The 223,735-nt window shown below is 41.5% G+C and overlaps 4 protein-coding genes and 2 non-coding genes across 13 annotated transcripts in view; 2 read left to right on the forward strand and 4 right to left on the reverse strand.

The window, feature by feature from the left end:
- Window positions 1–2,836, reverse strand: part of RPS15A (ribosomal protein S15a) — a 10,910-nt gene extending 8,074 nt beyond the window's left edge. The window contains exons 1-3 of one of the 3 annotated variants that reach the window (XM_032604953.1): window positions 2,794–2,836; window positions 1,575–1,712; window positions 1,018–1,097 (exon numbers count right to left, since the gene is read on the reverse strand). In XM_032604953.1, coding sequence (XP_032460844.1) covers window positions 1,018–1,097; window positions 1,575–1,707 — 213 coding nt within the window. In that variant the 5' untranslated portion in view covers window positions 1,708–1,712; window positions 2,794–2,836. Of the gene's footprint in view, window positions 1–1,017; window positions 1,098–1,574; window positions 1,713–2,441 lie in introns of all 3 variants that reach the window. The other 2 variants (XM_032604954.1, XM_032604952.1) reach the window with 2 other exon arrangements.
- Window positions 2,837–6,330: 3,494 nt separating this feature from the next.
- On the reverse strand, window positions 6,331–14,522 carry ARL6IP1 (ADP ribosylation factor like GTPase 6 interacting protein 1). 2 transcript variants are annotated; one of them, XM_032604955.1, is made up of 6 exons: window positions 14,374–14,522; window positions 12,028–12,161; window positions 11,473–11,592; window positions 8,948–9,065; window positions 8,276–8,360; window positions 6,331–7,845 (listed from the first exon to the last, which is right to left on the reverse strand). In XM_032604955.1, the coding sequence occupies exons 1-6, from the start codon at window positions 14,407–14,409 to the stop codon at window positions 7,727–7,729; spliced, it is 612 nt and encodes a 203-aa protein (XP_032460846.1). In that variant the 5' UTR covers window positions 14,410–14,522; the 3' UTR covers window positions 6,331–7,726. The 2 variants fall into 2 exon arrangements, with proteins under 2 accessions (XP_032460846.1, XP_032460847.1); XM_032604956.1 differs by lacking the exon at window positions 11,473–11,592.
- A 2,388-nt stretch (window positions 14,523–16,910) lies between these two features.
- SMG1 (SMG1 nonsense mediated mRNA decay associated PI3K related kinase) lies at window positions 16,911–115,037 on the reverse strand. 5 transcript variants are annotated; one of them, XM_032604113.1, is made up of 64 exons: window positions 114,589–115,037; window positions 92,963–93,021; window positions 89,628–89,791; window positions 88,952–89,107; window positions 86,956–87,092; window positions 85,425–85,483; window positions 84,217–84,430; window positions 81,527–81,652; window positions 81,059–81,131; window positions 79,879–79,976; window positions 78,451–78,624; window positions 76,406–76,630; window positions 74,765–74,866; window positions 73,841–74,110; window positions 72,152–72,282; window positions 71,488–71,649; window positions 70,930–71,048; window positions 70,149–70,236; window positions 69,957–70,058; window positions 69,422–69,562; window positions 68,628–68,827; window positions 68,038–68,234; window positions 67,708–67,869; window positions 66,101–66,255; window positions 64,249–64,391; window positions 63,891–64,092; window positions 60,942–61,051; window positions 60,125–60,272; window positions 59,580–59,739; window positions 58,660–58,780; window positions 54,961–55,209; window positions 54,356–54,640; window positions 53,038–53,182; window positions 52,439–52,577; window positions 51,294–51,524; window positions 51,008–51,185; window positions 50,187–50,348; window positions 49,192–49,409; window positions 48,736–48,890; window positions 46,898–47,120; window positions 44,184–44,430; window positions 43,529–43,758; window positions 42,389–42,637; window positions 41,761–41,899; window positions 41,572–41,681; window positions 41,226–41,444; window positions 39,784–39,974; window positions 38,879–39,051; window positions 38,450–38,729; window positions 37,725–37,997; window positions 37,262–37,496; window positions 36,873–37,099; window positions 34,398–34,548; window positions 34,106–34,295; window positions 33,441–33,910; window positions 31,224–31,361; window positions 29,713–29,865; window positions 28,090–28,269; window positions 26,924–27,151; window positions 25,786–25,997; window positions 25,521–25,627; window positions 24,036–24,215; window positions 23,851–23,957; window positions 16,911–21,545 (listed from the first exon to the last, which is right to left on the reverse strand). In XM_032604113.1, exons 2-64 carry the CDS (start codon window positions 93,010–93,012, stop codon window positions 21,468–21,470), a joined length of 10,941 nt encoding a protein of 3,646 aa, XP_032460004.1. In that variant the 5' UTR covers window positions 93,013–93,021; window positions 114,589–115,037; the 3' UTR covers window positions 16,911–21,467. The 5 variants fall into 5 exon arrangements, with proteins under 5 accessions (XP_032460004.1, XP_032460005.1, XP_032460003.1 ...); XM_032604114.1 differs by having other exon boundaries at window positions 114,678–114,759; XM_032604112.1 differs by lacking the exon at window positions 92,963–93,021 and having other exon boundaries at window positions 114,589–115,019.
- LOC116741083 lies at window positions 82,011–82,119 on the forward strand. The gene has a single exon (XR_004346053.1). It is a non-coding gene; the product is annotated as a U6 spliceosomal RNA (small nuclear RNA).
- A 30,691-nt stretch (window positions 115,038–145,728) lies between the features above and the next one.
- On the forward strand, window positions 145,729–145,835 carry LOC116741059. The gene has a single exon (XR_004346034.1). It is a non-coding gene; the product is annotated as a U6 spliceosomal RNA (small nuclear RNA).
- Window positions 145,836–197,327: 51,492 nt separating this feature from the next.
- CLEC19A (C-type lectin domain containing 19A) lies at window positions 197,328–221,106 on the reverse strand. The gene is made up of 5 exons (XM_032603801.1): window positions 221,019–221,106; window positions 209,352–209,517; window positions 203,198–203,291; window positions 199,580–199,712; window positions 197,328–197,612 (listed from the first exon to the last, which is right to left on the reverse strand). The coding sequence occupies exons 1-5, from the start codon at window positions 221,104–221,106 to the stop codon at window positions 197,533–197,535; spliced, it is 561 nt and encodes a 186-aa protein (XP_032459692.1). The 3' UTR covers window positions 197,328–197,532.
- Window positions 221,107–223,735: the final 2,629 nt, after the last annotated feature.

Genomic DNA, 223,735 nt, shown 5'->3' on the forward strand with positions numbered 1-223,735 from the left:
TTTAAACTATATACTGGAACCAGCTCTTCCAGAGTTTACTGAGACCTTGAGCAGGACTCAGCTCTCAGCTTCCTAACTGCTAAAAACAGGGGAAAAAAGACACGCCCTCTTGTACTTCAAGAACATTGTGACGGTCAGAGTGAAAGAGAAGTGAATCCAAATCCTTCCGTGGGATTGGAGTCTAATGGCTACAAGAGAACAAAACAAGACATAGGCCCAAAATTCCCTTCAAAAATTCTTCAGAGGCTTCAAATTCAGTAGTTTTCATCTGACACTAAGTATCCACACAGGAAGCAAATTCACTATGTAAGGAACCAACTTTGTAAAATAGGAATTGTTGGTCCAGGAAATAACCTTATCAATAAATCTGGTCCCCGTCACTAACCACTCACTTTCTTGGCCCGTGTGCCCAACTCTGTTGGACCCCTTGCAAATATGAAAGCTACAAACCTGAACACAGAAAGCAGGGTAGCAGCTTAGAGACCCCCAACTTGCTTATAGACAGATACCTGCCCCCAAAATACATGGAATCAGTTAAACCACAAAGTCAAAAGAATCAAACAGATTCAGTAGATTATGCCTACAGGGAGAAGAGACCTGAAAGACATACATTCAGCTTATGTCAGCAAAAACAGAAATATTAATAGTTAGAAAATCCCATACTCTCTGTTCAAAATACCCACCAAGCGAGACGAAGGACCAAAAGTTATTTACATTGTCAGGACTAGTGGCCTTGAGCCACCCAAGATTCAAACACCAGTATCATCGGTTGTTCATTTTCACCCAATCCTCCCGCATCTCACTTCAGATACCTTCTACTCCACAAACACTAGGTTAACTCACAATTCTACCTGGAGAACAAACGAAGTAAAAGGTCCTATATAAAAATTAACGATTTTATTCAATCCCTAATCTTTTTAACCTAAAGCAAGCACATTATCTGATTCTACAAGGGCAATTATAACATGGAACACCTTGGTAGACCATTCTGAAGGTTTTTAAACAATCAATCCTTACCTTATTTAGCCTGCCTGTGAGGTTCACAACAATTTTCCCAGCCCTGTGATCATCGATGATTTCAAATTCGCCAATGTAACCTACAGAACACAAGTGACTGTATTAAAAATAATTTTTAAAATTTAGGGGGCAACACCCAGAACAATCCACCCTGAAATGTTAAAAAGGGGATTATTTCCTCCTTGCCTTTTCACGGCTTCCCACTCCCAAAGGCTACCTCGTGCCCAAGACAAAACAATCCTCCTTTCCATCCCAAGGAGCTCTTAGGTTCAGGGCCCTTTCAGTGACATGCTGCAGCTGCAATGTTACACAAAGAAAGGCCATTTTAGCTGCCAGACTTTCTCCTCCTTTCAACAGTCCTACCCTACTCAGTATTTCTTGAACAGCATCATTTGTCCAGAACTACCCTGTCCACAGCCCCAATCAACTGCATTAGTTCCCATGTATGACTGCCACCTTGTTCTCCCATCTTCCCACATCTCCGCAACAGTTAACTTCTACAGGACCCATTCTGTAACATGTTTACCTCAAAACATAATAAACAGCAAGACACTTACCATGCTTCATCATCACAGTGAGAAACCTGACGATGACTTTGGAGCACGGCCTAATAAGAACCTGGCGTTTGCCTCTCTTTTCGGCATTGTTGATACTCTTGAGAGCATCAGCCAGGACATTCATGCGCACCATTATGACTGTTCAGGGAAGACAAAACAGGGGTTTTATTGGCATTGCCATTAAAAGGCACCCAATCATTCCACTGCGAACACATCCTTTCCTTTCTGCCTCTATCATGAGGAAGTTTCCCCATTTCTAAGCAGGCTAGTTCCCCAGGATACCCAGAGGAATATGTTGACTGTGTCGAATCAAATAATTCATTTGATTATTTCATTCATCAAATGAAAATACCAGCCATGGTAGGTCACTTATTCAGAACGGGAGCTGATAATCACCAGCAATATTTTCCAAACTTCTGGAATCCAGCATCTGTACTATTTAACATTGTCCTTTAAACCAACTGACTCAGTGTCAGCCTTGTCCTAACGCCCAAAAGATACTACTCAACTCTCACCTAACACCCGTAACTATTGAAATGAAACGTCCGTCCTTGTGCCATCTAAAATTATGACCAACAGCGATCGTAGCACACTGTTAGGCAGAAACATTTCACATGCACCAGAATGGACTCTATCACAATGGGCACGAACTTCAATAGTTTTGAAAGCTAAGGATAGAGGCATGCCTCAAATGACAACAGTAGGGATCCAACCTGCTTCCTCAAGCTCAACAAAGTGTGTGAGGGGAAACCCTGGAGCCCAGACGACCCAAGTTCGTTCCCAGCAAACCGCCACCCCAGGCAGGATCCAGTTTTCCCTCCTGAGGATCCCGGCGCGGCCGAAGTAATGGGAAGCTGCACGGCTCACCAAGGCTACGGCTCCCCGATGCTTCTCGGAGCCAAGGAGCTGCCTCGACCACTAATGGGAGATCCTGGCGCCGCCGAAAGAGTCGGGACTGCCCCTTGACGGTCGAAAGCTCCGGGTCCCGCCGGGGCTGCGGCCTGCGCCCCGCGCCCCAGAGGCTGGGCTCCCCAGAGTGCAGAGCATGGGGCGGCCGGGCAGGACTCCCCACTCCGCCTGCCCAGACCCCTGCAAGGATAGTATCCCCGGCCCAGGAGGTCTCCGACATCCTCGCAAGGCACCGAAGCCGAGTCCTAGACCATAGGATGGCACCGATAGCTAACGGATGATACTAGACCGTTCAGAGAGAGTCACTCACCGTCACGGAAAGATGGCTGAAAGAAGTTGGGAGGGGCGAGTGCACGGAATTATGGGAAGCGGTCGGGCTATCGCGAGACTTTCAAAGGACCGCCAAAAACAAAAAAAATTAAAAAATGAATTGCCTAGTGGAAGGAGGCGGGTGAGGGGCGGAACCTCCTCAGGGGTGGGCAGTAGAGAGTCGATGGAGTCGAACACCCAGGCGAGGCCCTGGGGAGCTAGCTGGTGGAGGTGCGGCGTTAGCACAGGTTCGACTCCCTTCTAGCATCTAATCCGTAAAAGTCAAAAACTGACAAGGGCCTAGATATTTGCAAATTTTTATTGCAGTAACTGTTCACCATTTAGAATTAATTTTGATACTTGCGTATTTACAGTATCTCTAGAAGGACCCACAAGAAATCGGTAAATGCCTCTGGGAAGGGCGTTAGGAACTGGGATGGAAGACTTGCTTTTCTCCCAATACAATTTAGTTTTGTTTTTTGAAACATGTATAGATTACTTTTTCATACAGTCAAAAATATATTTTTTAATCGGTGCTTCCTTTTTGACTCTCCCTAAATATTAGAAATTGTTTACTGGAGTTCCAGGCTTTGCTTTTGAGTTCTGAGATACAGTTTGGAAGAAAGCCACAAATGTTTCAAAATAAACGCTCAGCCTTTTAAGCGCTTTCAAAATAAACGCTCAGCCGTCTCAAATCCCAGGTGAACAGATGAGATAATTGTGACAAAGAGCTCGCAAAATGTCTGGCACGTAGTATATAAATGCTTAGTAGGTACGGCTTGAAGCCCGGGGTCTGACGGCCTGGGAGGAAGTGAATTCTGGCTCCGCCCTCTCCGGAGCTGAGTAACCTCAGGCTAGATACCCAACATCTGAAACTTCTGCCATAGACTTCTTTCCTCTCTGCTGTCACCCTTACCCTCCCTTCTTACCCTTCCTTGTGTTTCCCACTTGGCTGCCACAATGATCGCTTTAAAACTTGTCAGACCTTGCACTCTCCAAGGGTTCCTAGCACCCTCAGTAAAATCCAAATTCCTTACCAAAACCAAGGTCCTCCCTGACTTGCACACCTGCCTCCTTGCCTAGGAACATCATCCCCCCAACTTTCGCCCCTGGCTTGCTTTTCTTCAGATACACCAAGCATACTCTGCCTCAAGGCCTTTGCATTTGCTTTTCCCTTTAACTTAAGTATTCCTCCCCCCCAGTTTATCCCGAGACTTGCTCCCCACTCCCTTTCCTCAGGTCTCTATTCAATCACACACTCATACAACCTTCTCCCCATTCCCCCCAACCCCATTGCCCGGCTTAATTTTTCTCCATAGCACTTACCACCTGAAATATTGGAAGTGTATTTATCGTCTGTCTCCCTTAAGTAAGCAGGGATTTGGTTGGTTTTGTTCACTGCTGTACCCACAGCTTCTAGAAAAGTCATCTGGTACATAGTAGGCGGTTGACACGTATTTGATGAATAAATGAATGGGCAAATCAGTTTCCCGATTTGCAAAATGGGGATGATACACCAATCAGTTGAAGTTGCTATGAGGGTAAATGAAATAATCCAGATAAAAGAGACACATAAAACCCGGGAGCCTGCATGCTCAGTGTCTGTGATTAGCATCACAGCCCACCTCCCCCACCCCCAATGCTTCTCAAATCCCAGGTGAATATTGAGGAGAACCAAGCTCCCAGTTTGAACATCTCAGGGATATAGAAATCTCTAGTTGTAACTTACATTTACAAAAGGACATTTGCTTTTCTAATGAACATTTCAAGAACTGGTTACCTGTACACTTAACAACACATTCTGTTGACTAAAAATGTGGTGCTCACCTCGAGGGCCTTAGCAACAGTGGGAAGGTAAGTGAATAAATCCACTTTCCTTCAAGAGCCTTACCATAAATAGAAAATTAGTACCACCCACTATCGCTTTATACACTTCATTCATTCATTCATCCCTTCATTCAGGAAATATCTAATGAGTGCCTACCATGTGCCTGCCAGGTGTTGTACCAGGTGAGAGGACAAAAATGTCAGTTCTTGCCCTTAAGAGGTACAGATCCTAGCAGAGAGAGATCAGGACGCCAATATGAAGTGCTGTGAGAACGGAGAGGTGACCTGGAAAGTTGCTAAAGCTTTCACAGAGGAAGCGCCATTTGATCTGTGTCGTGAAGGGTGCTAACAACTACTAATTCCTAACTGCCACTAAGTGCTTCCTGTAGATTAACTGAATCCTCAAAACAACACACGCAATTACATAATGTCCCTGTGAGATCTGTACTATTATCTCCACTTCACAAATGAGGGAGCAAGCTAAATTCAATCTTAACTCAGTCTCCAAATTTTGCTGTAGGTTAAAAAATCAAAACAAAAAAGTGGTCACTTATAACTTGTCTAAGCTACTAAATTACTTGCGGGGTTTTGAGATCCTGAAACGTTAGGAAGGGTGTGTGGCCTATAGATAATAAGAGCTAGGAGGGCATATAAAGATGGACAGAAATCTCAGAATGGTTGGGCTGGAACTGGGAAAAGGGTAGAAGGGTGGAAATGGAGCGGGAGGGCCATGTATAAATTGCCTCTTGTCATCCTGTGAATTCTGGAATGACAGGACCTCTGCCAGAAGTGGTGCAAAGGCAAGAGTTGAAAGGGGACCTGCGCTGTGGCCAGAGCTAGCACAGGAGTAGCCAAGTTGGCCTGGGGAGTAATCATAGCTGCATGTGGAAGACCAGCATTTCAGAGCATCCAGTGACCAGGAGACCTATGGTGACTGGGTTGAGACTTCCCTGTTCTGGACATCATCAAGCCCCCAGGAGGCTCCAAGGAAGGATCCATACGTTTTGGGGAGAGGGGGAGCAAAGAGATTTAATTTGACATTGAATCTGTTCCCAGGATCTACTACGTATAGATAGTAAGGCCTAATGATAAAATATCCAACTGGGGCTCTTTTTTTTTTTTTTTTTTTGCGGTACGCGGGCCTCTCACTGTTGTGGCCTCTCCCGTTGCAGAGCACAGGCTCCGGACGCACAGGCCCAGTGGCCATGGCTCACGGGCCCAGCCACTCCGCGGCATGTGGGATCTTCCCGGACCGGGGCACCAACCCGCGTCCCCTGCATCGGCAGCAGACTCCCAACCACTGCGCCACCAGGGAAGCCTGGGGCTCTATTTTTTAAAAAATTCTAAGTGCAGACAAAAGTCACCCACCAATTATTTACTGAGCAGCTCAGGTACCGAATTCTGAGCTAGACCCTAGGGTACAGAGGTGCCTTGGCAGGCACTCTCTCCTGCATAGCTCCCTGCCTATTCTTCCAACCAGGCCCTCTCACACATCACCTTTGGCCATCAGTTATTCATTGTATCTCCTTTTCCATCTAGGGTGGTGCCTGGATGTTTACTGAATGAATAAATTTAACCCTTTTATTTCATTTTATTCTTAAAGAGCACCTTATAGCCATGTAATGATCACACAGGGTAGTTCATTAATTGGGTACATAAATCCGATCATGTAAACGTTGTACTGGCTAAGCTATAAAGAAAGGACAAAAGGAGGGATTCCAGATTTTTTATTTTTCCCCTTTTACACAAAACAAAGTAGAAGAAATAATACAGGATTAAAACTGCAAAAGTAATTAATTGGTAGAACACACATACACACAAAAATCTAGGAAGACAAGCTTATTTACAGTGAGGAAACATGTAAATTACGGTAGTTTGTATACGAAACATTAAAAAAAGAAAAGTCAAACATATGCTACATGGGTGCCACTGTTTACAGCAATATTGAAGGAGAGAAAACAACACTTATTTAGGAACAGATATAACACAAGGTCCAGGTTTTACAGCATCAGTGCAATAAATTCACAAAACTATATTACAGCTAGTTAATCAGTTTAAGAATTGTTCCCAAATATGTCACATTTCCAGCCCTCAGAGGTTCATTCCTACAGATTTCAACTACTCCATCTATGGGGACCAAAAGCAGCCAGTGTTACCATAAAATGAGAATCTTGAGGCTTACCTTTAAAAGCTTATTCTGGTCTTGAAAAACTAGTAGGATTTTCTACTGAAATGAATCTTGACTAAATACAGGATGAGTTTTGTTCTTTATTGGCTGGTCTTGGAGTGAAGGTCATAGACATGACTCTTAACCTATTATGTACTTTAGTTTCATTTAGCTGAAAATCTGAAATCAAAAGTATGCTAAAAATCCTAAATACCATCTTGCGTAAGCCTGCTACTAAAAAGCACTTAAGGATGTACTAACTTCAAGTTTAAGTGCACGGGAACAAGAGTTCTAAGCCTGTCAGATTACCCATTTGGGAGGGAGGATCAATGCTTCCAACAAATTGCTAAATTCTGCACAAGGGAGAAGCCAACACATACTAGGCCATGGAATTACTTTCATTTTATTCCATGAGGATTCTTCTCCCACAGTGTCGAAACAGAATGAGGAATGAATTTTAACTGGTCTCTTCATCAGAAGTGGTAAACTTGGTTTCTATATTCACGAAGCCAGACAGTTGTTTAAGCAGACTGTGGAAGTAGACAGTAGAACCAGCTTCCTGTAGTCACAGACCACTATCTTGTACCCAGCTAAAGCAAAGATCAACTTGAACAGTTATCCCAGGCCATTGTTAACTGTACTAAAGGATGAAGTTCACCACTATATTATTTTAAGAGTTCAATTAACCCTGGGTGAGAAAAACCAAGACGAGTGGTAATGATGAATGAACTGTCCATATAAGGCCAGCGGATGACAACACACCCATGAAGACACTGGGCATAAAGCCTTACTTGGCAAGTCAGAATTTCTACTAACTAAGGGCAGAATGAGGGACAGCAAAGAGCTACATCTGTAACATTTTAGTATCCAGACAGCATAACAGACACTGTCCCCAAGGACAATGTATACACCATTAATCACACTGCATAAAGCAGATGTATTATTCATTTTTCTTTTCTTTTTGTTTGAGAAGCTTGTTTATCTCTCTTTTGGCCATTCCAATGTACTTCGAAATGATTCCATGTTGGTTTAGTCCAGGAAGCAAGAGTAAGAAAGTCACTTAAAATTAAAAACAAAACAAAATTACAAAGGCAGCAATTAACTTCCCAAAGATTCTAACATTTTATAGAAGGTAGTTCTTCAGACTATTACACACTCTAATGGGAGGAAGTAACATGAAATCCATTATTTCCATTGGTATTTATCCCCAGAAGCTTCTGCTTCATACCTCCCAACCTCAGATAAGACACACTGCTTATTTTTACCTCTTGCACATTACTTTCTACCTTGGTTATTAGTTCTTTGTCTTAACTTCTGATAAGACCACAAACTCACTGAAAACAAGGACCTGGGATTTAGTCATCTTTCCATACTCACACAGTTCCTTAATCACTGCCTGGAACTCAGGGAGCAGGAACATATTGCTTACTAAATTCCAGTTAGACTTTACTGGCCAGGATGTGCCTGCAGTTTGTCCTCAAAGACTTACCTATCAGGTAGGTGAGAAGGAGGTTGTGGACTTGCTGTCCCACCCAAGCAACCGCAGCAAGAGAAATGATCATGGTCATGAAGTACTAATAATGAAAATAACAAGAATTTATCAACTCCTAGAAACAGACTAAGAAGCGAAACTTTAGGAGGTTGTTTCAAAGATTGGAAAATAACTCCGTTTTTATTCCCATTTTTCTTTAAAAATATTTAGTATCTATATATTATATAAAACCCATAGAAAACTCCCTAGGTCTCCTTTATAGAATTTACATACATTCTCTCCTAGAATAACTATAATTCTGTATGTAAATTAAGTAGTTTGTAAGTTAACTACTTTTGCAATTAATAACTTCACATAGTAACCTCAAGTGAAGCTAAGAGAAAAGAGAACAAATGCTTCCTAAGTATATGTCTTTTACATTTATTTCAGTAAATAAAAGAGAAACAAAAAATTCACCTCTACAAGAATAAAAAATTGAATGCAAAATATAATTTTAACTTTTAGCTTAATACAGATAAATATGAATGTACTCAGAGGAGTTAAACAGATAATGATAAACATCAAACTACAACTAGAGTAAAGCAAAAAGGCTTTACACTACAATGAAGGAAAAATTGACTCAATCTTAAAATGTTGCTTTACTTAAATAAGTCAAAACTAAAAAAGTACCATTTTAGGCTTTTCTTCCTTTAGTGTAAAGAGGCGTTTCCACCAGCCCACAGCTCTGCGTCGAGTTTTTACGAGATTGCTGCAAATTTCATGGAATCTCTGCTGTTGCTCAGTGGTCCTAGGAAAAGAATCTTCCCTTTTACTATAGGCAAATCTTAACAGTAAACAGAAATACACCGTCCTCTCAAATTTCAGAAACTATCTTCTAAAGAAAATCTAAATAAAAACAACAATGATTCACCATTATCTTATAGAAAAAGTTCTTAAACCATTAAGACTCCTTTTGGGAATTCCCTGGTGGTCCAGTGGTTAGGACTCTGTGCTCTCACTGCAGAGGGCCTGGGTTCAAAACCTGGTCAAAGAACTATATCCCACAAGCTGCTCAGCATAGCAAAAAAGACTCCTTTCATAGCACAGGAATAAGTTTTAACATAAAGACACACGTGTGTATACAAAGTAATGGCTATCTATGGTTCTAAAGCCAAATTTGGTCAATGATAGTAACAAAAACCTCATGACTACTATGAGCCATGCAGAAATCAGTATGAATTAATTTCTCTATTCCTATGTTATTTTGCAGATCCCAATGAATCCTGGGTGGTGACCCATCAGAGTCCTTGAGGAAGATGTGAAGTTTCAACCAAACAGTTATATTTAAGCACTCGTCAGTAAGATAATAACTACTAGCATTCAAAGCACAATACCCTCCACTGGGCTTCATACATTTGAGGCCTAGGCAGCCACAAAGAGCTCAAATCCAAATTCCTTATAAATTTAGTCCCATTGAGGGAAAATATAATCACAAACAAAACAGCAGTAAGAATACAAAAAGATCCTCCAAAAAGCCCTTTGTAGTTTATAATGTATTTTGGGTTCTGATTTTTTAAAGAAATTTTGCCTTTGTACTGTCTTTGCTATACAGACATAATGGCTGCTATAAAAAGTAAGCCCTATGCTGGAGATGTGTTGCTTTCTCTCCTCTAGTCCTTGTCCCTATGAATCTGCAGTGACAGATACAGTAGAAGGGCTTCTACTGAGCCCTGGAACTTCTTATAAATAATCAGACCTCGTATGCTGCCCATAGTCAAGGCTGGACTGTGGCTAGGCAACAGTGTTCTTCCTTCTTCATAAAGGTCAAAAAACAAAATCACTCTGTAGATAAGACTGAGCCACATACTGATTACCACGAAACTTCAAGAGCTTACTTCTGAAAATTTTTCTCCAGGAGTTATGAATTAGCAGAGTAGAATGTTATCTGGCTAATAAAGTCAGGGTCTGAGGTTGATTCTGTTAAATTGCTACATTGCATAGTTACAAACTTGCCCCCCAAACAGCAGCACAATGAAAAACAATTCAAAGCACATTTGCTAACACTAACCATTGTGCTATGGCAGAAACATCTTTGTTTCAATACAAAAATGCTTAATTATCCCATAACTTAAGCAAACCCTACATTTAAAATTCTTATTTTTATAGAATTATTCTATAATTTGCTATTATCAGGAGAACGAAAAACTACAGGCACAAGTAGACTACCAATTAAATTAAAATAAACAACCAAGGGAGAATAGCAGCTAGGAGAAAAAAAATCCATTCCTATATCTAGTTTTGCTCACTATTTGGATCAAAAGAGAAATGCAACATTCCAGAAGGAAGTTAAAAAATACTTTAACAGGATCCACAGCCACTTATCTTGGGAACTCATAAGTAACCCGTTCAAAGAGTGGTATAAATGCAATCAACAACCCACTTATATATACAGCTTGAACGTATTCTAAAGCACTTTTGCTAACCTCCACTGCACTACCTCAAGGTCTCAACGTGAAACACAAGATCAATCTTTTTCTTTTTTTTTTTTTGAAGTCTTTATTGAATTTGTCACAATATTGCTTCTGTTTTATGTTTTGGCCGGGAGGCATTAGCTCCCGACCAGGGATCGATCACGCACCCCCTGCATTGGAAGGTGAAGTCTTAACCACTGGACCACCAGGAAGTCCCAAGATGAATCTTAAAAGTCAAAATATTTCACAGCACCCAGAAGAGTCTGCCTAATAGAAAAGTAGACATTCAATAAATAGTTGCTAAATGAACAGGCAAAAAAAAATCTACGTTACTGTTTTCATATTCATTCAAAAGTAATTGGTGAAATTAATATTATAATATCTTAAATATCAATGGAAAAAATGTAAAAGTAGACATACTACTTTTATGGAAAGCCCATTATGAGGTCTGCAATCCTTGATAAAACATTACCTAAAAAAGCCTCACTTCAATAAAAAGGTCTAGGAAGAAAAAAAAGTCAAAATAAATGCTAGGGTATAAAAGAACTATGGAGATATAAGTACTGGAAGTTTGTGATTTATATCTGAATCAGCTAAGAAATTCTATACATCAAACGATAAATCTAACCCCTAGCCACCTGATGGTTAAGACAATTCTCTGTGCTTAATTACAACACACTAGTCATAGCTACCTGGTGCAGTAACTTCTCAGAAATTAGACTGCCACATCATTATGCCACCTACCATTTATTGGAGCCAAAAATTCTAGGTGCTAGAATGGGAACAAGGTAGTCTGCCAAGCACAAAAACATAACAAAACAGGAAACACCCGACAGAACGGATGGATCTAGATAGTAGATAGTCCTGTTTAAAAAAAAAAATTAATAAAGGTTAGAAAAACATAGACCTCATTAATCCTAGCTGAAGATGTTTATCCTCCTAGTCCTCTGGTTCTCAAAGATGTTATTCACCTTTTTTATTCTAATTTTCTCACAAGTAGTTTTCCGGAAGCTTCATGACATTACAGCTGTAACGGTTAATGTAAACATGAAGAAGCAAAGGCTCTTTGGAGTCCTCAACATTTTTTAGCAGTGTAAAGGGTCCTAAGACCAAAAAATGTGAGCCACAGATTTATTCAACTGCCTTGATTACTGAGTTTACAAAGTACTACAAATTCTGAAAACTAGGCAAACGGCTCTAAGCAAAGGCATTCTTTACAGATTCAGGCACTTCCATAAATGGAACCTGAGCCCTTATGAGTAACAAGCACAATCTACAGAAATTTAATAGCTCACTTACAGAAACACCAAAGAAACCACACCCATGATGGCTGGTGGAAACCAGGCTCTTTCCCATCGGAGGACTTTATCTGCCATCAGCATCACTTCTCCCCATCCTTGCAGCTGCTCTTCCAGATTTGCAGTCTCTGCAGCCTACATATGAGTAACATTTAAAGCGATCATTCTACTAATCTCAACATTTCTGTGGCTCCTAGAGAGTTAAATTCTTCTAAGGCACCAGGTATGTAAAACAGCTCCTACAAATCACTATCTTAAACAAATTAGTTTCTCAGAAAAACGCAATTTTGAAACCAAAGACAGAAATCAATGGGGAAAAATATTATCATTTAATGGTCACTTTCCAAGTCCAGGCACTGGGCTACTCTTTTACATGCATTATGTAACATAATCCTTATAGACCCCTTAAGATAGGGATAATCAGAGCCATTTTACAATTAAAGAAAGCGAGCTCAGAATGGACTTTCCCAAAGCCATGCACTACTAAGTGGCAGCACCCTGAGTATAAAATTGGATCACTTAAAGTTTCTCATTTCAGGTAGTTACAACTGGCCTGGTGTTTTGTCATTTCATTGATTTAGCCCCCTACTTCTGAATCCATTAGGAAAACCTCTTCCCCAACAGCATTCAATTTCCAAAATAGCTCTTTGTGCAATGAAATCATTTAGATGTTGGCATCATCTGCACAATTAAGGAAAACTACTGTGCTTTTATAAAATTGTAAAAGGCATATTAAGCCCAATATACCTCAATAAAATGCTTCTTACACTTATCAGGACATTTTGGTTAGACTTCAAATTTCTCTGCAAATTTGACCATCAGCTGCAAGTAGACTTCTCAGATGAGCTAATGGGGCAAAAAGCCCTTAAGCTGATTTTGGTAGAGAAAAAAACTTGGAACAGGAAACCCATGTGTTCTTATAACTGTTACCACAGGGAAATATGCAAATGACAGGAGACAGGGCAGCTTAATCTTGATAAAGATGTTATCTGTGCCACACTGACACTTAGGTGACCTCAATGTTTCTGACTTTATATACCATGCTTAATATAGTTAAATAAGAGATTACCATGTGGCAGAAACTCTGCTGAATATATTATATGCTTATACTTTAATTACTCCTCCCAACAAGCTGAAAGGAAGGTGTCATTACTATCCTCATTTTACAAATGTGGAAACTGAGATACACAGAGGTTTACAGATCTGAATCCAGCAAATCCAAGGCCAAAGGCCTTGTTCTTCTTAAATTAAGTCACACTGCTCTGTGGAAAGAGCAGCCGAGCTCCAGGCCAGGATCTGTTGTTTCAATAGCTGTGTGAACTTGGGCAACGATCAACTCTTAAAAGAAACCTGGCTGGGGCTCACTAGGCTAACCATAGAAAAGGGGGTGGTGGTGTGTGTGCATGTAAGGGGGCAGAGGTCATGCATATCTAAAAACCAATGCAAAATGAAAATCACGCACAATCAAAACTGCCCTGCAAAGTCACTTAATTCGTTAGCACCTGAGCTCTTGGAAAATCAAAAGTCAGAATTAAATTATTTGGTTTCTCTATTCACTGTTGTTCTGGTGGTGAGTAGCATGCCTTTTCCTGGGGAAAGGCAACTGAGAAGATGGACGGATTTCTCTCGTTTTTACCTAGATCCTGAGGGGGGATTCGTGCTGAGGTTAAAACTGTCTGCCTGTGATACAACCTTACTGCAGTTCCCTCCGACCCCTGCTTACTCTAAAATCGTCCTGGGACACCCCCCACCCTCGCCCAGACTTACACGTTCCAGACAAACGCCAGAACCTGCCACTGTCCCTCCAGCTGGATCCTACCTCCAGTTCCCAGCGGCGAGCTCGTAGCCTCCCTGCCGTTTTAAAGCTGTGCCAGCTCTAAAAGAAATTCTCGGCAGCAGCCCTTTGACCCTCCACCCCTGCCCAAGTATTAGGGGAAAAGGGCGAACGGACATCCTGGTTAAAATCAAAGACGGGGAAACCCAGATACAGCTGGGGTCTGGGCCGCAAAAGCGCTCGACGAGCCCCTCGCGGCCCTCTGCCAAGGACTGCACCCCAGGCTGGTCACAGCCCCCCTTCTCCCGCTTCCTCCTCAACCCCTAGTCGCGGTGAATGATCACGCGCCCTCCTCGCCCCGTCGTGCACCTTCCCCAGGGGATGTTAGGAGTCGACACGACTAGTGACCGCCAAGCAGATGTTACCCAAGAAGCCCAATGGGCAGGCGTCGTCACCTGCACCTGGGAACGGAGAGGAGGGCCGGGCCCGCGGCGGGTGATAGGAACGAGGCCGCAGCGCACCGAAGCCCGGAGGCCCCGCTCGGTTCCCTCGCGACGAGGAGCTGGTACTCACCAGCAGGTTGGTGCTGCGATTATCTCCTTCCGCCATTGTTCCCGAGGTGCCCCCTCAGCGAGCGCAAAACACCCCAAAACCCAACCCTCCTCAGAGGCACTCGCGACAACCCTAGCGAAAGGGCACGCCCAGCAGGCTGTTTATATAGGCCAGCTGCCTTTCCCGACAGAACCCGCGAAGCTCGCTCCTCATTGGGCAAACCGAGATCACGCTTAAGCGGACCGGACCAACCGCTGCTCAGCGCTTGTCTTGAAACCCAGATCAAAGGAGAAGCAGACCACGCCGGGGCCAAGGGGGCGGGGACACGGAATAACCAATCAGCACCCAGGTGATGTGCTACGCCCCGCCCAGGCCTTTCGGAATCGGTTCAACTGCCCCTGGGCGGGGCCTGGTACGGCCTTAGCATCCCCAGGGAGGGCCGCCATGGTGGCTCTTGGACTCTTCTGGGGGACCTCAAAGCAGCTAAGGTACCTCTCTGGAATTTAGTCCTCAAGGAAATATGCCACCCAATATCAGGCGGAGGGCAGAGATGGGCATGTGACGCTAGCCGCATTGTGATTAAGCAGGCTGGCTGGCTGGGATCTTCTTCCCGACCCAGACGGTGGCCCTGACCCTGGCTGTGCCCCTAGTCAGCCCGCCTTTCTTTTAATACCTGCTCTGGCAGCCCTAGCCAGGCCGCTAAGCAGCTTAGACCCAGATAAGTGACTCGCGGACTCGTGCCCATCTCAGGAGGTTTTGAGTACTGGTGTAAGGGGCCATTTATGTTGATTTTCTGCAATTTTTCCTTCCCTACCCATTAGGAATAAGGCCTTAGTTTGATAGAGGGGCGGGGGCGGCGGAGACGGTGTGGAAATCTGAGCATAGTTTAAGAACTTGTGAAAAATGCAGCGACTTATAAAATTGGCTTATTTTCATGGGTTCTTTGGGGAAATTCTTTGTGGGGCACTTCACTTAAACTACGAGCTCCCCCTCCAAAAAGGGACTGGTTTTGACAGATCCTTTCTTACTAAGGTCATGCTAAGGAAAGATGTAAACCCTCTCATAAGAGTGGAATTTATTGCAATCTAAGAATTAGATGAACTATGTGAGAGAATTCTACATATTTCTCTCCAGGATTTCAAAATGCATTAACACTTTTCATTACTCAATACAAACAAAATAATGCCAATGTTAACCTGGTTAGATGTCTCTTTCAGGAAAACTTACCGTAGCTTTTAACTTCCAGCCTTTTACCCTTTTATAGTCATCTATATTATGCCATCGAGTTTATTTTAAAAGCATTCCTTAAATTACTACCGGGTTCATAAGATTTCAGGGAAGACATAAAGAAATGTGAGCCAACACATACTGCCCCTAAGAAAACCAGGGGGACCGGAGCACTGTGAATTTCAAAAAAAGGTGTGAAATTTGCCATGGAACTTTGAAAAGAAATAAAGCATCTGTTCAGGTATAAACAGTGCGGGGGGGTAAAAAAAAAGCCTTTGCAAGGAAAGGGGACTCTTCAATAAACTGCCACTTCAGGGAAAGTTGGGGAAAAACAGGTTATGTAGGTAAAATGCAGCCAGTTGGACAGCCCGTTTTGGGAGATTTGAAAGTTGTGACCTCTGAGGAGCAGGCCCTCCGCTACCTATTCCAAAGGAATTCAAAAGGTCCCAGTCAGTCGGCAGCCACACAGTGAGTGCATATACGGAGCGCTGAGCGCGAGATCTCGCCACAGGCACAGCTACGCCCTCTTCCAAAGGACAGGGTGTGGGGTTATTAGACTTTAAAAACTGCCCCGTGTATTTTGGGAAATCAGTTTTTGCTACAGAATGTGCCTGGTTTTCACCCAAGTTCCCTATGTACAACTTCAGAAGAAAGACTTTTCAACACCAGCTTGTGAAATTGAGATAGGTGAAAAAAAACTGAAGAAATGGCTTTCAAATAGCATGGGTTCTCCATAGAGTATTTGTTACTCAAGGAACATTTGCCCAGAATGATTTGCAATTTAACAGCCTAGGATCACTTCTATAAGTTCCTTAACTAAGCTTCCAATTGCCCTATTTAAAAAAAAACAAAAACACCCACGCTTAGTGTAGCTTCCTTTGGAGCTTGCTTTTTTTTTTTTTGGTATTACAAAGGCAAGATGTGAACTTTTGAAATATATCAGGTGGCTAAACAGTTAACCTAAATCCTAACATAATCTAGCAGCAACAAATGCAATCTGATTTCCAGATATTAAAACAAGCTGGACATTGTTTTCCTTCAGAGCTTTCATACACCAGGGAATATACATGTCAATAATATTCTACAGGAGTTTTTAAAGAAATACAAAATTAAGCTTAATAAATTGTGCCTTAATACTAAGAACTTTCCCATTGAAGTAAAATTTCTACTGCTATTCAAAAATACTATTAGAACACTGAGTGTAAAATACGTTTTTTAGAATCAAGTTTTTAAACTTTTATAGGTATTAATAATTAGCTTTAAAAAAAAAAGCTCCCCATATTCCAAAATTAAGTTTTCTGGAAACTACTTCAACAAATTCAGAACTTAAATCCTACATCTTTTAACACTTTATTTTTTGAAAAACAGGTATTTCATACAATCTTTGCCACGTTAATGCAAATATGCACAAAGTAGGCCATGTATTTTTGTTTTCCAAAAGTTGCATTATGAACACTTTCAGGAAGCTGGTGTGATTTATTCAACTTTTAACCTTAAATACAATCACAAAATTATAACCATCAGGAGGCATTACAACCTTTTGTACAGAGAATCCACTCTATTTATACAATGTTACTAGAACAAGGAAGATTCAGTTCAACTCAATTTGCTCTACATAATAAGGTTAAAGTAAATTAACAAGTGAAGTGTGATGTTGCCATTGACATCACAGGTGGAAATATAAGGAAAATTTAAACCAAAAAATAACTGACACAGGAACTTCAAACAGGAGCCGAAACTTGGGTCAAAAAAAACAACAAAAAAAAAGCTGCTTCGAAAGACATAAAAACATTCTGCAAGTCTGCATTTCAGAACAACGTTCAATTCCTTAAGTTTATCATCTTCAAAAGCCGAGCTAATTGTATGACACTTTTGCATTAGCACAACAGCTTCCCTAGTAAGCCCAAATTCCCGTGGAAAGCAAGAGACTGAATGGTTTATGTTGTACAACTAACTCTTGAACCTATAAAGCTTCTCTCAATTGGAGTCCATTTGCCCTTTTGTAAATAAGAGATGGTGATACTCTTACCCAGGCATAAAAAAAACCAGGAAAAGTGCAATAAACCCTTCCGGGTTCCTAATACAGTGAATTTCCTTCCCCAGTGTTTGGAAAATTTATAATGCTAGTTCTTCCCCATAGAAGGAGTATTTCTAATACAACCCAAATAATGAAAAAATCTGTCACTTCTTTAAGTGACCCTTACCATTAACATAGTCTACCTCCTAGATTTAAGGGGAGGGGGAAAGTCCTAGCTCTAAATTACTGGCATTTTACAATCTCAAGATACAGAATGGAAGGTCATTGGTTTTCATATTTATCTGGTTTTATGTAAAACAAAGGTACTTAAATGTGCTAACAGAAAAGCGTTCACTGATTTTTGATGTATACGAACAGAAGCTAACAAGGCTAATTGTAGATGCTTTCTTTCATATGAAAAGAATTGGGAGAAAAGAAGAACCAGCTTCTTTGATTTTAGTACTGCCAAGACAAGTAAGCCCCCAGAGTAATCACAAATATGTGGAGGAAAATAGGCCAGGAAAACTTTTCAATTCAAAGTACTGCCTATATCACCCCAAATTTAAAAGGACCTAAGATTGCACATCAACTCTAATATTTGGCTGCACTTGCATTGCCCTGCTTGGAATTTTTTAATGGCTCTTTCCTTAAATTTCACACATCAGAACAACCACAGTTAAAAACAAAAACAATGCAGATAACATCAAACACTGGACAATATAAAGAACACTACATACTAAGTTCAGGTAATAGAGGCAAGTGTTAAGGGCAGAAGTGATGGAAGTTCTTCTTTGTATTATAAACCCTCACCCTGAACCTGGGGTTTGGGCTCTAAGAAAGCAATCTAGGGAAGCAGATCAAGAGCTTGATTCTCAGTTCTCACACAGAAACCTCACATATCTCAAAAAACTCACAAGTGTCAGACACAAAAGAATCTTAATAACCATCTAGTAAACTACATGAAGAATTTATGACCAGAAATAATGAAATACTGCAAGACACACCAAAGAAACAGAGTAAATGAGAAATACAGACAGTACCATAAACTACTAAGCCTCCACAGCTTTACAGATAAATCAACTAAAACTCAGGCAATTCTAGAAAATTAAAGACAGCAAAACACTTAAGATAAACTTCAATTTCCAAGGGTCATAAGTTATTCTGTACCCTCTGAATCTTAGAGAGGGAAAAAGAGAGAGAGCACAACAGAGACAGGGGAAGGGGGTGGGGCGGGAGGGAGAGAGAGCAAGAGGAAGGGGAAGGGGAGGGAGAGGGTGAGAGAGAAGGAGGGAGAGAAAGAGAGAAGCAGACCCCTGGTTTTCCACAGGTATTTCTGTATCATCAAAAATGCATGACTTCATAACCACAGCACTCTGAACTTTACATTATTTTACAAGATAATCACCAAAATATATCCCTGTCTTCTCAAACTGCTGTATCACCAAGGCCTTTGTACCTCTGATAAAATCTGACTGTTGAGTTCTCTTACAACAGGTCAAAATGATAAAGCTACTTGCCAAATGACTTCCCAGAAGAAGCCAAACTGTACAGACTGGGAGTCTTGTTGTCCAGAGTGCAGTGAAGAGCAAGCTTTGAAGTCCCCAGTTATTCCTATCTGCCCTACAACCAAACATGTATATGGCACACTATTCTCTGAGGGACCATTTTAAAGTAAAAGTGATGGACAATTTAGCAGAGACACATGTTTTTTATGTAAAGCTGTTTTGTTTTCGCTAGGATAAGGTGCCAGGTACCTCTGAAGCCTGAAATTCACAGGCAATAAAATTAACCTATTTCATTTATCTTCTTTACCAAAGAAGAAGCAATTTCTGAATACTACCTATAGGGACAAACTAGTGTGAACTTGTTTTATCACTGTGATAAAAGTTTTTCCTGTGACAAAGAATGTTGTTGAAAAACTGTTTAATCTTGAGAGAGAGTAGAGGTAATCAAGTGATGAGTGCAATAGCCTCTAGGAAATAAAGCAGTGTGCAAAACACAATATGGCATTATTATTCCAGATAGGTTGTTTTGATTGTGAAAATAAGGTTCAAGATGAATGAAGAAAATAAAATTTGATGCACTAGGTTCCTTAACTTGCTATTAGACACATGGGGGTATTCAAAGATACCACCTTTCTTGTAATACCTGTCAAAGTATTAGAGGAGCACTGATACTGAAATGCATTCTCCCATGATATTTAAAGATTATATATTAACGTGGCAATGAGGATACAGGAAAGGCCAGAGCTATGTGGAATTTTTCCTTAATACCTTTCAAGTTTGTGAAGACTGGCAACTAGAAAGTGATCACAGTGCTAATCTCTAAAATGTAGGAAAAATGTACTCAATCCAGATTTTAATCATGTTCTACTTTGTGTTGATACGTGACTTCAGGAATCCTATTCTAGTCTGGATTTTTATTTTGGATCAACAATTGAGCTTACACAGTCAGTACTGAAATGCAATGCTAAATTTAAGGAAACCTTGATCATGAATTCACTACTGAACAGGAAACTTAAAATTGTGAAAAAAGTAAAGTACTTCACACACTAATAACTGAACTTAATAAAAGATGTTGGTGGTTCGCACTTTTGCTGATGTTTCATGTATATGTCCTAAAATGCCAGGTAAACTAAAGCACTTTTAATTTACACCTTGTAAATTGTAAATTAAAAGTACCAAATGAGAAAACTGAATTAAAAAAACATTTCACTCTACCTCCACCAGAACATCACTTTATTGTTAATCTGTCATCAACAATGTAAAACTCTAATAGGTACTCGATCCTGGTTTTTAAAAAGGTAAAAGATTACATTGGATTAGCTACTTTCTATGAAAGAAACTACAGCAATCACAGAAGAGGGAAAATTTGAAAGACCTCCCAAAAATGTACACTGTAAGCGAAGGGGAGTGTACATTAAGTCAAATGTCTGTTAGATTCATTACTTGTGAATGCACAGTGACAATTCTGGAAACTGTACATGATAGAATCACAGAAATGACTTAAATAATCAGAATTACATTTTGTATGTGATCACCAGACCTTTAAACAATCCTTGCATTTTCCACGTTACTGGTGGTTTTGGAAAAATTTCTGTTTATCACTCCAAATATAAGTTGTTAACAGCATTGAGATGGAAGAATATGAAGTATAAGGACTGAAATAAAAGTGAATGTGAAAGATGGCTAATCTACTAGATCAAGTAAAGGGGGATGGGCAGATGGTGGGGGCTGGGGAGGAGGAGGATGGGGTGGGTTTTTCCCTTCATTTCAGAAGTTCTTCCAACGTAGTGTTATCTGTTACATAGCTCTCCTTCTTCAGTCCATTTCTGAAATTCATATCGCATAGCCTTTTTGTACTTACTGGTCAACCCAACCAGTACTGTTGCCAAGCAACAAGTGTTATGCAAGAATCTGAATGCATCAAATCTTCCTTGGCTGTGTCGCGGCCCCAGTTTTCTCTGTTTCTGAGCGGGGTTTGATTTTTCCTGGATTGTACACACAGGGTCAGGTGGAATGGAGTTCCAAATCACTCTGTGCTCCGCGGCATCCCGATTTCTTTCTGCAGCTAACCTCCTGACACGTTTGCAGCTGTTCTGTGGCAGAAAGACAATCTCCGTGTTCAGGCGGTGAGCTTTCTTTCTTTCACCCTTGACCCTGGGGTTGCAGGCCATGGTGTTGGGCGTATCCCTGAGTGCAGCTGTCCTGCAGGATTCACTTCCTAGCGCACCGAGATTTCCTAGGTTTCCTCAGAATAAGCCCCCAGTTGCATCACCACCGACTGTGGTGTGGCTTTGGATGCCTGAGGCTGAGTTGATTCTGGTGGATGTCTGACCTCGCTTAACCAGACTCATCTACTGTCTTGCCATTCATACCCAGGCTGTCCAACCTTCATACAGCTGTGCCAAGTTATCTAGATTAGTTGCTTCCTTAATGACATAGTCAACCTGTAAAAATAGGCAGGATAGAATTAAAGCCATTTAAAACTTGAAAGAACATGGCTCATATATGAGTTATATGAACTGTTTAGGAGTAAGTTCCCAAATTAATTACCCAAAGATGTGTAGTTGTCATGGTGGGAAGAGAAGTTAAGTAATCTGAGCTTCCTTCATAATTCCGTAACTTACAAATGTGTGTCTTGGGAAAGTCACAATCCCCTTTGAGCCTTATGAATCCTTTGATGAAGAGAGAGCACCACTGACCCCACAGGTGCCCTTGGGATTAAACATGTGAATTCACTGGGCAAATGCTTAGGTGCATTAAAAAGTGCCCAGCAGATAGATTCTGAAACAGATTGGTACTCAGCAAATATCTATTGATTCTTCTTTTTTTGTGTGTGTGTGGGGGGGGGGCACACTGTGCGGCATGTGGGATCTTAGTTCCCCAACCAGGGATCCAACCCATGCCCCCTGCAGTGGAAGCACAGAGCCTTAACCACTGGACTGCCAGGGAAGTCCCCATATCTGTTGATTCTGACTCAGCTAAATTTTATAGTAAGAGATATAATCGTTATCTCTATCCAGAGCACCCATCAGGGTCCAATTATATCGTAAATGCTCAATATAAGGCTGCTCAATTGTAACCTACACCAAAAGTTGTATGCAAAGAACTCTATACTTACCCCACTCCTGTGAGCCCCTTAACTTTTTCATATAAAATTTAATAACTATCAGAATAAAAAGCACAATAGCCAAGCATCCTTTAAAAAGATGGACAGAGACCTAAGATGCACAGTCATGAAAGCACACAGCCCATTAACCTACCAAAAAGTTTCTGAAGTAAGGATACCCCTGGACCCAGAACACCGTCCATGGTTTTTGACAAACTTGACGAACTCTCTCTAAAGAATGAGTCTTAACCAAGAAGAGCTTAAGCTTAGATCCTATACAGAGATGTAACAGTGTTTAAAAAAAAAAACAAAACTTTCCTTGCTGATGTTAAATTTGAATTGTGGATGCCAAACCATTAAAAAAATAGGACATTCACAAGTCTCAAATTTTTACCCCACCGAAGAAAAGGCATATGTGTAATGGAGAATTCAGGAGAACACTACCCTTGACCAAGTGATCTAACTTAACAACAAAGATAGCACAAACACACACATGCCCCCTGATGTAAGATTCTAAGAACACATCATTGGTGAAGTATTCTTGCGAAAAATGTTGATTCTGAATCTAATTATGAAGAAAATGTCAGACAAATACAAACTCAGACACATTCTGCAAACCAAGTAGTCTGGACACATCAAAAATATTAAGTGTCATAAAAGAAAAGAAAGAAAAGGCTCAGGAACTGTTCTAGACATTAAAGGAGATTAAAAGTAGAACAAGTATATGAAATTCAAGATAAGCCTTGACTAAATCTTGTATGGGTTGGGGTGGGGTTGGGTTGGTGGTTAAGGAGAGGCAGGCTAAGTAATAAAGGACATTTGAAGATAACTGGAGAAATCTGAATATGGACTCAATGTTGTATAGAAGTCAATGGTTAACATCAATGTTAAGTTTCCTGAGTTGATAATTACATAATTATATCATAGCTATATATTATTAAAATGTTTTGGTTAGGAGACAAAGTATTTAGGCATGAAGTGTTAGAATGTCTGCAACTAACTCTCAAATGTGGTTCTGAAAAACTGTGTGTATGAACACACATACACAGAAAGGTAAAGCGAACGTTAAGAAAGCATCAACAATTGGTCTACCAATTCTAGGTAAAGAGTATATGAGCATTCCTATATTTCTATAGGTTTGAAACTTTTCAAAATAAACAGTTATGGGGAAAAGAATTCATTCTTGAATTTATATATACAATTTTAGAAACATTAATGATAAAATTTCAGAGTAATAACTTCAGACAAACTGACACCCAAGAACACTTTATAGATACTACTTATTTATACATACTATGACACCCAAAATGTCATCCTCATTTCATTTAAAACCTTCACACAGCCCTCTCTAAAATGCAAATTAACGGTCTTCTGTTGGAGGAGAGGGAGTCAAGCCACACCCCAAATTTTTGTTAAAAGAGAACTGGGAAGAAAGGAAAGTGCTAATAGGGTAGAGTCAGAGTCAAATGCTGAATATTTGATAATCCTAGAACTGTGTCACTCAAAATCTTCTGAAGCCAATAAAATCAATTTAAGTTCCTTATTTCTTGATATATCACCAAAGGATAGGGGTGAGGGGATCTTTAAACCTATACTGTTTCAGCAGCATTAAAATGTGTAGCTCAAGTTTAAAAAATGGTCACCTGTTCAGCAACTGACATCCTCCTATTCGGATCAACATCTCGGCCCTCTAACTTGGCTTTCACTCTCTTCCACACGCTCACTGCATATGAGTTTCTCTCCTGCACAGCTGTGAAGCAATGGAAACGTGTAAGTCAAACCACGACTTAGTATTAATATTTAAGGTATCCTTATTCTGACTAATTACCTTTTCCAGTTTTAGGGTCTCTGACAGCCTTTTTAGGACTACAAGCAACACTCTTGCCAGTTCCTGGAACAGTGCTTGGTGGAGTATCTGCTGATGTAGCTAGATTTTTCTGAACCAGCTTTCTAGCATTCTGTGACATGACATCAGGCTGAGTCTTCTGGCCAGTGTTGCTCCGGACTGCTATAGAGAGAGAGTTGGTAGCTCAATTTACATGTACACAGAAAATGAAGGAGCAGGGCAGTGCTCTCTCAATCATCAACTACAAATGGACAGCCCTGATACTAGATATGATTTTACAACCTTAAAGTCCTTATCCCTTAAAATAAAAACTCTCCTCCTAAAAATACAGCCTAAACAGCTAGATATTCAGATATAAATTTGTACAATGCTGTTCACGAGTTTGTTGTGGCATTAAAAAACTACAAATATCTTAACTGTCCAACAGTTAATACGGTAAAGTCATAGAATGGCACATTAAATCTTGCCATTAAGTCATTTTTTAAAAGATTACTTAAGGATAGGGAAATTATCTATTTAATTGTAAGTGGGAAAAGACAACAAAAGTTGCATTCACAGAATGATCCAACTTGTATATGTGTGTGCATGCATATAGGGAATTCAACAAATACATAGTGGTTTTACCTCTAATTGGAATGGAACTATAGATTTTCCTATAACTATTTTTCTGTATTTTCCTAACAGAATATATTTTATAATCATAAAATAAATTATTTAGAGAGTATCTGAACACATGGTATTTTTACTCTCTAACGATAAGTACTTTTAAAATTAAGCCAGAATTTGTTCAGTTTGAGATATGACAAGAGTTTATGGAAAATCTTTATTTATTTATTTTAAATAATTAATTTTTTAAAATTGTAGTATAGTTATTTATAATGTTGTGTTAGTTTCTGTTGTACAGCAAAGTGAATCAGTTACACATATACATATATCCACTCTTTTTTAGATTCTATTCCCATGTAGGTCATTACGGAGTACTGAGTAGAGTTCCCTGTGCTATACAGTAGGTCCCCATTAGTTATCTATTTTGTATATAGCATTATGTATATGTCAATCCCAATCTCCCAATTTATCCTTCCTCCCGCTCTCCCCCTTTCTACATTTGTGACTCAATTTGCTTTGTAAATAGGTTCATTAGGGAAACCCTTTAAAAAGGTGATGACTAGAAACATATTAGACACTCATTAAACATCTTAGCATCTAAGTGTAGATTATTAACAGGTCAAGATTCAGGTTCTGGGCTTCCCTGGTGGCACAGTGGTTGAGAGTCCACCTGCCGATGCAGGGGACACGGGTTCGTGCCCCGGTCCGGGAAGATCCCACATGCCGCGGAGCGGCTGGGCCCGTGAGCCATGGCCGCTGAGCCTGCGCGTCCGGAGCCTGTGCTCCGCAACGCGAGAGGCCACAACAGTGAGAGGCCCGCATAAAAAAGATTCAGGTTCTTCTGAAGTAGGGGAGTCTTACCTGCAGCAAAGGATGGCTGGTAAGTAGCAGATGACGTTGGACTCGAACATTCATTTGTTGCATCGGTGACTAAGGGTGATGCAAAACTCACTAAATTATTATAGACACTGAAATATAAAATAAAATGGCTCATTTATGATATGCTTTAGCAAATAGCTACTTATAAATATGAACAAAACTGAAAAAAAATTAAATGAATTAAATAAAACTTACTCTACCAGATGTTTTACTTATATTTTAAATTCAGGCCAGAAGGCATTCTTACCTCTGACTTTGTGTTTTCAGTTCTTTCAAGGTGGGAGTTATTTCCTGGAGCATTTCAACATGTTCTTGACTTCGAACCTGACCCATAGCTTGGACTAATGTAAACAGCACTGTCTGAATGTTGTCTTGCCATGATTTATATTCACCCAAGAACTGCCTAACACTGTTCTCATAGGGAACATCTTCACCATCTGCCAGAGCAGCTTCTTCATCCTAGAATCAGTATGTTAATGATCAAGAAAAATGGTATTTGCTTCAGTAATTACTCTTAAAACCATCACCTTTTGGATAACAGGTAATAAGTGTTTTTCAAATACCAATGTGTTTATAATATGCTTATTACAATTTAACTCCTTCTCTACCGGAATCTTGTTTCCAGCACAAATAAAAACTCCAATTAAAAACAAATCCAGGGGTGGGAGGGAGGGAGACGCAAGAGGGAAGAGATATGGGAACATATGTATATGTATAACTGATTCACTTTGTTATAAAGCAGAAACTAACACACCATTGTAAAGCAATTATACCCCAATAAAGATGTTAAAAAACAAACAAACAAAAAACAAATCCAGGGAATGCCTTGGCGGTCCAGTGGTTAGGACTACACACTTCCACTGCAGGGGGCACGGGTTCGATCCCTAGTGGAGATCCCGCAAGCCACGTGATGTGGGGGGGGAAAAAAAAATCCAAAAAGGAAATGATTTACTGTTTTGTGATGATGAAGTAACGCAGCCTTTTCTGGGGATTCAGTTTCCTTACTATCTAGATTCTGTACGATACTAGAGGGAAGATATTTCATTTATTTTGGAAGCAAGCTATACAAGTTTGAGTAGGGAGGCGGAAGAGAGGTTAGAGATCTAAATACTCTGTGAGACTAGGTTCAAGTTTCAGCTCTACTATAAATTATATGACTTTGGATAAATCAATTTCTCTAAGCCCCGGTTTCTCTGTGAATAAAATCAGAATACTACTTATACTTACTACCTGCTTAAAAAAAAATAGTTGATGAAAACACAAATTAACTCAGTGACAAACTGGAAATATGACCTGAGAGAAATTAGGGTTTTTTCTCATAAATAAAACTGTTTGTAATTTTATAAAAGGGGGGAGTAATTATGTGTCAATGGTGTTAGTCTTACCTTGGCCATTGCTTTCAGGAGATGTTTGACATCTCCAAGCTGCCGGTTATGACCAGTGAGCACAGTCTTTATATTATCAACCAAATTCTGAATTGTTTCACAGACCGTTTCTATCTGTTGCTCTTTCTCTGTCTGAATTGCTCTCTGAGTAGACATATCCTGGGTCAGTTGTTTGTGTGCTGACAAAAGCCATTCAGAGCTGCCAATAGGATGTTCAAGACTCGTGTCCTAAATAGAATAAGCATTTGTTTGATTTTAAGTATCAGCCAGAATAATATAAGGTTCTTTTCTTCATCATCATCTCAAAAGACATTCGTAACTCAAGCCGCAACACAAAGAACCTCAGTTGCTGAGTCATGAATTAATTACCTACAAAACACTACTTGACAATAATAAACAATCTATAAAATACAGACTAAGATTTTTACCTTTTCTGCACAATCATACAGGGCATAAATGTTTAAAGTTTAAAACCTAAGAAAATATATCTGGAATAACAAAGATGATCCATATCCGGGAAACTAAACCCACTGTAAATCACTCTTTCTCACTGTTGTGGCCTCTCCCGTCGCGGAGCACAGGCTCCGGACGCGCAGGCTCAGTGGCCATGGCTCACGGGCCTAGCCGCTCCGCGGCATGTGGGATCTTTCCGGACCAGGGCAAGAACCCGTGTCCCCTGCATCGGCAGGCTGACTCTCAACCACTGCGCCACCAGGGAAGCCCTAAATCACTCTTTAAAATGAAACCAGAGTCTCGTAATACATAGTCTAAAGCCTTCCCACAAAGTAGAAATGCCGAATTTATCAACCTGATAATCCAGCATTCATCTTCCACTAGCCCTCTGTCTGCTACCCTACTTCCAGTGCATCTGAGTCATTTGCTACACACCGTCTTGCTCCTCCCCTCCGAACCTCCACAGTACTTCCGGTTGTAACTCTGAGAGTTCTTTTCACTTTTTCATTCACTGTATTATTTGTGTAAATAAGTTCCTTGGGGGCTAAAAGCAAGATTTAATCATCACGGTACCCCTCATAACATCTCATATACAGTACATGCTCAATAAATGTAAACTAGTGAGTGAATGTATTAAATTGATTTTGAGGGCATATAGTTGGTCTTATTTTAATCACCCAATCTCTTCACTCCCACCAAGATTCAAGACTTACCACTCTCTGTAACAAACGAAGCTCTAACTCAGAGACCGAACTGTTAAACTGTGATGCAAATGAACACATTTGCTGACACCGTTTGATTAGTTCAAATAATGAGGCATCCAGGTTTAAGGCTTCTGCAGTTCTAGTACGTAAACTTTCAAAATGAATGATATTGCTGCAGAGGAAAGTGACCTGTGAAGACGAAAAAGAAGAGTGGAACCACCACAATGAGGAAAAAATTTGCAATTAATGAAAACAAAAAAGTACTACCTATTGATTTCCAGAATTCAGGACCAGGTCCTGAAAATGTATGAATGTAGGACTTGTGGGAAACAGACCTACTCCTTATAAAAGCTAAATAAATGAACATTTTTTGGTTGATGCTGTTAAGACTGAGATGGCCAAAAGCACCTAAGAAGAATCAGGTAAATATTATCTTCTGCACGATTGTTTTTTAACTGAAATTTTACTCCATACTAAAACTGTTATCATATTCAGCTGCAATTTGTTCGTGCTGTGTCTGAATTCCAACCTGAAATGTTCCCCCTCTGCTTCTACTCCTGCCTAACTTTACCATGAAGATCAGAAAACACTAACTGGATATTTGACAATATTAAGCACATCTTTTACAGTACAACAATAGTATTGTGACTGTGTTCCTAAATAGTTCTCTCTTTTTAAAAAAAAAATAAATTTATTTATTTTTGGCTGCGTTGGGTCTTGGTGGCTGAGTATGGCCTTTCTCTAGCTGCGGTGAGCGGGGGCTACTCTTCGTTGCGGTGTGTAGGCTTCTCATTGCAGTGGCTTCTCTTGTTGTGGAGCATGGGCTGGTTCTAGGCGTGCAGGCTCAGTAGTTGTGGCTCGCGGGCTCTAGAGCACAGGCTCAGCAGTTGTGGCACATGGACTTAGTTGCTCCGCAGCATGTGGGATCTTCCCGGACCAGGGCACAAACCCGTGTCCCCCGCACTGGCAGGCAGATTCTTAACCACTGCACCACCAGGGAAGTCCCAATAGTTCTCATTTTTATACTTATTGAAATACTTACAGATAAAATGATATAATATTTGGGATTTCCTTAAATATGGGATGTGAAGGAGGAGTAGGAAGTATAGAGGAAATAAAGTAGGGCTTAAGTTGATAATTATTAAATTTTGGTAATGGGTATACGGGATATGGGAATCATATTAGTCCAATTTTGCACCTGATTAAAAAGTACATAGTAGTTTTTGTTTGTTTGTTTTTTGTTCCCAGTCACAACAAAGTTAATCCACAACCTCTGGCAGTACACAAGGTCCTAAGACATTTTACTGCCATGTGGAAAAAATAACATTCAAATCTTTATAGTTACATATAAGGAAATTCTTAGATAAATATGGAATTAAACTCTTTATTTTCCAAGAGGCTGGATCCACCTTATATTTAACTGCAAGGTAATAAGGGTCTAGGGAAATAACTGGCTGTGAGCTCAGCCTAAGGATGCCCGCTCTTTCTCCCCCAAGGCCTATCAGTCCTTCTTCCCAGTGCTGTAAACTAGAGAGTGGCTCTCAAACTACTCCTAATTATCCCACATGTAACTTCCAATCAATTATATAATCCTGTAACAGAAAACAAAATGGCGCACATGAGTGCCTATACCTGACTTGCTCTTTGGCTCTCTTTAAGGACAAGATTTCTTCTTTCAGCTATTGTTGCTTCAAAATCTTGTAGTACAGGTGTCAGTGCAGGGTTGGCACCTCCTGCCCACTTGAGTCGTTGTTCAATACTTGCTTCAAGTGCTGCCAGTTTCTCCTATAAAAGCCAGCAGAATCTCAGTGAAAACGACACTCTTCACTTCCTGTCTGTTGAACATTTTATATAAATACAAGAGATTCAAAAGAAATAGGATGGGGCATAAGTAAATTAGAAAACATCTTTAACAAACTGTCACCTTTTGGAATTAATCTTGATTTCACGTTGAATATTTAAGGCTAAACACGTTTTGGAGAGGTAAGGATTGGCTTTCAGTTTATTGTCTTAAAATTTGCAGAAAGAAGTTTCATTTTTAAATAAAATAGTCCTTAAAACAAAACACCTGCTCACCAAATTCCCACTGCACTATACGTGCTATCTACAAGAAAATCCATTTATACTTTTGATTGTGAAAGATGAAAATCAGATTCCCACAAATGCAAAAATTTACGAATAATGGTAAAAATACAGCCAGGTTATCATGACGAGGAAGATTTTATATAACAAAGTTGCTTCATTATTTATTCAACGTTTTGAGCGGAGGAATTCACATTCATAGTCTCTCCCTTGCTCTCGCTCTCGCTCTCCCTCTCCCCTCCCTCCCCTATTTCTTTCTCTCACACATATACACCTCTAAAATCAGAAAGGGCATGAGTTCATTCTCCTAAATTGAAAACTAGGACTAACATGCTGTAGAGAAAAGGTATTTCAATCTTCAAAGAAGTGAGCTCCAGAAAAATTTTATTTAAAAAATTTAAAATATTATAAAAGTCATTATACTTGATTTTATACTAGTATTAATCTATAAAAAGAACAGAAACATGTCAGTTACTACTGAGTGTACGAGATATAGGAATATTCACTATAGAGAGATATATAAAGCCATCATCAAACCAGTTTTTCTTATTTAAAAAAGGAAAGCAAGATTAAATATTTTGCTGAAATGACCAAAAAATAGTCAATAAAAATGGCTTGGAAAAATATTCTGCTGCCTTTGACATCACAAAATTCCATTAAGTAACTGCACAATAGAAGTAGAGAAATGCCTAAGCTTCTTGGATATTAATAATAAGCCAAATATAACTGCTTTGTATACATTTCAGAAAATAAATTTGGTATTCGAGTTTTTCCCATTACCAAGGTCCCCTTAATGTATAAAAGCACGGTAATATCAAATTCATTAAAAACTTGAAATATTTAGTATATCTCTATTCTTGGTTCAAAATATACTGCTAAGATTCAGTTACTTCGGAGGGTAAGAAAAAAAGATATAAATTACAAATAAAAGTGAAAAGGTATTATGTTCCTGTGGCTTAGAAGCCAAGGACAGACTGAACAACAGAGCACTAACACTTCACCACAGTGGAGGTCATTTCTAAAAGTAAGAGGTACCAGAAGGAGGATCTGGCAAAACACACCTGAACTGTTGCAATTGAAGTTTCAATCTGGCTCAGAGTATGGAGTTTCTTTTTCATGCTGGTTAAGATGGCAGAACGAGGGGGAGGAGTGACCGACATGGCTTGTGGTCTGTTGATAAGTAGATCTTCATGCTGCCACTGTTCAAAGAAAAAGAAATGTAATAAAATAAGCAGGAAAAAGGCCTTTAGATAAACAAGGGAGGGGAGGTGTGATTTAGGACTGGGGGAAGAGGGAAAAAACCCAGCTGCAACAAGGTGGGGTGAGCAGGGAAGAATAACAGAAACACAATAAAAGAATCAACCAGGTGGAAAATTTCCTAAGGTAGAAAATGGCTGATAAATTTCTGGGATCACTGATATGCAACATTTAAATAGTAATTCTGAAGATGTTTCCTAGACTAAGTAAAAATCTGCTGCACAATCCCCCTAAAATATAATTTCCAGTTAAGAAGTTGGAACAGGCAAGGTAGGGGAAGAGTTCCCCAGCACGGAATTAACAAGTAACTGAAAGAAGCAATGGCAGCAGTCACAGAAGAAAGAATTCTCCAGAGAACCTACAAGCGACAGGAAGGCATAGGTAACTACTGACAGAGGATCAAGCCATCCTGTATGCTGTAAGGTGGCCCCAGAAGGCCCAAGGGACATTTGGGTTAAAATTTAAAAGTTACATTGTGCTTACAGCTTAAAATGTGTTCAGATGAACAAAACTGGATGGATTTTGATAATGTTTTCCATATAGTTGTCCATTTTTTAAGGGAATAAACTCTAAAATGTATTAAATAAAACTTTTCAACATTATATATATGTATTTTTTAAATAAATTTATTTATTTAATTTTTGGCTGCACTGGGTCTTCGCTGCTGCACGCGGACTTTCTCTAGTTGCAGTGAGCAAGGGCTACTCTTTGTCATGGGGCACAGCCTTCTCATTGTCTTGGCTTCTCTTGTTGCGGAGCACAGGCTCTAGGCACGTGGGCTTCAGTAGTTGTGGCACACGGGCTTCAGTAGTTGTGGCTCGCGGGCTCTCGAGCGCAGGCTCAGTAGTTGTGGTGCACGGGCTTAGTTGCTCCGCGGCATGCGGATCTTCCCGGACCAGGGCTCGAACCCGTGTCCCCTGCATTGGCAGGCGGATTCTTAACTACTGCACCACCAGGGAAGCCCCTCAACATTATATTTTTTAGAAGTAAAATAAATACCAAAAAATCCCAATGTGCTAGAAGGACTGTTAATATATAATAAATGCAACTTCAGAATTTGAATAAATTACTTTTCTTATGAGGTAAGAACACAGCTAATGATAAAACTGCCAACAGAAGGAAATACACTGGTTCCATGCCCCACCAATTCCACTCTTGGGAAGTAGATTCAATATAAATGAAGTTATTAACTGGTCTGTAACACTGCCAAATATAACTGCTTTATATACATTTCAGAAAACAAATTTGGTTACACAAAGTAACCAGTGTTTGTGCCAAAACAGATCCCAGGATAATGTAGTCCCCCAATATTACTCCATGAGTTACAACTTGTCTGAAGCTACTGACAATATTGAAGCCTATATTTGAAATAAAGAAGAAAAATAGCTATAATTTATACTGTGCTTAGTGTCTTAGACAAATCATCATTTTTAACCTGCACAGTCATCAACATTTTAGAGAGATACTGTCCCCATTCTACAAGTAAGGAAATCAGACCTTAAGGGAAGTTAAACTTAAGTTCATATACCTGAATCCAAATCCATCTCACTCCCCCAAAGCCTGTCATACTGCCTCTAAACAAACAAGGACAAAAACAGGCTTCTAAAAAACAGTTCCCAAGTGATGACCAATGTATGCACAGAGCTTAGAGAATCAGGGAAACAGAAGTCACTTTAGAAATAAGTATGTTAGACAGTACAGAAGGCATATCCACCTAACGAACACATTCAACGGTTAGAAATTACAAGTAATACTTAATGAAAACACTAACCATACAACTCTGATGGAAACTAATTCAAAGGACACAAACCATGAACACAAAATGATCTCAACTACGTAAAAGAGAAACAAGGAATAATTGGAAAGACAGCACCGGAATGCTAATACATTTCGGTGTTTGCTCTGGGCTGGCACAATCCAGGAAGTTTAAAATTTTCTCTTTATACTGTTCTGTATTAATTCCTGCAGTTTTTCAAATTCCTACATTGAGGAAAAACCCCTTTATAAAGAGAAATACTAACTTGAAACATGGCGATATGCAACTGAACACGCTGTAGGCTTGTCTTACAGGAGGAGATACTCGTCTCCAGCCTGCGCACCAAGTCGTGCTTCTTCCAGGCAGTGTCGTAGGAGCTCGCCAGCACAGTCGCCCTGTTCATGACCAGCTGAGAGAACTTCCCGATCTGGATGTTGTGCTCCACTGCTTTTTTACACAGATCATCAACTGAAACTTTGCTTTCAGCACCAAAATCCTTTGCCTCCACTTGAGCAATAATGTCTACCCCTAGAGCACTGATGAAGCTGCACAGCGTGAGGCCCAAGGCTTGGTTCGGGAGTCCAATCAGGAGCTGCCGCACAAAGTCAGCTGTGAATGCTTTTATCGGTTTAGCCATCTGGTCTTCACTGAAACAAGAGTTTCTAAAAAGGGTTTTCACATTGACAATCTGTACAGGCCCATTTACAGTATTCTGATCTTCAAGTGAACTTGATCCTAAAAAAGGAAATTTTTCTTTCAGTATTTCATGCAACACTAAAATAAGGTAATAATGCTGCGTATTTAAAAACTTGAAGATTGCATGAACTTAGTATTTTAATTTAATTTACAATTAAATTAAGCCTACTCTATCCTGTTCCCCTCCAAAGTACTACACAACTAAACCCAGCTTGTTTAAGAGTGAAATATTACCTGACAAAGTTTTAGAAAAGGTACCACAGAGCCTGAAGAACTCCTTAATTGTCTGTAGTCGTTTTAGAAAGAAAATCTCTTCAAGCACCTGTCGGTGATTATCATCATCAAAAAAATTGACTTGGGTGCTCCTGGCTTCCCTTATAATGTCAATCTTTCGCCAAGCTATAGGAATTTCCATCTTATTTAGCTATGTAAATGAAAGAAAAGCAAGTTCACTTCTCCACTCTTCACACACTGAACAACTACTTTCCTACACTTGCATTATTCATAAAACCAGGTCAATATTTACCTTTTCAACTAATAAGCCAAAAGCAGTCTCAACTTGGGCAAACATGCCATCAAATGCTACCAAAAGCATCTGGCCAGCTGACATTTTTGGTGTTTCATCAACTGAACCATTTCTTGGTTGGATTAATTCACCATATTGAGCATGAAGTATTCTAGAGGAAAAGAAAGGGGAGTTAAAACCCTCGCTGAAGAGTATTAAATTTGGGGGAAAATGTAAGATCAACAAGTCTTACAGCTAGTGTGTGGAGTCTAGGGGAAAAGTCTCTGTATGAAGGAAGGAGTATTATTAGCCATCATTAATGTGAGTAAATTTTATGCAAATTTGAACTATGACATTTTAAAAAGAACTATATATAAAGTATTACAGTCTCACTATTATACACAGGATGTAAAATAATATAAAATGCCAATTTTTTTTTTAAATGTCGAGAATCACACAGTTCTAAAGCTGGTGGACCTAGCAAAAGTTGTCAAGTATGTTCACACTACTGTCACATGGCAGAGCCAGCTACAGACAGTAAATGGAAATACCTATCATTTTTGGCATGCTGAGTTTCAAATAATGCATAGCTTGAAGGTAGGTCTTCAGAAATTTGCCTTTCACATTATCATTAAATTAAGAACTTACGTAGTGTTTATGTATCCAAGCACTATTCTAAACATTTTATATAAAAAAGCAAAAATACAATTCCCAGTACCTATGACTACTATCAGTAAAACTAATGTTAACTAGATTTTCAACTTTATCACACACACATAAATAGCTATAAAACTATTAGGAATTATTAAGAGAATTTAAAATTTAGGCTACCCGAGAAATTTCTAATGGAAAAAGAGCTGCATGATGGTATAAAGTTTTACTTGAGATTACCAAAAAGGTTCTCTAATACAAGATACACACAGGCTGTAACAGAATCAAACATGAAGTCTAACCCAATGCATACATGGAAGGAAACATTCCTCCATTTGACAGTAAAGGGAATCTAGATTAGCTATTAAGGGAAAATAAGGGCTGGAATTTTGTGAGGAAGAAAAGTGTATAGATTTAGCATCTAAGTTTTAAAATAATGTTAGAAATTTTATGATAAAGCTCTTGTGCAAATAATCTAAATCACTATTTGGCTGCCATTTATGTCTATGCTATACTGATTACAGTTACTTTTTGAATTTTATGGTAAAACAACTACAAAGAAACAAGAAAATAGGAAAAATTTTAATGCAACACAAAAGAAAACATTAAGGAGCTGTTACCTTTTTTGGTGAAATAAGGCACCATAAATTAAGAAAAATAAGTTTACATTTTAGATATATACTTCCTGCAGTTTAAGAATGAAAAGGTATTTGCTTCAAAATAACTGGAGCAGTACAATTTAAATAAGATTAAACAGGTGCAAGAAAGAGAGAGAGAGAGATTAACCAGGTACAGATAATTACTGAAGCTGGTAAAATGGAGGTTCATTACTATTCTACTTTCTTGTATCTTGGAATTTTCCCATGGGAGGAAGTATGGTGGGTCAATTCATTTCTACTCTCTCAATTATACCTTCTGAAGGGAACTGGACATCAGAATGCCAAAGAAAGAGGCCTTGAGTCAGGAAGCAGAAAGGGTAGGTCTTAGCTTTGAGTACAGTGCATGGCTGGAGAAACTGCCCAACCTCTACAGGTTCCAAAGTCAAATTGTTACCCTAGATTTAAGAGTCAAGAAATACAATGTTCAATACCTAAAACAAACTTATAAAACTTAAGCTAACTTAAAAGTGTTCATCTGAAATGAGGTGTATACTCCACTAGCTAAACTGGCTCAGATGCTTCCATGGAGTTCCAAGGGCTGGCTTAAAAAGTACCACACTCAAAAAAAAAAAAAAGTACCACACTCTACTCTGTGTGTGTGCACATGTATGGTGAAACTACAGCCCTAAAAGAATACATATATGTATGTGATAAAACTACACACACACACACACACACACACACACGAGTGCATGTGTAACTGGAGAAATCTGAGTAAGCTCTCTGGACTGTACTGATGTCAATTTCACGGTGTTGCTACTGTACCATAGGTATGCATGATGTTACACTGAAGGAGGAATGAAGGGTACACAAGACCTCCCTGCACACTTTTTTTTTTTTAACACAACTTCCTATGAGTCTGTAATTATTTCCAAATAAAAGGGTTTTTTGTTTTTTGTTTGTTTGTTTTGGCCCTGCCTCAAGGCTCACAGGGTCTTAGCTTCCAACCAGGGATTGAACCCGTGCCCTCAATGCAGAGTACTAACCACTGGATCACCAGGGAATTCCCCCAAATAAAAGGTTTTTTTTTTAAAAGACATTACTTATAAGTGCTTATATATATATATACATATATATATATATATATATATGCTCTGAAAATTAAAAGTAAGCTTACAGTAAAATAAGAACTCTGGCTACCCATCTCTTTCACAAGCAAAGAGAACACAGCTTAGCATTCACTTGCCTGGCGACATCGATGTAATGAGCATGTGTTTCTTCCTCAAGTCCCATAGCTGCATTTCTTAAATAGGCTTGAAGAGATTCAACTAGAGTCTGCAGAGGAACACCATCAGTTGTCTGCTCAATAAGACTGTCCAGTTCATGAAGCATACTTTCTAATGTGTATTCTCCTTTCATTAAACATCTCAGTGCTTCTGGAAATATGATTTGCCGGAAATTTGAATTTAATTCCTATAAATATGTGAGAAACATATTTTAATGCTTTCTGAGTTTAGAGAAAGCAGCATTAAAAAGGGAGGAAGTCAAATCACTTTTCGGACCCAGAGATGAGAAACACAACGTTCAATACCTAAAACAAACTTCTAAAATTTAAGCTAATTTAGAAGTACTCACCTGAAGTGAGGTGTATACACCATTAGCTAAGTGAACTGCCTCAGATGCTTCCATGGGGTTAGGGATGTCTAGGTCTTGTGGCACTAGGTGACACTGCTTCAGTAACTGAACAAGGCATGTGACATTTCCACTCATACTGCAGAGCTCCTCCAAGAACCAGGCTCCATCCCGAGAAGTCAGATCAACCAGCTGCTCTCCGGCACTCGAAGCTGCACCTTCCATCATTAGGTTACGTCTAAAAAATGAGATAAATATTTGTACAGTGAAACTGACTTAGCTAAACACACATAAATGGGATACCTCAAAATCTGAAAGGAAATAAAGCAGTCTTACACCGAGCAAGACTAATGAAAGAAAAAGGATATCTTAAGTTTGGGATCAAACAAAGGACACATGAACTCTCCATAAGCATCAATGTTCGCAAGACAATGAAATGGTCTCACTATGTGGTCAGCTAACTCACCTTGTGAGGGTACAAAGGGCAGAAATAATAACACTTGCTAGACTCAAAGATCCTTCCTCTCCGTTCTCGTGAAGGAAAACTTTGATACAACGTTCAATTTCTTTCAACTGATCTTCACAAACAGGTACAGTGACAGCTTCCTGTTTCAAGCGTTCCACCTGTCTAATAAGACGGCTGTTTATGTCTGTTGCATACCGCTGCAGGGTCATCTCAGTGGCAGTGATGAACTGACACACTGTTGGGGGTGGCTGAGGCGCATACTGCACTTCATATCTGTAAACAGAGAAAGAGGTGCTTGTAAAGAAAGTTCACGCCTTACAAAATACGAAAAAAGACAATATGGAATACTGCATTTGATCTTCAAACCTTGAAGAGTAGAAATCATTATTTCCATTTTACAGAAAAGGTCTTGAAAGCGAAAGTAACTTCCTAAGATAACTTGTTAGTGAGCGATAGAATCAATATTTGAATTCAGCTCTCTTTACTCTGATCCAACCATGCTTACATTGGGATACATTTTAATCAATTAGGAAAAACACACTGTCTTTTAAAGGAAAACATGAGCTCAAACCCTCTTAAAACCAAGAGAAAAGTGACTCCATTTAAATTCCATCTATCAACCATTTCTTTCAGAAAAATAAAATACTATGCAATTAAAAACATGAACACAACTTTGCTTCCAGTCCCAATGAGAAGTAAAGAAAATGGAGAGTGATCAAACTTACTTCCTGTAGAGATCCTGACAGCGCTCTACTGTAGTGTTACAGATGAGCTCTTCCATCCAGGTTTTCCATTGCTCAATTCGATGTTTCTGAAATATAGCCTTTGGATACTGCAGAGCTACGGTTGCATAGTGGTGCAGCTGCTCCAGACAGCCTCGCAGCACCGAGCGCCTCTGCTGCAGGAGGGTACCGACTTCCCCCTCCAGCTGCTCACACTGGCTGATCAAGTGGGCCTGGCCAGCATTCTGCAGAAAGGCTGTTGCTGGCACATAGCTTGGAGGACCTTTGGGTAAAAGATGATCATTGATCACAATGAAACCATTTCAAATCAGCAGTTACTGAAAGGGAGTACAAACCAGAACTCCACACATGAACACAACAACAACAAAACCCACATGCTCACATGTATATCTAAAATAAGTCAGCCCATACCAAGGTCCATTTGTGTGCTTATCTCCTGAAGCAAACTTGCCAGCTGTGTTGCTTCTAAATTACTGAAAGCAGCCTGATAATGTGTTATCCACTGTTCAAATTCATTCAGCTTCACCTGGATTGCTTCCTGAACAGCTCTTTGCTGAGTCTGTAGTTGAGTGTGTTCAGAATACCTAATGGAAGGAAAAATTTTTGATTGCTCTTCTTTCTTCTGTGTACTTTCATCACCCTGAAAGTACATTTTGCTTATACTTGGACAGCCTGGTAAGCTCCTTTTCAATCTTGAGGGCACTGCTCAAATGTCCTTTCCTTCTCTGTTTTTTCCTGACCCTACAGAGTTCCCTAACTACACTCAGAACATTTTAAATAAAATTCTACCACATTTGCCAGGGTTACGAGTTATTTGAAGTATGGAAGACTGAGACTTAATAGGTCTTCGTAATCTCAACGTCTCCAGCAGTGTTTGGCACTTGTACATTTAACCACCCTTCACTGAGCTGGGTAGCCGCTCTGTGCAAGGTTCATTCACTTAGATCACTTTTAGTTTAATGCTCAAAAAAACTCAGCCAACCAGACAAGATCCACTGTACAAATGAATAAGGATTCAGATACAAACTGCAGAGAGAAAACCAAACCCCAGGTTTTCTGAATCCAAGTTCAATGTTCTAACCACCAAGTCCACCATCTCCCATAGTTACTCAAACATGTAAATTAAATATAATAAAGCAGAAAATTTAAGTGAATTCTGCTTTATTAACACTTTGAAAATGCAGCCCTTGGGAGAGCTTTATTTATCTGAGTTGCTGCAATAATTCTAATTCAAGTTGACAATGTTTACACAAAAATATGAAAATTATCCTTAATGGCATATCTTTAGAAATAAGAGTTCAACACTTGTTTTAAACCTGTGTTGCAGAGTATGAGAAGGATGATCCACTCCTTCAGCTCCTTCTAGAAATTCTATTTCTTCCAACAGTTTGCCCTGCAGTTTTTCCACATCTGTTAGTTGCTCTTGCAAGCTCAGGTATTCATCTAAACTGCTGTCCAGCTTGGGAAGTACAACCAGCATCTCGTCCCGATTCTTAAACCAGTTCACCTGTAAAAAGACATTATTAGGAAGATTCTTATATAGGGCTGACTATGAGATATGATGATGTCTGTCAGAAGGATCATGTTAGAAGGACATTCTGCACGTTACTCTACTTAAATCTCAACAAAGCCGGGGTGTGTGTGTGTGATGGCATCACCCACATTTTTACAAAGATAACTAATGTGGTCAATTCAAACAGCCATAAAATGAAGACTCAATTCCACAATAACACGCAGTTACCACCACGCCACACAAAACAAGATTAGCATCACTGGCTACCACAATATTAAAATCAAGAAGGAGGGAGGCTATCCAAGTAAAGAACACTTAAAACCGTCATTGGTAAACACTTTTCAGTCTATTAAGAAAGGTATAATTTTTTCAAATCATTAACCCACCTCCCATGTGTGAGAGTGACTGTGTGTCTTTGCATGGGAGCATTTCTTAGTGAAAGATCACAGCAAACTGCGTCTTACTTCGCTGTCATTTCAGTATTATACACTACAGTCATATAAAACCAATTTTTAGAAGACGTTTCACTCTTGGACTTCCCTGAGGGTGCAGTGGTTAAGAATCCACCTGCCAATGCAGGGGACACGGGTTTGAGCCCTGGTCCGGGAAGATCCCACATGCCACGGAGCAACTAAGCCCGCGAGCCACAACTACTGAGCCTGCGCTCTAGAGCCCACGAGCCACAACTACTGAGCCCACGTGCCTAGAGCCCGTGCTCTGCAACAAGAGAAGCCACCGCAATGAGAAGCCCGCGCACTGCAACGAAGAGTAGCTCTGCTCGCCACAACTAGAGAAAGCCCGTGCACAGCAACAAAGACCTATGCAGCCAAAAGTAAATAAATTAATTTAAAAAAAAAAAAGAAAAAGTTTCACTCAACTTTTTTATGGACATGTTAACTTTTTTTTTTTTCTGGCCATGCCACACAACTTGTGGGATCTTAGTTCCCCGACCAGGGCTGGAACCTAGGCCCCAGCAGTGAAAGCGCCGAGTCCTAACCACTGCACTGCCACGGAATTCCCTGGACATGTTAACTATTTTTTTTTTTTGGTTCCATCAAGTCTTAGTTGTGGCAGGCGGGCTCCTTGGTTGCGGCATGCATGTGGGATCTAGTTCCCGGACCAGGGGTCAAACCTGGGCCGCCTGAATTGGGAGAGCGGAGCCTTAACCACTGTGCCACCAGGGAAGTCCTGGACACGTTAACTATTAAACGAAAGATGACGATGACTTATTATCATTGGCCTCACCTTAATTTCAGCTACTCTCGAAGAAAAAAGGCTGCGAGTGATCTCTCGTTCCATCTCTCTCTTGCTCTGCTTGCTCTCGGCCTGCTGGCCCCCTCCACCATAGACGGCACCAGCAAACCCAGCCTCACCCCCAGCTGTCCAGTCCACCAGGGGGTCATACACAAAGGCTTCTAGCAGTGTCAGCAGAGTCTCTCTGCCACGCCGCATAATGTGTAGAACCTGTTTTCAGAAGACTTTTAATTAAGTTTTGCCACAAGTTTCCTCATTAAAATGTAGTTTTTCATTACAAAGGATTTGTTGATTTAAACAGGTACACTAAGAGGTGTAAGAGAAAAAAACCACATACCTGCTCACATGAAAGCCTAAAAACACCTTCTACTCCAGTTACACCCAGTGCTGTTTCAATGTTCTGTGTCATTCGAAAAGGTACTTTCTCAGGAACTCTAAGGCTTTTACCTTGAAAAGATAAATCATTATATTTTTGTCCTTTCACCAAAATAAATTCGACCCTCATATAAAAAGTCTTTAATTTTACCTTTTTCAAAGCAAACATTGTAATCTATGTGAACAACCTCTCCAGTCGTCATATCTATGAGAACATTATCCAGATGTCTATCTCCAAGGCCAATTATGTATCCGACCATAGACATGACTGCAGTAGATCTGGCATAAGACTAAAGAAGAGGGGATGGGGGAGCAAGTTAAGCATCATTAGCAAATTTCCTTCCAACATGGACTTGATTCTCTAAAATTTACAAACCTCCATAATCCTACTCCCTTATTTCTAAATAAACAGCTAGCGCTCTGCAGGGACGCTGCATGTAGTCACAGAAACTCTGCACTGAGCAACAGCATACGACACGGGTTGGTCCAACTTAATCATTATCAGAATGCAGGATTTAAAAAAACAGAACTATTCTTCAGCCTCTCTAGTTTTTCCCTTTCTAAAGTTTTTATTCTCCTTTTCATTTCATCCATAATCCCCTCCATTCTGCCTTCACACAGTCATGGCTATGCCTCATAAAAATAAATGTAATATAAGATTCAAATGCAGGTCTCAAACTACCAAGTCTGGAGGGAGGCAGGAGGAGGGTGAACAAGACAAGACAGGAAGCAGGCAAAGAAACAATAATACTGATGATAGTCTAAAACAAAACACATACCTGTGTGACTCTCCACCATTCATCAGGGGTGGTGCAAGATGACCAAAGCTCTTTAGCAAGGAGATTTGGGGGCGTGGCCTCCATTAACTCTTCTAATACTGCCTTCATCACATGAAGAGGCCAATCCCGTCGGGACACATCCAGACTAAGTCCAACTGCTTTCAAAGCAGGACTAATTTTACTATAATAAAGTTCACTAGGACGGGGTACAATTCCAGGATTCTGAGGAGTTTGGTAGGAATCTTGGGCCTTAAAAAAAATTTTTTTTAAGGAAAGATCAACTTTGTTTAAATAAGGATAAAGATTACCTTGAATATAAAGCAGTATCTTAAAAACTGGTTTTTCAGCAGAACTCTCTACTTAGCCAGCTAAACCTCATCCATCAAATAGCCAAGTCGTCTGGACTATGCATCTTTCTTACAATCTACATATCATTTTCTTAATTTGGTATTACTACTTTATTGAAAACTCTGTCTACTGTTATATTTTCTTGAGGTTCAATTCAAGCTCAACATCTAAGTTACATTCTTCTTTGTAACATATAATTCTGTTTAAAATTTATCACTCATTTATCGCACATATTTCATTCTTCACCAATATGACTTAATCAATGTAAAATTAACAACAGATATTCAGAAACACCTTAGACAAAAATTTAAATAGCCCTTTTCTAATTCCACCTCCAATTCACCCCCTCAGTACCTGTTCTGTAGTCTCCTAGGCCTACCTAAAAAAATCTGAAGCCTTTCAAACTCTTGCTCCTTCCCATACCTACCCTACTTAGATTCATTTTATTTGTCTAGATGTTGGAACCTGAAGTTGTGACTTTAAAAATTTATCTTCTTATCTGTAGTACTTAGTACTACTCCTGTCATATACACTAAGCACTCATACTTAGCTAAAATGAATTCTAAAAAACTGTTCTAAATCGTAATAAATTTCACGGGTACAAAATAGGATGCCACAGTGATTAACTCCAAATTTAAAGTTGTGTCTATTCCTTCTTTAACTCTTATAAACTTGGAAAAAACCTCAAGGGCAGTAAGACTAGAAATATGTCACATATAACAGAGAACAGACTAATATATATACTTGTTTATTAACATTCAAATAAAAGCACATATTTTAATTTTAATCAACCTTTTGTGCTTGTAAGGCAGCTTCCCGTTGTTGCCATCGTTTGTAAAGACCAAATAAGGGTGTGGCTCCATCCACCCACTGGATTAGGCCTGATCGAGTTCCTAGTGGTGTTACAGAATAGTGTCGAGCATGGAAACGGGGTGTTTCCTGGCGATTGATTGTAGCAAACATAGTATTTACAATAGACAGAAATTGCATTATTCTCTCATCCAGATGTAAATCCTCCAATCCTATGGAAACAAAATTAAAGTAGCTAGAGTAGGTGACCAGATGGGGTGAAGTGCAATGGGATGGGACTGGAAACATACCACTTTTTTGTGTTCCTCTCAATTAGCAACAGCAGTCAAGAAGTGACAGCCAAAGAAGCACAATGAGAGCATCATACAACATTCTATTGTCACAAGGTATTAGATACTAGAATTATTAGCTGTACCTAAGTTGCCCTGCTTCTACAGTTCATAAGCAAGAAGAGAGGAAGCAATGGAAAATCATACTACACAGCCTCCAACTACTTCTATCAAAACACAGGATACTCCAGGCTATTCACAACATATATTCACCTAAAACAATCCTAACACACACACTCACACACACACACACACACTCACACACACAGTGTTAATAATCAGACTAATGTTCTTCTTTTAAATCTCACCTTTAAAAAGATAAGGATAGCTCTTCCCATCTGATCCGAGAAAGAGAAGTTTCTTTGGCTTGGTTTTGGTAGGTAAGATTGTGATGGTTCCACCCACACTGTGGATTGTGACAGTGTCTCTGGCTGAGACTTCTCCAGGAAGAGCAATTTCAGTGTTAGTCATGGCAGCCAGCCACGGGCTTATTTCTTCAAGACGCAAGATGTAACTTGCACGTTTCTGTGCTCTCTGTTGCAAACTCAGCATTATCTATATTTAAGATAGGAAAAGTTTACAATACCATTACAACACTTATTTTCTTCTACATTCAATCTGGCTTAAAGATAAATTTAAAACACAAACACCTCCTGTCTAGTTCTTACATTTAATTTGATGTTACATATTCGGGCCATCCTGGGAGGGGAAACATTGGTGTGCTGATATGCTCTAGGTGATTTCTACTTTGTTCAGACCTCTCCCACCTCCTCCGTACAAATACGCAATGAAATCATAGCAGATGGAAAGAAATCACTACTGTGATCACAAAATTCAAGGCTTATAGCAAATTCCCCACTGTTAAGCTATGTCCAATCAATGCCCAAACAAGTCACTTCAGTCCTTGCAGTAGAGCAAAAGATATAGCCAGCTATTGGCTGTCAGGTAGACACACCCTTAAGGAAGCCATCTGAAAATGTGGTAACAATTTAGAGCTCTGACTACTTTAAGTATGCAGAAAAACACACAATCTCTTATAACTCACAGGAGTGGATCATGTATAGCTGTATCTCTACTTGTAGCTAACTCAATAATCTACACCTGATTTAATGAACTCTGGGCTCTGCTTTCATGTGAAAATTTTTAAATCAATCTTTTGCAACATTTGTTCATAAAAGGAAAAAGACAACTGGAAACACCTCAAGTATCCACTGACAGGACAAAGGATAAACTGTGGTATTGTCCCATAATCTATCAATGTTCAGCTGTATACAAAATATGGATGACATTAAAAAAAAAAAACCTAATGCTGATCCATCAATTATGGAAGTGGTAAACACATGCATGTACATACAATATAATCTCATTTATATGAAATTCAAAAACAGGAGAAGCTAAACAATATACCATTTAGAAATGTATCAATAAAAACTGTTTAAGTAAGTAATGATTAATTCAAAATTCAGAGCAGTGGTTGTGGAAAGGGAGATATAATTATGGAGGGACATAGGACTTCTAAAAGTTTTCTCTATGACTTATTTCACACACACACACACACACACACACACGGGGATTTTTAAAAGTACTCCCCCTGGGAAGGGGGTGGGGGAAGGACTGGGATCAGCAGATACTAACTAGTATACATAGGATGGATGAACAACAAGGCCCTACTGTATAGCACCGGGAACTATATTCAATATCCTGGGATAAACCATAATGGAAAAGAATATGAAAAAGAATGTAAATCTATATATATAAAAGAGTCACTGTGCTGTACATCAGAAAGTAACGCCACATTATAAATCAACTATACTTCAATTTAAAAAAAGTATTCTCCTTGTCTCCTCCTCTGGATTTCTTGGTTGATTTACTGAGAAGAACACAAAGAAGCAAGAAACTACTGCTGGAACACAAGAAAACAAGTTTTGGCTAGGCCACATGTAACAAACTTCATCCTTCATGCTAGTGCTCTTATCTTGTGCTTCTAAGGCATTTCTCCTGAATTTAGCATTTCCTCTAGTTTCCTCTACTTTGCATTTACTAGTTAAAGTCAGGTGTATTTTTTGTCTCTACACTGTATCTTTTAATAGTTTTTCCATTACTAAAGTTAATGAAATCAGTTAAGAGCAATATAGGAAAGGGATAGGAAAAGAAGAGATAAGAAAAAAAGCTACAAGGTAGCTTAAATAGGCTCCCCTGGTGGCACAGTGGTTAAGAATCCTCCTGCCAATGCAGGGGACACGGGCTCGAGCCCTGGTCAGGGGAGATCCCACATGCTGCGGAGCAACTAAGCCCGTATGCCACAACTACTGAAGCCCACGTGCCTAGAGCCCGTGCTCTGCAACAAGAGAAGCCACTGCAATGAGTAGCCTGCGCACCGCAACGAAGACCCAACACAGTCAAAAATAAAATAAATAAATTTAAAATAAATAAATAAACAGGCTCCCCCAACTAGTGGTGCTGTTGCTGAAACATGTGAAAACCAAAGAACAAACAGAATTAAGGGGACCAAAACATAAAAGATAAGGATTCTCAAGTATTTAATTACACTAATCATCCCTCAAACAGGCTATGCAGAATTGCTGTCAAAGAATTCCTTATAAAAATTGATGTTGTTACATGTGAATATTTTGTCTGTTAGAAATACTGAATACCACTCCACCAAGAAAAACTACATAGGTCCAAGATTAAATTTCTTAATCTTTTATGAGAAGAATATAGCAGGCAGTCAGTATTTAGCTCAAGGCCACAGCTCCCTCCTTGTCTAATTTCTTACAGTATATTCTTCCCTGGTGTGAACCCTCAGTAGATTAAAGTTTGCCACCCTAGGCCCACTCACCCTCAAATTCTTAAAAATGAAGAAAACACCTTTCTCTATATTCTTTACAAGCGACTGACCACTGGCTGCCTTCCATGGGCTTAGAAAGTTCTCTTGTGTTCTAAGTAAAAGGAGTCCCCTTACTTAAATTTTTCATCTCAGGGAATTTCCTATTTCAGTAGCTTTCTTGAGATTTTTCTGTACCTCTTTAAATGGAATCCAGCTGCTTCCAGGCTTTGCAGGGTTTGATGGTGTCTTCAGTTTTTCTAGGGCATTTTCTATTGCATCACCGTAGTTATCCTGAAACCACTTTTCATGAGGTGTTTCTGCAGGGGCCGCCGTGATGCTCCTCACATGCTCCAAAGCAAACACAATGGGTTTCATCAAAGCCGTGTGCTTCTCCCGCATGATTGCAATTTTCTCTTCTCTGACCAGAAAGACGTAAAGAGTTCAATACAAACAAGGAACAATTTAATTGTCAAGTGTAAGTAAACAGTATCAAAGAACAGTCAAAATAAAGTAATAAAATATAAGCAAGGTAACTGACTAAAAACAGCATTGCAAAAAATCCAGCATATAAAAGAGGCGCCTTCTCTTTTCAACAAGTGGTGCTGGGAAAGCTGGATATCTTTTTGCAAAAGAATGAAGCTGAACTCTTACCTTTTACTATATGTCAAAAAGTAAGTCAAAATGGATCAAAGACCTTAACATAAAAGCTAAGGCTTTATTTAAAACTCTTAGAAGAAAACAAAAGAAAAAATTGATAAACTGGGCTACATCAAAACTAAAAAATCATGTGCATCAAAAGACATTCTTTTTTGACTTCCCTGGTGGCGCAGTGGTTAAGAATCCGCCTGCCAATGCAGGGCACACAGGTTCGATCCCTGGCCCAGGAAGATCCCACATGCCACAGAGCAACTAACCCCGTGTGCCACAACTACTGAGCCCACGCTCTGCAACAAGACAAGCCACCGTCATGAGAAGCCCGCGTACCGCAACGAAGAGTAGCCCCTGCTCTCTGCAACTAGAGAAAGCCCGCGTGCAGCAAAGACCCAAAACAGCCAGGAATAATTTTTTTTTAAAAAAGACATTTTTTTTCACTCAAGAGAGTGAAAAAGACAATGCATAAAACAGGGGTAAAATATTTGCAAATCATGCATATGATAAGGGATTAATATCCAAAATATTTAGAGCCCCTAAAACTCAACAACAATAAAACAACCCAGTTCAAAAATGGGCAAAGAATTCAAATAGACACTTCTCCAAAGGAGATATACAAATGCATAAGCACATGAAAATATGCTCAACATTATCAGTCATTAGAGAAATGCAAATCAAAGCCACAAGATACCATTTCACACACATTAGGTGTTACTATCAAAAAGACAGAAAACAACAAATGTTGGCAAGGGTATGGAGAAATTGGAACCCAGTTTACCAGTTCCTCTACAAGTTAAACATAGAATTACTATCTGACCCAGCAAATCCACTGGCTCACACACAGTTAAAAGCAGGGACTCAAACAGATATTTGTATGGTGATAGAAGCATTGTTTACAATAGCCAAAAGACAAGAGCAACTCAAGTGTCCATTGACAGATGAGTGCATAAATAAAACGTGGTATATCCATACGATGGAATGTTATTTAGCAATAAAAGGGAAGGAAATTCTGATACATGCTACAACATGGAATGAACCTTCAAAACATTATGATAAGTGAAATAAACCAGACACAAAAGGACAAATACTGTATGATACCAGTCACATGAGGTACTCAGAATAGTCAAATTCATAAAGACAGAAAGCAAAATAGTGGTAACCAGGGGCTGGGGATAGGGGAGAAGGGAAGTACTATTAAATGGGTACGGAGCTGTTTGGGATGATGGATAAGTTCTGGAACTGGACATCACACTGTGAATGTACTTACCGCAACTGAATTGTACACTTAAAATTAGTTAAAATGACAAACTTCATATGTATTTTACATTAAAAAAAAAAAAGAGACAGCTATGTTTTTGGAGTGTAAGTATATGAAAACATACTTGCGTAAGGTATTGTTGTTCTGGACTCTCTTCACCTCATCTTCCAGCTGCTGAATTCGTCTCAGGACATACATGTGTTGCTGTAACAGAACTCCCAACCAGAGCTCATCCCAGAGAACAGTGACCCTGCGCAGCTCAGCCACGAGCATCTGAACCTGCACACACGGCACATCCAAATATGCTCATCTACAAATCTACACACAGCACAGTTCTGCAAACACTGGATATTGCAAGTGAAATGTGTGCATCTTGTTCATTAACCAATTAGAGAACCTTGATCAGTGATTCTATCAGTAAAGATTTATAAAACCAATTTTGGTTAGTTTAAAAGCTTTACTCCTTGAATAATATTTCTGTAACAGTTTTATGGGTTTAGTTTTTAGGTGAGTTTTTTTGGGTGGGGGGGTGGTGACAATAAAAATTTATTTTAAAACATATGAGTTGGTTTTTTTGTACCTGTAACACCATAGTTGGGTTTGCAGAGGACAGTTTATCTACAATTTTGCTGTAGCAATCCTGCATCATGGCTTGGTCTTCATTCAATCCACTTTTAGGCTCATCCTTATTGCTATCTTGAGAAGCAGGAGGACTTCCTCCCTCACATTCAGAAACTAGCAATTCTTCTCCTTGAATATTGCCAAGTAAAGTTGGAATTGCAGAGGAAAATTTATTTCCTAAAGTGAAATGGGAGAATAAGGTATAATTTGGATACTTCTCCATGTGCATATGTTGAGTTAGGGAAAACATCAATAATGTATTTGATCCCAGAGCACTCATTTAACTAATTTTGCCTTCTGTGCACTAAGCTGACCAAAGATCATGGATATTTTGCCTTTTTACAAGTTCAGCTTCTATATTTATTAATATTATAAGCTAATAAAAGATAAATGGGGGGGCTTCCCTGGTGGCGCAGTGGTTGAGAGTCCGCCTGCTGATGCAGGGGACATGGGTTTGTGCCCCGGTCCGGGAAGATCCCACATGCCGCGGAGCAGCTGGGCCTGTGAGCCATGGCCGCTGAGCCTGCGCGTCCGGAGCCTGTGCCCCGCAACGGAGAGGCCACAACAGTGAGAGGCCCGCGTACCGAAAAAAAAAAAAGATAGGTGGGGGAAAATATAATAAATGAGTCTCAACAAATAAAGTGTTCCCCCAGCCAGAGTCCAGAACTTATTTTCCATCCTTGTCTGCCAGTTAATTCAGCTAGGTGAACCTGAGATTTCTCCAAGCCTTGGTGGGTTACTGTGAGACTGAAGATATCATGTAAAGCACACATCCTCCTGCCAGACATGGTAGTTACTCACTCAATAAATGGTGTTATTATTGTTACTATTATTATTATGGAAAAATTACAAACTCTATCAACTCTGGAACATAAAGCTCAAAAAAATTTACCTAACAAACGTTGTTTGCAAACTCATTTATACTTAAAGTAGCGGTATTTTAAAATTCCTTACCTGAAGCCTGTGATTCACTACTAAGCGATATGGTGCCCACTATTGCAGGATACAATATGAGATGTGGGGAATCTTGAGCCACACGGCAGAGAAGGTTACAAATACTTTGGCGCACATACACTTCAGGGTGGTTTAAGCGTGAGAAAAGTTGTGGAATAATTCCTTCAGGATAAGAAAGAAAAATACTTTAAAGTTATTAAAAACAGTCAACATGGCGGAGGCAAAAGGATAAAACTTGATATATGTCAGCATTAGTTCCAAGAACCTCAAATTTCTCCCTGTGATAGCAAAGAACCATACACAATAGTTCTTGATTTGCAAGTTTAGTTAGGGTACAGAGCTATAATCAAAATCCTAAGCAATTCAAAAATGTTATAGAGAAATATATTTTCGTGAGTGCCTGTAAAAGAAGGCAGAAACAATTTTTTCAAAGGGTATATGAAAGTTTTTGAAACTTATTCTTACCACTCTCTCCAAAATTCCTTTTGTATATAAAAAGCTTCCGCCTCTCAGCCTTCCATTTCTCTGAAAGGTGGGAGGGAAGTGGTATAACAAGCAGTCCAGAGTGTCCTATGAACTAATATAGCTATTTCATAACACACTCAAATAGTAAACATAGAGGAACTTTTTTTTTTTGGCCACACCACTTGGCATGTGTGATCTCAGTTCCCTGACCAGCAATTGAACCCATGTCCCTCTGCAGTGGAAGCGCGGAGTCTTAACCACTGGACCTCCAGGGAAGTCCAGGGAACTATTATTTTTCAACAGTCTTATTATCTTCTACCCAGAAATAATTTTTCCGGAAACATTTAGACTATCACCTCTCCATGGCGCAGTAGGTGTTGTTTCCAAGCCATGTTCCAGATACTGCCTAAGCTCTCCAGCATGCTTCACAAGCAATCTGAGTAATCGCAACGTGGCCATCACAATCACGTCGTCCGTGCTCTGCTCTGCTCTGTGACTTAAATGTAGCCGAGGGTCATCTTCATCTAAAGGAATCTAAGGATGAAAAACAAAGGAAAAAATAAGACAATTCAGAATACTGTTTCCATCTACGAGAAAAGAAATTTCAAATAAACTTTCCTAACAGAACACTGTGCTACCTACCTGACCAGCATTGAGTTTAAGGAAAGTAAAATATGCACTGCAAGATAGTTTGTACAGGCTGAAGATTCTATCTACAACTTTCCTCCACACTTTAATAACTCCTTCTGTTGCACTTTCATCAAGTTCTGAAAGCCATGGGCAGCTTGATATTAACTGACGCCAGATAACATCAACCATGTCATCTTCCTCATTATCTTCACTTTCTGTTATCTGAAGTGTTATATCTTCATCCTGAAGAAAAACAGGGCAAAAAAAGTTGCTATTTTTGGGCACAAATTAAAAAAGGGAGAAAGGTACGTGATTTTCCTAATATATGCAAGCATTTTCTCATTTATGAAAGACCAAAATACTCCACATTTAGTGTTATACATATTAAATCAATGTTACTATGCTTCTCTTTATGATATACTCACTAACGTAGCTAATGATGAAGGATATAAGCATTTAGCAAAGATCAAAGATTTTGATTTGGGGAATTTAAATGCTTCAGAGTTACAACATAATACTCTGCCTGCAGAGAATTACCTTACTCTGTCTACAGTACTGCACATGTACTTAAACACCAGCTTTGACAGACAGTGATATATGCTGAAGTCTAGAGCAGGAACTAAGTCAAAACAGTTTTATCTCAGCAAATAAAACGCAAACTTCTAAAGTCTACAACTAAATACTTAATAGTTATAACATTCTAGAATTCACAGAACTTTGAGAGGGGAGGGAGTAAATGCTACAGACCATCTAGTCAGCTGGTTTTCAGCTATGGCTGTATATTTAGAATCACCTAGTAAAACTTCAATAAACCCTCCCATCCCCAAGACATACACAAACGTTCCATCCAGAATATGTGGAGAAGGGCTTAGACACTGGCATATTTTAAAAGCTTCCAAGCCAGTATTAAGAATTTCTGATCAGAAGAGCAATTAAAAGAGAAATCTACATAAAACAAACTTTGCCTTTTTTAACAGGACCCTAAGGAAATGACTTGATTTCTCAAGAAATCATATTCTTCTTATTAGAAAAATACTTTAACTCACTTTCATCTCATCAAAGTTTCATTTGAAACAAAACATTTAATCAAGTATATGTGATTTAGAACAGTGAACTTGACACTATTTCCCCCAAAAACTGTATCATGTTTTCCTTGCCTGAATCCCCGCTGGCCGACAAACAGCCTGACCAAGAATACCATATATTCTCTCTTTTTCTTCTTCGGTTATAGTGTCTGGGAGCAGATTCTGAACTTCAGCTTTTTCTCTAGGCAGCAGACGAACACCTTCTCCCTGACTATAAAAATAAAACAAATCATCAGTATTTCAGCAACCTAAACTTTGCCATGTCAGCAGAGATTTTAAATCTCTAGTTTGTGGGCTTCCCTGGTGGCGCAGTGGTTAAGAATCCGCCTGCCAATGCAGCGGACATGGGTTCAATCCCTGGTCCAGGAAGATCCCACATGCCGCAGAGCAACTAAGCCCGTGTGCCACAACTACTGAGCCTGCACTCTAGAGCCCACGAGCCACAACTACTAAGCCCATGTGCCACAATTACTGAAGCCCACACCTAGAGCCCGTGCTCCACAACGAGAAGCCACTGCAATGAGAAGCCCGCTCACCGCAACCAGAGAAAGCCCACGTGCAGCAACGAAGACCCAATGCAGCCAAAAATAAATAAATAAATAAAATAAATTTATAAAAAAAATCTCTATTTTGCAATGCATTAAATAAATTACACATTTCAACATACATACCTAGCATTGTCAACCACCTTTCTGCCCCACCTGTAAGCCCAACTAGCCAACGCTGCCCAAGATTTGGCTACTTCAGGCGCCTGTACTGAAGATAGGTGATACAACTGTCCCAAAATGAAGTCAGGTTCTCCAACTCCAATATGTACTGCCGTAGTGGAGAAAAAAATAACAATGTCACATTCATAAATTTCTAATGGCATTCCCATTAACATTTTAGGATTTTACTATCTGCAAATAATAAGTTCTATAACGTTATATAGTACATAATTTGATAAAGCACATATTTGTATTATGCTTTTCTAAAAGGCTAATATGTTGAAATGAATCACTCAGCTTCCCAAGTAAGCTTAAATTATCACCCTGTAAAACACATCTATGTCTTTCATGATACTGAACTTTACGAACAGTTCAGGTGTCAGATGTGTTCTAGAATGTCTTGTATTTTGGATCTGACTGGCCATTTCCTCACAATTAGATTCAGCTTAAACATTCTGGCAAAAATGACAGATAGGTGATGAGTATACAATTTCATTCAATCAAAGATTCATGAGGTAAAAAAAAAAAAGATTCATGAGGTAAATATCTTTATTTCCAGTTTAGAAGTGAAGAAATCTCCTGCTATAGTGCCACTTGCCAATATGAAGATTTATAATGATCACAAGACATATCCCTTGTGAATAAAGATGCCTACAGTACATAGATTAGAATTACTTAGTAAGACCAATGTAAGTAACTACAATTCTAGGCTTCACAACAACAAAATGAATGACATGAACAAAATTCTCATGTTTCAGCAAAAAGGTTAGTTACCTCCCAATCTGTAAAACCTGGACAATGGTGCCTACCATAACAGGCACTCAAACACTGAATGAATTAACTATCCTATTTGTCGAGTACCCTTCTGTTACTAGCACTAGTGTCAGGATGTGAAACTTGAACCTTTCTGTAGTTTCTGTGCTCCACCAGTCAACGGGACCAGAGGCCACTATTCTGTAACTTTGTTGTTTCTCCTAGCATGAGGTAGAATTTTAGATATCACAGGCAGGACCTTACTGCCAGGAAAAACATCAAGGTCCATAAAAGCACCATGAACTGGGGAGGTGGGAAGTATGGCCTGGGAGGTGGAGTTCAGTGACTTCCACAGGGGCATCAGATGCTAAAGAAATGTGCTTTAGTCACTTCTGGGCAATATAATACACTAAATTTCCACAGAGACAGTTTTTGTGGCCAATTATAGCCTGCCTAACACTGTGAACTTTAAAATAGGGGGAAATAACTTCTAAAATTAATATTTTAAAGCTAATCAAACAAATCCTACCTGTAGATTCGCTCTCGATCCGAGGATACTCTTCTTCCATTGTATTAACAGATGGTAGTTCAATTAGAGTGAGTATGTTTTTAGATAAAGTAGAAAGACCTGTCAAGTTCTGCTGCTGCTGAGCTCTGTAAACCTGTTTCAGCTGCCCTGAAATTTCCTTCCATTCTGCCTGGATCCATTTAGCCAATGTCAGAATTGACTTGGCAACAGCATGTTCAGCCTTGGCAGACTTGCAGAAAGATATGGCGCAGGAACTCAACATCTCCATTGCGTGTGTTGACTGGCCTATAAAAAATCAAAACACCAGCCTTTAGAAGCAAACAAATGACATTCTTTCAGGATAAAGTAATATTTTAAATTCAGTGATAACCAATGATCTCTGGAAACATTTCCTACTTTAATAAACAATAACAAAATTACCTCTTTTAAAAGGACCACATTGCAGAGGTAAGTCAATTACACATAACTTACTCTTCAGGACCCAAATTTTCTGCAACAGTTGAAAAAAATCAACTTTCCTATTATTGCCTTACACCATACACAGTAACATTCACACACATGATTTTTATTATAGTCGTGTATTAATCATAGTTCATTTTACTAACCTGCTGTATATAGCAATTTGGTTTTTTCAATGTCAAGTTCAGGCCCCCATTTTTCATCCATTTGACCTTGAGTTGATAGTTTTTTAAAATGCTGGACCAAATCCTGTGCAGTGGTGGTCTTTCCCAGCTGAACCTCACTACACTGTGCCAGCAGTCTTGTTGCAAGTGACACATTCCCCCGTTTTCTAGCAAATTTTGCTGCTGTTAGACCTAATTCCATGAGATGGCTTCTAATTGGAATTGTTTGTTCTGGAGAGAAGAAAATGTTTTATTAGTCCTTGCCTGGTCTAATCCCAGATTGCAGAGAAACATGGCCAAAAAATTGCTTCCCCAACTATTCCCTTCCCCACTACCTCCCTAAATAAAGATAATTCGTTTTTCATCATCTTTAAATCCCTAACAGCTAGCATAGTGCCTGGCATACAATAAACAATAAATGTTTGTTAAAATAAATGTATACAACAGAGTAGACAAAAGTAAAAATCGTTCAGTATAAGAAATTTAACTTTTGGGCTTCCCTGGTGGCGCAATGGTTGAGAGTCTGCCTGCCGACGCAGGGGACACGGGTTCGTGCCCCGGTCCGGGAGGATCCCGCGTACCGTGGAGCAGCTGGGCCCGTGGGCCATGGCCGCTGAGCCTGCGCGTCCGGAGCCTGTGCTCCGCAACGGGAGAGGCCACAGCAGTGAAAGGCCCGCGCACCGCAAAAAAAAAAAAAGAAATTTAACTTTTTAGCTTCTGAATCGTTTTAGTATAAAGAGCCTAAGCCAAAGGGTGAGGAATGAGGGTAAGGCTAGACCATCCCCCCTTCTTGAGTAAGTACCCTCTGCCCTTCTACCATGCCATTCTCTCCTGGTTTACTCCTACCTTTCTTTGTGTGTGTGTGTGTGTGTGTGTGTGTGTGTGTGTGTGTGTGTGTGTGTGTGTGTGTGTGTGTGTGTGTGTGTGTTACGCAGGCCTCTCACTGTTGTGGCCTCTCCCGTTGCAGAGCACAGGCTCCGGACGCGCAGGCTCAGCAGCCATGGCTCACGGGCCCAGCTGCTCCGCGGCATGTGGGATCTTCCCGGACCGGGGCACAAACCCGTGTCCCCTGCATCGGCAGGCGGACTCTCAACCACTGCGCCACCAGGGAAGCCCTACTCCTACCTTTCTGAAGAATCTTTCTCAGTCTCCTTCTCATCTACTACCCATCCATTATAATTGGTGTTCCTCGGGGTCAGTCCTAGGCTCTGTACTCTACTCTGCATACTCTCCCTGGACAATATCATCTGCTCCTGTGGCTTCCATTACCATACAAATGCTGATGACTCTTGAATCTTTATCTCTAGCCCAGACCTGACATCTGAGTCCCACCTGCCTACCAGTCACCTATACTCAGGTATTTCAAAGGCGCTTTAACCTGTGTTACATGGAATCCGTTTTCCACCACCCTCCAAAGCTACTTCCTTCTCTGTTTTCTCTTTCTCAGGTAAAGGCACATGATCAACTTGGCTACCTAAGCAGGTGCCTGGCAGTCATCTTAGCCTTTACTTTCAATCCTCATATCACATCTGCTTTTTTCTGTCCCTACTGCTACTACCCTGGTTACCTTTAGCAGGGACTTCAGCCTAACTGGTCCCTCTGCCCCCAGCCTTAGCCTCTTCTAATTCATTCTCCAATCTGCAACTGAACTGATCTTACACAAAGGTAAATCTGAACACTTAACTTCCCTTTCAGGCCTTCCCAGTGTCCTTCCGATAAAGCCCCAACTCTGAAATTTGGCTTATGAGGCACTGATGCTTACACTGCATTCTAATCTCAATCTCATCCAGCTTCATCTCTTCCCATTCTCCCTTAGGCGAGAATTGAGAATTGAGTCATCGAAGAATATTTTACTACTGCTGCTGGACTTCACACATGATATTTTCTCTAACTAAACCAGTCTGCCTTCTTTCTCATCTCTACCCGCCCCTTGGTCTCAGCTTAAATGTTACTTCCTCCCCAAGTCCTTTCTGATTCCTAGGATTAAATCGGTGCCCTTGTGCTATTTTAAGCACCATGCATGTGCACTTCCATTTAGCACACCATATTGCTACTCCTTGCTTGATGACAATTTTCCCTGCTAGACTCCAGAATCTCTTTGGTCCTAGGAATGCAGAAAAAAGGCTTGTCTTGTTCACCATTACATCCCAACTTACAGCAAAGTACCTGGCACAAAGCACATATTTTGATAAACACTTGCTGAATAAAGAAAGAAAAGTAAGGAGGAGTGAGGTTCTGTCTCCAAATGTAACTACTGGGTTACTGCCTTTTTCTTCTCAGTTTTAAAACTTATTCAATATGGGAAGGATGGGAAAGGAGATGATATTTATATTCCTATTATATGCCATGCTCTGTGCTAGGGCTTTTATATACCTTGTCTCATTTCCTATAGTCCTTACAAGAATCTCATGAGTGGGGCAATCCCCATAACTGAAAAGCAAAGCGACTCAGAAGTTTAATGACTTGCCCTAAGGTCCCTCGATTTGCAAGTGTTGGGCTAAAGATCCAAACCCAGATCTATCTGGCACTGAGGGTCCAAGTGAGTCACAGTTGCCAGTAATCACCCTGCACTACAAGTCCATATCCCAGCATTGGCTTACTTAAAATTTAATACTCAAATTTATTCGGTAACCCTAGCGACCACATTTTTGACTAATTCTACAGAATTCTGGCAACTTTTCTGTATTAGAGCGAAAAGGAAATTGCTAATATCCCTTTAATATGACATTTCTTTCTTAAATATGAGACCTATGAATACTGATACAAATACTAATTCTCTAACTATTCAATTGAAGCATTTAAAACATTCACGGTACATTGTATCTGACAAAGAATTTGAATCCAGAATATTTAAGTCTTATGACTTCATTAAAAATGGCTAAGAGTTGAACACTTATAAGATATACAATGGCCACTATTCAAATGAAAAGATGCTCAATATCATTAATCATCAGGAAAATACAAATAAAACCACAATGAGATACTACTGTATTCACTCCAGTGACTAAAATTAAAGAACCACTATAGCAAGTATATAGATGTCAGAAGGAGTGTAAAATGTACAATCACTTTATAAGAAACTGCCGAACTATTTCAAAAGTTAAACCATATGACCCAACAATTCCAATCCTAGGCATTTACTTAAGAGAAAGGCAAATACATATCCACCCAAAGACCTGTACATGAATTTCACAGCAGCTTTAGACATAATAGCCCAAATTTGAAAACAATTCAAATATCCATCAAAGGATCAACAGATAAACAAATTGTGGTATATTCATACAATGTATATTCATACGATGTATATTCATACAATGGATACTACTCAACTACAGGAAGGATGGCGCAACTGACACATGGAACACAGGGAACCTTAAAAAATAAAATGCTGAGCAAGAGAAGCTCGACACAGAGCATACTGTACCATTTATAAAAAAAACTTTAGTAAAGATGAGTCTAATCTATAGTGATTGGAAGCAAATCAGCAGTTGCCCAAGACAGGACAGATGGGAGAAATGACTGGCAAGAAGCATAAGGAAACCTTTGGGGGTGAGATAAGTATGCTATATCTTGACTGAATTGGTGGCTACACAGGTGAAGAAATGTCAAAAATCATGAACTATACACTCAAAATGTGTAATTATATCTCAACAAAGCCATTTTTTAAAAAAAGCGAATTACCTTTTATTTTCTCCAACAAATGACTCTGGTACATGGTATATCTTAATGCCTGCATCCACGGCCTGACATCATGCTGTTTACATGAACGCAAAGCTTCACTGAAGAGTGGGATAAGACAGTCCTGCCAGAGAAAAACCAAAACTACTTAATGTAAACAGGCTCCTTATATGACCCCACAGGTCAGCTACTTCAGATCTACTCCAGATTTATCTATTAAACGCTCCCCTTTCTTCACTGTATCTTCTAATTATAAGAGAAAACAACATGCTAAAGAGAAAAACCTATGTTTTGCCAAAAGAAAAAACTTTTTTCAGAATATTAAGTCCAATTTATCATTGTACTTATCAATAAAGCAGTCACATTTTTATAAAAAAATAAACAGCTCATTTACTATAAAGCAGAAGCTAAGTTACAGAAAAACATAAAACTACTGCTTCATAAACAGATTCTCAAAGATTATTTCCTTTGGGAAAGGCCCATCTTCGGTTAAACTTTACCCTATTTGGAAGGAAGAGGCACAGTCTCTTCTTTTCAGTCAAATCTGAAATTTATATAATCTGGTATACATTTACGTAACCAACTCCTCTTCCAAAAAAAGGGAGGGAGGGAGGGAGGGAGGGAGGGAGGAAGGAAGGAAGGAAGGAAGGGGGGGAGGGGGGGGGAGGGAGGGAGGGAGGGAGAACAAACCCTAAGCAACCAGCCATCCTTGAGATTATACATCTTAGGTTCCATCTTCTTCACATACTTCTCCAATAAAAATTTGCCTGAAAATGGAATTTTAGATTTCTGGATTTACTTACTAGCTTGTCCAAAAAATGCTACAAATGCTATTTTTAAAATGTGAAAAACAGCCTTTGTTCCACACTAATGCCTATTAATGTTCAGAAGGATATCCTGGTTAAAAATACACATATACACACCTCTGTTGAAAGTCTGCTAGAAACTGTGTTCTCCAAAGCAGAAGAGCAATACAGCTGTAAGGTACTTAGAACTGGCAGAGACTGTGAAACCGTTAAAGTAGAAAGTCTCAGGGGCCCAATAGCTATGCGGCAGGTTTGCTTCAAGTACTTCACCACATTTCTGAAAGAAAATATTTACTGCTAATTAATAAATAAGATTTTCCAACTTGTAACCACTAAAGGGATATGGCAGTGTGATAAGATGCTACTATACTGGCATCCAAAGTGGGGGAAGAAAAAGGAACTGCCTGCTCTTAAGTAAAATGACACAAGCAAGTCAAGATATCAATATTAGCTTTTGGGGATATAAAACTTTTAATTTTACTTAGTTTCAACCTCTGTATATTAGCAAGTGACATTCACATATCATACGACTTCTACAACTAAAATGAAGCTATCATGACTAGCGCTGCAGTGATCTGGTAACTGTCTCACCCCCACCAATCTACACACATTTACCATATGGTACACATAATGCATATTTACCTCCTTAGGCTTACACTTACTCAGTTATAGACTGCCACTTCTGATCTTGTTCTATGTGGTTTAAAGCAGTTGCCAAACAAACAGAACTTCTCAACAACTGAACTTCAATGGACTTCTGAAGTTCCCTTGGATCTGGACTTAACATGTTAGGAAGCAGTTTTTTCATATCTACAGAAATTGAATAAGTTCCACTAAGTTAATTCGCTTTTAACAAGATACCTTGACAGTATTAAAAAAATCACCAATGAATACCTCCTTTCATGTTTAAGTTCATATTTAAGTTCAGGCAGTTTCATATTAAGTTCAGATACTATGATTAAGCATTTCTGGTAGCTATATAAAAATACTTCACATAAAATAATACCTCAGACCTCTCAAAATGAGTTCAAAGACTCAAAAATCAGTAAGTCAACCTACTACTTAAAAGGGGCAAACACTGAATTTAGCAAGTCAATGTTAACACACAAAATATTCATAATACTAACTTCAGTACTACATTTTACAAAATGCTCCAGTTGTGACAAAGAAATTAATTAATGAACCACATCAAGATGTCAAGCAAGAAAAATATTTAAACACAACTTGCACTTTTTCAAAGAAAATGGCTAGATAAATCTCCAAGTGTTACAGTAGCCTTTCTTAGTTTGCTTAATTTGAATTAAACTATTTTTCATCTGCTAAATCAAAGGTAAAGGGAACAGCCCTAATTTTTTGCTTCACACTCTGCCCCAAAAAATGTACAGAAAAACTTCCAGATTTTCCACTAAAATATACTAAGTCAAACATTTTAAACAACTTGTTCATTAAAATACTTAATTTTAAAATTATCTCAAATACCTATTTTTTCTTTTGATCCTCCAGCAAGTAGATTGATATTTTCTCCTGGTAACAATTCTAATTGCTCAGTACATTCAACAAACTCTCCAGATTCAAAACTGCTTAGTGATCTGTAATTAAAATATTGGTTAGCTTGTTTTACACTCTATCCAGCCTGTGGAACCATTCAAAAATACAGAACAAATTATAGAAAAAGAAAGCAGTTATACAGAATTCCTTTGATGAAAGTTCCTTCCACATAGGCCACCATTTTATTTTTACTTTGAAGATGTGACTACCATCTTAATTAGAGAGGCAAACTGGAAAGTCATAGCTACAGACATTCAGTTTAGCATACTCAACCCTCCATGTTTCCTTCCTCTTTTTGCAGTCTGTTATCCTTGGGGGCCCGACCAAAACACTAACAGTAGAGCTCTGCAGGGCAACTTCAACATCTAGTTCTCCCCAAGCTACCACTAAATTCCCTGCATGGCCTCACTGCTCACCTAAAGCGCAAGCCCCAGTAGGTCTCCTATTCTATTAATCTCAATCTGATATCCTACTCCTGCCTTCTTTCATTGCTGGCCTCCCTCCTCCTCTCCCTTTTCCACTGTTTCCTGGAAGCTGTTTCTCTTCTTTCAAAGAATTTTTCCTTCCCTTCTCCTCACCTTACCTGAAAATGGTACACCTCTGGAACTCCTTCCGATAGTCTGTAGCTTCAATGCCAGGATGAGGGCCTTACCCTCCTAGCAACCCACTGCTACTTCCAGATCTTGCATTCTGTTCCCATTCCTATTACAGCTGTTCTCCAACCAACAAGATGACTTACAGTTTCTCAATTTCCCTCTTTTCCATTAATCTCTCATCTCTTCCTGTCCCTCTCACTATGCCACCTCCCTTACATTTCCAGCACTGAATATAGCACTGGAAGTGTACATCACTTGACTGTACCTGCTTCTACCTTAATAAACCCCAAGCTTGGATCAATGCAACCATCAGCTTCTCAGGTGAGCCATAATCACTTGGCACTGATGAACTGTCTCGGTGTGGTGACCAACACACTTATCATTTCTGCCACCACAGAAACGGCAGGTCTGCTGTGTCCCCACTAGGCTCTACAATGCCCTTGCACTTTCAGCTAATGACTGACACCTCAGGAAAAAAACAAACACAGACTGTTTTCATTTTCTCTACCTTTACCCCCCAATCCACATGCACTCCCCAAACTGTATATATCCAACTTTAACTGCTTTCCTTGAGGCACAGGAAAGGTGGAGTCCAGTTAATCCTTCAATCACTCTTCTTTACCCTGCTTCTTCAACCTGTCTTCTTATGGCTCCTTCCCCAAGGCTTAAAAGAACATTTAATCTCTCCAATATTTATAATAAACACACAGTACTCTGTTCCAGCCACAGCGTTCCTTCCTTGACTTCATTACCCAATTAACCTAACTAAAACTTCATTTTCAAGTTTCTCCACCACTCCACAGTATTCCACCTGGCTGCTTCTCCTTCTCTCTCTACAAAGCTCTTCTTGCTCAAAGTCTATGAAGCTCCCTACAAGGATGATTATTCCTGTCTGGTTCTTCTGCATCTCTAACATTGCCTTCCTCAATGTCCTTGCGTTTTCCTCAGCGGCTTCTTCTCCCATCCCTTAACAAAGATGCTCAAAAGGCCCTCTTTTAACCATGGCCCTCTTTCTTTTTCACTCACTCTTCTCCAGAGCATTATCTGTGGTTTGGTGGTTTATGAAGGCTCTGGAGTATAAAGAGTGAAAAAGAAAGAGGGCCTGTAAGTATCACCTATATACTAATGATTTCCCAAATCTCTCTCAAGCTTAAGGTTTTCACCTTAGTTCCAAATCCAATTCTTAACTGCTTACTAAAACAATCTCATCTGCATATTTCACATACTTTAAACATACTTCATTGTTCTCTGTGTGTTCCTACTTCAATTAATAGCATCTGTTTTCCTCCCTCTACCTTTGCCCCACAGATCAATAGTCTACATGCATCCACGCTGGCCCTTTACCTCCAGTCTCCTGACAACCCAGCAGAGTGAGCCCAGTAAGTCAGATCATGATATGCCTCTCTTACTCAAATCCCACCTAAGATTTCCTACCTTATTGGGAGTCAAAGTCTTTTTCAGAGTTCCCACCTACTTCTCTACCCTTATCTCCTATTATTCACTCTGCTCCAACCACAGTGGCTTCCCAGGCATTTCCAGAACACTCCAAGCCTAGCATCCTTGCATCAGGTCTCTTTCAAGTCTGCTCAAATGACATCCTGATGGCATTCCCCAGCCTAGTCTGTGTGTCTCCTCCTCACTAGAAGGTTAGCTCCTCAAGGGTTAGAATTTGTGTCTGTCGTACACAGTGCTACACCCCAGTGGCTGGCACTCAGTACGTGCTCAATGCAGAAACTACCCATTAATTCATTTACTCACTACAAGCTGAGCTCCTTGATGGTGAGGACAGCTAATGACCCTTATCATCCCAGCGAAGTGTCTGGGACACAGCCTATACTCAAATTTCAAATTAAGAGATTAATAAATGCAGAGAGGAATAAGGGAAAAACAAAAAAGGGAGTTTAATTTACAAATGTCATAAACTCTGACCTCTTTATAATAAATCTTTTTGATATATTCACACCTAATTTAGAAACAAAGCCATCAAACGTTATCCTTTCTAAAGCAGTGACAAATTTCTCTTTATATTCATCATGATTTTAGAACAGGCTCTGAGAATCAATACCAAATGACTGTTTCAACATAGAAATCTGTCTTCCCATTGCATGAATACCCACCTCACCTCTAAAGTTGGTTTTTCATTGTAGTCATTTTTAGAATGGCAGTATTATTAGAACTATAACCATCTTGCCATAGTAAATATGGACAATTTTAATATTTTTCTGCCATAAAAGAAGACTTTAAATTTACTGAAAATTTGTTTAATGGGGTAAGAAATCCTTACTTTATGTAGTTGAAATCAGCTTTTAGGTTGAGAGAAGTACTGCTGGTACTCTTTTTCAAGTCATGGATAGCATTCTGCCATTCCTGTACAGCAGTCCAATCAGCAATTGAAATGTAGCACTCACATGCTTTATTTCCCAAATAATTTATAACCTCAGGAGAAGAGTCAGTTGGTTTGGACAGCACAGTTTTTCTGGATTCACCTGAGTGAACGTATTTCATAAAATAGAGAGAGAGAGAGAGAGAGACCCAAAGCGGTTATAAATATTTCAAAGAGCAGAGAAATCTAAAAATATACAGTAAGATCATGAGCACAAACTATTTGACTACAACTTTTTATTTAAACCCTGAATGCTCACCATTCAAAGAATGTTTGGGGCTGGTACTGTTACGCCCAGCATTAGCCAACGTGAGAACAGATTTGTCGAAGCTGGAGATGCAGCAATCAACACCTGTCATGGCACACAGGTGCTCCTGGTACTCCACAGAGGCCTTTTCAAACCTTCAACACAAGTTCAAACAGTCTTATTTTTTAATTATCCACATATTTCATTTCTAAAAAAACTGGAAAGAATGAGTTAATCAATTGAGCTGAGACAATGAGTTGATTATTCTGTGTGGGGTTGAGCAGGCACAAAATTAGATCTCTTCCTCACAAAAAATGAAAATGAGTTCAAAAATAGTTAAATGTTTAAGAGACAGTATAAAATAACTAACAGAATATATCAGTATTTAATCTCAATGTGTGCAAAGACTAAACAGAAAAACAAACACAAGAAAAAATATACATAAAGTTAACAGATCTAATGACATCATAATTTGAAACTTCTGGGCGTCCAAAAAAAAAAGGGACTTCCCTGGTGGCACAGTGGTTAAGAATCTGCCTGCCAATGCAGGGGACACAGGTTGGAGCCCTGGTCGGGGAAGATCCCACATGCCGTGGAGCAACTAAGCCTGTGCTCTAGAGCCCATGAGCCACAACTACTGAGCCTGCGTGCCACAACTACTGAAGCCTGCACACCTAGAGCCCGTGCTCCGCAACAAGAGAAGCCACTGCAATGAGAAGCCCGCGCACTGCAGTGAAGAGTAACCCCTGCTCACCGCAACAAGAAAAAGCCCCCACACAGCAACAAAGACCCAACACAGCCAAAAATAAAAATAAATAAATTTATTTTTTAAAAAACATGAACATTAAAAACAAATTACCAATCAAGAAGTTAGCATCAATAATCTTGGTGTATAATAAAATCTCACAGATCAATAATGAAAAAACCGAGAGGCCACAAAGACATAATCTATGTTTTTAAAAATCACAAATGGTCAATAACATATGGGGAAAGTTCTATTATTAATAAAGAAATGTAAATTAAACATTTTCACTAATATGGTGGCAGGGTTCTTGTTTCTCAGTAGCCCTCTGTATTCACAAACGTGCAGGGAAGAGGTGTTACTCTACTGTTAGAGATACAAATTGGAACCATCTTTTATGTAGGGTAAATTAGCAATAGTCTATATCATATGCCTTATGGTCTATAGCCTTTCTTCTAGTAAATCAACTTGTAGGAATGCATTCAAAGAAAACAATCACAAACAAGAGCAAAGAATTAAGTACCATGGTGCATTAAGATTAGTAAAAACATCACAAATAACCTTGCTGTCCAACAATAAGGAATGTTAAATTATGGTGCATTCCCAAAAAAAAAAGAAAATGTGTTGTTAAAAATCACATCGTAGAATATTTAACACGGCAAAATATTTTCTTAAATATTGCTGAGTAGAAAAAGCAAAATCATGAGACCAGCAGAAATACTGCTATTCTGTGAAGAGGATAAAAAACTATATATAAGAGAAAAAAGAACTAGAAAGAAGGCATATATGTACACCAAAACTAACAGTTGCCACTAAGAGATGGAATTATGAGCCATTCTTTTATTTTCCCTACATTTTCCAGATTTGGTAAAACTTACATAAGCATACATAGAGGCACTGAATGAGTTTACCTAGAGCAATGAGTTTGAACATTTAGTACACAGAGCTAATGAGCAAGAACTCTGGCCATAAAGGGCAATTTGTATCAGACTCTGACATGAAAGGTTATGAATTAAGAATCAACATTAAGCGTAATTAACATTTAATTACAATGTTAGTCAGTAATACAAAAAAATTTAACATAGAGAAATCCTATCACCCATTTCCTTCCTTCCAACTTACCTCCCTTCAGCCTGTTGGGCCACTGAATTAATCCAGAGAAGATTTTTTCCAACGACCGAAGATGACCAGGCAGCAATTCCCTGTATAGCTTCAGGACAATGAAGTTCACACAGTGCTTCTACCACCATCATGATAGTTACTTCCAATTCATTCCCCTGAGAGTGGCATTCAGAAAAATCAATCACAGACCTCAATACCTTCAAAATCCAAATCTCTACTAAATTTACAACTACCGATCACAATCTAAAGCCTGAAGTCAAATTTATTTAACAATTATTTTTACAACAATGAAACTGCATTATTGGAATTACCTAAAATGTTACATATAATGTAGATACAAAGGGGGGTGGTGGTGATGGACCTTAATAGCACATGCGTGTCAGTCTTTACAAAACAAACTTAAACATTTAAACTGTGGCATCTTTGGGAGTAACACGTGAAGTAAATATAAAACAAAAATTAAATAACCATGAATTAAAGAATGCTTAATTTTATGTCTTTGAATATTGCCTACTGACATTACCTTAACTAGTAAACATGTGCAATTTTTGGATTCCACTTATTTAGTGACCCTACTTACTAGCCAGCACATTTCCCTACATTATAACATTATTAGTACTATACTTTTACATCTATTATAAAATTATTACTTTCTTATACTTATACAATCATTATAAATTGTTATAAAAATTCTTTCTTCTATACACAAATTTCTTAGAATTACCTTTAAAGTTCTAACCCTTAAGCATAAGTAATGAATATTTTCATTCTAAGTAAAAAATATGAATAGGTGACCCTGGATGTTACTGCTTGTATAAAAATACTGGAACAAAAGCTTTAAAAATGAATAGAGCCGGGCTTCCCTGGTGGCGCAGTGGTTGGGAATCCGCCTGCCAATGCAGGGTACACGGGTTCAAGCCCTGGTCCGGGAGGATCCTGCATGCTGTGGAGCAGCTAAACCCATATGCCACAGCTGCTGAGCCTGCACTCTGGAGCCCACGAGCCACAACTACTGAAGCCCACATGCCTAGAGCCCATGCTCCGCAACAGGAGAGGCTACCAGAGCGAAGAGTGGCCCCCGCTCTCAGCAACTAGAGAGGACCCGCATACAGCAGCGAAGACCCAATGCAGCCAAAAATTAAATAAATGAATAAATATATTTTTTTAAAAGTTCATTAAAAAAAATGGGGGCTTCCCTGGTGGCACAGTGGTTGAGAATCGGCCTGCCAATGCAGGGCACACAGGTTCGAGCCCTGGTCTGGGAAGATCCCACATGCCACGGAGCAACTGGACCCATGAGCCACAACTACTGAGCCTGCCTATCTGGAGCATGTGCTCCGCAGCAAGAGAGGCCGCAACAGTTAGAGGCCCGCGCACTGCAATGAAGAGTGGCCCCTGCTCACTGCAACTAGAGAAAGGCCCTTGCACAGAAACGAAGATCCAACAGAGCCAAAAATAATTAATAAATAAATAAATAAATTTATATTTTAAAAAAATGAATAGAACCTTTAACTTCTTTTATCCATAGATTAGATCATAGCAAAGGAATTAAGCCCAAATTTTTCTAATTAACAGATTTAATTAACTCCACACACACACCACTTTACCTGAGATGAATTTGTCTTCATTTCTGTAAGCAAGTCGAAGCCATGTCTCACTGTCACAGCAGGCTGTCCTGCCAACAATCCAACCCTCATGATGGAGAGTCGGATCCGAGTCAGCCAGTCTTGACAAGTTTGGCGATTGGTATAGAAAAAAGTCCTAATGACCTTTAGACGAGAAAGAAGAGCTCAGGACTGGTTCAAATTACAGGCAGAGATGTCTCAAATACACATAAAGCATATACATAGGTCCACTGCGATTTCAGCTCTGCACACACACACTGCCAGGTTTGACCACGAAACTGACCAAGCAACATTCAGCCCACTGAAACCAACCTTGGGAGGTGATGTTAATGCATTGGCACATCCCTCATATGCATTATACATTAACTTCTCCAGGTTTTCCAGATACTGCAGAAGAAGCACAAGTCTAAGCTGGTTGCTGCTGTGGCCTTCATCATTGTCTGCAGTTGTCCACTGACTAACATCTTGATCGGGGTTTAATGTGTGAGCTGCAAGACTTCTAATGATACCTAAAACCAAAAACAGCATTCCAAATTTAAAAGGAATCTTCAAAGATTCTAGAAGTTCTTAGAGATAATTTCACAAATTCACATTTATCAAGTATCCTCTGTATATTCATCATTTAAAAACAAAAGTCCCAACAAGATCTTTTCATTTTTAGAGGAAAAAAACATCTTCTCCACACAAATCCCCTAAATTTGTGAACAAAAACACATACAACATGATTAATTAATAAAAGTTTATTCTCACAACATATCTAGAAGATTAACTGATAAAGTACTAAAGAAAAAAGTCGTATACTCTCAAATTTTTGCTTTAACAAGATAAGAAATCCATTATTTCTTAATGTAAGCTTGAAAGTATTTACATCACAAAGTTTGAAACAATGCAGAGTCAATTACCTTCAATTGTCTGGAAGGTATCCTGAGCTCTGCCCAGTGGGGTTCTCAACTTAGAAAGGACAGTGAACTGTGCTGCTTCCCAAATAGCCCACTGCCAAAGGACAGCATCTGTCTTTAGTAGATTGCGGGGAATTGTTGATTGGTCACGTTTATCCAGTCTCTGGCAGCTATAGAACAATCTTTCTAACCAATTGTCCTTCCTGGGAAAAGCAGTTTCATATTTAACAGACAATGATAACTTCATTAAAAAAAAAAAAAAAAGACAAAAACAAAAAACAAACTGCAAGGGAAATGGGAGTAGGGGACTACAATCTTCCCTACTTGAAAAAGGCAAACATGTAAAATTGGGAAGCATTATGTCCCCACCTCTCATTTTAAAGAGGTCTTTTAGAGTTGAAATAGGATGGGGTATGGTATAGACAGATTATTAGGGTAAAAGGCTCATGACAATTTGGCTATCAGGATAAAACATTCATTGCAACTAAAAATCTCCAGAATGCCTACGCCCCCAGGCCCCTCCGCAAAGCACTGATGACTAGGTCAGATCAGTTAATTGTCAACTACATTTCACCATCACTGTCAGTTGCAAAGCCCATTTTTATTTCTTCAGATGCCATCTTCAAAGCAATTCCTCCTACTACTGAAAACTTAAAACAACCCATTTGAGAAGAATATTACTTTCTACTCTGCCAGCCCTGACATATTTTCTCCTCAAAAACTGGGCACAGGGTTAAGACATTCATGTGTATTTAAATTACTTTTCCCAGATGAAAGAGTCAAAGAAATAATCTTACCCTGTTCTATGAGAGTTCCCATACAAAATAAAACTAATAACATCAGAGAAATCTTGTGGGTGGAATGTGTTACTTGGCGCTTTACTCATGTGACTTCTTAATGCTAAAGAAATTTCTTGAATTTCTGTGTGGTTGTTATTGCTGTCGACAGAAAATAAAGTCATTGTTATGCAAAATGTTTTCGTTAAAAAGTTAGTTCATACTGGAAATGAATCATTTCCCTGCCAACTAAATTTGAAAGTAAAAACTGATAAAATTAAGACTTAAAAAATACATACAGAAATGTTACAACTTTGAAATTTAAGGTTCTTAAAGCACCAAAATTGACCTAATTTAAAACTATAAAAGAATACAATTTAGTTTTATGAATAATAACTACTGAGAAACATATTTTGACATTATAAGTATTATTCTGTAGCAATTATCATCTCTTCAGTCACTGAGAAGTGCCATACAAGATGTGATATTAATTCACTAACAGGCAACTTGTCTTTTCCTGAACTAAACATTGTGGGATGTCTTTGCACCAACATACCTCAAGACAACATCTAAAGGAATTGACTTCAATAGCTTTCCAAATGCTTGTCGAATACGAGTTCCACTATGGACTAGTTGAACACGGCAAACATCAACACACCTACAAAAAAATGAAACAGATAATACAAGTGTGGAATATTTCCAAGGATCAAAAGGGCCAGGGTCAAAATATTGGATCTTTAATCCATACCTCTGTAAAAGATCGTCTGGTAAGGAAGAGGACAAAGCATGTAGACTGCTGCATGCTTGTAGACAGATATTCACATCTTCGACAAGAGCTATTAAAAATTTAAAGACACTTTCAGCTTGCCAGAAGAAATTATATGCCACTATGTCATAACTTTCTGAACCCATTCATTTCAATAAACAATGAGTGCCTACTATGGATGAGGGGCTGCTCCTGCCTGGAACCATCACTGGCAGTAACATTTGGGAAAATGATACTCAACAAAACCCACTCAGGGTGACTAGTCTTCACCCAAACCTTTCTCTGAAGGAAACTTTAAAAGTACATGGAATGTATAACAATCACATAAGCTTAAAAATGTGACAATCACTTAAAAACAACTTGTTTTTCACATATTAAGAATGGCAGGGGCTTCCCTGGTGGCGCAGTGGTTGAGAGTCCGCCTGCCGATGCAGGGGACGCGGGTTCGTGCCCCGGTCTGGGAGGATCCCACGTGCCGCGGAGCGGCTGGGCCCGTGAGCCATGGCCGCTGAGCCTGCGCGTCCGGAGCCTGTGCTCCGCAACGGGAGAGGCCACAACAGTGAGAGGCCCGCGTAACGCATAAAAAAAAAAAAAAAAAAAAAAAAAGAATGGCAAAAAAATTAAGACAGATTATGCATTTGTCATTAAAATGGGGATGATACATCTCCAGTCATGAAAAGCACTCAAGTGACTATCTTTCTGCCATTAACAAAGATCTATTTTAAGCACTGATTAACAAAATTAAATAATCTCAGATTCTTACTGTTGGCTAAAAGGCCTTTGCAAAATTTATGGAAAGATGGAAGAGAGAATAAAGGTGCGTATGTTTCAGACTTCCTCATTAAAACAGCCACTTCCAAAGCCCAGGTCATTAATAGTTTCCTGAAACACAAAATATACAGTTGATTTCACATTAAAAAAAATAGAAAAACACCTTGAAAAACCTATTCTTTTTACATTAGTTTTCTTTTGGTCTTTTAAATACCTCAAGCGATAAGAAACAAATATTAAAACTAGAGAAATTCCTTTGCCAAAACTGTCTTTTAAGAAAATCTCCCCAAACTAGCATAAATTGTAGCAAAAAATATTTTTAAATCTCTATAAATACATTCATCTATAAAATATTGCAGGAGGGGGAGGTTTTATGTAATTCTTTCAGGAAAGAACAAGAAATTCTAGATTAAATAATAAAACAAAAATTTAAAGTGTTTCATAATGAAGACGTTGCTCTACCCATTCAAATGACAGTCTTCATTTCTTTTTCTCAAATTATGAAGCCAAATTAACAAAAGTTAGAAACAATATTATAAGTATTAGTTACCTTGTGTCCTGGTTAAGATTATCTTTCTTAAGCAATATTCCCAGGAGATTTAATATAATTGAGAAATGTTTTTTTGTAGCTGTAGTTACAGTACTAATCACCGCTCCATCAAACAAGGATGGGGATGAGGAACTAAGACTGCTAGATATAAAGTGGTCATGCCTGGAAGACAAAAATTTGGATCATCTTTTCATCTCTCATGTTTAATAAAAAAGGCAATTCCAAAGTTAAGTCAATACACATTTTAAAAAATGTACTCTAGGGACTTCCTTGGTGGCACAGTGGTTAAGAATCCGCCTGCCAATGCAGGGGACATGGTTCGATCCCTGGTCGGGGAGGATCCCACATGCCACAGAGCAACTAAGCCCTTGCACCACAACTACTGAGCCTGCGCTCTAGAGCCCGCGAGCCACAACTACTGAGCCCGAGTGCCACAACTTCTGAAGCCCGTGCTCCGCAACAAGAGAAGCCACCGCAATGAGAAGCCCACTCACAACGAAGAGTAGCTCCCGCTCGCCACTAGAGAAAGCCCGCACACAGCAATGAGCCGAAAATAAATTTATAAAATAAAATAAACTTATAAAATAAATGTATACTCTAAAGGACCCATCTTCCCTTTTAAAAAAAATTTTTTTTTCTTAAGAAGTATATGTAAATACATTACCTGGTACAATGAGAATACAATGTGTAGAGCACTGCGTACTGAATGGCAGGGAAGTGAACAGCCAGGTCGCCATGCACAACCATCAGATTCTTACTAAGGAGTGCAAAGACAGTTGGAGACAGCGCCCACATCTGATGACATACAAAAGAAAGTAAACGTATGGCTCCTCCAAGACATACATGAGCATACAAAAAGTTTATCCTTCAAAATATGTCTACACATTTTTAAAAATTAAAATTGACAGATTTAAATTTGGAAACAAGCTAGTACACTAAACCTGGGATCAACAAATATTTCTTGTGAAGATGAGAGTAAATATCTCAGCCTTTGCAGGCCACATGACACCTCTGGTACAATGTCCAACTCCTCAACTCTGCCACTGCAGAGAGAAAAGTTACAGACAAAAAAACAGGAATAAAAGTGGCTATGTTCCAATAAAAATTCTTTACAGAAAGAGGTGACGTTTGGTGATGGCTGCACAATTCTGTGAGTATACTAAAAGTCACTGAATTGCATACTTTAAATGAGTATTATAATGTATGTGAATTATATCTCAATATTTTTTTAAGAAAGAAAAAAAAAAACACGTAGTGGGCTAGATTTGGTCCATGGACTGTAATTTGCTGATCCTTCGTCTAACCAAAGCCCTTGCACCCTTCAGTGTAGTAGATCGTATTTCCTCAGTTTTCCATGTACTTCAAATGGCAAGTTGCCCTGTCCAGTGAGGAAAAAAAGGCACACCCTGCCACTCTAAGCCTTTTCCATCCTTCCCTTTCTTTCCACTGCTAAGATACTCCTTTCCATCTGACTGCCCGGTCCCGACTCCCTCTCATTTCCAGAGTGCAGGATGTAAACCTCAAATCTGAGCACAATGTGAATTTCTCAACAACCAAATTTTAGAATGCAAAGAATGGAAGAGTCAAAAAAAAAAAAAAAAAAAAAAAAGAATGGAAGAGTCTACCGCAGCCTAGCAGTGAGGGAAAGAGCAGCTATGGAGGGACACCGGGCAGTCTGATCTAACAATATGGAAAGCATGCAAATATAAACATCAAATCTTGACTCTTCCCTCCCTTCTCTCTTAGACTACATTATCCCCTTAATAATATCCCATTACTTTTCATTATAAATCATGTTTTTCAATCCTGCAAGGTCCAATAGGAGGGAGGAATATACTAACCACAGCAATAATTATAAATGAAAAGCATGGTCACTTCAAATTTCTTACAGGAAATCTTTATTCTTTTTCCAAAAGAATATATGAATGTTCCTAGAGAAAAGTAGTTAGTCAAAAAATAAGGACCATATGGAAGCACTAACTCTAGTGGGAAGAAGGAAAAGAGTACCAGGGGAAGAAGGGGTTGCATATTAAAAGAACTATACAAACTTGTCCTGTGGAAAATGTTGACAATTTTTCTAAAAGCATGCTAGAGTAAATAGGAGAAAGCATTAAAATACATTTTGTAAAAAATAAAACAAATATAAAAACCTTATCAAGGAAAGCAAGAGCTAAACATAATGGCAAGAAAATATTCCTGTCAATTTTAATTATCCAAGCATGACCAAAATATGGCCGTTTGATCTATGTGATTCTGTAGACACACTGCCTTGATAGGTAAATGAAATATGTAAACATGCAATAAGAAGAGGCTGAAATGGGATAAAACAAAGACATTACAAGTAAATACTCACCCCAATCAGTGAGTTTTTAGCATTTCCAATTGTAGTCAGAGCACTGAGGTCAAATATAACTACAAATTTTGCATTGTCTACATTGAATACATGATTCTTAAAAGCCTCATGTTTTATTTCGGAACAGGCATCAGGAAGTTGTAGACTATGTAACAGGTTGTTTAGGGCACAAGTCATTTCTCCCAAAATTAATTTATAGGCAGTCTCCAGAACAGGAATATTCTTCAGGCTGAGCACTGCTTGATAAACAGCATGGGCTACAGCAACAACCTTAAAACAAGAATTCAGGAAAGTGATAATTAAATGGAAAGTATATTACTATCTGCATAATGGTGATGATGCACATCAGTTTAAGACGGATAAATTTACTGTCCAAAACACCAAAGACCTTAATTTTTAAAAAAGCAATTTAGGAAACCTACATAGTATCAGTAAGCATTTTAAAATCTATAAAGCTTTATTTAAAAAAGGGTCCTCTAAATTAAAAATGAAAATGTGAAATTTCTTAAAAGTCCTTTTTTTTTTTCAAGCCAGTATCAAAACACACACAAATAGCATTTTATTAAGATAGGTTTTCCTACATCTACTTAGAAAGTCTATAGTGAAAAAAAAAAAAAAAAAAAAAAAGAAAGTCTATAGTGGCTTTGACTGGGAGTCAGTTAAGAAGCTAACAATGAAGTATTATTTACAACATACACGTCACATTTTAATAAGACAAATTTAATAAAATCTGAAAAAACTATCTGCATATCACTCATCAAAGTATACAGTATGAAAATCAAATATTAAGTGAATCATTATAATTTCTATATTCTAAATCAAATATTTATCATTTCGATTTCATTTATGTAGCCTACTAAGGAACAGGAGTCAAACTCTTCAATGACCTAAGTTGATCAAAAGTCTGATCAATGAATCACTCACCTCTTTTTCTTTATGATAACGCAAAAATAGTAGTTTAGATGATGGTATAAATAGTTTTTCTACAAATGATGATGGCAGTTTTGTATTTATCTGTTCAACAATCTAAAAGAATAAAATAAGAAATGAGCTATCAATTCACAAAAGAACATGGAGGAATCTTAAATGCGTATTTCTAAGGGAAAAAAAAAAACAATATGAAAAGGCTGCATACTGTATGATTCTAACTATAAGACACTCTGGAAAAGGCAAAACTATAGGGGCTTCCCTGGTGGCGCAGTGGTTAAGAATCCACCTGCCAATGCAGGGGACGTGGGTTCGAGCCCTGGTCCGGGAAGATGCCGCCGAGCAACTAAGCCCGTGCGCCACAACTACTGAGCCTGCACTCTAGAGCCCACGAGTCACAACTATTGAGCCCACGTGCTACAACTACTGAAGCCCGCGTGCCTAGAGTCCATGCTCCACAACAAGACAAGCCACCACAATGAGAAGCCCGCGCACAGCAACGAAGTGCAGCCAAAAATAAATAAATTCAAACAAACAAACAAAAACTATAGAGACAGTAAAAAGATCAGTGGTTGCCAGCCAGAAGAGGGGAGAGAATAGGTGGAACACAAGGGATTTTGGGGGCACTGAAACCCTTCTGCATGATACTGTAATGGTGAATACATGGCATTATACATTTGTCAAACCCATAGAATGTACAATACAGAGAGTGAACCCTAAAGTAAACTATGGACTTTAATTAATAATGATGTCTCAATTTGGCTCATCAGTTGTAATAAAAGTACCACACTAAAACTAAAGATATTAGTAATAGAGGAAAACTATTGGGGGAAGAGGTTATATGGGAACTTTGTACATTCTGCTTAATTTTTCTGTAAATCTAAAAACTGCCCTGAAAAATAATCTATTAAAGAAAAAAGTAATATATCTAAGCTATATGTTTAGGCCTTAACATTGTGACATTAAAATGTTTAGATACCGAAATAGTATACATGTATTTACACTTAAACATGGTTTTTTTTTCACATTGGCAAAGGGAAGTGTAACTATGGCAGAAATGTTTAGCAGAATGTCATCTAGAATTTGCTTTGAAATAATCCAGTTGGGGATGCAGGGATGGCAAGGAGGAGGCAGAGTGTAGGAGGCCTAGATGAAACCAGATGGGCCATGTGCTTCTAATTATAGAAACTGAGTATTAAGTATGCAGAGATTCATTATACTACTCTACTTTTTTTTAATATACTTCAAAAGGTCCATAATAAAAGGCGGAGAGAGGGGGGATATTTATGATTAAGAAAATAATAAGAACTATCAAAGAAGTTTTCATGTTTCAGAAACAAAACATAACAGGGTCTTTCAAAATAGCTATCAAGTACCTTCTCTACACAGTATTTATCAGGAGTGCTAGATAGTCTCATGTGAAGGATGATATTTCATCCAAAAAAAAAAGTACAGCTACACTGAGATGAGCTCTCAAATACTAAAAGTACACAGACACTAGAGCAAAAACAAACTAGATTATATAGATAAGACTAATTAATGCAAAAAAACACAAACAAACAAGGGCTTAACGTCTTCCGCATCAATTTAAATTTAAGGGCCTGAATAAACGTATTAAACAAAAAAGAATTCACATACCAATGTGAGTAAATTCAAGACTGAGATGATATAATCTGTACCACAAGTCCGGCAATTCTCCAGTTGATCTAATCCATATGTAATAACCATGTCACAATGTATAGTCATGCTAGGATCCAAGCTGCCGAGCAAAACACCAACACACTCATTAGCAGCTGTCAACACAGCCTCAGAAAAAAACACCTGGTTTGCAGCCGTCACACATCTCATTACTCTGTACAGAACCTGCAATGGGGAAAACAAGCAGCTTTAAAAAAAACTCATATTCTTCCACAGAGCAAGAAATATTTTCTATTTAATGCAGTTTCTATTGAAAATTAACTGCCTGCCTTGTCAGTAGTCTCTTAATATTCTAGTTCTCAGTGGCTGAATAATAATAAGGGTATCTCTGGTACAACACACAAAAAGGATATTGCCTAAGTATTCTAAAGTACTATTGTGAGAGGAATGGAATTTGCCATACTCTATTTCCCTTATACCCAATTCCTATCCCCCCACCAAAGTCACTAAATGGTTGAAGTTCAGAATCTTCATAATAATCATGAAATATACCAGAACTTAGAACAGTAACAGTATTAACAACATGGCAATAACCTGCCGTGAGAATAACTTTCCGTAATCTAGCACTTGGACTTTTAATCAATCTTTTAAAACTAAATATCCATGATGGTTTTAGCTTATGAAAGTTCATGTACTGATGGTCTCTATGTAAAGATAAATATAAATATTCTCATTCATAACATATAATACCTATTTGAGAATTATGAAAATCTTATCATTTCCAGCCCCAAAAAACCCCAGTAAACTATAGTAGTCAATGTACTACATTTCTAATAAAACTAACTTAGGAAAAAACAAGTACAGAAAAACAGACACAGAAAAGATTGATACAGAAAAATATTTCTCAAATTTTTCTGTAATATTCAACAACCACTACATACAGGGTTTTTTTGTAAACCTGCATATAGATTTAAAAGGCCTAAAAGACCATTTTTGGCAAAAACCTAAAAGACCTTCATAAAAGAGTACATTTAATATAGAACTATCCTGGAAAATGATACATTCCTGTCCTTTTGTTTTACATACATAAATAAATAGATATAATAAACTGCTTTTATTTCAACACTGACAAAGTCATCAACCACCCATCTTTTAGACAGTAAAAATAAAAATATTAAACTACTTGGATCAGTTTCAAAATATTAACATGCTGGTTTTAATTATCTTCAGGACATTTCTGCTCAAATACACAATTAACTTACCAAGAATTACATATATAATGCCCTATTTTATCTAGCAAAGTGTTCAACGAAAGTAAATGCTCATAAAAGCTAGAATTTTACACTAGCAGTAAAATTTTAATCATTTAGGTTAAATCTTTTATGACTATCACACAGGTTTCTTCTCCCTTCTTATTCAAGCAGAATATAATGATGGGGGTTCATTTCTCACATTCATTACACTGAACCACTCATCACTGGACTGTAATACAGTGCAGCTGATGTCTGGGGCTGCTGAAATGTGGCAATCTAGCTACTTCTTATAATTGGTCTCAGGCTATTACATAGTTTAAGTTCTTATATCTTTATATCCTTTGATGTCAGGCTATCAAGTTGTTTCATCCTGTCATGCTTAGAGAAAATTACTTTTCGAGGCCTTCTCTGTTAAGAGTTATTCTTAGTATGTTGAAAAACTAAAAGGAGACACAATAATTTTAAAGCAAAACTCAGTATTATTAAAAAACTAAAGAATAAGATTTTAAAATTCATATTAAAAACAAGAATAAATGAACCTACAGAGAATCTCCTAAAAGAAAAGTTCATAGGCATTTAAAAATTCAGAGTGGACTTTTTTTCATCAGGTTGGGGGGTGAGGGGAGTGAGATATAGAATTCCCTACTTTTCTGGCCATTTAAGAAAGTGGTCAGACACCTACACACATGCTAAACAAATGAGGGATTAATAACAAAGCTCACTAGATAAACAGAAGCATTTAAAAGAAAAGGCAATTTTTGCTGAATGATACTAAAGACTACTAAAACTTACATCTGTTACGTATGCCTCAGTAATTGGAGGACCCCGAATTGGGCTGAAACGTTCCCCAATGCTCCTCACCACAGTACTGAATACCCGGAGAAGCGCTGCCAACTTTGGTAAGGACACGGATGGAGGTGGAACATCTTCATCCACTGACTCCCCAGAGGCCACATGGCTGAGGTCCTACATGTGAATTCAACAGCATTCTTATTTAAGTAAAACATCGTTTAAAAAACAGAAAACAACTCCCAATTTTTAAATTTTTATAATACATTTTTACAAATAAGGAGGAATTTTGGCTTATGAGAAAAGGAAACATGAATCTAAGTATAAAAGTAGATTTTGCTTCTCTAATTATTTAAATAAGCAAATATTAACCTCAACAGATTCTTTGAGCCACTCAAGTCAACAGTATACTAAGCCAATATTATTCACATGAAGAGCAAGGGGGGTTGGGGGAGTTTAGAGGAGGTTGGTTTAAAAAATTATAAGACCTTAGAAGACCTAGCCTACAGATTTATAAGCTAGCTGAGGAAATTAGACATACTCAAAGGAAAAGATTAGCAAAAAATGGGGTACTACAACCAACATATACCTACACATAATTAAGCACCAAAATAATCAAAGAGAATTCAATCTTAGGGATAGCAAAGGGAAGTCTCTACAAACTAGAATGGGTGGCTTATCAGAAGCAGATCAGCTTTAAAGGTGTGCTAGGAACCAAGACATCCTAGGCAAAGGGGTAAAGAAACATGGGGAAGCAAAATATTCCCTCACTTTTCTCTGAAAGGGAGCAGATAGATTGGTACAGTTAAAAGTAGTGAAGTAACTGTTTGCTAGAAGTAGCAAAAGTATAAAGAAAAGATGAAGCTAAATCTTCATGGAAGCCTTGACCACCAAACAAGAATCTTGGTAATTACCAACTGAGTAGGGAAGAAACACTAAGATGGCAGGTTTAAGTCAGGACAGTGGCCAGGAAATCCAAGAACCAATAATAGACACTTCAACAGTAGTATTAAAGGTTCCATACTCAAAGGTGGCTGAAGCCAAGCCTTGTCCTCCGAAGCATGATCCAAGATTGCCAATAGAAGTAAGAGAAAAAAGCCTTTAGGGGCTTTTATACAATATCAATTCACCTTTTTCATAACAAAAAATAAGAAACAACTGAAGAAAATGTCTTCAGGAAACTACCAGCCACCAAGATTATTTCAAGCTTTGGGAAATTAGGCCTGCAATTTTTCTATCTTTCTGGTAATTCTGCTGGCAACTTAAAAACATCTAAAAATAATTAAAATATGGCAATGGTCTCATAATTTTTGCTTAAATGTCAGGTGATCTGAATTGTTTTAAAATAAATCTAGCACTGCTTTAGATTTTTGTTTTTGCTCTTTTCTTACCTGAAATTTTAGGAAATAACTTCATTTTTTATATACTCACCTCAGCATATGCCTCCATGTCCTCTAGAAACTGACCAAGAAGAGTGGTAGAAAATGCAAGATCAGCTACCCAGAATGGCTCCAAACTCTGCAACCACCCTAGGAATCATACAAGAAATTTTGGAAGAGTAGAAAAAAATTTTAAGTCCAAGTTAAAAAAATATTTAAGAGAATTCTTTTAAAAGGTATCTGGTTTTCAAGTTGCCCACTCTTGAAACATGCCCTATATCATAAAATTAGGACTGTAAACTGTTTTTTGTTTGTTTGGGGCCGTGCTGCGTGCTTCGCGGCTTGCGGGATATTATTTTCCCGACCAGGAACTGAACCCGGGCCCCCGCAATGGAAGCACATAGTCCTACGCACTGGACCACCAGGGAATTCCCTGTAAACCATTTAATATACTAATGATTAACCACTACCTCTTTTAACGCTACAGAAATGAAAATTCTCCAGAAATTAAAATATAATCTCATGTCCTTTTTTTTAATAAGTAGATTCAGTACCCATACTGTCACTACACACAGGACTTAGACTAAAATGTGCCAATCTATGGCCACCTTGGCTTTCTTCTCCAGGGCCACACGTGGTCACCAAAAGTGTACACTCATCCCCCCAGGGGAAATGGGACCACTTGCCAGTGGAATTGAGAGAACTACTCTCACCTGTATATCTTAATTTCAGAAGTTTATTTCACCAAATAAGCTATGAGAAACTACAGCACCTGGAACAAGTTGAAATGTCCAAGTGAGTCATATCAGTCATTCATTTAACACGGAAAAAAAATTTTTTCTTTATCATTTATGACAATCCTCCAAATTAATCCATTTGTTTAATCAACAGAAAAACAATAAATCAAGAATATCCAGGATCTTCCTTTCTACCCTTCAGGGTACTGCTACTGTGGTATCTCCTACCAGCACACGCAGCAAATGACTTGAGATAAAGTCCTTACTCACAGGTGCAACACTACAATCTGTATTTACTCTCCCTACCTACTACAAAAGTACACATTTTTCCTTTTAAAAGATAAATTTAGCTAACAAGTAATCTTCACCAAAATATCCTCTGAAGCAATTATTTTTCTTGCATTATCAAAAAAAGCAGTGTTAACAGCTGGTCTTTGAGAAACAAACACTCCTTCCCACAATATTTAAATGACTGGTATATGCTGAATGACTCACCAGACACCTGCTGTGTAAGCGAAGGTTTCTGAGTATGATCTATATGCCATCCGACTAATATGTCAACTGTATCCTGGATGGAGACAGAGAAGGGGACTAATCATTTTAAGGTCTTATTGCTATTCCAACCTGTGGAACATTTCAGAGTAAGAGAACCTAGAACATCTTATGTCCCACCTTCTTGACATTATACATTAAAGCGGGGTTGGGAGGGGCAGGGCAGGAGAATAATGGAACTTTCTTTATGACACTGATGAAATATTTCTTTAAGTATGTTAAGGTATTAGTGTTAGCAAGTACAGATAGTATTTTTTATAAAACTACATTATTGCATCATTCAATCCTGGACCTTAAAACCAATTATACTCAAAGGAGCAGAAACTTTGTTTTCTATCTAATTCCCCAGGTCCTCATACATGCAGTCAATCCCTTACCCCATCATCTGGAAAGAGGGGGCAGGGAACTCACCCTAAAATTAGTGCTGAAAATATGAGGGTAACATCGAGCTACCAAAAGAATGCACTTAACACATTTGCAAAGTAATTCTGGTGTATCCACATTTTCAAGAATGGACTGCAGGCTGGTCATTACAAGCTAAAAAATAAAAGTTACAAACCATGAACATTTAATAAAATAGGGAGAAAACAAGCAAATTAGGTTCATTATTTAATAGTGACTATAGCCAAAACTGACTATATCAAAGAAAATAAATTCTATAGTTTTAGTTCCCAAAAAAGTTGAAAACATTTCAATCCACTGTTTTCCCCTCATTTAACATCTGTTAACATTATTCCTAAGTAACATGTTTACATTGCTCCTAAGTGCTATCTTCAAAACCATGGGTGTGATTAAAATTTCAAGTAGAAAAACTAAGATGTGCTTGGGAAACTTGTCTTTAAAGTACCAGAATAATTTTCCAATTCAAAACATAGAGCAGATGTTGTACGACTTATACTTTAAGATATTAGTACTTGCTTCAAATTGGAATGATTTAAAGAAGGTTAGCATGGCCCCAACACAAGAATGACACACAGGCTCATGTTACCACTATATATATTTTTGAAATAAATATATGGCATACTACCTATAGAATATTTTGCAGCTAAAATTATTTTTGTTAAAATCAATTTTTTCCCCAAAAGGAAAGTTCTTCTCTACAAAAGAATGATGTTATAAGTATAGAAGAAATGCTACAATTAGAAAACCACCATTTTGCAACAGCCAATGCTATAATCTATACAATGCACAGAATATGAATGAATGCTAAAATCAAGTGAAATATTGTGAAAAAACCAGGATATTCAGGAGGTCTCACAGTATCATGCCCACATTTACTCACTAATTACAAAGGGAGAAAAATAAGCCTTCACAATGGAAAGATCTGGTTGGTCATCACCTTAACCAAGTGATGAAACTCTTTAAGAGTTACGTGAACCTGAAGTTATATGCCTGCTAGTGTGATACAACACTAAGTATGAACCCATAAAGTATTCGTGACCAAAATATTTGAACTGAATCTAAACAGGAAGGAATAATCAGACAAGCCCAAAACATAGAACATTCTACAAAATAAGGGGGACAAAAAAGGGAGCAGAGAATTGTTCTACTTAAGAGGTTAAAGAGGCACACCACCATCTTCAAGAGATTAAAGATTCATCAATACATGAACCCTGATGGGATCCTGGGTTAAGACAAAAGTTATAGACATCTTAGTGAGCTGCAAAATTTGAACATGGATTGTCTTATGTGACAAAATTAATTTTCTTAGGTATGATTATAATGTTAATATGAGATTAGCCTTAACCTTAGGAGAGGCATGCTGAAGTATCACAGCATAAACCATCATGATGTGTGGAATTTATTTTCAAATAGTTCAACAAAAAATCGTCTCTGTGTGTGTCTGTGTCTGTGTGTGTGTAGAAACAAAACAACTGCAGCAAAATGTTAATAAGTAACAGATCTAGGTAAAAGATATATGGGTGTTTAATGTACCAGCCCATCTGTTTTCCTGTGGATTTAAAATTTTTCAAAATAAATACTTGGGGAAATGTTCATATTATGAAAACTGTATGCAGAATAAGCCAAATTTGGTGTTATGCTGGTTAGTTACAAATTATTTTCTGCATCTTTTCCAAAATTTTGTCACAACCTCTATAATCAAATAAAAATAAAAATTTTAAAGACAGAATAGATTTCTCATGTTTTTTAAAATTAACCAAAATAAAACATACCATGAATTGTTTAATAAAAAAAGCAAATTAAATAAAGATATCAAATATTCTAAAGACACCACATCCTAAATTTTTAAAAACACTAGCTCAACAAAAATTTAATTACTTATAAGTTTGCTCAAAATTAAATTGGGAATGATCTTTTAATAATTCAGATACAGGGACTTCCCTAGTGGTGCAGTGGTTAAGAATCCACCTGCCAATGCAGGGAACACAGGTTTGATCCGTGATTCAGGAAGATCCCACGTGCCGCAGAACAACTAAGCCCATGCGCCACAACTACTGAGCCTGCGCTCTAGAGCCCACGCACCCCCCACAAACCACAACTACTGAAGCCCGCGCACCTAGAGCCAGTGCTCCTCAACAAGAGAAGCCACTGCAATGAGAAGCCCGCGCACCGCAACAAAGAGTAGCCCCAGCTCACCGCAGCTAGAGAAAGCCCGCGTGCAGCAACGAAGACCCAACACAGCCAAAAAAATAATAATAGTAATTCAGACACACAATTATTTATTTTATATCACTAGGAATAAGAATTTTTGACATATTATCAAAACTTTAGGCCCAAAAAAAGTTGTGGTGTTTAGTTTTTATCTCCCTCAAAAAATGTGAAGCCCCCTTCTACGTGGCTTTCCTCATGGAGCTTCTATTTTCAAATCTGTAAATGATTCTAGTACTACGCAAATTCAAAAGAAAGCTTCTAAAAAGCAAAAAGACAAAATTTTTAAAATAACTTACTTTAAATCTACCTTCAGTGTGTATCATTTACTCTAATTCAGAAACACGAGTTTTATTTACATCATATATCAATCAGTATATAACCCCTATTCTAAGTTTCCTTTCTTCAAGCTCCCCTTCAAGGATGTGTGTTAAGGACAACTTTCTTCCCAAGCACATCATCATTCCCCCCAACCCTCCAGAAATTCTTACCTGCATTATGGATGAAAAGGCTTTCTTTTCTCCTACAGTCTCTAGTGCTTTGTAGGTGGCACATAAGTAGAGGAGTTTAACTTCATCTTTTGCAGATGAGCTAAATTTGCTAAAAATCCATTTGAAGATCTTCTCAGCCTCATAGCTCAGAGAAGCACAAAGAAGGCCAAGACAGCAAGCTCCCTCCTGTCTCAACTCCTGAAGCAATTTGCTACTGTGTTTATTTTAATGCAAACAAAACAAAATACACAAAAAGCTTAAGCTTTCAAAGATGACAAGAATGACACATCTTACAACAGAATGTCTTAAATGATTTTATAATTTTTATTCAAACTACACAAAAGGTTGAAATTTTATCCACTTTAAATATTCTCTCTATTCTGTCTCCTGCAATGCCAAAAGTACCTTTGTTAAGACTTTAGATTTTCTTTTATAGAATCAATTATTTACAAACAGTAAGGAAAGGCTTAGAAATACTAAAATTCAGACTTCAAATTCCATCTCAAACTACATTAACTGATTTGCAGAAAAGGACAGCAACAAGTGATCAGATAAAACACACTATATAATTATATACTTGGTAATATTCAATATGTAAGGACTATAAAATAGGAAATGGTAATAGTTAAATACAGTAAACTTAAAGGACAACACTGATTTAAGTATTATATTAATGAGAAACTATATAAAATAAAACCATCAAAAAGCAGTAAGGTTTGTGATCTGCTGAGATGAGTTTTGGATGCTTTCCAACACTGCAATTCTTTGGGAATCACCATATGAAGAAATGACTGCACACCTTTGGAGAACCCCAGTAGCCTCAGAAGATAGATGGCCTGAATCCACTGTTGCCCAAAGAAGGAGGCTCCCTTTCACCTCTACTCTCTAAGCAGTTTCCAAATGCTCTAGTTTACAGAAGTTAATTGCATTCTTTCACACTTGCATTAAGCATTTATGTCATTCTACAAGTCAATGCTCAATTATTCAGTCATGTTGACAAATTAAGAAAAAAGAATGGCTCTCCCTTTCAAGTGGATTCGTTTGTATTCAGTGGTAATTACTGTTTAAATACTTTTACACAAATAAAAATGACAAGAGAACCCAGTTAAACATTAAGTAGATGTTCATAAATGAAGCCAATGGGTTTATCTTCTTGTACACTTTTTAATAGTTTCTAAAAATATATTTTAGTCTTTTTAATTACTTACCTTTCATTAAGCACATCATGTACAGCAACCAAGATATTATCCAATTGTTTAACTAGTACCTTAAAAAAAAAACACATTAATAAAAACTTCAGATTCCTATACTTTTAAGAATAACACTGTGTACTTTTTTTTTTTTTAACTTGTGTTTCCCTCCAAATTATAACTGGACCACACCTTACTTTTCTTATTATTCCCAGGTCCCAATTGTGTCGTAAGTTTCCTTTCAGACTCTGAAAGAAATTTACCCATAAGAAATATACAGCCGTGATCATCAATGGGGGGGAAAAAAAAACTTTAAAAGCTTGTTTCATTTACTCTGAAATGCATTTTTAAAACAAAAGATGGACTGATGGATAGAGGAAGAGGTAGAGAGATATATGATAAAGTCATTCGATAAAGTGTTAATGACAGAGCTTAGACACTATGATATTCACTGTAAAATTCTCTCAATTTGCTGTGTATTTGAAATTTTTCATAATAAAATGGGGAGGAGGGTTGGAGGAAGCTTGCTTTGAACCAAATGTTATTTGACTCACTATACCATTTCATTAATTTTCTCCGGTTCTATATCAAGTTCTTTTTTAAATTATTTATTTATTTATGGCTGTGTTGGGACTTTGTTGCTGTGTGCAGGCTTTCTCTAGTTGCGGCAAGCGGGGGCTACTCTTCTTTGCTGTGTGCGGGTTTCTCATTGTGGTGGCTTCTCCTGTTGCGAAGTACGGGCTCTAGGCACTCGGGCTTCAGCAGTTCTGGCACGCGGGCTCAGTAGTTGTGGCTCGGAGGCTCTAGAGCGCAGGCTCAGTAGCTGTGGCGCATGGGCTTAGTTGCTCCACGACATGTGGGATGTTCCCAGACCAGGGCTCGAATCCATGTCCCCTGCATTGGCAGGCAGATTCTTAACCACTGCCACCAGGGAAGCCCTATAGCAAGTTCTTAATTTAACATTAGGAGACTTACTTGGAGGGTAAAGAAATCTGTAACTGCTCCTGTATTTTATTTTTTTTGTTGGCCGGGCCACACGGCTTGTGGAATCTCAGCTCCCTGACCAGGGATTGAACCCGGGCCACAGCAGTGAAAGCCCGGAATCCTAACCACTAGGCAACCAGGGAACTCCCTCCTGTACTTTACTCTTTAAAGTGTTTTTCCATTTATTTAGCCCAGGCCACCAAACTTACCCATGAACAAAATATGTACCTCCTACCCCAATTTCACATACGAAAAACAGAGATATTCTGTCCTGGAACACAGAAAAAAAATTCCAAGGACAACAGAATAAATGTGTAAAAGGTCAAAAGCACTTTACAGCAGAAGGAACCAATGTGGATCTAACATTTGTATAGATAAATTATACATTAGGGGCATTAAGTTCTAGACCATCATAATACAGGCCAAATCAATCTGGAATAAGGAATCCCTATTATTTTTCCTTGGAAGCAAAACTTTTCCCTTCTTAAAACCACTCTAGGTAACATTATCTACTGAACTATGGAAAAATGAAACTTATCAACATTTCCAAACATACTATACTGACCAGCTTATTTTCTGGTTGCTGAATAAATTCTTTCAACTGCTTTACAGTAGCCAGTCTTCGGTCTCTGTCGTCTTCCCGGGTGATCCTCCGAAGAAGATTCGACAGTCGAGACTCATCAGAATAAGACATCGATCGCTCTGTGAATATAAACATTGAGTATGAATCAGCACAGAAACTTTACAGCCCAAATATTTTAAAGTATATTAAAAATCACAGTCCACCAGACAATAAAAGCTCAATGAATGTAGGTCCTTTAACACTTCTGTTCATTACTATAAACCCAGCCCCAGCAGACTGCGGGCACACAGCAGACCCTCAAAAAGGATACACAAACACCTCATTCCAGAGGACCAACTGACAGAGAAAAAGGAAAGGCTTAGAAATTATTCTCTTCGAATCTGTTCCAAACTGTTTTCAACATCTAGGTAAAGAGCATAGGTAAGAAACTTCAACAGGTTAGGGATAAAGTCTCTATCAGGCAGAAACAGGATACATGCTTCTATTTCTCACCTAGGTCTCCCACTGGAGGGGAGCCTCTTGTTCACATCATCATCATTTTCCTAGGACAAAGTTTTGGTGAATGGCAATCACATATTCAGTTCAACAAATGTCTAATTACCACCTGCCATGTGCAAGTATGCTGCCACAAGGAAAGTGGCAAATCAAAACTTTTCTTCCCTTTTTTAATGACAAGAACAAGAAGGAGTACTCAAAATGCTGAACACTACTAATAAAGATGGCTTTAAGTACTAAATTTTTCTTTTTAAATTTTCAGCTGCACAATTTATCATCATTAACCGAGGTACATTAACACAAACCACATTAAAGGGTCTGACAGTTTCATTTCTAATGAATGAAAGGAAAATAGATAATAAAAGAAATTACAACATCTGAGAGAAGGAATAAGATTTTTAAAAATCCCTAGCCTATTTTCAGTAAGGATGACTGCTAAAAATGTATTTAGGTTACTAGTCAGGAAATCTAGGCTCTATTTACAATTCTGCCCCTAGCAAACTGCATAACTCTGAGCTTGCAAGGGGGATCTAAACTAAATAAGCTTTAGAGTCACTTTCTAACTCTATCATACCTAAATCTAAGACTTCAAACACTGGTGGTTTTTTTCTTTTTTTGGCCGCACCACTCGGCATGCAGGATCTTAGTTCCCTGGTCAGGGATTGAACCCGTGCCCCCTGCAATGAAAGCGCAGAGTCCCAACCACTTGACCACGAAGGAAGTCCCTTCAAACACTTTTATGAGACAGTATAGGCTTTGACTAGTCATTCCACTTTAGAAAATTTATCGAAATTTTTTTAAAACTGCATTTTTTTAAAACTGCAAAAAACTATAAACACAAAGATGTTCACCAAGATACACACAACACACACACACAAAGCCCTCACTGGGAAAAAATGGTCATAAACTTAATGTCCAAAGAGTAATTATATCCAACAAAGTGTATAAATCAGAAATCTTGATTTCTTAAGCAGCTTTACCAATACAATAAATTTCTCTTTTAGAAAAAAAAAAAGATCGTTACCTTTAATCCTATGAATTTTCGAGACACTTTACCTATAGAGTGAGGCTTCTGTTATAAAGCAAGAAGCAGTAACTGTGTATTTAACTTTAGAAAAGGGCCCAGTCCATGTACACCCCTACCCTCACCTTAGAGTTCAAGGACTTGCTGCAGTTAAAAGAGTCCACTATACATTCAGTATCCACTATAATCAGGAAAATCCTTTCTTTAAAATCTTACCCAGTCTTCTAATCTTATTTTAAGAGAAATCTCCTTTAAAAAGTATTAAAAACCTTCTTGTGGTAATTCATGGTAGGGAACAGTTCACAGGAAAAGGAATGCAAACAATTATCACCTGCACATGTTTCTCAACTCAGTAAGCCAACCAACTCACACAGGTGCAAGGCACTGGTACAGGAAGAGGCATTTAGGAGATGTCTCAGCAGAGGCTGGTGTGATTGTCCCCAGTTTACCCAGCCTTACCCTGTGATTTCCTCATGTCTTTGATGGCTAACGCACGACTGCCATGCTGAATACTGGTGAACTCAGGGCTGGTCACATTGTTAACCCTCAGCTCTTGCCCCAACGACTTCCGACCATAAGTATTTTCCCCAGATCCTCCATTGACACTGTAGCCACCTAAAAACAGCAACATTTACATTATTTCAATAGGGCTCTTTGTTTCACTCAATTCCTGATAGTTCAGGTTCTTCTGACCCAATCTGCCGTTCAACCAGCCTTGGCTTCTACTCTTTCCCTGCGATGCATGCATTGATTTCATTTTGTTATCTTCAGTGGAAGATAAGAAGAGAAATGGAAACTAAATTAACTCAGATTTTGCACTTTAAAACTTTTCAGAAGTCTAGAGGAGAGACAGTAGTCAGGAAAGCCTTAGTGATAATATTGCATTTTGGGGGCAAGGAAACTGCATTTATGTATTGCGTGTGTGAAAAGTACATTTAAATATTTTTTTAATTAAGGGGGTAAACTTAAGAAGTTTCAAGAACAGCACTGTGTGTAATATTTATATTTTAAACATATTAGAAGAGAGAGGTGAGGGAGCGAGAGACAGGCAAGGAGGAAGAAAGGGAGAGGCAGCTAGGTTAAAAAAAACAAACGCACAAAAAACATGCCTCTAGCAGCAAGGAAATATATATACCCTTTTCGTCATTCTGTATGTCAGTGTGGATTCTGGTATCATCGTGCCTTTGCCGAGACACCACAGCTGAATTTGAAGGTTGCAGTCCATAAGAGGAAGACCCACCCCTATCTCTGGATGAAGAATATTTTAAATTATCTGGGTCGGCTGATGCACTATCAGTTCTGCAAAGAGAGAAGAGTATAAGGTTACAACTTTAAACAAACATTTTGATAACCCAAATCATCAATCTTTCTTTCATACATGCCTCTCTCTTCTCATTACTATTATACATAAGCACTCCAATGTGTAATAAGAAGTCTTTCAACTGGGAAGGGATTGTCAATGGATGAAATACCAGCTTTTCAGCCCCTCCTGCTATCTAAACACCCATACAGAAATATAAATAACTACCAGGACTAGGGTGGCCAATGCAAAACTTAACAGGTTTTAGCACTGAAAGTTCCATGTCTTAAGTACTCCCTCAGTCCCAGGCAAACTGAGACAGTTGGTCACCCTGGTCCCAGGATTCTTTTCACATGACTTGATAAAAGGAATAGTTCTTCCTAAATCTCCTCCTCCCAGAAGAGGGTTTTAACCAGTGGAAAAATTACAATCTTCCCAGTCATAAAAATAAAAAAACACTGGCAACATATCAGGCAGGGGCAATGTGTTACCAAATTATTTTTAAAGTACTGCCTCATGGCAATGTGGCTCTCTCCTTCTCTCACCTCAATTTGTAACTTGACTATTTGGTGGGAAAATAAATTATAGAATGAAATTTGAAAGCAAGCTCAATAGGATATTAGGAAAGAACACATTAGCTGCAAAGATTGTTTTAATGTATGGCAATACTGAGGACTTCACTGAAGATTCCTCATATAAAGAATATCTATTAAAATTATAAAAAGTGAGGAAAATAAAAGCAAGGTGTCAGGAATCCAATAAAGCTGAAGGTTGCAGTCCATAATCTATTTAAAATTCAAGTACCCGCCTAGAATAATCCGAGATGCCTGATATTAACAAGCTGCTCAGCCCCAGGATAAAATTAGTACCCTTATCTAAGGATCATCTCTATGCCTCAATGTCCCCATCAGTAAAATAGGGAGCTAAACTTTATAATTTCTCATGAGCCTTATTCTTCCATCAACCATAAGGTATCAAGAAATAAGAAAACACTAACTACCCTATGGCAGTATATGAAAAATACCAAGAAAAAAGTTCCTCTGCTATTTATATTTCTTCTGAGAGGAACAATCTTCTGGAAAAAAAATCACTTTTATGATACTTACTAAAACACCTGCTGCACCCATAATTATCTGGAAAAGTTAAGGACACTGGCAAGAGCAGAAACTGAGCTATTCCTCAACCCCCATGGCCCTCCCCTATGTGTAAAAAAAAGTGTCTGTGTATTTCATTTCGAGTTTATCATCCTTTCGTTGCCCCCCCAAGAACACTAAATATGAAAAGGTGCATAGGCTCAGACACCCTGATCTGTACCTACTGCAATCACTGTTAATATAGAATGTAGACAAATAGGTTCAATTAAACTTGGATACCTATGTGGCACCAATCTAAATTATTCCTAAAGGCTCTCAATCTGAAACTTGATAAAAATCCATAACCCTAGCATACTATGCATATAACTAAGGTTCCATAGTGAAGTATCTTCTTCAAACATTCAGAGTTCACTTGTTGACAAAGCTCAGAACTTCCAACATATGAAAAATAAAATCTATGGAATTTCAAAAAAAAATGTATTAGGATATTTTCTAAGCATACTAAGTATAAGCATTTAAATACCTTTACCGCTAAATGGAGCATGAGAACTTTTTAAAACTAACATAATGATCTACCCCCATGTATCTAAAATAGCACACTAAATGAGCACCTATAATAAACCATAACATATCATTAATTTCTAAAAGGGAACTGAAAAATAAAAGAGAACTTATGAGCTTTTCTGGCAGATTTTGAACCTGTCTATACATATAGCATCTAACACAACTTAGAAAAGGAAGCTGTTAGTAAATGAATGAATAAAATAATTCTAAACCATCAAGATAACTTGTCTATCAATATTTAAATTAATATCTAAATAATCTGAATTTCTAATTTTCATTATGCTTATGCATCACATATACTACTCTTACCATTGAGAGTTAAATATTTGTATCTTTTTCTGGTGACATACCAGTAAACACAAGGCAATAGCGAATATGGGTTAAAAAAGGTCTGGGCTCAAATCCCAGCTCTAGCACTGAAAAGGTATGTGTGATTCTGCACAAGGAACTTAATTTCCAAGCCTCAGTTGTCTTTTGCATAAAATGGGGATAATACCTATCTATTATGTAATGTTATTGTGAGGCTTAAGAAAGATAAGTTCTTAAGAAATACTTAGCTTACAAGGTACACTTGAAGTTATTATGACCATAATAGTAAATATACTCAAGGTTTTCAGTCTAAACAAATAAATATAAATAGTTCACAAACATATGAATATGATCAAAACAAGTTTTTATACTCAATATACAATAGCTGATTTTAACTTCTTCACTGAAGAAATTAAGCAATCTACAGCTACCAACAAATCCATTGCTAACTAGGAAGCACTGATTTCAAACTAAACTGAAAAAAAACAGGAACAACCTCCCAATTTGTTAGAAATATACGTTTTTAAATCTCATTAGTAATAAACACCAAGTTTTTTTTTTTTTTTTCAGAATTTGGGTTTTCAGAAATATAGCAAAAAATTCACTAGGGTAGAACTACCGTCTCAGAACTGTCTAAAAACTCCCTGGTTGCTAAGTTCTTCTAATATAAACTGATCAAAATATTTCTAACCAGAATTCAAGTTATAGGTATTCTGAACCCAAAATCACAAAATAGTTCAGCATTTATATGAAATCTCTATTTTTATAATATCTAGACAGCTTAGTTCTCAAAAAGTCAATATCAGGCAGTTAGCACCAACAAGATCATCCCAGTCCAATAAATAGAAAACTGTTAAGAACGGAAATGAGCACTTAAAATGAGGCAATCAAAGGCACAAAATAGAAAATGCAGATTTGAACTCAAAGAGGCAGGCATAAATGTTAAGCTAGTTATAAGGGCTGAAAAAGCTATCATCTGCCAGAATTAGTGTCTCAATTTAGTGATAAAAAGAAAATGTATCTGTTAAGACTAAGTATCCTAGCAAGAATCCAAAAATACCTCCACAGCCCCTTTAATACTCTAAAAATATTATGGAGAGAGAGAGGGAAAAAAAAGAAATGCATAAATTCCCCAAAATGATTAAACTGAAGTTAAAGCCTGATGTACATGCCACATGAGAGGTAAGTTTCTAAAGCTCATACCTCAAAAATCGCATACTGTATAATATGGAGCCTTTGTGATGTTTTTGCATCAAGTCAATCTGTAAGACAGTAGTTACAATATTAGTGAAGACAGTGGGTTAAAACATTTGTTGTTCAAACATGAAGCAAATATCATTTATGGGTTAGGTGCTTTTAATTGCACTATGGCCCTCTAGGGTTTATATGTTGAAGCAAAAACTGAGATGGCACATGCCACTCTATGCCTTAGAGAACAGAGGCTTAAGGTGGCAACAAAAAAATTTTTAGTACAAAAGAATTTAAATGTTAACTATAACATACAAATCACATGCAAATATAGTTACCGCTCATTTTAGTCACCTATTCTCAATATACAGAAAATGTAATAAATCTAAGAGGTTATTCATTTTCAATGACCCAAGCCCTCAGACCTCACGTCAACAACCTACCACGTGTTAGGGGATAGTTAAGTATCTCCTGGCTAAGTGTGGTCTTGTGGTCCAGTTCTTAAGGGGGAAAAGTCAGCCTGGAAATGTGAAGTCAGGGAATTCCCTATCAGAAAACATTTCCATAAAGCACCTGGAAATGACTTGATGCAAACACCACACCTAGTGGTGCCACCGGAATAAGCATCATATTGCTTCAAGTTGTTTTTAACTAGGCTTATTAAGGGATTTCGTTCTCATGGTGAGATCTAATTTGTAATGGATATCAACTAGGAAATGATATTTGCACTAAAGCCAATGAGGTGGGAATGCATTTATTCTCTAAAGCAATGGTACTCAAAGATGTATAGCATCACTGTCACAAAGCAGTTGTAGGATATGCTGTGAGTTTTTCATACTAACAGTTAATACCACTAAAACTGATTTACTTGTTAAAAATAAATTCAAGGGCTTCCCTGGTGGCGCAGTGGTTGAGAGCCCGCCTGCCGATGCAGGGGACACGGGTTCGTGCCCCGGTCCGGGAATATCCCACATGCCGCAGAGCAGCTGGGCCCGTGAGCCATGGCCGCTGGGCCTGCACGTCCGGAGCCTGTGCTCCGCAACGGGAGAGGCCTGCGTACCGCAAAAATACATAAATAAATAAATAAATTCAAGGTTATCTCTGTGATATCTCTTACTCACCTGGATTCAGACATACTTTCAAAAAAGTATAAGAGAAAAGGTGAAACTATGCATAACTCTGAGGCTTGTGTACTTTCACATTAGAGACATTGCTCTAAAATATGAGTCTATGGCTAAAGAATTCACTTGGGAGGCTCAGGGACTTCATTATATGAAACTGTTTCCACAGGAGAAAACAGTAAGTTCAAATTTAATATAACAGAATTGAACCATCATGCCAAAATTATGTTTACCTCAATTTTACTATAAATATTAACAGCTAGTATTTCTTAATGAAACTTCCTTAGCTACTTAAGTATTAAGTGTCTACGATACCAAACCCATACAATTTATGGGTTCTTTATTACCAACTTTTAATCATCAATCAAACATCAACTAATTAGTTTCTGCAGCCTCAAAATATAAAAATATATTTAACAATTGTTGTAAAACTGTAAAGAATTTTACCTTGCCCAAAGAGAGGTCTGGCCTTAACCCTTGGCTTCTGGAAGGTAATCTCTAAACTCTTGGAATATAATGCCTAATAAGAGTGCCCTTGGGCTTCCCCCGTGGCACAGTGGTTAAGAATCTGCCTGCCAATGCAGGGGACACGGGTTCGAGCCCTGGTCCGGGAAGATCCCACATGCCGTGGAGCAACTAAGCCCGTGCGTCACAACTGCTGAGCCTGCGCTCCAGAGCCCGCAAGCCACAACTACTGAAGCCCGGAGCCAGTGCTCCGCAGCTAGAGAAACCACTGCAATGAGAAGCCCACGCATCCCAACGAAGAGGAACCCCTACTCGCTGCAACTAGAGAAAGCCCACAGGCAGCAATTAAGACCCAAAAGAGCCAAAAATAAATAAATAAGTTAAGAAAAAAAAAGAGTGCCCTCGTCCACCTGGGAACTTTGGGTCACACTAGAAAGTATAACAATGTGATCTATGTATGGTGGGGCCTTTGAGTCACACGGATCAACTCAACCTCTAGTAGGGCTGGAAACTAAGTTCGTGCATGTGGGCAGTCAATCATGGAGCCCAAATACGAACTCTGGACACCAAGGCTGGGCTGGGCTTCCATGGCTGGTAATACTCCATACGTATTATCACCCATCAATACCAGGAAAGTAACACTGCTCACTACTCCACGGGGAGAAGCTCCACATTTGGAACTGTCGTAAACTCTGCCCTATGTACCTTTACCCTTGGTTGATTTTAATCTGTATCCTATAGCTGTAATAAACTGTAACCATGAGTATAACAGCTTTCAATGAGTCCTATAAGTCCTTCCGGTGAATTATCCAACCCAGGAATGGTCTTGGGGACTCCCAAACTTGCAACTATCAGAAGTAAGGGTGGTCTTACAGACATGCTCTCTCTAACTCTGTACCTATATGACTGAATATACTCTAACCCAAAATTTAAAGGGTTGTAAATTTTGTTTTTATATAATATCTTTAAGCAAAACATAGAAAAGATTCAACTTCAGTATAGTTTATATCCCTCCCAAGGAATCTCAAACAGCCTCTATTGACAGACCTCTAATCATATTAACCACAAAGGACAAACAAAGTAACTAGGAGGGTACTACATTAGATTTTAACCTTTGCTTCATGTGCATAAGTATCTTCAGTGTAAAGGCTGGTGAATACACCACTCCCTTCAATGCTGCCCGTGACTCCCTAGCCAGGGTTTTCTGCTTTCCAAAACAGCTTTCAAACTTTCTGCACTTTTCTCCTTCCCCCAGCACTACCACTGATAACCTTACAGACTCTTGCTATATTAGAAATACAAGTTTTTCTACAGCACTCTGAATAGTAAGAACTAAATTCTGAGCTCATAATAAAGTCTGGTAGGCAACCTCCCCAAGCAGTTTACATACATTTAACACCTCATTTAATCTTCAACATAATCCTATTGTGATTACTGAAGATGGTAAGTTACCTTCTTACAGATGAGGTAACAAAGATTCCATAACTTACCTAAAGCAGCACAGCTAATTAAAGGCAGAGCAAGAACTCAACTCAGTTCTAACTTTCAAGTTCTTCAACACTCCACCACTGCCTGCCAACCTCCTTCCAGCAATCTACAAATTTACCTATGTCTGCACACAGAACATTTCTTCCCATCACACTCACATAATGGAACAAGTAAACCTCCTATCTGCAGTAACCCTTTGGATTCATACATTCCCCTACCTTCTGGAGTATGCCTTGCATCTGACTTTCCCAATGCTCATCACAACATCAACATATGAACACATTCAGGTCTTTCCTCTAAAAAAACAAAAACATTAATTCTCTCCTTCTAAAGTTAATTGTCTAGATAGATTCTTCACAGCCAAACCTCTTGAAAATTTCTTTTCCTTGCCATCACTCACTTTCCAACTCACTATAACCAGGGTCCCACCCTCAGCACTCCACAGAAACTGCTCCTGCCCCAGTAGCAACTGCCACTGGTGGCTTACTTGTCTCTAAAATCCCACAAGCCCTTTTCAGTTCTTCTTGCTCAATGCCCCCAATGACTTGCTTTGCTTTTGACAACTCTCTACTACTCACACTTTCTCAATACCACTCTAAAGGTTTTTTTAGTAACTTTAATTCCAGTGATTCTCTCTACTTTTTTCCAATTCAAGTACTTTTTTCTTCTTAACTTCCTTCTTTAACCAGTTTTTCATGGTTTATCATTTCAATAACTCTTGCCAATTCCCTTAACCTGCCTTAACATTTCCCTCACACCAATCTGGCAAAATCCCAACCCTGCATAAACCCAATTATCAATTCCATCATCCATCAATGCCAAGCACCACATCCCCAGGTCCTCCAATGTTCATCTCCCACATGCACTATCCAGACATTCCCCATTCTCTTCAGATTCCAAAATACTCTCCTAAATCCCTGACAAATTCTCTCTTTCTACTTAACCAAGGGGGAAAAAAAAAAAAAAAGATACCATAACACACCTGCACCCAACTCTAGGCCTTGATTAGGATTCTATGTCTACCTTCTCATACCTTTTCACAAATAGTCTTTCTCCTAGGGAGTCTACCTTTCCCACCAAACTGAATGCTCTCCTTAAACATGTAAAATTTTCTAATATCTCCAATGTAAGAATACAAAAACATATTTTAAAAAAACACCCAGGGGGCTTCCCTGGTGGCGCAGCGGTTGAGAGTCCGCCTGCCGCAGCAGGAGAGGCCACAACAGTGAGAGGCCAGCGTATCGAAAAAAAATAAAAATATTTTTAAAAATTTAAAAACACCCAGGGCTTCCCTGGTGGCACAGTGGTTGAGAGTCTGCCTGCCGATGCAGGGGACGCGGGTTCATGCCCTGGTCCAGGAAGATCCCACAAGCTGCGGAGTGGCTGGGCCCGTAAGCCATGGCCGCTGAGCCTGCACGTCCAGAGCCTGTGCTCCGCAACGGGAAAGGCCCGCGTATCGCAAAAAAACAAAACAAAACAACCTCTCAAAAAACAGAAAAAGTCCATCAATTCCACGTCCCTCCAACCAAACAATCTGCCTTTGCTCTTTGCAGTCAAACTAAGAATTGTCTCTACTCGCTGTATCATTTCTTTACCTCCACTAGCTCCTCCAGCTACACCAATCCAACTTCTGCCCTATCACTTTTGGCAAAACCAACTAAGACCTCCAGGTTGATAAAAGCAAGCTATATTCCAGGCTGCTTCTTACTCATCCTCTCACAGCAGGTTTTCACAGGGCTTCTGAGCAGGGTTGAGCAGGCTGTGGCCTACACAAAGGTGCCTTACAGAAGAATGAGGTGGGATGAATGAAAACTTCTTTTTAAAATCCTTACAATAACTTGGGCTCAGATCCTGAGAATTCAAAGTAACCAGATTCTTCCCTTCCTTTGGCTTACTGTATGTTATAGTCTGTATTTCTTGCTGCCTCTCTGGTTCTGCTTTTTCAGGAACCTTTGAAGGCTTGCTCAGCCTCCTCTACCAAATACTAAATCTTGGAGTTTCTCAAAGCTTGACCACAGGCCCTCTATGCATCTCACTTTGTACTCTCTCCCGCAATCCATGCCAATGGCAGTACTTATCACCCATAGGACATCGACTCCCAAATCCAGGCCTCCATCATATATGTCCACTCTGAGGTCCAGACCTATAAACCCAACTGTTTAAAAAAACAATCTTAATGTTCTAATGCCTCAAACACAACTGGCTCCTTTCTTCCTGGAACCCCCATTTTAATAAATGGTACCATCATCAGGTATTTTCCAATAAATGGCACTATTTGGCCAGTCAGACACAGTATGTTTCCCACCTCCAATTCTCACCTCTCTCTCACTTCTCCTCCACAGTGCAACAAAAATAATTCTTATGAAACACAAATCTGATGTCCTCCCACTGCCCTTTATCATCTTATGTACCTTACTTCCCTTTTCAGCTAACTCTCCACACTCTTGTAATCCTTTTACATTCTATGCTCCATCCATCCCAATCTTTCAGTCACCTTGCTCAGCTCGTCTGCCTGGAACAGCCTTGTCCTCAGCACTCGCCGACCCTAGCTAATTTTTCAATGTCCTTCAAGCTTCAGCTTTCCTTCGCAAAGTTTCTGATTCCCCTGAGGGTGACTAGGAGTCCCTGCTATATAAGTGCTTCCAGAGAACCTAATAGTTCCCTTAGCTCTTACACCATTTGAGAAGCTTATTTAACTGTGTTCTGCCAGGAGACTGTAAATTCCAAAAGGGCAAGAGCCTGTTAGCGTTGCTTATCACTGTACCCCTCATTGCCTTGATGGCACACAAATTAGTTGTTGACTAAATGATTGCCTATTCTCACAATTGAGGCCTTTCTCTTGACACTGGAATGCAGTCCCCTAACCTAACCCAACACTAAGTTTTGTTCAACATTCAACCTAGAACCCATACTCCCTAATCAACAATATTTTCTTGGTTATGTTCTACAACAAGAGCACTAACTAGGAGTAATGACTCCAAAAGGCGAACTAAGTAAGATAGTTCCAACCCTCTAAGAATTTACAATCTAGAATAAAAAGAACTGTTAGTATAAGTTCCAATTAGGAGTATAAAATGTTCTGTGCTTTCAGAAAGAAAAATAAAATAAAAATTCCATCATTCAGCCCCTTCTTCAAACTCTTACAACACTCAAAGAGAGAACCACACTAGCTTGCACTTTAGTAGTTATATACTAGCTTGAATTTGCCCACTAGTTTGAAAAGATGCTAGTATTGAAGGCAGAGGTACTGTATTATCTAATACCACACACCTTTCATAGGGAAAGGAAAACAGTATAGTGGTTGCTGCATGGAGAGGGGTGGGGAACTGAGGAGAAGATGACCTTGGATCAAAATCCATTGTGATTAAGTAAAAATTTTGTCTTCTAAGGTAAAACTTTATATAACTAAAATATGGTCTATGCATAGATCTTAAGAATAACTTCTCTGAACACAAAAAAGAAGCCAGTAATAGAAAGGGATGGCTTCAGTAATATATTTAAATGATTCCAAATTTTTAAATTCTACTTAATATGCATTTTAGAAGTCTTATTTATTTTTGTGCAAAGGACACTATCAAATGAAAAGACCACTCATAAAACCAGAGAAAATACTTGCAAATCATATACCTCATAAGAGAAGTGTCTAATATCCAAAATATACAAAGAACTCCTATAACTCAACAAAAAGACAAACAATCCAATTTAAAAATGGGCAAAAGACCTGAATTGATACATCCCTCTGAAGACATACAAATGGCCAATTAACACATGAAAATTTGCTCAACTTCATTAGTGAATAGGAAAATGCAAATCAAAACCACAAACAGAAACCACACCCACTAGAATAGCCAAAAAAATTTTAATGGAAAATGTTGTGAGAGGTGGAGAAATTGGAACTCTTGTACATCACTGATAAGAATGTAAAATGGTACAAAGGACTTCAGAAAACAGTTTGGCAGTTCCTCAAAAAGTTAAACATAGGGCTTCCCTGGTGGCGCAGTGGTTGAGAGTCCGCCTGCCGATGCAGGGGACACGGGTTCGTGCCCCAATCCGGGAGGATCCCACATGCTGCGGAGCGGCTGGGCCCGTGAGCCATGGCCGCTGAGCCTGCGTGTCCAGAGCCTGTGCTCTGCGACAGGAGAGGCCACAACAGTGAGAGGCCCGCATACAGCAAAAAAAAAAAAAAAAAAAAGTTAAACATAGAATTACCACATGATCCAGCAAATCCACTCCCAGGTATATATATGCCCAAAAGAACTGAAAACAAATGTTCAAACAAAAACTTATAGGTGTATGTTCACCACAATACTATTCACAATAGCCAAAAGACAGAAACTCAAATGCCCATCAAAGGATGAATGGATAAACAAAATGTGGTATATAACAGATAATTATTCAGCCATACCTACTATAACAAGGATGACCCTTGAAAATGTTATACTAAGTCAAAGAGGTCTGACACAAAAGGTTACATATTACATGATTCCATTTATATGAAATATCCAGAATAGGCAAATCCACAGAGAAAATAGATTTGTGGTTGCCAGGTGCTGGGAAGAGGGGAAAATGGGGAGTGACCGCTTAATTGATACTGGGTTTCCACTTGGGGTGATAAAAAGTTCTGGAACTAGATTGTGGTCACGGTTGCACATGTTATGAATGTACGTAATACCACTGAATTGTAAAATGGTAAATTTTATGTGTATTTTACAACAACTTTTTAAAACCTTATTTATGACATTCTTGAAAAGACAAAATTATAGGGGAAAAAAGACCAGTTACCAAGGGCTGGGAGAAGTTGACTACAAAAGGGAGTACGGAACTTGGGGTGGGGGAAGGGAAGATATGATGGAACTATTTACAGCGTGATTGTGGTGCTCATGGTTACAATACTATCTGCATTCCTCAAAACTCAAAGAACTCTACAGCATATAAACTAAACCTCAATAAATCTGACATATAGGAAAGAGTACATTTCTTTACAGTAAAGGTATAAAAGTAAAAGAACATTGATTTATTTTTAATAATTCGATATTTCATGTCTTATATTGCCTGCCATATTTTGTAGCCATTCTCAATGGAAAAGCAAAAATGTAGCACTGGATGCTCTCCAATGAAACCAAAGACTGTCAGTGTCTGAATTAATCAGGCATGAGAGCTGGAACTTTAAGCTAGGGAAGGATTAACCTAGCCAAGGTACAGAAAGAAACAAAACAGTGCACTTAAACCAGTAAAAGACAACTATTACCTAGACTAATAGTAAAAAAGTTCCAAATTTCTAGCAAGATAGTAATTTTACTCTTTAGCAATGCTTGAGAAATGCCTGAGATAAGTCCTGATAGCACTTTATTTTTTTAAAAAAGAAACACCCTGTAAATTCCTAATATTTTATTGCCTACCCATTTTGATAGCTTTCAAAAAAAATTTAAAGAGTCAAAGCACTGTCGCTGGCAAAATCAGAAAAATCATTGCCTGAGAGACAGGCAGTCCACTTCTAATTTATTTCACGTATTTAAGTATTATGAGGTTCTGTACCTCATCTGGCATAAATTCATTTCTTACTAGGCATTAAGAATATTGATAGGGGCTTCCCTGGTGGCGCGGTGGTTGAGAGTCCGCCTGCCGATGCAGGGGACGCGGGTTCGTGCCCCGGTCCGGGAGGATCCCACATGCCGCGGAGCGGCTGGGCCCGTGAGCCATGGCCGCTGGGCCTGCGCGTCCGGAGCCTGTGCTCCGCGGCGGGAGAGGCCACAGCACTGAGAGGCCCGCGTAACGCAAAAAAAAAAAAAAAAAAAAAAAAAAGAATATTGATAAAAGGTGGTATGCTTTTAATCTCCAATACAGATGTGAATTCAATTTTCATCATTTAACAAAACAAAACAATTTTATTAATGCTAAATAATCGTTCACCTGAAGGCTTCCGAATCTAAGGCACCACGTTAACTGGACTCACTTTCTTCTGACCTTTATTTATTTATTTTATGGTATGCGGGCCTCTCACTGTTGTGGCCTCTCCAGTTGCGGAGCACAGGCTCCGACGTGCAGGCTTAGCGGTCATGGCTCACGGGCCCAGCCGCTCCGCGGCATGTGGGATCTTCCCAGACGGGGGCACGAACCCGTGTCCCCTGCATCGGCAGGCAGACTCTCAACCACTGCACCACCACGGAAGCCCTGACCTTTATTTTATTTTTTTTTTTTTTTTGACCTTTATTTTTAACCCAAGCTAGTTTACAGCCTTAAATAAAACCCTGCTTCAGCTACCATTTGCATCCCTTATCTTCCTCTTTTGTCAGCAAGTCCTGGAAGTACTTTAGAAACATCCCATTCAGCCTGGGAAATTGCCAAGATTGAAAGGAAATCTCTTACTGCGTGACCTCCCTAGCAAAGGAAGGACAAAAAGACTGAAAGTCTACCAAGAAACATGTCCCACCCCCTCACCCTCACGCAGACTCTCCAGTTATATGCCAAACATAGCCACTTAGGACACAGAATATTAAGAATCACTAAGAGTTAAACACTAAAGAAATCCTAAAACGAAGTCTTGAGACCAGAGGGGGACTCTAATCTAGGATAGGGCAGAGTGTTTTATAATATAAGAAATGTGGCGACCATCTTTTAAAAAGTCCTGGGGACTTCCCTGACGGTCCAGTGACTAAAGCTCTGCACTCCCAATGCAGGGGGCCGGGGTTTGATCCCTCGTCAGGGAACTAGACTCCACATTCCGCAACTAAGAGTTTGCATGCCGCAGCTGAAGATCCTGCAGCCGCATCTAAAAGATTCCACACACTGCAACGAAGATCCCACCACAACCAAATAAATAAATATTTAAAAACATAAAAAGTCCTGAAAACTGGGGTGGGGGGGGCCAAAACAAATAAGTAAATAAAAATCAAAAGTCCTGAAAACAGGCAAATAACGACTGTAGAGTTATTCTGATAAAGTTCCTCTAATGGACTCAAGCATATACCCAAGGGACTAACATGCTTGTGAGATTCTCTAAGAATTACATATTTTAAATTTTCCCTTTAAAAATAATCCAAAAAAGCACTGTGGTACAAAAATGTACTGTGTAACAGATAACATCATTACCACTTTTTTTTTTTTTTACAGGTCAAGAAAAATGATGTGGCTGCCAAAAATCACTTGTAACACATCAAGAAAAAGTAAATACTAGGCAATTTAGACACAGGTATTTTTAAAGAAAACTATTACCAAGTTAGGCTCTACTGCCACAATGGTATGGTATACCCTACAAATCCTGGGCAGAGTCAAGGATGCGGGCATCGAAAAAGCAATATTCTAACATGCACTCCTTAACATGTAACACATCTTAAATATAATGGCAAGTATGGAAAAGACACTGATTTTCATATTCCACACATGATTCTCAACAGAGGAAGACATTACCAGAAATATCTTTAGGCCATTCTCAAATCAGACACATGACCCCCAACCCCAACCCTCTTAAATAAATACACCTTAGAGAGAAATCTAAAACACCTTGGTTCTATTTCTAACTTTACCAACATAATTATACGAAGACAGCAAGTGGATTTTTAAATGGACTCTGACTCCTTTCAACATGTCCAGTAACTCCTTTAGGACCTATCTCCTTAGGTATCCTGGGGTAGGAAATAACACTATTAAACACCAAACTGGTAAAGAAACATACTACCTGTAATCAGTGGTATCATGGTAAACCCTCCTACTTAACCATTGGAACCTCTTTTTCAGAGGTGATGTTGAACAGCCATATCCTCCCCTACTTAAACATAAACAAATAAAAATGTATCATAGATAAATCTCAAAAGACATGGGCTCCTAAATGAAACAGTTGGGAAAGGAAGATATTTTTCACAAAAACCAGATTACCCTTCTAACTGCAGAAATATTTATTAAATGAAGACAGTTTGGGGTAGTTATTGAAATATTCTAGTAAGCAGCAATCAAGCGCCAAGAAACAGCACTCCAACTGTGCTCAGCAGTGGCCAGAAATACACTGAGGTATTTAAAGTATTTAGCTGTAAGTTTGAGAAAGCTATGAAACAGTTCAAAATCATCACTTAAGCCACTTTAAACTCAAAAGGCCTATACAAACCCTATCTCTTTCTTTTGTTACATTTTACACTAAACACACTTGTATCAGATCGATTTAAGTGGTATAAAATAAAAACTTTACAACGAAAGAGAAAAATCAATGTTTCTAGATATGAAGTTCCTTAGGAGACAGTATTTACGCATTTTGAGTAAATTTATAGTGCTATAATGTAAAATAGTACCAAAATCTCATGAAAGCTTAATACTGTATATACACTACATAATGATACAAAATTTCATTAATTCCTATCTGTTTAGAAGATGTATGTGGTTCTTCTTTTTTTATGTATTTCAAACTATTACACTGCCAGAGTCTATCCTTTCCATGATTCCATGATTTCCCTACTCCCTTTAAAACAAACATACATACATACTAGAGTAGGGGAGAAAACGCAATGCAGCATTCAACTGATGTTCTTATAAGAATCAGTTCTTAAATTCCAACTGTATAATGAAAGTCAAGCAAGGTACAAGCTACCTTTTAACCTACCCTGTCTCTATTTATCCATTTGCACCTGCCCTACAATAAATGCAGTCAGAAAGATTAGATTATTTTTGCTGTCTCACAATTTCAACTGGTATCAAGTTCTTAAAGTGTGAATTATAAGATATATAGAAAAAATAAAGAATGATACAGTCAAATTCCTCATTGGCCAACTTGAAACAGGATGATAGCCTAATGGAAATTTTCATTCTAGAAGCCTGTAAGTAGAAAATGTAAAAAGAAAAGCCACTACTATACTAAGGATGGCAAATGCCATACCTAATAGAAATTTAATAATTATATGAGCTTCCAGTCATATATCCTCTAAGACACTTGACATAAATGCCCTTCATGAAACTTTTAGAAGTTACCACACACACATACAGACACACACACTCTAGTACTTAGAGTTCTAGAAGAGAAAAATGAAATTTGAACTAGAGTGTGGGTGCATGTGTGTAGTAAATTGTAACTTTTTGAGGAAGAGATAAAAGAGGGAGGTTCTTTAAAATTCCAAATTTGATTCAGATGTGACAACATAAATATCATTTGTATAGCATTTTACAGTTTTGAAAGTAATTTCCCAAACTTTATCTTTAACCCTCACAACCCTGCAGTCTTAGGGAATGCATCCCTCCTCAGAGGGACAGCTGGTAACGTCAGTACAAAAGACCTCTGTCTTCCCATTCTTAGTCCATTGCTATTTTCATGACACCAGCCTCTCCTAAGACAAATATTTGTAAAGGATCAAAACTAAAAATGCACACATTCTTAAAAATAAATATACCTTAGAGAAGAATCTAAAACACTCTGGTTCTACTTCTAACTTCTCCAATGTAATTATACTAAGACAAGTGGATTTTTAAATGGACTAAAAGAGCAGGGAGAAGAGCACTGTGGTATAATTTTCACATCTTCAATAAGATTACAATAAAAACATAGAGAATACTAGCATTATAGTAACTATACAAGATAGGCCACTTTAATTAAATAAAAGGCTGCTTTTACAAAACTTTGTCTTATAGTCAGTCAATTGATTACCACCCCCCAACACACTTTTATTAAGCATAAGTTCATCTTTAGTTTCAGTATTTTCAAAAAGGAACAAGATACCACATATGAAAATTACGTCAATATTTCAAATAATGACAATTAATCATTTATAACAGAATTCTAACTCAAGTCCTGCAAAAACAATACAAACTGTACCTCAAGGTAGATTCCTCTAAACCAGACTAATGAATAGATACTAAATCTCAAGATTCATTGTCTTACTTCTGGAAAACCATTTTCATTTTTCTTCACATTTATCAAACGAATATAAGGACAGGAAGAAAAACAATCAATCTTTTTAGGAAAGAAAATCCAGGATGTGTTTTCTTTCCAATTAAATATGCATTAATTCATCTGTACAATACTATGTGATACTGGTGATCATCTTTGGATCTTTTTAATCATCAAATCAGAAGAGAGTCCCATTCTACAGAGAACAGACAAAAAGTTCGACATTTTCCCTCAAATTAATAGATTTTTCTGCCTAATTTCTGGCAAACTGCAGGAAGTCAACATACACTCTGTCATTAGGGCAATGAGTCTGAATTTCCAGTGTCAGAATCAAAGCAAAGAGACTGGAAATAAAGTGATATATTTCAGACAAGGATTCCAGGGTTCATATTACTAGGAATATAAACTAGGGAGACCCTTAAGAGGCAGGATAGCGAGAGTCATGGGTTGCTTCAAAGAACTAAATATTCCAAGATGAAAGTTAAAATTTCAAACACACACACTGACACACACACTCCATATACACACATCTTTTTAAATCAGAAGATTAAAATGCTAAAGAGGAGACAGTAAAGATAATTTTTCAATTAAATTTAAATAAGAGGGAAAATTTTAATTCAAAGAACTTCAGTAAAAAACAAGATTGTTGCCAATGCTGTTATATACAGAGGAAAAACTAATACGTGTCACTATATAGTTCAAGACATGCTTATTAGTGAAGGCTTTTGCCTAATCAGCAAAAGGTATTAATACATTAGATGCCACCCAAAAATAAAAATCTAGTAAATACTAAGTTCAACAATTTTTTTTAAAAATCTGCAGACATATACATATAATTACCTTAGGCCACTGCAGAGCTTGTAATAATTTTCTTGTAGACCTATAAGAGCACTGCTGAGGTGCTTTATTGATGATAAAAAGGGTAAAAGAAAAAAGTAGTGCCTTTCCTTATAAACAAAGAAATAGCAGAATTTAGTAAATTCCATACCAAAAAGCAATCTACAATTCTGATACCAGAAAGTCTTTTTTTTTTTAATTTATTTATTTTATTTTATTTATTCTTAGCTGCACTGGGGCTTCGTTGCTGTGCGCGGGTTTTTGTCTAGTTGCAGCACACGGGACTCTCATTGCGGTGGTTTCTCTTGTTGCGGTGCACCGGCTCTAGGCACCACGGCTTCAGTAGTTGTGGCTCACGAGCTCTAGAGCGCAGGCTCAGCAGTTGTGGCACATGGGCTTAGTTGCTCCGCGGCATGTGGGATCTTCCAGGACTGGGCTCAGATCCGTGTCCCCTGCATTGGCAGGCGGATTCTTAACCCACTGCACCACCAGGGAAGCCAGAAACTCCTCTTTTTTTTTTGGGGGGGAGGTGGGGGGGCTGTGTGGTTTGTAGGATCTTAGTTCCCCCTCCAGGGATCGAACCCAGGCCCTGGCAGTGAAAGCGCCAAACCACTGGACTGCCAGGGAATTCCCCAGAAACTCCTCTTTTGAAAAAGATTTTTAAGTAATAAACACAAAAAGTCCGTAACAGGTTTTTAAATAATAAACATGAGATCCTAGACATGCTATGAGTAGCAACATTAACTTCCTAAGGAATGATTTCTAACAGGAATACAATCTCCTTTCTTCAAAGGGTATGAAGATTAATATGAAAGAAGTAATTCACTATGAAAGAAACCTGTTGATTCTGGAAAATTTGGATTTCAGTCATTCCCCAATCAGCAGGCATACAACTGGCAAGAGGTTTGTTTCCTCAGGCCTTCTAATGGAATGTCAAAAGAGGCTCAACCCACCCAGTGCTTAACTTTTTGGTGATTAGACTGTTTAAATAATGTACAAATAGATACAACAGATATGGGATAAACTGTCAATGTGTAAATTAACTTTATGTGAGCAGAGTATTTCTTCAAGATGGATAAAACCTATGAATCTTAAATGGCCACAGTCTGATCTGGCCACCTCAGTCCACTAGAACATTGTCCCTTTGAACCTGTACAATCACCTTACTTAAGTTGCTGCCTCGGGCTAACCGAGCTGCTGTACAAGGAACAGTTCCTCTCAAAATGCCTCCTACAGTTACAGTGTTCTAAGCCCTGCAGTTAACTCTAAACACAAAAACAAACTTGCAGAATTCCATTTTCATGTATTTACTTGAGAAAGGACACTCAAATTTAGAGTGTTTACTATTTACTGATGCACTGGTAGGGAAGAAGGGATACAGAAGTAAAACCATTATACAAGATGCATGCATACATAAAGGTTATGTCTTACTGGGGAAGACACAAAAAAACTCAGATAGTGAGTGTTATTAGAGAAGCCTGGTGCTTCTCACTGAGGGGGTGCACTTAGGCTGAGATAGCATGAAAACACCCAGGTCAAGCACTCTGAGAAGAACAATCTATGCAGTAGCTACACAGCAAGAACAGGACTTGCAAAGGCCCTTAAGACAGAAATGAGTTTGGGGAGTGCTTTAGGGCAAGTACACAGAACAGTAGAGAAAATGACAGGCTCAGCCTTCAGGGACAAACTAGTTGGGAGAACAAAAAAAGGTTGAAGTGATAAGCACAGTTACCTTTCATTGCAGACCTGTACCAAGATTTGGAAAGGATCACAGAGGGCAGAGGTAGGGTAAGGATCTTAAGGGAAGTGCAATGTTTAGGTTGGGGAGAGGACAAAAAACAGAGCTACCAATGGTAGGTTCAAGAGGGAAGAGAAAAGTCCGTGAACCTGTAGCTCACAGGAATAAATTTAGCCAACAAACTTAGCAGAGCTCCTCTGTGTTCCAGGACTCAAATGCCTGAAAAGGTTAACAGTGGATCCACCATCTGAAACTGTTTTCACAAGGATCTTCAGATATTCCAAGTTTGTTTATAGCAAAAGAGGAATAACAGAACTATGTTGAAGATGACGAGGTTATCAATCTTCAGAAACCATAAGTTGGTAATAAATCATAAGATAATATTCAAAAATTTCCTGTCTATAATAACTTTTAAGGTAAGATCCACACATACACTCTGCCAGGGTTTTTGGGTTTTTTTTGGGGGGGGGTGCAGTGGGAAAGGAAGTTATCCAACTGCAAAGTCATTGTGTATCTGTATCTTGATCAGGGTTATGGTTACACAGGTGTATACATTTGTCAAAAATCACTCAACTTAAGACCTATACATGGATAAATTTTATCTCAAAAAAGTAACAAGTTCAAAAAACAATTCAACTAAGAGAGAAAAAGTACCGTCAACTAATACAAGATGGAGCAGAACATAATAAAAACATATGCATACACCTGAAACTAATATGTTGTATTTCAGTTATACCTCAATTTAAAAAAAAGAAAAACACAAATGTCTCCCTAAAAATTTAATAGGTTACATTCTACATTAAAAAAAGTAATAAGCTGGAGTATTTCATACAGGAATTAAACCACAAAATGTCTGCAACCTTCACTGTTAGACCTCTAAACAAGAGGGGATGTGTTTTATTTTCTAGTCCCCAAAATAAAATGGATTCTGAGAAAACTTTAAGATAGCCAAAGACAGGTAACCAGAAAACAATATGAAGAGACACCAAACAAATGACAGCTTGTGTGAATCTATAAAGGGAGGTCCACTGAAAGCCGCCTCAGGGATTTATTTTAGGTGATTAGGATTGGGAAAGAAAATCAAGTAAGCAAGTGCCAAGCAGTGAAAGCAGGAAAGCCTAAATTTAAAAGTTGTGAGAACTCAGTGTTCACACACAAAAAAAAAAAACCATCAACCACACTGCATTTTGTGTATATGATCATCCTATATAATGTAAGTGTCCTAACCTGAATTGAAGTGTGAGCAGATAAAAAGTATCACTTTAGTGATCACCCTCAATCAACACCAGATAACAAATAAGGGGCTCTTGCTTATGGAAATTCCATATATTGAGCTGAATACTTTTGTCTGAATTTAAACCATGAATTATAAACAATATTCAGGTCCTCAACAGTCTCTTGTCTAGACTGTTCCAACTGCCTCCTACTGTGGTTACACACACACACACCTTATTTTAATCTTCCTCAGTATGCCACTTCCATGCTGGTAAAACTTCAGTAGTTCCCTAAAGTCATTCCAAACACGTCCAGTATGATTCAAGACCTACAATACAGCCCCACTCCAGCTCTTAAGCTTCATCTCTTATTTGTATCACACCTCACAAATACCCCATCCTTCTAACCAAACTGGTAACATTTTACCAAGGACAACTTGCATTTTGCCATTTCCCTGCTTTCTTCTATTTTTTGATCCCCCCCCCAAATTTACTGTCAAAATAGAACAGATCAATTTCATGGTCCCACTGCCCCCTACTCAACTGTACAGCTTTCCCTCCTCTGACTCTCCAAGTTTTAAACTGTAAACCACATATAAAAAGAATTTTACCAAGAATTATATCACAATTAATATCCATATACTGCTTTACCTTTTACAAAGCCCTTTCTTATCCTCCATACTAACCGATAATCTCCTTAAAGACAGTAGCTCTATTAGTCATAAAAATCCCTACAGGATCACTATTTCCTGAATTAGAATATTTTCATTGAATTAGAATATTTCACAATCTCCTATTATTTAAAAAACCCTTCAGTTATACTCCCAACTTAAAAAGGAACCACAACAGAAGGGGGAAAAGGGTTCAATTTAAAGATAAAATTGCCATATGTTTCATAAGGATTATATTTTATTCTATAATGGAAAAAATAAACTTTCCCCCCAAATTAAACACCCATACACAATTATCTGGAACTCCTTAATGTACATGAAAATCTGTGGTACAGAACTGGCAACCATTAAATTCTGTTTAACTAAAGCTCTATTTATAGTTATAAAATATGTAACTCCACTTAATTTCACCCTTTATGTATTTCACTATATTATGCACCTATGGACATCAGACACTACAGACTCATAAAAGGCTGAATAGACAACTCTAGTTTCAAAAATCCAGTTTCTCACAATGTCAGACATACTAGTTTTTGGCTTTTCTATCTTCACAGCCCTCTTCCCCATCTTTTGGTCTGTGACAATGGAGAATGAAGGTATTTGTACTTGTGAGAACTTCAATCTGTCTACATTTTACCAAAAATAGAAGCTGTCTTTAATATACAGTTTCATCCTTTTAGAACTGTAGAAAGATCTTAACACTAGGCACAGTAAGATACCCAAGATATATCTGTTAAACGAATAAAGTCTTAAGATACCCAAGTGTAGAAGTAAAATTATGTGTTTTCATTTGACAACGCTCCCTCTTGCTTGTTGAACTAATCTATATTTGACTCCAATGTCAAATCAGTCTTGTCATCTTGGAGAATTAAAATGAACAATATAACAAATTACACACTTTTTTTTTTTTTTTTGCTTCACCGCCTGGCATGCAGGATCTTAGTTCGCCAAACAGGGATCAAACCCGCGCTCCCTGCAGTGGAAGCCCAGGAGTCTTAACCACTAGACCACCAGGGAAGTCCCATATACACTTAATTTTAAAACAAATCATTCTGATCTCTATCTTGATTGGTGCACCCAGAAGATTACTCCCCAAAATAAAGTCAAGAAAAGGAGAGACTGGTTAGTGCCAATAATAAAACCACTCATTTGCCTAATCATTCTTAAATGTTAATGGAGGGGCTGCGCTGGTGGCGCAGCAGTTAAGAATCCCCCTGCCAATGCAGGGGACATGGGTTCGAGCCCTGGTCCATGAAGATCCCACATACCGCAGAGCAACTAAGCCCGTGCGCCACAACTACTGAGCCTGCACTCTGGAGCCCGCGAGCCACAACTACTGAGCCTGCGCGCCTAGAGCCTGTGCTGTGCAACAAGAGAAGCCACTGCAATGAGAAGCCCACGCACCGCAACGAAGAGTAGCCCCCACTCGCTGCAACTAGAGAAAGCCCTCGCACAGCAACGAAGACCCAACGCAGCCAAAAATACATAAATAAAATAAATTTATTAAAAAAAAAAGTCAATGGAGAGTACAGCGAATGAAAACGAAGAAAATGCTTTCTGCTAGAGGTATGCTTTTAGCAAAGGTGGGCTTGCTCTGTTGCCACATGACACTAGTCTATTCAGCCACCTGGAACACTTCCTGTCAATATGTGTGAAGTATCAGGTGTGGCCATCATTGACTCAACAGTTGGTTTCCAGACTAACTGACAAACTAACACTAAAAGAAACCAACCAAAAATTGCTTTTTTAAATCCTACTTTTCAAAAAGACTAAATCTAGTAAAATAGAACCCAAAAAATCAGACAAGGACTGGTACAGAAAGGCAAAAAAAAATTTTTTTAAACCAAAATGACTCTGATGAGCCATACGGAATCTGCCTGCATTTGAAGATGTTTAGAAAAACAAACCCCCATTTAAGCAAGGGGAAAAATCGAGCTCCATTCTGTCAGTTAACTGGAGTCTGTCACCTTTCTAAAGTGAAGAGGGTACAGAATAACAACCTCAAATTTAACTCATGAAAATTTATGACTTGGCAAACACCTGAAGCTTTTTATTGGCTATTTAACAAAACAATTAGGCAACAGTGCAAAGAAATCAAGTTTTGCTATGGCGTACTGTCCATACTTTTCTATTCCCTCTTCTACAAAAAAGTCAAGTATTTCCAACATCCTAATCAACTGTTACTCCATGTAACCAAGGGTATCTCACAGTATCTGTCTACCTAGGCAGTAAGTTCTGAGACTGTGAAACAGCACAGCTTCCAAGAATGCATACATCCTCCCCCACACACAGCCAAGAAATAAAGCACTTGAAGAAAAACAGACAATACTAATAACCCACGTACATATTCCACAACTATATAAGCCATTCTGCTTCATACCTGTCAAATTAAGCCAGGTGATGTCAACCCATAGCTGCAACTGGGCTACTCCATTTATTTAGAAACACAAGCTACAACTTATTCTTTTCCAGAAGCTCCAGGACTATTTGTGAAAGGCACTTTATTTAGTCCTCTAAAGGGATACTGTGTACATTCTTTTACATATGCTGACCACAGTACTGAAAAATAATGGAAAATCTACTGTCAAAGAGCTCTCAAATGTCAAATTCAAGCTCATTTATCATCTAATTCATTAGATGCAAAAAAAAATCAAATTTCACACATTTCAATGAACATACAAAAGAATGTCAATTACAGATAAAGATACCAAAACTAGTTAACTGATTTTATGTAAAGCAGGCATAACCCCTAAGTAGTAAAGAACAAGTAAAACTATGCTTTCAAAACATTTTTTTTTAACTACTTATCTCAATTCTAGGCTCAGGCATTAACTTTTAAAGTCACCTAGTTATATACACCCGATCTCAACAGACACAGGATTTGGGAAGGCATATTAAACAGAATGAGATGTGTACCACTCAGTAGCCAAAAGAGCATTTTGATTTTTCTATCAAGTATTAAAGTGTTACCTTCGAACATCCTACCAAATTATTTCCAAACACTGCTGGAATTACATGAAACCATCAAGAAGCAAAAGTCATCCCAACAACGTGTGTTTGTCTAACATTTATTTGGCCAGTTCCTGGACAATCATATGGCAAGTGTGCTTCAAAGTATGAGAGCTCCATGAATCAACTAACCCCAAAATATTATATACGTTTAGGAAGTTTTTCTAGGCACTGGGCTAAGTTCCAAGATAGTCTGAGTATTACAAGCACTTATTCAGTAAGAGAGATAAGAATAAATTAGTCCTAAATTAGGTACAACTGCCCCATGATTAATCAGAAAGACACGAAAATTAATTTTTTTTAAGAACTCGATGCTCCGCAGGGAGTTTCCTGGTGGCCTAGTGGTTAGGATTCCGTGCTTCCACTACCGAGGCCCAGGTTCCATCCCTGGTTGGGCAACTGAGATCCTGCAATCGGCCCGGGGTGGCCAAAAAGTGGTGGTGGGGGCGGGGGGGTGGAGAACAAAACTCGATTCTCCTCATATACTCATTTCCAACTAGGCCCCAAACCTGTCTGAAATCAAATCAAATTCTCTACTCCTCTAAGCAACTGTCCGTACAAGTGTCCGGGTATGAATTGCTCTCCGCCAGAGTAACTGCCCCTGCACTTGGGGAAAACTTCATTTCCTAGTACCAGGGTCGGTCGGCCCCATTAACACAGTCACAATCTAGTCTCATGCTCCACAACTATGCTGTTGTCAGAGTAATGCCTTGGAGTGCTGGGTTTTGTTTTGTTTTTTTAAATATTAACACGTGGGGGTCACAGAAAGGATCCCAGTTAACGAAATCTTTCACGTGGGGACTCAAAGGGTTAAAGATCAGGGAAGTTAATGGGTAACAGAGAGGGTTCCGTACTCTCAGGATCCCCCAACTCATATCCCAACTTGAGGGCAAGGTGGCAAGTAAAAAGTGCCCCCACCGCCAGGTCCCCCTTCCTTCACCCAACTCCTAGGCCAGTGCCTTCTCCCGGCGCCCTGGCTCTCGGCTCCAGCCCCCAAGTTGAAATGCAGGGAGAGGGGAGGCATTTAGGCCTCGCCACCCAGCGGCCTTCCTCCCCCGGCCGGGGAAGGAGGGGACCCAGGAAGCCGCGCCTGGTTCCCCGGGGCGGGGGATGGGGTGGGGGGAGGAGGGGGGAGAGCCTAGGCCGCGCCTCCCACCCCGGCGGTCCTAGGCCTCGGCCCGCCCGAGGCGGGGCCCGGGGTCGGGTCGGCGGGCTGGGCGCCGGCTCACCCACCTGGGTTGCCAGTCATTCCAGCTCCGCGGGTACTTGGTGCCGCCGCCGCCGCTGCTCAGCCGAGACCCCGGGGCTCTGCGGCTCATTACCTTCCCCGACACGACATGGCCAAGCGCCGCCGCCCGAAGAAGCGCGAATCGCCGCCCGAACCGGCCGCCGCCGACACTCCGCTCCGGCCCGGGGCTGAGGAGGAAGCCGAGCAGGAGGAGGAGGCGGCGGAGGGCGGGGGAGGCGGACGGCCGTTCCGGGTTCCGCCTGAGCCCGCAGCGCAGGACTGGGAGGCGGGAGCGGCGCGGTGAGAGGGAGGCGGAGGAAGGGGAGGCGACGTCTCTTACAGGGCCGTACGCGGCCCGCGACGCCGGGGCGCAGGAGGAGGAGAACAGCGAGGAGGAGGCGGTGGCGGCGGATCCTCAAGCTCACACAGCCACGGCTACCCCACCTCCCGACTCCGCCCGCCGCGCCGCCGCTGCCGCACGGCATGCTGGGAGCGAGGGGCGGGGCCGGCGCCCGCCGGGCCAGGAGAGAGGGGCGGGGCCGAATCGGAAGGGCGGGGCCTGGGCGGGGCCTGGGGCGGGGCCGGGCTCAGCGAGCGGACGGTCCTCCCGCGCCCTGCGGTATTCTGTACTATCCGCGGACCTCGCCGAGGTCTGGCCCCGCCGCAGGGGATCACGGGAGAGGGGAATCTCCGCCACCACTCCCACACGCACACCCTCCCACATAAGCCCGGGAAAACACCTGACCCCCTGAGGGCCAGGCAGTAAGGTGTAAACAAGCATCCAATTAAGAACCTGGGGTGCCCTTGCTGGGGGGGGGGGCGCGCGCGCGCACACACACACACACACATACGGAGGCGTGCCTTTAGGGTTCACGTGCCTCCACGTTCCTCACCTTCTACGGTAAAAAGTGGAAATTAAAAAAAAAAAAGAGGGTGGGTATCTATTTACCCAGCCAACACCTGAAATGCCCATGGAGTCCTGACACCTTGACCATTTCTTCACATTGCAAAAAACTAAAGTAAATAGAGAAAGCGGAGTACTCTCGAGCACCAGACCCGATTCCCTGCAATGTGAAATATGCTCTGAAATCCTCTCACCGTTACACTTGCCCACCTTCCCCTCCAAAAAGAGTCGGGGGGCTGGGGGGCAAACCTGAGCACTCTCTCCCCCACAGCGACAGTCTGCCAGAAAGACTTCACTAAAGCATCTGATACATGATGTGAATGCAATCCATATACATTGAGAAAAGGTCAGCAAGATGCACATCGAACAGGTAACAGGAGTTACCTTTGGAGAGGATAGTAAAAAGGATCTTACCCTTGTCTGCACAGAGGGTCTTAACCTATTTTATGTTGCAAGAAGAAAGTCTTTATATGTTGCTTGTGTGATTTAAAATGGTTACCAAAAGTACTTGAGATTATGAGGTGTTACACACTCATCCCGCTTCAACCCTGGGCTCCTTTCTTGTGCCCAGCAACCCCTCATAAAGGTATGATCCTGCCAATTCTAGAGGATAGAAAGTTAGATTTTCAAAAGCACTTTTCTCCCCCCTCCCCTCCACCCATTCAGGAAAAAAGAAACTCCTCTGAACTGGGGCTATTTGACTCAACACAGAAATTCCCACTAGGTCAGACCCAAGCATGGTCACCCACATGTGTAAAAAAAATTTTTTTAATAAAATACCTGAGTGAAGAGAGATACATCTGGAAGGTACACACTCTACCCTGAAATTTGCCCTGGGTTCCCCTGCACTTGCTGTGAGGAAGGATCCCACCAGTTGTAAACGGGGCCCTACAAGAGGTATCTTTTCTTCCCTACTCTCTGATGAAGAGAAAAAGTCCCTCTTGAATGGAGTCCCAAGATTAGGGTCCCCTCACTCAGTATGGTTCTCTCTGGAAAATTGTTAATCCTGCCACAAGTTATTTTGGTTTGTTTGTAGTTAATGTCTAATTACATAAGCAACAGTGAACATATTGTCCTCAAGTATGTTTTTAATGTGCAGCCTAATCATGATTTATTCTTTCATTCAACATTCAGCAAAATTTATTGATCATCTACTAACCAAGCAGTTGGGGACAGGGACAGAGATCCAGACTCAATCCTTGTCCTTAAGCAACTCTGGGTGTAGAGGTCAGAGAGATAGATCTATTATTAGAAATGTCTGGAATTGTTATGTTTGCTCAATCTCCCCTCTCTCCACCATCCTGCAAGCCTGTCTTGCAATCTGACTAAAAAGACCCCTTCCCCCAAAGCCTTTTCTTAATTCTAAGTTTTGACGATTCTTGGACCTGTCTTCCTCAGATCCTTTCCTTTTTGTGCTCCAGGTAAGTTGATGCTCTCTTCCTCTTTGGGACCCTCAGACCCATGAACAAATGGCTGATGTAGCCAATTAATCATTTTGACTTGCTTCAACAGTTGATTGCAACAAAGGTGCAGTGATGACCAAATTATGTCAATTGTTCAGATTCCAAAATGATTCCCAACAGAATAATCAGAACCTTAGACCCCTGAGAAAAATGTCAGGAGTCCTTTAACCTTTTCAAATTACAGAACAACAGCAGAGTACTTCAAGGAAGGGCTCTGGGTTCAAATTCCAACTCCACTTAAGAGCTGAGGGAGCATCAGCAAAGTTCCTGACTCTCGCAGTGCCCCAGGTTCTCATATGTAAAATGAAGATGATAATATTAGCACTGACCTCTTGAGGATGTTGAGAGGATTAATAGCGATCTTGCATGTAAAGTGTTTTTCACAGTGCCTTCCACATGGTAAGCAATCAAAAAAATTACCTAAAAATCAGATTCACCACTTCTCTGAAGCACGTGGCTATTTGGATAATATTTGACCAATGAAGAAAAAGAATAAAAAAGAAAAGTAGCTGGCAGGGGTTGTGCCCAGTTGCTCAAACAATTCCCTCTTATTTATCATTGTTTTTTCTACTTCTTTCATGGAAATGATTAACCCTCAAAAACAGTGTTGGCACAGGGGAGGTGTGAGGACATAGGAGGTGGGTGAGTGTCATTTGGCAGCAACTTCCTGGAAAGCAACTTAAGAGTGTGTATCCAAAGACTTAAAATTAACGCCCTTTCCCCCACTAATTCTTCTCCTGGGAAACTATCCTAAGGAAATGTGCCACATTACAGACAAAGTGATTTTCTTAAAATAAAAATCAGATCATGCGAACATCCTACTTAAAATGCACCAATGGCTTCCCATTCTTAGGATAAAATCCAGACTCATCATTACTAAGAGCCTGTAAAAGCTGGCTTCTCCTGCATTGCAAACATCCCAGGGCTGCTCATACCGAAAACAGGATCCTAACAATGGTTCTAAAGTTTGTCCTTAGAGTAAAATGCCCTCATGTAGGCTGTACCCCAATTAAATCAGGATCTCTCAGTGTAGACTTGGGCATCAATACTTTTGACTTCCCCAGGGGATTCTAATATGCAGCCAAGATTGAGTAACACCACTTTTGAGCACCTAAGCACTGAAAAAGTTATTGAGGACCCCACCACATCCTCACCTCCCAATACATGTGAACTATAAAGACAATTCTAAACCACTGAGAAGAAAGAATTAAAAGCCCGGTTTTTCCCATGATGACTACTTGGATACTTAAAAATATATACACATCAAATATGATCAACTCTGAAAACTTTCCAAAATTTTTTCTCACTTCTTTTAGTAGTTTTGCTTCACTGGTTCCATTAGCACTCCAATAATAGAGACAGAATTTCAGTTCCTGAAACACACTTAGCCTCTCCAGCCCCTGCACTTTTTTGTACTTGCTGTTCCCTCTGCCTGGAATGCCTTTCCTACCTTTACTCCCATCAAGGTTGGTACTGGGGTAAAGAGTGGAGCGCCTCTGGGGCCAAATTTAAGGAGGCACTCACTCTTGAGGTTGTCCAAGTGCCAACCCTGCACTTGCACCAGCCTGCGAGTGAGTGCCTCCTTAAATTAGGGCCTCTAGGCACCTCTTTTGTCTCACCCTAGTCCTGGCCCTCTTTTCCTGGCCCATCTCAAGTCTTTTTTTTTTTTTTTTTTAACATCTTTACTGGAGTATAATTACTTTACAATGGTGTGTTAGTTTCTGCTGTATAACAAAGTGAATCAGCTATATGTATACATATATACCCTCCCTCTTGAGTCTCCCTCCTACCCTCCCTATCCCACTCCTCTAGGTGGTCACAGAGCACGGAGCTGATCTCCCTGTGCTATGTGGCTGCTTCCCACTAGCTATCTGTTTTACATTTGGTAGTGTACATATGGCCATGCCACTCTCTCACTTCATCCCAGCTTACCCTTCCCCTCCCGGTGTCCTTAAGTCCATTCTCTACGTCTGCATCTTTATTCCTGTCCTGCCCCTAGGTTCTTCAGAAACTTGTTTTTTTTTTTCAGATTCCATATATATGTGTTAGCATACGATATTTGTTTTTCTCTTTCTGACTTACTTCACTCTGTATGACAGTCTCTAGGTCCATCCACCTGACTACAAATAACTCAATTTTGTTTCTTTTTATGGCTGAGTAATATTCCATTGTATATATGTGCCACATCTTCTTTATCCATTCATCTGTCGATGGACACTTAGGTTGCTTCCATGTCCTGGCTATTGTAAATAGAGCTTCAATGAACATTGTAGTACATGACTCTTTTTGAATGATGGTTTTCTCAAGGTATACCATCTCAAGTCTTCTGAGAGGTTTTCCCTGAACTCCCTGCTCAAAAAAGCTGGCCAGTGCCCTTTCCAGGTGTGTTCTATCACACACCCTATTTCTTTCCTTGGTAACACCCATCACCATCTGCAAGTATTGTGTCTCTTTGCATATTTATTATCTGTCTCACCCTTAGGATATGAGCTCTGTGAGATTCAAGTCCATACCTGTCTCACCTTTACCGCCTCCATCCCCAGCACACAGCACAGCACCTGACTCAGAGTAAGCACTCAAAAAATAGTTGTTAGTGGAAGGAATGAAATGGAAATTAACTAAGATACGGACCAAGATTGATACAGAAGTATTGGTCTCAGTTTTACTTATAAATAGCACACACGAAAAAAGAGGAGGCATTATTTCAGTGTCCAACAGTAGGAAACATTAGGAGACGGTCCATTCGTACTTTGAATTTTCTTCAGATTATTAAAAATTATAATTATGAAGATTTTAATGGAATCGGGAAGATATTATGCTTACATGTTTAAAAAAGAACATGAAATAGAGAAATGCAAATCAAAACTGCAATGAGGGGCTTCCCTGGTGGCGCAGTGGTTGAGAGTCTGTCTGCCGATGCAGGGGACATGGGTTCGTGTCCCGGTCCGGGAAGATCCCACATGCCACGGAGCAGCTGGGCCCATGAGCCATGGCCGCTGAGCCTGTGCGTCCAGAGCCTGTGCTCCACAACGGGAGAGGCCACAGCAGTGAGAGGCCCGCGTACCGCAAAAAAAAAAAAGCCTGCAATGAAGTATCACCTCACACCAGTCAGAATGGCCATCATCAAAATATCTACAAACAGGGGGACTTCCCTGGTGGCTCAGTGGTTAAGACTCCGTGATCCCAGTGCAGGGGGCCCAGGTTCAATACCTGGTTAGGAAACTAGATGCCACATGCATGCTGCAACCAAGAGTTCACATGCCACAACCAAGGAGCCAGCAAGTTGCAACTAACGAGCCTGCCTGCTGCAACTAAGACCCGGTGCAACCAAATAAATTAAATAAATAAATATTTATTTTAAAAGTCTATAAACAGAGACTTCCCTGGTTAAGAATCTGTGCTTCCACTGCAATGGACATGGGCACAGGTTCGATCCCTAGTCAGGGAATTGGGGTCCCACATGCCATGCAGCATGGCCAAAAACAAAGTCTACAAACAATAAATGCTGGAGAGGGTGTGGAGAAAAGGGAACATTCCTACACAGTTGGTGGGAATGTAAATTGGTACAATCATTATGGAGTACAGTTTGGAGGTTCCTTAAAAAACTAAAAATAGAACTACCATATGATCCAGCTGTCCCATGTCCCATTCCTGGGCATATATCTGGAGAAAACCATAATTCAAAAATATACATGGGGCTTCCCTGGTGGCGCAGTGGTTGAGAGTCTGCCTGCTGATGCAGAGGACACGGGTTTGTGCTTCGGTCCGGGAAGATCCCATGTGCCGCGGAGTGGCTGGGCCCGTGAGCCATGGCCGCTGAGCCTGTGCGTCTGGAGCCTGTGCTCCGCAACGGGAGAGGCCACAACAGTGAGAGGCCTGCGTACCGAAAAAAAAAGTACATGCACCCCAATGTTCATAGCAGCACTATTTATAATAGCCAAGACATGGAAGCAACATAAATGTCCATCAACAGAGGAATGGAGGGGACTTCCCTGGTAGCACAGTGGTTAAGAATCCACCTGCCAATGCAGGGGACACGGATTCGAGCCCTGGTCTGGGAAAATCCCACATGCCACAGAGCAACTAAGCCTGTGTGCCACAACTACTGGGCCTGCGTGCCTAGAGCCTGTGCTGCACAAGAGAAGCCACCTCATTGAGAAGCCTGCACACCACAACGAAGAGTAGCCCCCCACTCACCGCAACTAGAGAAAGCTCACGCACAGCAACAAAGACCCAACGCAGCCAAAAATAAAATATAAATTAATTAATTAATTTTAAAATGAAAAAATAAAAAACAGAGGAATGGATAAAGAAGATGTGGTATATATATACAATGGAATGTTACTAAGCCATTAAAAAGAATGAAATAATGCCGATTGCAGCAACGTGGATGGACTTAGAGATTGTCATACTAAGTGAGGTAAGTCAGACAAAGAGAAACATTGTATAATATCACTTATATGCAGAATCTAAAAAGAAATGATACAAGTGAAGTTATTTACAAAACAGAAACAGACTCACAGACTTAGAGAAAGGACTTCTGGTTACCGGGGGGGAAGGGTAGGGGAAAGGAATAGTTAGGAAGTTTGGGATTGACACGTACACACTGCTATATTTAAAATGGATAACCAACAAGGACCTACTGTATAGCACAGGGAACTCTGCTCAATATTATGTAAAACCTAAATAGGAAAACAATTTGAAAAAGAATAGATACATTTATATGTAAAATAAAGTAAAATGAAATAAAAGAGTGGCAGAACCAAAAAAAATAAAATGTGGTACATATATACAATGGAATACTACTCAGCCATAAAAAAGAATCAAATAATGCCATTTGCAGCAACATGGATGGACCTAAAGATTATCATACTAATCTATCATAATACTATCAGACAGAGAAAGACAAATATCATATGATATCATTTATATGTGGAATCTAAAAAAAAATACAAATGAACTTATTTAGAAAACAGAAACCGACTCACAGTTTCGAAAACAGACTTATGGTTACCAAAGGGGAAAGGTGGAGGGGAGGGATAAATTAGGAGTTTGGGATTAACAGATACACACTATTATATATAAAATAGATAATCAACAAGGACCTACTGTATAGCACCTACTGTATAGCACAGGGAACTCTATTCAATATTCCATAATAACCTATATGGGAAAAGAATCTGAAAAATAATGGATACATGTATATGTGTAACTGAACCACTTTGCTGTACACCTGAAACTACCACAATATTGTAAATCAACTATACTCTAATATAAAATAAAAATTAAATTAAAAAGTAAAAAATAAATTAAAAACAGCATGAGATCCAAATGTGAACATGTGCTATGACCTCAGCTCAGTTAAAACAGGGAGGGGAAGGTTTTATAGAAAAAAGATTAGAAAAAATGTATTAAATTTACTTAATATTGATATACTGTGATAAGTGGGATCACGGGTGATTTTTTCCCCTGCTTATTGCTCGTTTTCTAATTAAAATATAGAAATAGTATTTGAAAACACAAATTTTTTTTTTTTTGAGGTACGCGGGCCTCTCACTGTTGCGGCCTCTCCCGTTGCGGAGCACAGGCTCCGGACGCGCAGGCTCAGCAGCCCTGGCTCACGGGCCCAGCCGCTCCGCGGCATGTGGGATCTTCCTGGACCGGGGCACGAACCCGTGTCCCCTGCATCGGCAGGCGGACTCTCAACCGCTGCGCCACCAGGGAAGCCCTGAAAACACAATTTTAAGGAACTTCCCTGGTGGCACAGTGGTTAAGAATCCGCCTGCCCATGCAGGCCACACGGGTTCGAGCCCTGGTCCAGGAAGATCCCACATGCCACGGAGCAACAAAGCCCTTGCATCACAACTACTGAGCCTGCGTGCCACAACTACTGAGCCTGTGAGCTGCAACTACTGAAGCCCATGCACCTAGAGCCCGTGCTCTGCAACAAGAGAAGCCACCGCAATGAGAAGCCTGCGCACTGCAAGGAAGAGTAGCCCACGCTCGCCACAGCTAGAGAAAGTCCTCGCACAGCAATGAAGATCCAACGCAGACAAAAATAAATTAATTAATTAAAAAGAAACACACAATTTTTTTTTTTTTTTTTTTTTTTTGTGCTACGTGGGCCTCTCACTGTTGTGGCCTCTCCCGTTGCGGAGCACAGGCTCTGGACGCACAGGCTCAGCGGCCATGGCTCACGGGCCTAGCCGCTCCACGGTATGTGGGATCTTCCCGGACCAGGGCACGAACCCGTGTCCCCGGCATCGGCAGGCGGACTCTCAAACACTGCGCCACCAGGGAAGCCCGAAACACACAATTTTTTTTAAAAAGCTAAAGCATTTGATAAATACGTGTTGAATGAACGAACAGAGAAACAATACTCTTATGTGGCAGTGACCGACATAGAACAATTAAATAAACTTTGGCCAAGGCATAGAGTGTTAGCTCTAATAATGGTGACCAACTCTAGCTAATATTTACTGAGCATTTGCTAATGCCTATTTTACTAATTTACTTCATGGAATTCTCCAAAACCACGCTATGCGGTAGGTATCTCTGATGCCAAGAGTAACTGAGCAGCCTGTCCAAAATCACCCAGCTGGTAGCAGGCAGGGGACTGTCATAGGCAGGAACAGAAGGGACATTTGGTCCCGCGCCTGACTTCACATTCATCAAGGTTTCAGATTTAGACCTTTGACGTTATTGCCTAATGAGGCTATACACAAAGTCCCAAAAACACACTGACAAGGAAGTAGCCTGGATTTTAAAAATTGTGTCCCCTTACCAGCCCACACACCTGGAGGGGCTGTGCATTTACCCTTTATAATTGTATTACATTATTCACCTGTTGAATAGGTAATCCTTTTGCATTGTAGTTTCTTCCCTCTTGTGTTAAAAGTGGTCAGTTGTAAAAAGAAAACTGTTAAAATATACCATAAATGCTGTGTCCTGTTCGCTATTTCTTAATTTTTTAATACACTCAGAAACTCCAAAACTATAAGTTGACCTGAGCCTTTAACTTCTGAAAGACCCTGGCATCAGGATTTGAACACAGGCACCAGGATTTTCCTAGATAGATCTTCCAAATTTCCTAGACAGACACTCAAATGTATAACCTGAGTAAACAAATCTGGGGATCTATAATCCCCAGATCTGGTGCAGGATTAACCCCAATTCGTCTCCAAAAATCAAGGGACGTCATTCTCAAACAGGAGACTGGAGTACAAGAGGGATTTTTAAAAAGTAAACCTACATCATAGAGACATTAAAGCAGATTTTTTGAAAAGAAAAACAGCAGCCCTCATATTCCTGCTCCCAGCTAGGAAAGCTTTGTCACAGGTCAGGCTCCCTCAGTAAGGGCTATTTTTATAGCCAGTTTTCAAGTTGGTGCTGAAGGAATTTGGCTGGGAAACCTCTTGACACATTTGAAATCTCCCCTCAGGCTGCCTCAGCTTGAGGCAAGGCCAAGCTTCTGTGAATCAGGGCACAAGATGTGCTGCCCAGTGACTCGTGCACACTCCAGACAATAAAATAGGAGGACAATGATGCCCATCCAAAGCTGTTTGTGACATAAAGTGCAGGAAACATGAGGGTGAGATTCCCCCATGCTTGGCTCTGAGGTGCCCAGGAAGTTATATGATGATTCTAAAGGAGCCAGCTCCTTTGCTTTTTAAGATTTAAGCAATATCAGGCACATATGTAAATAAAATGCAGATTATATAAATAAAATTTCCCCAGCAAGTCATTGCCGTCTATTGTTTGTACAGTCATCTTTTAACATTTTAAAAAGGTGTCCTGTGTTGGACTTCCCTGGTAGCGCAGTGGTTAAGAATCCGCCTGCCAATGCAGGGGACACGGGTTCGAGCCCTGGTCAGGGAAGATCCCACATGTCGCGGAGCAGCTAAGCCCATGTACCACAACTACTGATCCTGTGCTCTAGAACCCGCGAGCCGCAACTACTGAAGCTCACGTGCCTAGAGCCCGTGCTCCGCCACAAGAGAAGCCACCGCAATGAGAAGCCCGCACACCGCAACAAAGAGTAGACCTCGCTCGCCACAACTAGAGAAAGCCCGTGCACAGCAACCAAGACCCAATGCAGCCAAAAATAAATAAATAAAAATTTAAAATAAATAAAAAGATGTCCTGTGTATATCTCCTTCTTGTACCTAGTATATGTCTTTCTGAAGAACTGGATTGTAGGGGAGCAAAACTTTTTTTTCAAATGCTAATTGTTAAGTATCGTCCGGCCAAAGATAGTTTATCTTCCTTTCTCGCAGGCCTTTAGTAGAAGCTCCTACCAGTGTAGACTTTGGTTTTTCCTCATTTTTTAATCTGTGACTTCTAGTGTCGTTTCCTGGTCTCTTATCCACCTTCAGCCTTCTGAAACGTTTTGCCTGAAGTCAGGGCCCACCAGGATTGGGTTGAAGAGAAAGGATATTAATGTGTTGGGGGTGGGAAGAGGAGGTGTAGAGATGGAAGTTAACCCAGGGCAAAGAAGAGTGGTGCCTTTAGTACTTGTTGTCACTGCCTGGAAGTCACCCAAGTCTGATATGATGATGATGATACAGTTGATAATAACCATAGCTGACATTTACTGGGCTTTTGCTCCTCCCCAGTCATGGTACAAAGGCTCTACAATAACTAGCTCATCGTTCATGGAACCCTCAAGATGATCACATAAGACTGATTGCTCTTCTTATTCCCCTTTTACAGATGATGCAGAGGCTTATAGTGGACACAACTCGCCCAAGGTGACATAGGTAGCATACAGTAGAGCTGAAGCTTAAATTCACATGCCTGTCCCCATGTTGCCCGGATAATTTACTTTACCCAACAATTGACTTAATGCATCAATGTCTATGAGTAGCCATTTTTAAAAAAGCAAACAGGTGTTGCAAATTTAATTCACTATAGTTAAAGAGCCTACCAAATAAGGGAGGGATAAATATTTCCCTGCAGAGCTTCTCGCTGAAATAGAACTCTTTGACCTCTTTAGTGCACTGCTATATGCGTTACTGAAACTGAAACGATCCCTTCATCCCATGCCAAGGAGGCAAACGCAGGCTTATTCTGGAAGGTCTTCTGTGCTACAATGATTTGAAGGTCACTCTGCTTGGCCTGGGTGTTTGGAACATCCCCCAGGCATACCACCTCTCAGGGGACCCTCCTGCTGGGCCTTGGAAGAAGCTTCTCAGTAAAAGCATGATTTGAGGTGACTTTTGGATGCAGGGGAAGCAGATGGCCGAGTATGACATCACCTGGGGTAAGGGAAACAGAAATATGAAAATAATAGGATTGTAGGAAAATAATAGCCTAATCTCCAAATCACTGGCTAGTGTTTGGGAAGTGTTTATTCCTAGCAAATACCAGGGATGGAAGAGAGCTAATAAAAGACAAAGCCTGGCCTTGAGCTCCCCAATTTAAACTCAGAAACCACCCTTTTCACCATTTTGTTAAAATAATAGTGACTACTTACTGGGAATTTTAATTATATTTATTTCTAACTGCCACCATTCCTCAAACGCTGGGAGGTAAATATTATCAAATCCTGATTTTTACATAGGAGGAAACTGTACTCAGAAAGTTTAGTGAGTATCTTGCCCCAGACCACCCAGCTGGCAAGTAGCAGAACCTGGTTTTAAACCTGGGGCTATCTGATGTCAAAGAAAACCTGAAAACCACTTGAGGGGCATGTAATGGAGGAATATTTTTTCTGGTCAGTCCATAAAGTACCAAAATGATGTGCCTCTAAGGACACTATCAACAGGGTGAAAAGGAGAAAATATCTGCAAATCATATATCTGAAAAGGATATCCAGGACATATAAAGACCTCCTACAACTCAACACCGGCAACAGCAAAATAAACAAGTCAATTAAAAAAATGGGGGGCTTCCCTGGTGGCGCAGTGGTTGAGAGTCCGCCTGCTGATGCAGGGGACACGGGTTCGTGCCCCGGTCTGGGAAGATCCCACATGCCGCGGAGCCGCTGGGCCCGTGAGCCATGGCCGCTGAGCCTGCGCGTCCGGAGCCTGTGCTCCGCAACGGGAGAGGCCACAGCAGTGAGAGGCCCACGTACCACAAAAAAAAAAAAAAAAATGGGCAAAGGACTTGAAGAGACACTTCTCCAAAGAAGATACACAAATGGCCAATAAGCACATGAAAAGATGCTCAACATCACTAATCATTAAGAAAGTTCAAAACAAAATCACAATAGGATACCACTTTACACCAATTAGGACAGCCCTTATAAACAAACAGAAACTAACAAGTGTTGGCCAGGAAGTGGAGAAAATAGAACCCTTGTAAGTTGCTGATGGGCATGTAAAATAGTGCAGACACTGTGAAAAACAGTATGGAAGGTCCTCAAAAAATTAAAAAATAGAATTACCACATGATTCAGCCATTCCACTTCTGGGTATATGCCCAAAAGAATTGAAAGCAGGAACTCAAACAGGTATTTGCGCACCCATGTTCATGGTAGCATTATTCACATAGCCAAAGATAGAAGCCATCCAAGTGTCTGTTGATGGATGAATGGATAAATAAAATGTGGTAAATCCATACGATGGCATATTATTCACCCTTAAAAAGAAAGGAAATTCTGACGTATGCTACAATATAGATGAACTTCCCAGACGTTATACTATGTGAAAGAAATTATACACAAAAAACAAATACTGAAAAAAAAAAAAAAACAAATACTGTATGATTCTACTTATAGGAGGAACTTAGAGTAATCAAATTCATAGGGACAGAAAGTAGAATGGTGGTTGCCAGGGCCTAGGAGGAGGGGAGAAGGGGGAGTTACTGTTAAATAATAGGTGTAGAGTTTCAGTTTGGGAGGATGATGAGTTTCTGGAGATGGATGGTGGTGATGGTAGAACAACAGTGTGAATGTACTTAATGCCACTGAACTATACACATAAATAGTAAATTTTATGTTATGTATATTTTACATCAATTTTAAAATGGTAAAAAAAAAGTAGAGAAAGAACAAGTCGTAGGAACTATTACTGGTCTCTACCTAATAACTCTGCCTTCCTAATGTTAACACGAAGCAAAAATAACAACTCTAACCTTAAAAATAATAATAATTTAAATTATTTTTAAAGTAATGAATAATGGATTTTTCTTATGTGCTATTTATAGAAATATTTTTTAGATTAAAAAATATTGCTGGGCTTCCCTGGTGGCGCAGTGGTTGAGAGTCCGCCTGCCGATGCAGGGGACACGGGTTCGTGCCCCGGTCCAGGAAGATCCCACATGCCGTGGAGCAGCTGGGCCCGTGAGCCATGGCCGCTGAGCCTGCGCGTCCGGAGCCTGTGCTCCGCAGTGGGAGAGGCCACAGTGGTGAGAGGCCCACGTACCGCAAAAAAAAAAAAAAAAATATTGCTAACACCAGCATCAGAATAGAGTTTGGGAAAACTGCTGGAACCAAATTAACTGTATTCAAACTTTCTGGAAGACAGAACATATGAATAAGAGTGGTAGTTTATACTAACATTGTCCAACATGGTAGCCACTAGCCACTTGGGGTTATTGAGCGCTTGAAATGTGGCTGGTTCCCATTGAGATATGATGTAAGTAAAATATACACCAGCTTTCAAAGACTTATTACCAAAAATAGAGTGTAAACTATCTCATTAATAATTTTTGCATTGATTGTATGAAGTGATAATATTTTGGATATATTGGGTTAAATAAACTATATTGTTAAAATTAATTTCATCTGTTTCTCTTTACTTTTTCTTTGTTTTGTTTTTTTTTTTTTGGCCGCACTGTGTAGCTTGTGGGATCTTAGTTCCCCGACCAGAGACTGAACCCAGGCCCTGGGCAGTGAAAGCATGGATTCCTATCCACTGGACCACCAGAGAATTCTCTCTACTTTTTAAATGTGGTTATTTTCTCCTTACTTTTTAAAAGTTTCAAATTATATATGTGGCTCAAATTATATTTCTATTGGACAGAGCTGTGCTAGATAAAGGATAAGAATGAACCTTTATTAAGCACTGTCTAAGGGATGCTGACACTGTATCTGGGCAGCTCTAGAGATACAAGCTATTCCTGGGGCCTTGGCAGCTCATCTGCAATCTCTGCTGAGAATTACCTCCCAGGGTCTCCTCACAAGACCCAACCTTTGTAACCTTCAAGGCCCAAATGAGATCTTGCATTCAATTTATCTTTAAGACCTGACCCTATAGAATTATCTTAACCATTCCTTTTGACACCTAAGTGTATTAAGTCTTAACTCCCCTATCAAGCCGATGTGGGTAGTTTGTAAGATTTTTGGTGAGGAAACACACAACAAGCACCCTATGTCTTCTACTAGTCTATACACACAACAGACATCAACAATCAATCACAGCACTATACCCACAAGAGACATTAAGAATCAATCACATGGACTTCCCTGGTGGTGCAGTGGTTAAGAATCCACCAGCCAATGTAGGGGACACAGGTTCAATCCCTGGTCCAGGAAGAGTCCACATGCTGTAGAGCAACTAAGCCCGTGCACTACAACTACTGAGCCCTCGTACCACAACTACTGAAGCTCATGTGCTCTAGGGCCTGTGTGCTGCAACTACAGAAGCCCTTGCACCTAGAGCCCATGCTCTGCCACAAGAGAAGCCACCGCAATGAGAAGCCTGTGTGCCGCAACTAGAGAAAGCCCTTGCACAGCAATGAAGACCCAATGCAGCCATAAGTAAACACATTAAAAAAAAAATCAATCACAGCATATTTGCCCTCCAAGTCCTTTCAAGGTCTTATTATTGTTTTTAATACAGAGCTCTAGGCAGCCACTACCCATTGATCAAAATTGTCATGAGAGAAAAAACCTATTTGTCAACCCTGTAATAGAGTCTTAGTGAATAAGATTGGCAGAGTAAATTCAGCAAAGAAGCATATGTTTAAAGTTTTCTCTCTTTGAATCATAGGCTATATAACAAAAAAATGAGACCAATAAGTAGATTTTATTAATAGTGTGTCTTCAGCATGCTATTGTTGCCTGACACCAGGTATATGGGTAATGCCCATGTGTCTACTGAAGACCGGGGAAGTTGTAAAACATGTTGTCTGTCTTTTTGGGGATTCTTTTCATCAGGTCCCTCATTCCCTCTCCAAGTAGGTACTGAACAAAAGGTATTAGCATTATATACCACGTCAGGGTCTCCAAAAGTGAGTTTCATAGAACACTAGTTCTGTAATTCTTAGGATGCTAATAAATATTCAATGAAGAATGAATTCTCTAGTCAAATAAGTGAGAAGCATTGGGTTTATAAAACGTTAAAATGATTTATTGTTACTCTCCAAAAAGAGGATCTAGTATGCTCCCCAATTTTTCTGATGTAGAGTCCCATTTTCACATCTTGAGGAGCTACGTTCTAAGAAACATATTTTAGGAAATACTGTTCCAAAGATCAGCGCTGATGCTTTGTTTTTGAAATGGCTCAGGAGAGGGTGGGAGGGAGGAACACTGATGCTAAGAATCACTGTAGTCTTTCCTTTATTTTCAAACTTATTTCTTCGAACCCGGGCATTTGTTGCCATCATTTAATTGATGGTTAACCGGTGATAGATGAATCATCATGGTTATTTAGAGTGGAAGACAAATAAGCCATGGCCTGATCCACCCCCTTGAGTTTGCTGATGAGGAAACTGAGGCTCAGGGAGATTAAGTGCCCTAGCCAAAGTCACGAAGCGTATCAGTGTCTAACAAATTAGAAATCTTAAAAAAAAAATAAAAGGGGGGGGTGGTAGTTAAAATATGAAGTGGCCCAGAACTATCACCTCCATAATCTCCTGTCTCTTAGACTACCCTCATCTTTCATTTGTTTACTTGATTTACTTGCAAGAGAAAATTACATTTTGTGAGAGGTCTGGGAATGCGGACACACTCCTTTCATCCAACAGAAATAAAGAAGAGACTTATTGCAGCAGAAAGTAGGAGAGAGACTCAGCTCTGTCAGCCTCCCTGGGGAAAGCGGGCAAAGTGAGTATTCATGTTAGAGTTCTTTCTACTCATGACGATACCATTCAAAGAGCTTCTCTGGCTTGGTTTCTAGAGTTCTGGACATAACTTTACTGTTCTGAATGCACAGTGTCCTCCAAACGTGGGCCCAGTGACAAGTAATGGTTAATGGTTGGAGCTGGCCTCTCAGCGGAGAGCTTTGCAGAATTTGACAACTCAGCCGACCTCAGCAATTCAGCCATCCCACACATTTCATGGCTTCTACTCTTGTGCAGCCCAAACAATTTTCCCCCTGGCAAATCTAATCAACACTGACCTTGACTAGCTCAGGGTTTCTCAACCTTAGCACTGTTGGCATTTGGAGCCAGATAATTACCTGCTGCGGGGGGCTGTCCTTTGCAGGACGTTTAGCAGCTTCCCTGGCCTCTACTCACTGGATGCCAGTGGCATCCCCTAACTTGTAACAATCAAATATAGGTCCAGACATCAACAAATGCCCCTTGGGGAGCAAAACTGCCCCTGGCTGAGAACCATGGTTAGATGAACCCAAGGAGGATGACCACCACTTCCAACAGACAGTGAGCTTCTCAGACAAGGGACTCAGGAAACATGTGTTAATCATCTTTGTATCTCTCTCCCTGGCACATAGTAGGTGTTCACTCACCAATTCATTCCACAAATATTTGTTAAGCACCTATTTTGTCCTAGGCACTCTTGCAGGAGATAGGAATACAGCACTGAACATCAGGTAATCCCTGGCTTCAAGGAGTTTATATTCCAGAGGGGGCAAGATATTAAAAATATAAATAAAAGTATAAATAAATACAGAGGGTAATTTTAGGCACTAAGGGCTTTGAAGAAAAATTGCAGATAAATATGAAAGAGGGCTGCCTTAGACAGAGTACTCTATCAGTTGGAATTAAGTTGGTAACAGGATCCAAAATAACTGTGACTTCAACAAAAGTTTGTTTCTCTCTCAAGTAGAAGTCCAAAAGCAAGTAATCCAGGGCTGTTATGGCAGTTCTGCTCCATGAAGTCCTCAGTGATCCAGCTCCTTCCATTCTGTTGCTCTGCCGTGCTTGGCCTCCATTTCCAAAGTTACCTCATGGTCTGAGGTGGCTGCTCCAGCTCCAGCCATCAGTTCATGTTCCAGCCAGCAGAATGAATAAATGGGGAGAAGAAGCTAAAGGCATGTACCAATGATTTTTTAAGGCTGGTTCTTGGATACTGCCACATGATATTTCTGTTTATATTGCATTGGATAGAACTTGGTCAGGTAGCCATAACCAGTTTAAGGGAGACTGGCCAATTACGGACTCAGCTAAAAATAGGAGGTTCCATTTCTTTGGAAAAGGGGAAGAGTGGATACTGGGACGGCTAGAAGTTTGTGAAAGAGATGGTCAGGGAAGGCCTTTCTAAGGAAGAGGCGATGAGAAGGAAGGCTGTCATGAAAGAACTTACTGGCAGGAGATGCAGATGTGCAAGCGACCTCAGTTGCCAGTAAGGGGGAAAACAGGTGGAGGCTAGATCACATAAGACTTCTGGGGCATGGTTAACAGTCTGGATTTTTATTCCACTTGCAATGAAAAGCCTTTGGAGGGTTTTGAGCCAAAAAGAGATGTTATTTATGGTTTCAGAAGATCACCCTGGCTGCTGTGTTAGGTCAGAAGTGGGAGAGGCAGAGAGATGGGTTAGCAGGCTGTTGGAGTAGAGAAAATGATGGCTCGAATTGACCTATACAGTGCACAAGGTGAGGAGTGATCCTATTTTTCATATAATGCCATGGAATATCGGAGTGAAAGTGCACAGGGCTACCTGAGGGATTGGATATGGGTGTGATAGGAATAAGAAAAAATTAGAATGTTTTCCAGGAATTGACATATGGCATTGTCATTTATTGATATAGGAAAGGCTTGGGAGGAGGCAAATTTGGGTCAAGCGATCTGTTTTGACCAAGTCAGATCTAAGATACATGTGAGATCTCCAACTAGAGATGCCAAGCCAAGAGCCGGAGATGCAAATTTGAGAGTCATCAGCCTAAAGATGGTGCCTTAAGGGTAAGTGTGAATACAATGTTAGAGATAATTGGCTCAAACAAAAGGAAAGTTATATGTTTTTAAGCGCAATCAAACAAATTAAAAAACCTAGAATCATCCATCTTAAAGGCCCTCCCTACAAGCCCACTTCGGAATCACCAAGTATGCAACTCTGCTCTTGGTCTTCCAGTTAAACCTGGCTTAGCATGTTTAACTAGAAGCACCACTCACAATAAGCCAAAAGCCTTTAACTTTGTTAAAAAGAACCCCAAAGGGCTTCTTCTGTTGTATTTGCATCACATCAATGGGGTTTTCTGATTTTTTTAAAAATTGCAGTTGTGCAATATTTAGGCCACCCTATAGTTTATTATTCTTTTTAATTTTTAGATATTTATTTATTTGGCTGTGCTGGGTCTTAATTGCAGCACGCGGGATCTTCATTGCTGCTTGCGGGATCTTCGTTGAGGTGCGCGGGATCTTGTGGCATGAGGAATCTGGTTGCCTGACCAAGGATTGAACCTGGGCTCCCGGCGTTGGGAGCGCAGAATCTTAACCTCTGGACCACCAGGGAAGTCCCCATCCTATAGTTTAAATAGGCTTTTTTGGGTTTGCTTGGGGAAGTAACCAACTGATGCCATCTCTACAGGAAAACAAACTTGAAGGTATACATTTGGGAACACAACCAGCTGCTTCCAAGTTAAGAACTGCCATCACATGATTTCCATCAGACCCAATGCCTAACACCTAGGAGTTTATAATGTAACAATAAAAGTAGTAGCGCTAGATAGCATTATTTATTGAGCATCATCTATATACCAAGTACGTTACAGACAGAATTCTAATCTTCATGCAGGCTTGATGGGGAGGTATTATTCTCCCCCATTTTACAGATGAAAATACCAAGCCTCAAAAAGATTGCGTGTCTGACTAAAGAACCAGATCTGCCTTTCCTTAGACTTTTCAAAAAGCCTGATTATTCACTGAGCCTTATTATTTATTGGAGTATCTCACTTAGCTTTCCCATTTGCTCACCTAAAAGTAGAAGCCCCATCTCATTCTTTTTCTTTTTCCAATCAACTATGGTTTCTGGCTTATAATGGGTAATCAAATATTTTTTGAAAGAATAAACTAGAGACAAAAATATGACTACACAAAAAAAAACAAATTCATTAAAGGGGTAGAATTGGAATTCTTAAAGAGTGCTGAGATATCACTGAGGCTGGAGGACATTACTTAGCTAGCCCTGGTGGACTATGGCCTCAGGAGTGTTTGGTGTGGTTTCCAAATTCTGGGGGAAATTTTCTATTAGTTACCAATATTCAAAAACTGAGAAATTGCAAACAAAAAAGTCCAGATTTTCTTTTCTTGCTTCCTTTGAAATCTGGCAGCATTGGACCCACATTTTCACAGGTTAATAAGGAGAGAGAGGGGCTGCCCTTGCCCCATTTAGATGTCTACCTAGGCCCCTGGAGGTATCTGAATCTGCAAACACAACTGTAAACTCCCTTACTGTAGAAGCAAGAAAACTGAGGTCCAGCACAGCAAAGTGACTTGCTGTGAAGGACACTTACCCCCAGCTGAAGGCTCTTTCTATACCCTGCTGCCCAGGATACACAGGCATCCTGAAAATTCATATTTGTCATGACAACACACAAACACACATATACAGAGATGAGGAAAAAAGCTGACTATGTGGATTGGGTTAATAAAAAAGATCGTATAGGTTAAAAAAATTGCAAGGCAATAAAATTTCTATTGCCTTTGGTCACAGCGTCGGCCTATTTTAATCTGGACCTCCTTCCACTTCTTTAATAGTAAGTTGTGGTTAATATTTATTCCAATTCTGAATCAGCCTTGGTTTCACTTTCTAAATCATTCAGTAGTGGTCTGGTAAGATGTTGAGAAATAATGAAATAAGAAATTGGAGGGTGGGGTGGAGAGAGAGAGAGAGAAAGAAACAGCTGGTTTATGGGGAGGCCTCCTGGGAGTTGCTATTGGACAAAGTGGTGATTAATAATATGGTGAACAGAATATGGCCAGAATACACCCAAATGGTAACTAAAGTGTTTCTTCCTCCCTTACTCGCTCTGTAGGGCCCCCTTGAGGTGCTTTTTGAATTTATTTCCTTTCCCCCAGGTGCTCTCCCCTCCCCCATTGAAGGAGGTTTTGGGAGTGTCACCAGAGAACCAGAAAAACAAAATCAGCAACCTCTGGACCCGGTTCAGTAAATCATTGATCTATAAGTCAGAAAGTTTGAGACACGCACTTCAGATTGCGTTTTTTGTACCCCAGGCCCGTGCTTGTCACATTTTAATGTGCTTATGAGTCACTTGGGATCTTGTTAAAGTGCAGACTGATTCAGCAGGTCTGGGCTGGGGCCTGAGATCTGACAGTTCTAACAAGCCCCCAGGTGATGCCAATGGATGCTGCAGGTCCGGAGACCACACTATTGAGCAGTGAGGCCCTAGATAGAGCAGTGGTTTTCAAACTCGCTTGCCCATTTTGAATTACCCTGGGGGATCTTTAAGAACTCCTGATGCCCAAGTCTCATTGCCAGATTCTGACTGAATTAGTGTGGGTGAAGCCTGGGCATTAGGATTTTCAAAGCTTCCCAAGAGAGTGTAGTACGAAGCACAGCTGGGGAAGCACTGCCCTAGACTAGAGCCGTAGTTCTCAAACTTTAGTGCACATCAGGGTCACCTGGAGGGTTTGTTAAGACATTCAGATTGCTGGACCCCACCCTGAAGGGTTTCAGTTGGTCTGGGTGGGGACTGACCGAGAATCTGCTTTTCTAACAAAGCACTATCGATGCCGTTGGTCTGGGGATTACACTTTGAGAGCCACTGTTTGTGCTCTGAGAAGGAACACAGAGTTGTGTCACTAAGGGAAGACATCAATCTTCACTTAAGTAAGCACTTAAGGAAGCATAAATTACCAGTGCTTGGAAGTTGTATTGACTGTCCTTCTCTTGCCACCTGGAGAGGACTGTCCACCCACTACATCCAGCCTATGGCCCCCGCTTCATGGCACAAGACTTGCCAGCTCTCCAATCTGTCCAATCTATGTGGATGACCCCCTTTGCCATAGTTCAGGCCAGTTGTAACCCTCTAGAATAGAGGGTGGTGGCGTCATCCTCAGAGAGGTGATGCTGATGCGGAGGATGAATGCTGCACCTGTGCAAGCTGCAGATCGCCCACCAAGTCCAGACAGTGGTAGAACATCCACCTTTGCCTCAGGAAAAGCCCATGATCCCATTCCACAGAGATGGTTTAGCTAGCCTGGTTCTTATGTAAAGAGTGGAAGAGCTCAGTTATAACCACAGGGATGCTGAGATGTGGCGGAAGAAGAGAGAATTCTCCTATGGGGACCATATGGGAGAATGTTCAACGTCCAGGACTGTCCCCGAAAACACTGAGCTCCTTACTCCAAAGAGTTATTTTCCAAATTTAATGTTTTCTCCAGCTTTTTAAATTAAAAAAGGAAGAAAGAAAGAAGCATGCTATAGATTTATAGCTAAGCTTCAAGACAGAGCAGAGGTAAGGCCCAGCAGCTCTTTTTAAATATTCACTTTTATCTTCCCCAAAGAAAATTCCTTTACTTACTTATCTATTTTCTTTCAGGGACATTTTCATAATCAGTAGTCTGAGTTAAATAGCACTTTTTAAAAAAATTCAGATATATTTGATATATAACATTATGTACATTTAAGGTGTACAACATATTGATTTGATACATTTAGGTATTGTGATATGATTGCTATTGTAGCAGTAATTAGCACATCACACAGTTATCATTTCCTTTTAGGGGTTGGGACAATTAAGATCCAGTCTCTTAGCCAGTCTGGTGATCATAATACAGTGTTGTTGTCTACATTCACTATACTATGCATTAGATCTCTAGGATTTATTTACTACTTATTGCAAGTTTGTTTAATCCTTAGAGGATGTGGGATCCTAGGGATGTGGGAAGGAAAGTATCATTTATTAAGCATGCACTATGTCTCAGGGATTCCACAAACCTCTTCGTGCTCGTTAGCTCATGTACTATAGTAGAAAGCTCTGCTATCACTGGGATTATGATTGTCTGGAATTTTTGGAAACAAATTTTTAAGCAAACTAAAGATAAAGCATTCTTTCTCACAGAGAAAATGATGTAGACATTAAAGAAACACGTAGAGCTCTGAATGTATGTGGGCCATTATGCCACAGAAACTTTCTGGACCTTGTACGATGAGCATTAAAATTCCTTCTGAGAGCCAGTTATTTAATCACATCACAAACAAAGTTTTAGCAGTTGCTTTCAATGGTTTTTCCAAGTCTATGGGGTCTCCCAGAGTTAGTGGGTGGTATGGCTAATTTTTGCCTCCTGGCAGAAACTTTAAATATTGTATTTTTTGTTGCTCTGTATAATAAATTATAATAAATTATACTGTGTCGACCATAAATTGTATAGCAAAATGAAGCCAGGTATTAGGCAAGGGACCTATTTTTTTTCTCTAAAATACTATATCAAACATTGGCCTTGAAAATGACTATGTTCTTTCATTTAATAGATATGTTTTGGGAGCTACAACACACCAGGCACTGGGTTTACACTGAAGAACAAAATAGACACGATCCCTGTCCTCAGAGAGCTTCAGAGCTGGCACAAGAAAGAGATGTTACAAGTAAATATACACCCCAAGCTGTGTGCTGAGACTTGTCTCTTTGTTGTATGTATACATCCTCAAGTTGTATATAAGAGAAAAATAACGGGAAGATAATTTATATTGGAAGTCCAGGGAAAATGACTTTAGCTTGACTCTAAAGGATGAGGAAAAAGGAGCTAGGCAAGGAGGTGGTGAGGGGAATAATATTTCAGCTAGAAGTAAAAGGTCCTTGAGGTGGGAAAGAACTTGGAGACTTCTGGGAAATGAAAGAAGAGTGATATAGAAAAGAGGATGTATTAGGGTCCTCCAGAGAAAGAGAACAAATTTTATGTATATATATATATATATATATATGAAGAGAGAGAGATAGAAAGAGAGATTTATTATAAGGAATTGGCTCATGCAATTATGGAGGCTGAAAAGTCCCACAATCTGCTGGAAGCCCATGAAAGCTGGTGGTGTGGTTCCAGTCCATCCTGAAGGCCTGAGAACCAGTAGAGTCAATGGTGTAAGTCCCAGGTGAAGGGCAGAAGATTGATGCCTCAGATTAAGCAGCCAGGTAGGGATCAAGAATTTTCCCTTCTTCCAGGACTTCCTTTGTGGTCCAGTGGGTAAGACTCCACGCTCCCAATGCAGGTGGCCCAGGTTCGATCCCTGGTCAAGGAACTAGATCTCACATGCCACAACTAAGAGTCTTCATGCTGTAACTGAAAGATCCTACATGCCACAACTAAAGATCCTGCATGCTGCAATGAAGATCGAAGATCACACATGCTGCAACTGAGACCTGGTGCAGCCTCATAAATAAATATTTTTTAAAAATAAAGGATTGTTTAAAAACAAAAGGAATTCTCCCTTCTTCCATCTTTTGTTCTATTCAAGCCCTCAACTGATTAGATGAGGCCCACCCACACTGGGGAGGGCAATCTGCTTTGCTCAGTCTACCCATTCAAATGCTAATCTCTCCCAGAAACACCCTCACAGATACTGCCAAAGTAATGTCTAACTAGGTATCTGGGCATCCTGTGGCCCAGTCAACACTTAAAATGAACCATCACAGAGGATGATGGCAAGAAGAGGCAAGAAAGGTGGGCAGGGATGTGTGGTTTCTATTGTGTCAACTTGACTCAGCTGGAAATGTTTCCTAGACGCCTCTTCCCTTTAAGACTTGGCAGAAAGAGGCAAGTGCAAGTGCAGCAATCACCATCACTGAAAGTCACTGTGGTCGGATGCAGTGGCTGATAAGATGCAGAGACGCCCAGAGGTTCCATCTGAGCTTGCTCTCCTCTGCTCTGCCTCCTGCTCTGTCCCAGCAGGTGTTTGGTGGTGGCACTGACAGAGGCACAACTTGCTGGAGGGCCTTCCCTTGGCTGTCCTACTTTGGTGACTGAATGTGCTTGGCTTCCCAGAGGGACTGGCTAGTGCCTCCTTTGATCCTGCATTTTCCCTCCTGGACTGTCCCCTCCCCGCTCCTCCTATAGCTCTGTAAGGTCTAATCCCTAGGATGAATCTCCTATCCCATGACCCATTGTGTTTCTGTGTTGAACCCTGACTGATACAGTGGACCAGACCACCTGGGCCAAGGTGAAGAACAAAGGAAGCTATCAAAGGCCTCTGAGACAGGCAGTGGCCTACATCTGCGAGTGGGGGTCCTGTGACTCTAGCCAGGGTTCAAGGCCCCTGGGCTTCTAAATGGAGCAGGGCACTGTGCAGAAAAAATTGCCATCAGACTATTTCCCAAGTCAGCCCCACTCCTGGTGCCCTGTGTCCTCCTGCTTCACTGGCCGGGGGTCACTATCACTTGACCCCTCAGTCCTGACAAGAAGAGCTGGTGTTTGTATCTAACAAGTAGAAGGATTAATGTGCAAGGGAGAAGAACTCCAGTCCTTTATGGCAGTGGTGTTTATATGCAGCAGCTTTGGGGCAACCACAGGAGTAGGTTAAATGGGGTGACTTTTCACCAAGAGCAGCTGTAAATCTGCCTTCCTCCAGGATGGATGTACAGGGCTCTGGGGAGGAGAACGTGTAATTGGCTGAAGGAGGCATTAGTGGCTACATTTCAGAATCAGCTGGGGTGCTTTAAAAATATCCAGTTGCCCCACTGCAGACCATTTAAATCCAGTTTCTGGGGGTGAGGCCCAGACATCTTGGTGGTGGTTTTATTTTTAGTCCAAAGTGATTCCCAAGAGTAGCCAGTGTGGAGAATCCAATCACAGTGAAGAGGTTGCAATAAAGGGGACCTGTGGGCCATATCTTTATTTATTTGTTTGTTTGTTTGTTTGTTTATTTTGGCTGCACTGGGTCTTAGTTGTGACACACGGAACCTTTTGTTGTGGCCTGCAGGATCTTTTTTTTTTTTTTAGTTGCAGCATGCGGACTCTTAGTTGTGGCATGTGGACTCTTAGTTGTGGAATGTGGACTCTTAGTTGTGGCATGTGGACCTCTTAGTTGCAACCCTTAGTTGTGGCACGAATGTGGGATCTAGTGCCCTGACCAGGGACTGAACCGGGCTGCCTGCATTGGGAGTGTGGAGTCTTACCCACTGGACCACCAAGTCCTGTGGGCCATGTCTGATTGACAACACTATTTTCTTTCAGAAATTTGAATTTACTGCTAATACTGAAACAGGGAGATTGCAAACAAACTTAAATTTCCAGCTTCTTTCCTTTGAAAACCCGGAAGCAATAGCAATACTGGGCCACAGTCCCCTCTAACCCCTAATGTCTTGCCCAGCCTTTTTCACTCATTTTATTATCTCCCTGTCCACTGCAGACATTGGATTTGGGGACCTTGCAGGGATTAAGAGCAGGTGTCAGTGAACTATAGCTCTTGGGCCCAATCTGGCTCGCTGCCTGTATTTGTATGGCCTGTAAGCTAAGAATGGTTTTTACATTTTGAAACTGGCGGGGGAAAAGTGAAAGAAGACTATTTCATGACACATGAAAAATTAAATAAAATTCAAATTTCAGTGCCATATTGGAACATGGATCATGGCCATGCTTATTTTCTTATGTGCTGTATGTGGCTACATTTGTGCCACGACAGCAGACTGTGTGGTCACAAAGCCTCAGATATTTACTACCTGTCACTTGTTACAAGTTTGTTGATTAAGAGAATAAGATTTAGAATCAAAGAAAGCTAAGTTTGAACCCTGTATCTATTATTAGCTATCAGGGAGAATTTGGGCAAATTCCACCACCTCTCTGTAAAATGCAGAGAAGAAATCTTATCCTGCAGGGGACTGTGATGATGTCTACTAGGTGACTATGTTCAGCCTCCAGCCTAGTGCTGAGAAAGCGCACAATACATTGTACCCAACAGAGGAGGGAGACTGAAAATCACCCTCTTTGAGACTGATAGTGTTTTTCAATGAATAACAGAAAAAGAGCCAGGGGTCCTTAACTATAAAAAAAAAAGTTCATTGCTCTTCTCCTAAAGAGGTTACATTACTATGTCATTAAAATCACTTTGCGGCAATTCAAGTGGAGTTATTGTTCTACATTAGATATCTTTTAAGTGTAAAAACTGCAATATTTATCAAATACAAAATCACCTTTTTACTTGACACTATTATTGGCTTTGTTATCGTATAAAAGCCTTGGAAATGATTACCCATTTAGCATTAATAATAATTTAGTTTGATTAGAAAGTGAACTGTCCATACAGAGTGAAAACTGTCTTTTCTAGGATATCACTTTATATTTTACATTAGAAGTTTATTAATTATCTAGAAGCCGATATTGTCAATTTCCCCCCAAAATGAATTTTCCTCTGTTTGATCAAAGTTGGCCAAATAAAAGACTTGGCTGTACGTATTTATAATCAAATTAAATCATCAGAACTGATCATACACTTAAAATACACATAACTTAACATTTACCATTTTAACCATTTTAAAGTGTACCGTTGTGTGGCATTAAGTACCATTCACAATGTTGTACCACCATAACCACTATCTGGTTCCAGAACTTTTCCATTATCCCCAGAAGAAACCTGGTACCCACTAAGCACTCATTTCCAATTCTCCCCCTCACCCCATTGCCTAGCAACCACTAATTGGCTTTTTCTCTCCATGAATTTGCCTATTCTGGATATTTCATTCAAGTGACATCATATAGTATGAGGCCTTGTGTACCTGGCTTCTTTCACTTAGCGTAGTGTTTTCAAGGTTCATCTGTGTTGTACTGTAGCATGTATCAGTACTTCATTTTTTTTTGTGGCTAAATAATATTTCATTGTATGGATATCCCATGTTTTGTTTATTCATTCATCCACCGATAGACATTTGGGTTGTCTCCATTTTAGGGCTAGTGTGACCAGTGCACTGATGAACATTCATGTACATGAAAATCTGTCAGGAGTTCTAGTATCAAGACGCTTTCAGACAGTGCTAAGTGTCTGAAAAAAAATGAGCTGGATGGACAGTAAAAGGACTGAGACCTGGATGAAAAGGGTCTTGATAATGCATTTGCTTGCTTGCATAATACCTGTCTTACCTCCTTGAATGCAAGGGCCATGAGGGCCAGGACTGTAGGTATGTTCACTGCTGTACCTTGAGAGATTGAATATACAAACAGACAATGCCCAGACCACGTATAAAAATAGAACTCTGACTCACAATCTGCAGCAACCAGCCCAGGAAACCAACCCATTATCACAAGTAACCAGCCTAGGAAGCCGGCCTGCTCTCTCTAAGTCCGACTTGGAGGACCACCGTCCTCAGCAGCCAGCCCAGAAGCCAAATAATAACCCCTGTACCATCAGCCCCAAATGACCAGGACTTGATTCATAATGGACAGCTTCCCTAATTTTTGTCCCCTCTTCTAACTGGAAGGACCAACCAGAGAAAGCCAAACGTTCACGCTTAACCAATCACACAGGATGCCCTGCTTCTAGCTAGCCTACCTCCAACTTCCCTTTGCCAACAGCCTCCAATCGGACACACCTGGCTCCTTCTCTCATCCCCCTTTCTTTAACTATAAATCTTTCCCACTCCTCTGCCTACCTCTGAGTCTCTGCCAAAAGGCAAATGATGAGGGCTGACTCCCTTGCTCTAGCAAGCTCTGAATACATAGATTGATTATGTTCTCCTTTGGATGGTCTTTGTCTATTTCCACAACCTCCATCTCCTGGACAGGGCCTGGCACACAGAGGGGGCCTGGTCAGTAACTGCTGATGGTGTGAACACACATTGCTGAGGAAGGGCCTGTGTGGTCCTATCACAGTCCCCTGCCTGGATACTCAAGCCCACAGCACACTCTCTGGTCTTATCCCAGCCCCACTCTCTCTTTAGAACTCCAGACCTGCTGACATGCCATCTCTGCCTGGACATCCACAGACCCCTGGGACTCAATGTGTCCCACATCTACTGGCCACCTCACCCCCTTCCTTCTACAGCTCTTCACCTGGTTTTATCGCCCAGGGTCCCCCCAGTGCCCAGCCTGGAATGTGGGAGTCAGCCTACTTCCTTCTCATTCTCCCCAACCAATAATCTGTCAGTAAGTTCTGTTGGTTCTACTCCAGAATGCCTGGTGAATCCACCCCTTCTTCTGGCTCCATTCCTGGGACAGGCCCTCGTTGCAGCAACAGCCCAGAACTGGTCTAGCTGCCTTCAGTCTGGTCTCCTCCAAAACAGCCAGGGGACACTCCCCTGAACAACACATTTCTGACCAGGAGATGCCCCTGCAGAGTGACCTTCCAGCCACCCTCAGATTCGAGTCTAAACCTAAGAGAAGGGAATTCCCTGGCTATCCAGGGGTTAAGACTGCGCTCCCAGTGCAGGGGGCACAGGGTTCCATCCCTGGTTGGGGAGCTAAGATCCCGCTCACCACATCACGCGGCCAAAATAAACAAATAATAAACCTACGAGAAGAGTTTTTCTGGGGCCTCCCAGACCTGGTCCCTGCCCGCCTTCCCAGCTTTAAATCTGGTCCAGCCTATACTCTAACCATGAACACACCAGGCAACGGCACTCTTTGCTCTCCCTCCCTCCCCTCGCTTAACTTGGCAGGTAGCTCCTCTTCTTCAAGCCTCAGTGAGTCACTGCCTGGGTGGGGGAGGCCTCGTCCTGACTGCCATGATCCCCTCCTCTTACCGGATCAATTATTCTGGGCTCCTTACACTAGGGTGAGATTTGCTGGTCAGTTCACCATCCCCCACCCCATTGTGTAAATTCCTTGAGGGCAGAAATTTTAGTTTTTAACCTTTGTCATCTCACAACCAAATACAACGCCTGACACTTGGCAGATATCAAAATGTCAATACCTGTTGAGCAAATAAATGTTTGTGCAAGAAAAGAACCGTATCGGGGCTGGATTACCCAATGGACCTTAGGGCTGGTAGTGAAAGAGGGGAACCACCCCCAAATTAATTGGAAAGATTTTGATATGTGATAGTTGAATAAAAGCAATAAGGTCATCATTCTGAGAAAATAGAGGAAATGAGGATTTTGTTGGACTTCCTTACGTTCCTCTTGCTGTCTAGGTTTTTTATTTCCTATTTTATTTTATATTTATTTACTTTTTTAGAATAATTTAGAAGAATTTTTTTAAAACATTTTTTATTTCTTTAATGTTGTATCTATTTTATTTATTTATTTTTGGCTGTGTTGGGTCTCTGCTGCTGCGCGCGGGCTTTCTCTAGTTGCAGTGAGCGGGGGCCACTCTTTGTTTCGATGCGCGGGCCTCTCATTGCGGTGGCTTCTCTTGTTGCAGAGCCTGGGCTCTAGGCACGTGGGCTTCAGTAGTTGTGGCACGCAGGCTCAGTAGCTGTGGCTCGTGGGCTCTAGAGCGCAGGCTCAGTAGTTGAGGCACACGGACTTAGTTGCTCCGTGGTATGTGGGATCTTCCCGGACCAGGGCTTGAACCAGGGTCCCCTGCATTGGCAGGCGGATTCTTAACCACGGGACCACCAGGGAAGCCTATATTTCCTATTTTATTTATTTATTTTTTGTCATTTCATTTTCTTGCAGTTTTATTGAGATGTAATTGACATACAGCACTGTACAAGTTTAAGGTGTACAGCATAATGATTCGACTAATGTACATCATGAAGTGATTATCACAGTAAGCTTAGTGAACATCCATCATCTCATATAGATACAAAAGTAAAGAAATAGAAAAAAGTATCTTTTCCTTGTGGTGAGAACTCGGGATTTACTCTCTTAACTTTCAAACATAACACACAGCAATGTTCATTACATTTATCATGTTGTACAATACACCCCTAGTGCTCCTTTATCTTACAACCGTCTAGAGTTTTTATTATTATTATTATTATGTTCTCAATTGTATTTGTAATACTTGACACATGAAACTTGCTTTTGAATAAATTTTAGGAATACTGAGGATATGAACAATTATATAACTCGTTATTAGCTTTTTAAAAATTTTTATTTATTTATTTTTGACTGCGATGGGTCTTCGCTGCTGTGCGCGGGCTTTCTCTCGTTGTGGCGAGCGGGGGCTACTCTTCTTTGCAGTGTGTGGGCTTCTTATTAAGGTGGCTTCTCTTGTGGAGTACAGACTCTAGGGTCGCGTGCTTCAGTAGTTGTGGTTCGTGGGCTCTAAAGCGCAGGCTCAGTAGTTGTGGCGCACGGGCTTATTTGCTCTGCGGCATGTGGGATCTTCCCCAACCAGGGCTTGAACCCGTGTCCCCTGCATTGGCAGGCGGATTCTTAACCACTGCACTACCAGGGAAGCCCTCATTATTAACTTTAAAAAAATTAGGATCTGCAGGAAAGATTTCTTTCATAGTTCTTCCCTTCCTTCCAAATACAATCTTAACCTCTATTGAGCAGATGTATGTTTTTAAATTTTGTCTCCCTCTTTGCCTAGCTTCCATGAAGGTCTGCACTGAATTTGTGGCCCATATTTTAGAATTATGCAATACTTTTCTGACTACTAACTTCTCAGATTATTATTTAACCTTCATTTTTCTTTTTTATTACTTTACTTTTCAAGCTTAACTGTACCATGGTTGTTGCTGCTTTTTCAGTTAACAGACTATTTTCTATAGCAGTTTTACAGAAACAGCAGGTTTATAGAAAAATTGAGCAGAAAGCACAGAGAGTTTCCATATATTCTCTCCTCCTTAAGTTTCCCCTGTTATTAAAAACTGGCATTGGGTGCTCGCTTCAGCAGCACATATACTAAAATTGGAACGATACAGAGAAGATTAGCATGGCCCTTGTGCAAGGATGACACACCAATTCGTGAAACGTTCTATATTTTTAAGAGAAATGAGTTTCAAGCATTTTTGTTGGAAGCATTTTTGCTGAAGACATTAAAACTGACGCTGGGCCTTACACAACTAAATTAGCTGGAGAAGATAGAATGATCTTTTCGTATTTTTATTCGTTGTTAAGTATTAACCAGCAAGCAAATTTTAAGACCAGAAGTTATTGACCCCATAATTCTACCCTTTTAATAAAATTTAATTCAATAAAAATTTTAATTTTTTCAAAAAAGAAACTGGCATTGGTGTAATACATTTGATACAGCTGATGACCCCATATTGGTACGTTATTATTAACTAAAGTTCATAACTCATTTTAGGGTTCACTCTTTGAGGTGTACAGTTCTATCGGTTTTGACAAATGTATAACATCATGTATCCAACATTCAGTAGCACACAGAAGAGTTTCACTGCCTTAAAAATCCCTGGTGCTTTCCGCTGACCCCCATCCCCACCTCCACACTTTGCTGTCTTTGCTGTTAGTTTTGTTTCCATTTTGAATTACATAAGAAAAAGGACAGAGAGGAATCACAATCATTTTTTCCTATCATCTTATTATGGAAACTTTCAAACATCCCTAAAGGTGCAATGAATGATCACCAGTATACCTTCCACCTGGATTCAACAATCATTAACATTTTGTCGATTTTATTCTCTATTGTTTATTTATTTTCCTTTATTTTACATATTTTTCCAAAACATTTGCAAGTAAGTTGCAAACACTGTGGACAGTTGACCTCTAAATACTTCAGCATACATCTGTAAGAATAAAGACATTCACCTATACAATGTCGATGCCATTATCATAGCCAAAGAAATTAACTGTAATTCTATACTGTCGTCTAATATTCAGTCCACATTCAAATTTCTCCAGGTGTCTTCAGAATGTCTTTTATGACTGTTTTGTTTTCTCAAACCAGGATTCCATTAAAATTCATGTTTGGCCTGTATTGTCTTTTTAGTCCCTTTTTATTCAAAGCTGTCCATTCATCTCTTTCCATCTTTATTTTAATTGACATTCACTTTAAAAAATTTTTGTACAATATACATAGCATAAATTTTTTCATCTTAACCTTTTTTTTTTTTTTTTGGTCATGTCTTGCAGCATGCAGGATCTTAGTTCCCTGACCAGGGGTTGAACACATGCCCCCTGCAGTAGAAGTGTGGAGTCTTAACCACTGGACCACCAGGGAAGTCCCTTAACCATTTTTTTTTTTTTTTTTTTTTTTTTTTTTGCTGTACGCGGGCCTCTCACTGTTGTGGCCTCTCCCGTTGCGGAGCACAGGCTCTGGACGTGCAGGCTCAGTGACCATGGCTCACGGGCCCAGCCACTACACGGCATGTGGGATCTTCCCGGACCGGGGCATGAACCCGTGTACCCTGCATCGGCAGGTGGACTCTCAACCACTGCGCCACCAGGGAAGCCCCCCTTAACCATTTTTAACTGTACTGTTCTTGATCCTATATGAAGAAAACCCTAAAGACTTCACCAAAAACTATTAGAATTAATAGGCAAATTCAGTAAAGCTGCAGGATAGAACATAAAAGACCAGTAGGGCTTCTTTAAACTAACAATGAACTTTCTGAACTGAACGACATTAACGTTTTTTATATTTATTTATTTGTTTGTTTGTTTATTTATTTATTTAGGCTGCGCCGGGTCTTAGTTGAGGCATGCAGGATCTTCGTTGCAGCATGTGGACTTCTTAGTTGCAGCATGCGGGATCTTTAGTTGCAGATGCAAACTCTTAGTTGCGGCACACATGTGGGATCCAGTTCCCCGATCAGGGATTGAACCCAGGCCCCCTGCATTGGGAGCTCCGAGTCTTACCCACTGGACCACCAGGGAAGTCCCAGTGACATTGACTTTTAAAAGCCTCAAGCCAGTTGTCTTCAAATATGTCCCACCTTCTGAATTTTCTTGCTTCTTCCTGATGGTGACTTCCTACCCTGTCTTTCTGACAAACTGGAAGTTAGTTCTAGAGGCTTGATTGGATTCAGGCTAATTGTTTTGGGGCAAGAACCCTTCAGAGGTGGTATGCCCATCAGAGTGCATCACCTCAGGAGGACACACAGCATTGCATGCTGCAGTATAGGAAGGGCTTAATCCAGCCTTGAGTTGAATGAAATCTCTGCTCCTCTGGTCCCACTTAAGTGTCTTCAAGTTGATGTCCCTACACTCTCTATAGCTGTCTCCAGCAAACTTCATGCTGAATTTTCTCCCAGCCACTGTGTCCTGCCTTTAAAAAACAACTTTAATCTTTAGCAGCCAAGGATAGGAAGGAATTATTCAAGTAAATTAGCTGCAAATGTTCTCCCCCACCCCACTCTCCTCTTCCATATTCAGAAGACTGCTTTAATCTCAAGATGCATTTTTATCCTTTACTTTTTTTTTAATCAATAAATGGATATGAATTTCTTTGCTTTGATTTTATCATTTTGGTGCATTTTCCTTCCAAAGGTGTTGAAGTAGGCAATTTCAGAAAAGTTCAAAAAGCCATTTTAAGATCTGGCTCCAGTTTCAATCATTATCTCTGGTTCATTAATCAGAAATATAGATGTCTAAATTGACTTAAAATTGTAGAAGGAAAGACAAGTGGAAAACACTCAGATACTTCTGAAGAAGTTTGCAAAGGTTGGAGTAGGGGACTGGTAATAATGATTATAAAAATAGCTACTATTTACCGAACACCTGTCACATACCTTGCTGCCTGGTGTTCTTTCCAACATGTTTTCTGATTCTCTGACACGAACTGGGTGTCCAACAATTCAGTTCCCTTTGAACACTACCTGCATCAGATCCCACAACTTAAAGGGCTCAGTCCCACAAGACGGCCCACACTTCAGATGACAGCCACAAGGCCTGGGCCACCCATACTTCTCACCAATGGCTACAAATTTGGGGGTTCTCACAATTCCCTCCTCAAGTTCAATAATTTGCTAGGATGACTCACAGAACTTGAAACCATGTAACTAAGATTGGACTTGAACCCACACGCCGGGACTCAAACCCAGCCAAAACCCAGACTGGTACTTGAACCCATGGTCTTTTAACTGAGATCACACACTTGGTCTCAGGACTTAATGAAGCTCAGGTTCTTGATGCCTCATCACAGAAAGAATTCAGTGAGAGACAAAGTGATAGGTAAGAAGTGGATTTATTCAAAGAGAAACACACTCCACAGACAGAACGTGGGCCATCTCTGGAGGTGAGAAAGGCACCAGGAGTTGTCAGCTTTCAGAGCAGTGGGTAATTTCATAGGTTAATGAGAGGGAAGATTATTCCAACTATTTTGTGGGAGGGGTGGAGATTTCCAGGAATTGGGCCACTGCCCACTTTTTGATCTTTGATGGTCAGCCTCAGAACTGTCATGGCACTGGTGGGTGTGTCACTTAGCTTATGCTAATGTATTACAATGAGTGTATAAAGAGGCTCAAGGTCCACTGGGAGTCAAATCTTCTGCCATCTTGAATCTAGTTAGTTCTTACCAGTTCTTGTCATGTCCTATACATATGTCATTCTTTTAAAGGTTGTGCCCTGCCCCCTTCCCTCCTGTTTCAAACTCAGGAATACACTTCATTATATTTACCAATTTATTGTAAAAGATAAAACTCAGGAACAGACACATGGAAGAGAAGCATAGGCAAGGTTTGAGGGGAGGGCAGCACAGAGCTTCCATGCCCTCTCTGGGCGAATCACCCTCCCAGCACCTTGGTGTGTTCACCAACCCAGAAACTCATGGAATCTCAATCTTATTGTAAAAGTCTTTATACAGCTCATCTCCAGCTCCTCCTCCCCTCCCTGGAGGTCCATAGGTGGGACTGAAAGTTCTCACCCTCTAATCACAGATAGTCAGTCCTCATCCTTGGGTTCAGAATGCTTAGATTCAACCAACTGAGGATCAAAAATATTTTTTAAAAAAATCTAGAAGTTTCCAAGAAGCAAAACTTGAACTTGCTGTGTTCTGGCAACTATTTACATATCATTTACATTGTATTTACAACTATTTATATAGCATTTGCATTGTATTAGGTATTATAAGTAATCTAGAGATGATTTAAAGCATATGGGAGGATGTGCATAGGTTATATGCAAATACTACACCATTTTATATAAGGGGCTTGAGCATCTGTGGATTTTGGTATCTGAGGGGGTCCTCGGACTAATCCCCCATGGATACCATGGGTTGAATATGTTTGGTCTTTTGGGTAACGAGCCCCACCCTGAGGCTATCTAAAGACCCCATCCTAAATCATCTCATTAGTATACACTCAGATGCGAGGAAATAAGCTTGTTAACGAATAGCAAAAGACTCCTATCACTCAGGAGATTCGAAGGATTTTAGTAATCCAGGACGAAGATCCAATATATTTCTTATTATTATGTCACACTAGTACATATTTTCAGATTGTCTACTCTGTGCCAGAGACTGGGTCAAGGGCTGGAGGTGCAGTGGACCTGGAGGGTGGGGTGGGAGGGGAGGGGGGGACAAGAAATGCATGGTTCCCACCTTCACTGAGCTTGAAATTTAGTTGGGGAGACAGATAACTAAACAGGCAATTACAATTCAAGTTTATAAGTGGTATTGAGACAGGAGGAAAGGGGGCGGGCACAACCATTAAAAGAAAGATACAGCCATTGAAGATACAACAAAAATTGGTTAGAACCTGCTAGGCCCAAGATGGTAGAAGATTCAACTTCCAGTAGACCTAGAGGTTCATTATACGCTCATTGTACTACCTTAGCATGTAATACACAGGCGCCATGACAGTTCCGAGGCTGACGTAAAAGGCCAAAAAGTGGGCTGTGGCCCAATTTCTGAAAATGCCCACCCTTTCCCCAAAATAGTTGGAATAATCCTCCCACTATGAAATTGCCCAGCCCATAAAAACTAATCATCCCAGCACCCCAGGGCTGCTCTTGCCTTCTGAGATCGACTGCATTCTGCCTATGAATGTGTATTTCTCTAAATAAACCTGCTTTCACTTTACCATGGCTCACTCTTGAATCCTTTCCTGTGCGAAGCCAAGGACCCTCACTTGGGGGCCCACCTCAGGGACTTACCCCAGACCTGGGGCATGACCATCCTGTTGCAACCCATTTTCCTGCAACAGTATGAAGGAGATATAAAAAGAGTGTTGGAGTGCAGAGGAAGGTACTGAATGTGGAGAGTGGGGGTAAGGGTAAGGACAGAACACTTTATACTATACTGACTCTGAAAACAGAATTTCACATGCAGAAGAATGAGGTTGAATCCTTATTTAATATCATAAAAAGATTAACACAAGATGTATTAAAGATCTAAATATAAGAACTAAAATTATAAAACTCTTAGAAGAAAACATAGGACAAAAGCTTCATGACATCAGATTGATTTCTTGGATATGACACCAAGAAAGCACAGGCAAAAAGAGAAAACAGACAAATTGGACTTAATGAAAATTAAAATTTTTTGTGTATCAAAAGGCACTATCAACAGAGTGAAAAGATAATTCACAGAATGGGAGAAAATATCTGCAAATATATACTTGATAAGGGATTCATATCCAGAATATGTAGAGAACGCCTATAACTCAATAATAACAAAACAACCCAATTCAAAAATGGACAAAGGACTTGAATAGACATTTCTCTAAAGAAGACATACACATGGCCAATAAGCACATGAAAAGAGACTCAACATCACTAATCATTAGGGAAATGCAAATCAAACCTCAATGAGATACCACCTCATTACAATTGCTATTACTGGAAAACAAACAAAAACCGAAAAAAACAAGGGTTGGTGGGGATGTAGAGAAATTGTTACGTTTGTGCATTGATGGTGGGAATGTAAAATGGTGCAGCGATTATGGAAAACAGTATGGTGGTTCCTTAAAAAAATTAAACATAGAATTACCAAAAGAGCCAGAAATTCCACTTTTGAAATTCTGAATTTCAATTATTTCAAAGAATGGAAAGCAAGGTCTCTAAGAGACATTTGTACACACATGTTTAGCTATCACAATAGCTAAAATGTGGACACAGCCCAAGTGGCTGTCCATGGATGAATGGATAAACACAATGTGGTATATGCACACAATGGAATATTATTCAGCCTTAAAAAGGAAGGAGATTCTGACACATACTGCAACATGGTTGAACCTTGAATCCAGTACGCTAAATGAAATGTCAGACACACACACACAAAAACAAATACTATATAATTCCACTAATATGAGGTACCTAGAGTAGTCAAAATCATAGAGACAAAATGTAGATTGGTGGTTGCCAGGGGTCGGGCAGAGGAAAATGGGGAGTTATTGATTAATGGGCATGGAATTTCAGTTTTGCAAGATGAAAACATCCAAGGATGGATGGTGGTGATGGTTGCATAACAATATAAATGTACTTAATACCACTGAACTGTACACTGAAAAAGAGTTAAAATGGTAAATTTTATGTTATATATATATTTACCCACAATTAAAAAAAAAAGACAATAACAAGTGTTGGCGAGGATGTGGAGAAACCCTCAAACACTGCTGTGGGATTGTAAAATGGTGCAGCTAGTTTGGGAACATTCTGGCAATTGTACAAAATATACAGTCACCATGTGATCCAGAAAATCCACTCCTAGATATATGCTCCGAAGAAGTGGAAACATATGTCTACATAAAAACTTGTACACAACATTATTCATAATAGCCAAGATGTGGAAACAACCCCAATGTCCATCAACTGATGAATGGATGAAAAAATGTTATACATACAATGGAATATCATTCATCCATAAAAAAGAATGAAGTATTGATTTATGCTACAGCATGGAAGAACCTTGAAAAGATTCATCTAACCCTTCTAACCCTTCATCTAACCCTTCCAAGGGTTAGAAGCCAGACCAAAAAAGCCAAAGAATGTTTGACTCCATGTTTGTGACATGTGCAGAGTAGGCAAATCCATAGAGTAGTTGACAGGGACTAGGGGAGGGGCCAGTGGGGAATGACTGCTAATGGGAGTGATGTTTGTTTGGGGGCAATGAAAACATTCTGGAATTAGATAGTGGAGATGGATGCACATCTTTTCGAATACACAAAAACCACAGAATTGTACATTTTAAAAGTGTGGACTTATGTGAGTTATATCTCAATTTTTAAAATTAAAAAAAAAAGACTCACTTGGAGATCTTGTTAAAATGCAGATTCTGAGTCAGTAGGGCTGGGGCTGCTCCTGTGATTCTGCATTTCTAACCAGTTCCCAGGTGATGCAGATGCTGCTGGTCCTTGGACCATACTAAGTAGCAAGTTGAGGCTCTAGCCTGCTTTTGACTTAGCAGTTCAGCTTACACAAACACAACAGCTCTATCTCTGGAGCTCCTGAAAGGGCAGCTGCCCAGGAACAGGACCCTGAAGTCAAGTGTACTTCAGCCCCCTCAGTCACCTAGTACAATAGGCACAGTCACAGTAACTGGACAGTGTCAAGAGATCAATGTCTCCTGCTATGAGAATAATCTCTGTGGCTTGGCCTGGGCATTCACAAGCAGCAAGAGACCATTACATAGCAGTCACCTTGTATTATGGTCTCAGTACACACATAAAAGTTACAAATAAAATAAAATAAATGAGAAAGTTCACAGGCTGATTTAAGTTATTGCTTCTCATGACTGAAAAAAAGTCAGCATTTTGATGCTTTCCGTAACTCTTCTGGCTGAAGTTATTAATCCCATCCCAGAAATCTTGGTTCTTTGAATTTTAAGTCCATGGCACATGTTGCTGAGGGTTTGTTTTAATTTATTTTTTGAAGTCTGGAATAATGTTATATTGGAAAAATAAACACAATAGAAATAGTTGAATCTGAGGTGAAAACCCACTGAAAGAGCCACAGACCAAAACTAAAGGCCAACTAACACTCAAAGAAATTTCTTCCTTTTCCAGAAATGATACTGTGTGGAAAGTAAAAAGAAAACAACTGATCTTTATTAAACATCCAATAGGTACCTGGCATTCTTCATGTATTGCCTTGTTTATATTTGTTAAGAATGCTTTTGGGTATGAGTAAGAGAATATTTGACTGGGATGTATTCATCAGTTATTGCTGGATAACAAACAATCCCGGAATCTCAGTGGCCTTATGATAGTAAACATTTTTTTTTTCTTGCTCATACATCTGTGGATTGGCTGGAGTTGACTGTTCTAGGTTGGGCTTAGCACCAGTTCATGAGTTTGGTTAAATCCTTCTTCCCACATTTCTTCTGAGACAAGCAGGTTTCTTGAGGCACATTCTTCCAAGGAGATGTCAGAGGCTTAAGAGGGCAAGCCCAGCTACACAAGCATGCATTTCATTGGTCAATATCTCAATAGTCTATTCAAGTCACCTGACCAAGCCCAAAGTTAAGACATGGGGAAGGATGCCCTTCATGAGGCCAAGAGTGTAGATGGTTAATTTCACCACAGAACAGGAAATAATTGGGACCAACCTGCCAATATACCTCTATAGGTTAGCTAAATGGGGATTTTTTTTTCTCCCATAGGAAGTCTAGAAGCAGACAGCCCATGGCTGGTGAGGCTGTTCAATGACAGTGCCATCCCAGGCCTTTTCTCATTCCTCTTCACCATCTTCAGCATGTTGGAGCCTGCCTGTGTGCATAAGTTTCCCTGACTGGGACGTGGCTACTCACTTCCAGCCCTACATCTGCATCGTCTGCAGGAACAAGCGGGAAGCAGGAAGGGACAGAGCCTGATTTCATAAGGCAAAAGCTTTCCCAGAAACCCTCAGCTTATTAGTCATCGACAGAAACTGTGTCACTTCCATCGTGGAGACGAGCATGCTTACAAAGGCCCATTGCTGCCCCCAAACAAAATCGGGGTCCTTTCAGGAAGGAGAGGTAATGGACATTGGGTAGGCAGCCTGCAGTGTCTGCCATGCTGTTGAAATCTCACAAAAATTCTCTGTGATAAGCAATATTCCCATTTCAAAAATGAGGAAATCCTGGCTCCAAAAAGTTAAATTAACTCAGCCAAGTTGCCTCAGCCAGGATATAAGGATATAACAGGATTGAGATTTGGACATAATACATTCATTTCACAACAACTCACTTCTTCCCACTAAGCTGGGGCCCAAGACACCTGGGTTCTTGTCTTTCTCTCTGCCACTAATGCAAATGTGTGACTTTGGATGTATCAACCAATATGAGTGAGTCTCAAATTCTGCATTTTTCCAATGTCCAGGTGGCAGTAGAATAACTTTATGAGTTCTTTTTCAAGCTTGAATATTCTGTGACTTTATGTGCTACTTCTAATATAAACTATGAAGATATACACCCTTCCTTCCTGCAGTGTTTTCAGTCATTTATTATACATTTGAGGTTGAAGAGTAAGTTGATCCACCAGGTTTGTTAATTTCATATTTCAAGTTTATTAACTTTCAAGAGTGTTTCTTCCAACTCTATTCAATTACTTGGCAATCTATCGAAACTAATACTATAGAAAAATTGGTGTTTAGATCAATACAGACATCATATTTTCCCTCAGAGCATATAAACCTAGTGAATTACTTCTCTCTAGTCTTAAAAAAAAAAACCCAAACTAAGGTTCTTTTTAGCGAAACCAAAAGAAATTAAAATTTACCCATGGTTCCAATCACTCAATGATAATAAATGCTTCTAGAATATTTTATACACATGTATAAAAATAAATACATGAAATATGTATAATATATATTATTTTGGATCTGCTTTGCTTTCAATTTATATTTTATCATAAGGATTTTTCCATGACAATAAATATACATTATATCATCACTTGCAATGCCTGCTAACATTCCTTTGATTTATACAAATATACTACAATTTGTTTAACTGTTGCTGTTGTTTCCAACTTTTTGATGTTGAGAAGCAGTAATTTCCCATAAGGTGATACAAGTAACTGGAGTAATGCAATGTGATTTTGGATAGTACATTGATGAATTCTTAAACTTAAATAGTTATGTATTTATTTGTATACATATTATATATATTTGCTTATATATTACATATTTATTAGAAACAGTGTAACTAGCCTTTTGGTAGTCATGTAATGTTTAATTTTAAAATAAAATTAATTTAACTAAATGTCCTGGGTCAGTTAGAAGAATAAGAAAAGAGTAGGATGGGCTTCCCTGGTGGCGCAGTGGTTGAGAGTCCGACTGCCAATACAGGGGACACGGGTTCGTGCCCCAGTCCGGGAAGATCCCACATGCCGCGGAGCGGCTGGGCCCATGAGCCATGGCTGCTGAGCCTACGCGTCTGGAGCCTGTGCTCTGCAATGGGAGAGGCCACAACATTGAGAGGCCCGCGTACCACAACAAAAAAAAGAGTAGGATGGTATGGTATGTGGATATAAAACAGACCATGAGCACAGTGCTTGAATGAGACAAGTTTAGAAAACTCTGCCGCAAGCAGTGCTATGATAAATGTCCCTGGGTACATACCTCTGTGTGTACTTGTCTGATGCTTTCCTTAGGATGAATTCTTACAATTGCTCAAGAGGTGTGCACATTTTTTTTTTTAAATTCTCTTCCTTTTAGTTCTTTATTTAAATACATTTTTTTTAACATCTTCATTGGGGTATAATTGCTTTACAATGGTGTGTTAGTTTCTGCTTTATAACAAAGTGAATCAGTTATACTGGGCACATTTTTATGTTTTTAAATATGTTCTGCCAAACTGCTCTGCATAAAGGATGCCCAAGTTATTCTCCCACATTCCATCCCATTGGAATAGAAGCTTCAGGAAGATAGACACTGTTCATTTCTATAGACCCAATATTTACAATAGTACTTAGAAAAGAGTAGGTTCTCAATAAAAAATCTGCTAGATGGATTTGTCAAGGACTTTGAAGGGCCTGAGACCTTATTCTACTTGCAAGTGAACAAGGTGGCCTGCCACAGCTTCATGGATGCTGGCAGAGCAAACAGGACTCCCGCCTCAGAGACAAAGGACCTTACCACTCACTGCAATAGCAGTGGTTGGTGTACAGCATTTGTGCCAGTTCCCCAAGCCCCAATTTCCCAAGGGTGATGCAAAAGGGAGAGGGGATACCGGCACACACAATAGGATGTGTTGCAGGTAAGGAAGCTCGAGCTTAGAGACCGCTTATCTTTTATAATGGGCAACAAGCCTGCCTGAACTTTGCCCAGAGGGAGACATTACTTTCTTTTTCTTCTCCTTTTTTCTCCTTCTCCTTCTTCCCCTTCTCCTCCTCCTTCTCTTTCTTCTTCTTTTTTGAGACATTACCTTCTTATACTGGACAGCAAACTGATTTGCCCTTTGCTCCAGGGAGAGATACTATCTCAATCTTCCAAGGCTGTTTGTTATACAAACATTCTTAAAAAGACAGTCCTGAAAAGTTCTGTTCATAAAACATGCAGAAACACGAGACTCATGGAGAATTGTCCCCCAACAACACCCATCCTTCATTTCTATACTGTCTTGGCTTTTGGCAAATTCTCCTGTGAGTATGCTACTCCACTGGCCACGTCATTTCATCTAACCGACAAAGGCTAGAACCAAGTCCATTCACTTTGTCTTATACAGCACTTAATTAGGGCTACTCTCAATAGGACTCCAGCCAATAGTATTGCCCTTGGCAATTCCTCCACCCATGGTCCTGGACTCAGTCGGCTGAACAAATCCCATAAACCATCTGGGTCACCCTTAGAAAGCCAGGTGGCTTTCTCCTTAAATTGTTGTGCTGACCTTTCCTCTTGGCCCAAGGAATTGGTTCAGATACAGCAGGAGGTACTAGAGGTTGCACAGATTCCACTGTGACCGGCAGAAAAGAAGCCTACGGCAATCACGTCATCCATAACAACCCTGGCCAGTGAGATGAGGCTGACCTGAATGTCTCCCAGGGATGAGGACGTATCACCGATCCATTTAGCTAAAGTCAGGGACTGGTTTCATACCATCTATTCCAATTGGATGACTTCCTTCTTGGGGATAATTGTGAAAAGTAATAAGTGTGAAAAACAATGAGCCAGGTATCATTCTGGAATAGCCTCATTTTGGAGAGATCCCTGCAGTTGTGCCAGTATTTCCTTAAATACTTGAAGATCTTTTATGACCATCCCTATGGTGCAAGTCATGGTGTTTTCAGGAGGGAGACAAGTCAATGTCTGACTTAAACACAAGAAGTACAGTCCCAGGGTTGCCCATGGTGCTCCTGGAAAGAGAGTGTTGTTTACAATTGTTGGGGCCTCCCAAGTGGGACGTACATCTGTCAGAGGGGGCAGGTGACAAACTGGTAGGCCTAAAGATGCCAGTTCAGTTTGAGTAATTAACAAACTGCCTGAGGGCAACCTGTCTTGCCCATCCATGCCACCAACTGGGGCATTCACCCAAATTACTGAGCAATGGCTATGGGAATGGAGATAGACAAGAGGTTGACCCTGGGAGGTACAGGAGCTGGGGCCAATCCCTGCTGTTCCCAATAGACTTCTCTGTAAGGTTAAGGAGACGGGTGATCAAATCACGGTTAGAGCCAGCTAGTGGGGGATGGCAGACCAGCTGACAGTTAGATTTAAGGCATTTGCAGCAGTTTGAGATCAGGGCACTTTCCTTTGTAAGGAAAGCTCTAGAGGTGGCTCTGCAAGACAAAAGATTGCTAACGGCCTTTCCTTCTCCATAACTTCTGGAGACCAAGGTGCTCCCTCCCTGGTGCCTGGGCTGACCTTCTTCCTCCACTGCCACGAATCACTGTGCACCTTCCAGGAGCTATAACCTCACCTTTTCCAGTCACCCCCTGCTCACACCCAGACCTCTGTCTGAAAGGCTGGTGCAAGGACAAGGATGGTTTTATCAAACTTATAGAGAACCATTATGGCCCTCGCTTTAGGGGGCTACTAGCGGGCGACTCAGTGAGCAGGGTACTCAATGAAGCATTCATTAACCTTATGATCTAGGACCATATTAATCCAACAAGAGAGTCCAGGTGGCTGAAGCAGAATTAAGTGTGAATCTCCTAGGCCCCCTTTAGCCAGGTTTCTATCTTGTAATGATTAATTTTATATGTCAGCTTGACTGGGCCACTGGGGTACCCAGACAATTGGTCAAACATTATCCTGGTGTGTCTGTGCTGGTGTCTCTGGATGAGACTGTCTGACTGTTTTCCAGCTGGGACATCAGTCTTCTGTCTTTGGACTTGGACCCGGACTGGAACTCACATGGTTGGTCCTCGTGGTTCTCAGGCCTTCAGACTCAGACTAGAACAACCCCATCACCAGCGGCTCTCCTGGGTTTCCAGCTTCATGACCACAGATCTTGGACCTCAGCCTCCATAGTAATGTGAGCCATTTCCTTACAGCGCTCTCTCTTGTGTACATCATCTATCATCTATATCTATATATCTCTATGTATGTTTGCATGTATGTATTTCCTGCTGTTTCTCTGGAGAAGCCTCACTAATATATTCCAGGAGAAGATAACTTGGGTTGCAATTAGCCCAGAAATGGTTAAGATGAGATTCTGATTTTTTTTTTTTTTTTTTTGGTATGTGGGCCTCTCACTGTTGAGGCCTCTCCTGTTGCGGAGCACAGGCTCCGGACGCGCAGGCTCAGCGGCCATGGCTCACGGGCCCAGCCACTCTGCGGCATGTGGGATCTTCCCGGACCGGGGCACGAACCCGCGTCCCCTGCATCGGCAGGTCGACTCTCAACCACTGCGCCACCAGGGAAGCCCGAGATTCTGATTTTTAAAACAAATTACCCCTGCCCCTTTCATGTTGAACATTACTCAAGGAGTGGCCAAGAGGAGATGATCCCTTTCCAGGGACATCGGTGTTCAGTGGCCTGTCTGCCTAACTAAGGTGCTTGGACCAGGAGGAGGTGAGAGAGGGAGAGTCAGAAATCTTTCTGAGTTGGTTTTTTAGGACTTAATTCTACCAGATGCTTATGGATGGTAGGGAGGGTTATGGGCAGAATTGTGTCTCTCCAAAATTCATATGTTGAAGTCCTAACTCCTAGTATCTCACTCAGAGTGTGACATTATTTGGAGATAGGACCTTTAAAGAGGTAATTATGGGACTTCCCTGGCGGCGCAGCAGTTGAGAATCTGCCTGCCAGTGCAGGGGACACGGGTTTGAGCCCTGGTCCACGAAGATCCCACATGCCGCGGAGCAACTAAGTCCGTGCGCCACAACTACTGAGCCCACGTGCCACAACTACTGAAGCCTGTGTGCCTGGAGCCCGTGCTCCGCAACAAGAGAAGCCACCACTCTTCACAACTAGAGAAAGCTCGCGCACAGCAACGAAGACCCAAAGCAGCCAAAAATAAATAAATAATTTTTTTTAAAAAAAAGAGGTAATGATGGTAAAATGAGGTCATGAGGGTGAGCCCTAATTCAGCTTATATATAACATATATGTATACACACATATAACCTACCCCTATGCCACAACAGCCACGTAGTTTCAGCAAGCAGGACCAGCCACTGTTTATTGTCGCCCCGTGCCCTAGAATAAACCAGGGTGAAGGTTGCAGCAGGGTTGGATGTGCACATCTTCTGTGTCCCTACCAACTAGCAGGTTGCTCTCCAGCAGGTCCTGCCCAGGGTTCTTCATTGGCCTCTGAGCATCAGCTGTGGCTTGAGATTCACACTCAAGTCACTCAAACCAATGCCTCCAAGTCCCGTAAAGAAGCAGAGACCAGGAAGGTGAGAATTCTCAGGGTCCAGCCAAATGAGTTCCCTTTCTGTTTTCTCTCTCTCCATCCTGCAGATAAACAAGCTCTACTGCTTCTCACAAATCCCAGCGCCCTCTGACTCCCCGAGTAACATCACTCAACAGAGGTATCAGATTGTGACTGGTTAAAACAGGACTTAAGACTTTGGAAATGGAGAGAGACAATGGATGCATCCAGAAAGGACAGAATCACTTGGGAGCTTCCAGCATCTCTGTAGATTCAGTGTATCTCATGTGAGTGAATAAATTAATAAAGACACATGACCTGCCCAAGGTCATACAGCCAGTTGGCCAGGGCTGGGACTCAACCCCAGGGTGCCATCTGAGGCCACTGGAAACTTCTGTGGAACTCAACCCCAGGGTGCAGTATCGTCACTTGGAATTTCTTCCTTCCCTTAGCATGTGTCAGCCAGGGCATTGCTCACACTAGAATGAAAGGATTTGTTGTGTGTCTCTCCCACATGACTCCAAGATCATGTGACATATTATCTATTTACCTGTTGGTTTATTTTCAATCAACTCCCATTAGGATGCAAATGCTATAAGGGCTGGGCTTTTTTCTTTTCAAATGACATGAAATTCACATAACATAAAGTTAACCTTTATAAAGTGTATACAATTCAGGGGCGTTAAGTACATTCACAGTGTTGTTCAACCATCACCTCTCTCCAGTTCCAAAACATTGTAATCATCTTAAAGGAGACCCTGTACCCATTAAGCAGTCCCTCCCCATCAATCCCTCTAGCCAGCCCCTGGCAACCACTAATCTACTTTCTGCCTCTAAGGATTTGCCTGTTGTAGACATTTCATATAAATGAAGTCATACAATACGTGTCTGGCCTCTTTCACTTAGCATGATGTTTTCGAGATTTATCCGCAATGTAGCATGTATCAGTACTTCATTTCTTTTTATGGCTGAATAATATTCCATTGTATGGATAGGCTGCATTTTGTTTATCCATTCATTTGTTAACAGTTTTTGGTGATTGTGAACAGGTAGGGTTGTTTTTTTTTTTTTTGTCCACTCCTATCCCCCAATGCCTAGAACTGAGGAATGAAGAGTGGGCCAGGTGTTATTCATTCTATCCTCCCCAGTAGATAATGGGCATTACTAGAAGGCTTGTAGATCTGAGATCAAAAGAATAAATGACCAGAGAGGCAGTAACAGTGGAAGCCACTGTGAGGGAGGAAGGGAGGGGCCCAACTGGAGAAAAGCTTTCTATTTTCTACCTTTTGAACTTGAAAAAGTGAATCATGATGGCCACAGAGAGACATCTTTATATACCCAGTTCTGAGGAAGGAGGTTATTTACCATCAGACAGCAAAAGCAAAATGATGCATTAAGATGTTGGCAGATTCACAGTAAGTCAACAAGTAGGCAGAGAAGGCAGATTCTACCTACCAGGCCAGCTCTAGGGAGAAATTCATTGAAGTCCAATTGTCTGCCCACAAAGGACTTCATTAAATTGCTGAAATTACCAGGAGCCTATTGCAAAAAAAAAAAAAAAAAAAAAGAAAGGGCAAGGGGAGTAATTTCTCTTTAATTGTTGATGCAATTTAGAAGAAATTAAATTGCAATTATGTTCGTTTACTTAGGAGGAGACCGACTGTGAACACCCGGTGGGGACCCCTATCAGCCTTTTGAGAATAAGATGGCTTTTTAGCTCGTGATGGTTCCCAGGGGCCCGCCCGGTTCCTTAGCGAGTTTGGCTACTTCGGCGCGCCCTCTCGTGGCCATGTGTGGAAGGTTCGGCAATTGTCCTCCGTTCTCCAGCGTAGTGTGCAAGAGCAAGGGGCCAATTTCAGCCACACTTAATTTGTCACACTTAAACCGGAAAGTCCGTCTCAGCATGTGCCACTTGGGGGGGGGGGGGAGGAAAGGCTGTAGGAAGGGCTGTCTAGATCAACTGACTTCAAAAAATTGTAATTATAAAGTTAATTATGATTATGGTTATAGTTTCGAAGATCGTAATGTAAAAGGCCAGTTTCCCCGACCAACTTTCTCACATCCCAAATAGTATCACATGTTATTTCAGAAAATTCCAGAATTTTCCTCTGCATATACACGCGTGTCAAGTGTGTCCCCATCTTCCCTTCCCCCCCATAAACGGGATCACATTATACACACTGTTTGGCACTTTGCTTCTTCTTCAAGTCTTCCTCTTAACAGTATAAGTCGAAGGGCTTCCCTGGTGGCGCAGTGGTTGAGAGTCCGCCTGCCGATGCAGGGGACACGGGTTCGTGCCCCGATCCGGGAAGATCCCATATGCCGCAGAGCGGCTGGGCCCGTGAGCCATGGCCGCCGAGCCTGCGCGTCCGGAGCCTGTCCTCCGCAACGGGAGAGGCCCGTGTATTGTCAATCACTCCAGGGAGCCTGGGTCTCATCTTGTAGGACAAGGTTTCTCGGAGTGGGCTCTGGAGACCACCAATTTCAGAATCCTCTATGGGAGGAGGATGTCTTTATTTAAAAATGGAGATTTCCAGCACCCACCTAGATCTGATGACGCATGCTCTCTGGAGACAAATCTTTGGAATCTATGTTTTTTAAATCAACTCTCTGGGCCATTTTTAGATTTATTAAAACCTGAGAACCTTGCTGTTGGCAGTCATAAATACACAATTGTTCATTAGCAGGTGTCAATGTTTATTTAAGTCACTACCAGCCAGAAACCAAAAAAGCTGATCTGAAGAGTATTTGAGGGACAAAGTTTACATATCAGTCAGGGGGAAAAAAATGCAAGAAATAAGATTGCTAAGTTAGATAAAAGAACGGCTAGTTTTCTAAAAGGCAAAAACGAAAAATCATGTTTGGGGTTGACTTTGTTACTGGGCTGTAAAATTATAACTGAGCATACTCTTATAGGAGAGTAAAGGGACTGCGTTTGATCAATTGTGCATTGTTCATCAAAATCTTGTGACAGAAAAAGCTATATTTTCCAAAGTGTCTGATGAGGGACAAGAAAGCTATTTAATTAGTAAATGCTCTAATTCAGGGATCAATCACATCGTTTCTGTAAAGGGCCAGATGGTAAATAATTTAAGCTTTCTGGGTCAAACATCTGTCTGATTACCCAACTCTGTCTTTTGTAGGAATGCAGTCATAGGTAATATGTAAATGAATGGACATGGCTATGTCCCAATAAAATTTTATTTACAAAAAACAGGTAACAGGCCATATTTGGCCTGTTAACCTCTACTAGGACTTCAGCTCCAGGAGCTGTGCCCTCAACCACTGAGTGCACTGCCTCAAGTGCATAGCTCTGGAGCGGTTATGGAAATTCCAGGTGAGAGGTCTACTTTCAAGGGAAAGCACCAAGCACTCACTGCCATTCAAGAACCTTCTTTTCTCATCAGAAGATGCCAAACTATGGAACCATAGAATAGTTCTTTGTAGCAGATGATCTCAAGTTACATGGGAATAATTACTGACTGATTAGGTTTGCATTTTACAATCGGAACGGCAGGCACGGCAGAAACTCCAGGTCAACTCGAGCTTTGGGTATTTTCACTTAAGAAAGTCCTTGCTGATGACGGTTGCATCAACTGGATCCCCAAATAATTTGACATGATTGGAGATTCCCACCCCACTGCTGAATTCTAGGGGCCTAGGATGCAAGTGAACAAATATGTCCCAAACACAGACGTTGCTAAACAGCTTTGTGCTTCAGCAGACTTACCAGAAGTTGTCATGTGGCTGAGGGGAATCAGCCTCCCAGGGAGGCTCACTCACCTGGCTCTGGGTTGGAGGCCTCGGTTTCCCACCACAGGGACACTTCCACAGAGCTCTTTGAGTGACCTCACAACAAGAGGGCTGACTTTCCTCCAGTGAGACTCAAGACAGAGCAAGGAGGAGGGCACCTCCTCTAGGAAGTCACATCCTGCCATTTCCCCACCATCCTGCTGGTTCCACAGCCCTGCTCAACGTGAGCACCAGGAGATGACACTCACTGGGGCCGTCTTGGAGGCTGGCCACCACAGTCACATTCTAGGGGAGAAGCTGAGTCTGGTAGAAGTATAGCGCATCTGGGGCAGATGTAGCAGGAATTGTGGATGGAAAAGCAGCTTGGGGCTAGGGTTCTGAAGCCTATCAAAGCCAAGTCTAACAGTTTTAACTGGGAACCAACAAACGTAATTATTACAGGGATGTGACATGATCAGTTTGCACTTAGGGTGCTGGTGCTGCTGGTAATATCTCCTGAAGATATAGAGAGAAGTGAGGGATTAGAGGCAGCAGATCCATTTGGGAGCTATTGTAATAGTGTAAATGGAGAGAGAGTAAATGATTAAGAGACAGGTAGGCTGCTGTAACAAAGAAACCGTAGAATACGATGTTTTTTTTCTCTCTCACATAACAGTCCATGTTGGAGATCTAGGGCTGGAATTGCGGCATGAAAGGGTTGGGGACCCAGGCTTCTTCCATCTTCTTGTTTTGCATTCTCAACACCTGCTTCCACCTTATGATCTAAGATCCTGCCAGCATGCCTGCATTCCAGCCAGAGAGAAGATGGAAAGGTGACAGTGGAGGACAAGCTCCTGGCCTTTAGAAGCACAACCCAGAAACTGCATGCATCACCTCTGCTCCACACTTCATAGGTCAGAACTTATAATTCTAGAAGTACTACAGTGTGGTCATAGTCACATGACCACACCAGCAGCAAAGGAGGCTGGGAAATGTAGTCTTTATTTTGGTTGGCCATGTGTTTAGGGAGGAAGAAGGAGAGATTAGTCATGCAGGACAACTAGCCCTCTCTATCCAGGAGTGACAATGGTGAGGGAGACAAGGCGCCAGAATCAAGTGCTCTTTCTGAGGGAAATATAACAGAATTCAGTGATTGAATGAATGAGGGATGACAGTGAGGTTTCCTGTTGTCCTTTAAGCAGACGCCTTGCCTGGGGGTTTGGAACATGCACTCCCCCTCAGCCACTGATACGTACTTCTCCTTCCTTGGAAAATGTGAGCCTTCTGATGATTCTTCTCCTCTTCCAGCTCACTCGGGATGCTCTCCACCCCCAAATGTACTACCAGCTGCTGTTTACTTAGGAAATGAAAACTAATTTTGGTGTTAGCTTTAGCACAACCTAACCTCGAAGCAAATCAGCTGCTGCCATTGAATAAGTACAAGGGACTTCAGAGTCAAATAGAAAAAAACGTCTGACTTACAGGCTCTATGAAGTTATCTACACCATAGCACAGCTCTACTATGGAGATAAAAATAACCCTTTTCCTGCTGAATTCTGAAAATACCATCTTCATTATATTTGCTTTTCCCTCCACCTGGGATGCTCTTCCTTTAAGGTCTCTGCTCAAATGTCACCTTACCAGTGACAGGTGGTGACCACACTGTGTAAACCAGCACCCACTCCATCGTGCTCAGAGTCAACACCCTTTACCACTCTAGTGCTCATTAGAGCACCTGTCACCATCTGACAAATGGTATATATACCTGTCAAGTAGTTTATTATATTTCCTCAGCCCTTTACTAGATTACAAGCTCCTTGAGGACAGCGGCTTGTGCCTGCTCGTCACTGCTGTCTCTCTGGTGCCTAGAGCCGTGGAAAATCTTGACAGCCATTTGCATAATGGCCATTGCCAGCAAAAGTGGAAGGTAGGAGAAATGGACCCTTCAAGCAAACTCCTGGTGGCAATGTTACTCAAAACCAATTTTCTAGAAAACGATTTGGCTTGACTCTTTATGTGTTTATCCCAAGGTTACCATCAACAATGTAGACAAATGTTTAGAACGGAGATTGACAAATCTTTTCTGTAAAGACCCAGATCATGAATATTTGATGCTTTGTGGGACATATAGTCTCTGTTGCAAGTACTCAACTCTGCTGTGATAGCAGCAGTAGACAATATGGAAATGAATGGGTGTGGCTGTGTGCCAATAAAATTTTATTTACAAACACAGGCCGAGGGCTGGATTTGGCTCATCAGGCCAGATTTTGTTATTTAAATTTAGAACAAAATGTTATTTATATTGGCATATATTGAGAATATTCTAAATATTCAACAGTTGGGAATTATTTAAATTATACTACATCCATAAGATGAAAATGATGTAGCCACTAAAAATGGTGTCTTCGAAGAAATCAAAATGTACTGGGGGCTGTGTTTAAAGCATAGTCATGTAGATGAGAATCAGGTTAGCCATTCATTAAGAGCTTGAACTATGGAGTCAAAGAAAGCTAAGCTTGATTCCAAACTTGGGCATTTACTGGCCATTTGACCCTGGGCAAATTGCTTAATTTTTGGTAAATCTTGGTTTTTTCATTTGAAAAATGGAGACAAAAGAATTCCTTATCTTGTACGGTTGTTGAGAGACATATAGCATACTTCTCAGAGTGTAATACGTGCTTAGCAAGTAATTGTTCTCAAGTGTGGAAATTCAAAAGGGATTTATTTTTATAGTTTCATGGATTGTGTGTGGAGCTGCAAGGAAACATTGAGGGGCAAGCCTCTCAAAGTAGGTGCTCAGCAAAAGTATCCCAGCCTCAATTTCCACAAGGCTAAGGAAGGACAGTGATTGGCTCATTTTTGAATCACATGACAACACCTTGGACCAATCAGTGTGTCAGAAAGTCAAAGTGCTGCTGGATTGGCTCAGACTTGCTCACACACCTGCGCCTGCAGCAGGGAGGGTGGTAGTACAACCTGGACACGCAGTGGGTCTTTTCTATGAACACCCTTGTGTGGCGTACTATAGAAAGTGGCTGGTGGGTCCCTGCCTTGCGGGAGTTTACAGTCTAGTGTGGTCTTGGGGAACTTGCTAGCCTTTGGCATAATAGAGTAGAGAAATTTCCAAAATATATATCTTGGAGCTCACTTCCTGTTAACGCCCCTATGTTCCAGTGGGTGCTGAAGTTATGGTTACTGTTTTGATCCTTTGGGCCCTTATAATATATACACGATACGGTGATTTACAGTAGTAGGGGTTGAGTAACCTGGTGTGGTTTTCAAGTAGTGAGGGACTGTGTTTTTGCAGATCTAATTTTTCTCTTGCTTTTTCTCTCCCTCCTCTCCCTGCACGTAAAACTCCATTCTCTGATTTGTACTTTGTGCTCTGTTTTACTTCTCTGACTCTATCTTTGTCTCTTCAAAATACTCTACAACTTTCTCTAATTATAACTGCCCTCCTACCCTGATGATTTCCACCTGACATCTTTGCTTAACTCAGATTTTTACTCTTGGCACGTTTAAAATCAAATTCAGTTTTCAAAGTTCCCTTTACACCTAACCCTTCCAAAAGTAATCTAAGGTGTCCATATTTATCTGTGCATTAAAAATCTTGTTGGATGTTAGTAGAAAATACAGATGTTCTCTGGGTCCCACCCGAGGCCTATGGACTCAGATCTCTGGGAGTGAGTTTTTGTAAAGGTTATTCTAACAAGATTTTCACAGGGGATTTAATGAATAGCTAGGTTGTCACTACTGAATTTATTACACTTGTAATTTTACATGAATTATATGTGGATGAATGTCTGTCTCCTCTGCAAGATCTTGAGCCTTATGGACATAAGACTGTGTCCAGCACACACTGCATGTTTAATACTGTGTGTTTGTGGAAAAAATGAACTGGCCTCCTGAACAGGGTGTGGTGGTGAAGCTCTCTCAGTCAACCAGCAGGTGGCGCAAGAGGCTAGGCCACGGTTGAGAATTACAAACCCGTGTTCCCATTCATTTAGGTCGCGGGTGGGTTTCCATTTTAAAAAATTGTTTTTACGAACAATTCCACAAATTTATGGAATAATTTCTGTTCACAGCACATTAAAATCCTTTCGGGGATCCTTTAAAAATTCAGTTAAAAATGGAAATGTTAAATGAATATCCCTAGAAGAGGAATGAATTTCTGTCCTCTGACAATCTCCTCTAAGTATTTTCGAAAAGTACTCGGTATATTTAAAAAATAAAAACATGGCGGTACTGCCTACACTTTCCTTGGCTTCTGTCCTTCCTTTTGTAAAATTGAGGAGAAAAGATGGTTTCCAAAGTCCCTTTCTAGGCATATGTGGGGATCTTGGGTGGGCTAGGGGCGCTTAAAAATTTGTTTCTTGAGCTGGGGGCTTGTTATACAGGTGTGCTCAAATTGTGAAAGTGTATAAAGATGTATGCTTATAATGTGTACACTTTTATAATATATCTATTCTTTTTCGTATTCTTTTTCATTATAGGTTATTGCAAGATATTGAATGTGGTACCCTGTGCTATACAGTAGGTCCTTGTTGTTTATCTGGTTTATATATAGTAGCGTGTATCTGTTAATCCCAAACTCCTAATTTATCCCTCCCCCTCCTTCTCCCCTTTGGTAACCATAAGTTTGTTTTCTATGTCTGTGAGTCAAAATAGGTGTACTTTTATGTGTGTATGTTATACTTCAAAAAAGTTAAAAAAAAAAAAAGCAAAACCAATACAGGTCCGCTATGAGTTTCCTATCGCTGCCTTAACAAATTAAACGCAACACAAATTTATGGTGCAGTAGCTATGGAAAACAGTATGTAGGTTCCTTAAAAAATTATATATAGAATTATCATATGATCCAGCAATCCCATTTCTGGGTATATATTTAAAATAATTGAAAACAGGATCTTGAAGAGGTATTTGCACACCCATATTAATTGCAGCATTATTCACAACAGCCAAGTGGTGGAAGCAACTTGAATGTGCATAAACTGATAAATGGATAAACAAAATGTGGTCTCAACACAATGGAATATTATTCAGCCTTAAAAAGGGAAGGGGGCTTCCCTGGTGGCGCAGTGGTTGAGAGTCCGCCTGCCGATGCAGGGGACACGGGTTCGTGCCCCGGTCCGGGAAGATCCCACATGCCGCGGAGCGGCTGGGCCCGTGAGCCATGGCCCCTGAGCCTGAGCGGAGCCTGTGCTCCGCAACGGGAGAGGCCATAACAGGGAGAGGCCATAACGGTGAGAGGCCCGCGTACCGCAAAAAAAAAAAAAAAAAAAAAAAAGGGAGGAAATCCTGTCATATGCTACAACATGGATGAACCCTGGGGACATTATGCTTAGTGAAATGAGCCCATTGCAGAAGGACAAATAGTGCATGCTTCCACTTATACGAGGTATTGAAAGGAGTCTCCAATTTTTAGAAACAGAAAGCAGAATGGTGACTGACAGGGGCTGAGGGGAGGGGGACGGAGAGTTGTTGTTCAACGGGTATAAAGTTTCAGTTTCACTCTTTGAAAATGGAGTGCATAGGATTAACACAGTTTCACTGTTTACCTAAAAATGATTAAGATGGTATATTTTGTGGAGCATGTTTTTTACTGCAATAATGATGATAATAATAACCCCACAGATTTACTATCTTACAGGTCAGTAGGTCAGAAGTCTGAAATGGGTCTTCCTGGACTAAAATCAAGGTGTCTGCAGGGCTGCATCCCTTCCTGGAGGTTCTGGGGGAGAGTCAGTGTTCTGCTCATGTGAGTTGGCAGAATTTGGTTCCTTGCAGTTATAGGGCTGGAGTCCCAGTTTTCTTGCTAGCAGTCAGCTGAGGGTTACTCTCGGCTCCTGTCACATTCCTTGCTTCCCTTTCTCCATCTTCAAAGCCAGCAATGGTGAGTTGAGTCTTTCTCATGCGGCATCTCTCTGACCCACTCTTCTACCTCCCTCTTGCATTTTTTTTTTTTTTTTTTTTTTTGCAGTACGCGGGCCTCTCACTGTTGTGGCCTCTCCCGTTGCAGAGCACAGGCTCCGGACGCGCAGGCCCAGCGGCCATGACTCACGGGCCCAGCCGCTCCGTGGCATGTGGGATCCTCCCGGACCAGGGCACGAACCCGTGTCCCCTGCATCGGCAGGCGGACTCTCAACCACTGCGCCACCAGGGAAGCCCCCCTCTTGCATTTTTAAGGACTCATGTGATTAGACTGGGCCCATCTGGGTAAGCTCCCCAATTTCAAGATCCATAACTTAAATCTGCAAAGTCCCTTTTGCCATGTAAGGTAACACATTCACAATTTCTGGAGAATTAGGACATGGACGTCTTTGGGGTGGCCATTATTCTGCCCACCACAGGCCCCTTCCAGCCCTCACCTGATCATTCTAATTTATCTGCATGTGATGGCAGGAGAGGAGATAAGTATATGAGAATGATCTTCATATGAATATAAGGGTTCACCTTTATTGAGGCTTTATTATATGCCAGACACATTTGAAGAACATCAGACAGAGGTCTCATACAATTCTTCTTGGCGGTAAATGTCATTATTTTACAGCCAAGGAAACAGAAGCTTAGAGCAGTTAATTAACCTGTTTAATGTCACGATGCCGCTAATAATGGATTTGCTATAAATTTGGGATTTACATTCATACAGTCTGCATGCTTAATCAATTGGCTTTACTGCCTCTTTAATAAATACAATAATGTTGATGGCAAAATATTAATTAAAAGGTGATTACACTTGTACACTTAAAAGAAATATGAGTAAGCAGTGAGTTCAAGAAAGTGGGGAATTAGACATGGTAACAAATTTATTTTATAATCAAAGACATTGGAGTTCAGAGGGAAGGCAGTTACTTGTGCAAGGTCACACAGCCAGATGACGTTTTGGATTCAGTCTCTTTGGAGTAGAAGGGTCTTGAACTGGTAATCTATTTCATTTGGGTAGGACCTTATACAGCAGCTTACAGAGAAAATCCAGCTTTGGGGGTGTATGTGTGGTGATGGGAGCATAATTATTAACGTGGTTTTCTAATTACGCGTGAAAGGAAGCATTCTTTCAATTCTCGCTTGTGTTCAGAAGATAACATTTGCCCGCCTGCAGCCTGAGTCCTGGTTTTTACCCTGTGTCCAGCCCTCCCCATGTGACTCCAGAGTAAATCCTAATTGGTCTAAGCCCACAATGATGGCCTGGGCTTTAGCAATAGGCATTTGGTCCTGACCTGGCAAATGGGACATGAGGGGAGTCTGCTGGGGGCTCCTGGGAAAGGTTCTTTGCTCTTCTTCAAAAGAGATGTGTAAGAAGAAAAGGTCCTATTCCTCCTGCTCTGGGCATTGTCCTGCCTGCCCACGAGACTTGAAACTGAGGTTAACCAGAGGAGGGGACATGTTTATGGCAGAGCCGGAAGACGGAAGGACTCGATGACTTTTTCTTTTTTAAAATTTATTTATTTATTTTGGCTGTGTTGGGTCTTCGTTGCTGCACGCGGGCTTTCTCTAGTTGCGGCGAGAGAGGGCTACTCTTCGTTGCAGTGCGTGGGCTTCTCATTGCAGCGGCTTCTCTTGTTGCCGAGCACGGGCTCTAGGTGCGCAGGCTTCAGTAGTTGTGGTGCACAGGCTCAGTAGTTGTGGCATGCGGGTTCAGTAGTTGTGGTGCACAGGCTCAGTAGTTGTGGCATGCGGGTTCAGTAGTTGTGGGTCTGGAGCGCAGGCTCATGGGCTTAGTTGCTCCGTGGTATGTGTGATCTTCCTGGACCAGGGCTCGAACTTGTGTCCCCTGCATTGGCAGGCGGATTCTTAACCACTGCGCCACCAGGGATGTCCCTTGATGACTTTGTTGAGCACTGAACTAACTGGCCCTGGATGCTCTCTGCTGCCCGAATTCCTCCGTTTAAACCACTGGCACCTGGGTTTCCTCGTACTTGCAGATGGAGCATCCCGACTGGCTCACACATGCTAATTTCAGTGTCTGTTTTTCCCATCGGTGATAGTTTGTCTCAAGACCAATAGCTTAGATCTCTGATTCTCACTGTGCAGTGCTCCAGGAGGTTTCTAGTTACACATTTGTTGAATATCCACTTCGTGCCCAGCACTGCACATACATTTTTAGGTTCAGAGAAATGAAATGTTTGCTCAGGGTCACAAAGCTAGTAAATATCTGAGCTGTACAACACTTTTTTTTTTTTTTGCCCCAGGGAAGCTGCCTCACCTGTTCCAAATGCAGGAAGTGGTCCATTTAGTAAAAGACAGTGATGAGAATGGCCAGTGCCAGACATGGTTCTCAGCTCTACCCTATTAAGTCACAGAAAATATGTGTGTGGTAGTGCTCTTCTTGACACCCCCATTTTACAGATAAGAAAACTGAGGCACAATACACTTAATAACTTGGCAGAGCTAGTATTTAAGACTTCCTTCTCATAAGCTAATTGGCAGACAGGAACTGGCAGCTGCTGAGAAAACCTTGATCTGGGGATTTAGATGTGGTGGTTAATTAAAAATAAGCAACAACAAAACAAAACCAACCTTTTCTAGGTTAAATAGAGAGATATTTAAAAGGAAGTAGTCCTATAGTTCCCCAGAGGCAACCATTCATCAGTTTCTTGTATTTCTTTTCTTGGGAATTAAGGATTGTTTAAACCAAAGCCATGCCCATGGTATTGGTCCGAGAAGAAATAGGGAAGCAAAAGGAGTGATGAGATATTTCCCATGAGAAAAGCAGCAGGACCTGGGCAGTTGGTGGGAGATAATCTGTTTCCTCTTCTGTACTGCTAGGTTTTTTTCCCTCACACATGCATTACTTATTTAAATAAACATCTATTTTTTCAGATAATAAGAGTAAATTCCAAAATAATTAGATTAATTCATAGAACACTGATTATTTCTTTTACTTTGGATTTCTAAAAACAGCTGTATCAAGATATAATCTATGGGGGGGGCAGTATAGGGGTGGGGAAGCGGGACGTACAAACTATTGGGTGTAAGATAGGTTAAAGGATGTAGTGTACAACATGGGGAAAATAGCCAATATTTTGTAATAACTGTAAATGGAGTGTAACCTTTAAAATTGTATTAAAAAAAGATATCTATATACCATGAAGTTCACTCATTTAGACTGAATAATTCAATGGTTGTTATATTTTACAGTTGGTTTGTTCAAATCCAGATCTAAACAAGGTCAACACACTGCATTTGACTATTATGCCTATTAAATCCCTCTCCCTTCTTTCTCTTTTAACTTTTTGTTGTAAATTTTTATTGTAAATGAAACATACTGAAAACCACACACAAATGACTAGCTTAGTGAATCATGATCATACAAATTTTGACATCAGAGAATGCCTTCAAACTACTTATGTCACCAGATTGCTTGTTAAGCTTTAATTCTCACAGGAAAATTACAATGCTTTCTCCCACTTCCCCAATTTCTTTTTTTTTTTTTTTTTTTTTCTGTACACGGGCCTCTCACTGTTGTGGCCTCTCCCATTGCGGAGCACAGGCTCCGGACGCGCAGGCTCAGTGGCCATGGCTCACGGGCCCAGCCGCTCTGCGGCATGTGGGGTCTTCCCAGACCAGGGCACGAACCCGTGTCCCCTGCATCAGCAGGCGGACTCTCAACCACTGCGCCGCCAGGGAAGCCCTTTCCCCAATTTCTTGACTAATTTTTCTAGTGATTCAGAAAAATGTACCAAGAAATAGAAGGAATTCCTACATGGAAATACTACTTTCCAGTGGGTTTTTTTTTTTTTTTTATGCTGTACGCGGGCCTCTCACTGCTGTGGCCTCTCCCGTTGCGGAGCACAGGCTCCGGACGCGCAGGCCCAGCGGCCATGGCCCACGGGCCCAGCCGCTCCGCGGCATGCGGGATCCTCCCCGACCGGGGCACGAACCCGCGTCCCCTGCATCGGCAGGCGGACTCGCAACCACTGCGCCACCAGGGAAGCCCTCCAGTGGGTTTTTGAATGAAGCCCAGGCATAGGGTTGCCAGATAAAATACAGGATGCTTGTTCAACCCAAATTTCAGAGAAACAACAATCTTCTAGCACAACGTCCCAACCGTGCATGGGATATACTACAGAACTACTCATTGTGTATTTGAAATTCAAACTGGGTGTCTTGGAATTTTACTTGCTTAATCTGGCAACACAACCAGGCAACCAATCAGACTAGGATCCTGGAACATAGAAGAAACACACCTGGGCAGCTGGTTTCCCACTGAGCCGCAGGATCCGCTAGCCCTGGTGTTGGCACTGTCTTTAAGACTTGGATTCATCTTTGCTCAGTTGTCTGCCTAATTACCTTACCCATTGTCCTGTCTCCATTTAAAACTGGGTATTTGCTCTGAACTCCAACTTAACTTGTCTGGGGCCCTTAGTACCACCTCTTTCCATTTTCTTTCTTTTAAAAATTTAATAAACGCTTTTTATAGAATAGCTTGAGATTTATAGACAAATTGCAAAGATAGTACAGAGTTCTCGTCTATCCCACACCCAAGTCCCCCATTATTAACGTCTTACATCAATACTGTACGTTTGTCACAATTAATGAATTGATATATTATTATTAACTAGAGTTCATACTTTATTCAAACATCCTTAGTTTTTAACCTAAAGTCCTATTTCTGTTCCAGGATCCCGTCCAGAAATACCATGTTACATTTAGGCTTCTCTTGGCGGTGACCATTTCTCAGACTTTCCTTGTTTTTGATGACCTTAACAGTTTTGAGGAGTACTGGACAGGTGTTTTGCAGAAGGTCACTGAATCTGAGTTTGTCTTATGTCTTTCTTATAATTATACTGTAGTCGTGGGTTTCGGGAGGAAGACCACGCAGGTGGTGTCATCCTCATCACATCACACCATGGGTGTGTAATACCATCATGATTCTTACTGTGATGCTGGCCTTCATCACCTGGCTGGGCAGTATGTGTTAGGCTTCTCCACTGTAAGAGTGCTCGCTTTCCCACCCCCTTTCCGTACTGTGCTCTTTGGAAGTCATTGTGTGCAGCTCACACTTGAAAAGTGCAGCCTTAGGCTCTGTCTCCTCGAGGGCAGAATATCTGTGTAAATTATTCACAGTTCTCTTGCCTGAGAGAATCTTTTGTCTATGCTATGTATTTAATCATTTATTTATATCAGTATGGACTCCTGAGTTTATTTTTTATTTTTTTTTTACTTTGGGTTATAATCCAATACTACTTTATTTATTTTGGTGTTCAAATCATTCCAGCTTTGGCCACTGGGCTCCCGTGTCCCTTTGACATCCCCCTTCATCATGGTTTTTCCTTTGAGCACTTCCTTACTTTCTTCATTACAAGATGCTCTAGGCTCATCTTGTATATTTCTTGTCCCTATCCTAGAATCAGCCATCTCTCCAAGGAGCCCTATTTCCTTGCACTGGAGAATGGTATTAAACACATAGATCTGAGAGCTCAAAGTGCTTATTGCTACTGAGGTGTCCTTGATTCTCTGCCTTCTCAGCAGACAGTGCAAAGAAAAGTATCTGTATACTAATCTGTATATATACACATAACAGTAAATGTTTCTGTATGGAACCATCTGAATGTATGTTAAGCTAAATATGAGTGCATACTGAGGTCTCCAACTTTAATGCATCACCACATGGATCGTTCCAGCCCTCTCTACTTGCTGATCTACACTCTCCCACTCCAACAATGAGAGCTTTGGTTCTCACCATTGCCATCCATCTACTTAGCTGTTCAATTCAAGTAAACACATAGCAGTGTGTGCCTTTGTTTTGAGCAGTGATTCTACCCGTAGGAATTTATCCTATTGAGAAATTCCCCCCAAAATATAAAGATGCAAGTGAGAGGAAGTTCATTGGTAGACTGACTCTGCCAAAATTTGGCTCCCCTTTCCATGGGAGGATTATACTTCTCTGTCATTTGAACTCAGGCAAGACCAGGTGACTTGTTTGGGCCAAAACAAAATGTGAACAGGTCACACGTGTCACCATCTGGCAGAAGCTTTAAAGCCTTTGTGCGTCGTCACACTCTCTTTCCTTATGCCACACTGTCCTGCTAATTTCAGATAATGGCATCTCCATCAGCCTGGTTCCTGGAGCGAGGATGACATAGGGCAGAGCCCCAGCTGACCAAGTATGGAAATGTGTCATGAGCAGGAAATAAACCTTTCTCAGATACTAAGACTTGAAATATTCATTATAGCAGCCTAACCTAGCATCCTGACTGAGTTTGTAACACTGAAAACTGGAAGTAATGCAAATATCTAGCACTAGGGGACTAAGCTAATAAATTACGGTGTTTTTCAACAATAGTCTATTAGTGCAGCCCTTGCCAAAAAAAAAAAAAAAAAGTTCTGTCTTTATTACTGAGATGGAAAAAGTCTACATTGTTAAGTGAAAAAAAAAACGTTGTGGAGCAGTTTATTCAGTATGATCACATTGTTGTAAAAGAAATAATTTATAAGGGCTTCCCTGGTGGCGCAGTGGTTGAGAGTCCGCCTGCCGATGCAGGGGACGCAGGTTCATGCCCCTGTCCGGGAAGATCCCACATGCCGCGGAGCAGCTGGGCCCGTGGGTCATGGCCACTGAGCCTGCGCGTCCGGAGCCTGTGCTCCACAACGGGAGAGGCCACAGCAGTGAGAGGCCTGCATACCAAAAAAAAATAAATAAATAAAATAAAAATAATAATAACTTATAGACATATGTTAGTATGTGCATAGGAAAAAAACACTGGAGGAATATATACCAAACTGTCAGCAGCAGCTATCCATACATTTTAGATTTCTGTATTTGAATTTTTACAGGTTCTGAGTCAAGATTCCCTCTGCTCTGGGCTGGATCTGTTTCATCTGTCATTTGGCATCTAGACTGGATTATGCAAACTGGCTTTCCTCTTGGATGGATTTGACAATCTCCAAGGTTAAGTCTGGAGGCAAACATGTGGACTTGTTAAGTGGGGACAGGTTAATAAATAAGGCAATTTGAGCAGGTTTCCTGGAACTTCTTCCAAGCCCATCAAAAACACAGAATGTAATTAGTACTCATCTTAATTCCCAGTGTAAACAACGGTGATTACAAACTGATGAAGACTTAGATGGTTTCTGCACCACCATTTGTCCCTTGTGACTCTTGGATAATTATTTTCACAGAGCAGTTTTAACAACATGGAGGAAACAGGTTGGGAGTGAGGGGTTTGTCTCATTTGTCTTTAAATCCTCAGTACCTGGCTCTGGGTTGGCCCAGGGTGGGTATTCAATTAATGTGATTCAGAAAATATATGTTTTCAATAATAATAATTATTATTTATTTATTTATTTTTTGCTGTACGCGGGCCTCTCACTGCTGTGGTCTCTCCCGTTGCGGAGCACAGGCTCCGGTCACGCAGGCTCAGCGGCCATGGCTCATGGGCCCAGCCGCTCCGCGGCATGTGGGATCTTCCCAGACCGGGACATGAACCCGTGTCCCCTGCATCGGCAGGCGGACTCTCAACCACTGTGCCACCAGGGAAGCCCAATAATTATTTTTTAAATACTTATTTTATTTAAAAATTATCATACATTAAAATTGACTTTTTGGTGTACAGATCTATGAATTTTAACACATGTATAGATTTCTATAACCACCATCACAAACAGAATACAGAACCATTTCATCACCCCCAGAAACCCCGTTGTGCTTTTCTTTTGTAATTACATTCTCCCCCAGCCCTAACTCCTGACAAGCACTGATATGTTCTGTGTCACTACAGATTTATCTTCTCAAGAATCTCATGTAGATGTCACCTTCTATAGATGATCTTTGGAGACTGGCCTCTGTCGCTCAGTTTTTTATTACCGAATAGTGGTCTTCAATAACATTGTATTTTGAGCACCCTACTATGTACCAGGCACTGAGCTAGGTATTTGGGACAAAACAAAAGATAGGGCAGATATGGATCCTATAGGTTTAGAGCTTAGAGACATCCACAGTAGATTCATGGAATGTCAGAGTCCTAAGGGGGCTCTGAGCTAATCTAATTTCTAGATACTCAAAGTGTGGTCTGTGCACCAGGATCATCAGCCTCCCCCTGAGAACCTGTTAAAAATGCAAAACCTCGGGAAGTCCCTGGTGGCACAGTGGTTTAGAATCAGCCTGCCAATGCAGGGGACACAGGTTTGAGCCCTGGTCCGGGAAGATCCCACATGCTATGGAGCAACTAAGCCCGTGTGCCACAACTACTGAGCCTGCGCTCTAGAGCCCACGAGCCACAACTACTGAGCCCATGTGCCACAGCTACTGAAGCCCACGTGCCTAGAGCCTGTTCTCTGCAACAAGAGAAGTCACCGCAATGAGAAACCCGTGCACTGCAATGAAGAGTAGCCCCCACTCGCCGCAACTAGAGAAAGCCAGTGCGCAGCAACAAAGACCTAATGCAGCAAAAAATTAAAAAAGAAAAAAAAAGTGCAGAACCTCAGGCCCCACCCCAAACTAACTGAATCAGTCTATACAGTAACAAGATTCTCAAGTGATTCCTCCGCAACATTCACAGAGCGCAGAAATTCCTACATCCCTGCCCAATACCCATCTAGTCTTGGTGTGAATACCTTCAGTCACAGGGTCTTATTCTGTGCTTCAGCAGCCAGCCCCTTCCATGATGAGCAGCTCAAATTATTTGCGGTTTTTCTTAGTCTAAAGGGAAACTTGCTTTTGTATAAATTCCACACGACAGCTCTAGTTCTGACTTTTGGATCAATCCAGAGCACACATATTCTTCTTTCATCTAATATCCCTTTGGTTATTTACAGACTTCATGTTCTTTTCTCCAGGTGAAACACCTCCAGATGCTACAATCATTCTTTATATGCATTTATTCATCCACTTTGTATGTTTTTATTGGTACCTACTACATGCAGTTACCAAATCTGACTTATCTCAAAAAAATTTTGACAGAGTTAAAATGGGTTAACTGGATGTTAAAGTGCTGAGTATTTCTGATAAGATATAAATGAAGAAAAGTTTTAAAGGAAACATTTAATACGGACAGCTAGGACTGGAAGACACAAGCCCAAGTGCCGCTTAGGTAACTACAAGGCACCACTTAAAGGGAGGTTTTTGCTGCTATTCAGCCCCACTATTGCATAATCTTCTCATTTTTCAAGACAAGTCAGAAATGTGGATTTTGATGTGAATTTTCTGATTTTTAGATGTGTGCAATTATACCATCAGGGTTACCAACCGCTAACAGAATCTTCTCAAGATGGCTTAGCAGAAGAAGGGTTTATGGGAAAGGTATATTAGGTGGCTCAGAAAATTAACTGCAAGGTGGGGAACTGGACTCAGGAAATGGGCAACATCCACGAGAGGCCCAGCAGCTGGGAACTCACCCAGGTCACGTGAGGGGAGCAGGCTGGGAGAAAGCTAACATTGGCACCCCTGCCATGGGACATTGAGCAACGCCCCCCTAGACCATCAATCCCATTGCCTTTGGCATCTTCCAACTGCCCCCCACGTTCAGAATACTGGGTGTGATCTTCAACTGGCAGCACCTGGTTTGCATGTCCCAGCACCCTGGATTCCAGGGAACTGAGAGAGGGAATATCTGCCCTTTCTAATTCTTTGAAAAAGGGTATGAAGAGCTTAAAACCCAAGGACACAAGAAACCAGAGACTGGGAGTCACAGAGCTGACTCAGTAATTCCTCAGTGTAATCAAGGACCAGGCTCTTTCTCTTTACACACACATCCTTCAAATACTGGCTTTTTTTGCACTTAGTCTTGTTGTCTCATGATCATAATATGGTTATCAGAGCTCAAACATCACATCTGCATTCCAGCTGTGGAATGCAGAAGAAGATGGGATAGCATCCTTAAGTGTTCCTCATGAGGGTCAACAAAAGCCCAGCAGGTCTTGACTTATAGTTCACGGGCCAAACTTTGGTCACATGACCACATTTAGCTTCAAGGTGGGCTAGGACAGTGAGTATCTCACTTTTTTCCTTTTCTTTTTCTTAAAAATGTTTTTTCTTACTTTTGGTAACTTTATTTTGAAATAATTTCAAACACAGCAAAGTTGCAAGAATAATATAAAGAACAACCATATATCCTTCACCCACATTCTCCAATTAACTTTTTGCCACATTTGCTTTACTATTCTCTATTTTTTTGAATTATTTAAAAATAAGTTGCAAACAGAGTGCGCTTTACCTCTACGTATTTCACAGTGTGTTTCCCAAGTACAAGTTTATTCTTATATAAAACCACAGTAGAATAATCAAAATCAGGAAATGACACATAAACACAAGTATCTGGCTTTTTTCAATCTCTGTAGTGGATATGGGCAGAGAGAATGGAGTTGGGAAGTCATCAGGGTGACAAACCATAGCAACTAATTATTTAAAAAGTTTCCAGTGGAATTCCCTGGCGGTCCAGTGGTTAGGACTCGGTGATTTCACTGCCGTGGGCCCGGGTTTGATCCCTAGTGGGGTGAACTAAGATCCCACAAACTGTGCAGGGCAGCCAAAAAAAAAAAGTTCCCACTATACAAAACAAACAAACTGTGTCTATGAACCAAATCCAGCCTGAAAGGCACCAAATTGCCTTAACTGCTTTAAACTTCTTGCTGAACTATCTTCCTTTTGATTAGAATAGTGAGAATATTTGTACAGTATACATTTCCACTTTTCATGCTGATGTCATTTACTCTCTAAATGGTGTTGGAAAGAATCTGTCAGAGATAACAGGCAAGTCTGGTTAAAGAATATTATTCTCTCCAAATTTTCACTAACTAGATAAAAAATGGACATTTTTTTCTTTAATTCCCTTTTAATGTCAATTTCCCGAAAACATCCCTGAATGATACAATTATACTGCTTTAATTCTCACAATTTATAATGAAATCAGAGGATAAAAGAGGGATATTGAGAGTTCTTCCTTTTCTCCCAGCAAAATTAAATTCAAATTGTGCTGGAGAGATAGGAGGCAGGACACGTGGAGTAATATTTTTATATTATCCTTTTTAATGAAATTGAAGATAGAAAGTGTTCTTTAAAAAGTGGGTGCAACAGGGTCCCGGCCTCTGGTCTGTTTGGGGGTGTGGGAAAAGCTATGTGTGACCGGCTAACGGGAGAGTCAGAGATGGGCGAGCAGTTAGGAAGGAGTGAGGGGGCTGGCAGTGAGTTTTCAAACGGGAAGAAGAAGAGATATTTTGACCATGTGCAGCCCTTTGCTCACCTAAAACTGCTCCCCCTCCTGCCATTGCTTTCCTAGATCTGTGAGAGCTTCTGAGCTAAATATTTAAGCATGGAATATGAAAGAATGGGATAGAATACAGCTGGTTCCTCCACTCTGACAGGGAGGAGATCTTATCAGAAGTGTGGTCTCAGAGGTCTGGCAGACCTGAGCAGCCTTTTTGCCTACAGAGGGGTAGGTACCACAACCAGGTTCCCAGAGCGCCGAGCAGAAAAAGTGCATCAAGAACTGGGTGCACCACATACACAATGGAATATTACTCAGCCTTAAAAAGAAATGAAATTGAGCTATTTGTAATGAGATGGATAGACCTAGAATCTGTCATACAGAGTGAAGTAAGTCAGAAAGAAAAAGACAAATACCGTATGCTAACACATATATATGGAATTTAAGGGAAAAAAATGTCATGAAGGACCTAGGGGTAAGATAGGAATAAAGACGCAGACCTACTGGAGAACGGACTTAAGGATATGGGGAGGGGGAAGGGTGAGTTTTGACAGGGCGAGAGAGAGTCATGGACATATACACACTAACAAACGTAGTAAGGTAGATAGCTGGGGGGAAGCAGCCGCAAGGCACAGGGATATTAGCTCGGTGCTTTGTGACAGCCTGGAAGGGTGGGATGGGGAGAGTGGGAGGGAGGGAGACGCAAGAGGGAAGACATATGGGAACATATGTATATGTATAGCTGATTCACTTTGTTGTAAATCAGAAACTAACACACCATTGTAAAGCAATTATACCCCAATAAAGATGTTTAAAAAAAAAAAAAAAAAAGAACTGGGTGCACGACAAGGGCTTAATTCCCAAAATATACAAACAGCTCATACAACTCAACAACAAAAAACAAACAACCCAATCGAAAAGTAAGCAGAAGGCCTACATAGACATTTCTCCAAAGAAGAAATACAGATGGCCAATAGGCACATGAAAAGTTGCTCAACATCACTGATTATTAGAGAAATGCAAATCAAAAGTACAACGAGGTACTACCTCACACTGGTCAGAATGGCCATCATTAAAAAGTCTACAAATAACAGGGGTTTCCCTGGTGGCACAGTCGTTGAGAATCTGCCTGCTAATGCAGGGGACACGGGTTTGAGCCCTGGTCTGGGAGGATCCCACATGCTGCAGAGCAACTAGGCCCGTGAGCCACAACTACTGAGCCTGCGTGTCTGGAGCCGATGCTCCGCAACGAGAGGCCGCGATAGTGAGAGGCCCGCGCACCGCGATGAAGAGTGGCCCCCGCTTGCCACAACTAGAGAAAGCCCTCACACAGAAACGAAGACCCAACACACAAAAAATTAATTAATTAATAAACTCCTACCCCCAACATCTAAAAAAAAAAAAGTCTACAAATAACAAATGCTGGAGAGGGTGTGGAGAAAAGGGAACCCTCCTACACTGTTGATGGGAATGTAAGTTGGTGCAGCCACGATGGAAAACAGTATGGAGGGTCCTCAGAAAACTAAAAGTAGAATTGCCATATGATCCAGCAATCCCTCCCCTGGGCATATTTTTAGACAAAAGTCTAATTTGAAAAGATACATGCACCCCTATGCTCATAGCAGCACTATTCATAATAGCCAAGACATGGAGAAAACCTAAATGTGCATCGATAGATGAATGGATGAAGATGTGGTACATATACACAATGGAATACTACTCAGCCATAAAAGACAATGAAATAATGCCATTTGTAGCAACATGGATGGACCCAGAGATTATTATACTAAGTGAAGTAAGTCAGAAAGAGAAAGACAAATACCATATGATATCATTTATATGTGGAATCTAAAATATGACTCAAATGAACTTATTTACAAAACAGAAACAGACTCACAGACATAGAAGAAACAAACTTATGGCTACCAAAGGGGAAAGGTCGGGAAAGGGATAAATTAGGAGTTTGGGATTAGCAGATACGTCTACTATGTATAAAACAGATAAACAACAAGGACCTACTGTATAGCACAGGGAACTATATTCAATATCCTATGATAAACCATAATGGAAAAGAATATTAAAAAAAGAATGTATAACTGAATCACTTTGCTGTACAGCAGAAATTAACACAACATTTTAAATCAACTATACTTCAAAAAAAAGAATTGGGATCAAAGAATGACATGCAGCTGGCAAGAAGAAAAATGGGCAGTCTCAGAGTTGGAAGTCAGGAAAGTCCAGAATTTATCGTCTGTGAGTGAAAGGCAAGTTGAGGCAAATACTACAGGACCAAGATCACGTAGGATGTGTGGTTGCTGGAGGCCTGTGGATGAGTTGCAGGTTGTGGGGTGATGGTGGGGTGGGAGTTGGGGAAGAGGGCTTGGCAGATTAAAGAAATGAAGGAAAGCCTCCCTCCTCCCTATTCCATTGTTTCTGCCTTCCAAGACTATTCTTATTTGTGATGACATGGGCAGAAACTTCAAGGGGATTATTGGACGAGTTAATCTCTAAAAAAGTCAAGCTGAGCATAGGCATTTGGGACCAGATGATTAAAAAAAAAAGAAAAAAGAAATCTAATTTAGAGGTTAAAGAAGATGGGATTGGGGGCTCAGGTATAAAATAAAAGCATAAAAATTATAAACAAAGAAGTAAAACTGTCTCTATTTGCAGATGACATGATTATTTACATAGAAAAGCCTAAAGAATCTACAAAACAACTGCTAGAACTAATAAGTGAGTTTAACAAGGTTGCAGAATCCAAGGTCAATATACAAAATAACATAACAAGATGCCTCACGAGGGGAGGGGTCCCAGTGGCTCAACAATATCATCAAAGACGTAAGTTCAGGTAGACCCCTGAGCCCCCAATTTATAAAAACATACTCGTGAATGGAAGAATTTTTTTTTTTTTATCATTCAGGAATATATAAATAGCTGAAGGGTTTTTCTGGTTGAGATGAAACTCAGAAAGGGTCTGTATACCACCCCCAGGAAATAGACACCAGTGCCCACAGAAGATAAAATCTCATAAATGACCAGCTTGGAGCCACCCAGTGGCTTCATTTCTGGAAATTGTGTGGGATATTATGGCAGATACTGTTGGTTCCTTACCTGGTAACTATTTTTACTTTTTTATTCATCAGTCAAATTCTGGTTTTGTCAGATATCCTGTGGCCATGAGCTTTAAGGAATGCAGTGCCTCTCCCCAGCCCCACTGAATAGGGAGGGTGAATACTGAATATTTCGAGACAATCATGGTAATTCTGCTACCTTTGCCAGCAACTGGTTCGTAAATGGGCACGTGATATCATTCTGGCTAATGAAGGAAAGCCTGGAGGGTGGGGCTCTGTGAAAATTTTCTCATCTCATAAATGTACACATTTGGATATTGTTTTGTGGGGATGTGATGTTTGGAGCTGTGTCAGTTATCTCACAACCATGAAGATCAATGTTATATTTGGCAATGTGGAAAGCTAGAAGGGACTTAGGTCTTTGATGATACTATTGAGCCACTGGGACCCCTCCCCTCGTGAGGCATCTTGTTATGTTATTTTGTATATTGACCTTGGATTCTGCAACCTTGTTAAACTCACTTATTAGTTCTAGCAGTTGTTTTGTAGATTCTTTAGGCTTTTCTATGTAAATAATCATGTCATCTGCAAATAGAGACAGTTTTACTTCTTTGTTTATAATTTTTATGCTTTTATTTCTTTTTCTCGTGTTGGTGCAATGGCTAGAACTGCCAGTACAATGTTGAATAGAAGTAGTGGGAATAAGCATTCTTGCCTTATTTATGATTTCATATTGTTTATATTTATTTATTTGGTTGTGTCGGGTCTCAGTTGCGGCAGGCAGGCTCCTTAGTTGTGGCATGCGAACTCTTAGTTGTGGCATGCATGTGGGTTCTAGTTCCCTGACCAGGGATCGAACCCAGGCCCCCTGCATTGGGACATGGAGTCTTAACCATTGCACCACCCGGGAAGTCCCATGATTTCATATTGTTATATGAGATTATCATTGTTTGAAGTCAGTTGAAATGGGTTTTCTGCAAGCTTTAATGCTTCCAGATGAAAGCACTGTAGCTGACACTATGATTAAAGAAAAGACTGATCCAAGAAGACTTGGTTATATACAGCTTAGCGTTATCAGTGATACAGTTAAAATATTAACATCCCAAGTTACTTCTAGTTGCAGATATGTTGGGTTCCATGTGAGAATTACAGCTTCTTTGTTCCTGGGAGGCCCCTGATGTTCCCAGAGATACTGAGAGCTAGAGATTGAAGGGAGGTGGCCTGATGAGGCCTAAGATTTATATCTCCTGGAGAACCAGGAGCCTGGCTACATCCCCTACAGAATCAAGAAAGTATTTTTACTGCCATATATTACTCAGGCTCCCCAGTCTCTCAGGAAAAAGGCTGGAATTTGTTGAGCTCACTGATGCCAATTATCCAAAGAGGATGCAGTCCAGAAGCAAGAAAAGGATCAATAGGACTCAGCTGGGATTTGCCTTCTCCAAGTGGAAGGAATAAAACCTGTGATTAGCTCTGAAAATAAAAACTAAACAAAATCTCAGGCAATCACAGACACAGTTCTTTGCTATCTATAAGATTTTTTAAAAAATTTAAACAGTGCTAGGATTTTCCTGTGTGGACCTCAGAGTCCAGCCTTCACACTGAAACCAACCATCACATTCAAAGCACGTGCTACCCATATGTGCTCCAGGGGGGCTTTGGGAGTGTCAGGTGGTGCTGCTGGGCATGTTCGATCCCTACCTGCTACCACATGAATGCTCCAGGCTCGTGGACCACTAGTGTTTCTCTGAGAAGAAACCTTGCCAAAATGTAATGATGCCAAGTAAGATGAACAGAGGGCATTTTGCCTGTAATGGCCACCTTTTAGACACCTGAGGTTTGGGGTCCTCAGTTCCAAAAACCATGGGGCAGCTCTTAACCAGGAGAGAAGGTCCATGAGATAAGTTGCATTCTTCCAAAGCTGTTGTTTCAGATAACTGGGTTGTTGTGTTTTTTTTGCGGTACGTAGGCCTCTCGCTGTTGTGGCCTCTCCCGTCGCGGAGCACAGGCTCCGGACGTGCAGGCTCAGCGGCCATGGCTCACGGGCCCAGCCGCTCCGCGGCATGTGGGATCTTCCCGGACCAGGGCACGAACCCGCGTCCCCTGCATCAGCAGGCAGACTCTCAACCACTGCGCCACCAGGGAAGCCCCTGGGTAACTGGGTTTTAAATAAACTGGTTTTCAACTGGTGCCTGTCATATCCTTTCCAGCCTGATGTTCTGGCAGAGTCGTGTTTAACTTCATAAATTTATGGTATATTGTGAACCACAGAGAATCATTAAGAAAATGGATTCTAAAGGGCTATTCCCATGGCCGTGAAACACGCTTGCAATGATGCTTGGAGGGGGCTGTGAACAGTTACGCCTTTTGCGGCTGGCCCTGGGTCCGAACAGAGCCGAGCTCTCCTGGGCTGCGTTTACTTACGATCCCACTGTCAGTCAGTAAGGCACATTCACTAGACCGCAGGCTGGGAAAACTTCTCTCATAGCAGAGGGAACAGTTCCACTTGTTCAAATGTCACTGTATGGCCAGCAATATCCTTTGAATAAAATAATACTATAACCCAAAGATCACTCAACATCTGTCCGAAATAGTCCAGACTTTGTGACATTGCTAGGATGAACAAACGAATGGGTAGAATACTTTTAAAAATTGTGGTAAAATACATATAACATAAAATTTACCATTTTATACTAAATACCACTGAATTGTACACAATATCCACTCTATTACTGATTGCTTTGCTGTAATAAGACTTTGGTTAAAATGAGTCCATTTGGCAGAATCTTAATATCCATCTGCCAAAGCCAAGGTCAAGGTTGAAATGGACATGTAGTGTTTCTGCTATCATGATTTTTTTTTTGCTATCATGATTTTAAGTAACGTTATGAGTATTTAGTTTGCAGTGGTGTCCTAAACTTTTATATATTTTAACTAATTAAAGTGTGGGCAGGACTTCTCTGGTAGTCCAGTGGTAAAGAATCCTCCTTACAATGCAGGGGACATGGGTTCGATCCCTGGTCAGGGAACTAAGATCCCACATGACGCGGGGCAATTAAGCCCGCACGGCACAAGTACTGAGCTTGCGTGCCTCAACGAGAGAGCCTGCGTGCCGCAACTAGAGAGAAGCCTGAGTGCCACAATGAAGAGTCCACGCGCCACAACGAAAAGACCCCTCATGCCTCAATGAAGACCCGACACAGCCAAAAACGATAAATTAAATAATAATAAATCTTAAAAAAAATAAAGTGTGGGTATTAATAGTATCCCCACTTTACAGATGACTGTATAGAGGACTATATAGCTTTGAACCCAGATGGGCTCTAAAGTCTGTGTACTTAACCAATAGGATTACTGCAACAATTACTGCTGTGTCACTTCTGCCACTGTCATTGATTGAGGGCTGACCATATGCCTTTATCTACATGAGGGAACATATATATACACCTCTCTAGGCCAGTTCTAAACAGTCAGCAAGGTAGGCATCATCAATGCCTTTTTTTCAGGCAAGGAAACTGAAGTTCAGGGAGTTAAGTGCTCAAGGCCATAGGCAGCAGCAAAGCTGGAACTTGAACTTGGCTGCTCTGCTCTGGCTCCTCAGCCCACACTGCTTCTGTTCATGGAATTAACTAATGGAAAGTAGCACCCTGAGCCCTGCAGGAGAAGCAGGAAGATGCAGGTCAGGAAGATGGCTAGGCCTGCTTTGAAACCCAGCATCACTACTCACTTGGGGACCAATTCAAAACCAATTCCAAAGAAAGATGTTGACCGACTTACTGTTTTTTGTTTTGTTTTGCTTTTTGGAGTGATTTATTCATTTATTTTTCTTAGGAAAAAAGTGATCTTTAATATAGGGATTTCTTTTTTGGGAAACCTTTCCATTTTAATCATTTAATCCTAGAGAACTTACCCCTGAAAGCTGTGTCCAATTTGTGATGCAGAGAGAATGAAAGCAAATGGGGAAGAAAAGAGCTGCCAAGAATGGATTTGTTCTTCAGGCCATTGCTCAGTTCCTCTTGACTCACCAAAGAGAAACATTTTAGCTGTCATCTCTATTTAGGAAACTGTGCTGTGCTTCTGAAACTCTTTAACCCTAGTCACAGTCTGAAATAGGAAGTCTCTTAAAGACTTTGGGAAATACCAGGATGGCTTTTTTTCCCCGACTTACTGTTTTTCCTTCTATGGGTGCTATCATCAGGGTTGGACCAAGATGTGTGGACACCTGGTCAGGCTAATGATTTGGTGTCCTATTGAGTCAGGTGGTCAGGATTAAAACTCTGGCTCCATCACCTACCAGGTTTGTGGCTTTGAGCAAGTGACTGGAACATTGTGCCTCACTTTCCCCATGTGTAAAAAGGCAATAATAAATGACGCCTACCTTGTAGAGTTGTAATGAAGATTAAATCATCTCTCCATGTAGTAGGAGTCCTGTGAGTCACTGTAAAAAATAATGACAATTTTCTCTATCTGGTTAGATTTCTAGGGATGTTTTAGCACCATCCCTGTGGTTTGGCACCAAATGTCCCATCCCTTAATCCAGTTCAGGCTGCAGCCTGGATCATTTCCAAGCCCAGCCGCTTTGCTAATCAGGATCTTATCACATCTCAGACTGGGCTCTCCCAGACCAGGCAGGGAGCCCCTGGGTCCTGCCAGCCTGCCACCACCGTCTGTGTGGCTCTTAGCTGGGGAGACAGAAACCAAATCCTTCCCAAAGATGCTGGGAAATTAGTTTAGCATCGTCTGCCAGCGTGCAGTGACTCAGAGACTGCCTGCCCAGCGGGGCTCCCAAGCTCTGGGGTTGGAACAAGATTGATGTTGTCGTGAATGCAAAGCAGGGCGAGAGGACTGTGGGGTTGGGAGGCAGTCTCCCTGCTGTTTGTCTCTTGCTCCCCTTCCACGTGAGCTGAGGTTTCAGGCAGCAGGACCGCCTCAGCTGCTCACCATGATGGAGAGGCGGTAGGGAGTAGGGGAAAGCCAGCAGCTGGTTGGACTAATGTGATGTGGGCATCCTGACCTGGTCACTTACTGTGTGACCTTGGGCAAGTAGCTTAACTTCTCTGAGCCCCCATTTCCTTGTCGGTCAAACGGATATCATAGCGACTGGGGTTGTTGTGAGGATGAGTGAGATGATGGATGTAACGTGCTTAGCTTAGCACAGCACCTGGAACACAGTAAGTGCTCAGTAATTGTGAGCAATTAATAAGATCAGACTTACGAGCTCCCTAACCCTTCCTTTTGTTAAACATCCTCATCCCTTCAAACCCTTCCAAACAACTCTCTGAAAGCAAACATTCACCAAAAGGTGGGGGAAGGAAAGGATTGAGGGGAGGTGTTGTGAGTGTGTGTGTGTATGCGTGTGTGTGTAAGTGTAAGAGAGACAGACAGAGAGGGGGGAGAGACACACACAAAGAAAAAAGGAGAGGGACAGACAGACATACAAACACAGAGACGTGCACATGAGCATAGAGAGGTACAAACACAGAGACAGAAGGAGAAATAGGAGAGGCAGACCAGCAGGGTCTGAACCCTGGCTCTGCCGCTCACTAACTGTGTGACCAGTCTCTTAACCTCTTGGTGCCTGGCCTTGCTCACGTGTGCAATGGGGAAAGCAATAGTTCCTCCTTCATGGGATTGATGTGTAGGTTAAATGAGTACAATAAAGCAGTTGGTAGAGAGACTGTTAAATGCTCGATAAATTTGGCAGGCGGAATTCTAAGATGGCTCCCAAGACTGGCGCCCCCTGGTGTACACTCCCGGTACAGTCCCCTCCCCCTTGAGCGTGGGTGGGTCCTGTGAATACTTGGGACCTCACCGCTTAAGTTACATTATATGGCAAAGGTGAAAGGATTTTGCAAATGTCACTAGGGTCCCTAAATCTGTTGACTTTCAGTTAATCAAAAGGGAGATTATCCTGAGTAGGTCTGAATTAACCACAGGAACCCTTAGAATCTGGTTCTAGAGGTCAGAGTCAGAGGAAGGCAAGAAATTCAAGCCTCGCTGATGTTCTCCAGATGACCTTGAAGAAGCCAACTGCCATGTGTGGACAGTGCCATGTGGCAGAGAGCAGTGGGCAGCCTCCAGGAGCTGAGGGCCTCACACCTACAGCTACAAGGAGCTCTGTCAACAACCAGTAAAGGTGGGAAGAGGACCCGAGCCTCAAGTGAGACCACAGCCCAGCTGACACCTTGATTTCAGCCAGATGAGACCCAGAGCCACATGTGGACTTTTGAACCACAGAAGCTGTGAGATAACAAATTTGTTTTGGCTTAAGCCCCTACATTCGTGGTAATTTGTCGTGCAGCATAGAAAATTGTTACTCGGTTTTTTCAAATTGTGCTTTAAAATACTGTAATAAATATGTAATAATAATATAAAATTTAAATTGTAACAAAGATAGCATGAAAGTCATTATCTATGAACTAAAACAAAAACCAAAACAAGAACCATTTATTATCTCACGTTTCTGCAGGTTAGAGAAGTCGGGCAGGCTTGGCTGGATTTACTGCTTAGGGTCTCACAAGGTTGAAATCAAGATGCCGGCTGGGCTGAGGTTTTTTCTGGAGGCCCTGGTGAAGCTCATTCAGGTGGGTTGGGTAATTCACTTCTCTGTAGTTACAGGACTGATCCCAGCCTCCTGCTGGCCATCAGCCGGGGCCACTCTCACCTCTGAGCATCCCCTCCTTCTCCAAAACCAGTAATGGTGCATCAAATACTTCTTACACTGGGAGTCTCTCTGAGTTCCTCTTCCGCTATGAGCCAGAGAAAACTCTGCTTTTAAAGAGCTCATGTGATTAGATTAGCCCCACCTGGATAATCTCCCTTTTTAGGAACCCAGAGTCAACTTATTAGAAACCTTAATTACATCTGCAAAATCAATTTTGCTATATAACATAACATAATCATCAATGTGCTATCTTAGCAAATTCACAGATTCCACCCACATTCAAGGGGAGGAGAATGTGGGGGTCATTCTTAGAATTCTACCTACCACACTGAGACTGTGCCTGTCCTTTTCAAGTCTTGTCTCTCCCATTTTTCATTCCTTCCCGTGAGATATTCTGTATACGTTCCATAAATTTTTGCTTCTTTGTTTAAGGTAGCGATTGTTGGCCCCAAACTCTAACTCCAAACCCTAATCCATCTCCATTTGCCAAGATTTCCATGTGTACACGTTGTAAGTCTGAGGTGAGGCCTGGAGTCTTATGACCTCAGAACCTTCTAGGTCAGTTCAGCTGGCCTTAGATGTGGTGGCTGAGAGGATCACTGAGGGAAGTCCGCTTGTGGATGGGCCAAGGGCTGTCTCACTCAGTGGGAGGAGGCCCCTGGGAGGGGTGCAGCAGTGGGGGCAGCATCTGGCCACCCATCTAGGAGACTAGACATGGTGTGTGAGCCCCTCAGACCCAATCCAGGGCAATTTGGGAATGGCTTGGTTAAGAAACAGGAATTTGGGCTTCCTTGGTGGCACAGTGGTTGAGAGTCCACCTGCCGATGCAGGGGACACGGGTTCGTGCCCCAGTCCGGGAAGATCCCACATGCCGCGGAGCGGCTGGGCCTGTGAGCCATGGCCGCTGGGCCTGCGCGTCCGGAGCCTGTGCTCCGCAACGGGAGAGGCCACAACAGTGAGAGGCCCGCGTACCGCAAAAAAAAAAAAAAAAAAGAAACGGGAATTTACTTCCCCAAGGTCAGACCCCAGGGTGGCTTCTACACAAACTGAGAGGCCATGAGAATCCAGTGAAACGAACTGGGACTGAATCCCGTTCAAATCGGCACAGCCTCAGGCTCTGCTTCCCCAACCAGTAGGTCTCTGCTGAGTGCCAACTCCTTCCTTAGGTGCTTTACATGCAAGAGTATAATCTTGAAGCTCCAGGGCAGGCTTTTATAGAAAGACACTTACACCCATTTTTCAGATGGGGATCCTGAGGCACAAAGCATTAAACTCGCTGCCTGTGTGAATTCCACCACACGGTTGGCACTGGAAGTCTGAGCAGACTTCTCTTGAGATTTAGAGGGAGCAATAACTTTTTGGGGGGTTACACTAGAGCAGGAGTCAGCCAACTTTCTCTGTCAAAATCCAGATAAGATGCTATTTTAGGCTTTGTGGGGCGGGTGGTCTTTGCCACAATTACTCAACTCTGATGTAGTTGAGTAGTGGGAACACAACATGTAAACAAATGGGCATAGCCATGCGCCAATACAACTTTATTTACAAAAACACGTGCTAGGCCAGATTTGGCCTGTGGCTCATAGTTTGCTCCCTGCACTGGATGGTAATCATGAGACAGGGGGCGGAGTTAGTGACATTTTAAAACCTTTTCAGGACTTCCCCGGTGGTGCAGTGGTTAAGAATCCGCCTGCCAATGCAGGGGACACGGGTTCAAGCCCTAGTCCGGGAAGATCTCACATGCTGCGGAGCAACTAATCCTGTGAGCCACAACTACTGAGCCTGCGCTCTAGAGCCCGCGAGTCACAACTACTGAGCCCACGTGCCACAACTGCTGAAGCCCACATGCCTAGAGCCTGTGCTCCGCAACAAGAGAAGCCACCGCAATGAGAAGCCCGTGCATCACAACGAAGAGTAGCCCCCGCTCGCCGCAACTAGAGAAAGCCCGCGCGCAGCAACGAAGACCCAACGCAGCCAAAAAATAATTTTTTTTTTTGCGGTACGCGGGCCTCTCACTGTTGTGGCCTCTCCTGCTGCGGAGCACAGGCTCCGGACGCGCAGGCTCAGCGGCCATGGCTCACGGGCCCAGCCGCTCCGCGGCATGTGGGATCTTCCCGGACCGGGGCACAAACCCGTGTCCCCTGCATCGGCAGGCGGACTCTCAACCACTGTGCCACCAGGGAAGCCCGCAAGGGCTCTTGATGGGGCAAGATGCGGTCCTGCCCTTCTCTAAGAAGACTCTCCTGAGGCTGCAGTTACTCTTCCATGTTTTCAACCCTCCCCCCGAGTTTTAAATTTAAAGTTGGCTCCTCCTTGCCTTCTTGTAACTGAGATATTTTGTTTTATTTTCAACATGACTTTCAACATTAGCTCTCTTTTGATAAAATAGCACCTCCAGTTCCTTTTGGGAAGCCATCTCTCCCCAGCTCTCAGCCTTGATTGCACAGAGCCTGATTGGCTAAAGCAATCAGGCTTGTCTTCTGGCCAGAGTGATTGGTTAAAAGTTGGCCAAGTAACCTGGTACAGCCAGTGAGGCAAGAGGAGGTGACTGCAAGGGCTTCTGGGAAAGAAAGGCCCCTCATTCTCTTGAAGGGTGTAAGATTTAGAATTACCCTGGCCATTTTTGCTTCCCTAAGGGGAAACACTGGAGCTTCAGGATCAAGCCAACAGCATGGAGGCAGAGCATGGACACAAATGTCTTTGGTGATATCACTTAAATTCCTGGATCAAGCTGAGCCTGAAGGTAGATACCTCTGGACTTTTCAAGTCTATGAGTAAATAAAAGCCCTTTTGTGTTTAAGGCAGTTTGGGTTGGGTTTTCTGTCACCAGCAATTAAATCAGTCTCAGTGATGCATTTGCCGACCGAATGCCCCTGAGGGTTGCCAAGGGAGTGGAAGGAGTGTCCACCTGCTCATTGGAGGTTCAATTTGAAGGTGGGACCAATGTGTTGGCAAAAGTGCAGGTGAAGAGGGGCTCTCCTACACTGCAGGTGGAGTGTAAATTAGGGCAGACTTTTGGGAGGGCCGTCTGAATATACTGTACGTATTAATCTGGGTCCTTAGAGAAGCAGGTGCAGAGATAAATTAAGTATATGCAAAGATTTTATTAGAGGAAATGCCTGTGTGAAAGAAAACAGGAAGGGAGCCAGGGAAGGCTGGTAAAGTCGTCAGACTTGGATGCAAGTCTGACTCCCAGTGAAGGAGAGAACGTGGAGGCGTCCTAGACTGTCCTGCAGTCTAAGGCGAGTTCTCTCTCTCTCTCTCTCTCTCTCTCTCTTCTCCCTCAAATTATTCTCAGGCCTGGTTGCCTGGCTTCCCAGCCCACAGCATCTCAGCAGCAACAACCTAGAAAAGATGGGGGATTCTGTGGGCTGTTAGAGACTGGCACAGTGACACCCAGATATGATAAGAGGAGACAAAAATACCTGAAGCTGATGCAGCCCACATGACCCTGAGTCATCAAGAAAAGACTAATCCCCTCGAGTAGCTTCTGTTTAAGGAAGCAGGAGAATGTATAACACGGTTTAGAAAGATTTCTATCCAAAGTGGAAAAAGTAGAGGTAGTTGTGGTGCTTGAGGAGTGAACTTTAGTTTTCTGGAAACGTCACCTATGCAGAGCTCTTCATTTCCCAAAGCTGCCTGATAAATCAGTTAGAGCTGGAAGGGACTGTGTCTCCATTTTACAAAGGAGAAAACTGAAACTCAAGAGAGGTTAAACCACTTCCGTGAGATCACATGGTAAGTGGCAATGGTGAGATTTGAACCAAATGTCTTTTTTTTTTTTTAAGATTTATTTATTACCTATTTAATTTACTTTTGGCTGTGTCGGGTCTTAGTTGTGCACCCAGGATCTTCATTGAGGCATGTGGGATCTTTCGTTGTGGCGCGTGGGCTGCTCTCTAGTTGTGGCCTGCGGGTTTTTCTCTTCTCTAGTTGTGGTGCACAGGCTCTAGAGCGTGTGGGCTCTGTAGTTTGCAGCACGCAGGCTCTCTAGTTGAGGCGTGCGAGCTCAGTAGTTGTGGCAAATAAGCCACCAGGGAAGTTCTGAACCCCATGTCTTTCTGATTCCAGATGTAGTAACACTGAGATGTACCACCCAGATCCTCACCTTCAAGGAAGGGGGCAGAGTGGCTTCCAGCTGTCAGCTCCTACAGGGTCAGCCTCAGCTGCAGAGAGCTGCCTTAATCAAAGTCAATTCCTTGGGACTTCCCTGGCGGCGCAGTGGTTAAGAATCTGCCTGCCAATGCAGGGGATATGGGTTCGAGCGCTGGTCCGGGAAGATTCCCACATGCTGCAAAGCAACTAAGCCCGCGAGCCACAACTACTGAGCCTGTGCTCTACAGCCCGCGAGCCACAACTACTGAGCCTGTGCTCTAGAGACTGCGAGCCACAACTACTGAGCCTGCGCTCTAGAGCCCGCGAGCCACAACTACTGAGCCTGCATGCTGCAACTACTGAAGCCAGCTCAACTACTGAGCCCATGAGCCGCAACTACTGAAGCCCGCGCACTCTAGGGCCCGAGTGCCACAACTACCGAGCCTGCGTGCCTAGAGCCCGTGCGCTGCAACAAGAGAAGCTGCTGCAATGAGAAGCCCATGCACGGCAACAAATAGACCCTGCTCACCACAACTAGAGAAAGCCCATGCAGCAATGAAGACCCAACACAGCCAAGAAAAAAAAGAAAAAAGAAAGAAAAGTCAACTCCTTTCCAGGGGAGCCCACATCAGTGACTGGGTGGAGTGTGCGGCTAAAGGCCTGGCCATTTCAGTCCTATGTGGTCCACTCTGATGGCCTCTGTTTGCCCCAGATCTCCCTGCCAGGTGGACCGATAATTTGTCAGACTGCATCTCAATTCCCCTTCTTCCTCTGCCTTCCCTTCACAGGTACTTATCCCTAATAAACATCTTTTACAAACCCTGTCTCAGCAACTGCTTCCAGAGAACCCAGTCGGGAGCAGTCGAGGAAGCAAGTGACAAGATGGGGCTTAGAAGCTGGATCGCTTACCTCCAAACTGGCGATCAGTGGTGGTGTGTGGAACAGACAGCCCCTGGCACGAGGTGGTCTTCAACCGTTCAAACTTCCATGGAGTGAACTGGGAGGGTTTACGGGAAGGGGATGCACTAGTAGGAGTGAGGTAGCAGGTACTTGATGAGCAGAGAAGAGTACCTATAAGCATAACTAGACTGTGGCTACTGCTAAGACTTTGATGTTCTACAGAAAGATAATAAACAGCCAAGGGGCTTCCCTGGTGGCACAGTGGTTAAGAATCCGCCTGCTAATGTAGGGGACATGGGTTCAATCCCTGGTCCAGGAAGATCCCACGTGCCGTGGAGCAACTAAAGTCCATGCGCCACAACTACTGAGCCCGCGAGCCACAACTACTGAAGCCTGTGCGCCTAGAGCCCGTGCTCCACAACGAGAAGCCACTGCATTGAGAAGCCCGCACACCGCAACGAAGGGTAGCCCCCGCTCACCGCAGCTAGAGAAAGCCAGTGGGCAGCAACGAAGACCCAACACAGCCCCCCCCAATATATATATATGATAATAATAATAAAATAAACAGCCGAGGACAAGTAACAGGTTCTTGCTCCAAGAGTGAAAGCCAAAGAGTCTCTTCGGTTGCAGACAAAGAAGTTCTCATCTCTTGTGGCAGGAGGCAGATTAAGCCTGGGACTCAGAGTGTCCGAACTTCAAAGGGAGTTGAGCCCTCAACCAAGCCAGCGTGTTAGGCTACCGTCAAGGCCCTGGTTGGGATCCTGACCATGGGATGGGGTCATCTGGGTGGTGCCCCCAAAGATGTTTCCACTTTGGGGGCCATTATGAGTAATGCTACTATGACCATTCATATTTGAATACCTGTTATCAGTTCTCTTGGGTGTATACCCAGAATTGGAATTGCTGGGACCACATGGTATTTCTGTGTTTAACTTTTTGAACAATGCCAAACTGGTTTCCAGAATGGCTTTACCGTTTGACATTCCCACCAGCAATGTACGAGTTTGGTGGTATTCTCCTTTTCCTTGGGGAACCACCTTCCTCCTTGGGCCCATGTGGTTCAGGTGATGTTGACCCCACCCCTCCTGCCCAGCCATGTGCATCTAAGCAGGGTCTAGCCGACCAGCATATACCAAAGAGATTGCTTCAAGAATGGGCATGTGCCCTGAGCCAGGCCAGTGAGATTCAACTGAATCTAGAACAAGCCCTGGACTGTTATTACTTGGACCAATAAATCCACCATCCTTTATTTATCAAGCCAGCTGAGTGGGTTTTCCTGTCACTCGTCACCAAGTGATCACTCTGTATCTTAAGATTTGCTTGTATAAAATCTCTGTCTGGGAGATTTGTCTCCTCTGTGTGTTTTACATTTATTGAGTGTCGACTTTACATTAGGTACATCTACAAGTCGATCCTGGAGTTGGGCTTGCTCCGAGAGGGCGAGACTGGATCAGTGAATGGTCAGAGCTGCGATCTTGCAGACAAAGGGGAACTTTCGGCTGCAGGTGTTATCATTCCATGACCTCAGAGCTGTGATGGGAAAAAGCAGAGACTCTGCGTGAAGGTCCATCCATCACAGTAAAAGTCACCCCGCCATCCCACCAGAGTAAAAGTCCTCTCCCATAGGCCTGGTGTCTCCACTGGCATTCCTTTCTTGCAGATGCTTAGTGAGGCTGCTGTCCAGCCTTACTCTCTCATAAGGCTAGTGTTGACTTGTCACTGTGGAGGAACAGGACAAGCTTCACCCAGAGGCTTCGCCCAGCTCTGGCTCCCAGGATAGCAAGTCGCTGTTCCATGCCTCCCTCCCGCAATCAGAAAAAGAAAAAGGAGCAAAGTAGGAATGGCAGCAGTTCAGCACTTGCTTCTGGAGTAGATATAGGTTTGAAACCCAGCTCCATATCTGCTTGCTGGACAAACTTGAATAAATCACTTAACTTCTCTGAGTCCTGATTTCTTCATCTGCAAAATGGAAATATTAATAGTTTTTACTTCTTAAGGTTGGCGTGAGCAGTGACGTTGTTGTTCACGATGATGGTGGTGATTGCTGATACCACATGCAAACCATTGCAGTCACTTTGTGTCTCTTATCTTCTTTTTCCTTCACATCAACCCTGTGAGTTGTGTCATTAGCCCCATTTTGCAGAAGAAGAATCTGAGGCACCAAGAGGTTAAGGCACTTACTTTGGGCTACACAGTTCATAAGTGGTTGAGCTGGGGTTCAGGCAAGGACATTCAGCTCCAGAGTCCATGCTCTTACCACTGTGCTGTATCAACTATATCACCTTCAATGCTCAGAACAGCCCTGTGGGTAGCAACGATTATTAAACCCATTTTACAGAAGAGAAAAGGGAATCTCAGAGAGAATAAGTAATTGCCTGCAAGGGCACAGAACTAGAAGGCAACAGGGCCAGTACTTGTACCCATCTGGGTACTCTTTTCACTACTACACCTGGGCGCTCCTCCAGGCATCCCTTCGTTCTAATGTCCAGGAGCACGAGCCACCTCTGGTGCATTGGTGAGATGACATAAAAGCACCATCCTTTGGTCTCTGTACAAGTTTCTTTTTTTCATGCTTCTATCTCTAATGTCTTTTCATCCAAATCACAGTTTGCATGTCAACAACGCACCATTAAACATTGTTTAAACTGGGCATATACCCTGAGAAAACCATAATTCAAAAAGAGTCATGTACCAAAATGTTCATTGCAGCTCTATTTACAATAGCCCGAGATGGAAACAACCTAAGTGTCCATCATCGGATGAATGGATAAAGAAGATGTGGCACATATATACAATGGAATATTACTCAGCCATAAAAAGAAACGAAATTGAGCTATTTGTAATGAGGTGGACGGACCTAGAGTCTGTCATACAGAGTGAAGTAAGTCAGAAAGAAAAAGACAAATACCGTATGCTAACACATACATGTGGAATTTAAGAAAAAAAAATGTCATGAAGAACCTAGGGGTAAGACAGGAATAAAGACACAGACCTACTAGAGAATGGACTTGAGGATATGGGGAGGGGGAAGGGTAAGCTGTGACAAAGCGAGAGAGAGGCATGGACATATATACACGACCAAGCGTAAGGTAGATAGCTAGTGGGAAGCAGCTGCATAGCACAGGGAGATCAGCTCTGTGCTTTGTGACCGCCTGGAGGGGTGGGATAGGGAGGGTGGGAGGGAGGGAGACACAAGAGGGAAGAGATATGGGAACATATGCATATGTATAACTGATTCACTTTGTTATAAAGCAGAAACTAACACACCATTGTAAAGCAATTATACTCTAATAAAGATGTAAAAAAAAAAAGCTAAAAAAAAAGAAAAAAACAAACAAAAATGCATCCACCATAGGGAACTGCCACGCCCCTAACACCCCCCCTCCCCCCAGTGACCTCTGGTCACTCTCCAAGGTGTTGAATAATTCACAGTTTCCTGGCTACCCCTGGCACCTCCCCAGCACCCCTGCAAGAGCCCTGGTCTCGAGGGCACCCACCGCTGGTGGGTCGGTACCATATTTGCACGCAATCCTCCTCTTCTGGGTCCGCGTGGATGCCATCGTCCGGCTGGCTCCCATCCCAGTAGCTATAGTCATAGGATGAGCCGTCTGTCCATTCAAACTGCCCTTCCTGGGGGGTTGCACCCAGAGGAAAGGAAGCAAGCCAAGGAGAGAAAGGTCAGGCATTTGAGCCAGCTCCAGCTTGGGGTAACATTCTAATACCTCCATATCTAACAGTGCAGAAGCCCTCACTTTTATCTGATATACTATTATTAACCACCATTACTGAAACTGAGCAGGACCCTACAGGGCCCTCCCAGGTACAAAAGCCCCTCCATGTTCCCTGCCTCTTGTTTGCAGAAAAGCTATAGTCTCCCAGACCTTCCCTGAGTCACAAAAAGGCAGGCTCAAACAGTTAAAGATTAGGACAATAGAGTCACAGAATCTTTAGTTCCTTCCTGAAAGATATAGATCACAGTGTCCTATGCACATTCCTGAGTTGTTTTGCAGATATGACTGCCGCCAGAGGGAAAAAGCTAACTGCCTGACCAGACTGTAGCCATGACATAAGCTGCTCCACCTAGAGCAGTACTGAATCTATGGCTAGCTCAGTGCCAAGAACTGGCCTCAAGGAAGTGAGAACAAACTGACCCTGGAGTTGAAGATTATGCTTAAAACAATCAAGATGATGCTGATCCAACCACCGCATGACCAGTTTCGAGGTGACTGTCGGAGCTGGCTGTGCTGTTCTGCTCGTAGCCCCCCTGCCTGTGCACCCCTGAAACTCCCCTTTAAAACCTTTGTCTCCTAACCAGCAACCGGGAGATGGTTTGGGGGATGCGAGTCCGTCATCTCCCCAGGTTGCCGGCTTCTGGAATAAAGCATCTTTCTCGTTCTACCAACCCTGTCTCTCGAACATTGTCTTTTGAGCAATAAACAGCCAAACTTGAGTGTGGTTCTGGCTCCGGCTGGTAACATTACAAGCTACCGTTTGTTGAGGGCTTATTATGTACCATGCCAGGTGTGCTTTACTCATTTTATCCTCACCATCCTGCAAGGCAGGCGTTGTCATCTCCATTTTACAGACGAGAAAACTGAGACTCAGATTAGTCTACCCAAATTCACACAGTTAATAAAGCATTAGTGCTAGGATTCAAACCCAGGTCTATCTGACTCCAGTACTCAAGACCCTAACTACCATATTAAAAAGAAAATGTTTTTTACCAGTGGGTGGGAGTCACCCTTCATCTCTTTTCTTTCTGTCCAAATAGTGTGTATTTTTCTTGCCTGCTGTGGAACTAGTCTGTCCAATTACAAGAAAAGTCTTGCTGGGAATTTGACAGGTGTTGCAATAAATGTGCAAATTAACTATGGAAAGAACTACTTCTTTGCAATGTCCTGGAACAAAAGTCATTTCTCCATTTATTCAAGTTTTTAGAGAAGTGTCTCCCAAAGCACTGATGATTTTGGAGGCCATGTCATATAATGGAAACTGCATGCTCCTTCTGGGAGAGACTAGAGCCTGGGACTCCAGCTCCATCCACTTCCTAGCTCTGCAATCTGGACAAGTTACTTAACTTCTCTGAGCCTCAGTTTCCACAACTATAAAATAGAGCTAATATTTCCCTCAGAGAATTATTGAGAGAAGTGAATGAATTAAAAGCATTAAGAGACTTAGCCAGTGCCTGGCATTCGGTGCCTAGGATTGAAAACTATAAAAAGAAGTCCTGGGCTTCCCTGGTGGCGCAGTGGTTGAGAGTCCGCCTGCCGATGCAGGGGACACGGGTTCGTGCCCCGGTCCGGGAAGATCCCACATGCCGCGGAGCGGCTGGACCCGTGGGCCATGGCCGCTGAGCCTGCGCGTCCGGAGCCTGTGCTCTGTGGCAGTGGAGGCCACAGTAGTGAGAGGCCCGCGTACCGCAAACAACAAACAAACAAAAAAAAACAAGTCCTTTTACTGTATCATTTGTTATTATTATTCTTAGGTCTTGTTATACAAGTTCTTTAACTCTAAGTATATTCATAAGCCAATTTTAAAGTTACTATTATAATGGGACATTTTGGTTTTTTAATGTTACAACTTCTATACAAGTTTTTGCCAGATGAATTCTATTGATTTTTTAAAATATCTATACTGAGTTTGGCCACTATTGATACTTCTGCTACTTCTTTTTTTTTTAAATATTTGTTTATTTGGCTGCACCAGGTCTTAGTTATGGCAGGCAGGATCTTTGTTGCGGCATGCAGGATCTTTAGTTGTGGCATGCAGAATCTTTTAGCTGTGGCATGCAGGCTTTTAGTTGCAGCATACATGCGGGATCTAGTTCCCTGACCAGGGATCGAAACCCAGGCCCCCTGCATTGGGAGCGTGGAGTCTTAGCCACTGGACCACCAGGGAAGTCCCACTTCTGCTACTTTGACAGCAACTTCAACCACCCTTAATGAGCTCTCACAGTGTGCCGAGCACAGGCTAAGTCCTTTACGTACCTTGGCCCATTGACTTTTTACAACCAGGCACTATTAATTATTGTCATCCCATTTTACAGCTGAGGAAACTGAAGCTCAGAGACACACACACACACACACACACACACACACACACACACACACACAAAAGTCCCAGTAACCTACCATTCAGTAAGTGGCAGAACAGGAGCTGGAACTGGAACCCTATCTGAGGCAGGGCTGGAGGCATACATGCAGGAGAGATGCTCAGGATACAACTTGTCCATGGAAAGTGTGGAGACCAAATCTCCAGGTGGAGTGTGCCGTGATATTGCCAGGTATGAGATCTGGCCCAAGCCAGCCTCTTTGGCCTTATTCTCCACCGTTATTCCACTCACCCCTGCGCCACTCTGCATCCCAGGCACACTAGTCTTTAATGTCCTTGAGTGTGCCGTGATGTCTCCCACCTCAGGACCTTTGCCCATGCTGTGCCCTCTACCTGGAATGCTCTTCCTCTGGCTGATTCCTATTTATCCACTAGACGTTAGCTTAGGACCAGCTGAGGGAGCATGGCTGACTGAAAGCCCCTTGGACCCAGCACTGCATTCACAGTGAGACTGTGCTTCCTCCATGCTGTTCCCAGTTAGTGACTTAGGATGTCAGGGGTATTAGTGCTGGCTTCCTCCTGCCCAAGGTGGGACTCCTGGAATGGGCATCCTTTGCCTGGGGACACCCCACTGGCTGAGCTAAGACTTTCCAGGGTGAGCTGTGATCTAAGGCTCTCCCCACTCAGTCGTTCCCTCCGCCTCTTCTTTGACAGGGTTCAGACCCACATCATGGCCTGAAGGTCTTCTCTGCCTCTTCAACCCTCCCGTCTTTTTTCCTTCGCCAATGTTTTCCCTCAAAAGCCTCTTACCCATCCAATCATGTTTTTGTGTCTGCTTTTTGGAGAACCCAAACCTAAACAGAGGCCGTCCCTGGCCATCCAATATGTTCCCATAATACCCTCTTTCAAAACGATTATCATATTCTAACTGGGGCATCATCGTGTCTGATCTCTCTGTGTGCTGGGCACATAGCAGTGACCTGGCACCCAGGTTCCATGTGAAAGGTTGATTAAATCAAAATGGAATCTTGGCTGGAACTTCCAAAAGGTCAGCACTTCCTCACCTGCCTGTGATCGTGAAGCCCTGTCCAGATGTCAGCTGGTATCCCAGGAACACAGCTGTTCACGAGGTCATACACAAAGACATTCTCCTCCCAACTGCAAAGGTAAGAAACCCGGTAGCCTGTTACTCGTCGCCTCTTGCCATAGGACTGAGTTGAAAATGGACAGAAGTCTTTGTTAGCCCTCCCAGACCAAAGTAAATAGAGGATGTGATGCGGTCCTGCTTTCTCTTTTTCCTTTTTTAACTAAGGCACCCATACGTGTTGTCCTCTCAGGGGCATCTCTGGATTTGGTCCAAAGCAGGACTCAGCACACACTGTTACTCATCCTAGAAATGTAAAAACACTAGCAAACAAGGTGGATTATATTGAAGACACAAAGAAAGGAGCTGACTTTGCATTGTACACATCAAATAACGAACATCTCCACTGGATGTTTTTGGTCTTTCTCAAAAGCCCTCCTTACGGCGCCAGTCCTTACATAGCCTCCTCTCTCCTAATCCTTTCTCACAGAACATCTTCAAAATCTTTTGTTTTGCTGGAAAATTCAGCTTGAGGCATGAACCTGCATAGACGACTCAGCAAAACCAAATCCTGCAATTATCAGTCCACCCTCTTCAGCAGGTATCTTAGGCCATTCAGGCTGCTACAATAAAATACCACATACTGGGTGGCTTATGAACTACAGGAATTTATTTCTCACAGTTCTGGAGGCTGGGAAATGAAAAATCAGGGTGCCAGCATGGTCAGGTGAGGGCCCCTTCTGGGTGCAGACTTCTTGCTGTGCCCCCATATGGCAGAAGGGGGCAGGGGAGCTCTGTGGGGCCTCTTTTATAAGGGCACTAACCTTATTCATCAGGGCTTCACCCTCAGAACTTAAGCATTTCCCCAAGGCCCCATCTCCTAATACCATCACATTGGGCATTAGGATTTCAACATATGAATCTTGGGGGGCACACAAACATTCAAACCATAGCAGAAGGCATTGGTGTCTTCTTGGGGGATTCTCACCTCCTATTTTAAAGAGTTTATAAAGTAATTCACCCAACAAAAGAAATTGATGGAGGACCCTGGAGGCAGTCTGCTGCCAAAAACAACAGAGAAATAGGGATGGATGAATGGATAGATAGACAGATAGATAGATAGGAACACAGCGATTTTTTTCTTCAGGTCATTAAAATGTTTCTTGAGCACTGATTTCATGCCAGGTACCATGCCGAATGTTTTATATACATGAACTCATTTCACCCTCACCTCAAGCAGGCACAGCAGCAGATGCTACAGGTTACCTGCCTCACGGTCATTCCTAATCCTTTTGCCCGTTGCCTACAACCAAATTTAGGAAGGCCAGATTTCACTTTCTCAGCCTCCTTTGCAGCTAACATTGGCCATCTGACCAAGTTCAGCCAATTAGATGTATGGGGGAATTGGTAGAGGACGTCTTGGAAACATTCTCCTCCCCTATAAATGGAGAGTGGTGTGTGGAAAAGGTCCCAGTTTCCACCACTGCCTCCCTTCCTGGGGTTGTAGCTGTGTGTGGACATGATACTTGGAGCTGCTGCATTGGAGGCCCTGGGCGGGGGGGGGGGGGCCAAGGTAACCACTCACCTAGTGCCCCAATATCCATGAACCTGGGGAATGTCATTTGCAGAGATGAGAAGGGTGGGCAAGGGATGTGACAGAAAACGAACAACTAACAGGCACAGTTCACTCAAGCAGCTCACAGACCCAGAGGGACAGATCCCACTGGACAAGGGATTCCACATTTTTGGCTTCCACATGACACTAAAAGGTGAACATTGGTGTGTTGAAGAAGTCATTACGTAGTAATAATAATCAGCCCCAGACTTAACAAACACCTAACCAATAACTCACTTCAAAACAGGACTATGGGGCTTCCCTGGTGGCGCAGTGGTTGAGAGTCCGCCTGCTGATGCAGGGGACCCGGGTTCATGCCCCGGTCCGGGAAGATCCCACATGCCGCGGATGAGCCATGGCCTCTGAGCCTGCGCGTCCGGAGCCTGTGCTCCTCAACGGGAGAGGCCACAACAGTGAGAGGCCCGCGTACCGCAAACAAAACAAAACAAAACAAAACAAAACAAAAAACAGGACTATGTTGAGGTACCCTTTACAACGGTGTATATCTGCTCCCATTGGCGGCTTCTAAATCTGGGGTCTCCAACCCCCGGGCCGTGGACTAGTAGCAGTCCGCTGCCTGTTAGGAACCGGGCCGCACAGCAGGAGGTGAGCGGCGGGCCAGTGAGCAAAGCTTCATCAGCCGCTTCCCATCGCCCGCATTACCGCCCCAACCATCACCCCTGCAACCCCCGCCCTGGTCCGCGGAAAAATTGTCTTCCACGAAACTGGTCCCTGGTGCCAAAAAGGTTGGAGACTGCTGTTCTAAATGACCGCTCTCTACAGGCTGCCACCTTGTCTAGAACACCCACCAATAGATTTCCTTTTGCTTGAGACGCTGGTGGCAAGTCAAAGCACACATAGCTACTCTCCTTAATTTTGTGTTTGTGGAAGACATTCTTAATCCATCCCAGAAACACTCAGAATTCTGGCTCTCAGAATCCTTCTCAACACAGTGCTCTAGGCAGTCACATGCTGGGCATTGCTAAACAAATATTGTTATGAACTGAATGTTAGTTCCCTGCCCCCACAATTCATATGTCGAAATCCTAACCCCTAATGTGATGGTGTTAGGAGGTGGGGGCCCTTGGGGGTGATTAGTTCATGAAAGTGGAGTCCCTTATAAAAGAGGCCCCAGAGAGATCCCTTCCCGCTTCTGCCATGTGAGGACACAGCACGAAGATGACCATCTGTAAGCCAGGGAGTGAGCCCTCACCAGAACCTGACCATGACGGAGCCTGATCTTGGACTCCAGCCTCTAGAACGGTGAGAAATGGATTTCTATTGTCTATCAGCCGCCCAGTCTGTGATATTTTTGTTATAGCAGCCTAAATGGACGAAGACAGATATTATTAGAGGCAATGGAAAGGAAACAGGGCGGGTGAGTCAAGGCTTACTTGCCCTCCGAAAGATGATCTGACGTGCGTACGCTAAGTAAGCACTGACGTGCGTACGCTAAGTAAGCACTGACCTCTTACGAGACACTCGTAATTATAATTAATAAAAATAATAACAGCTCCCACCACGGAGCATTGAGTTACCCGAGCACTTGTGTAAGAACTTCAGATCCATTTTTATCTCCTCTAAAGCCCCTCAACCTTAAAGTCAGTGTGACTACTTCTGTTTCCCAGCTGAGGACTCTGGCTCAGAGAGTTTATGGGACTTGGGCGAGGTCGCCCAGGTGGGAAGTGGTGGAGTGGGGACTAGCTTAGGGCTGACTGACTCTAATGCCCTCAATCAATGCACATAACATTGCACAGGTTTCTTCCTTTAGAACATCTGCTGCCCCCATTCCCTAAGCTTCCCAAGCCTTCAAGATCTTGATCCGGGACTAGTTCTTCCAGGAAACCTTCCGTGAGCACCCTCTATCCAATTCTTGCCCACCTGTAGCACAAAGTTTCCATGCTCCCCAGGGCAGGCTGGTTGGTTTAGTTTTCTATTTCTGATGGGCTGGTCTCCCCAAAGAGAGAGACCCACACGGACCCACACGACGCCTTTTTTCTATTTGACATCTTATCTCACACCATCACCAGGCTCTATTCAGTGCCGATGTTCTAAGACAGTGTGTTCTGTCTAATACCAGAGTGGTAGATTTCTGGGGACAAAGTGCTCTCCAGTGCAATGGGTCTTTGCCATTGGTCCTACCCAGTGAGGCACTGGCATCCCCAAGTGCCCCTCTCATGCGCAGTTTGGGGTGTCCTACAGCAACTGCTGAACACGCATGGTGAGCGGTCATCTGGGGGAGTGGCTGCCCAGCCCTGTTAACACTAGTGCCGTCTTTGTTCAGCAGCACCTGCTCAGGAAACTATTTCAATATTTTGTTGCATTTTCCCCATATCTGTTCAAAATAACTGGGACATAGAAAGGCCCAAGGTGCTACTGCAAGTAGTAAGCAGAGATCAAATGAACTTAATTCAATTCAAATGTCACTTGAAGCAAAGATGGAAATTATTAGGTAAGCTGAAAGTATGAAAACCTTAAACTTTAATCAGTTGCTCCATGAACATAAGTTGATAGCGTGCTTAATTATGAAGGAAAAGAACAAAATTACAAAGCATGAAAAAATGCCAGAATTAGAAAATTGGATTGTGTCTCAAAGACAAGATGTAATTAGAAATTTTATAATATCGTCTGGCTTTACGGGAACTGAACTTATAACAGATGAATGCGTTGTGCAAATTCAACTTTTCTACATGTCTTTGGGAAAGTATTATATACCAAAGTGGAAAACTACCTGTATAAGAGAGGAAATGCTGGTATAACATTTGGGAAACGTTAGTATAAGAGAGAAAAAGAGGGATGTCAGGACTTGAGAAGAGAGGAAGGAGGTAAGTTTAGGCAGAAAGGAACAGGATCTGGGTCAGGGGCTGTTGGAAAACCCCTGAATTTGCCTGGAATCCTTTCTAATGCCTATTAAACCAAGGGATAGATTACAAGCACCATGAGGCAGGCTGAGCTGTCCTTCCTGCGGACTGGCCAAAGGGAAATCTTCATTTGGAATCACTTTTAAATTTACTGTTTATTACATAAATTTCATTTTCCTCTATAGGTTGGTTATTTTTGAGAACTTATTTTATCCATCTTTATAAATGCCAGTCACGTGCTGTGCTCTGTATCACAGGGGATTTGACCCCTGAAGATTGCCTTTCCCAGGCTTCCATGTCAGCTGCCCTCCCTGTGATGGGAGGCACTGATGGGAAGGATGGGAGGGAGAGAGAAGCCAGGGTATTTCTTTCCCTCTCTGCCTGGGGAGGTGCTGGCAGGGGCTGCCTGCCTTCTGTGGCTCTAGCTCCCATAGGACTGGCCCGCCCTCCAGTTAGGGGTGGAGTTGGCTTCCTGCTAGTGTGGATCTCTAGATACACTACTGCTTCTTTAAGTTCTCAGAGTCCATCACTTGTGTATGTATGAAAGTCTCTCTGTGTTAAATGTTTGTAGTGCTTCCTGTTTTCCTGGTCAGACCCTGACTACCTCACTATATTCTTCAGCACCACCAAGGATGCAGTAGGTGCTCAATAAATCTGCTGGATGAGTTGATGCAAGGATTCAAGACTTCTCTGGAAACTAAGATTGAGGACCCCTTCCCCACTCTTAACAAAACTCAGTGACTGTAAAGCATAAAGAACCAACCGTCATTGTAATTTCAAGTCTCTGAGATTCTTGAAAAATGAGGTAAGATTGTAAATTTGTAGTTTAGTGGCAATGGAACACATCACACCTGGCTTCAAAGAACCCACGAATCAGCAAGGAAGACAGATGTGAAAAGAAGTCACTAAAGTGATGAAGAAAGTGCTCCTGCGAGGTGGGTGGTGAGTGCAGTCAGGTGCCATCGAGTCAGGGGTGACTTCGGTGGAAAGATGGCAGAACTGAGTCTGGAAGGTTAAGGAAGTGTCTCCCTGGAGGAGAAGATAGGGATGGGAATTCCCAGCGGAGGGAACAGAAGGTGCAAAGTATGCAGGCGTAAATGGGTTGGACCACTTTGGAGAACTTCGAGATGGTGAGCATGGCTGGGGCTTAGGAGGCATGGAGGAACACTGAAGGAGGCCTTGGTGGGTGGGCTATGGAACCCAACTGCTCACGTTCAAATCCCAGCTCCACCACTTTATAGCAAGTTGCCTTCTTGGAGCCTCAGGTTCCGTATCTGTGAAATGAGGATACTTACCTAGAATGGTTTGAGGGAACTTGATGCTTATAAACTCTTAGCAAATAAATATCAGTTATTATGTCTTACGTTATGTTCTTTACATACATATTATGTGAGTTATATCATAGGGTCAAACCCCCTGTGATACAGAACAGGGCACAGCACAAGATCGGCACTTATAAAAATGGACCTTCCAGCCTGCTGTTTGCTACCCTTGCTAAATGCTTTGTCCTCTACTGCCAAGGCCAGTTTCAATGAGAAATTGGGCTGAATAAAAGCTGCAATTACCAAAGAGAAACACCAGTGGGACACAGCATTCTTCACACCCCTTTCCAGAGGGGCTGTTTGGTTGGGCTACAGAGGACAGAGGAGTCCACTCACCTGTGGATGGAGGCCAGTTTGGCGGACTTCCTGCCGATGGAGAACTCAGAGCAGTAGAAGTCAGCCTCAGCCCAGGTCTTATTGAGAGGGAAAAATCTATAGCAGTGGCCTTTGAACTCCATCCAGAACAGTGGGCACAGGGAAGCCTGGGGCAGCTCTGGCATGGCTGGGGGCAGAGAGAATACAGATTGGGAAGAAGATTGGCCATGCAAACGTTGATGCTACAGCTTATGACATCTTTGTAAGAATGAAACTAAAAAGTGTCGCCTTATGATTAACGCATACCTAAAGTTTACAAAATAATAAAAGTAATATGTGCTCATTATAGAATCCTTGGAAAACGTTACTACATTAGAGTGTTTTTCTTCTTGTCATGTTGAATGCAAAGATTTTTTTTAAAATGCAATTGTGATTTTATTGACCATACACCCCTGTCAGTATTCTGATTTCTAGAAATTAAGAGTATAAGCATTTCCCCTCATGTCATTATAAATTTTTGTAAACATTGTTTCAAATAGCTCTTTAAGATTCCCTAGTGGCCCCCCTAGAGTTTATTTAATCATTCCCCAATTTTGGGATAATCAGATTGTTTTCTCTTTTTAAAAAACAATTAGAAATAATCCCGAGATGAAAAGCCTTGCGCATAAAGCTTTTCAGCATTTCTGATGAGTTTCTGGGGATAGATTTTTAAGGCTTTGATACAATTTGCTAAATTGCCTCCTGAAAGCAATTTATACTCCCACGGTGATGTCTGAGAGTGCCCATCTCACAGCGCCCTTGCCTGCGCTGAGTGTTACAACTTTAATGGCAATCTTTGCAAATTTTATAAGCCAAAAAATGGCATCTTATTTCAATCTGCACTTCTGGGCTGTCTGGCCAAGGTGTATATTTCCCTACTGTAGTCAAGACTACTTATATCTTTAGCCCGTGGAACTACTGGGGTTCAGGATGTATTCTTAATTCTGAAAAGGGACAAACAAAAACCCCATGTTTGAGACACTAAAGTTCTCCAAAGTCTCAGCCCCTCTGGAGGCCCCTTAGCATATACTTTTTTTGGAAACCACGATTGAAGATGACTGACTGGGGGAGAAAGGCATGCTGAGAACCTGCCTGGAACTCAGTTGGGTGGCTCATCTGTGAAAGCAGGCACCGGGCAGTGGTGAACTTGTTAGACTGGGATCCAGAAGCCCGGGTCCCAGCTCCAGCTCTGCACCTGACATGCCATGTGATGCTGGCACATTCCTTCCCTTCTCAGCTGTCCGACTAGAAGATCTTTGGGGTCCCTTTTGTGATGCCCAGGGGTGTGAAATCTTGCCTTCAAAGCCACTGTAATAGCTGGCTGGGCTCATGAATAAGGAAGTAGTGGACCACCTTTACTGAGCATTTATGACGTGTCAAGCACGTAGAGGGAAACTGAGACTTAGACAGGTTAAGTGACTTGCCCAAGATCATCCTGCCGGTAGTAGGCAGAGTAGGGATTTGAACCCAGGCCTCCTGACACCAAAGTCTTTGATTTTAAAATCCACATGATACTTCATCATGGGAAACCAGTAGTGCTGAGCATGGTTCATTGTGTGTTAGCCCCTACTTCATCAGGTTGCCAGGCCAACTAATTGGGTCAAAGAAAGTCACCGAGTGCTTGGCATGTACGGATGGTGCATAACAGTATGATTATCAACGGTTAGCTCCGGGGTTCATCACTGAGGTTAATGGGCTTCAGGGGTCCAGCGAATCCCTCGAAATTAAATGCAAAATCAAAAGTTTGTATGCATGTATGTGCACACACACGCATCTATATGAATTTTTCTGGGGAAGGAACGGGACAGTTGCTTTAGTCACTAGGGCTATGCTGGGACTTCCCTGGTGGTCCAGTGGTTGAGAATCCGCCTTCCAATGCAGGGGATGAGGGTTTGATTCCTGGTCGGGGAACTAAGATCCCACATGCCGCGGGGCAACTAAGCCCGCGTACCACAACGAAAGATTCCGCGTGCCGCAATGAAGATCCCACGTACCGCAGCTAAGACCCGAGGCAGCCAAATAAATAAATAGATAGAATTTACTTTAAATAAATAAATAAAGCTTTTAAAGAAAAACAGAGCTATGCTAAGCAGGCAGCTTCCATCTGGGCTACCCGTCCCTGATGAGAGCCATTGGGCTTTCCTGTTTGATCAGAACCAGCCCTTCCCCCATCCTAGGCAGCTGCGCTGGTCAGTCCTGCCTTGTCCTACCTCTCCCCACCAGTCCCGGCCAACCGTCTTTCAGTGTGTGCCAGTACCCAAACTGGAGCCAGCTGATTCAGAATTTGCTCTCTTAACCCTCCCTTACATGGCAAAGGGAGAGAACTCTTGCTTATGGAGTTAGGGGGCTCAGGACCTCGGCCCTTCCCTGCCCCTCCCCGGACTTCAGTCTCCTCCTTCCTCAGTTGAGAGCATTGGTCTAGGAGGACATTGCCTCGATGCTGAGAGGGCTGAAGGACCCCTTGTGATGCTGGGCATTGCTGAGTTCCCTGTGGGGACTTTTGCCCATTCCTTCCACACAAAGAGATTCGGCTGAATCATTCCCAGGGGTCTGTTTTGGAGCAGTTCCCCCTTTGCATGGATGAGAAGCAGAAAATCATTTCCATCTGCTTTCCACCCATCACTTGTAACCCAGGACACTCATTGGTGAGAAAGTGGCCACGTGTGTCAGGTGTTGGCTGGAACAGTCAGCCCAAGAGTATGATACTTGCTCGTGCTAAACCACTTTCCCCACTCTCGCCAATCCTATAACTATTTTGCACCCTAACTATTCATATTAGAGATGGAAGTAGGGGATGTAACCACCCCAGTTTGCCCAGGACTGTCCCAGTTCTAAATCTGAAAGTGCCACATCCCAGGCCCCCCTAAGTCGATCACCCTGGAGCACTGGTTTTCAACCAGGGGTGATTTTGATTCTCGGGGGACATTAAACAATGCCTAGAGACATTCTTGGTTGCCAAAAGTAGAAGTGGTGGTGCTATTAGCATCCAATGGGTAGAAGCCAGAAATGCTGCTAAACATCCTACAATGACCAGGACAGCCCCGCAGCAAAGGGTTTTCTAACCCCAAATGTCAATAGAATCCTCGCCCTAGATGGAAGGCAGAACTCCAAAATGTAAAATAACCCCACAGGGCAGCAACACAAAACATCACAGCAAACGTCCACATTTCTCAGCCTATCTGTAGTTTCTTTAACAAAAATTAAGCCACACAATCGATTAGAAGTAGAGTTTGCGTTATTTTTCTAATTTTGGAGTTAAAATATATAACTGTTATAAACCCATGGCTTAAAAGCCCCGGGGCATTGCTAGAACACTGTGTTTAAATTTAATGGTACAGACTTCACCAAAGGATGCTGCAGAGGGTAAGTCTTGCATTTCCTCCCTGAGTGTGGGATGAAGCTGACAAACTTCTTCATCGTCTCTCTGACAGAGGGAGGACTGCCCCTCCCCACTTGGCGCATCCTTTCCTGTAAGGTGGGACTCTTCACGGGTCTCCTCTCTGTGAGAGGGTCCGAGTCTCATCACTCCCTCCCCGGTGTGGATGTGAAGCCCGAGCTTCTGTATTAGGGAGGCTGACACCGCACCCAGTGCTCTCCCGCTCATGTGCCCACTGCTTTGGTTTCCATCTCTAACTTTGTTTCCCGCCCCTGGTCGCCCACCTCACTTTCTTGGAAGCCCAGCTTAATTTTCAAAGGATGTTTGTAAAGTTTATCTGTATTTCTGGATGTCTATAGTGGAGACGTTTTCTGTTCTCTAATTTACCATAAGGTCTGATCTGGAAGTTTCCACCCTCGTTGTCCTCTATCTCATTTTCTTTTCCTTCACTTAACAAAAATGAAACTTTTTATTTTCGAATAAATTTAGATTTACAGAAAAGTTGCAAAAATATTATACAGAGTCCCTGAATAACCTTCATCCAGTTTCCCCTGATGTTAACATCCCACAGTACATTTGTCATAACTAAGAAATTAATATGGGTACATACTCTTCAGTAAACTACAGGCTTTATTCAGATTTCACTTCACCAGTTTTTTCTTTTTCTGTTCCCAAGATCCAACCTAGGATACCCCATTACATTTGCTCTACCTTTGTGATTTATTTGATATCAAATATTATAGTATAGCTGTCTTGATTAAAGCTACTGCTTTCTTTCCCCAGAAAAATGCACAGTGTACACACACACACACACACACACACACACACACACACACACACACGGCATGCGGGATCTTAGTTCCAGACCAGGGATCGAACCCGTGTCCCTGCAGTGGAAGCGTGGAGTCTTAACCACTGGACCACCCGGGAAGTCCCATACACACACAGTTTTGATTAGACAAAACTGACAAGAATTGGCTGGAACTGACCAGAATTGTCTAGCATTGTTGGATATTTGCCCCAAATCATCTTTACCTCCTTTCTTTCCCTCTACGCACATCGAATCAATGTTTAAGTCTTGTTTATTCCATCTCCCAGCACCTTTCCAATTCCTTCCTTTCTTCTTTCCTTCCTGTCTTCCTCCCTCCCTCCCTCCCCCTCCCCTACTTCTGTCTCTGTCTCTTTCCCTTCCACATTCTTCCTCCCCCTGTCGTCTCTCACAGAGACCTCCTCAATTGGCTGTTCTTCCTGCCTTATCTCACCTTCCAAATCCAGAGAGATCCTTCCAACACCCTGATCTCATCTCACCGAAGCCCTCCAGGAGTGCCCATCACCCTCGGGAACAGGGCTCCCACCTGCCCCTGCAGCTTATCCCCTGTCGCTCACAACATGCTCCAGATTTGCTTCAGCTCTTGCCATTTCTCAAAGTGTGTCCAGATCTTTGCAGATACTTCCCTTGGCCTGTCTTCGGCCAATTCGAGTTTCTTCTTTGAGTCTCAGCCACGTGGTGGCTTCTTTAGGGAAGACGAGGTAGGAGCCTCTCTAGGAGCTCCTAGAGCCCCTCATCCCTCCTTTCACACATCCCCGTGAATTCTTGTTCAGTCTGGCCTCCCCCTGCACAAGGTCTGCCGTGATCATCTCTCTCCCCGGTGCCTGGCACATAGTAGGTGTGCAATAACTAGTTTTGAATGAATAAATGCATGCTAGGAAATCAAATGCTGCTTCTTTGGGTCAACTGTCCCTTTTGGGGGACAGTGGTGAGAAGGGTGTGGGCACCGCCCGTGTGCCCTGATGCCTCCAACCTGCTGTATCTTGACTCTAGGATGGCGTGCCTGGACTTTTCTAACTCAGCACTGAAGGCAGTTGACTGACTCTGGTTTTCCAGATTACTTAGCACAATGACTGCTGTTTGGAGCAATACCGGCATCACCAGGGAGCTTGTTAGCAATGGAGGATCTCAGCCCCCACCTTCGCGCCCTTCTCCCCACTCCTGGCCCCTTTGATTTTCTCCACTGAGCAAGTGGTGGTTATGGATGCCTGGGGTGAAACATACCAGAAAATGGGGCTGTGACAGGTCACTGCTCAATTACTCCCCTTTCCACCTGGGCAGGCAAAGGCTTCTAATTGGGAGGATCTGGGAGGCAAAAAGGAGCCACTCGCTTGCACTGGGATGATAATGAACTCCACCCTGCCTGGCAACCCCCTACCTCCTTTACCTCTGGGATTTTAGAAACAAGGATTAGATTTAGGACTTTTTTCTTTCTGTTTTTTTAAAAAAATATTTATTTATTTATTTGTCTGTGCTAGGTCTTAGTTGCAGCATGCAGGCTCTTAGTTGCAGCACACAGGATCTAGGTTCCTTAACCAGAGATCGAACCCGGGGCCCCTGCATTGGGAGCGTGGAGTCTTAATCGCTGGACCACCAGGGAAGTCCCTTAAAGGACTTTCATCAACCTGGAACCCAGAGTAGCCTTTGCTAACTTGTGTCTCTCTGGTGAAGAGATCTCTATAGCTTTATAGCTTGACACTCAGGTAGTGATGGTGACATTACAACCAGGGCCAACCCTACTGAGCTTCCGTCTGAGCCAGGTGTTGTGTCAGGTGCTTTGTACATATCAATTCATTTGGTCTTCATACATCCTACAAGGTAGGTACCACGATCATCCCCCTTTATAGATGAAGAAACCAAAGCACAGAAAGGTTGAGTAACTTGCCTGAGGTCACACAGCTACTAAGTGGCAGAGCTGGGTTTTGAAGCCAGGCTGTGTGGCTCCAGACCTAATTTAGAGATTCCTGCTGCATTTAAGCCCATTTCCTTTTGTCTCAATTTTGATGGTCTGGTTCTTCATTCATCCCCTTATTCATTCAACAAGTCTTATTTGAGCACCTACTTGGTCTCAGGTAGTTGGCTATGTGCTGGAGATACTGTGGCACACTACACAGAGGTGACCTCTGACCTCATGGATCTTACACTCTCTGGAGGCTGACATTAGGAAAAATAAGCACAGAAATAAAATGTCATTAGTATGCAATTAATATGGATTTCTGTCATGCAGGCAAAAACTTGAGGGAGCAGCGCTCAAATTATTTTGGAAACTGGTCATTTGTTTGCCCCTTTTCTCTCCCTAGTTGAACTGGTGGCCACCCCAACCCTGCCTTCATGGTGTCCACTGGTGATTAAGACAGGACACCAGAGTGAGTCCCCTTCCGGATGGGGAAAATAAAGGTGTTGCCACAGGAGCACCTAAAAGTGGCACAAAACCCAGATTTGGAGATCCAGGAGGCTTCCTGGAGGGGGTGATGTGAGACCCCCCACTGAGAACTGAAGGAGGAGGAAGAGTCAGAGGAAGAGTGTTCCAAGTGGAGGGCACAGCACGTGCAAAGGCCCAGAGGCATGAGAGAGAAGGGAGCATTTGGAGAATTGCAAAAGGTTCAGCCTGGCTGGGAATTTGAGGGAGGGATGAGGCTGGAGATGACGGAGGGGAGGGGTGGAAGCGGGGGGAGGGATGCACAAAGCTTGTTGCTCTGGAAACCAAGAGGCCAAACTACATGGTATTTTACTTCAATTAGCAGCACCAAAGGCCCCCAAGGTCTCCCAGCTGGGGTGGGAGTCAAAGCCTTTGGAAGCTCTGAGCTTGTTAAGGAAAGAGGACATGCCACCGGAGTTCAGGACTTGTTTCTTTAATCTCTCTCTTTTTAAAAGAATAAATTGTCACCTTCCCACACAATCTGGCTGCTCGCTCCCCTGGCCCCAGTCCAGCTGCCCACAAACACACTACCCTGCCTCCTCCTGCCCAGATCAGCCTTGAGAGCCAGCTGGGAGTGGAGGGGGAGGCTCTGGGGGCCACACTGGCGGCCTCCCCGCCCCGCCGTCACTACTGGGCCCCAGATGTCCCAGGGGGTCGGAAGTGTCTCCCAGTGTCTGGGAAGGTGGCCACTGGGAGGTCTCAGTCACCTTCATTGCCTGCTGTCTCCCTGGTCCACACATCCCACCCTCAGTGGGCCCTTCCCTGTGAGCCCTGGCTCTGGGGTGCAGAACTGCTGATCCCAGGCCTCTCATGCCTCAGCTTTGCTTTCCCTCCTTCCAGGCTGCTTTTGTGGTCACGTGATACAGAGGAGACAGCATTGGGTGACTTTTTATATTGCTCATAACAGTGGCCATTCATTGCATGGTTAATATAACCGTCGAGACCAAACTGGGAGGGGTATCTGTATCATCCCCATGTTATAGGTGCAGAAACTGAGGCTCAAAGATGTTAAGTCACTCACTCCCACAGCTAGCAAGTGGCAGTGTCAGGATGAGATCAAGGTCTGATGGACTTGAAAATTCCTAAGCACTACAGTGCCTCCAGAAAACATCTTTTTCTGGTCTTGGTTTTCTCATTTGGCAAGACAAATCTATTAAACACCCAATTTAACAGCATTATGGACTGAATGTTTGTGTGTCCCCCTCCAGTTCATATGTTGAAGCCCTACCCCCCAGTGTGATGGTATTTGGAGCTGGGGCCTGCAGGAAATTAGGGTTATATGATGTCATAAGGGTGGACCCCCATGATGGGGTTAGTGCCATTAGGAGAAGAGGAGAGACCAGAGCTCTCCTTTCTGTGGCCATGTGCAAGCCAGGAAAAGAGCTCTCATCAGGAACTGAATTGGTCAACACCTTAATTTTGGAGTTCCCAGGCTTTAGAACTGTGAGAAATAAATTCCTGTGGTTTAAGCCTCCCAGTCTATGGTATTTTGTGATAGCAGCCTGAGCTAACTAAGACCAACATAATTAATAATTCAGTGTTTCCTGGGTGCTTATTTGGCTTGAGGTCTGTGCCCTCAAGTTGCTCACAGTCTGGAGGGAGGAATGCATAGCACACATGGCAATGAGTCCTCATATACTGAGGAACATTCTAGAAATACGCAGAGGGCTCTGTGACCATAGAGGAGGGGTAGGGAATGGGTTAGAGTGTCCAGGCGGGGGTACTCTAGGATCTGACTCTATGATACAGACTGGTGGGTGGGGAAGGGTGTACTCTAGGAAGTAGGGACACCAAGTTGCCCAAGCCTCTGTGCTCCAGCCTCAGAGCTTAGACTCTGGAGTTAGATGACTCCAGTTAGAAACTCACCTCTTTGTGCCTCAGTTTCCTCATCTGTAAAATGGGCATGATGATAGTGCCTACTTCACAGGGAAGCCTGTGCCTGGCTTATAGTAGGTGTTCTAGTAAACATGAGATATTACAACAGAAACAGCCTGGGCCCTGGCATAATCCTGGTGCTGAGTGCACAATGCCAGTTCCTTGGAGGGGAGAGGAAGAAGCTATGGAACTTGACTGATTCTCCCTTCCCACCCCTGAAGCCCTGCAGAAGCAGACCCTGAGCGTCAAAACGCTTTGCTAGAATTTCCTTTGCTGTGGAAAGTTCTTGGGCTCAGGAGCCACGGAAAGGAAACTTTTCATGGTTATGGTTGAAGAATCATAACAGCAAATATTTATGTAGCGTTTACCAGGTGCCAGGCCCTCTTTTAATCACTGAATATTTGTTAATCCGCGTAACCAAAGTGATCAAAGCCAGGTTCAGAGAAGGGTTTTAGGAGAAGGATCTAGTCTGGCTAAATCCTTCCCAGTCTTTCAGAAGTGTCTAAAGGTTTGTTTCCAAAGCAGATCTAAGGGTATGGCTGGGTTGCACTATTTGCGTATATTTGCATGTTCATGAAAGGTCCAGAGCAGTGGGATGAAGGATGGAATGACCCTGTTCTGTTTTGTACCTAAAGGCTCGGGATGCAGGAGAGGAAGAAGAACCAGGCCCACTTTCAGTAAGGAGGGCTGTGGTTGTGCGCCCACCTTCATGGTCTGCCAACGGCTCACCAAGACCCCAGATAAGGCTTCCCTAGTCACACATCAACACGCACACTCACACACACACACACACTTGACACACGCACACACACTTAACTCACACGTTCTCTTCTGCACTGAAATCACTTTCCCCTAGCAGATTTATCCACTCAGGCTTGAACTGGGCTTTCTGCTGGACTGGATGGATGATGACCGTGGCCAGATTATTTGGCCTCTGTAGGCCTCAGTTTCCACAGCTGTATTGTGGAAGGATTGGGCCAAGTGGATTTCCGGGACCCTTCCTTCCAACTCCGACTCTGAGGTCTCCAAAGTTGCTGGGTTGGAAGGGATCTCAGTCTCCACATCTGTAGAGTGGGACTGAGGCATGGGGCTAGATGTCTGGAAGTTCCTTTATGAAGGCATTTTATCACAGCAGAAAACTGTGTCTCCTGGTCAATTCTATCATAACATCAACCACAGTGGCAGAAGTAGTAAGGTAACAAGCCATTTTTCAAGTGCTTTCTATGTGTTAAGTGCTTCACTTGCATGACCTCATTGAAGATTCCCCAAAACGTTTGATGGACACCATTATCATCCTCACTTTCCACAGGAGGAAACCTGAAGCTCAGAGAAAGGTCCCATGGTTACAAGCTAGTGAGAGAGAGAGGACCCCCCATCGCTCCCACTCTCAAACTCAGCCTCAGGACTCTCCTCTTATGCTGGGCAGAGAGGCAAGATCTTGGAACACACAAGTATCTTTCAAGGATATTTTGTCCAACTTCTCTCCTGCTCACCCATTGCACGGATGAGGATACTGAGGCACAAGAGCAAGCAGGCAAAGACACTGTTATGGACTGAATGTTTGTGTGCCCCCCAGATTCCCATGTTGAAGCCCCAACACCCAATGTGATGGTGTTTTCATGGGGTCTTTGGGAGGTGATTAGGGTTAGATGGAGTCATGGGGCCCCCATGATGGGATTAGTGCCCTTGTAAGAAGAGGAAGAGAGACAAGAGCACTCTCTCTCTCCACCATGTGGCTACTTGCAAGCCGGGAAGAGGGCCCTCACCAGGTAACGGATCAGGTGGCATCTTGATCTTGGACTTGTAGCCTCCAGAACTCTGCCTGTTGTTGAAGCCACCCAGTCTGCGGTATTTTGTTATGGCAGCCCGAGCTGACTAATACAGACACTCAGAGAGTTTATGGCAGACCAGAGTCCCTGATGCTTGCCCAAATGAACTGACCACCCTTTATCTCCCATCACTAGGGTTACCAGATTAAAAAAAAAAAAAAAGAATTCCCAGTTAAATTTGAATTTCAGATAAACAATAAATAATTTTTAGCATAAGGTATGTCCCATGCAATATTCGAGACACTTACAGTAAAAAATGATTTGTTTATCTGAAATTCAAATTTACCTGGACATCAGGTATTTTATCTTTCAATCTTATCACCCCACTATTTAAATTCCCCTCAACACTGTAACTGCCCAATAACATGGCTTTATGGGGATCTTACAGATGTTTCATTATAGTGTTAGTTTTATTTTAATGGGGATAGAAATTGTATCTCTGCCATAGAGTTATTGTGAGGATTAAATAAATCCATATGTAAAAAGTGTTTAAAACAGTGCCTGGCATATAGTGAGGGCTACAAAAGTATCACTTGTTGTTATTGGTATTATTATTATAGCTTTTAAACCATGTTTGGAAAGAACCCTCCTGGTAGAGGTGACAGGCAAGATCTTCCACCTTGAAGGTACTGAAGGACTCAGGGTTCTTCCTACCCCAGAGTCAGCACCCTAGCCTCCCTATTGCAAGGGTGAAGAAATTGAGCTCATTTGAAGCCCCGCGTCCTCCAAGTGGGACACTGGGAGGCCACATGCCCGAGGCTGATGGATCCCAATCCCTGGGGACACTGAATATCCGCAGAGCTGGGTGTCACTGGGCCAGGCCGCCAGGGAGGTCACTAGAGGGACAACTATGTCCTCCCGTGTGCCCAGCTCCCTGGGAACAGCTGTCACAGCCAAGGTGGGACCGCGGAGCCCAGATACCAAACCCCTAACAAAAATACCATCTTCAGATCTTCCTGTGGCACCAGGCACTTTCCCCAGATGATCTCATCTCCCTTGCACAGTAGCCCCAGAGGGCGCCATTGTGACCACCGTTTTCTGAAGGAAACTGAGGCTCAGAGAGGTTAAGAAACTTGTGCCAGGTCACACAGCTTTTAAGATGCAAAGCTGGGATTTATCACCAGGTCTCTTTGCGTCTGGTCCTAGCACAATGCGCATGAGCTGGAGGGAGCGCAGCTGGAGGGGCTGTCAGGAGGCTCAGCTTGGCCCCCCAGCATTCCTTGGGTCAGGCAGGCCTGCAGCCCAGGCAGCGAGGCCTCACTGACAGCTCAAGCATTTGCGGGGTGTCCTCCTCTCCTCCCGGCCCTGGCCCCGTGCTCACCTGGGCTGATATTGATGTCCGTTTGCGGAAAGGCCTGTGCGGAGAGGAGGGTCAGGACGGCCGCGGCCCACAGTCCCCACCTCTGCATCCTGGGCCCCGAGAAAGCCACCTCACGGCCTGAGCAGAGGAGAGAGGCCCTGCCGTGGGAGCTCGGGTCCGGACGGCTCTCCTGCCTAGAGCTCAGGAGGACTGAGCAGACCCCAGTCTCCTCCCCCGCCCCTCCCTTGACTCCTGTTTCCTCCCTGCACGGCAGCGGCCAGCTCAGAGTGACAGCCTGAAAGCCGCCCCTGGCCGGCCCCCTTCAGAGAACTCAGAGGAAGTGCAGCCCTGCTTCCGAGCCACCGAGTGGCCTTGGGCACGTGCTTGCCTCCCTCGAGACTCTGTAAGATGGGACAGTAGTGGCGCACACGTCCCCGCCTGGCACAGCAGATAAAGCATCTCGGAGCCCTAGGAGGAAATAGTACCAGAAGGTAAAAATACAAGTCAGCATCTAGGGCAGAGGCCTCCTGGGCCAAAGCGAGCTCACCGGTGGATGTGATGTGTTGGGTCCATGCTGTGTTTTAAAATTTCTAAAACTTCGTTGTCAGGGTGTAAGATCAGGAGATTTTAAGTATAAGTCGAGATTTCTGCCTCTGCTACGAATCTGAAGATCTGATAAGAATTGGGCCTCCTTTGCACATGGGAACGTTACGCGGAGCTGAGACAGGGCTCCCCCTGCAGGCGGGGCCTCAGTGCTTTGGCTCAGCGGGGCGCCAACGTGTCGGCCCAGCTCCAGGGCATTGGATTCCCCGCAGCGAGGAGGAAGGGCAGGCCCGTCATCTCCTGCAGGGTCTCTTGGAGGTTAAAGGATGTGCCGGTCGAAGGTTCTCGACACAGAGGAAGTGTTCACCAAAAAGAAGCAAACGTTATCATTAGTGTACAGTTCTAGCGTGTTCAAACTTAAAATAGATCCACCGGTGTTTCATTGGAATCTCACTGCATTTATGAATTGATACCTCTAAAAACCAGCCTTTGTGTATCCTCTGCCTTTCTGAGCCTCACTCTCCTCTTTTATAAAATAGGGGATAATAACAGTACCTACCTCACAAAGATTAAATGTAATGATTTGTAATGCTTAGCATAGAAGCTGGCTAGTAGCAGGTGTTGAATACCTGACGGCAAATTTTGCTACGGTTGTCATTGATCCAGCAAAGGTCTTTTCCTGGCTTTCCCTGCACACTCCCTCCTTTCTCTCCCGAAGTGCTCAGCCAGGTGCCCTGACACTTCGTGTGGCTGGCATTCACAAGGGCTCAAGCGTGTTCCAGTCGCTCACTTTCTCTCTGGAACACCTGCCGCTGTGCCTGTGAGGAATAAAACTCGTGCCCACGCGGCGTGTTTTGCCGGCCCACACGGGGCTGAAAGCCTGCCAAGGCCTGACTCAGGCTACGAGCACAGCCCAGGCCCAGTTTCAGCCATGGCGTAACTCACGTCTACCCGTTGTCTCAAAGCTTTGTGATGAGGCACCCCAGAGCATGCACACTTACTTATTTATAAATGACATATGTTTATTATATAAGTGATGTGCATCGTGTCTGTTATAAAACAGCCCTCCCCCAAACTGACTTTTTAAAAAAGTTGATACAAACTATAAAAATGGAAGAGAGTTGGAAGGCTTTCTCCCCACTCCCCATCATCTGGTGTGCTGACTGTACTTTAGAGGCCCCTGCTGTCACGGAAATCAAACACCCTCTGCGTGAATGAACCAGGGGGAAAAGGAGGGTGGTCAGACACAGGCCGCTGGAAATACTTTTGAAAAGTGGAGGAGCCTTTGATTTGGCAAATAAACCTCCTAAATGACCTGTGTTGATAATACAATATGTGATGGCCGGAGGTTTGGGTAAGTTGGTTCATGCCCCCTCTCTGGATGGAAACATGTAAAGTATTTGTGACACGCTCATTCCCAAGTGTGGTCCACGGACCAGCAGCATCGGCATCTCCTCGGAGCTCGTTAAAAATGCAGAACCTCGGGCCCCACCCCAGGCCTGCTGAATCGGAATCTGCATTTTGACTGGATCCCCAGGGAGTCATGTGTACATTAGTGTTATGAAGCATTGCTCTAGGTGGGGGTAGGCAAACTTTCTAAAAAATTCTCTTTTTTAAGAAAAATTGTTTGTATTTGAGGCGTACAACATGACGATGTGATATACATATATATAGTGAAACGATACCACAGTCAAACTAATCAACATATTACCTCCTCACAGGGTTACTTTTGTGTGTGGTGAGTGCACGTGAAATCTACCCCTTAGGGAACTTCCAGGGTTCAGTACAGTGTGAACTACAGTCGTTATGCTGTACCTTACGTCTCCAGACTTATGCATCCTACACAGCAGTAACTTTACGTTTTTTTCTGTAAAGAGCCAGATAGTAGTGGCTTTGCAGCCCACATGGTCTCTGTCACAACTCTGTGAAAGACTTTAGGAATGGGTCTGGCCAGGTTCCAATAAAACTTTATTTACAAAAACGAGCAGTGGGCTGGATTTGGCCCACGGGCCGTAGCTTGCCACCCCTCGCTCTAGACCTCAAGTTTACTGGCTAGGAAATAGACAATTTATTCACTTAACAAATAGGATCTTTGCTGCCATTTGGAGGTTGTAGAGGTCTCTCTGTAACACAGTATATATTTTCTGGGTTCTTAAAGACATTACTCTCCCCCCCCACCACCCGGGCCCATGCGT

Source organism: Phocoena sinus, chromosome 15, assembly GCF_008692025.1.
Source record: "Phocoena sinus isolate mPhoSin1 chromosome 15, mPhoSin1.pri, whole genome shotgun sequence".
In the NCBI taxonomy this organism is placed as follows: Eukaryota; Metazoa; Chordata; class Mammalia; order Artiodactyla; family Phocoenidae; genus Phocoena; species Phocoena sinus.

What these genes read in the sequence shown, in the direction of transcription:
- ARL6IP1 (XM_032604955.1), bottom strand. Translation starts at nt 14,409, where the DNA reads ATGGCGGAAGGAGATAATCGCAGCACCAACCTGCTG. An exon ending in ATCGCAGCACCAACCTGCTG is followed by an intron (nt 12,162 to 14,373) that starts GTGAGTACCAGC and finishes ACTCATATGTAG; the next exon opens with GCTGCAGAGACTGCAAATCT. An exon ending in AGGAAGAAAAGCCTAAAATG is followed by an intron (nt 8,361 to 8,947) that starts GTACTTTTTTAG and finishes TTTCATTATTAG; the next exon opens with TACTTCATGACCATGATCAT.
- SMG1 (XM_032604112.1), bottom strand. Translation starts at nt 114,674, where the DNA reads ATGAGCCGCAGAGCCCCGGGGTCTCGGCTGAGCAGCGGCGGCGGCGGC. An exon ending in GCTGGATTCCATTTAAAGAG is followed by an intron (nt 44,431 to 46,897) that starts GTACAGAAAAAT and finishes TCTTAAATATAG; the next exon opens with ATAATGCTGAGTTTGCAACA. An exon ending in CTGAAAACACAAAGTCAGAG is followed by an intron (nt 25,628 to 25,785) that starts GTAAGAATGCCT and finishes TTTATATTTCAG; the next exon opens with TGTCTATAATAATTTAGTGA.
- CLEC19A (XM_032603801.1), bottom strand. Translation starts at nt 221,106, where the DNA reads ATGCAGAGGTGGGGACTGTGGGCCGCGGCCGTCCTGACCCTCCTCTCC. An exon ending in GGACATCAATATCAGCCCAG is followed by an intron (nt 209,518 to 221,018) that starts GTGAGCACGGGG and finishes CTCTGCCCCCAG; the next exon opens with CCATGCCAGAGCTGCCCCAG. An exon ending in AAACTGGCCTCCATCCACAG is followed by an intron (nt 203,292 to 209,351) that starts GTGAGTGGACTC and finishes TTACCTTTGCAG; the next exon opens with TTGGGAGGAGAATGTCTTTG.